General features: G+C 40.4%; 2 protein-coding genes across 12 annotated transcripts; both read left to right on the top strand.

The window, feature by feature from the left end:
* The first annotated feature begins 1433 nt into the window (after positions 1 to 1433).
* On the top strand, positions 1434 to 75030 carry ARSJ (arylsulfatase family member J). 2 transcript variants are annotated; one of them, XR_010614051.1, is made up of 6 exons: positions 1434 to 2225; positions 56562 to 58131; positions 61639 to 65955; positions 66088 to 68329; positions 72210 to 72339; positions 72890 to 75030. XR_010614051.1 is itself a non-coding variant. In XM_065686235.1 (2 exons), the coding sequence occupies exons 1-2, from the start codon at positions 1849 to 1851 to the stop codon at positions 57961 to 57963; spliced, it is 1779 nt and encodes a 592-aa protein (XP_065542307.1). In that variant the 5' UTR covers positions 1434 to 1848; the 3' UTR covers positions 57964 to 59194. The 2 variants fall into 2 exon arrangements, 1 of the variants encoding a protein (XP_065542307.1); XM_065686235.1 differs by lacking the exons at positions 61639 to 65955; positions 66088 to 68329; positions 72210 to 72339; positions 72890 to 75030 and having other exon boundaries at positions 56562 to 59194.
* Positions 75031 to 108001: 32971 nt separating this feature from the next.
* Positions 108002 to 268542, top strand: CAMK2D (calcium/calmodulin dependent protein kinase II delta). 10 transcript variants are annotated; one of them, XM_065686246.1, is made up of 22 exons: positions 108002 to 108402; positions 108664 to 108939; positions 109670 to 109764; positions 169855 to 169920; positions 175840 to 175899; positions 202097 to 202151; positions 209814 to 209879; positions 212472 to 212544; positions 218782 to 218884; positions 225292 to 225375; positions 226375 to 226469; positions 226736 to 226858; positions 227786 to 227869; positions 228590 to 228632; positions 233608 to 233645; positions 239519 to 239578; positions 241179 to 241220; positions 243757 to 243805; positions 257454 to 257529; positions 259369 to 259463; positions 260643 to 260871; positions 266692 to 268542. In XM_065686246.1, the coding sequence occupies exons 2-22, from the start codon at positions 108872 to 108874 to the stop codon at positions 266693 to 266695; spliced, it is 1608 nt and encodes a 535-aa protein (XP_065542318.1). In that variant the 5' UTR covers positions 108002 to 108402; positions 108664 to 108871; the 3' UTR covers positions 266696 to 268542. The 10 variants fall into 10 exon arrangements, with proteins under 10 accessions (XP_065542318.1, XP_065542328.1, XP_065542336.1 ...); XM_065686256.1 differs by lacking the exon at positions 239519 to 239578 and having other exon boundaries at positions 108006 to 108402; XM_065686264.1 differs by lacking the exon at positions 169855 to 169920 and having other exon boundaries at positions 108008 to 108402.
* The last annotated feature ends 15308 nt before the right edge of the window (positions 268543 to 283850 follow it).

Below are 283850 nucleotides of genomic sequence, written 5' to 3'. Positions count from 1 at the left end.
TTCCTCCGATGTCAGAAGAAGATATTCTACTTCAGGAGTTAAACTCTGTAGGTTTCACAATGCAGATGTAATTTAATTATGTTTGGACAAGCCCTTAGGCAGAACATTAAATTCACTAAACCCCCCCTCTACTTCCATGTTCTCCCTGCTGCAGCATTGTAACTGTAGCACAAGGGGCCTTGGAGCAACCTGGTCTAGTGGAAGGTGTCCCTGCATATGGCAGAGGGTTGAAATTGTATAAGGTCCCTTCCAACCAAAACCAGTCTGTGATACTGTGAAAGTGTATCTGGCAGAAAAATAGTAAGTCTGGGAACCATTATGTTGGCTGTCATGCCGCATCTTCTGTTCTGATACTTTAATGCTAATATGAGGAACTCTGCATTAGAGAAGCTACTCCAGACAATATGGTTTCCACGCAGTATACAAGTTAATACTATGCACAAGTTAACGTGCCATGCAAGAGGAAAGTAATGCTCCATGAGAAAAAACGCCTCACTCCCAGCCCAAAAAATTAGCTGCTTCAGGCAGTATTACTCAGAGCTGTGGGGAGCAGAGCAAACGTTTAAGATTATGCCGAACTTTTCAGTGCTAGAATCCATCAGCTCTTAAGAGAGATAGAAGCTTTCCTGTGGGAGGGTTGCTGGCCAGGCTGGCTACCAGCAGGGACCAACCCGAGCCCCTGAGGGCTGCTGAGGTGCAGTTATGACAGGGATTTCTCCAAGTGGTTCTGGAAGAATTAATGTTTCATAAAATCTGAAGTTGTTCCTGTCATGATGACTCATATTAGACACTTCAAAAATGCACATTTACTTCTGTTTAGCCTAATCGTGCATGAACATGGGTTTTTGCTCATTCAGGGTTGGGGTGAAGTTGCATTTTGCAACTCCAGCACATTCATACTTGAACCCATATTTCTTACAATGATACTACTTCGAAAGGGGGCGTTCCTCGCATGTACCACAGCGTTACCAGAATGGAGGGTTTAGGATTTGGGACTGTTTTGTGGCTGAAAACAAATCCGGGTACATTCATAACTTCTAGATGTTCGTGTCGATTTCGGAAACACTTAAACCAATAGATATTTCGGGGGGATTGACGACGACCACCTAGCTTTGGGGAGGAAGGAAAGAGACGTCGGACTCACCGGCGGAAAGGGTTGCCTTGTGCTCTGGGGGGGCGGGAGGGGTGGTGTTCGCCGCCGAGCTGCGGGGAGGAACCGGAGGAAGCGTGGGGAAAGGCCGGGAAGAAGGAAAGGGAAAAGAAGGCGTTGGCAGGGGCTATTTCCAGGGGCGTCGGACACGGGGACGCCATGCCCCCAGGCCGTGTGCCGGGAGCAGCAGGGTGAAGTTTGGGAGGGGAGAGGAGGGAGGGAGGAGACGGGAGGGAGGGAGCAGCCGAGCAGCGCCGAAGGGGGCGGGCGGAGGGAGGTGGCACGTCCCGTCCGTCCGGGACGAACCCGTCCCGTCCCGTCCCGTCCCGCTCCGCCGCCGCTGTGCGCCGGGGCGCCCTGGCTCGCCGCGGCATGGTCACCGGCCGCGGGACGGGCAGGCAGCGGCGCCCCGGCGCGGGACCGGGACAGGCCGAGGATGCTGTGACCCCCGGCGCGGCCCTGCCCACCCGGCCGGCTCCAGCACCGGCTCCAGCACCGGCACCGGGCGGCAGCGGCTGAAGTTGCTGAAGATGGTGGTGGCCAAGATGAGCGGCGGAGCTCCTCCCCTTGGCCCTGGCCGGCGGGACCCCTGAGGATCCCTGCCCCGCCTCGGCATCTGGCTCCGTTTGTGGGAGGTTTTGATTTTATTATTATTATTGTTTTTCTGTGGTGTGTGGCTCTCGCTGCAGCCAAGGTGGATGGCCCGTGGTGGGTGCAGCTGGCCTTACTGCCTCTGCAAGGGCAAGATGGTGGGGGTGGGGGTGCTGGCCGGGCTCTCTGTGCTCAGCATCCTCACCTACGGCTACCTGGCCTGGGACAGCCTCGGACTCGGCCCCGGAGGGACGGGGCCAGAGGGGGCTGGGATGGGCGAGGAGCCGGGGGTCAGCTCCCCCAGCTCGCAGCCACACATCGTCTTCATCCTGGCTGATGATCAGGGCTTCAGAGACGTGGGGTACCACGGATCCGAGATCAGGACACCCACTCTGGACAAGCTAGCTGCTGAAGGGGTTAAACTGGAGAACTATTATGTTCAGCCGATGTGCACACCGTCCAGAAGTCAATTTATCACTGGAAAGTAAGTTTACTGCTACCTCATCATTTACCTCACCAGCTTAAACACTGTCCCTGTTGAAAAGAGCACAGGTTGAACCTGTCGAGGTCCACCTCTGTTTTATCCTATTGGCAGAGCCGTGCCTTTTTGATGTGCTTTAAAACTTTGCGCAAAATGGACTTTCTGATGTGTTTGAAGTAGTGAAAGAAAAGCTCATGCTCTGGTGAGGATTCAGCACTGTGTGCTACCCTTGCAGTGTACTGTCTTACAGTTACTGCCTCCCTAACATACGTGCTAGTTGTCAAGTAGTGTTGCAAGTACTGGGAAGTGATCAGCTTGGATTTTCTGTGCCATTTCACAGTGACTTGCAGGAGGAATCCGTGTTAGGGAACTTAAAAAGTTATGTATTCTCCCATGTGTTCACTGCAGCCAGCATGTTGGTGCACAGGTCCCATGAGCATTGAGCGAGTTTTCTCTGAGGGCTGTACTGAATGTATGAGATGGTTCCTCAGTGCGTCACAGGTGGATGAGTGCCAGGAATCCAGACTCTGACGGGATTCCCCATGCTGCAGCATTGCTCTTGTCATGGTGTGGTTGCTGCTTTGCAAACAATTGGAAACTCTTTTCTGAAGCCACTAAACAAGGTGCCCCGCCAAAATGCTAACAGCAGTGGGCTGGTACTGTGTGTGCTTTGCCCTCTCTGGTAGACTGTGGCTTATTGTGGTCTGCAAAGTAAATAACTAATTACCCAGCCTAAGGGTCTTCTTACATGTGAAGGTTAATAAGGATTAAGGGGGGAGCATGTTTTTGAGCTGTAGGAATGGTTCCCAAATAACTCCAAGTGTGGACACATTTACTCTGGAACAAACCCACCTTGTTTCTGTTTAGTTTAACTCACTTTGACAGGAACAGGGGACTCTTAAAAGAGCAGAAGAAAATGAGAGGGGAAGTTACTTTGTTTATTTTCTCCTTTCCTTAAGTATAAACAGGAACACAGCAATGTTAATACTGCTAGTAGAAGAAATGCATGCTTGAATAAAACAAGCAACTGGCCTTGTGTCTTCCATCTCCATATGGTAGAGTTGGAGATAATTCCTGGTCTCAGTCTAGTTCCCAGATTGCTGGATCACAGGGAGTTGCATGGAGAACTGACATGTTATCTAGAGCAAGGCTTCCCCTCATAGTTTTTCAGATTTTTTTTTTTCTGCCTTCTTTTATTTTTCCTTTATGGGGACCATTTCTTATTTTGAGACACCTACTCACTCCTTCACCAAAACATAGTGGCCCTGTGCAACTGAAGTAGCAGCTTACACGGGCAGTGTGTATCAGGATAGTGCTTAATGCATCTTGGTTGTCTTTAAAGCTGTGCAGCAGTTGGAAGGAAGGACCTTTGCTAGCAGCATGTAGCCAGCCAGCTTTCTGAGGATGGTGGTTTGGGAAGCAGGGCTTCACAAAGGGAATGTCATGTTACCCAATAATGACTCATGCAGCAACTGGAGGAACAGGATTACTTAGTTCCAGGGGAACCAGTGTGCTGCTTCTGCTCTTGGGAGACTGCAGGGGTTGTCTGAGCACGAAAACTAAAGTAAGGAATAACAGTAACTCGGTTTAACTGTTTTAATCGTTTGGTAATTAATGAGCAGGTTGTGTGTAAACATATAGTAAAAGATAGGCGTGTTCAGAGGAACCCTGCTTGTCGTTGGCTTATCAGGCGGAAATCTGCCTGCTTTGGTTTTGGACGCTTTTATAGGAAAAAAAGAAATTTGCTTATTCTTCGTTTTTATTTTCTTAGTTTGCTGGTCTAACTAAAACCCTTAGAACATTTTTTTCATGTTCTACTTTTGGGAGAAAGGGAGCTGCAGAGGAAAGGAGCTGCAGAGGGAAAGAGCTGCCTCACGTGACTAAGAAATAAGGGAGGGAATGGTGAGGGGTTAATAGGCTTGGGTAGAGTATTAACAAGACAAGTTCAGAGGATACTGTTACACAATCTGACTGAAGATAAATGCTAGTAACAAGTGCTTTTAATGCTTTCTGAGTAGAGGCACCTTGATTAAAATGGCAGGACTCAGAATCTGCTAAGCCAGGAGAAGTGCTGTTATGTCTCAGATTCCAAGATGTGTCAGTTCAAAGCTAGAAGCCTGCTCATCCACAGAAGCATCACCTGGATGCTTCATGCCTCCCAATACACATACCGTGCTTAACATGTTCCAAACATTACCTGATTGATCTATGAAAGACAGAGGGGCTTATGTAAACCAGACTCATTAGGGAGCACTGACTCACCTTGCCAAGTGGAAGTTAAACTTGAGGCTTCAAATTCTTCACAGGTCTCCAGACAGGCCCTCCAAGGCTTGAGTTAGTAAAGAGACCCTTTTGGGAGCTGTCCTCTGCTAGTGAATGAGCACAAGGAAGGAAGCTGGAGGTGAACGTGCTAGAAGGAAGAGGCAGAATTAGCTCTTTTTCCGCATTCATGCTGTATGTACCACAGGGTAACAGTTGGTGAGCCTGTCTTTCTGATCACTTATACTTCTGTTTGATTTCACATGAGCTGTACTTGAGGCTTTGGCCAAACACACTTTCATTTCTTGCTTTTTCCCCATATTACCTCCTTCCCCATTCATTCCATCAGAAACAGCTGCTTTCAGGCTAATAGTAAAGTTTGGCTTCCTCAGCTTTTTATTTTGGGCTTTATTTACGGGTGTGGAAAGGGGGGTTGAAGCTAAGCTGAATCTTGGGAACAAAGAAAAGTGTGAGCCAGTGGGCCGAGTGCCACATGTGATGTGCTCTGTTCTGCTCTCCTGGCTGCTGCGCTGGGGCCAGTGTGGGGAGGTGAGGGAGGCGGCTCAAGTGCGGCAGCTCAGCCCCTGCTTCAAAGCTGTATGACTGCAATGATAGAAGGGACAGGGTCTCCAGCTTGTGGTGCTCCTGGGACTGCTGCAGTTCCTGCCTCAGCTTCCACAGCTGGAGTCAAAATTTTGATCATCAGTGGGTTTGGAGGCTCATCCCTATGTGTTGCTTAAGGCTGGTTTGAGCAGAGCAGTGCCCTGCATGTAATCATGGGGTGATTGACCTGCTGATAAATTGTAGAAGTATGTTGGTATATTTGGCGTTTATTTTTCCCCTCTCCCAAAGAATCAGTCAACATAAGTAGTCCTCCAGATGACTTGTATTGCGTGACGTTATTTTTTTGCTGTTGCTTTCTCCTTGGAAGTATTAAGCATTCCTCAATAAACTAAATAATTACACATACTGAATTAGGTGAGAAGAAATCTGCCTGTGTGTACATCAGCCTTACAGGAGTATCCTTAAGATACAGACAGACATGACAGAACACATCTAAACTAAACAGACATGACAGAACACATCTAAACTAAAAGGCCACTTTTTAACTCATCCATGAAAGAAATTGAAAATAAATACATTTCTGTTTTTTATGTTATTATAATTTATATAGAAGAAAATAAAATAGTGGCTCAGACTTAAGGTCTTCAAATTCTCCCAACTAGGAAAGGGTTAAGAACATACAAGGATGCTCAGCTTGCACCTGTCAGCTCACTGGCCAAGCATTTAGTGAGTTAGCTGTTTTATCTGTGTGCTTAATTACTTGATGATTTTTCACTGCTTGTATTATCTCATAGACTAGTTTGGTAGCATGGGTTTATATCTTGATTTATGGAACAATACAGGCCATGTAACGTATGAAGAAAATCTCAGATTATTTGTATGTAAGGGTTTCTTCATGTGCATGTCTGAGAGTGGATTGAGATGAGGTAGAGAGTAGAAGATTGACTTATGTTCGCATGTGGTAGTGATTATTTAGATAGTTTGCTAACTTGTATTATCATGAAGAGTCATCATTTTTTTTTTTTTTTTAATGAAGAATTACTGAAGAACAGTCAGTGTGGGGACAGTTTCCTAGAGTTTTTAAAGAAAGATTATGGCCAAGGAGAATTATTATGAGCTGGTGAGACAAAAAGACTATAAGCTTAGGTGAATATCTGTTGAGGTAGCTGACTGTCCTGGGTTCAGCAGTAGCAGTCATTTTTCTCCTTCTTAGTAGCTGGTGCAGCACTGTGTTTTGACTTTTGTCCTGGGAACAGAGCTGATAACACAAATGTTTGGTCTGACCAAGGACTTTCTGAGCCTCATGCTCTGCCAGGGAGGAGGGGAAGCCGGGAGGAAGCAGAGACAGGACACCTGACCCAAACTGACCAAAGAAGTATTCCATACCACAGCACGTCATGCCCAGGATGTAACGGGGAGTTACCCAGAAGGCCTAGGGACTGCAGGGTTGGATGAGGTATCGGTCTGTGCTCGGTCGGGTAGGGTGGGGGAGTTATTGGTCTGCTGGTGGTGAGGTGTTGTATTCTCTTCCCTTGTTATTTCCTTTATCATTATTATCATTGGTGGTAGCAGTAGTGATTTGTGTTATACCTTAGTTACTAAACTGTTCTTATCTCAACCCGTGGGAGTTGCATTCTTTTCGATTCTCCTCTCCATCCCTCCAGGAGTAAGGGGAGGGCAAGAAGGGGGGGAGTGAGAAAGCAACTTTGTGATTTATGGCTGACTTTTCTTTAAACCATGACCACCAATTCTGTGGAGGGTATTATGCAATGGAGTTATATTTGTTGGAGTAATACTTAATTTAAGAAAGGAATTTGAGAAATAAGATTTACTGATAAAAGGGAATGTAGACATAATATGGCATAAATGTTTTTGGCGTGGAAGCAGGCTTCCAGTTTTCTGCTGACCATCAGACTTGTAACCTTAGGACCTTGATGTGCCCTGGAACCCCTTTGGGCCACAGGAAGGTTCCTGACCTGTGCAAAAGTAGGGATCTATCTCTCTGTTTGTAGAAACCAATGCATAGATAGGGTGACAGATCACTAAGGAACCTCAACTCTCTTTTACAGTGAACAGTTATGAATCATGGAATGCCACACTAATCCTAAAATTGAGCTTTGCATGATGAATGTAATGTGGAGATGGAGGATGGGGAGAAATGTTGAAGGCTTGGGGAAGTAAATACTGTTTTCACCGGGATAAAATGAAATATGAGAATTTGCTCCTCCAAAGCAGACAAAAGTAGATTGTATAATCAAAGTGTTATTTTAATATAAGTAATTATATCTGTTGCCTAGTTATATAAATATTACACATTTATAAATGAATATAGCTGGTTAGTATGTATTCTCCTGTAGGCATCCCTGTATACCAATACATAGTTCACCCTAAAAAATTATGATGTCTCAGCACACTAAGAGTTATTTTGGCGCACAGAAATAGAATAGAGTTTAAAGTACTCTGAATTGAAAGCAGTGTAGCTAACTTGCAGTCAAACAAAAGCACTGTACTTGGGGGTTTCAGACTTGTAAGCCTTCGCTTTCCCTGCCTCCTGGGTGCCTAATGGTCCCAACTGCAGTCTCAGCAGTTTGATTGCTCTGAGAAGGAACCAGTACAATAGTGTGTGACTCGGAAGCTCATTTCTGTGCTCAAAGTTGGAATGAAGGGTCTCAGAGGCTTGATGGGAATACTGGGGAATGTATGCAGCACTCCATTATTTACATTCCCTATTCTGTAGCTCACCAAATATGAAGGACTGGAGAATATCAGCCTTAAATGTCGAGAGATGGTCTGATATTTTATCTGCTCTGAAGTAAAGAGACTTGGCAGTCATCAGTCTAGAGTTTAATTTTGATCAGTGTTTCCAGTAAGAACCTGAATGATTAAATAAGATATTCTAATTAAATATGCCACTAAGATAGGAGGAACTGCCAGCATTAAGGGATTGTAGTGATAATGAAAATCTTCTTGACAAAAGAAATAACCTGAAAAAAAAGGCAGAATTAAAGTCAGCAGTGTTAGAGAGCAGATCTATGTTGAAGCAGAAATAACTTTACAAGCCAGAGGATGGTGAACAACTGCTTAGACAGCATTTCTGTAGAAAAGTGGCTGTAATTGTAGTGAATCATGCATGGAATATAAAGTCAACAATGTCATGCAGTTGCAAAGAAGGCAAACATCAAACCAGTTTGTATAAATACAGCAGCCTAGTAGATATGTGAAGCAGCTCTTCTGCTCTATGGCTGGCGCACTTGTGCCCAAACTTGGGCATCACTCTCTGAGAGGACGATAGTGTCCAGATAAGTGTGATCAGATATCTTAGAAGGATAACTGTGGAGAAACAATCAGAAGAAACTGAGTTGTTTAGTCTCAAGAAGAGAAAAATGAGGAGGAACCTGATGAGTCCTCAGTATTTTAAGAGCTGTGCAAAGAGAAAGGTCATAATGTGTTTCCAGTGTCATTATTGATGGTGCAAGAATGAGTGGCTTTCTTGAGCAAGGAAAAAACTTCAGGTTAGAGAACAGTGAAAACTTTCAAATGCTAAAGGTTGTGAAACGCTGGAATAGCTGCCTTTGGGAAGTTGCTGTGTTTCTTCATTGGCAGTCATTAAGAACAGATAAGACAAATATGTCAGGAATGACATAATGTAGTTGAATCTGTCTTGGGGAAGAGGTTTGAACTGGATGGCTATTCTTCCAGCTCAGATTCATCTGCGGCTCATTTTAGGTACGTATTAACTACAGAAGGCATTCTGAAGCATTATGTTTGTAAAACATGTTTCAATGCTAGAAATTATTTCAATGTTCATTCTGAAAGAAAACAGTCTGTGGAAGCTTGACTTCAGTTTTCTCCTAGAAATTCCTGTTTTTCATATCCTCATTTTCTCTGAAAAATCCCAAGATTTTGTTTTGTAGGCCTTCATAACTCTTGCAATATGTAATTACTTCTTTATGCTGACTTCTTTCAGGACAATCTGTGGGACTGCTGCAAAAGATGTTGAGGTATCTTTTTCCATGTTCTTGTTACGTCTTTCACTTAGGATGACATTGTCCATAAATACATATATATATGTATGCAGCCTACACAGAGAATGAATCAATAATTAAATGCAAGGACTTAATTTTCTTGTTTTCTTCTGCCTCTCTGGTCTCCTCTCTTTGTTCTACAGATAATTAGATCCCAGGTACTGAACTGCTGTATGGGCTTAAGATACAAGAAGTGTGTTCATACCACCGTAATTGCTAATGCACTGTACAAAGGAGCATTTGGAGGAAAAAGTTGGAAACAGAACTTCATGCAAACAATAAAGATTAAATAAAAATAACATGGAGGAAGTAGGAAAGTGTAATACAGTTTCTGATAACTTTTTCTTACATCACTTCTTGGTGACTTTTAAGAGTACTGTTTGATATTTAGGTCTGCTGCCTATAAGACAAACATAGTGTTATCTGACATACATAACTAACGGGATAGTGGAAGTACATTAACTCTCTTTTTCATTCTCAAATTTATACAAAGTGCAATAAATTAAAGAAACACAGTTGGAAATAAATTTACAGTATCTGTGCTTGTATCAGTACTCTGAGGAGTTTAAGTTATAAGTTTTAAGCCTTTGGTTTGCCTTTTTTTCAAACTGGAAAAGGGAAATTATATTTCATGGGAAAGTTAGGCTTTAAATAATTAAGGGATTTTGCTCATTCAGCATTGTTCCTGATATGTTTGCTTTTTAATTGATGATGCGTATTGCTGCCTGCAACAATAACTTGAATGAATGGAAGTAGTGGACTCTATTATAACAAATCTCTCTTTCCCTTCCTCTTCCTCCATGAGACCCTTTAAGTCAATTGAGATGAGTATGTCAGATGGGTGGCTGGAAACAAAACTGTATAGTAAAGAGATGGGGTTTACTTTCATGTTAAAGGATTTAGACCAAGATGATCAAGTTAGATGGGACTTAAAATCTGGGCAAACTAAATTCATGTTTTTGTTTAAATACATTTTGTAGAAAGATTTGCCAGGTTTCTGAACTATTTTATTTCACTTTGTGGGGAGTTAGTTTTTTTTTCCTTATGTTGTGATTGGTGTGAATTGATTTTTATGGAAAGTTTATGCTTTGTTAATTTCCATTAAAACCCTAAAATGTTAATGTTTATTAATGGATACCAAGTCAGTGGATGTCAAGTTTGACACACTTGAGCAATTGCCTTTTCAGCGCACTTCAGCAATTGCCTCTTCAGCGCATGATGCTTCATGCTGCTTTTTTCACGTTCTACTCCAGACTAGTAGTTTCTTGCAGCTTGAGGAGCTAGCACTTGTTTGTTGATTCTTAGCTGTCAATCTTTGAGGTTTCCTTTTCCCCTGTATTTTTTTTTTTTTGCCTTGTTTTGTACTGATTTGTAGTCAGATTTTCTATCCTGAAGAGAGTTTTCTTAGATTTAGAATGTATGCTTAAGAATAAATGGGGTAATTTCACCAGCCTTAATTCATTAGATTAATATAAATAGTACAAGGTAAATGAAGATTGTGCATATGAGAGTGATCCTGCATGGGATGTGTTTGCTTTCTATGCATCAATCAGTAGACTTTTTATAATAGCTGCCCAATTTACTAATTTTCTTACTTGAAAGCTGGTAGATGTGGCTGGTGACCTCAGCTTTTCTCTGTAATGTAAACTGGTAGGCTGAAATGCAGTGAAAATTAGTCTTGGGGTAGGGAGAAGCAATGCAGTATCTTTAGACTGAATACACTCCAATATACTGTTAACTCACAGATTGTGGCTCTCTGAATTTAATAAACTTTGTCAAAGCAATACTTATAATCACATTTTATGTACTTAGTTTGTCATGTATTATAGTTCAAAGAATCATAGAAAACTGGGTTTAAGGGGACCTCTGGAGGTTGTCTAATTGGGTGTCCTGCCAACTTACATTACACAGTAGGGACGCACTGACTTTATAAACTCTCTTTTATTGTTTGTTTCCTCCTGGAAATAAGAAAATACTGCAAAGTATTAAAGAAATTGGAATCTAGACTGTTGTTTGTTAGGCAATTCCCTAGCTTTACCAGATTGTCCAATTTAGTGAATTTAAGAAAACTGTTTTGTGAACTTTTTCCTGTTTCCATTAATTTCTTAAAAATAGTGGGGGGTTGTGTTTGTTCGGGGTTTTTTGTTTGTTTGGTTTGGTTTTGTTTGCTTTTTTTTCTTCTGTGCCAACTGATGAAATTACTTCAGTGAATTTGTTAATGTCCATAGGTAACTGTTAACTGTTCCATGTCCTATTTTCAAGAGACTTTAGAGAAAGTTATTCTAGTATGTTTGCTGATTTCTCTTGAAATAGAGTTTTTAACTTCTGTACTTATTTTACTACTATCCTTTCAAATCCACTCTCATTTGCAATGTGCTTCTAGGACTTACTGACGTGCAGGTTGCTTTTCTTTAGTTTTCTCACTGCCTGATGCACAAGGTAAGGCTTTGAGAGCTGGGTTTCCTACTGTGCAGAAAGCAAGTCTGAGAGGAATCTCATCCCTGTTTTCAACTACCTCAGTGGGGGAAAAGAGAAGGCAGAAGGAGGTTCTTTCAGAGGTGCACAGAGAAAGGAAGAAAGGCCAGGCACTGCTTGCATCAAGGCTAGGTCAGGCTTCTCAGAGACATTGACAGGTCACTTCCAGCTTAAACTATTTTATGGTTCTAATTTGTCACAATAAAATTTCTGGTGGATGGGAGAAAGGAGCAACTTACTTCTGTGTTGTTTCTCCCCCTGTAGAAACTCTCTAGGCAAAAAATAAAGTATTTGAAGTGTTTGCCTGCTTGGCGTATGGCCCTTTTAACCTGACCACTCGCTCTCCTGAGTTGTCATTATTGCATCCCTATTGAAGTCTTGTTTCTTTAAGAACACAACACACTGGTAAGAATATAACAACACTGAACTTAGCATTGTGCCTCAAATTCTGAACTTCACCACATCTGTGCAGGAAGTACCTATGTTAGTAAAGATAGACTTACATGCATCAGGTATGTTCTTCACTGAAGTGTTTATACAATTTGTAAGATATATTTCTGTCTTGTTTCTTCTTCATTTCATTGTTGCTGTTGTTACAATATTGAATTCATTTTAATGGGAAGGTGAGAATTTGATCCTGTATACAGTATGGAAGAATAACAATGCCTTAGTTCTTAATTTTGTAACTATACAATTTGATCCTTTTACATTGCAAAACCTTTAAGACTTCATTTAAGCTTATAAAGAATGAGCCTCTGATAAACTGAGGAGTATTTGGCCATCTTGGCATGTATACTGTAAGTGATGCAGTCTTAGGTGGTGATTAAGAGCTCTTTGGCATTGTTACAGCCCTGTTAGGGCCTTATTCTGGCACAGATTTCATTTTATAACCTTTGGTAGTCATGTGGAGGTGAGAGTAATTCTTGAGCTGGAGCCACACACCTCTCCCGGGAGCCAGGGCCACTGCATGGTACAGCTGGACCGCAGCACTGGGGTAGAGGATCCATCCATCCCTCCCCGTGGAACATCCATCCATCCCCTTGGAACAGAGGTCTAGAGGAGGAGGTCAGGATCAGAAGTAGACAGAGGAGAAAAAAAATGTAAGCAGTCAGTCAAATGACAAAGATATCTGCCTGGGTACATGTGTTTGGAAACCCTCCTTGTAGGGTGAAGGCATGTAGCATCTCTCAGTGTTTTAAGGTTCTCTGTTGATTTGAATGCTTTGTATGTTTTGCCACCTGACCCAATCCATGGTTTACGGATTGGGTTTCCATTGTTACCAGGTTCTGGTTTCATGTTCCTTGTATCAATTTGAAATTTTGGGGCTGCTTTACCTGGTTGTGATGAGGCTTTGCAGAATGGATCTGGCCAAGTTTGAGTTTATTGCAGATCAGAGCGGAGCAGCAGGTTTTTAGCTTCCATTTGGAGAAGTCTAATATTTTCACAGACATTTTCAGTTGAAATGCTTCTCCTTGCCTTAGCTCAGTGCTTTCTATGTAGTACATTATATTTCTGCTATGTAAAATGTTGGCTGTTTTTCACTGAGGAAATGTAGCTCAAGTAGCATGTTAAAGTCTTCTATACTAACCTCCAGGCTCTTCTGTGTGTTGCTACTAGAAGCCAAGTGTCTTTCACAGAATCACAGAATCACAGAATCCCAAGGGTTGGAAGGGACCTAAAAAGATCATCTAGTCCAACCCCCCTGCAAGAGCAGGGTAACCTACAGTACATCACACAGGAACTTGTCCAGGCGGGCCTTGAATATCTCCAGTGTAGGAGACTCCACAACCCCCCTGGGCAACCTGTTCCAGTGCTCTGTCACTCTTACAGTAAAGAAGTTCTTCCTGATGTTAACGTGGAACTTCCTATGCTCCAGTTTACACCCATTGCCCCTTGTCCTATCACTGGATATCACTGAAAAAAGCCTAGCTCCATCATCCTGACACCTACCCTTCACATATTTGTAAACATTGATGAGGTCACCCCTCAGTCTCCTCTTTTGCAAGCTAAAGAGACCCAGCTCCCTCAACCTCTCCCCATAAGGGAGATGTTCCACTCCCTTAATCATCTTTGTGGCTCTGCGCTGGACTCCTTCAAGCAATTCCCTGTCCTTCTTGAACAGAGGGGCCCAGAACTGGACGCAATATTCCAGATGCGGCCTCACCAAGGCTGAGTAGAGGGGGAGGAGAACCTCTCTTGACCTACTAACCACTCCCTTTCTAATGCACCCTAAGATGCCATTTGCCTTCTTGGCCACAAGAGCACATTGCTGGCTCATGGTCATCCTCCTATCCACCAGGACCCCCAGGTCCCTTTCTCGTTCACTACTTTCCAGCAGGTCAACCCCCAACCTGTACTGGTACATGGGGTTGTTCTTCCCCAGATGCAAGACTCTACACTTGCCCTTGTTAAATTTCATCAAGTTTCTCCCCGCCCAACTCTCCAGCCTGTCCAGGTCTCGCTGAATGGCAGCACAGTCCTCTGGTGTGTCAGCCACTCCTCCCAGTTTTGTGTCATCAGCAAACTTGCTGAGGGTGCACTCAGTTCCCTCATCCAGGTCATTGATGAAAATATTAAACAGCACCGGTCCCAGCACCGACCCCTGAGGAACTCCACTAGTCACAGACCTCCAGCTAGATTCTGCGCCATTGACCACAACTCTCTGCCTTCTTCCTTTCAACCAGTTCTCGATCCACCTCACTACTTGATCGTCAAGCCCACACTTCCTTAGCTTATCTATGAGGATGCTGTGGGAGACAGTATCAAATGCCTTACTGAAATCAAGAAAAACTACATCTACCGCTCTACCATCATCCCTCCACCTAGTCACTTCCTCATAGAAGGCTATAAGGTTGGTCATACATGACTTCCCCCTCATAAAACCATGTTGGCTGTTCTTAATGACCCCCTCATCCTTGATATGCCTAGTGATGGAGTCAAGAATAAGTTGTTCCATCACCTTTCCAGGGATGGAGGTAAGGCTGACCGGTCTATAATTACCCGGGTCCTCCTTCTTGCCCTTCTTATAGACAGGTGTGACCTTTGCCATCCGCCAATCCTCAGGCACCTCGCCTGTTTCCCACGACTTACCAAAGATGATGGAAAGTGGCCTAGCAATGACCTCCGCCAGCTCCCTCAGCACCCGTGGGTGCATTCCATCCGGACCCATCGATTTACAGATGTCCAGTTTGCATAGCTGATCCCTAACCCAATCCTCATCTACCAAAGCAAACTCCTCCTTTGTCCTGACTCCTTCTGGGGCTATAGAAATCCGGGGCCCTCGGGGAGAGTCTGCAGGAGTAAAGACAGAGGCAAAGAAGGCATTCAGCACCTCTGCCTTCTTTATATCCTGTCTCCAGGGTACCTTCTTCAGTGTCCTTTTGATACTCTGCCTGCTACTACTGAGTGTCACCTTCAAGGGCACTTCAAGGAGTTCAGTAGTCTAAACTCTAGCTGTTACCTCCTACACTGCATTTATTAACTGGGCAGGATCTTTACCAGTAATTTGATTTAAGGGTTTGGTTTGTATAGACATAGCTTTTTTTTGTGCAAGTCTTTATAGCGCTTTTGAAAATGAAAACCTGTCATGTCAAGATGACACTTTATTATTCAACATGCTTCCTCTTTGTCACTGAGTCGTACCTGTTCATTCAGTAACAAAAACGTATGTTTTTCTACAGTTAATGGTGGTGAGTCAGCTTAAGTATGGTAAATTTTTTTTTTCTTTTTTCAGAAAACAGTTTGTGGGCTCTTTTGCTTTGTTGTTTGTTTTTCTAAATAAGTCACAGCCTGAGACATGTTAAAATAAAACCTAGAGTAACATGTTTTGTGTGAAATGATTTCATGTCATAGTTGGGATTTGAGGGAGGAGGTTAGGTGGCATTTCTGCTCCTTAGAAAATTACTGTTCTTCATAATAAATGTATTTAGGGTCAGAAGTAGATACAGGAGAAAAAAAGAAAGTGTAAGCAGTCAGTCAAATGACAAAGATCATTTGCCCAAGTACCTGTGTTTGGAAACCCTGCCTGTAGGGTGAAGGCACTCATCACACAAGAGGAAAAACGGTAAACAATCCCTCTTCCTTCCTGGTTAACTAGGAGAAAGCTGATTCCTGGTTTGTGTTTCTCTTAGGTTTTAGAAAATAAGATGAGAGTAGCCGTCGTGGTTTAAACGCAGCTGATACCTAAGCACCATGCAGCCATTTACTCAACCCTGGGGGGGATGGGGAGGACAATCAAAAGAATGTAAATCCTGCAGGTTGAGATAAGAACAGTCAAGTAACTAAGGTATAACACAAAGCTACTAATAATGATAAAGGAAATAACAAGGGGAGAGAATATGAAACTAAAAGGGGAAAGGAAAAAAAAACCAACCGAACCAATAAAACACAAGTGATGTACAATTATTCACCACTCATTGACCAGTAGCCAGCCTGACCTGAGCAGCGATCTGGGCCTTCCAGGTAACTGCCCCCAGTTCATATACTGGGCATGAGGTGCTGTGGTGTGGAATACCCCTTTGGCTAGTTTGGGTCGGTGTCCTGTCTCTGCTTCCTCCTGCTTCCTGTGTGCCAGGCACATGGCAGAGCATGAGAGACTGAAAAGTGCTTGATCGGAGTAGGCATTACTTAGCAACAACTAAAAACATCGGTGTTATCAGTATTGTTCGCAGACTAAAGTCGAAAACACAGCACTGCACTAGCTACTAAGAAGGAAAAAAATTACTGTTAGAGCTGAACCCAGGACAGTAGCATAGGCATGATAAGTAGGGATGCTTGTATGAGAAGTATTTTTTCTAGTTAACAGTGAATGCAGTTAGGCTGATAGTAACTGTAAGAAAGATAAGTTCCATTGTTAGTATCATTGATTTAATGATTACATAGAACATACGAATGAAGGAAAACCCCTAACATTTTGAATGTCTTTAATTCATCTGTTTATGCCAAACATTAATTTTGGCATTCATAATGCAAAGTTTTGTGTAACAAAAACAGTTGTTGAAAATAATATGGCTGGTAGCATGAAAAGCAGCTTTCATGTACAAGTTTACCCCTTAGGGTGTAATCAAGCCACTACACATACCCTACTCCTGGCATCTAACTTAAATGCAAATGAAAGCACCAAAGCTGGGTCCCTGTATAGCCATATACATATATAGTCAGTGGAGATCAATGGACATCTCTGAGGAGGTGACTCAAAACACCTTAGTTACATGCTTAAATTATATGACTGCTTCCCCTATCTGTAAAATGTGCTGCATAAAATTCTGTGAGCCGTACTATGCATGATTCCTGACAGCTAGAGAAATAAACAACAAATGAAGAGCCATATCCAGCAGAGTACTGCTGGATAAAGTTCTTTCAAGAAGGATGATAGCAAGTTTATTTACTGGGGCTGGGGTGAAGTGGGATAGTAGCTAGAGCATACTACAAGGATTATCACGTCTGTCCTACTTTAAATCTCCTCTTGGATTGCCTTTATGGCCTCAGGTAGGCAGTGTAAATTCTCCGAGCTTCAGTTTGCACATCTGTGTAAGTGAACCTTCTTATGACATTGCTGTTAGAGATTCAGAGCAGGAAAAGTTTCTGAAATTTAATAATTTGTTAACACGACCCAGTTGTCAGTTCCTTCTGCAATCTCCTGTCCTTTTAGAAGAAAAGCACAGGAAATTATTATGTCCATAGTTAACAGTGGTTCTCTGTGAGGGAATGTGAAGGATTCCCTCACATCCTTCAGGATGCCCCTTTGACGATTTTCATACTATCCCCCCGAAACATTCAAGCCTTTCAGGTTGTTCCAGAATCAGTTTTCAAGCTTTGCAGCCTTCCAGACATCTTTCAGGCTTTCCTGGATACCTGCCCACCAGGTTGTCCTTTTGGCGTCTTCTGTCTGCTTCCAAGGCCAATCAGTTCAGCTGCCCAGACTTAATCCATTTTCTCCATTTTCCCTCTTGTCCTGCCTCTGGCACTAAGCCAAGGGGAAGCCAAACCAAGTCTTCTCCACAGAAAAGAATCATGTCTCCCTGTTTTTTAGATCTCTCTCTAATTCTTCGGGTATTTTTGGCTAAAGTGCAAAATTGATATATCTTTTAGATACAGTCTAAATTTATGTTCATGTTAATCAGTTACTGGCATGCATGCAGTTAACTTTTGTATCTGTGAGGAAAGAATATTTATACTTGCCTTGTCAGGATTAAGGCTAGATTGATTGCAGTTGATCGCAGTAGTAAATACGCATTAAGGAGTATCATAGATACTATAATACTCCTTGCACAGTCTGAAAGTATTTTAAAACAGTTTAAAAGCCTGCTGTCAAAGACAATTTTCTAAAAAATATTTGATTTTTACTCTGTAAAAATCTATTAGCATACCATTTTAAAACTGGAAGAGATCATACTAACAGGGAGAACAAGGAACTTTGCAAAGGTTGTGCTACTCCTAAGAATGTTTGAAAAAGAAAACAAACCTAAGGCACTTGGAAGCAGTTCAGGGGTTTCTAATTAGATATGACATGTTGTGATGTGATATGATAAATAGGCAAGATTATTCACCTTTTGAGTTTGCTCTTCTTTATTCAAACTAATCTATACTAGCAGTCCTAGAACTTAGTTCTCTGCTTGTTTTAGCAGCGTAATCTGTTACACTTTGGTTTGCAATCTGATAGGAGAACAAGGTGTTTTCCTTAAAGGAGATGTTCCTTTTACAGCTGCAGCATCCCAGGTTCAGCCCCTGTTCACCATGGCTGGACCCAGGTCCTGCAAGCACTGCCAGCATTCCAGTAGCGGGGAGAAACTTGCTGTCTTAATGCTGAAGGAACAAATTAAACACTGCTCCTCAGGATGGTTTCTCTCAGCTGTTCTCCATGGAGCTAGTTGCTTTTGCTGCTCAGTGAAGTGGGATGCGTTTAAGAGAATCTTAGCTGGACTGGCTGGCTTAGGCATGGCTAGTGCTGTCTTGGTGGTTTCTTTACAGCTCTTGAACTGAACCTGGCTTGCTTCTTGCTAGCTAGGAATGGAGAGATCAAACTAGCAGTTGCTGCTTTGTATCTGTACAGGTACCTCTAGAAAACAGGGATTTAATATATCTTAATAAATTGTGTAGTCCATCCTCCTTCAGGAAATTCCATTATTAAAATATGTGGGAATAACTTATTCCTAAAAGCCTTCAAAAAAAACAATTTTCTACACCTTCCCCAGGCAATCTTAGCTATAATTTCAGTTATATAGCTTTTAAATTGTCTAACTTCCATCTTTCTTTATGCAGTTTCAGCCTATGATCTGATCGCTTGGCAATTCCCAAGTGAAGACCTTACTTTGCTACAATAAGGGGGTAAATCTCCCATACATCTGAAATCTATTATAATGTTTCTGCTCTTCTCTTCCATAACCTGAGTAAAATCAGTTCTTTCCATCTTTCCACATAGATGTTGGTTTATATACCTCTGATGACTCTTAGTCGAAATAAATAAGAAGTCCAGAGGACTTGTATTTTTGGGCATATTTCTTATTAAAAGTGACACTCAGGACTAGACACAATATTCCAGCTGCCTTGGTATTTTGTTCTAAATCCCAAAGTTCCTAAGATATTTTCACTGTTGAGTAATTGGAGGAAGTTCATCAGCTTCTTTGCTGGCATGAATTTACCTCAGCAGAAAATCTGGTCAAAGCATCTGTGTATCAGAGAGCATGTGACTCTCTTTCTACAGCTGATGGGTAAGGAATGTCACAAGAACAACAGATCTTTTACTATTTTTACCCATTAAGTTGTGATCTGCAAATTAAACAAGATGATGATCCTTACAGGTTTGTTCCTGTTACGACACCCACGTTCTGGGGCAGTGCAGGTCAAAGTGTGCGTCAGGTCATCCTAAGCCATAGTAAGATAGCAGCCAAGTTTGAGGTGTATTCCCTCTCTGGTCTGAAAGTTTGGATACAAGGCGAATGCATTTCCTTTTCCTCTAACAGACCTGGAAAACCTTTGTCAGCTGTTTTATTGCCTTAATTTAAACAGGATGTCTTATGTTTTACTTAACCAATCACTTTTATACATCCCAATAAGATGATGGCTTTTTTTTTTCCGAACATCAAATCACTACTGCCTCATCTTCAGGTTTCATTATCAGTAAGCTGCAAATCTTTTCTGCAAGAAAAAAAGTTTGTGCCGTTGATAACTCCTGCCTAAAGGCAGTATTTTGCAGCTGTTGTAAGTGAATTGTCTTCTGTTTAGTTCAGGCTATTCCTCTAATTCAAATTCCTTTTGAATTTCAATTCTCCTCTCCAAAAGGCAATGCAGCAGTTCTACTAGTGCAAAAATAGTCTGCACAGGTGATCAAATACACTGTTTATAAATTTCTCCTTAAAAATGTATTCATAACCCATATGAAAATAATAACTATAAATATAATTAATACAGTTGATGTTTTTATTCCTCACAGATGTATTTTAAGAATGAAAAACCCTGTAGCTTGACTATATTTATTGCAAATTCTTTATCTGAGAACTTGAAACTGAATTTGCCAAGTACATTTTCAGGATTAGTTAAGGAAATCATGGGGGCATTTCATGATGTCTTTTTCAGCCTTGGGCTTTTAGAGTCCCAGGTGTTTTGTTTTGGTTTTGAGGTATTTCTACTCTCCCTTCTCTGTGTTTCTGCTTCATCAAAGAAACTAATTATCTTGGGTTTTGGCATTACAGTGTTGAATGAACCGTGCCACTGTCAATGGATCCTGTTTTGCTAGGGCATTACTGGATGTCATCTGCAGGTGTTAAATGAAGATATGAATTGGTTGATTGTTCAATCTTAATTTGTTTTGTTCTTCTCTGAAGAAATGAGGTGAACAAGTACCCAAATGAGTGGACAGAACCTTCTCTGTAGCCCAGTTGTTGTGCTGAAGCTGACAGAAAAAAGTTGGTACAAGCCAGGGAACCAGCCTGTCCTGATTTGCATCTCAGTTGTATACTTCTGATAGTGAGCAAGCAGCAATGAGCCTTTCACAGGCCGTAACTTCTCCATAGGTGGGGCTGAGCCCTGTGGCCTGTGGACCTTCAAGATAAAGTTGCTTGAGTAGATTTCTTCACAAAAAAATTGTCTGTGTTGCAAATCAAGGTGATCATGTTATGTGCACGGCCAGAAAGCTGATATGCAGGTACAGCTCATGTATTCAACAGTACAAGTACACTTGTACTCTTCCATATTCTCATTACTTTGTTTCTCTGCTGACAAAAGACCAATTTCATGAATTGGTCTTTGGTCATTGACACATAAAGGCATTTTCTTAGAAGACTTCGAAGCTTTCAGGTCTTTTGAAGCAGACATATGGCATTTAACAGCAGGGACATTTTCTACAAAATTAACTGTTGGGGCCTCATTAGTTTTCAAAGATTAGAAATGACCATCAGGCATGCTCCAGATGTTTCCTTTCCTGTAGGTAATACCTTGTTTTATTAGAAATATGACCTTTATTTTCTTTTGAATCATGTCCAGCAAAATGGAATTTAGCACTTATTGCCAGATTTTGGCTTCAGGAATAAACCTCTTAATTGTGCATAAGAATTTCTACTCTTCATCTCCAAACAGCATGGATTGTGATGAAGAATGTAGGAAATCTAATCCCTTACTAGACTGAAACCGTCAGGATTATATCACAGAAGATTGGAATTGTCAGTTTCTTGATTTAAGCTAGCATTACAGCAGAGGGCAAGATCTGCTGCTCAGCAGGGATTCCTGTTCTCTATATATCAGCAGGTTTTGCTGTCTTTTTTCCTTTAGCATTCGTAAAACAACCTTGTGAACTGGCCAGATTGTCTGCACAGTACTGTAATTTAGTCAAATTCAGTGTTACTCATAATTTTCGGAAGAATGCTGAAAATTTTAAACCTTCACTATTCAAAATGATAAGTGCTGAAGAAGTACCTAGCCTTTTAGAAAGGCTTCCTAGAAGAAAAACTTCTATGATCAAAAATACATTACTCCTAAAAAACCCCTCAAAACACTATTATTTCCCTGCAGTGCTGGTAGAACAGCCTGTAGAAGAAATGTATTTCAATACTACTGTATTAGAAGTCATCATCCAAATGAAACTGATGACAGAAGAGGTTTAGTTTTAAAATTATTTATGCCAAATGATCATGTATATAATTGGAAGTAGTTTCTAAAATAACTGCCTTGTGTCAAATTTAAAAGGGAAAATAATGGAATACAGAATACCAAGAAAAGTTTTGGTATCTAGAAAAAGGTTAGCAAAGGAGATGTAAAAAGGTTTTCATTTTCTCTACCGCCATTCTTCTATGGAAAATAAATTTACTGTCTTAATTAAACTTTCAGTCTGCTGGCAATAGAGGTACATGGCCATAGTAGTTGGCTTTAAAGAAAAAGTTATGTACAAAACCCCACTTTTGTCTAGCCTAATCTCTTGGCTTGCATGTGGGAAACTTTGAATTTAGCAAATGGAACAAGTGTGGTCTGAATCTGCTCTGTTTGGTAGCAATTGATAAGTTGTGTCAAAACAGTCCTGCTTACTTGGAATTAAATTCTGCACATTTTGGAAGGAAACACTTGCAAATATTGTCACGCTGCAGAAGTGTCTGAAACAGTTGGTGCTGGTACAGCACTGGCAAGGCAGCAATGGAATAAAAATATTTCCCTTCCACTGTCTGCTCTAGGCTTATCAGCTGCTGTAAGGCTTATCTGCTGTACAGAAACTCTGTCTATAGTACACTGATCCACACTACATATATTTTCCTGCATAAACAGTTTTATTTTCAAATAAATCTTTCAGCAGTTCGGGGTTGAACCACCATGCTTTAACTGCAGTAAATTTGTCTGGCCCAAAAACCTCCAATGCATAAAAATCTGCTGCCCTTCCCAATTAATAACATCAATTGCATCAACATGAATGGAAATACTCCAGGTTTGCAGAGGTCCAGTGCTGACTATTTAGGAACTTCATATTGGAAAACACTCAAGTCCTGGGTCTAAAGGAGCGAGGCACGGAGCATAAATTTAACTTGACATCCTTTAAATGTATACTAAGATACTTTATGCAAATGGCCCAAGCACCACAGCCTTCATATCATAAATTTCAGTCATTTAATTTTGGAAACCTTAGCAAAGGAAAGAGATTACTTGGAAATGAACTCTAGAAAAGTTTACTGTAAATATAAATCAGTATCTTCAAAGACTTCCTGTAGTGGTTCTTGTGGTTCAAAAATGTAAATTTATTCTATGCCTTTTGTTTTGTTCTTTCTGGCAAAGACAAGCAGTGAGAATGTGTCATCTCCTCCCCTATGCTGGGTATATGGGTCACACTGAGTCAATGTATGTAACCTGTGGAAAAGTGTGCTTCTTTTCCTCTGCATTCCCATTCTGTTGAGCAAGTGATGCTCAGTCAACGGCTAGGAACACAATGTGCTCAGCCCGTGCTGCCTCCTGTCATGGCAGTGTCTATGCCTGCAGAAAGAAGGAGGAAACAACCATATGGGTTGTTTACATTTACATTTTCTAGGCTCATCGTGACTTTTCAGGTGTTCAGGACAGCCTGAGAGCTGCTCAAGAGACAGAGATGCAGTGTGCTCTGCTGATAATGTCAAGTCCATCTCTTGCCTGGTATGTGCAGAAAACAAAGAAGGCAAATGACCTTAGCCAGAGATACAATTTCATCTGTCTCCAGAGATGAAGTCCCAGGTAGATGATTTACAAATTTTCTGAATTGTTCATAACTGCACTCTTGATGTACATTTCAGAAGCATAATTTTTCCATTAGTATATTTTTACATGAATACATCTTTGTTTTGTTAGCTAGATGAACCTAAATTTAAGAGCCAGCAGCTATTCACAAGATTTTATTTAATGCACACACAGAGGTTTGCCATGGTTAATGAAAAAGATATGACTTATTAAAATATAATTATTTTGTTAAACATAAAAAGAATTTGATGTACTGTTTAGAAATAACAATGTGGATTTTCTTAAATTAGTTAAATCTAACTAAACAGCCCATTTAAGTAAGTGGTAGGCGCTTGAAGACAGATAATACACAAAACCCAGAGAAAAGCACACACACAAACCTGAATGCACAAAATACACAAAAACCTGAATGCAGCATAATCGTATGTCCTCTCCTGTTTTCTCTCTCCTCTCATGGGGGGGTGGTAAAACTGAATGTTTTTGAGTTTGTGTGGTACAACTGGAACTCAGCGTGAAGAAAACATGATAGAACAGGTTGCTTCTCTTCCTTGAAACAGATGATGTAACCTATTTACAGCACACAGTCTTTAAGAAACAAACGTTCACGGGCTGTGTGTGTTTGTTGATATCATTTGCTTCTAAATTTGCACCTCATAAATTCATTCTTTAAGGAGGTGAGGAGAGAAAGAAACCACGTCTTAATTTGTGTAGGTGTATGATAATGCAGGTAAAGAAATAGGATAGATGAGCCTGACTTCCCCCTCTTTTTATCTTTCCTCGTTGTAACCTACCTTCCCACCCTGGACTTATACTACAACGTTTGAAAGCTATTTTCAGAGGGACAAAAGACGAGAAATCCAGCCCCTGTAATTGTCATCACTGAAGTCTGAGAAAGTCACTGAACCGTGGAAAACACAGCTATTTCAGTCTTACAGCTTTGTACCTCCCTAGCTGCTCCTCTCAAACAATTTCAAACAGCTTTAGAGACATTAACAAGGCTGGCTTCACAACGCTGGCAGAGGAGGAGAAATGAATTATTATTCTGGTTTGATAAAATGAAAAGCTGTGATGGGCAAATTCATTTCAGCTTAGTGATGTGGTATAACATACCTTTGCCTTGCTCAGACATGTCACCTTTCCAAAGTCAGAGGTTACTGCCCAGGTGCTGGGGGGCAGCAAAAGGTGATGTAATTTTGGCTTTGCCAACATGGACCGCAGCATGGGGTCTTCAACTATCACAGAAACCAGGCTTCTGCTGGGACCTGGGCAACCTCTGAGAGAGGGTAGGCAGAATGACATCTCAAGAGTATGCCACTATTTATTAAAGAGTCAAGAGTCCTATGTACTTTGTCCTACATCTCAAGGGAAGCTTGAGATAGACCAGTAGGGAGAATCCACCTTTCCTGTCACTGTATTTTGCTTCTTTAGATGACAGTTTCCTTTAGCATGGAAACAGCAATGTGTAGGTGTAGTGTTTAATTCTCTTGGATTCTTTGCTAGAAAATAAATGATCTGCAGGTAATAAAAGGCCGTTAAAAGCTTTTTAAGCAAGAGCTGAAAACATGGCCATAATTGGGAGGAATTTTGAAGTAGGAGTTGAGGAGAAGTGGAATTTTGTAAGCACATTCTGAAGGAGCGAGTGGGAGAAACCATTCTGTCTGGTAAAAGCATGAAGTAATATATGTGCATTTTAGGGTTTTATTAAAAGGCATAGTATGCTTTGCATAATTCCTCTTGCTCAGCAAGCCACTGTAAATCTATCTTTTCCATTTATAGGCTAATTAAGAGCTCCATAATAGTCATGTATTTGAAATTTGTAACATTGAGATTGTTTTGTTTCATGTTTTCTATTTCAGTAAAACACCTTGGAAACTGCAGATTTGAGGAAAGAGAATGTTCTTTGAAATTTTTCTCATCCCAAGAGGAGATAGCAAAAAAGAAAAAATGGGGTTTTTTTGGGTTCTGTTTTTTTTTTTTCAGCTAGAAAAGCAGAAGAAAACCAGGCAAATGAGCAAAATACAGTGCTTCTTACTTGGTCAGATGCAGGATTTTGTTTCTTATCACCAGAATATCTGCAGATATACTAGAGGATGTGTAAATGTCTGAGTTGTGACTTCCTCAATCAAGCTACTGTTTTGCATTTTCTGTCTGTCATAGTAGAGCTAGAGAAATTTTTCTCGTTGTTTTTGAGAAACTCTTGCGATTTGAAAAGTGTTCCACCTTGAAGTGATGCACAAGACAAAGAGTAAAACGAGAGTTTCAGGTGGTGGTGGGCTTTTTTGGTTTGTGTTTATTTTGGTTTGGTTTTTTTTTTTTTTTCAGAAGACATAATGAACTCTTAACTTCCAACACTAAAAAAACTGGTTTTGATACTGTGATCAGAATCAGGAACCTGAATACAGGAACTTGACCCTGTCTGTCTGATATCCCTTGTAAGTGTGCTGTCATTAAAAACAGTCCATTGCACCATTAAAACTGCTGGACTGTTCTTGGACCTCAGAGGCTGTCTGTAGGGCATTAGTCAGTGTTCTCACCTGCTGTGTAGCTTGAGACTATTCAGGGAACATAGTAAAAAGAGCAACTAATAGAAGTGTGAGCTTCTTCAGATCTCAAGCCACAGTGCTAATGATAAAGGCTTACATGTCTGTCACTTGTAAGACATTTCCAGTTTAAACTTTTGGTAGTATGGTTTTCACTTGAAGGAAGTTGGGCTTTGACTGGATTTTTCTAATACCCTTTTTTTTTTTTAATGGAAATATTATTTCACCAGAAAGATGGCCAGATTTAATTACTCCTGACTTTCCAAAAGTGATTTTAGTGTGCTGGACAAGTCTAACATGCAGTGGAAAAATATAGCAACCTGACTATCCAGCCTGACCGTGTACTGATACACTGAGATATGGGAAACCTGTAGAGGATGCACTGAATTCCAGAAAGCTTGCAGAGAGCTAAGTAGGTGAACTTGGGCAAAGCAGTGACGTTCATGCAGGGGAAAACCCTGTACACCAGAACAGAAGGCAAAATCAGAACTTCCTGAAAGTGAATCTGTGAGGCTTATATTAGTTTCATCCCAGTGACACAGTAAGGCTTTTATTCCAGCACATAAATTCCTTAAATGTAGCTGATGCAAAGGATATGTATAGGCTCAGAAGACATAGTGATGAGAGATTTTTCTGGAACAAATAAAATAAAAAGGTTAGTTCATAAGCAAGTGCTTTAAATCATGCTTAATTTTGAGTTTGACTGAGAAACAGTTGGAACAGCAATTTCAGATCTTGTACAGGGAATGCAGGTAACCTCAGAAGAAAATCAGTTATTTCTTGTCAAACCAATCATACTAGCTTAGATTCCAGAATTGCAATTGACTGTAATTTCAAGCATGAGGTTTTCCCCCTATTCCCCAGGAATGAGAATGAAGGCAGATGGGAAAAAATGGAGGGGAAAAGAAAAATAAACCCACTTTTTATAAACTGGAAAAATTTGGAAGAATCTAGAAAATTTAATTAATGCAGACCTGTTTAGCTGTGTTGAACTGGGATGCTCCAATGTGCTGTATAAAATTACTTGCATTAGATATTCATTTTTCCATAATACTGCAAAACCTTGTGCACTGTATGAAGCCCTGAATGTTATCCTGGAATAGCATTAGAATATCCTGTGTTTCACTATCACCTGTAATACCAGATACACAATAAGATATGTAGACACATTTTCATTTTTCTGGTTTTATTTTTCTGGTAGAAATGAGGATTTACATTAATCCACACTGAAAGAGAATATATTCTTCCCTCATTACTCTTTTATTTGTATCTTCGGGAGTTGCTAATTTAAGGTATTAAAGAATTAATTAAAAGCTGTTTGAGCTTTACTGCTTCTAATATCTGAATACAATTTTCTCCATGCCATCTTGATATTAAGTGGAAAATTATTATGCTTTGAGTTGACTTGTAGCATAGGCAACAAACATGATTACTGTTGTGGGGGTTTTTTTGTGTTAGTTTTTTTTTGACAGACAAGGGTAATGAATTTCTCGTAGCATATGAGATACAATTTCAGAGACAAATGAGAATCAGTCAGTGGATAAGAGAAACCCAGTTCATAAAATATTTATGTACTGTTATGAAAATAAAGGGGAAAGGGAGCTTGTGTAACATACCAGAGAACTGCAGAACCAGGAGAAAACTTGCTTTCATATCCTGCAACTGAACCTAACTTACATATTTCAAGGGAAAGTGTGTCCAGCCATGGCTTTCTGCAGCTGTCCTGGCGTTTATGCCATTTCCAAGTATAATAATTCTCTTCTCTGCTATTCTGCTGTTCTTAGACTGATGCATCATTTCCAAGCTATGCTCCTTGTGACCAAATGCACAAAACTAGTTTGCCACAAGATATTTTTTTTTCCTGCTTTAGTCTTCAAATGGAAAAGAGGCAGGAGGGAAGTAACATCAGAAAATTTATTGGATGGTTTAAACTTAACTGACATTAAAAAAAAAAAGAAAAAAAAATAAAAAAAAGCAAACCCAGAACATTCCTCAGCCCCACAAAGATGGAAAAAAAATCTTAATTTTCTGGCAGTGAAAGCCTGAGAAGTAATTCTGTTTTCTTTTAGCTAGCTCATAGTGTCCTTTACACTTTTATTATATACCATCATGTCTAGATTAAATGCGGTTCAAATTTCTTTGGATTTTAGATAAGTAGCTATCTGTTTTTAAAATACTGCACTTAAAACACTACCTACAACTAGCTTTATGTCTAAAATATTATGTACTTAAAGTAGTGAAAGAAACTGCACAAAAAGTAATGTAAGGCTTCATTTAAAGTTTTGGGTAATGTTAATATCTGGATCAAGCCCTAATGAAACAACTATTTTTTACTTTAATTCTAATGTGGTTTCTGTGGATAGATCTTCCCTTTCCCTATCTCTTCATTTCTCCTTTCTTCCTAATATGGAGCAGCCATTGACCATTCTTATCAGGAGATTGCTGCAGTTTCCCCAAATGACCAGCACTATGCTCACCTCTCGGTTAAATAAATTATATCAGAAAGATAGAAGAAGCTTTGTTTTCCCAAATCAGAGCCAAAATTGTTGTTTAACCTAGGTTTTTATTGCATTCCTTGGCCATCCCTGTGCATTTTGACTTTGAACGCACATGTGTAAGCCTGGTTTTGAAAAGCAGATGCTTGATTTTAAAACAAATAAAAGCAAAGAAGTTGGTCCTGCAATTTACAGGGCACTGCTCATGAGAAGCTTGGCATCGGATAACTGCTGAGGAATTTTACAGTCATGGAGCCAGATTACCAGAATTCAAAATACATGATGTGCTGAATATTGAACAAGTCAACTGGGTCAGTTGGTGAAGAACTGGTGCATTTAGGCAGCATGGTTAACTTGCAGGGGCGCATTTGCAGAACAACTTGAAAATGTGTTATATAGTGTGCATCCACTCTTGTGAGAAACCTGGTTAATAGATCCTTGGTAAGCCCATTGCTCTCAGACAGTATTTGCAGTTGGCAATGACTTACTAAGCTCCAGTTGTATATAAGGAAATGCACTACAGGGAGTTTCAGGTTTGGTGAATGTAGATAAATTCTCTACATGAAATGAATCATAGAATAGTTAGGGTTGGAAAGGACCTCAAGATCATCCAGTTCCAATCCCCCTGCCATGGGCAGGGACACCTCACACTAAACCGTCCCACACAAGGCTCTGTCCAACCTGGCCTTGAATACTGCCAGGGATGGAGCACTCACAACCTCCCTGGGCAACCGATTCCAGTGCCTCACCACCCTAACAGGAAAGAATTTCCTCCTTATATCCAATCTAAACTTCCCCTGTTTAAGTTTTAAACCATTACGCCTTGTCCTGTCACTACAGTCCCTGACAAAGAGTCCCTCCCCAGCATCCTTACAGGCCCCCTTCAGGTACTGGAAGGCTGCTATGAGGTCTCCACGCAGCCTTCTCTTCTCCAGGCTGAACAGCCCCAACTTCCTCAGCCTGTCTTCATACGGGAGGTGCTCCAGTCCCCTGATCATCCTCATGGCCCTCCTCTGGACTTGTTCCAGCAGTTCCATGTCCTTTTTATGTTGAGGACCCCAGAACTGCATACAATACTCCAGGTGAGGTCTCACAAGAGCAGAGTAGAGGGGCAGGATCACCTCTTTCGACCTGCTGGTCACGCTCCTTTTGATGCAGCCCAGGATACGGTTGGCTTTCTGGGCTGCAAGCGCACACTGCCGGCTCATGTTCATTTTCTCATCGACCAGCACCCCCAAGTCCTTCTCTGCAGGGCCGCTCTGAATCTCTTCTCTGCCCAACCTGTAGCTGTGCCTGGGATTGCTCCGACCCAGGTGTAGGACCTTGCACTTGTCATGGTTGAACTTCGTAAGGCTGGCATTAGCCCACCTTACAAGCGTGTTAAGGTCCCTCTGGATGGCATCCCTTCCCTCCAGCATATCAACCGGACCACACAGCTTGGTGTCATCGGCAAACTTACTGAGGGAGCACTCAATCCCACTGTCCATGTCAGCGATGAAGATGTTAAACAAGACCGGTCCCAACACCGATCCCTGAGGGACGCCACTCGTTACCGGTCTCCAGCCGGACATTGAGCCATTGACCACAACCCTTTGTGTGCAGCCGTCCAGCCAGTTCTTTATCCATCGAGTGGTTCATCCATCAAATTGATATCTCTCCAATTTAGAGAGAAAGATGTCGTGTGGGACAGTGTCAAATGCTTTGCACAAATCCAGGTAGATGACATCAACTGCTTTACCCTTATCCATCAGTTCTGTAGCCCCATCAGAGAAGGCCACCAAATTGGTCAGGCAGGATTTCCCCTTAGTGAAGCCATGCTGGCTGTCACCAAGGACCTTGTAATTTTAATGAAAATGGTCAAGACGCAAACTTGATCTAGTTTGTAACTGAAAATCAGTTAGCGTCATGCATCCAACTATGTTCTTGCTTTTCTAACCTTCCCTTGAGTGAGGCTGCCTGTTTAGGAGCTCTCTTGTTTTCCATCTCTGGGGCACTGAACCTAATTGTGGACTTTTGTTATGACATTGTGGAGCCCCAGGCTGAGCTTGGGAAGACCAGGGCTCTTTCTACAGTTATGTTTTTAGTGCTGGGTTATTTCTGTGAGATGTTTCATTTTTCCCTATCTTGGACTGTCTGTTTTTCAAATAGGGATGTTGGTCAACATAAAAAGGACATGGTACTGTTGGAACAAGTCCAGAGGAGGGCCACAAGGATGATCAGGGGACTGGAGCACCTCCCGTATGAAGATAGGCTGAGGAAGTTGGGGCTGTTCAGCCTTTAGAAGAGAAGGCTGCGTGGAGACCTCATAGCAGCCTTCCAGTACCTGAAGGGGGCCTGTAAGGATGCTGGGGAGGGACTCTTCGTCAGGGACTGTAGTGACAGGACAAGGGGTAACAGGTTAAAACTTAAACAGGGGAAGTTTAGATTGGATATAAGGAGGAAATTCTTTCCTGTTAGGGTGGTGAGGCACTGGAATCGGTTGCCCAGGGAGGTTGTGAGTGCTCCATCCCTGGCAGCGTTCAAGGCCAGGTTGGATGAAGCCTTGTGTGGGATGGTTTAGTGTGAGGTGTCCCTGCCCATGGCAGGGGGGTTGGAACTAGATGATCTTGAGGTCCTTTCCAACCCTAACTATTCTATGATTTCTATGATTTATCTGTTTTGTGGGATGCTTTGAGACTGCAAAGCTGTGTGCATTATGTATTGTTAGAACTAATAGGAAAACATAGATAAGATTTTTTTACTGGCTCCCTGAAGGGTTTATAGCTTCTTTTGGGCTCCTTCCCTCCTATGTGACCCATTAGAGCTACACAGGGAAGACAGATCTGCTTAGTGAATGGGAAATCCTCTACAAACTTAACTGAACAGATGCGATGTTCTGATATTTAGCAGTTTTATTAACATCTTCACGTTCTCCCAACTGAAGATAGCTCTGTGGTATTGGCATAACTCATCAGCTCTGTGTGGTATTGTACAGTTGTAATACAGGCAATACTATACAATGTCAGCAAATTACTGTGTGTGCCTTCAGTTGTGCTGATCTTCTCCTCCTTTAACTCTTTTGGCTCCTGAGGAGGAAAGAAATACTTTGTCTTCTCATTCATGACACATACGAAGTGTGCGTGATCCTTCTTTCTTCTCCTCCCCTCTTTTCCCTTTACAATCCCCATAATTCCCATATTCCTCTCCCCCCATAGAGATGAATGTTCAGAATAACAATAACAGACTCTCAGTGATGATACTTCTCTTCTTTGGCATTAAAGCATTTTTGTTAATTTTGACATTATTGCCAGGATTATTAACCACTGAAATCCATAATTTCACAACTTGGAAAGAACACGAGTAATTTGGGAGCCACACACCATTTGCTGTGGGTTGAGTACTGTTCCATGTAGTTAATAGCACTTGAAATGGAGAGATGGCTTACAGTTTTCCTGACAACTTTTTCACCAAGTGCTTGGCTCCACAAAGGTCAAAGAGAAATGTTTAGGAGTTTCTTTGCTGTGGCGATGGTAATTTTGATTTGCAACCCCTGAGAAAACAGAGTAGTATGCACTTTTAATTACACAAGATACAGTTCTACTGGGGTAATAGGATTACAAGTCAAAATGGAGAACAATTTACTGATCTCCTTTATCAAAATAAGCATTTTAGACAGTGAACATATTTTCTCCTATTAAAAAAGCTGCCATGCTACTCTAAGAGTCCTAGATGTCATTTTAGACGTCCCCATGAACATACCAGTATGCAGAAGTTTCCACCCGCCTTAACAACTTCAGTTGCCTTGGCTGGAGTGAAAAGGTTACAGAAAGGTCTTGAAGGACCAGATGTTTTTAAAAGAAGCTTAATAATGCAGATTTGGAATCAGTGTTTTTTTGGGGGGGTTAATTGCTGTAACTTGTATTGATTTCATGGAGATCTAGGGAGGTCTTTAAGAATCCCATTAGGCACCTATTTGTCTCTTTAGCTATAAAAACATTTATAGACCAGTTTGTAAAATTCTTGTGATGCTGCAAAGACTGGAAGTACACTGAAGCATCAGTTCAAGAGCAGGCAGTTGTTTAAATCTACACCATTCATGAAAGCTCTTTTACCTCCAGTGAGTTGAAGCAGGAGTGGAAGGTCTTTTGTTACAAAGGGATCTTCCTGAGTCAGAGCTCTATGGCTATTTAATCAAACAAAAACACTTTGAGAAATGCTAAATGTGTTTCTCCTTAGCAACTAATGTTTATTTCTCATGGCTCCAAAATAAACCTTTGAAAAAGTAAATGCCTCACAATATAAAAGATTACAATTTAAATTATTTCAGTTTTTCTTCATTGTTTTTAATTTCTAATGTTATGTTGATTTTGTCTTTCAGCTCTTAGTTGTGGTAATTCATGGGCTATAACAATCTATGCAACCAATTAGTAACACAACACCATAATTTATGCTTATTCTTTCTGTATAATGTGCAGGGATGGGATGTAGTGAACTCCAGAAAAAGAAGAGCATACAGCCGAACAAGATAAATATGAATATATGAGCAGCTGTTGGATTGACTGTAGATCAGAATGGGTTACTATCAAGTGTCAGTCTGATAGTGACCCATCTGGGTGCCTTACAGAGTATGGAAAAAGGGCAGATAGGTCCAAAGTACCAAAGTAAGAGGTCTGAACAAGGGCCCTGTGAACTCAGTGAAAACTTCTCCCTTAGTTTTGATGTCTGAATCAGGCTGATAACCCCATCCACCACTTCCAAGTTACTCTTTGCCTTGAAGTTCTTTCATAGCATAGTCGAGATTATAATACATATACAATAGTATACCTCCTGCCTCGGTGTGTGATCTACATTTGCCAGAGGGCATCTGCCTTTGAATTCTCTTACTACAGGGTATATGATGCTAATACCGCTCTGTTAAACACCCTTTCAGATAAGGGGAGGGGGGGAAGCCCCACAGAAGGCAGCTGTACAGCGTTGATGGCATCACTGCATAGGTTACATGGATGTACTTAGGATTTAATTGTTTAAAATATTGAATGCCAAAACTTTGTGTCAAATTTATACCTCCCTTATGCTTATGCAACTCACTCCATTACATGAGTCATTCTTGGGGTATTTTGTCTGGGATCAAAATAACCTACTAACATCTTAAATAAGGCACAGTTTCATTAATGTATTAACATTTTATAGCTAGTATTTTCTATATGCTTTGTCTGGTTTTAGACATAATTGCTATATATGTAAGAGAGATCATTTCCAGATTTTAGTTGGACTAACAATGATTAGGGAGCTGTTTCCATTCGCCCCCTATCTCATACTCCATTTTATTTCCAGGACTATTATACTGTGGCCCTAGTTTCTGTTTTGAACACTTCTGCAATGCAAACAGCAAAGCAAGATGTGACAGAGGAGCTGTATAAATGAGAAATTACCTTGAGGATTAGAGGGTTCAGCAGTGACATCCAAGATAGCATTACTTGTTTTGCTAAGCCAGATTTAGGAGGGAAATAGCATTTATCCAAATCACTTCATTATTCAGTCGCATGAAGGCCTGGAAACAGACATGCGAATAACCTCCATCCCTTATTAACTCTAGTTTGTTCTTTTCCATCGCAAAGGGGGTGAAGGAAAGGGGAAAGTGTGGCAAAATGGTGGGAGGGGGCTTCGTAGTGCTTCCTACCCTGGTATCTGGCAACTATCAAATGTGTGGGCTGCTTTTAGTCACCAAAAAAAGAGAGCTTTCGATTCACTGCACTCCTGCTCCACATAGCAGCCTTACACTTTTCTTAGCCTTTGCCTAATTTGAACTGGGTGCAGAGAATCCATTGAGTTCTCCAGAAGGAGAAAAGAGCCCTGTGAAGTACCAAGCTTCTGGCTCACCATGATTGGAGGCAGCTGTGGGGGGTTTTGCTATTTGTTCCTCTTAAAAGGGACAGGTTGCAGTAACCTGGGCACAGTACCTGCTGAACTTTTGTTACTTTTGAGTTCCAACATACAGAGCTTTTAAGAGAAAAAGAAACTAATGGCCACTACATTTAAGGATATGTCGGGGTCACAGGTTGATAAAATACTTCGTTATCTTAATCTATAACTTCTTTGGGAACTTCACACCATGCCTTCAACACCAGCCATTGTTTCAATCAAAAATGGATTTGCATGTTGTGGTCAGTTCTGAAAAATGGATTTTAATATAGTATATTTCAAGTGAATTGGGAAGTAGAAAAGAAAATTCAGTAGTGCTATCAACAGTCAGAATTTAGTGAGGAAAGAGGATCTAGTTCAGTAGCCAGCAATACATGACAGAATTCATATATAACTGCTGGTAATCACTGTAAATAAGCAGATAATTTCAAATAAGTAGATGCCTCTACATGCTGTATTTTAATAAATCTGGTTACAAAGTGGTTTTAGCATTATGGTGGGGCTTCTTTGCATCATGCCAATGTTTTTTATTAGCAGACTTTAAAAGCCCATTTTGAGCATTAGTTGTACAATGGACATAGTACCATCCCTGGTTAAAGGAGAGAGAAACACAAACGGCTAAGAAACTAGTATGAGAGTGTCAGAAGGACAAAAGAATTAGAGGTCAGCTGAAGTGCTCAGGCTAAAAATTATGCAGAACCCAGAAGAAACTGTGTCTCTTGGCTCCCAGCCCTCCCTTTCAAGTAAAGGTTATTCTTTTTGCTAATGATTCAGTGCCACTGCTATTGCCAGTAAATGTCAACCCAGAAAACTATCTGTGGTGTTGAAAAGTCAAAATATATTTTATTCTTCAATCTAGATAAAGCTGTTCTTGGTATCATCAGGTCTTTCCTGGGAAAATTTCTTCAGTTCTGGCAGAATCTCTGGAGTGGCCCAAAAACAGGTTCTGGCTTGTGTCTGTACCAGGATACCTGCAGAGCCAACAGTGAAGGGCATGGTTATCTCACTGGAAGGAAAAAAAAAATGGTAGTGTTAAAAATCTTGAACAGGAGGTGTCTGGGTGGGCATTGCAGTCTGTGTAGATCTTGCAGTTATGTTGCTAAAGTGGAGGAGGTGGGTTGCGTGCCTCTCAGTTTCAGTTTTGAATCACATTTTTTTACTATGCAACTGATGTGTTAAGCAGTACCAGTTACAAGTGTCTAGAAATGTGCAATTAAGCTTTAAACATGAATGCTCAGCTATATCATATTGCTCTAGGTGGATATCGTGATATGTTGAATTGATGTGTGATAAATGGGAGATGAAGAGATAATAATTTCATTTTAATGTAAATGTACAAGTTTTACAATAACAATATATGATAGGTTGCATTAAGTAGAACAATTAGAATAGCAAAGCTGAGATGAAGCAGAAATAATTATGCAATAATATTTCTTAATTAATTGTCATTCACAATGGATCTCTACAGTGGAAAAGGGGTTTCCTGCATTAATCCAGGGACTTATTTTGATATTTTTATAACACAGAGCAAAAATTTATCCAAGAGTATTCAGTTGAAACTGATGGAATTGATCCTTCTAATTAAGTAGCTACATACTGATTAACCGTGCTAGAATCTCTTCTCTCTTTGCTGTAATAGGTGCTTTGAGACAGTTGAGCTTGAAACGTATCATAGAGCAGGATAATGGGAATATTAAAAAATACTAAAGGGAAATTGTGGCCAATACCACTTGTTTAGCATACTCTCAGTGATTTATCTCTAATTTTAAGTTACAGTCTTAAAAACTAATCTAAGGTTTCAAAAGAAAATGGCTTATTATACACTTCAGTGCAATAAAGTGATGAAACTATGACATTCCTCAATGTCATGCTCAGAAATGGAATAATTGGATTTTGCATGAAAGTATCTAAAGCACTTGAGATGTCTCTGAAGCACCAAATAACACTGAATTTTCGTCAGTGTCATAATGTTCTTTAATTATAAATCAGCTCTCTCTCTCAAATGATATCATATAAAACCATGACATGGTGGTTGTTAACCTGGATTTTACATCTTGTCATTTTGTCCTCAGTCATGCTTGCTGACAACTCAGGGTCACTATACAGCATTTTGCCTGATAAAGGCTCTAAGTACTAGACAAATGAATAATTCAAAAATAGTAATAAGTGGTCAAAATGGGTACTTTAATTAAAGTGTAAGGTAAGAAAATAACTGGCTGCTGCCTTAAAGACTGCTATCAAGTTTGTCTTTTATTATGAAAGATGTCTTCTTATGAAAGGTAAACACATAATGAATATATTTCAAGTCTCTTAGATGTGTGTATGTGAATGTATTTAGAATAGAATCATAGAATAGTTAGGGTTAGAAAGGACCTCAAGATCATCTAGTTCCAACCCCCCTGCCATAGGCAGGGACACCTCACACTAAGCCATCCCACCCAAGGCTTCATCCAACCTGGCCTTGAACGCTGCCAGGGATGGAGTACTCACAACCTCCCTGGGCAACCGATTCCAGTGCCTCACCACCCTAACAGGAAAGAATTTCCTCCTTATATCCAATCTAAACTTCCCCTGTTTAAGTTTTAACCTGTTACCCCTTGTCCTGTCACTACAGTCCCTGACGAAGAGTCCCTCCCCAGCATCCCTATAGGCCCCCTTCAGGTACTGGAAGGCTGCTATGAGGTCTCCACGCAGCCTTCTCTTCTCCAGGCTGAACAGCCCCAACTTCCTCAGCCTATCTTCATACGGGAGGTGCTCCAGTCCCCTGATCATCCTCGTGGCCCTCCTCTGGACTTGTTCCAGCAGTTCCATGTCCTTTTTATGTTGAGGACCCCAGAACTGCATACAATACTCCAGGTGAGGTCTCACAAGAGCAGAGTAGAGGGGCAGGATCACCTCTTTTGCCCTGCTGGTCACACTCCTTTTGAGGCAGCCCAGGATACGGTTGGCTTTCTGGGCTGCGAGCGCACACTGCCGGCTCATGTTCATTTTCTCATCGACCAGCACCCCCAAGTCCTTCTCTGCAGGGCCGCTCTGAATCTCTTCTCTGCCCAACCTGTAGCTGTGCCTGGGATTGCTCCGACCCAGGTGTAGGACCTTGCACTTGTCATGGTTGAACTTCGTAAGGTTGGCATTAGCCCACCTTACAAGCGTGTTAAGGTCCCTCTGGATGGCATCCCTTCCCTCCAGCATATCAACCGGACCACACAGCTTGGTGTCATCGGCAAACTTACTGAGGGAGCACTCAATCCCACTGTCCATGTCAGCGATGAAGATGTTAAACAAGACCGGTCCCAACACCGATCCCTGAGGGACGCCACTCGTTACCGGTCTCCAGCCGGACATTGAGCCATTGACCACAACTCTTTGTGGGCAGCCGTCCAGCCAGTTCTTTATCCACCGAGTGGTCCATCCATCAAATTGATATCTCTCCAATTTAGAGAGAAGGATGTCGTGTGGGATAGTGTCAAATGCTTTGCACAAGTCCAGGTAGATGACATCAACTGCTTTACCCTTATCCATCAGTTCTGTAGCCCCATCATAGAAGGCCACCAAATTGGTCAGGCAGGATTTCCCCTTAGTGAAGCCATGCTGGCTGTCACCAAGCACCTTGTTGTTTTTCATGTGCCTTAGCATGTTGTCCAGGAGAATGAGCTCCAAAATTTTACCAGGCACAGAGATGAGACTGACTGGTCTGTAATTCCCCAGGTCTTCCATTTTCCCCTTCTTGAAAATGGAGGTTATATTTCCCTTTTTCCAGTTGTCGGGAACTTCACCTGACTGCCATGATTTTTCAAATACGATGGCCAGTGGCTTAGCAACTTCATTCGCCAGCTCCTTCAGGACCCGCGGATGGATTCTATCAGGTCCCATGGACTTGTGTGCGTTCAGATTTTGAAGATGGTCTCGAACCAGATCCTCTCCTACAGTGGGCCCAAGGCCTTCATTCTCACAGGCCCTGCGTCTACCTTCTAAGACCTGGGTGGTGCAGTCAGAGCCTTTGCCAGTGAAGACCGAGGCAAAGAAGTCATTCAGAACCTCAGCCTTCTCCAAATCCTGTGTAGCCAGTTCTCCCAAAAGCTTCCTCAGGGAGCCTGTGTTGTCCCTACTCTGTTTTTTGTTTGCTACGTACCTGTGGAATCCCTTCCTGTTATCCTTAACATCCCTGGCTAGGTTTAATTCTAACTGGGCCTTAGCCTTCCTAACCTGGTCCCTAGCTTCCCAGACAACATCCCTGTACTCTACCCAGGCCGCCTGTCCTTGCTTCCATTTTTTATAAGCCTCTTTTTTCCTTTGAATTTTCCTCAGCAGCTCCTTATCCATCCAAGGAGGTCTCCTGGCCCTTCTGCCTTACTTCCTTCCAGCTGGGATGCAGCACTCCTGAGCTTGTAGCAGGTGATCCTTGAATATCAACCAAGAGTCTTGGACCCCCTGTCCTCCAGGGCTATATCCCATGGAACCTTACTAAGCAGGCTCCTGAAGAGGCCAAAGTCTGCTCTTTTGAAGTCCAGGGCAGTGAGCTTGCTACACCCTCTTCTCACTGTCCTGGGGATCTCAAATTCGACCATCTCGTGATCGCTGCATCCAAGGCTGCCCTGGAGTACCACATTCTCAACAAGCCCTTCCCTGTTGGTGAGCACAAGGTCAAGCATGGCACCTCTCCTTGTTGGCTCCTCTATTACTTGCAGAAGGAAGTTGTCTTCCACACAATCGAGGAACCTCCTGGACTGCTTGTGCCGTGCAGTGCCATCTTTCCAACAGATGTCAGGGTGGTTGAAATCCCCCATGAGAACAAGGGCCTGCGAGTGTGAGGCTTTTCCTATCTGTCTGTAGAGTGCTTCATCCACAGGTTCTCCTTGATCAGGCGGTCTGTAACAGATCCCCACAGTAATGTCCCCCATAGCTGTTTCCCTTTAACCCTGACCCACAAACTCTCTGTAAACTGCTCACCTGTCCCCAGACAGAGTTCCATGCTCTCCAGCCTTTCCCTAACATAAAGGGCAACTCCCCCTCCCCGCCTGCCAGGCCTGTCTTTTCTAAAGAGCCTGTAACCTTCCATTCCAGCACTCCAGTCATAGGAGCCATCCCACCATGTTTCTGTGATGCCTATTATATCATACCCCCGTAGACATGCACACATCTCTAATTCCTCTTGTTTGTTCCCAATGCTACAGGCGTTTGTATAGAGGCATGTGAGCCGAGCTCCAATTGAAGCCGGCTCGTTGGCTGGAGCAGCTAGAATATATCTACATTGTTCTGAGCATTTATTATAGGTGTTGGCAACTGACTGGGTGTGTTGGGATGGAATGATGCCCCCCTCCCCCAGTACATCTAGTTTAAAGCCCCCTTGACCAGTCTGGCAAGCCTCCTACCAAAACTGTTCTTCCCCTTCTTTACCACAGCAGCTCCACCAGCTCCCAGTAGACCTGGCCTACTAACTTCAGTCCCATGTTTAAGACACCCGATGACACCAAGCTGTGTGGTCCGGTTGATATGCTGGAGGGAAGGGATGCCATCCAGAGGGACCTTAACACGCTTGTAAGGTGGGCTAATGCCAACCTTACGAAGTTCAACCATGACAAGTGCAAGGTCCTACACCTGGGTCGGAGCAATCCCAGGCACAGCTACAGGTTGGGCAGAGAAGAGATTTAGAGCGACCCTGTGGAGAAGGACTTAGGGGTGCTGGTCGATGAGAAAATGAACATGAGCCGGCAGTGTGCGCTCGCAGCCCAGAAAGCCAACCGTATCCTGGGCTGCATCAAAAGGAGCGTGACCAGCAGGTCAAAAGAGGTGATCCTGCCCCTCTACTCTGCTCTTGTGAGACCTCACCTGGAGTATTGTGTGCAGTTCTGGGGTCCTCAACATTAAAAGGACATGGAACTGCTGGAACAAGTCCAGAGGAGGGCCACGAGGATGATCAGGGGACTGGAGCACCTCCCATATGAAGACAGGCTGAGGAAGTTGGGGCTGTTCAGCCTGGAAAGAGAAGGCTGCGTGGAGACCTCATAGCAGCCTTCCAGTACCTGAAGGGGGCCTGTAAGGATGCTGGGGAGGGACTCTTCATCAGGGACTGTAGTGACAGGACAAGGGTAACGGGTTCAAACTTAAACAGGGGAAGTTTAGATTGGATATAAGGAGGAAATTCTTTCCTGTTAGGGTGGTGAGGCACTGGAATCGGTTGCCCAGGGAGGTTGTGAGTGCTCCATCCCTGGCAGCGTTCAAGGCCAGGTTGGATGAAGCCTTGGGTGGTATGGTTTAGTGTGAGGTGTCCCTGCCTATGGCAGGGGGGTTGGAACTAGATGATCTTGAGGTCCTTTCCAACCCTAACTATTCTATGATTCTATTCTGTATATATTCACATACACACACAGACAAGGAAAAAGAAATAATTTCTTAGTGCATGGACCAATCCCTATAATGCTGTTGAGTCCATTCGGTCCATGATGTCAGGTTCCATCCTCGTAACAGTCTTTCAGGGCAGTAAAGGCTGTGTGCAGCGTTGGATCGTTGCCTGCTGATGCTGATTGTTCCTTCACTGCAGAGCTCTCTGGTTCTATCAGAATTCATTCTCTGTTGGGATGATGGTTGGAGGGAAGTCAGGGCCAGTCGGTGGTGACCTGAAGACATCTAGTTGATGGGCTATAAAAGTATTACACAGCAGGCAACAGCATACAATTAAGTTCATTGGTTGTTTTCCCCTAAAATCAAATCCCCTTGAGGTATACGTCGGACTTCCCCATCTTCCTGCATTGCCCACCAAGTATATCCTGGTCCCTGAGCAAAAGCAATCCCACGAGTGGGTTTGCCTTTACCTGAAGCAGGAATAACCCAGACTGTCTTCCCCAGCAAATTCTTCATGTGCACCACAGGAACTTTCTCCCCTTCTACAGTATGTAAAAGTTCTGACTGGGCTGGACCAGCCCTTTTGGCAGATCCTGTGGTGTTGACCAACCAGGTGGCCTTTGATAAGTGTGTATCCCAATGCTTGAAGGTTCCCCCACCCATTGCTCTCAGTGTGGTTTTTAACAGCCCACTGTACCGTTTGATTTTCCCAGAGGCTGGTGCATGGTAGGGGATGTGATATACCCACTCAATGCCATGCTCTTTGGCCCAAGTGTCTATAAGGTTATTCTGGAAATGAGTCCCATTGTCTGACTCAGTTCTCTCTGGGGTGCTGTGTCGCCACAAAATCTGTTTCTCAAGGCCCAGGATAGTGTTCCGGGCAGTGGCGTGGGGCACAGCATATGTTTCAAGCCATCCGGTGGTTGCTTCCACCATGGTAAGCACATGGCGCTTGCCTTGGCGGGTTGGTGGGAGTGTGATATAGTCATTCTGCCAGGCCTCCCCATATTTGTACTTCAGCCATCGTCCTCCATGCCAAAGAGGCTTTAACCGTTTGGTTTGTTGTCGTGGTTTAAACCCAACCACAAAAGCTCGTTCACTCACCACCACCTCCCCCAACCCTCCCCGCTCCCGGAGGTATGGGGAGGAGAATCGAGAGAATGTAACTCCCACGGGTTGAGATAAGAACAGCCCAGTAACTAAGGTATAACACAAATCACTACTGCTACCACCAATGATTATATTGATAAGAGAAAATAACAAGAGAATATGATACCACCGCTGAACGAGTTCGACCCCCTCAAAGAGAGAGCGTGCCCTTCCGGGTAACTCTCAGTTACCACCCTGGGCATGATGTGCTGTGGTATGGAATACCTCTTTGGCTAGCTTAGGTCAGGTGTCCTGTCTCTGCTTCCTCCTGGCCTCCCCTCTTCCCCGGCAGAGCATGAGACTCACAGAGTCCTTGGCCAGAATAAACATTACTTAACAACAGTTAAAACCAGTCGGTGTTATCAGATCTCTGGCCAGGCTGGAAGTCAAAACACAGAGCTTGCACCAGTTACTAAGAAGGAGCAAAACGGTTACTGGTAAACCCAGGACACTTGTTTAATTGCAGCACGTTTCACACTCATGAATAACCTGGGCAATAGTGTCCATTGTTAAGTCCACCCCTCGGTCATGGGCCCATCTGTATGTTGCATCTCTGTCCTGATGGCCAGAAGTGTCATGGGCCCACCGGGCCAAAAATAATTCACCTTTATGTTGCCAATCTAAGTCCATCTGAGCCACTTCAATCTTAGCAGCTTTATCCACTTGTTGGTTGTTCTGGTGTTCGTCAGTGGCCTGACTCTTAGGTACATGTGCATGTACACGGCATGTACGGCATACCTTCACCACCAGGTTCTGCACCCGGGCAGTGATATCTTGCCACAGTGCAGCAGCCCAGATGGGTTTACCTCTGTGTTGCCAGTTGCTCTGCTTCCATTACTGCAACCACCCCCACAGGGCATTTGCCGCCATCCATGAGTCAGAACTGAGATAAAGTACTGGCCACTTTCCTCGTTCAGCAATGTCCAAGGCCAGCTGGATGGCTTTCACCTCAGCAAACTGACTTGATTCGCCCTCTCCTTCAGCAGTTTCTGCAACTTGTCACCGAGGACTCCATACGGCTGCCTTCCATCTCTGATGCTTTCCCACAATACGGCAGGACCCATCAGTAAACAAGGCATGCTGTTTTTCACTTTCTGACAGTTTGTTATATGGTGGGGCCTCTTCAGCACGCATCACCTCCTCCTCTGGTGACATTCCAAAATCTTTGCCCTCTGACCAGTCCACGATGACTTCTAGAATGCCTGGACGACTGGGATTTCCTATTTGAGCTCATTGTGTAATTAGTGCAGCCCATTTACTCCGTGTAGCATCAGTTGCATGATGTGTAGAGGAGACCCTGCCTTTGAACATCCAGCCCAGTACAGGCTACCGGGGTGCCAGGAGGAGCTATGCTTCAGTGCCAATCACTTCCGAAGCAGCTCGAATCCCTTCATAGGCTGCCAGTATCTCTTTTTCAGTTGGGGTGTAGCTGGCCTCAGATCCTCTGTATCCCTGACTCCAAAAGCCGAGGGGTAGACCTCGAGTCTCCCCTGGAGCTTTCTGCCAGAGGCTCCAGGTAGGACCATTTTCCCCAGCTGCGGTGCACAGTACATTTTTTACATCTGGCCTGGTCCGGACTGGTCCAAGGGCCACTGCATGAACTATCTCGCGTTTAATTTGCTCAAAGGCTTGTTGTTGCTCAGGGCCCCATTTAAAATCATTCTTCTTCCAGGTCACATGATAGAGAGGGCTTACAATGAACTGTAATTTGGGATGTGCATTCTCCAGAACCCCACAGCACCCAAGAAAGCTTGTGTTTTTTTCTTATTAGTTGGTGGAGACATTGCTGTTACCTTGTTGATCACATCTGTGGGGATCTGGCAACGTCCATCTTGCCACTTTATTCCCAAAAATTGAATCTCCTGTGCAGGTCCCTTGACCTTACTCCGTTTTATTGCAAAACCGGCTTTCAGCAGGATTTGAATTATTTTCCTCCCTTTCTCAAAGACTTCTTCCGCTGTATCGCCCCACATGACAATGTCATCAATGTATTGCAGGTGTTCTGGAGCTTGCCCCTGTTCCAGTTCAGTCTGGATCAGTCCATGGCAGATGGTAGGGCTGTGTTTCCATCCCTGGGGCAGTCAGTTCCAAGTGTACTGGACACCCCTCCAAGTAAAAGCGAGCTGTGGCCTGCACTCTGCTGCCAAAGGAATTGAGAAAAACGCATTGGCAATATCAATTGTGGCATACCACTTGGCTGCCTTTGACTCCAGCTCATACTGAAGTTCTAGCATGTCCGGTACGGCAGCACTCAATGGCGGTGTGACTTCATTCAGGCCACGATAGTCTGTTAGTCTCCACTCTCTGTTAGACTTTCGCACTGGCCATATGAGGCTATTAAAGGGTTAGTGGGTCCTGCTGATCACTCCCTGACTCTCCAGTCTACGAATCAGCTGATGGGTAGGAATCAGGGAGTCTTGGTTGGTGCGATATTGCTGCCGGTGCACTGTTGTGGTCACAATTGGCACTTGTTGTTCAGCTTTCAGCAGCCCCACAACAGAAGGATCCTCTGAGAGACCAGGCAAAGGTGGACAGCTGCTCAATTTCCTCAGTCTCCAAAGCAGCAATACCAAAAGCCCATCGGTACCCTTTTGGGTCTTTGAAGTACCTTCTCCTGAGGTAGTCTATGCCAAGGATGCATGGAGCCTCTGGACCAGTCACAATGGGCTGCTTTTGGCATTTCCTCCCATTTAGGCTGATTTCAGCCTCCAGTACAGTCAACTCTTGGGATCCTCCTGTCACTCCAGAAATATAGATGGGTTCCACCCCGTGACAGCTTGACGGCATCAGGGTACACTGTGCACCGGTATCTACTAGAGCCTTATACTTCTGTAGGACTGATGTGGCAGGCCATCTGATCCACACAGTCCAGTAAATCCGATTATCCCCTACCTCCACATGGCTGGAGGCAGGGCCCCTCTAATAGTAATCACAACGTTGGACACTTAAGTCATATTGAAAGGGATTATTCTTCGTTATCACAGGAGCTGGAGTAAAGTCAGCTCTTCCACTCCATCTGGGTACCTGCTCACCAGAGACTGAAGCCACAGATCTCATGGGATGATCAGTCTTGGCCCTTGCTCCCCTCTTCAATTTGCTCACCCGTTCCTCCAAAGCTGAAGTAGGTTTTCCATCCCACTTCGTCATGTCTTCTCCGTGATCCCGCAGGTAAAACCATAGTCATATGGCCTGTGGCATATACCTTCTGTATCTTCTCTCTCGAATAATAGGACACCTTTTGTTAATAGCTGAGATGTGTGTTGGTACACGTGAGGAGCTGGATAAATCAGATAGATGGTCCCTTAATTGTTTGAGATCCTGGGACAGTTTTTTCCACAGCTGAGATGATGGAAGGGGTGAGGTTGAATTCTCGGAGTTTATGAATCATTTAATCCACCGTTAGTGGGACTATGTCATTCCAGGTTACTGTTGCCAGTGAATGGGCATGATGATGGGCATGATGATGACGGTGCATTCCATGTTAGTTTTCGCCACATGGGTCGTGTACATTCAACTTCATCTGGGTCTATGGGTATATCCCTGTTATTCGGCTTGATGTGATAGATCATCTCTACGATGGCTGATTCCCTCAGAGACTGGATGCCTTTGCCTAAAGTAGTCCACTTGGCCGAACGACTCATAACATCATCCTTGTATGGAAACTTTTCTTTCGCAGCTGCCAAGAGCTGCCTCCAAAGGCTGAGGGACTTTTTCTCTCTTGCAATTGCTTTGTCAGTTCCCCCTTCTCTAGCAAGTGATCCCAGCTGCTTGGCTTCACTGCCTTCTAGTTCGTGACTATCGGCCCCATTGACCCAGCATCGGAGCAACCAGGTAATGATGTGCTCACCTGGTTGACAGGTAAAATCTTTTCGCATATTCTTTAGCTCGGTTGAGGTCTAAGGTCGAGAAGTCACCTCTTCTTCGTCATGTGATGATGACTCCTGCTCAAATGCTGGACCAGGTGGTGAATACATTGTTTCTTCATCTTGATTCATGCTTCTTGCCTCTTTTTTGCTTTTTCTCTTGCTTACAGGGGCAACTGATATTGGTACGAATTGGTCCTCTGGTTTAGCTGCAGTGATTTTCACTGTGGTTTGAGTAGCAACTGTACTTGTCGCTGGGGGTGGTGTAGCTGCTGTGCTTGGAGCTGTGGTAGCCATGCTGTCTGTTGCGCCCAAAATTCGGGTAGCAACCGTACTTGTCGCTGGGGGTGGTGTAGCTGCTGTGGTTGGAGCTGGAGTAGCTGCGCTGACTGTTGCTTTGCCCTCAGATGCAGGGGCATTTTTTTCCTTTTGAAGGTGCTGGATAGTGTTGGACAAGGCCTTGTAAGCATAGGCCAAGCCCCAGCACGTTGCCATGATTTGTCTGTCTCTGGTATGGCCAGACTGACCACATACCTCATTTAAGTGTTTTACTGATTCTTCCAGATTTTGCACTTGTTTGGTGGTGAAATTCCAAAGTACTGGAGGAGCCCACTGACCTAGATACTTGCCCATACTATCCCACACACCCTGCCACTCATGGCTGTCCAGCCTTGGGGAAAATCTCTTGGTCCTCCTATATCATTGTTTAACGCCAGACAAGGCCAAAACCTGACTCTGCTTAACTCTTGAAATCAGACGAAATGGTCATGGGCAAAACACACTCTGTATGTGTGCCAACAGGGTGATCCCCATGACAATCAGCAAACAGGTCTCAACAGTATTAAAAGGCCATTCAAGAACTTCAGAACTCTCAAATGATGCTGTAAATGGGCTGGGAGGGGGGCTGGGAGGGTAAAAGAATGTCTCCTTCACAGGTTGACCACCCGAGAAGGCGAAAAAAGATGTGTAATTGCTAAGCACCTTTATTATATACCTCCCAAAGTATAAAGGTGGTGACCACACTGGGAACATAAGACCGATCAGTTTCATGATCAATAATTCTATTGTATTACAAGTCATTATCATAAAGTACAATGAGACAAAAACCTTAGCCCAAGCCCCACACTTGAAAAACACCAGCACAGCAAATACCAGCTCTACATAATGTACAGCATTCTGAAACCGTGAGATCAAGAGGAACAGCTTTGAGAGCCAATAAATCAGCATTGTGACAAGTGACTATTAATCCGGTCAGATCTGTCATTATCTCAACCCTTCGTGCCCCACATTGGGTGCCAAAAAAAACTGTCGTGGTTTAAACCCAACCACAAAGCTCGTTCACTCACTCCCCCCCCCCCTTTTCTTTTTCTCCCTCTTTCTTCCCCTCCCCTCCCTGACCCTCCCCGCTCCTGGAGGGATGGGGAGGAGAATCGAGAGAATGTAACTCCCACGGGTTGAGATAAGAACAGCCCAGTAACTAAGGTATAACACAAATCACTACTGCTACCACCAACGATAATATTGATAAGAGAAAACAACAAGAGAAGAGAATACGATAACCACCGCTGAACGAGTTCGACCCCCTCAAAGAGAGAGCGTGCCCTTCCGGGTAACTCCCAGTTACCACCCTGGGCATGATGTGCTGTGGTATGGAATACCTCTTTGGCTAGTTTGGGTCAGGTGTCCTGTCTCTGCTTCCTCCTGGCCTCCCCTCGTCCCCGGCAGAGCATGAGACTCACAAAGTCCTTGGCCAGAATAAGCATTACTTAACAACAATTAAAAACAATCGGTGTTATCAGATCTCTGGCCAGGCTGGAAGTCAAAACACAGCGCTTGCACCAGTTACTAAGAAGGAGAAGAACGGCTACTGGTAAACCCAGGACATGATCTCACTCCAGTCTCATGCAGTGCTGCAGCAGCAGCTGCAGACCACTTTTTGAAGTACCCGAGGGGGAAGTTTTTCTGCATGCCAGTTTATGGCTTTTAGGCTCCATTTATCTCATTTTCTTCTGTTTTTCTTCCTATAAAATTGACTGCAGCCGGACTAAAAAAATAACCTCTTTTAAAGACGTGTTTTTTCTTTGCCGTTTGCTTGCCTTGATCGCAGAGAAATATGCAGTGCTATTGTATTTATGGGAGCTTCTCTTCTTGGAGTGTATCTCCGGTATATTCAAGAACTCACAGCATTGCATTTCTTTTCCTTGTAACATGTTGACTGGGTGTAATATCAGATGGGACTTATTTTTTGCTGATAGCCCAGAATTTGGTGGCGTCATCTGGATTTGTGGTTGGCATGCAAAGTATTTAGTCAAACTGTTTTTTTCTCATGTCACTTCCATGTAAGCATGAAACCCAGAGTGCTGATTATGCAATCACACATTTTACTTCCCCATTTTTCTAAATGAGTAACATTCTGTGATAAAGTTGGAAATGTTCTCTGTTTCCGCAGCTGCAGTAAACAGGGAGCAAAGGAAACAATAGTTGCATATACACGTGTGCATTCCAGCTGCTGCTGACTCCCACTTCATTGTCCTTTTCGCCCTCCCATTTGAGCAGACAAATTGTCTTAATGACAGGAAAAGTTAGGAGCAGATATGCTGACAGTTTAATAATATTTTTTTAAAAATCAGAATTAGGGTTTGAAAAAACTAATTGCAGCTGAATTTGTGGGGTGATTTAAAGTTGAAGCTTCTGCTTGAGTTGCATTATATGATTTTTATTTTTCCCTGCACTAACTACCCCCTGCAACCAGGGAGATTAACCCCAAGGAAATGCAGATAAAGATTTTGTGTTTCTTTTGTCTCCCAGCTTGGTTCCACACAACCTTTTTTGCCTTTAAAACTGGCAGATCTAGAGAGAACAGTTTCCTTCCTGCTGTTCACCAAGCTGTTCCTCACTCCTGGGGTGTATCAGCAGGAGTTGGGAAGATAAAAGAGAGAAGAGCTGGTCCATGTCCTTGTGATGCAAAATTGGTCAGAACATAGAGCCACAAACAACATTTTCTGCCTTGGTTCTCCAGCTTTTGAGCAGCAGGACCCAACACAGCTTCTGAACCATCAAGCAGTTCCCTGAAAGTTCCTCTGCTTCTTGTTATGGTTAAATGCTTATTTTGTTAATGTAACCCTGGGTGGCATTTCTAAGTGCTGGGTGATAAAAATGTATTTGTACGGGCATTATTTAAATGGCCACATGTCGGGGCTTCCATGAGATCAGAATTTCCAAATGATTTTGAGGTTGAGTTAATGCATCAAAGTCCAAACAGCATTTTATTAAACAAGGATACCTCAGCTCCTGGAGGTCCTCGGAAAAAGGTAAATGGAGCAATAAAGGTAACATTAATAATCCATGAATAAACCACTACTTAGGTTTTTTTCTTTTCCTGTATTTGATGGCAGAGTCTTAGCTGACTTAAAATCCAAAAAAAAAAAAAAAAAGAAAAAACACACACAAAAAAAAGGAAAAAACCACAAACAACCCACAAAACCAAAAACCTACCATCCCCCCAAAAAACCTTGAATGTAAATTCAGAAAGTAATTTCAGTTAGTCATTTTTTGTAAACACTTGGTTCAGAAATTGTTATTTTTCTGCTCTGATTTATAAGCATATAAAAATTCAAGGAATACAGCTGAACATGAAATGAATGGGTATGTCTGCATGTGAAAACTTCAATTTTCTTTCATCTGGGCCAGCACAGTGAAGTCTGCAAAGGTTTGAAATTCACATCTAGTCTTTATCGTTGCACTTGCTTCTCTGATCCATCTACGTTCACAACCTGCCTTTCCCCCTGCCAAATATGAAATTTATAAGCTAGGAAACAAAAATGATTAAATGATAGATTCACAGAGGGGTTTTTTTCTGTCATATGTTGAAGTTTGTCAGAAGACTTGAGCAGAGAAAACGCTCTCAGGGGCCCGTTCAGATTGACTTGGGATTCCCTGCCCATACATCTCTATTTCTTTTCCAAGAGAAGCTGTAAACCTAAGGCAATGACACACACCCTGGTCTCATCCCAGTGTGTGTTCAGCATTCAGTCAATTGAATAGTTGGGAACCAGGACTATTGGGACCAGAGGGATCATGCCAGTCTCTGGAAGTGGACAGTTTTTGCCTCCCTCAAATGTCTAAACAAAATTAAGCAGTGTTTGTCAGGCTGTGGCACAGACATTTGCTTCAGCAGAGCTCGTCTGAACGCTCCATCCTGTGAAGAACTGCCTGCATGCTCTGATAATAAATCTTTATTCCTCTTTTTTCTGCTAGGAGTTTTTCTCCTGGAAGTCATGTACCCACCATTTCAAAGAAGTGACTTCCTACCTATAGGAAGTCATATAAGTCATATAAGTCATATAAGTATAAGTCATATAAGTAAAAGTATTTCATATCTAATTCAAACACTACCGGGACAATATTGTAGATATGCAGAATATCTTACCCACAATCTTAAGCAGGTAATAAAATAGGCAGCATAAGCCAATACATGCTTTCTACCCTTAAATTATATTGGAAAAGGGTATGCTTTGTGACAGACCATGTTCTGATGCAGAAGGCTTTCTCTTCCCTCTTCAGTGTTGTTTGGATTAAGATCTGAATAAAAAATGGTTAAAATACCGGGACAAAATGCTGCACATATGACTTGAGAGTTCTTTCCATACCTGCAGCATCACTCATGTTCATGGCACAGACTTTTGATTGCTTACTTTGGTCCTGTTTCAGCCAACTACCTGGCTGAACTCACATTCTTATTTAAACTGCAAGTTAACCTGAAGCCTTAGCTATAACTTTATTTTGGAACCGAGTGTCTGGAACTTAAGGCAGAAAAAAGGCACTTCCTCCCATGCTGCTGCATAGTTGCTATTTTTGAAAGACAAACTTTAACTTCTATGGTATAGGCTCAGGGCTCCTTAGGATTTTTTTCTAAGACTATATTGCATGAAAACCAAAACTTTCATGTTAACATTTAGAAAACACATCATGTGGAATACTACACAGTTGCCATAGAATCATAAGATAGGTTGGGCTAGAAAGGACCTTAAGATCATCTAGTTCCAACCCCCCTGCCATGGGCAGGGACACCTCACACTAAACCATACCACCCAAGGCTTCATCCAACCTGGACTTGAACACCGCCAGGGATGGAGCACTCACAACCTCCCTGGGCAACCGATTCCAGTGTCTCACCACCCTAACAGGAAAGAATTTCCTCCTTATATCCAATCTAAACTTCCCCTGTTTAAGTTTTAAACCATTACCCCTTGTCCTGTCACTACAGTCCCTGACGAAGAGTCCCTCTCCAGCATCCCTATAGGCCCCCTTCAGGTACTGGAAGGCTGCTATGAGGTCTCCACGCAGCCTTCTCTTCTCCAGGCTGAACAGCCCCAACTTCCTCAGCCTATCTTCATATGGGAGGTGCTCCAGTCCCCTGATCATCCTCGTGGCCCTCCTCTGGACTTGTTCCAGCAGTTCCATGTCCTTTTTATGTTGAGGACCCCAGAACCGCACACAATACTCCAAGTGAGGTCTCACGAGAGCAGAGTACAGGGGCAGGATCTCCTCCTTCAGCCATAGACCATCAGTACTGAAGAAATGTGTTTAGAGTTTAGCTAACTTGGTCTTATTTAGAACAGAATCAAATTTGCTGCCATAACAAATACTGAGATACCTGCTGCCTGCTTTTGCTGTCGTGGAAGCATGGTAAGTGGAAATTAGCAAAGGCAAGACTTGTCATCTGAATCTAAGTCAGGAAAAGACTGGAAATAAAAAAGACGTGAAAATTTAGAAAACATTTTGCTTATCAGTAAATTTACTCAGTGCAGAATGAGGGAGAAGCACTGTAGCTACAGGCTGTGGCTGTCGTCATCAGTCTGAAGGGATGATGACTGCTTTGTAGCACTTCATGTTGGGCTGTGGTAAGCTTATCTGCATCTCATTTAAATCACCTTAGCTCTATCCTATTCCCTAGTGGCTCGTGTATCAACCTGTCCCTTTTCCAGCTTCACTCCTTCACTTTAGTTTTTAAAACCTTAGCAGATTCCACATAAAACATTTAGATTTATGGCCAGTATTTCTGATCCAAATAATTTTTGTGTGAGTCTTTCGTGTTGGCGTCTATGTCTTATCAGGAGCTCTGCATCTCTCTGCCATGAGCTTCACCAACCTTTTTGGAGGGCTAAAAGAAGAAGAACCTCCAGTCAGCTTCTGCTTGCCTGACAGGCATCTTACAGAGCCCAAACCAACTTTGAGGTAAATGAGAATAAACGTATCTCTTCAGAGTAACAGCTTTTCCAAACGTTGAGGGTTTGTGGGCACCATGCTAAAGCCTCAGTACCCTATAAAGTCTTTACTTTCTCTATTTTCTCTTATGGATCATTGAGTTCAGCTTCTAATGATTTGCTGGTGGCACGTGGGATGTTTGGGATTGTTGGATTTTTCACCCCACTAACTGGGACCTCTGAGGACTCGAACCTCCAACCGAAAAGTGTCACTGATTCCTATATTCTTTACTCAACTGAAATAGCTATATTTCAAGCTGTTGTGTTTTACACAGTTTCAGGTATGGTATCGAAGACTGTTCTTTAGCAGTCCCTTTAGCCTACTTTATTAACTGGTATCTACTTGTTGTACTTTAATATTTTTAACAAGGAGATGGATAATCATCAGTAATGATCCCTTTAATTCATGTAACATGCATAACCTCAGTACTGTTGGTCTGTTTGCAACTCCTGGCAACAACTGGCAAATTATTATTTTTTAAATTTAAAATAGTCTTTTCTAAATCCTAGGCTAGAGTTTAGTATTTTAAAAATCATTTATTTTTTTACATATCCTGAACTCTGTAAGCATAATAAAAATACATTTTCCACATGTTCTACTAGAACTATGCTAGTAAAAGTTCCTGAAATTAGAAACCTCAAACTGTGCGTCTTTGTTAATCTTCAGTAAGCCTTGAAAGAATCTCAGTTTGAAGACAATTAATGCAGTATTTTAAAATTATGAAAGCTTAAAATCAGTAGTTTTGTACAGGCACATTATAAAATTAGAAACATCCCAGCCTCTTGCTCAGTGCAGAATCCACCCTGAAGTTAAGGGGCAAAATAACAGAAAACTCCTTAGGGGATTTTTTTTTTTAAGGAGAACTGTTTTGGCCTACATGTGTTTAAGACTGCATAAGTACCACGGGGATGTGGGGAATGCCAGGAGAATCTCTTCTACTACACAGACCTTCAATCTTGTTCTCTGCTTCAGGGGAATAGTAGTGAAAATGTGCAAAGATTACTGTCATCAATCTGCTTCTGTACTTTGGTTTTCTCCCCAGATAAGAACTGGGTAACTCTTTAGCTTTACGAAGGACATCAGAAGGCGGAAATTAAGCCTCCAAATGTTAATGCATTCCTCAGCTCAGGTCAAATTGACTTTTGTGTACCCATGGGGATTTACATCCACAAAGATTCTGGCATTTGAATGTGCATTTGACTTTTAACAACTTCATGGTCTCTGCACCTTGAGACTGAAAGTGGAATAATGTAACAGCCACTGTCTTAGCTTTGTGTCTTTCTAGATCAAAACAGGAATGGCAATCATACTGGAAAGCAGTATTGTGAACTCAAACTCAGGATAGAGGATTTGTTTGTTTATTTTAAGAATTCTCTAAAATCTTTTTCTCAGCACACAAGAAGCAAAGGCCCTATTAAGTCATCAAGATACTCCCACTGGGAGCCTGTTGCTTTCAAGTTTCCACCACAAACAAGTGAACAAAGTGGTGTAACAGTCAACTAGTATTGAACACCTGGAACAGTTATCAGTGATTTTACTATAAAATCTGAACAGCATCCACACTAGTAAAATAGAAATAAAATGTAAGAAATGTGCAAAGAAGAGCCATCCCCATGTAGTGAGCATAAATTAATTTTCAATATGCGAATGATTAGCTGAATTTTTCACATAAATTTTACTTAGTTCCTTGTTCTATTAAGTCCTGTATTTCTGGTAGATATTTCTAATAGAAACAGCCACAATCTAGAAACTTGGAGAGGTAAGGAGTAAGAGAGCGTAGTACATGTGTATAAAATATTCACAGGTCTTGAACCCCTATACTTTGTACAGAATATTATCGGTCTGTTACCTTTCTGTAAACACCGTCCATAAGGGTCAAAGTCCAAACTATGACATTAGGCTCTGTGGCCTGTCAGCATTTGCTTATATTTAATTGGTTACTAGTGTTGTAATTATGATGAATTCCAGACTATTCATGCTCATAACTTGCTTTCTGCATTTGGAATTAAATTCAACCAATTCATTCTAAAGAATTTGCTAATGTTGTGGTGGAAAGCAGTGAATGTCTTTCACAGACACTTCATGCAGTTAGTGAGCTCATGAGTTTATCTTCGAGAGAACTGCCCACAAATCAGCATCTGCCTCTTATTTCCTTTGTGTTTTGCTTTTTTTCGGGTTTTTTTTTTTTCCTCTTTCACAGTCTAAATACAGTTTCAAAACAGTAATCTTGAGATGCTTTTCCTATTGTTACTAATGCCATTTACTTCCACATAATCACTGTCTTTCGATGTCATTACTTTGTTTTCCCATGAATGGTCTGCAAGTCCTCTGAAAGCAAAAGACTTTCACTGAAAAAGCAATATTGGCACATAATGGATCAATTAGGAAGGCATGTGGCACAGCAGGGTGAATAGATCTTGACCGTTTTGTAATAGTGAAGAATATTCTGATAATTACAGCTTGATATTTCTTTGGAACATTTCTCCAGCTCGAATATTTTTACTTAAAATTGGCTATTTTGCAGATCCCTTTTTACGCATCTGAATATCTAGAATCTATTTGTGTACATAGATGTATATTAAGAAGCATAGCTATGCCATAAATAGCATACACCAACACACATGGGAAACACACAAAAGTCTTCTGCAAAAAGACAGCAGCAGGGACCTGACACAGGACTGCTCTGTGTTTGTTGTAACCAGCATATTGAGGGCACTGCTGAAATAAAATGCATTGCTGTATGCCAGGTATTTTCCTAAAAATATAATCTATAACTGAGGCTAATTCTTGATATTTTTTGGTACAGTATTTGTCAGAATAACAGTGTAGGAATTCTATGCTTGGCTAAATAATCGAAAAGCCCAAAGTGGGGAATCTGCCTGTTTATGAGCTCTTTATGAGAATTAACTTTGTATTAATATCATACTTTGTGTAGGCATTTTCAAGAGGCAGATTGGTTTTGCAATGTGTTGCAAATTCTGTTGCCTGTTCACCCCAGGCTTAGGTTCTGTGTCAAGGAGAAAGGTGGAAGGATCTCTATTGCAACAGCACTGCTTTAAAGAATGCTGACTTCCAGCAAAATTGGCTTATCTGGAGAGAAACTGTCCATCTGGGATTGGAGCTGATCTCAAGATAGAGGAGTCTGTCAACATTTGGGAAAGCAGAAGCTGTTTACTAAAATAGCGGGAGGGGTGGGGGGTGGAGGTGGGGCAAGGACTTCTTCACTTGGATCAAATAAAGGGAATTTACTGAAGGAGGTGAACAAGGCAGAGGAAAGAGAAGGGGAAGGAAATGAAATGTCTTGTGAACGTAGTTCCCTGAGGACTCTTAAAGATGGAATGAACCGAAGTATGGGGCACTGTGATAGTCAGTGTGGTTTCCTTATTGAAGCTTACCTGTCCTAAAAGACAAGTCTCATACTTGAATCCTGGAAAAGATGTGGGTATTTCTGTGTGCATGACATTTCTTTTTCAAAAGGCAAGCGTAGATCAGAAGCCCTGAATTTTGAGAGTATGCTGTAACTACTGCAGTATCTCTTGTGTCATCAACAGCGTGTGATTCTTGGGACAACTGGATGGCAGGGCTCCAGATCCACAAGCTGGTACACAAACAATGCTCTGAAAAAGTGCCAGAGAGACAAAGTAAAGCAGCAGTGCTGCAGTATATTTGGTACAAGCCAGCTTAAAGCACAGGAGTGTGACAGCCAAGGCTTCTGCAATAAATTAATTAGACTAGATCTTCTGTTTCTGTGGAAATAAGTTCAAGAATAAAATGTGAGTTACACAATTATTACAGATAGGCAGTCATTAAAGACATCTCTGGTGCCTTCTAACATCTTGGCCAGGATGGAAGACTTTAAGTTATTTATGGGCAGCCGGAGTCTACTGCTTTTAATTTTCTAGATAGCTCAGGGGGTCAGTCAGGTTGGCAATACTAGCAGAATGTGTTAGGAAGCCCCAACTCACTGCCACAAATGAATAAAAGAAGAGGTTTGGGGGAAGATTCACAGTGTTGGTGGACCTGGCTGTTCTATTCATGCCTGAGAATTTAATCTCATTCTCAGGGAGAAATCTTCTTTGGTTTACAGTGTGCTGTTACATTTTAATTTTTAATGTCAAACTCATTTCAATGGATTTGTCCTTGGTTCTTAATACGTACTACTGCCCATGCTGATTTCAGTTTCTAATCATATGGAGGCCATATGTATTCATTACACATAGACTGTACTCCACGGCAGAATTTATTATCCTATCCTTTAATATACTGCTGTTACATGCTCAAAATCCAGCATATCTATATGCTGTAGATATGTTTACCACTAGCAAATTATGAGGCAGTGGAAAAATTGTATTTTTCCACAATGCAATTGTTCTGCTTTCTGGAGTTTTTTATTATACAGAAGGGATACCAACAAGGTCTAAGAGTTTGACCACTACCTTTAAAATAGGAGTGCCCAAATGGGTCCAGCAGGGAGAGAATTGTGTGATGCTGCTCTGTCATGTTTCCTGCTCAGTACTGTTGCCCACTGGCCAAAGGAGGTGAGAGAACCGTTCTTAAACATGTGTGAAGAGAAACAGCTATCAGTCTCCTGTTTCAGCAGGTCTAATAGTATGACTTTGTTAGTTTTTGACATACGCACTTCAAAATGTTTCCAGAGAAAACTGCTGCATTCATAGGAATATTTTCTGTTAGTTATGCACATGGGTGTCCATGCACAAGTAGGCTCTGAGCATTTCTCCCCACCACAGCCTAATGCCTGTCTCCTGTCTTTCTCTAGGTACCAGATACACACTGGCCTTCAGCACTCCATTATACGGCCAAGCCAGCCCAATTGCTTACCTCTAGATAACATCACGCTACCTCAGAAGCTGAAGGAGGTTGGTTATTCAACGCACATGGTTGGCAAATGGCACTTGGGATTTTATCGCAGAGAATGCATGCCCACGCAGAGAGGATTTGACACTTTCTTCGGCTCCCTGTTAGGCAGTGGTGACTATTACACCCACTTCAAATGTGACAGCCCTGGGATATGTGGCTATGACCTGTACGAGAATGACAATGCAGCTTGGGATCATGACAACGGCATCTACTCCACACAGATGTACACACAGAAAGTACAACAAATTTTGGCTTCTCATAACCCCAGGAAACCTATATTCCTCTATATTGCTTACCAAGCTGTTCATTCACCTTTGCAGGCACCAGGCAAGTACTTTGAACATTATCGATCAATAAATAACATCAATAGGCGAAGATATGCTGCAATGCTGGCTTGTTTGGATGAAGCCATAAACAATGTAACCCTTGCTTTAAAGCAGTATGGCTACTATGAGAATAGCATTATCATATATTCTTCAGATAATGGTGGGCAGCCAATGGCTGGAGGAAGCAACTGGCCTCTCCGAGGAAGCAAAGGGACCTATTGGGAAGGAGGGATCCGTGCTGTTGGGTTTGTCCATAGTCCCCTTCTGAAAAACAAAGGGTCTGTGTGTAAGGAGCTTGTGCACATCACAGACTGGTTCCCCACTTTGATCACCCTGGCAGAAGGGCAGATAGATGAAGATATCCAGCTGGATGGTTATGATATATGGGAAACCATTAGTGAAGGCAGACGTTCTCCACGGGTAGACATCTTGCACAACATTGACCCAATTTATACCAAAGCCAAAAATGGGTCCTGGGCAGCTGGCTATGGGATCTGGAACACTGCGATTCAGTCTGCCATCAGAGTGAATCATTGGAAACTACTGACAGGAAATCCAGGATACAGCGACTGGGTACCTCCACAGGCTTTCAGTAACGCAGGCCCCAACCGCTGGCACAACGAACGTGTTTCTTGGTCAGCTGGCAAAACAGTGTGGCTCTTCAACATCACTGCTGATCCCTATGAACGAGTGGATCTCTCCACAAGGTATCCAGATGTAGTGAAGCAGCTGCTGCGGAGGCTTTCGCAGTTCAATAAGACAGCGGTTCCTGTTCGATACCCACCGAAGGACCCTCGGAGTAACCCAAAGCTGAATGGAGGAGTCTGGGGTCCGTGGTTTAAAGAGGATGAGAAGAAAAAGAAAGCTGATAAAAGTAAAGGTGTGAATAAGCAAAAGAAGAACAAGAACAAGAAAAAAACAAATCAGAAAAAAGGACAGTCATTACATTGCCGTTCACGTCTTGCTGGTGCATAGACTCTAAGCACGTTCTTTTGCCAAGTCCAAGTCAGCTTAGCCAAAATTCTTGAACTTCAGACAGAATATACTAGAAATGCTAGCTCCGGACTGTGGATGAAGGTTGTCATCTTTAATTTTATTCTCTGATTTCACCAGCACAGGATATCTCAAAGCTTCGCCTTGAGTGTACGTAAGCATCTATATGACAAACTTTCTCCTCTACAGGATGAATGGTGCTTGCCCATCACTGCTAAATTCTAGATGACAACAGCAGTAATATCTCATTTCTGTAAACTAATTTTTGATGGAAAAATGGTGGTTTCTTGCCTAAATTAGTTGGAATATTTGGAGAGTATGGAGAATATTAGTGAGATGTTCTCAGATTTACAAGATGATTCATAGAGAGAAAGGGAAAACAAAACTTGAGAAACTCCATGGGTCAGAAAGTGTTAGTCGCCAAGCTATGACCTTTGACACAACAGCAAAAACCTGAAGCCACCAGAGTAACTTATTGGAGGTGCTGGGCAGGGGGCCATGGTCATGATGGGAGGAAAGCTGCTTCGAATTAGACTTTGTCTGTCTTACATAAATCAGAAATATTTTTTAAATGTCCTAGATGTGCGAAGCTCCCCCCATTTGTAATAAAACCAGTAGGTTGTTATTCAACACACATGAAGAGCTAGCAGACGCCAGATGTAATTTATTATAGGCATAGAGAAAAACACATCACCAAAGTGAATGTAATATTTTAACACTTTAAGATAACTATATAGCAATACATAAAGGACTTAATTTATTTTACAGCACAGTACTTATTTCTCATCCATTAAAACTTTAATTACGGGCTGATGCAAGGTACCCCTTTGGGTGCTAGGATTATTTGGTTTTTTTTCCTTTGATTTTTAATTTTATTTCCACTCTATTATTGAGATTTTATTTAACAGATCCATATCCTCAGAGTACTGTAAAAGAAAATACTGTATACACTGCTAGGATGAGAAAGGAAAATGATTCAGGTGCATCATTTCATTATGTATTTGCCTCCAATTATTTTGAATGTAACAAAGTGATTATTTAATTTAGTAGTCACATGAATATTGTTCAGTTTCTGTACAGAAGCTAGGCCATCTTCATGTCTGGGGGAAAATTCTACTTTAAACCTTTTATTTATGTATCTATTAAAATGGTTTATTTTTATGGCATTCATAAAAGTAACCTGCCTCTTTTTTTTTTTTTTTTTTTTTTTTTTGCATCAAATACAGCAATTCTGTTCTTGTTCATTTTAAATACTCATATTTTAAAAAACTTATTTTTAAAACTCAGCTTTTTATTACTATTATTTTTGGTTCAGGGATGATATTTTAAACCATTTCATTTCTGAAACAGAATTTCATCTTCCAACATGTACATCATTTGAGACACAGTTCAAACTTTGCGCTTTTCCAAGGTGTCTGCATGGATGATTAACGGATGTACTGACTTCATATTCTTGGTGAACTGTGATAATTGATACAATGCATACACACATATAAGTTTCAAGATAAATTATGTTAAGTAGAATTGATGATTCATTTGTTCAGCAGCTATAACATTTTGGTAAAATTTAAAATAAGGCTGCTTTTCAACTACCTCTCACTTGACTCAGAAGTCACATTTATATAAATGGATTAGAGTTGGAAAATTAAACATCCGTAAAATTAGTGCACGCTAAAATATGAATCATGTTGAATGCTCCAACATTGCATGACCTTTCTTAAAAAGAAACTTAACTGCAGACATATACTGCCAAACCCTAGTAATTTGCATATTTTCAGCTCTGAAACAGAATAAAGCTGTTATTAACAAAAACTTACAAACAACACTTGTCATATTTTAGAATTACGTTTTGTAGTGAATATACTGGAGAGAACATAGAAATGGAATCCTGGAAGTTACCTATAAATAGTAACTATAAAAAGATAATGTGTATCTACATAAGTGTTTAATATTCACTGTTATTTTTCATAGTGTATGGGCCTTAGGAGGAGTAATTAATTTTCTTAGAAATCTGTCTACCTTTAAGATTCAGACTATTCAGTGAGTGATGAGGAACTTAAGTGTTCTCTGATTTCTCACTTTTTTTTTTTTTAATGTACCACTGATGTCCTTAAAGGAAATATTAATAACTATACTCCAAAATGTGATATATAAAGTTCATGTCTTTGAGAAAATACATGTCTGCTTTGTCTTGGAGGAAACGTGAGACTTTTTAAGTTAGCTTGGATCAGCTATCAAGACACAGGTATATGTACAAATGGGACAAAGATAGAAATTATGAGTTCGTATGATGCACCTTTCTAGTTTAGGAAAGAATCAACATTTTCTTACTAAACATTAGGAGAGAAATGAAGGAAGTAAGAACTGGTTTTGAAACATTATACTGTCTAGTTTACAACTTAATACATAAATCATTGTGTTTAAAATACATCTGTGTTTCACAACGAGCATTCATTTTCCATTTCAGCATTAGAAAGAAATAGTAAGCTTTCTGACTTTCCAAGGTCACTTTAAAAAAACACCAAAATCAGAAGTGTAAGCTGAACTGGACATGAAGAAGGACTAAGATATTTTAATTTATTTTGGCATAGCAGAAACAAGGTGCTGTGATAAAGAGTTATCCTCATAAGAGTCAATGACCACCCTCTTCCATGAAAGTTTTGTGGTTGCTTTGGCTTTTATTGGACAGAAGTAACCAGACAGCGTTGTTCTCTGACAACATTTAATTCCATAATAATTTGTATCTGTCCCCTCTCTGGAGAGATGGGAGTCCTTGAAAGCTATTGGTTGAGAGCAGAACAGCGGATCAGTTCCAGCATGCCTGTATGTTAAATAAATGTGCCACAAGTGTGTCTGCAGAGTACACAATGGGAGTAAGTTTTGTAAGGCTTAGGCTGATTCCCTTGAAACTGATACTTGATCTGGTACAGGACAAAAGTTGGATTTAGAGGGGGTTAGAAAATAGTTATCATTTGGAAGCCTTTACAAATGTTTTGCTGAAAACAAAATCCTGATGATTTTGATGATCCTGATGTGAAAGAAACATGTTGCAATTTTCCTGTCTACTCTCAGGCAAAACTTTTTTTCACTCCAACAACACAAATGTCTCTAGATTTTGGTAATACCATGTTGTGACGAGTTCCCACACTCTCACAGCAGGATTTCACAGGTTAGTTATGTCTCAGAATATGTTACATGCCTGGTCTCAGGGAAGGTAAGAGAGGTAAACACAGCAAACAGTTCAAAACCGGCTACCAGACATACTGAAACCACAGTCCTATACAATGAAGGAGAACCAGCTGTCCTCCTAATCGCTGGGCAGACATAGTGAGGGAGTTGCCACTTTACTCAGGCAGATGTATGTGTTCAAAGTCATGTTTGAATACCAATTGATATTTGGTGTAAGTCAGTAACTGGTCTCTCTATCCATGTTTTTTAAGACATCTAGAAAAAGAGTGGGTAGGGGGAGAGAGAGCAAGGGGGGATTTACTTACTGTTTTTGAGTTGTCTCAAGCCTTCTATTACTCTGCATGCTATATGGGTACTAGAAAAAGGCAGGTCTGATTGTGACTCTCTGATCTGCTCTTGGTGACATGCATGTCTTTGGGAGGATCAGCCTGAGGAGGTTTATGTTCTTTTTCCATGTATCATTGATAGCTGTGAACCTGGATCATCATTTGTACATCAAGGCAGCCTGAAGAATGAGAAGGATAACTGCAGGAAAAAGAGGAAGAAAGAAATAAAAAGGGAAAACCAGAAGCAAGAATGTCTTGCCTTGTGATCTGTGGTCCCTGAACATAGTATACCATGCTGAATTGCTTTTTAGAATCGTGTAAGTGTGGAAAAATGTTATCACGTTAACTTTTGATTACTGTTATGGTGGTGGTGTTGTAAAAGTATAAAGTTGGAGACAAACCACTATCCTTGCTACAGATAAAGACCAGTGGAAGGATGTGCCAAGGATGGTAAGTAAATATAAAATGACAGTCTGTGTGGGGGTCATGTTGTAAGATGTGAAGTTCTGTCATGAAGCATGAGTTCTCACAACTAATGGAGTCATTAGTGTCTGAAGACATCCAAAAGTTTTCTGCATCTGCTGGGACATGAGGCTTTCTCGAAAGTGAATCACACCATTAAAGCCTGCAAGTTTCTCTTTCTCCCTGGAAGAAATGGGTGCTGATTGGATTTCAAGCTGATGAAAGAGCCCTCGTGTTTCCATCCATGCAGGACTGTACATAGTAGGTTATCTGAGGTATCATCTAAACAGCATTGAAATTTAGGAGTTTGTGATCACACTGCATAAAATAAACTGCTTTTTCTTTCTCTATGTTTCAGGCAGTGCATGTTCAGCAGCCACCACTCATGCTTTAACACAGCTATCCACACTTTAAAAGCTGCCTTTTATAAAGAGCATTAGCTTTCTACCACAGAACCCTTTCTATGGACACAGCACCCAAAGTTAGAACATACAAGGTCAGATACTGGGCTGCAGCGTGTGGGGAGTAAAGTAGGAATTGACTTGCTGTTAAAATTTCTTTCAGTTGGGGGAGCTTCAGATTTAGCTGACGGCAAAGAGTAAGAGCAATTTCCACAATGCAGTTAGACAAAAGAAATGAGGATGTCTGTTCTCCTTAAACTACAAGGGGATACTGAATTCCTCCCAGTGGCATTATTCAGTGCAAATGGGGGTGCTGGATCAGGTTCTACTTAAAAAGTTGTTCAGAAAATCTCTGAAGAAAGAAAAAGAAAGGAAGAAAATAACATATGGTATGTTTTACAGAATTCTCTCTCACTCACACACACACACACACCAGCCCCAAGATCTATGAACAAAGGATTGTACCTTTTCTGGCTGTTGTTTTGCATTGTACACCAGTCTTGGGAAGGAAAAATACTTGGTAGTTTTCAGTATGTAACATTTGCGGACGAACTATGGGTTCCTTTTGTCATCTTGTTTTAAGCCCAGTGAACACTCATTGTCAATCTGCAATCAAAGCAGTTAAAATCTAGTTTATTTCATACTACAGATACTATAAATTATGTTTAGCTCAGAGAAAAATGCTGGAATACACAATATACCTGCTGATTACTGGCTTAATGAATTTTATTCTCAGGAATCTTAATTTTATTTTTTTTTTCCATTTCCAAGAGGAGGCAGAGAACGCACAGAGGGAAAGAGTGTAAGATTTAATTTAGCATTTATATAACATAAGCTTCACTTCAGCATCCCATTCCTCTTCAGCAGAGTACTCAATAACATACTTAAATTCATTTTTGTGGGACCCATATCAAAGTCTTGATGAAGGAGAGGGGTTTTATAAAAGGCAGACCGGTGAGTGTGAAAATACAAAAATATTCTCTTTCCCTGAAAAAGAATTCTTTTCACCCCTGACAAGCAGGTTAGTAATAATAGATAGAAATACAGTTTAACAGCATGAAAGAAATCCAATTAAGTGTCTGGATTTGAGTTAATGTTGCAACAAAGGCATATTCCATGATATGGTTAAAAGTTATTTCATTAATTCCATTCATTTCAATCAAAAATCAGGGCAACGCTGCTACAGTTTACCTTGTGACTGAAGTAATAAAACTGATTAATTAGTGTTATTGTGAATTTCCATAACAAGTGGAGAACAGGCTCCTGAAACGTCAGACCAGTGTAGCCTGAAAAACGTATTTTTAAATTCCTTGTAAACATCAGACTCTCAGTAAAAGTCAAGTATTTAATCATCTCAAATTAGTGCAGGCTGTGATGTTTGTTGTAATTCCTTAGATTTGCTTAAAAAGATCATTTTGGAGAATCACTTTGGCAAGGGCATGTTTATTCTTCCTTTAAATGTGGCTTTGCTTCAAGATTAGCAGCCCAGAACCACATGCAGGAGAAAATCAAGAGGGCTCTACAAGTACTAATGGTTCTTCATTATAAGAATATAGAGCACAGATTGGGAAAGGATATCACTATTATCAGAATCCAGTATATCTGGAGAGATGGCCCTGTGAGAAAATGAAGAGTACCAAGCTGTGACTGGTACTGTACAGGGCATGGAGGAATTGCAAGTTGGTTAAAAGGAACATTTTGGGAGAGTGAACTGACTGTCATTAGAGAAATACCTCAGCTACCATCATCTGGTTTCTTCTTAACAAAAACAAAACTAAACAAAACAAACAAAAAAAAGCCCCCAAAAGCCCAAAATACCAAAACCAAAATAACAAAAAACCCACACCCCCCAAAAAAAAACCAAACCAAACCAAAACCAAAAAACCCCATCAAACAAAAAAAAAAAAAAAAAAACCACAAACAAACAAACAAACAAACAAACAGAAACAAAACCCGAACAACTTCAAAGATTTGAATATTGGCAAAACCTTGAAGCTAAAAGTGTAACTAGTAAAGTCTTACCTTTGGGCAACCCTTTTTCTCTGACAGCATACCTTTCTTACAGTGATTGGTTCCAGTTTTTGGGCTTTCATTAGCAGATTTCATTACATCACTCTGGGTGAAGTGAATATAGTTAGTGCTGATAAAGAGTATATTTGGAGGCTTTTCGTCAGTGGTGTTTATCATTACCAAATTGTTCAGGCTCTCAAGCAATTGCTAAGCAATTTCTTAGCAACACCTATTTCTAATATACTTAAATAATTGATCTGTTATTACTATGTAGCTATGGAGGATTTGGAAATTAATCATTCTGCTTGGGCAACAGAAGAAAGTATCTGCAGTTAACAAACATTCACCTCCACAAAGAAGAATTTGCAGAGGTGCAGAGGGAGCGCACAGGCCTGGCCTTCAGTGCCAGTGAGCAACTCACAGCTTCTGAGATTTTTACTGCCACATGATTTTGTTTCCTTCTCTTTGAAAGGAAGAAGGCTAAATGATTAATTTTGCTTTTGACATCATATGTGAAAGTCTGCTTAGAAGCACCCCTGCATAGAATGGCAACACAAGAAGGACAAGAAGTGCCTGGTGTGCGTCAGGAGGAACACTTCGTGCTGCTTCCATTCCACTGCTCTCCTCAGCCTCCCACAGCCCCAGCTACAAGTCATTAACACGGAAAGTCATTAAACTTGTTAGTATGTGAGTATCCCCAGATAACAAGCAAGTTGAGATGAAAAGGTGCCCTTCCTGGTTCCTGTTGTTTCTTTCCAATCACTTTCTGACTTCCGTGCACTGACTAAACTTGTGGGATCATTATATTAAAATCAGTGGAAGATTTTCTCTATTACAGATTCAGCATGCTGAGATCTCACTGACATCTGTTTTCTTCTCATCCATGCCAGCAAAGACCAGCATGAAGGCTTGTACTAGAAGAAAGTCCTTAAAATCCAGCTAAAATCATGTCTTTCTCATATTAGTCACGGCTGTTCCTCAGAGATACAAAGGAAATAATTTAATATAAAAAGATCTTAAATTCAGCTAAATTCATGAACAAATAATAACTGTTCTCATTGTCCTATTTGTCTCATTGTTTGCTTATAGAGTAGACTTGTTAAATATAGAGTCTCTTGCTAAAGACAAGCTTACCAGGTTGCCATTTCCTATGCGTTAATTCCTATTCCATTACCCAAACCTAGTAAATTCTGTTTAACTAGAAGGTAACTGTTACCTGATTAAACATGAAGAACAGCATCCAGTTATGATTCAAAGCAGAAAAATATGAAGAATCTATTTCCTCCCAGTGTAAATCTCTTTCAGTGGTTAGTATCTGAGTTAAAAGTATGCATGCCTTCTTTCTAGGTTGATTTTTTGTCTGGCTACAGATTCCAGGCTTATACTATCTTTATTCAGAAGACATTCAGAAGTCATTTGGCACCTGATGTTTTTCTTTTATGATTGTACATCTGTATTCCAATTTTTAATTTTTTTCAGAAGCTGAACAGATTGGGTCCTTAGAGTCTTACCATTATATGGCACTTTCTCTATTCCTGAATAGGAGCTGAGTCTTTTTTTCACACCTTCTCCAGTGGACATCAAAAGTAAATACAATATTTTAGTATTAGTTTCACACAAGCTATTTAGAGGAAGAAATAACCCCTCCTGAGAGGAAAGGAGTATTCCTCTGCCTCTAATGAACTGCGTGTCCTTTGTGACTTTCAAATTGATTTAAGGTTCCTCACCACACGAACCATTCCACTGGAACGCCTTCATTCCTGGTTACACGTATTCTGTGCATGTCTGTAGCTGATTTCAGAAAAACATGTTTTATTGAAGAGGCCAAATGTCTACGATTCCATGAATTTTTCAGGTAATTTGTGTCACTTTGCAGTTGCCCTGTCCTCCTTGTACGCCATTCCAGCAGCCTTTGTGTCACCTGAAAATCTTGTCTGCAGTCATTTTGCATGGACTGGACCAAACACTGCTTCCCATTACAGCACCTACTGTTAATGATGACTTCACATTGACAGCCATGTTGAAGGCCTGTCAGGTAGCTGTTGCTAATGCAATTTGGTGTGTATTCTGTCAGAGTTGGTTTAGCCTGTTGATTGTTTGCTTCAAATAGCAAAACAGTTTGGCATCCAGGAGTCCTGAAAGCCTAAATCTCATGTGGTGGATGGTAGCTGTAATGGTCAAACTCTGCCCTTGCAGGCTACACTGAGCCTAGAGCATCCCCTACTGCTTCTGTCTCGGGATGGCACTCCCCATCGAGGAGCCCAGGCAGGGAACTGACTGTAGTTTGTGTTTATTTTTGTTGTTTCATGTGAGGCAATCTTTACTCGTTAAGTGTTATTTATTATTCTACAGGGGAAAAAAATAAAGTTTGAAATAATCTTAAGGTCCTTTCCAAACCTAACTATTCTATGATTCTGTGATTCTATGATCCTGGAAAAGTATTTTCTGTTCTCTCACAGCAATTCAGTTTTTTGTTGCAACTTCTACAGCAATTTTCTAAAAGCTTCCTGTGCAAAATAGATGATGAAATTATATAAAATAAAGAGGATATAGAATAAGCTGTCTAATTATATTTTATAACCCCAAGTATCCTAACAGCAGCCATGCCTATAATGTTTAATTCAGGAAAAATACTAATATACTTCTCTAAGGAGTAAATTTTCAAGTCACTTTTTCACATTTCATTATTCCAAAGGGTAGGCGCTGTTTAACTCACACTTACTTAAATCAGATATATTGTATTTATTCAGATACAGCCTTCAGGGTAGCATGTGTAACTGAACTGTTTTAGCAGTCACATTTTCCCAGCAGAATGTGTTGAAGATCACACAGGTAAGCAATCAGTGCCATGAAACCGCTATTCTATTCCCGCTACTGTGGGAAAATCCTCATTCTGATTTTCCTGGTTCTGGATCTGACATACAGGTTTATCACTGCTGGATGTTGAAATTCATTCCATGTCACTGAAACACTGCTGTGATGCCTTTATCACACTTATTTCTTCCACTGTTTTCCTTCACTGTGCATGCTCTTGGTTTTGGGCAGTTCCTGAACATTTACTAATTCTACCCTCACAGTCTGCAGTGCAGGACATTATTTCTATCTCTGTTTTACCTACAGAAAATAAGATATAGGTTGTCCCAAGGTGACGGAGGAAGTCGATGGCAAGGGCTGGCAAAAGCCAGGATGTCCTGAATGGGCGTCTGATGGCATAAGGCCATCATTCCTCAAATACTTCATCAGGTGGCCTCTCCTGGTGTTCTGAGGCAGCAGTGTTTAAATTAATGTGCAGTAGTACCACAGCAGCCTCTCAGTTGCCTGGTTTAGCTGCTCTGGAAGGGGTTTGGAGTCAAAGAACAGTTTTAGACATCCTCACCATCCTCCCAATAGGACATCTAACATCAGCTACTAGCCATGCCCATGGTTCAGTTGGAAGGAGCAGAGGGTAGGGGAACACTCACCAAACTGTTTTGCTGCATCAGACAAGATGAGTAGTATTTTCCCTACGACAATATCAATTCCATTTCTAGAACTGCCTTCTAATTCCAGAATTTATATAGTCTGTAATTACCTGGTGATATTGTTTCCCCAAAGATCATTAATTTTATTTTTTTCCACAAACTATTTTCTGAAAATACAAACAAAAGTAGAGTTGCACTGCAAGGGCATCAGTAGTGCTAGAAAACAATAACAGCTTCAGTAATGAAAATAGGGCAGATCTGAGAGTTTGTAGTTACAGCCATTTACAGACCTAGGTGAGACTACTGTGGTCTGTTTAGGAATTACTAAGGTATATGTGATAGCAGTAAGCCAAAATTGCTGCTTGTTTATTACAGGGAGAGTAGAAGGAAGAAAAGCAACATAGGCATAATGTTACCACCACTCCTTTTTATTCCCAGAGGAAAAGACATGTCAGTGAATCCCTTCTGGATTGTCTCCTGAGATAAAAGACTTCCCAAGGTATGAAAGCATGTTTCTATTCTTGTCATTGAGATTATCCATCTAATACTGTAACTGTGTCATATTATGGTTTCTTAGTTTGCTTTAAAGAAATGAAGGAAAACTTAGTTTTGATTGTCTATCAAACTTACTGCATTTATCCAACACGGCTTCCACCACAACATCTCGGTGATATTTTAGGTATCTCCCATTCATTATAATCATGTTAGATTTCTCCTGATTTGCTCAGCTCTCAATCTCTCATTCCTTTCAATAATTTTATAAGCCTTGGTTAACTTTCTCTTCACTTGCAATTTTAATTTATTTTCATTAAAAGCAGTAATGCTGTTCATAATTCTGGATCTGCCCTAGTCTTGTCAGCGTGCTAATTTTTAAGCAATGCAGGTATTTCCTGATCTTTAATACTCAATACACAGGCTATCCTGTGCAACTAGATGGAAGATTAAACTGATGCTTTTGTTAGCTAGTTGAAGTGCAGGCTTTTGCTAAATTATCCAGAATGCCTTTGCCTGACCATCTGTTCCAAACGGAAATGAATCTTTGGCATTACTTATAAATCTCTTATGAATATTAGTTTTCTTTTCTGCCCTTTCGGAGATTGTTTGAAATCTTCCTGTATCATATGAAAGGTGGGTGGGATTACCAGAGTAGCCGAGACTGTGATTTCATTTTTTTTATTAGTCTTCCTGTCAATGATTTTAAATCTGTATGTGCACTTGGTGCAAGTTGAAGCAAAAATCTGTGTTACCAAACTATGTTTACAAATTTGCTGCAAGATATCATGTTATGAAGCAGTGTAAGTACAAACATGTTAAACTAATGGAAAATCCAGCCCAATCTTAATAAATTGTTCCAATGTTGAATTACCCAGGTCATTAGAAGTGTGCACCGTCTTTCTGATAATTTTTTTCTAATTTCATGGTCTAGCCTTCAGATCATACCACAATCCTTTACAGATTCCCTTTGAACGTGTGCATAGATTGAGACCAAACACAAAAAAAAATCTTATTTCAGGTGCTGTTCTCCAACAAGAATTACTCATCTCAGTAAGGCTTTCTCATTAAAGTGCTTTGTAGATTAATTTTTTTTTCCCAAAGAAAGGGTGAATTCTTTTTATTTTAAATTAAATGGGATTTAGGAAGAGGAGTTCTGGGCTGTGTATCGGAGGCATCCTTGCTATTGGTAAGATCTTCCCTGGAGGCCTTAGATTTCATCTTGCAAGGAATGGGAAAAGCAGCTCCCCATTCCCTTCCTCTGGCACAGTGGCATCCTTTTTATTCATGTTGTCAGAAAAATGTTCTCCATTTGTTTTCTTCCAGCTGGCTTGACTAACATACCCTGCACATCCAGCACATACTTTTCTCCCTGCCTACCCAGTTGAATCATAGCACTGCCCTAACTTGCATCTTCTGTGGTGCAGGGCAGCAACTCCATTTTATGACTGAGAACAAAAAGGAAAACAAACCAAGTTACACTTTTTTGGCACATTTTCCAGCTCCAGTAGAGAACTTGGCCCCTAGTCAGTAAGAAGACCTTGTGCAAGCAGAGGAATCTTTCCTGCCAAGCTGTGTTCCCAAGTAGAGGCCAACTTGCAGCAGCACAGTGTGGAGATGAGTCAGTGAAAAATGGACTCGGGTAAACATTGTGAACTGGTGTTACAGAAATTTCTGTCTCTCCATAGAGAGATGCATTTATTTCTTCATCCAAGAACCACTGAGGCAGGGAAGTATTTCCTAACTGTAATCCTAGGGTATGTGCTCATCTCCTCCTAACTTTTACCCCTTTCAAATTTCAGTTCTCATCCCTCCTCCTCATCACCTGTTGGTGCATGTTACCAGAATGCAGGCCTACACATAGCACTGTTTATGAACATAAAAAAGAGTTTAGCTCATTCTCTTCAAATGATTTCAAATTTAGAAGGGTGTCAGATTACCCGCTCATCTTCTTGATGGTATTTCCTCTCCAGAATGACCAGAGTAACTTTTATCAAAATGTAGTTAACTGAAATGGTTTAATAAAAATCTAAAGTTAAAAGCAGTATTTTTTAACAAATAAAGATAAAAATAAATAAAAATAAGAGGTATTTCTTGTTTCATATAGCTAGCTTTCACTCTACAGGAGCTGATCCAGGCAAGGCACACATAGGGTTCTTGCATTAAATAAAGGCCTTTCATTTTTAAGAGAGACATTTTCACTCTTCCTTTGTGGTCAGTTAGACTGTACTTGTACCTGTCCATGGCAGGGGGGTTGGAACTAGATGATCTTGAGGTCCTTTCCAACCCTAACTGTTCTATGATTCTATGATTCTAAAAGTACATTTTTTACCAGTATAATGTGATGTGATTTTGCACAAGTGTAATGAAACCAATGCAACATCTCCATGATCTCTTCTACAGTGGTATAACATTGTTTTATAGTAACATTGCAATAGGGTGGGTCTTTTTTTACCCCTTCCACACAAATATACCTATAGATATATATACCTATGTGGGCTGCTTCTGAGGGCACACACATCCTCTTTGCTCTCATAGGGCAAATTATCTTATTTACACTGTGCTTGGTAGAAGGCAGAGAATCCTTTGAAATCCCTTTGAAAGTGCTCGACCATCATAACCCTTCTTTATTCCCTTTGAATTGTGTCAGTCTGCCCACCACCATTAAATCAGCCTGTGCTGGGTTTTTTTTCTGTATGATTTTGCTCCACTAAGTCCTTGTACAGAAAGTATCTAGACTAAATGTTTCATACAGCTTTTAAAGGAGTCCTGAGAAAATTTAGCTATTACTTTATAGAATGACTGAGGCAAATATCTTCACAGTTCTCTCCCCCTCCTATTCTGTACTATATTCAGTGAGTGAAAATGATTCAGTATAATTCATTCTCATTCCCTCCCAAGCTGTGTTCTTCCCTGAAAAGTACAATATTTCTTTTCATATTCTCTATGAATACTGTGGCTGTGACTTCTTTCTCCTGTGTTTCTGACAGAGAAGATTAGCAGCAGCTCCTGTAAAAAATAGACATCTGAGGAGCATGAGGGAAAAGCTGATACTGTATCTGGAACGAACCCTCTGCACCTTTCTGAGAATAATATATTAGCCCTTGGCAAAAGGAAGTATGCTCTAAGAATTTTTCAGCTGGACCTTGAAGTTTCTGGGCTATGAAATGCAGAATAATAGGATTAGAGAAGCAAGAGATGGGGGTTCTCTTCATCTCTCTGCAAGTGAAGGCAGTGGCTTTACACACTCAGCCTCTGAAAAAAAGTACATCGGTGACCACACAGATAGAACTGGCTCGTGTAAAGTTCTTCATCTGTATTTGAATGAAGACCTCCAAAACCATAAGCATTCATCTGGATTTTTACACCAGTAGATGACTGTTTAAAACATGTATTCTCCATCACTGTCTATATGTATATTTAATATGATAAAATATATCATACTAAATAAATGATAAGCAATAAAAGATAAATGAAGAGACTTGCATGCATTATCATATGATGTTAGCAAAGTTACTCTCACAGCAAGACATATACTTATATCAGGCAATCTGACCCTGGGATCTGGGCACCTTTTCTTTTCCATTAATATATTCTACTAAATCAGTGTCTTCTGGGTGTTTATTGCTAGCAGTAGGCCCTCTCTATATGGTCCTTAGGAAGTGAATGTTTGCTTCAGGGTCCAGGTGCTCTGCTTTGGGATGTGAGAAGTGTGGTCAGACTCATTAAATCTGCAGAGCTTGGAAGCTGTTCTCTCAGTTATGCCACAGACAGCAGTGCCTGTGAGACCCAACTGCTGTAATTCCTTCCTTGGCACAAAGCATAGCACATGTAAGAGTTCAGCAGCGGCTCCAGAGCCAACTCTAATACATCCCCTTGTTTTTCAGCTGATGATAAGGTGCTTTTTTTTTTAAAAAAAAAAGAAGTCAGAAGTTAAACAGGTGTCCTCAGAGAAGCTGAAGATGGAAATATTTCTCATGTGAGCGATTGTACACACATGGAATGGAGCATGCTTTGGTGGGTTTCTCAAGAGGCCGGCAACCTTTCCTATAGGTCATGGGGAGCAGAGCTGCCTTCCTGTTTTTTGCCTTGAATTTAATGGGTAAAACATTATATGGTTCTTGATGTTGAACTCTTAAGCACAGAGAGAATAAAGTCCTGCAGGACTAGATTTCCACAGGCTGAGAGGGGGCAACACCTTTTAAAAGCTTGGATAAACCAGATACGCTCCTGTGCTACTTCAATTGCTTCCATCTATAAGCAGAGATCCAGAGGCTATTTGATATCCATGAAGTGTTTGCCTGTGGACTTTTTGTCTGAAAGGTCACTTTGCAGTTGCCAGTAAATAACAGATAAAGCAGAAGCAACTTCTGGGACACTGTTGACAGATTGCAGGGAAATCAGAAGGAAATATTAAGTAGGAAATTATCAGTTGGTGAAGGGAGGGAAAAAGAAGGAATCTTTTCCTTTAAGTGTGTTCATTTCTTGAATTTAACACAGCGAACCTGAAATACTCTATTTCTTTTAAACTCTGCTTTTCTTTTTCTTTTGATTTGCTTTCATCTAGAGTGTGAAATTCCAAGTCGCTGTGGAAAAGCTGCCTTAGGAATATTCTTGGCAGTATTGGAAGCAGGAAGTACAGGAAACCTCTCAAAAGAGTTTGTTCCAGTAACACTGCCATCCACGTTTCACAGCTGCAAAGACATTCAAAGCAAATCCAAACCCCATCTTTTCCTTTTTACAGAACCTTGCTCAGGTGGAAGTACCTGGGACTCGAGTTACTCCACAATCACGACTCACTGAAATAAAGGGGGGGAAAATTAATACATGGGAAAAGTTCCACAAACCAAAAAGGGAGCAAGAGCAGGAAAAGGAAAGGAAGGTAAAGGGGAAAGATTATTAAGGACAAACATTTCTCTACTGTTTATCGTACCTACATGTGGCAAACATTTGGAATTGAAGAGCCAGTGCCGTGATGACTGTTGGAAAGAGGAAGGCAGTGTTGTTTCTGATGTTTCCAGTGCTACCACTATGTTGGTTCCAGTGAGCCAGTGAAGTTTTGTTAGGCTGTGCTTTCAGTAACTGAGCATAGGTTAACTTTCTGAAAGTATATTTAAGTGAAAAAAGAGAGTGTACACAGTTATGGGGGGGCTAACTATACTCTTACAGGTAGTCTAATTTAGCTGCTAAGCTTTACTGCACAGGCATATTGACTTCATCAGTGGCTGAAATGATGGTACATTACAAAATACATTTCTATTACTGGTACAGGATCTTAAATATCATTAAGCTCTGCACTCCACCTAGAATTCTGTGAGATGGAAGAGGTGCTGATCACCCCACTTTGAGCAGGAGATTATTCCTCCAGAGAAGACACAGTGAAGGAGATGTAAGTCTGTGCTGCGAAGACCTGAGACTCTTGGAACAGACCAAGTCAGGTAGACTTTGCCACTAAAATACAGGGCCTTCAGTGCTGAAGTTGCGTCAGAATTTAAAGGGAATTAATGTGATTCAGAACTTTATTAGCTGATTTTACCTCGTGGTTAAGCGCTGTCTTGCTTGAATGACACAGAAACTCAGCATTGGCTTGTATATACTAGGCTACAGTTTCTAAAGCTCCTCTGGGTGCCCCTAAGGGAAAGGTAATACAGCCAAAGATATACTGAGAAGTGTACCAGCATAACTGCTCTTCTGTTTGGTTTTAATCCCAGTTTTGCTTCAGCTTCGCAACATTTTTTAAGTTCATTACTTAGATTGTTTTCCTTTTAGGCAGTCAATTCTCTGCTGGAACTGACAGATCTCTTTTTCGAATCCTGGCAACTGTAGTAACCACATAAACCTGAACTTGCTATTTGACCCACTTGTGTTCATTTAGACATCATCAGAGAGGTCTCCTACAGTTTAAAAAAATATCTGCGTATCTATTAAAAAATACAGTGGTGTGATTGTGTGTATGTGTATACAGTGAGGCATATCAGAAACTAGTTTAATGGTAATTTTATCAGTATTTTTTATGAAGAAGTCTGACTCATTATGTATCTAATACATAATATTGGAATAATACAGATTTCGCTAGGCAAATTAAGTGCTGAGAAAAACTTCTGTGAAGAAGCAAAGATATGGCTCAATGAATTAGAATGCACTATGACTAGCCAGAACAAAGCAGTAAATGGTCAGATGCTAGGCTGTCAAATTTATTGTAAATAAAGTGTAATCTCTAGGAATGACTGCTGATGGGCTCAAGCCTAACTGGGACAGGGTTCAGTAATTAAAAGCTGGCCTCATATTAAGAATATATCATGTACAGAAATGCAATGTTGGTAGAGTTCTGTTCCAGCTTTTGAGGATACAGCACCAACTCCAAAAAGGCATTCGGGAGCCTATCTTTATTTTGTGATGCCTCAGCTCCAGCCCAATTCAGAGAGAAGTTAACTAATAGCATTGAATTACAGCTGTGCCAAAGGCTTGTGTCAAACAATGTAGGTAAGTCAAAATGGAATAAAAGTCAATTAATATGCTTTTGTGACAAATTTCCATTTCCAAATATATTAAACCTAAGAATGTATCTGTATGTATTATTAAGGTAGTATATGAATAGGGGATATACTTTTCTTGCAACAAATGACTTTCAAATAGAAAATAGTAACCTTGTAGAAGGGGAAAGCATTAAAAAATGATTGCACAAAATAAACCTCTTTAAAAATTTTCCTGATTGTGCTGACCTTTTCTTTTTCTCATTTTGCTGATCTGCATTTTTATGAGTTACTATTTGAGTTGGGTGTAAAATGAAAAATAATAAAACCCCAAGTCTTTCAGAATAACTTAAGTGAAGCCAGATGACAGTTGGGAGATAGCTATGCTGAAACAACAGTATTCACTAGTAAAGAAATTCATATATAGAAATAATAGTATATATATAAAGATAAAATAAAAATATATCTAGAAATAATATATAGCAAGCTATATACAGCACTAGGGAAAACACTGGGGAGAGATAGTATATTTTTTTCCCAGCTGTTACATTATCTTCCAAAAGAAGTCATACACACACGTTGTTTGTAGTAAAATTGACACATGGAAATAAAAAGGTTCTGTAAAAATTTCAGCATCCAAGGAAAATTATTTCCAGTGCATGCACACACACACATATCACCAACAGGTAACTTTTAATAGTAGTTTTCCTTGCACTTAAAAAAAAAAACCAACTTACTAATTCTTTGAATCATGCCATATTGGTCAAGCTGTTACAGAAAGAAAGGATTATTCTGTATAGTTGTATTTTATACACCTGAGCTGATACTGCAAAGAAAATAAGTAAATCTATGTGTTAGGTTAAAATAGTATACATGCAATGCCTCTATACCCTTTTCTTACTCATTTAACTTCAGAACCAAATTTTAGTCTTTCTGCTGTTGTATCTGTGCCAGATACTACAAGGCAAGATGCAAGAACCTACCTATAGCTTCCCACGCACACTCTTGACATAGTTTGCAAGTGATGTATTGGCCAAAATCACTGTTCATGGCATTTTGTATGATAAAACCTCAATAATCTTGATGTCTTTATAAATGTCTAGCCCTTCCTTGTGAGTTTTGCTAAGCTGTTGGATTTGGTGACTTCTGGTAGCATTGAGATCCACAGTTCAGTTACTATAGAGAGGTATTTTTGTGTCAGTCCTGGTTTTCACACCTTCAATTTAATTGAATATTATCGTGTTCCTGGGTTGTGAGGTGCAGAGGCAGAAGCTTCTGAGTCACCTTCTTTATTTGATTTACTTGAACATATCTCTTCAGAAAGCAGAACCTTCATCTTTTCTGTCCTTGGTCATACCAGAGGTTTTACAGACCCATAATCACTTTTGTTCTCTTAATCATTCTGCTTCTGCAGCACACTGTGAGGTACTGATTGCTGTACAGAGCAGCTGCAGAGGGCTGTGTTGTTGCTTCAGACAAAGGAATGAGAACTTGGTCTTTTTTTCACTTATTTCTCATGCATCCTACCATCTTGCCAATGCTTTATTCACAGCTGCACATTTTTTAGAGACTTCAGTGCAGTTTCTTGTGAAGTATGAATGAAGTATGTAAAATGGTTAACTGTTTAAAAAGAGATATAATTTATTAAAGATATTAATGATAAAGAGACCTAGTCACCTTTTTTTGCACCCAGAGTGATTATAATATTGCAAAGAGTTAATGCACACTTTCATCTTTTGCTAAGGTTTTACTTTTGTGTGTGTGTCTTTTTCTTTGTTTTTCCTTGTGTTTAAAAGAAATCATCCATGCAGAAAATGAACAATAGGGGTGTAGTTACTGAAAACACGAACTGAACTATAGACAGTGGAAGGAGAGTACTGTCTGGAGGCAGAGGATACCCTCAGGACTTAGTATATGCATCTGGGTTATTTACTTTTGTTTTAAGAAACTGCTTAAGTGCCATTTTTGGTCACTTTACAGTGATGTTACTGGCATGCTTGATTTGCATACATATTCTCATGTTAGTGGTTGTACAAAATTATAGAGAGGTGAAAAACATGCCTGCCCATTTCCTAACTATAGGAAAGGTTTGTTATATACCATCTATGTTGCTGTGACTTTGAAACCAATAGCTAGCTGCACCTCCTGTGAATACTGTTGGTTGGTAATTGTGACTTCCCACTTCAGGTCTAAACCAAAGTCTTAGCAGAGTGGGTGGAAAGAGACAGGTACAAAGTAAAAGCAGCAAAATCTTAATGCAGCAAAAGCTCCAGGCAGTGAGGCAGGATTTGGTATTATTAAATGTGATGGCCAAGGGAATGAGTTATAATAGGCAAAAGTTAATAAGTATTTGCATCCACCACATACAGTAAATGTCGTATAATATTGTTTCCATATGCCACATCTAATAAGGTGTTTTTTCCTGGGAATGTATGGGAGTTGTAAGTTGGGAGTGGTGATGGTTTTCAAAGGTCACTCATTGTTAAGAGAAGTGTTTGGAAAAAGTTGGCCTATTCAGTTGAAATGCAGAGAAATTTCTAGGCAGGTGAGCTGTAGGGACACTCACAAGACTGTAAACTCAGATTCTGCATTAACAAATCTCACAAGACTTCTGTTTAATAGGTACATGGCCAAAAGGCAGTTTTACATCTTTAAAAGATGATATTCTGCTTTCCTACAGCAATACCTTAGCACTACACAGGCGCAGGTTCTTCCTGCCACCTTAGAAAGCTATTTTACCTACTGCAAACATGAAAACCCTTGGAAACAAACAGAGCTACAAATGAGTTTTGCAGATGTTGGATTAGGTCCAAAATGATGTGACTTGACATGGTTACCCATACACTTACACAAGAATTGCTCAGACGTCTCTTCAGAAACTCTTCCCTGCAAAACCTTCCAAAATCTCCATTATTGCTCAGTCCATGCTGATACTTTCTGTAGAAGGAGTGGATTTTTTTTCATAAATTGGCTGGAATCACCATAATGACTCTCAGCACTCAATAATATTTTCCCCTTGGAGTTTGGAGAGTAAGAGTTAAGAGAGCTCAAATCCTGTACTATTCTGGGCAGCTGTAAAGGAAAATATTTTGCGTTTGATCAAGAGAAATTGAGTGTATATTTTAGATTGAAAATATTCACAAAACCAAAGTGATCTAAATTGAAACTATCATAGTTGTTCACAAGATTTTATAGAAGAGACAAACCTATTACTAAAAAGTATGAACACCCCCACCTTCCACCCCTTGTTTACTATCTTTGCACTGCTTATAGGAAACGGATTAGTATACCTTTTATTTCTAGGAAGTGAATCAAGCCCTTGTTTAATTCACTTTAATTCACTGCGACTGCAGTGTTATCTATCAAATTTCAATGGAACAGCTATTGAGTTTATGTAAACTGTCCAGGTAACCCTTAGGTTAGGCATTCTGGTTTTTACAGTATTTTTCATTGGTAGCTGAGTTGCTAAAGCCTAAAGGGAAGCTCTGCATGTTGCAACAGAGACAGCATTCAAAAATACTTCCAGTCAAGAATAATGTAAAAAGAGGATAAGGGAAAGATAATATACACTATCAAGAATGTAAAAAACTTACTATCTTTAGAGAAAGGAAGAGATAATATATATACAAGTGGTGGCTTAAACACTCATTTATTGCTTTGATTTCTACATTAAAATCAAGGACATACCTAAGTACTGCTTTTACTGAAACTTGGGGGTATGGGTATCTTCACTCATGTTAGAGGCTGAGAATGTTGTCTAGAGCTGCAGTATAAACTTGCTGCATTCACATCAATTACAAAACTGTAATGCTTTTCCTTCTAGCATGGAGTGATCCTGGAGATGTACTTTCTCCATTTTTAACACAACTTATATTTTCTTTTGATTCCTGTATTAGAAAACACAGCAATGATGTTTATCTCCTGAACATGACCCAGCAAATGGTAAGAGCAAACATCCATGGCTATTTAAATATTATCCTACCTGAAACACCAGTCATTTAAGTTCTGTGTCTCAGTGTTAAATTTATCCTTATCCCAGGCAGGCAATTGCATTCTTTCCACTAGAGACTGACAAAGTGATTTGCATTTCTGGTGCTTTTACTTCATCTCCTCTACAAACAAGCAGCAAATTTCAGCAACTGGTATGGCTGTTACAGGCCTTCCATTATTTACGTGAAAAGGAAAGGAGAGAAGGGAGAGGAAGATATTTGGGAAAGCGGGGGTGAGAGAAAAAAAATAAAATTGAAGCTGTAGGGCAAGTAATTGCACTTTTCTGAGTAGAGCACTTCAGATGTGTCATAAATGGGGTCAAATAAAACTAAATGTTAAGAACCATACTAAATACGATGTGTTCTGTAATTTTATGGTTTAATCTCTTTGGGTCTTTCTGGGAAGTACCCCATATGTCACAATTATTACTATTGATTATACCATGACTGTTGCCATTGATACCATGATTATTACTGGTGACAGCTGTCATTTGTTGGTAGCTCCTCCCAAAGTGCTGAAGGTGATCAGATAAACAAGCCTGCTCCCCTGCTATTACCACTTCTCACTTGCTCTGTTGCATGGTTCCCTTTCTGCCAGAATACTCTTCTTTGACCACCATACTTCAGTATTAAATTAGGAAATTGATTAAATAAGGAAATGCCACTTCTATGCATGAAATCTTTATAGACAATGAATATGTTTCTACTTTAAAATACATACATTGAAGAATGGTAAACATCTGCTTTCTTAAATATCATAAGTATTTTCCTCCAGAAGCCTTTGTAACTTTTCTGTAGAAAGATCCTTGTGTCAGATGGGGAATGGCTATAGACCAATTATTTTTGAGATAAAATAATAATGCTTAATATTTTTTCAGAATCCATCATCAATCTGTCATTTTGAAAACCAAGAAATTAAATTAATTATTCTCATATTGATTCCCCTTTGCCAGATTCATTAGATTATCCCTGCATAACCCCCCCAAACACCCACCTGGGTAAAACTTGGCAGGAAAATGCACTGCCTCCACCAAGTGACTCATTTATATTTCATTGTTTTAAGAGGCATCCTCTGTAAATGTTTAATAGATGATGTATGTATCTAGATGAATATGGAAACAGAAAACTTACAAGAACCTGGATTGCAAACTTCCATGGTTCCTGAGAAGATGAACATTTTTAATCAGAAGGGAAATAGCAGCTCACCCCAGCACCAGGTGATCAGATTTTTACGAATTGTGAGTAACTCTAAAAGTACTAACAGCTGTCCAAATACCTACTATTAACAAAAAGCATGAGTTAGTAAATACTTGCAAACAAGACTGCAGCAGTGGTTCAACTGTATTCTTGTAAATAAGTCTTATTAGTCACATCCAGCAGCATTAAGCACAAGTTCTATTATGTGAATTGAAATTGTATTTTTATCTCATGATGTAGAACAGAGGAGGGGGTTATGTATTTCTTCCATGCTTCTAGTATTTGACAGCAAAATCTTTAACTGACTATTTGTTGGCTGTTTCTTTACATTTCAGTTGCTTTGGAGAGATCAGCGTGCTTCAAGCTTCTTATTTGCACCCAGGGTGAAGACAGCTACAAAGTAAGTACAGCCATAGTAACTCACAGTGTAGTGACCCAGGAAGAATTTCATGCGGTAATTGATATGAAATCTAAATATTAAACTTTTAAGCATACAGGGGCCATCAAAATTAATTTTACTGGAATGTAAACTGTTGAAATGCTAAATCTCTTCAGGGAACCATGTAAATTTGCATTGCAATAGCCTGCTTCCTGAGGTCTCCTTAGGGGCATAGAGGATTTATAAGAAGGCTGTATTTTTTGTAGTTATACCACCTTTACTAGCTGCACAAAATCCCTTCTTGAATAGCTATGTTCCATAAAAGCAATTACAGAAAATTCTGTGGTTCTTATTTCATTTCCTTTAACAGTTCTATAGACACAACTTCCCTTTAGCAAGTAACCAGCGCATGCAGTGCTAGAGAACATGGTGAATGAGCCTGCATGTTTATCTTTATACTGAGGATGTACGGAAAATGCTGTTATGTTTTCATGCATGCTCTATACTACTCAATTGCAACAATCTGTGTAATTTTACAAGAATTATTAAAAAGTGAATAAGAATATTTATTTGTTCTGCATGTGTTGGGTGGAAAACACAAAGGGAAATACTGGAAGTCTTCAGGGCAAACACTTTTTGAGGAGGGACTGGATACATAAGACCGTGCAGACTAGAGATTTAATTTCTGCTCTTTCCTAGTGCTGCCGTTTGGTAACATGCTACTCTTATCAATACAGAAAACAAGGTGTTTTCTTTCAAAGCAACTACCCAATAAGAGAGAGCAAAACCTGACCTCACTTGTCAGTCACAGCATCGAGACGAACTGCAGTTCTGACCTATTGCTCCACAGTTACAATTATCTACTGTAATGGTACCACTTTACTTTGAGGTTTAGAGAAGTTAATTTCTTTCTGGTTATAGATCTTGTTACTTCAGTGGTAAGCCAGCATGAAGACTGAATAAATTCATGTGAATGAGCAAAGACAAGGTATGTGATCAAGTCATCATAATGAATTTGTAATTTTTATTTGAATGGGTTTATATATATATATAATTTTATATTTTGTTTATATAATTTTCTTTATGTACACATTTATATGTGTGTATGTATGTATGTATTTAAAATTAATTCTATATCCATATGTGTCCACACACACAAAGAATGATCTAAACTGAGGCCATATGGGAAGGGACTTAGAGTTTTTTCATTTCTTTGTCAGACTGCACTTTGCTGAGATATGATCAGCCTTTCTATGCACTATGGGAACGATAAACCCGAAAGACTTTAAGAAATCAAATTCTTACATGGTCAGAACCAAACCTCTTGGGGATAGAAGTTAACATAGCTGCCTGTAAGTAAATTTAATACTTGCTTAAATCAATGGTGGGAAAGTGAATTACATTACATGAGGGTCTGGTAATTATAATTTGATTTTCTTTTATTAACAGTTATCTGAAAATACAAACGAAACTTTTTCCCCCATAGTTTCATATTTGCCTATGTCATCAAAATGAGTAGAAAAATATATTCTTATGCTTTCCTGAATTAAATTTACTTTTTCCTTAGTAAATTTTCAGCCTTCAGAACATACCATCTTCATTTTACCACTCAGGGTACTGTTAGCAGTATTCCCAGCAACACTGCACTGGTAACAAACAAGGAGTCCTGCCAAACCAAGTCACACAGAAATCATGAATTAGGTTCCCACAAAGCACAGGATTAGCTCTAAAACTGAGTTTTCAAGAAAACAAAACAAAACAAAAACCACCACCACCAAAAAAAAACCCACCAAACCAAACAAAAAAAAAAAACCATAAGAAACCAACTCATAAACCTTTCATTTACCCTCTGCTTTCTAGCACATTTTAAGCTATTCCTCCATCTGTAAATGTAAAAATGTAGAAACATTTCACAAAGATGTAAAACATTTCACGAGTCTTATGCAATCATATGCTAACTGCTATAAATGTCACTCTCCAATTTAAAGAGCAGTACATAGACCACCCAGGCCATTCGTTTCACATAGGTTGGACTTACTCTGTTCAATCTTTCTATTTTTCTCTGCCTTTGGTTTAATGGAAAATCATTCCCTTTTTGATCACAGACCTATCTATACAAGGTGATTAAAATAAATGTATTAAAAAAAAAAAAAAAGTGTTTTGGAGCTTGGTTTTACCCTGTTGCCTTTCATCCCTGTCAGTAAGATGCTGCAAGCACCTTCCACAGAATACATTAAAGAGAGAAAGCCTTGCAGTGGTTGCAGAAGGCTGAGTTCAAGCAAGGATAAGAAAGTAAACTATAACTTGATTTCCTCTTAGCAAGAGGCCTCATTTGGGTTTAGATTCCTATGTGAAGTCATTAAGTTTTGCTGCAAGGGGAATGGTGCTCTATGCAGTTCTTGGAAAGACATTTATGGCTCTATCCCTGGAGGGCTGACATGCAAGCTAAGCATCTGCTAGTATCAACTGAATATGCAGAGGAGAATACAAGTATTTGGAGGAGCATTAGTATGAAATTTGGCCAACGCAGCTGAGACAGATAGATGAAAAATTGTTACTGTTACTTAAATTACTTACACAAATTTAAGATCTTTTCCTGTCCTTTTCCATCAAGGTAGCAAGAAAAGATTTGGATTCCACCAATGGAAAGTTTTGGAACAGAAGTGAACAGAAGATATTGTTGTGATTTGCTCAAAAATGAGACAGAACATTTTCACTACTCCTTAGGGACATCTGCTGAGAACATGCAAAAGGTGGATGCATTTGAAGTGATAAGAAACTTTTGCTATAAAAATGAGAACGTACACTAAAATCTCCAACACTAACTATAAGACAAATACTTTCCTTGTTCTTTGAACAGAACAACTCAGAGAATGTATCAGAAAAGGCAGATGAATAATCTATTCACTCTTGGTTCTCATCTCTCCGGGGAATTTCAGGTACTCATTAAATCTTGTGGCTGATAGCATAGCAATATAATTTTGTTCTTTCTATCTACATAAAATTCTTTTGTGATGGCAAGATATGTATCCTAAGATGTCTTCCACTATACAGTCAATTACATAGTTATTATGGTTACTATCATAATAACTCTGCTTCCCAATAAAATACATAGTTACTTGCATGGTCAAGATAATTTATAAATATTCCAGTGTTTAACTATTACTCGATATATATTCAAGTAAAATTCCTAATAATAGACTAAAAATTCTGAAGTTGGTTCTAAAGATTTTGTGATAGATAACAATTTCAGTTACAGGAAGCCCATATTTAACCCTATCATCTAGTGGGACCAAACCCTATCATCTAGTTGGGCCAAACCCTATCATCTAATTGGACCAAATCTTATCAGAGGATAAACCAGACTGTACTGTCAGTCACTCTATAGATGGTGTTGGTTCCTGCTCAGCACAGTGTATATTACTCCTTGCATGTATTCAAAATCAAACACAGATATCAAAACAAAGGTTGTGGTGAAATTTATAGCAACAGGAAACATATTTCTAAGTTTCAGTCCTCCAGAACTATCACCCATGTCAGAATCAAACAGGGCTTAGTCTGAGCTAAATTTCACCCAGCATTTCCTTGTCTGCTACAAACAGTACTTTTAAAGTATGTTATAAAGGATACCTTCTATCACCAGCAATGTAATAATTTAATAGAAACAGAAATATATGTATATCCGTTTGTATAGATGTAATATAACTACTAATTTTCTCTTACATGATGCAATGTTTGGTAGGTAATGTTTTTAGACTACACCTAAAATCCTGGATTATGAAGTGCATCCCATTGATATTTTTAGATGTTTACCTCATCTTCCTAAACCAGAACCCTTTGCTACAAGGAAATTATAGTAGCCGTAATTTCCTACTGAGAAAAAATAAGAACACTTTTTTTACAATGTATCTTAATTTGGGTTTTGTGATTAAAAACTTACAGTAACTTACAAATTGTATTTTGAGATTGCTACATCTTAAAGACAAAAGCAGATGAACTTTATAAAGTAGTTAATAGTTTGTCAGTTTTGAATTGGATTTCAGAGAGTGAAATTTTGACCAAAATAGTGAAAAAAAAAAAAATTGCTATTATCTATAAAACTGGTCAGGTTTTAAATGCTGATTAAAAGCAAATATGTTTAAAATCTGAAGCATGTGTCCAGCTCTCCCCTCTTTTCACCTTTTCCCTGCTAGTTCAAATGGCAGTTTTGGAAAGAGGAAATAAAATTTTTCTTCACCATCTGTCATCTGACATTTGGAAAAAGTCACCGTTTGACCACTAATGAGAGTTAGCAGCATTTGGGCTGTAAATCATTTGTTCATTTTTAAAGGCAAAACAGATAATGCCCTGTGTAGAAATGGCCATATCACCTGAGATACAGAGCCTCATCCAAGCATTTAAATACAAAACAGATGGAGGAAAGCTTTTAAGGGAATATATGCAGAGGAAAAAATTGCTGTGAAATACAAGGGAAGAAAACTCTGCCAAGCTCAACAGGACCAGGCAGTTAATGACCCAAGTATTATCTTTTCCAAAACTAAATGAAAAAGACAACTACAAAGAAAGATGTTCTCCTTTCACAAACATCTAATGCAGAAATAACGTGTACTAACATGGGATTATCCCCAAAAGATTAAACTGAAGGGATTTCCTATCCTACTGTCAACTTTCTAAGGACCAGGTTTAGAAAAAGTATCCCAAAAGTGACTTGACAACTTCACAGAATAAGGAAAAAATAAGTAAATAAAACCAAAACCAGATATTCTGTGTTGTGGGAGACATCATATTAATGAATCTTATGCATTATATAAGCAAAGGACAACAAGAAAAAAAATAAGACCATCTGAAGGTCACAAAATAGATTTCTATTGTGCTGGTCATTGTGAAAGCACAGAGTACAAGACGGCTCCTGCCTCAAAGGGCAGAAACTGGATGGAGAAAGTGGTAGAATGGCAAGGAAGGTACTAGGTGGGTCCTACCTGTTGTGACTGTTGTGTTAATCCAATGATGCTTACAGGGATTTGTGATGCTATATCAGAAGCAGATGGATTGATGGATGGACAGATAAAGATACAGATTATTTTTCTTAGCAGAAAAAGAGAAGGTAGTAAACTGCAGTAAAATATGATTTCAACAAATGTAAGCAGTATTTGGGTAAGAAATCTGTGAATATTTTTTGTTGCTGTTTCTGCCTTCTGTGTCGTTTGCTCATAAGAGATTATTAACATGCCTCAACACTGTCGAAGAGCAGAGGCTCTGAAGGTTACACTTGGAAGCTTTTGAAGGTCCCCTCTAAACCCACACTTTCCACACACCTAAGTCATGTAGGAATGCATGTTCATGTTCTTGCCTGCTCTTACTATAGGGGTGCAAACATACCCTCTTGTATTACTAGATTAGCAGATCACTAATTGTCAGCACCTTATAAAGATACTTCCATGATGAAGGAACATTTGCATTACACAGGAGTTTCTACATGTATAAGTAAGTGTGAAAGGGGCACCCTGAACATAAGTGACTGTCTTTCTGGTATTTAACATGAGATATGGTGTGTACACTACATGAGTGGAAATGGAACATGTTTCTTCTTAGACATCCAAAGTGAATAGAGTGGGAAGGTGGGAATAAACTGATCTCTGCTGTGCTTATGGCTGTGCTAAGAAAGCACCAGGACTCAGTGAATGACAGAGAAAATGGCTCTGCATGGAGGGGTTCTTTCTTCACGACAGTCACTTCATCATACTTGTTTGATAAAAAGCTCTGGAAAGGATTAGTTTTCGCTGATTGGCTCTGGGCAGAGAAAATGTAGTGCGTAAACTGTATAAAGTCAGAGACAAGCTGTGCTTTGCTTAATCACCAGATCTTAAATGTGGTGAGCCCTGAAAGGATTTTTTTTTTTTTTTTTTTTTTTTTTTTTTTTTACACTCTGCCTTCGCTATGGCTCTCCTTTTTCCATCATTCCTACAGTTTTTGTTTGCTTGCTCATGGGGGAAAAGCATTAGGTAAGAAAAGCCTAACTGAGGTAAGATTAATGCAGTTCCACTGAGAACAAGGAAAAGATTTATTCTTTCCCTCCCTTCCACAGATGTCTTGTTAGCCTCGCCTAACATATGTACTTTTATTCATTTACTTTATTCCCGTCCTCTGGGAAAAGCCTATCTCATGTAATTTATTGATTTGGCTGCCTTGTTTGTACGTATGTTAACAGTAAGATGTATTGAGCACTCGCGTATTAGTCATGTTCTCAGATACAAGTGAAGGGGGTTTATCTATGTTGAAAAATATGTACTTTTGGCTTGCCACAATTAGGAGTTGCCATAAAGAAAATGCTGAAATTGGAGCCTCTGAGCTGGCAAGAAATGTAAAGGTTTGAAAGAATGGGATCAAGCAGAGCTGCTGAAATAAAGCATCAAGTTCAGAAGAAATGGGCAGTCTTGGGATCCTGCCTATGGTTTTCTTTCTCTTAGCTGACTATCACCTTCGGCTAAGAACTTCGGCTAATGCTGATGAACATTAGCAAGGGATGAAGGAAGGAAATACTTATTTTAAATAACGGTTTGATGAAAGGCTGTGAGAAGAGATGAGAAGAACATAGGAGTCCAATTTAATTTACATAGAATTGACTCAGGCAAGAGAAAGGAGCTTGGGCCAAACACTGGGTGCATTGCTTTCTTGCTAACCTTGTATTTGAGACTGGTACTACCAGAAAATCCTTTACAGTCCCTTCTGGAAATAACAGCTTTGAAAGTCACCCTATGGCATCACTGTAAAATTTTACACTGTCCAAGGGACAGACCCTTACATCAGAAGGAGTGTCTTTACTTGCTGTCAGACTCAAAAACCTGCCATTGACATTAATAAGCTCAAAACAGGTTCTGGGCCTTTTTACCAGCCAGCTGCATTTACTGAAATTGTCTGTATTTTCCCATATTCAAAACAACGTTTTCATTTTTACTTTTCAGAAGAGGAAGGCTGCTGTTCTTTGCTTTCTAATAGGCAATCTACCCTTGATATTTCATGACTTCACATCTTGACTAACATGTAACTCCTGGAAACACTGTGCTTTTGAGGCCATGTAAGTAATGCTCCTGTTACTGTTCTTCAGTTTAATTCTTTTTCTCACTTTTTTTTTTTTGCATAAAATTGTTTTTTGCTTGTAAAACTATCTCTTAAACACCAACTAATATACCATTACTCGGTGTTGAAAACAGCTTTTTGTTTGGCTATTCTATGATTTTGTGACTCTTCCGTAATTTGTAGAAATCCTAAGGCTGTTTCAGTAGTAGAGGCCTAAGGCTGCCATCAAATTATACACAGGTGCTTAATCCTATTGTTAGTGCTCAAGGTTGTTCTTGTAGCAGAAACTAATGATGAATTCCTCTGTGTGCTTCAGTTTGTAGAGCTTTGTTCAAGACAAAAAGTGTCCAGTTTGTTGTCATATTAGGACATGATTACCTAAATTTTTTATAAGCTAGTGGTATGAATTCCCGTTTACCCACCTGATTCTGGCTCCAACCAGTGATTTAACAGTTTATTTTTAAAGAACAAAACCAAAATTCCAACTTTTTTTTTTTTTTTCTGCTGCAGTAGATTTAAAGGATGTTTTTGATAATTTTGATCACAGAATCACAGAATCCCAAGGGTTGGAAGGGACCTAAAAAGATCATCTAGTCCAACCCCCCCGCAAGAGCAGGGTAACCTACAGTACATCACACAGGAACTTGTCCAGGCGGGCCTTGAATATCTCCAGTGTAGGAGACTCCACAACCCCCCTGGGCAACCTGTTCCAGTGCTCTGTCACTCTTACAGTAAAGAAGTTCTTCCTGATGTTAACGTGGAATCACAGAATCACAGAATCACAGAATCCCAAGGGTTGGAAGGGACCTAAAAAGATCATCTAGTCCAACCCCCCTGCAAGAGCAGGGTAACCTACAGTACATCACACAGGAACTTGTCCAGGCGGGCCTTGAATATCTCCAGTGTAGGAGACTCCACAACCCCCCTGGGCAACCTGTTCCAGTGCTCTGTCACTCTTACAGTAAAGAAGTTCTTCCTGATGTTAACGTGGAACTTCCTATGTTCCAGTTTACACCCATTGCCCCTTGTCCTATCACTGGATATCACTGCTATGTTCCAGTTTACACCCATTGCCCCTTGTCCTATCACTGGATATCACTGAAAAAAGCCTAGCTCCATCATCCTGACACCTACCCTTCAAATATTTGTAAACATTGATGAGGTCACCCCTCAGTCTCCTCTTTTGCAAGCTAAAGAGACCCAGCTCCCTCAACCTCTCCCCATAAGGGAGATGTTCCACTCCCTTAATCATCTTTGTGGCTCTGCGCTGGACTCCTTCAAGCAATTCCCTGTCCTTCTTGAACAGAGGGGCCCAGAACTGGACGCAATATTCCAGATGCGGCCTCACCAAGGCTGAGTAGAGGGGGAGGAGAACCTCTCTTGACCTACTAACCACTCCCTTTCTAATGCACCCTAAGATGCCATTTGCCTTCTTGGCCACAAGAGCACATTGCTGGCTCATGGTCATCCTCCTATCCACCAGGACCCCCAGGTCCCTTTCCCCTTCGCTACTTTCCAGCAGGTCAACCCCCAACCTGTACTGGTACATGGGGTTGTTCTTCCCCAGATGCAAGACTCTACACTTGCCCTTGTTAAATTTCATCAAGTTTCTCCCCGCCCAACTCTCCAGCCTGTCCAGGTCTCGCTGAATGGCAGCACAGTCCTCTGGTGTGTCAGCCACTCCTCCCAGTTTTGTGTCATCAGCAAACTTGCTGAGGGTGCACTCAGTTCCCTCATCCAGGTCATTGATGAAAATATTAAACAGCACCGGTCCCAGCACCGACCCCTGAGGAACTCCACTAGTCACAGACCTCCAGCTAGATTCTGCGCCATTGACCACAACTCTCTGCCTTCTTCCTTTCAACCAGTTCTCGATCCACCTCACTACTTGATCGTCAAGCCCACACTTCCTTAGCTTATCTATGAGGATGCTGTGGGAGACAGTATCAAATGCCTTACTGAAATCAAGAAAAACTACATCTACCGCTCTACCATCATCCCTCCACCTAGTCACTTCCTCATAGAAGGCTATAAGGTTGGTCATACATGACTTCCCCCTCATAAAACCATGTTGGCTGTTCTTAATGACCCCCTCATCCTTGATATGCCTAGTGATAGAGTCAAGAATAAGTTGTTCCATCATCTTTCCAGGGATGGAGGTAAGGCTGACCGGTCTGTAATTACCCGGGTCCTCCTTCTTGCCCTTCTTATAGATTGGTGTGACCTTTGCCATCCGCCAATCCTCAGGCACCTCGCCCATTTCCCACGACTTACCAAAGATGATGGAAAGTGGCCTAGCAATGACCTCCGCCAGCTCCCTCAGCACCCGTGGGTGCATTCCATCCGGACCCATCGATTTACAGATGTCCAGTTTGCATAGCTGATCCCTAACCCAATCCTCATCTACCAAAGCAAACTCCTCCTTTGTCCTGACTCCTTCTGGGGCTATAGAAATCCGGGGCCCTCGGGGAGAGTCTGCAGGAGTAAAGACAGAGGCAAAGAAGGCATTCAGCACCTCTGCCTTCTTTATATCCTCTGTCTCCAGGGTACCCACTTCGTTCAGCAGTGGGCCTATATTGCCTCTTGTTTTAGTTTTATTTGCTATGTATTTGAAGAAGCCCTTTCTATTGTCTTTAACCCGACTAGCAAGATTGAGTTCCAAGGAGGCCTTAGCTGTCCTAATTGCCTCCCTACATCCTCTAACAACTGTCCTATATTCCTCCCAAGCGGCCAGCCCCTCCTTACATAATCCATAGATTCTCCTTTTCCACTTGAGTTTGCCCAGCAGCTCCTTGTTTAACCACGCTGGTCTCCTAGATCCCTTACTTGACTTCCTACTCATTGGGACGCTCCGATCCTGAGCTTGGAAGAAGCGGTCCTTGAATGCTAACCAACTGTCTTGAGCCCCTTTACCGCCTAGTACACTTTCCCATGAGACTTCCCTTAGCAGTTGACTGAAGAGGCCAAAGTTGGCCCTTCGGAAATCCAGAACTGTGGCTTTGCTAGGTATTCTATTCCTCCCACACAGGATCCTAAACTCCACCATCTCATGGTCACTGCAGCCAAGGCTGCCATTGACCGTCACCACTTCGACCAAACCCTCCTTGTTGGCGAGTACTAAATCTAGCAGCGCTGCTCCCCTAGTTGGTACGTCCACCATTTGCATTAAGAAATTATCATCAATGCACTCGAGGAACCTCCTAGACTGTGAATGACTGGCTGTGTGAGTCTTCCAGCAAATATCGGGGTAATTAAAGTCCCCCACGACGACTAAGGCATGTAGTCGCGAGGCTACTTCCAGTTGCCTGTAGAAAGCCTCATCAACTCCTTCGTCCTGATCAGGAGGTCTGTAATAGACCCCCACAACTGTATCACCCGTGCCAGTCAGCCCCTTGATTCGTACCCACAGACATTCCACTTGCTCCTCATCCGACCCCGGACAGAACTCAATACATTCTAGTTGCTCTCTCACGTAAAGAGCAACTCCACCACCTCGCTTCGCTGACCTATGTTTCCTAAAAAGGACATAGCCATCCATGACCACATTCCAGTCATGTGAACTGTCCCACCATGTCTCTGTAATCGCCACTAGATCATAACCTTTAGCCCGCACACAGACTTCTAACTCCTCCTGTTTATTCCCCATGCTGTGTGCATTGGTGTACAGGCATTTCAGGGAGCCAGTCCTAGTACCCTTTTTCCCCTGCGGGACAGGGTCTAAAAAGCTATCCTTTCCCACAAGTGAAACAAGAGATTGATAGTCCTCCTTAGCCCGCCATCCTTCAATCCCTAGTATGTTCCTCTTGGGCTTGTCCCCAACAGGCCCAGTTAAATCCCCTCCCCCCTTCATAACTAGTTTAAAGCTCTGTCAATAAGCCCTGCTAACTCCTGCCCCAAAACCCTTTTCCTTCTCTGGGACTGGTGTATCCCGCCTGTCACCAGCAAACCAGGTGTCCCATACAGCAGCCCGTGACTGAAAAACCCAAACCCCTGCCTTTGGCACCAGTCACGTAGCCATACATTAACCTGCAGAGTCTTCTTATATATCCCTTCACCCTCGCTTGCAACAGGTATGGAGGCAAACACCACTTGCGCTCCAGACCCTTTAACCAGCCGTCCCAGGGCCCTGTAGTCTCTCTTCATTGCCCTTATGTTCCTCGTAATAATTTCGTCACTGCCAACCTGAAAAACCAGCAGCGGATAGTAGTCAGACGGCTGCACCAGTTCAGAGAGCTTCTTTTTAACATCTCTAATCCGAGCCCCAGGCAGGCAGCAGACCTCCCTGTGGGGTGGATCCGGTCGACAAATGGGCCCTTCTGTTCCCCTCAGAAGGGAGTCACCCACCACAATTACTCTTCTTTTCTTCTTGGTTGGGGAAGTTCTGAGGTATGTGGGTGAGTGACTAGCCCTGGGTGACTCACTAGATAGATTTGCCTCACCATCTCCATTCACCTGGCCCTGAATTTCCAAGACCTCGTACCTGTTATTCAAGGGCAACTGGGAGGGAGGAAGGGATTGTGAGGGTTTTCGCTTACCTCTCTGAGGAGGAACCTCCCTCCATCCATCCTTGTCCATTAAGCTCTCTCCTTCTGTCTGATGGTAGGAGGGAAGGGGATCCATAACTTGTTGAGCCACTTCCCTCTGCCCTTGCCTTAGGGTGTGGTTCCACCAATCTATTTCACTTTCACACTCTCTAATGGCTCTCAACCTTTCTACCTCCTCCCTCAGTTCAGCCACCTGCCTGAGCAGGTCATTTATTTGCTCACAGCGAACACAAGCAGTATCACTGGCTCCCTCCAATACAAGTGCCAGGCTCAGGCATTCGCTGCAGCCAGAGACCTGCACAGCTGCATGTCTGCAGGAAGGCTCAGTCTGGGTACCCACATTAGTACTCACTACAGCTTTCGATCGTGTTGTAACCATGATCTATCTGGTCAATCAATCCGTCTACGTCTCTCAGCACTCCTTCGCCCTCCTGTACTCCAGGCGAGTCCTCTCGATGAGGCGGTTGGAACGCTTCCCTGCCCGCTCGCCTGCCCGCGCGAACTGCCGCGCGAACTGCCGCGCGAACTGCCTCGACCCTCTGCCTCGACGCTCTCTGTTTGCCGGCTCTGTTCGCCGCGCTCCCTAGGAAGGTTTTTTAGCCACTCCCAGCTGGTGCCACTCCTCCTGGCTCCGCCCCCTGTGAGTCAGCCCCTCGCGGGAGCTGAGCTTCCGAGTCCTGGGCAAGTCCTGTTGAGGACTTGAGGCTCCCTCCTCAGTGGCTCTTGTCGCTCTGAGGTGAGGCTCCTGGACGCTGATCTCTCCCCTCTCCGCTCCGGTGTTGCAGGCGTCCTCTCTCAAGCTACTCACCTCAGCAACTGATCGAGAGTGGCCCTTGATGGCCGGTTTGAATCTGACACCGATCACTTTTGGGAAGTGATCTCTTAATATTTTTCTTGTCATCTTGACTCCTGCTAGGTAATTTTTGCTCTCTCCTGTTTCTACTTTTCCATTCCGTGTTGGCTAAAGGGTCTCCTTAACAGTGTGCACTTGACTCACCATAACATGAGAACAATGAAAGGCGCCTTAAAACTTTGCTGGTGGTGCACTTATGGATTTTCTCTTTTCCTGTGGGACAGGGAAGGTTTATAATAGGATTCTTTAAATATTCATTTCTTCCAAGTTCTTTCGTGCTATCTGAAATTTTATTGGGTAATTGGGAGACTATAAATGCTGGTGTGCAATAGTATTGATACAGGTTTGCCTGTTAGCTCCAGAAATTAAACACTCCAATACACCCACATGTCCTTTTTGAAGGATGACCTTTCATGCTCCTGCTGGTTTATTTTTTACTCCAGAAACTAAAACGAATTTCAGTTCATCTCATTTACGCTAAACTCTCTTAGGTTGGGATGCTCAGCAGTCTATGGCTGCACATTATAAATCTCTGCACACCAATCCTCCAGGTCAGCCTGGAATATCTCAGTATTCTGAGATACTTTCTGCACAGCCTAAAACCAAGTCAAGAAAGCAAACTTGCCCTGTGCATCCCTTCATTCCCTTCCAAACTCCTATTAGTCAGTCTTTTTGTTACAGACTGATTTTCTATCATTTGATTCCCTATATGAGCACACTGATCACATTTACTACCTTTTCTGGAAAGCAAGTGAGATGGTAATTTGGGAGTTATTTCTGAACAATGGTGTTCATTTTAAACAAGAAAATTCCACTGCTGCAAGGAATTACCAATTGTTTTCAGCTTGTGAATAATCAGTAATATTTAAAAATTATTTCCACTGATCCATCTTCAAATAAAAAAGTGGTATTATTACTCTCAATCTGAGAGCAATGCAGAGAATTCAAGTTAATCTTTCCTAGATCATCCAACCTTCAAAACTAATAGTGTCAATCAGGCAGTGGGCAGGTCACAAATACCAGCCCAGTGGAAGGTTGTCACAACTGTGAGTATGCAATTTTACTGCTCGACAGATCACCAAGAGACATTTTAAGCTGCACAATTATTTTTCTCAAGGTCAATAACATAATGAAAGGAGAAATTGTATTTCTTTAGGTGGGATTGCTCTTGACCTTGATATTTACAGGGTTCCAACCATCAAGAGGCTTGCAGTGAGCGATTATATGGGTCTCCAGAGCAGCCCTGCCAAAAGGTTGGACAAGTTCCACAATAACAATAACCCATGGTTTCACTGTGCATGGATAATTGTTTTTTCTGAAAGAAAATATCACATTTTTGGCAGATACCTTTGCAACAAAGAGATAGCAAGGGCTGTAAATCCCTGAACATCTATTATTGCACAATCAAACCTTGTAACTCATATGTATGTCCCCTGGAAATACAGTAATATGCTGCTAAAGTGAAAAAAAAAACATGGGATTTGGGGCCATGGTATTTCATTATAAGCTGTATGGAGGAAACATGACACTTTTTTAAAGAAATTATTAGGAAATATATTGGAATGATATGTATCTATGTATATATATATGCAATGCACATACATTGACATGGTGTACCAGTTCACTAAATGAAAAAAGCTATGTAGGTGTATTTTTTTAAACAAAAGGGGGACAGAAACATAACTGTTTCTCAGAGCAACAATTGCTTTCTGTCTATCACTATTCACAACTGAAAGGAGAACACTGGTAAGAGTTAAACTACTGATGAATCAAAAATCTGCTCTGCTCTATTCATGCCACAGGCCAAAATCTTTTTTCCAATGGCGGGGAGGGGGTTGTGCTGTGTCTCCTCTTTTGGTCTAAATCCCCACTGAACCTTAGCTGTCTCTAGTTGGATGTCTGAGCATCTAGTTTCCTTCATCACTTGGAAATAACTATTTGGAGATAAGCTTTGCTTTAGCTTACAGGTGATGGTTATATGGTGTCCTAGGTTCAGCAGTAGCAGTTATTTTTTTCCTTCTTAGTAGCTGGTGCAGCACTGTGTTTTGACTTTCGGCCTGGGAACAGAGCTGATAGCACAAATGTTTTAGTCTGACCAAGGACTTTCTGAGCCTCATGCTCTGCCAGGGAGGAGGGAAAGCCGGGAGGAAGCAGAAACAGGACACCTGATCCAAACTAGCCAAAGAGGTATTCCATACCACAGAACGTCATGCCCAGGATGTAACGGAGAGTTACCCAGAAGGGCTAAGGCACTGCAGGGTTGGACAAGGCATCGGTCAGGTGGGGTTGGGTGAGTTATCGGTTGGCTGGTGTTGAGGTGTTGTATTCTCTTCCCTTGTTATTTCCTTTATCATTATTATTATTGGTGGTAGCAGTAGTGGTTTGTGTTACACCTTAGTTCCATTAGTGGTTGCAGCATTACAACTGTCCAACCAGCAATAACTGACATGATGAATAACTGACATGACAGCTGAAATAGAGGACAATGACAGCCAGCTTTGGGGTGGAACTCCAGATGAACCACTGTAAATCATGACCATCACTGGCGAATTAATTTCATTATGTCAGTCAATGTAAATATGAAATATAACACCAAATTAGAGATACTATTCCAAAGAAAAATACTTCAAAAAGTTCCTGGCTTCAGACTACTCATGGTCTGAACTGTTTCTGGTAGCCTGCTGTATGCGGTGCAAACCAGATAAATATGTACATAGAAGGCTTGCAATGACAGCCTACTGGGTCTGAACAGCTCCTCTAAGTCTGGAATTGCAGACGGCCTTTGAGCAGGCAGCAGCCTGGCAACTAACAAACAGCACATTACTCTGCATCTCATAAATCTCCATGAATTTTATTTATTCTCTTTTGAGAATGAATAACTAATGCAAAGCCTCTTCTTGCCAGTTATTACAGCCCTACACAAAACGACTTAGATGTGGAAGCTGCTATTAATAGCAGTGAACAAGCTACTAATTGGATAGTTATGTAATGACAATGTTATGAAACCTAGTTTGGGTTTGACACCTTTTGTTTTCTAGAAACAACATTAAAACCCCCAAACAAATCCATGTTTTGTAGTATGTAGCATGAAATAAAGACTAAACAATTACCAATTTTTCAAAACTCAGATGATTAAAAAGGATAAAGAAAAAAAATCATTTCTCTGAATTCTGGCAGAAATGAGCTGGAAGTGAATCATTCAGCAGATCTGCCATTCAAAGCGATACTTTAACTTTCTTTAACACCTGCCCTGCAAATGCTGACAAAAAGTTCAAAGTGGCCTGTTTCTGCAACTTGTGTAATCTCAGAAAGTTGGGCTTTTTTTCTATTAAAAAAAAAAAAGGATTTTCAATGAGTACGAACAGAACATCGTTTACGGAGAAAGAACAATCAGAAAATCTGTGACACACACTGATACGATTAGGCATGGATCTCTGCTTTTGTAAATGACATCGCAGATATACCTATACTGTCTGACTTTTTAAGTAAGTTAAAAAAAAAAGGGGGGGGGGTGGGAAGACAGAAACAACTGGGGATGACATTTTGTTCCCTGCCATATAGAAGAGAAAACTGCCCTTTATTAGGACAGAATCTTTCATCTGGGGTAGCTGTTGCAGTGCCTCTTCGTTATTCTGAAGGCTGGGCACCACTAATGCAGTGTACAGCACCAGGAACTTATCCTCTTGATGAAACCCAACTACTGTCCTCCTCTAGTTCTGAGGACATTTTCATTTTGGTACCTCAGATGCAACAACATACAGAGCATGTAAGAAAGATCCCTCCAGAGTTTTGTAGTTACATGTGTAGAATACTATCTGAAGAGATTGCACAGCTCTAACACCTCTTGTTTTAATATTTGACCATGAAATTAGCTCTCAACATGCATGGTGCCAGGAACTGTTGTTTGATTGGTGTTACAGGTGACTTACACCCTGACTTACTCAGCACAGTATGTTAGAGAGGGTTTATATCAGTAAAGGAAAACTCCAGTTCTAAATCGTTAAATCACCAGTGGAAGCCACCAAAGGGCTTACAGAGATCTGATGCACAATGTCCCAGCACCACAGTAATTAGACCAAGCATGCCTAAAAAGCTGTGCTAACATAGGATTCAGCAACTTTTTAAATGAACAAGACATTATAGAAACCAAGGAGTCTGGGTGGTCCAGATGTCTTCCACATGTATACAGTTAATAATCAAGAACAAGAATCTGTTATCCATTATATCTGTGTGTACATGTATAACAGTATGCATAAACATATATATTTCTATCTCCAGACTATTAACTTAATCAGAATATTTCAGAATCATGATGTGGCAAGTAATACCAGAATCCTCTAAAATAATCGGCATGCTTTCCTGCTCCTACCCACCAGATGAAATGAGTTTTCTTTTAAATGGATCTCTTCACTAGTAGTATAGTTTGCCTGTATTGTTACTGCTCTTCCACACTCTCACTTGTGTGAGAAGGAAGAGGGACATAGCAGCTCCTCTGAGTAGTAGCGCTACTTCCTATTTCTGTTTTGGCGGTACTGAGGAGTTCCAATAGGATACAAATTTACTTCATCACTCATTTCATTGTAGGACAGAGTTTACCAGACTTAGAAAGTTCACTCATAGTCCTACAATTTCTTAATTCTCAATTATTCTGACTTATACTGCTGTAATTTTATATTTTTACAATGCCTCACTATTGTACTAGATGGTATTTAAAAAAAATATTAATTTTTTAAATGCTGTTTATATTTTAAATACTTAAAAAATATGTGAAAGTTGTCTTTAAGTTACATTTAGTTTTTATATGGGAAATTTTATCATATGTCTGATGTCTCTTTTTTTCCCTCAGTAATAGTGTTTTTTCCACCTTTTTTCCACTGCCTACCTGCAACGATAGTACATTGAGCTACAAGCTGCTCTGTATATTCCTGCTGGTGAGTGCATGTAATTATTGTCTATTGATATCTGTTACCATTTCCTGCCGGGTTTATATAGACTTCATTTCATGTGTTGGTCATATTTTAATAGAGTTCTGGCATGTTATGCCAATGGCCAAAATTCATGGGAGAAATGAATGGACCATTAATTTCCAATGATAATTTTTCAGTCAGACTACTTGTTTGCATGGAAAAGTAGTTTATTTGCAACACTGTTTTGATGGTATTTTGGGAACTCAGCTTACAAAGTGTTAAAAATCCAAACTGTTCCTGGGCCTTCTGGTGTTGTAATTGGAAGGAAGAAACACGTACATATGTCAAGACCACAGCTGTTATAAGGCTGGAACTCAAAAGCCTCCCGAGGTGATTAAGCTGTTTAGGTGCTCTTTTCTCCTCTGTGTACTTAGCCATGGAAGATGGAATCACAGAGGAAAAGCAAGCTGAAGGAAAGACGGTTTTCCAGTGAAAAAACCGAGAACCTCTTTCTTGTCAGGATAACATCCAGGAAGTATCTTTTTGTTTGATTGCTGTCCCCTGGATTTTACTAGATCTTTTAAAACAAACCCAAAACTAAATAAATTGAAAGACCTCTGTGCAATTCTGAATCAGAAATGTTCTCTAGATAGAATTCAGGGCAGGGGAGGAGTTTACCTACAGCTTGCATCAACTGGAGGAGATGATGTTGAATATTCATGTATCTGATAGTGAATATTCATGTTATCTGGGTAAAACCCAGACTGTACATGAGTAATTCCTGTTAATCTTAAACTACCTAGCTTCTGCAGTACAAACTGTGGCTATCATTGCACTTCTGGTACTGTTCTATGGCAATTACCAGCACTATGAGTTGTGGTAAAGTGTAGTCAGGAAAAAAAAAACAAAAACCAAAAACAAAACAAAAAAGACAGTGGATAAATTCTGTTAATTTGTGTTAAATCTGAATTTACAGACAAAATTACTACTAAAGGTATACATAAAGCATAAATTAAAACATTGCATATGTCTAATTATTACTTAGGGTATGATACACACGATATTTCATATTAATTGTTCAAAAAATATTTACTTGAGCCAAAGCTTAGATACAATCAAGGAGATGAATTTTATTCAGCAAGTTTCTATGTCCTGTATTTGCCATCAATTTTGCTTGAAATAAAAATGATACTAGCACATCCATCATACCTCACAGTTCCCAGAGAAAAACTAGTGCTCCAAGTGTGAAAAAATCCTTCTGATTGTTTATACAAGTTATTTAGTGCTAAAACAGCTAAGGGAAAATAGTGCTTTAAACCTAATAAAGACCCAGGTTGAGTTAAAGTTCCTTCCTGTAATACAGTATTTCGATATCTACTGGCAACAGATTTACTTGAATCTGTGAGACAAGGGGTGTCCATCCCACCTGAACCTGGTGAGCCACAGCCTCTGGAGCTTTTGGATGGTGCTCTGCAGGTACCCTGACATAGTAGCTGTCAGATCCAGTCATTCATTATTTTCTCTTTTCAAAAAGGTGTCTAGTAAAGCTGCCTATTAATTCCATTTGCAGTGGAGGCTCGTGTATGGCACTGTCTGTTTTAATCCATTCAGCAAAGGGCTCAGTAAACAGAGAATGGTAAAGATCACAGCAGAAGCCTTTTGCATCGTAAAAGCAGGGAGAACAAGCAATAGGACAAGGAAAATCGCTTCAGGTTGCACCAGGCAAGGTTTAGATTGGATATTGGGAAAAATTCCTTCACTGAAAGGGTTGTCAAGAATTGGGAACAGGCTGCCCAGGCCAGGGGTGGAGTTACCATCCCCTGCGGATTTAAAAGACATGTAGATGTGGTGCTTAGGGACATGGTTCAGTGGTGGACTTGGCAATGCTGGGTTAATGCTCGGACTCAGTGATCTTAGTCTTTTCCGATCCAAACAATTCAATGATTCCATGCTATATGTAACTGAAACATAGCAGTCACATTAACAGCTGTGCCTTTATCAAGATCTTTTGCACTACAACAATAGATGTTCTGTGGAGCTCCAGATAACACAATCAAGGAGATGGTGGGAAATGCTTGCAACTTTCGCAAATGATTAAAATAAAAACAAAAAGCAGGAAAAGGGGTTTCTTGTTTTACCATTTTACATTTTGCAAGGTAAATCCACTTGAAAAGGAAACCAAAACTTCCCTTACTCAAGCATTTCTTTTTCCAGTGAACTGATTTAGACATTTGCACTTAATTCAAGTAATTACTTTTACTTGAAATGTTTTGGCTAGTAAATAATGTATTTTTTGCTCTGAGTATTCTGAAGTGTGCTGAGTGCAGCATGTGAAGATGTAAGAAATAGCATTCTGACGAAGTAAAATTAGTCTACAGCTTAGCTGTTTGAAAGCTGTACATATCTTTATCCTTATTTCCTTTCACTTTTCTCGTACTATTAGCACTCCCTGCTGTCCAGGTCACGAAACCAGTTACTGCATGTCTCCTCCACTTATATTTCAAGCCTCCACAAGCCTTACAACTGTGTCTCTGAAGTTAGCCTTCTTCCCACTCGGTGTCTCAACACTAGCCTATGCACTAGTTCATTCAAGATCTTCCTCTTTCCTGATGAAATCTTTCCTCCCATCTTTGGTTCAATCTGTCCAAACTATTGCCATCAAAATATGGCAATATTTTCTCACCACACCGATAATGTTCCCTTCTAAAATCTCAACACAGACTTCCCCTATAATTCAAGCCTGCCTCTTGTCTTAGCTCCATCACCACTTGGTAAGCCCTTTCTTCTCCAGTGGTGGGAACAGCTCTGTATGGGAAGCAGGGGACATTGTTATTAATTTTGTTCTTTAAATTTCTTCATCAAAAGGATGCTCTGAATCTAAAACCTATGGTAGATGAAATTAATTTGAAATGAGTCACCTTCCTCATTTGTTTCAGGAAATGCCGAAAATTTTTACAAAACCTTCACCGAAAAGCATTCATAATAAAGATTCAGCATGACTGAAATGATTGCATGAGATTTCTACTAAATGAATAGAGATGTCTTGAACTTTTATTATATCCCCTTAAATTTGGTCCCTGGTTGGACCAGCCCAGGGCTTATTCCTCATTGTGATAACTGGCAATAATAGCCATCAGGCTTTCAGGTGACTTAGCAATAACTAAAACACACTGTATTATTCCCATTCCTTTTCACTGCCTCTTCCTGTTCCAGTTCTTATGGGAGCTGTGGTACTGGATTCGGAAGGCCAGCATGTAGTCAGAGTAGGTCTGCAGTTATCTGCATCCTCTGATGCCTTTATAAGGCTTGCTTAATGCAAGGGGAGCACAGCGGATGAGCAAATGCAGTCACCTGTTTTCTACTTCCTTTCTAGACCTGTGAGCTTCTGTGCAATATGCCAGCCAAGATCATAGTTAACTCATAAGCTTGAAGATATTGAGGTTGTCATTGCCAGCTTTGCCAGATGCACACATTTCTCTTCAATTTATATAACAAGGTTACACTAAAATCAGACTTCTTATCATGCCAGAGAAATGAATGTATTTCTAAGTCTTTCACCACTGAACCAAAAGTAACAAACACCTGGGAACTCTGGAAGGAGATATATTTATCCTTTCTGAGTCATCTAATCATACAGGGCTCAAGGCTGGTGCTAAAACTTCCAGAAACATTTGGAAAGCAACCACAGAAATCAACACAAATTCAGGCTCTGACACGTGAAATGGGCATTGTCAGGAACAGATCTATACACTTGTACAAACGATTTCATGAGTGGTTTTCAAAAAATAACTTGGGTATCTGCGGTCTGATCAGGTGAATTTTGTTCTTTCTCTTCCTTCACCTTTTCTTGGAAAGAACTTTGTCAATGTGACGATTCTCCCTAGCATTTAACCTAAGGCTCATTGTTCTACATGGCAGATCTCTTTCTCATTCTTCCTCAATGGAGAGCAGAGAGGAATTTAATGAGGTCTGGACCTATATGAGTTTCAGAGAAATTGTAACAGTTATACCTGTATTTGTCACATCTGTGTTTCAGACCAGAGCAGTTTTTTGTTAATTTTGGCAACTCTGAACAAAGAAAGTCTTGAAGTTATTAAATGTAAATAATGTTAGGCAGCTGCTGGGGAGGGAAATCCACACCACTTTAGTGGCACCTTGGAATCGTTCAATTTAATTGTTGAAATTTACATCAAAGATATTTTTGCTGTATAGAAAACTGTCATAATTTAATTTCTTTTTCTTTCTTTTAATTTCTTTTTCTGTGCTTATCTGTTCCACACTGTACTAGCTACAACCTAACTGTTCCATATGCATGTGCGCACCCCAATATATAGTTATTGACAGCATTTGGAATATCAGCTCCTGGATGTTGTATGTAGTAAATACAGATAAGCAGTTTCTAGCCTTGTGAGGTCTTGCAGAATTCAACTGGGGGCTTCTTGTGGCTCTAGTGCCCAGCGAAACAATATAGTCTGGAAAAATCTTTCCTGTTTTACTCTACTAAATGACCTTTGAGGTTCGGCAGCAACCTTGGCAGACTGTACACTAGCCTGACTGATTAAGAATATTTAAAGCTCACTTGTTCAAGCTGTTACCTCTATTGTGCACACCAGGTGAACTACTGAAAACAAAGTAAAATTGGCTTCAGAAACTACTAAGTCCTTATTCAACTCAGATGGGAAGGGTGATTTGCCTACAGATAAATATAACTGATGCAAAACCCAGTAATAATCCAGCTGATCAAAGTCAATTTTGAGAAGGAGAAATATCCCCTTCCCCTTTTTAAAGATATGTTGTAACTATGAAGTAATGCTCCTAGATGTTACAGTTTGTAATACGTTTACTGAAGCATTCTGAACACTTTCATTCAATCACTAGTCTTTCCTTCAGTTAGATCTGAGGATTCAAAATGTTCTTCCTTAGAGCAGTGTGTTTGCTGACTTTGTCACTGAATTTGGCATCCCACTGACATGGTTTCAGCCATGAAGTGCCATAAGACAGCAACCTTCTGCATGCTTTTCTGTGTTCTGCTATTCTCTCTCATTCCAGTACTTGCTCCATTGACAAATTCATTCATAGCTTGAAGTATATACTTTTTTTTTTTTTAATCGTAGCTATAATTCAAATTCATGCCATGAAAGTCAGTGGCAAAAGATATAATTCTTAGAGTGCTGCTGACTCCGCTCCTTGCAGGTAAGAACAGCTTTGTAAATAATGTAGTATTTCAGTTGCTAGGAATTCATTAAAAAATACTCAGCTCAAAATTAAAGTGAAACCAGGGCAAATGTATTAAATCACTCTCTTCAAAAGCATTAAAGGAACATTCTTCATTAAAAATACTTTCAAATAAAATTGCATTATTTTAAATTCTGAACTTGTAGTTTAGAGCATTTCTATTTTGTTTCCAATGCAAACTAAAACATCTCAGTTTTGCTAAGCCTGTATTTTTGTCCTTGCTACACACACACAAAGCTAAAACAACGTCAAACCTGCATTAATTTTTCGCCTAGTTCTCCCTGTACTGTTTCTAGAGGTAGGAGTTTAATGGAGAGCAATGACTCCTGATCTGTCAGGAGTAATGCTTTTTTAGGCCAGAGAGAAGTTCTGGTCTCCTGCATACCAAGAGTGTCACATAATCACCGAACTATCCAATCAGTTTTTCTGCCAACATCTTTCTGGTTCACTGAAGAGTAAATTAATCTTACGTAAGAGTGCTTCAGCAGGAGAATAAGAGTGAGCGCATACATATTACCATAGTCGGGTAGTAAGGTGCTTGCCAGGGGTATAAATAATGGATAAATAATTAATTTGCTTTTGGGAGCCTTCAAGGATCTGCTTCTCTGGGTGCTTATGCACACATGGTGGAGCAATGGCAGCAAGGGATTGAGCAAGACAGCTTCTCCACAGGAAAAAAAAAGTCCTAGGCAGGCTGCTCAGCAGCTCCACTGCGACTTATTATGACCTCCAGAGACCTGGGTTATCTGGGACTGGTACCAGTTTCTGAAGTCAGCACCAATCAGAAAGTCTTTTGGGGGGAGGTGCTCCAGCAGAAGATGTTAGGACACACTGCGGGCCACCAACACCGCTTAGAAATGAAAGGCTATATGACAAGTGAGTCTCTGGCACACTGACCAGATGGCTCTCTCTTCCCCCTGCCCTCCCCTTTTCCCCCAACTTTTTAGGAAAGTCCAACAGCTCCAGTGAGAAAACAAAAGAGGTACAACATACGGTGAAACAGATAATTCACTACTGACCTGAAATCTCTTGCCTCCAGTTCAAACTATTACAGTGAATTGCAAACCCACATATTGTCGTCTTTGTGATTTCTCACAGTCAATCCTTTCTTTTACCCTGCTTTTACATCTTTCCTTATTTCCACATATTGGTTTGATCTTTTCATTGACTACCTCTCCATTTTTTCTGCTGTCTTTGGATATTTATTTTTCTATCCACTCTCACATAGATTGTTTCTGACCCTAACATTCTACTTTCTTTCAATTTCTCTTTACATACTCCCTTTTTTTAAAACGGGTTTTCTCCCTTTGTTGCCTGTCCTCTTCATTTGTCATGTTTCTGTGATTCTCTGTTCCTATTATAAAACTAATTTACCCTCTCTCCCTCTTCTCTCTCACTACAAGGCATGTAACTCCATCAGGCACAGGTCTGATGCTCTAATTTCCCCTTCTATCTGCTGACACCTCTCCTTCCTCTCACTCTCACATATCACTCTCCCTTTTTTTGTTCCTAGTTCCACATCTCTCCTCTGACTTTTCCATTGTACTCCTGCCTTCTGCCCTCCCTGTTAGCAGAAACATTTACCTTCTGTGCTTTATCCCACAGATCCTGGCTTCCTTCACCTCCTTGATGCTCTTTAGATCAAGCCCACAGCCACCTTCTTAGCCATTTCAGGGATGTTTGTCCTGCATTATCAATGCGAGCCTCTGCAGTAATGTACCTGAAACTGCTCCTGTGTTTTCCATCAGTTGCCCCAGTGGGATATGCACAAACTTGGGAAGCACCAAGGATTCCTGTTCATAAAGCAACTATCTATCTAAGCCCAAGGGTAGTCAGGTTTTCAGGCCATTTTCTGCCTGGACCTCAGCTGTAAATGGCTTTTGCATTTGTTCAGTAACTAAAGATACAATATTCCCAGCAGTCCTCGCAATGAGAGTCTACAGGAATGATCTTTTGAAAGCTCTCCACCTCCTTCCAAGTGTAAGCAAATGGAAAAGCTCTATTTGCAAGATCAGAAATAAAATTAAAACCTCACTTTGGCTGTCTAAAAATAAAGCCATATAAAGCAAAGACCTTGCTGAAGAGCAAACTCTTATTAAATACAATTTCTTTTGCCATAATAAACGTTTCAGATTCTGAATATATAATTAATTCCATTGGTTAAGCTGCAGGAACTTTGGAGGAACAGCTCTTCTTACAGACTTGAACTGCCCACTGCTCTCTCAGAAAAAAAAAAAACAAAACCCACCAAAAAAAAAAAAAAACCAAAACCAAACCAACCTGCTGAAGAAACAGAGTCTGGGATGTTTTTTAAGCCTTTTTTGTTGTTCATTACCAAGATCTGACTTTCTGCCTTCACTAGATCAATGACAGATTGTTTCTGTGGCCTTAATAGAAACCTGAAGCTCCAGCCAGCTTTTAGAAGTTAACCTAGTGGGCCAGACCCTTGGCTGCCATTCTGGCTGCTTCTGGCTACGCGGGAGGAATTTGGAGAATGTATGTAGTACTTAAATGGCAGCTCCAAATTTCGGGTTTGTTTCAGCTAAAGAGTGAACTACATTTAAGAAATAACTGTTGCAACATGGAAAAAAACCCCTGAACTGCAGCGTTTCCAAGCTATTCATCATTTCCCTAGTATCTCTCCGTATGGAAATTCTCGAAGTCCTATGACACTGATCTTGTAAACAATTATTGTCTTTCCTTAGCTCCTATAATAAAATTCATGCTTGATATTTTTTTTTTAATCTCAGTGTGAATCTTGCATCCTTATGTCATTAAAATACCACAAACCCAACATTTTTTTTTCACTGAATAATAATTTTATTACACAGCACAAAAAGATACTTTGGCCAAATGCTTGTTTTCAGAACATACTATTAGGAAAAAATTACATAGGACAAGAGTATGTTTAATTTTTTTAATGTCTACATATATGTAGATAAGGAACCTGGCAGAGATGCCCCTGTAAATATTCAAAATCATCAGACTTGTGTGAGGTTTCAGTACTGCTGATAGTGTTATTTATGCAGATATATACAAAATTATGCACAACTTGCAAGTTACATTTTTGTTAAAGGGAACTAAAAAATCTGCCACCCTTCTGAATACTTTTTAAGGTACCTTTCCTTCACTGATCTGAGAAGAGATTCATTTTTGCTTCAGTGTAAATTTGCTGGTCTAAATTGAAACATCCTCCAGTCTTTTTGTACTGCTGCACATTCCCCAGAGAGGAGCTTATGGAGTAAATGCTTTGTACTTGCTCACAGTTCTCGAATACTTCCTTTGCTGCTGCCTCTGTGCCATGAATTTAGTGTCTTTGTATGAGGTATAGCTGCCTCACCCAGAAGAGAATTACCCTAGTAGATGGACTTACATGTCCGCATTGCACACACACACAGCCATTCACGTTCTTTTAGGGAAGAGTTGGCAGGTTTTAACTCTTCCTACAACACTGCAGCTCTGGATCCTTGTCCTAGAAACTCTGGAGCTTTAGGGAAACGTTTGTGGAGGTATTTCGTATGTGTGTCTTCTCGCGTATCAAAATAGGATTTAGATGCTTTAGACCTCAGCTACACACTGCCTTTTACAGTGAAGCTCTACGTGCAGTACAAACTGACACATTCAATGCTTTAAATGCTTAAAGCACTGTGTAGATGTTAATTTAATTCATTACTTCTCTCACCACCACTTAGCTTAGCAGAAAGGAGTTAACAGCAAAATGATACAGCTTGCCTAAAATAAATAGTCACTGGCAAAGCCTAGACCAGAAGCAAGACTGAAGTTACAAAGGCTTTGGTAATGCATATACATTTGAAAAGGTTTTTAAAGGAAAAATATCAAAGTTTGCAAATGGCAGGTTTTGGTTCTAGTTCCAGTAACTAGCATTTCTTCATCGGCCACTATTACTTCAGCTTTAAATATTTAGAAAAGGCAATACGAGGGATAAACCAAATCTAAACACACGTGTTTTCCAGTTGCCCCCCAAATTCCAATACACAAATGCTGTACTTATTTCAACAGCATTTTTAGTGTTGCTTTCAGAATTAAAACAATTCCAAACACTTGGAAATCAAACACATTTGCAGTATGTCACAGAATTCTCTCCTGACTTCCAGTACAGCTCAGGTGACCTGGTGACCCCTCATTTTGTGTGCATTTGTGGTCTCTGATGATGTGGTTGCATGCTACCTGAGCTGAGAAGCTTGCCCTTATTTGGGACAGGAATTACATCAAGGTAAAACGATCCAGGCAGCTGTTTATTATTACATTTTATCTTCATCACAAAGCTTTCTGCTTTGTGTTCTCAACCCTCCCCGTCTTATCTGTGCAGCAACTACAGTACTATTCTCACTTCCGGGTGCTGCTGGGCTTGGTGGGCATGGTGCTCCCTTCGCAGCACATCTCCTTAGTGTCTCAACATCTCAATGCCTTGGCCAAGATCTACCCACGTTTTGACGTCCCTACAAGCTGCTGCTGCTGCCTCCTCCTGTGACCTCCACTGTCAGTGATTCTCCTCTTGTTGCTTCTGCTCTCTATCTCTCAGAACAGATCCCTGTGGATTCAGGACGATGCAGAGTGATGGCTAGTTTAAGGAAGTCAACCACGGGTGCACGGATAACTCCTTCATTTAGTTCTACCCCAACTTACCGTTTAACACTGTGTTACGCTTAATCTGTACCTAAGGAAGTAGCTGACTGCTATGAAGCCATTTACGCCATGGCAGACGGCTGCTGAAGAGCGGGCAGGTTTCGGTACGCTTTGTGCTAAGCACGGCTGTTGTTCCGTCCCGGCGAGGCCGCCCGCTGCGGAGCGCCTGCGGGAACCGCCGTCTCAGGCCACGGTCCCCTCACGGAGAGCCGCTCCCGCGCTGCACTCTTGCCGCCTAAGCGCGGCGGCGCGGCCCCGCCCCGCCGGCCACAGCTCTCGCCCCAGCCCTGGCGGGGTAAACCGATACAGCGCGAACGCTCGACGGGAACGTAGCAGCCGGCGGCCGAGCCCACGCCAGCCGCAGATCCGCTACCACCGCCTCAGCCTCTACCCTGCGCACGCGCGCTGCCCCCCTTCCCCCGCCCGCGGCCAGGGGGCTGTGACGCGACGGGACGAGGACGGGGGGACAGGGCTGGGGAGTGGCGCGAACAGCTTCCCGCGGCTGCCCTCCACTCCCCGCCTCCACGGCCGCTCGATTCCCGCGAGCCGCGCGAGCGCGCGCACGAGAGAGGGCCGCCCCCTCAGCCTATCCCCCCTTCCCCAGCTTTCTCCGGGCTGTGTGTGACGTCAGCCGGCCGCCGAGCCGCGGGGTGCAGGTGCATCCGTTTCCTCCGCCAGGGGCACTCCCGCCGCCGCCGCTGTCGGCAGGGCGCAGCGCCCAGCCCCGCTCCAGTCACCGCCCGCAGTGCAGGAGCCGCTCATCGCAGCGTCCCCGACGGGTATGGGAAAAAAGCCGCGATGGGGCGGCCGCGGCCTGCGTCGCTAGGGGGAGGCACGGCACCGGGAGACCGGAATGAGGCGCGGCGGCCCCGCGAGCGGGCGGTCGCCGAGGGGGTTGGTGGTGGAAGGAGCGGAAGGCGCAGGCACCCCTCGGCCGGCGACGCCGAGCCCCCCGTCCCGGTTTTACTTTCCGTTTGGGGGCCACCTTCCCCGGCGGGCTTGAGGGAGAGGCTTATTGGTGTGCCTGTGTCTGTCCCCAGAGGGCGCGGGGAGGACGCGCCAGCTGGCGGACAGGAGGGCGCGGAGACAGCCCCGTCACGGGAGGAGGAGGCGGCGACGAAGAGGAGGAGGAGAAGCCGGCGCGGAGCCTCGCCTCTCTTCGCCTCGCCTCTCTTTTCCTCGCCGCCACTTCGCCGTTGCCACCTCGTCGTCGCTGGCCGCCGGAGATACCGGCGGCCGCCCGTCCTCATGATGGCCTCAACCGCCACCTGCACCCGGTTCAGTGACGAATACCAGCTCTTCGAGGAGCTCGGGAAGTAAGGACGGAACCCGCCGGACAAGTCCCGCCGCTGTCGGGACGGCGTGGGGCAGCCGGCTCGGGGCGGGACAGGGGGGGGGAAAGCGCGGCGCCTTTGGCTGTGCGGGTGAGCCACGCTCGGGGGATGTCACGGCCGGGAGACGCCTTACTGGTGCTGAAAGCCGGTCGGGGTGCCCCGCTGCTGGGCCACACCGCGGGGAGCACCTCGGCTCTCAGCCTTGACGCACACCCTCTTCCTCCCCCCCCCAAACAACGCCCAGGCTTTTGTGTGCCCGGGATGGGGGACCCGGGCGGTGAGGGGTGCCCCCTGGCGTCGGGGCGAGAGGGGCCAGGGCTGGCTGCTTTCTGAGACGCGATCGCCATGTTGGCGGCCCAGCGGGAGCGGGCGGGAGGGCGGCGGTGTCACCGGGGATAAGGTGTTGGGGGGAATGGTGCAGGGGCTACTGCTGCTCAGTCCCTTTGGTGTGTATCGGTCTGGAGGTAGCGAAAAGGTGCCTTGCTCCCTGCCCAGCAAGCAGCCTGGGGTGGGTTCGGTCTTGCGGCTCGCACCCGCGTTTCTGACGGGAATAATCTTAACTCTGAAAACATGTATTTTTTTTAATATATTGTGTTTTTTTTCATGTTGCCGACATCACACCTCATGCTGAAAGCCTTTAAAACCCTTGCGCCGGTAATGGCAGTGAACCAGTCCAGTTGGACTGACACTCTGTCCACTTCTTGGTTTCCAGAGGGGCATTCTCCGTCGTGAGGAGGTGTATGAAAATCACCACAGGACAAGAGTACGCTGCCAAAATTATCAACACCAAAAAGCTTTCAGCTAGGGGTGGGTATATTTTAATCTAGTGTTTACAATGTCTTCTCCCCGTTTTTTGCATTCTTGTGGTAGGCATTAAAAAAAGTAATAAAAGTGGCTAAAAGATTTAATAACTTTATTAACGTATTTTTATTTTCTTGGTTTTGGTTGTGGGTTTTTTTTTTCTCGGTTTTTTTTTTTTCCTATGTTAAATGTTTTGTGGATTGACTGGAGGTCTGAGGCGGCAGTAAAGCATTTCAAGAAAAGATGTACAGGTACTAAAAGAATTTCACATTCTTCATTTTTTGTCCCTCTAAATGATATTGAATATCAGCTTGCAAGCATTTTGCAAGCTGATTTTTTTATTATTTTTTTTAAGGTGGTGAAATAATGTTTCTATCATAGCTTTTGTTTAAAATATTATACAGTGACTGAATTATGTGTTGCCATTGCATTTAGACATGAAGAAAGCCTGTCTGCTAAGAGTACATGAGATAAAGTGTACTTTTACTTCATGCTAAACTTCATTATGAGAAGAAAATTTATGTTAAGGAAAGAAATTACAATTTTATCAACCAGCCACTTGTGAAGCAAGTCATTCTGATGAAGTGATGAACTGTTTTGCTGTTACAAGCCAGCAGTAACACCTGCTGTACAGCTTGTTTATATTGTCTATGTGATGTGTGTATTTCCTGGATAATTCAGTCTCAGGGGGATATGATACATTTGAGGTAAACATACACATGACAGCAAGCCTTAATGGTGATCTGTCAATTGCTTGTTAAGGCCAAGTCAGGGAGCATCTGTGAGGATACTGGGGATTATGGATTGTTCTCCGTTAACATTATCTGTATTTTGATGTGAATTTGTGGTGTGGTGAATAATGTGGGAGTGAATAAGCATGTAGTGCCAGAGTGTAAACCTGCTTTGCTTCTGATGCAGAGGAATTGCTGCAGGTAAACGGCAGTTTGAATTAATACGTTCCATTTAAACATAAAATAATACATATGATGTAGTAGCATGTTCTGGTAATATGCTGCTCATAAAGGTGTTATACCATTGTGTCATACTCTTATTTTCAGCTGATAAAAGTTGTGTGAAAATGTAATTTTTACCTTTTGTTGAATTTTAGTCTTTGTACTCTCACTGCAAGATTTGTTTTCCTTTATTTTTCAAAAGTTGCTTAAATTTAAAATACTTCTTTGCAGAGTTAGGGATTTAAAGGCAGAGGGGCTGAGAAAATGGTAGTACACAGGTGAAATATTTCCGCAAGTTTGCTAAAAACAGGTCTTCCTTTTTTATTTTGTTAGCGCAAAAATGTGGTCTGTTGAATCTTTATGTTTAAAATAAACTACCACATTTTGTGTGATTTCATAGGTCTTCATACCTTTTGACATGAGAAGCTGTAGGGAGATCAGCACCAGGTGGCTTCTGTGCTGTGGGTTTTATGTCTGATGGGATAAGTCTTGGAATGTTAGGCTAAAGTAATAATTTAATAAGTATACTATATGTTTCAAGCTTCAGTTTTTGTCCTGTGACTGTGCAGACAGGACCAGGTTGGTCCTTGGTGTAGTCCATCAGTGAGTGGAAGTGTATTTAGGAAAAGTTGGCTTTTAAGATGGCATGAGGCAAAATTCACACAGATTTTTCTACAGGTTTAGCACGTAATCACGTAAAGGAAGGGGTTACACTTTAAAGCTGGACCATGAAATACTTCTTATAAGAACATGTATGATGCCACATCCATGAAGGGAGTGTGTTTCCATCTTTGTTTTCAGAGATCCCAGAAATCTCTGAGGTTTTTTGTTTGTTTGGGGTCTTTTTGTGATGGTTGTTTCATTTTTTTGGTTTTTGAAATCTACTGGACAGCTGTTGAAGAGCAAGGTTCATGGAGAAATCATCAGATTTTTATTAGGCAGTTCTTTAATTGCTAAAATTGCACTTGTGGTGCAAAACTTAAGCATTAAAAAGCTTCGGACTGTGATGCTTTTTCCTGACTGGTAATAGGTATACAGCCTTTAACTATGATACTGGTCTCCATCTAAATTATAAATTTCATTGTACTTGCATCTGATTATGATGAGGTACTGGTTCACTTTTGTGTTTTGTACTTACATGAGATACCAATTATAATGTTAATCTAAAGGAGTGTTTATTTCGCCTCAACTGTGAACAGTTAGGAGGTTCTTGGCTTCAAAATGCGTGTCCCTTGTACAGTGCCTGACTCTCTGGAAGTCTCTTAATCAGTGTTGAATTTGGGCCTTCTTGCTTGCAAGATTGAAGAACAGGAGGTTAAGTGTGTAACATGGAGAAGTCAAGACTGTAAAGACCAAATAAAACTTCCGTAGTGTAGCTTTGAAAGTAAGTTATTTAGGTGGTTTCAGCACAGTCATGACAGTCCTCTCTCCATCCCTCCCTCACCTCACTCCTTGGAGATTTATCTAAGTGCTTACTTTAATAGTCCTTCTGAACTGAGGAACTCATCTGGTCACTGACTTAAGCCAGTGAAGATGTGTTTTTGTCTGTTCCCTTGTATAGTTACAGGGAAATTTCAGATTAATTGTCTGTGTGCAGACACATGGGCTTTGGTTTTAAATTTGAGGGGAAAAGAAGATATGCCCCTGCTCTAGCAGAAGTAACATTTTTGCTTCTAAGTTGATGATAAGTTGTTTATATCTGCTGTGCTCATATTTACAAATTGTAGTCAAGAATGTTATAAATTGTTTGTTATAAATGTTTAAAGTTTTAAATACTTTAGTTGGCAATTCCTACTCCATGTTTTTCTGATTATAATAATAGAAATAATAAACATTTGTTATTTAAATCTCTTCGTGTCAGTATACAACCTTTTTATAGGGGGGGAAGGAAGGAACATATCCCTCTAGAGATGCATGGAACAGTGAACAAGCATGCAGAAAACTAAGCATAAAATGGAGAATGTATGTTTACTAGTTCTTGGTTCTGTATCATTTCATCGGATGAGGTTGTTGGGATTTTCTTACTACTCAGTTTATCAAGTATGCTGTTTTGGGTTCCTCTGTCTTGTTTTTCTTGCAGTTGAAAGCAGTGTAGATAAAAGTGAACTTCTGTGAGGTGATTTTTCCCTTGTCTGTTCTAAATGCCAAATAATTAACAAATCATCTTTTTCTTTTTATCATTATCTGTACATCTTTTCTCTTTTGAGATGCTTCTGGCTTTGATCCAGATGGATTTCATACGAACAGATGTAATTTTCTTGAGAGGTTTGGTCCTTATTTTCTGACTAAAAAAAGAAATAAAATAGATGAGTGTTTGCTTCCCTAATAATTCTTGAAAAGATCAATTACTAATAAGCTTTCACTGGGTTTAATTTTTGCCAGTAACTCATACTGACATTTTCTCTGTAGTGGCCAAAACCACTGTGAGAGGAGGATGATGTTCTAGTCCATTTTCTTTTCAAAGGCTGTTGTAAACACTGCCTACACACACCTCTCCTGGCCCGTAGATTGCTGCAGCAGAAATATGAACCGCTTTGTTCATGGGCATAAGTAGTGTTAAGAGTAATGTAAGAATCAGCTGGAGGTCTCCACTTCTTTGTGAAAAAGCTCTTGTGAGCTTTCAGGGACGAGCCATTCCATTAGCTTCAGTTTGCTTCTGAGCTTTAAGCCTTGAAGGCTTCACTGGTTATTTATCTTCCTTCTCAGAAGGAAATTTCCCTAACCATTTTTCAGCATCTTCCTATTCTTCAAAGAAGAGAGGATTTCCTCTGAGCCTGTGGCTGCTGATGAAGTGCATAGCCAGAGGTGACTACAGTGATTGTGCTTCTCTTAAACAAGCTCTGATGGGTGAGGAGGCTGGAAACCCCACCCTTTCAGAACTGTGTTTTAGTGGCATTATTGAGAAATCCTGCTGTGGGAAGAGTATTTCAGCATCTAAAGTTGCCCAAATGGAGCATTTCATGATCCCTAAAGTGATTTAAAATTCATTAGGGAAATGAATGACATGTGAAGCACATAGGGTAGTATTTTCAAGTGCTGTTTTTCATGACACAGAGATAAGTGTTTCTATTGTGTCACTAGACAAATGTTTAGTCAAGTAGCCTGTGTCAGCCTGTGCCAGATGTGTTACAGGAAGACAAGCTCTAATAAGGCTTTCAGTACTCCCCAGGAGGAGAAGATAGTTCTTCCTAATCTAGCTAAAGATCTTAATCTCTGAAGCACACATATACCTCTGCAAGTACACTTTTAATGCTAATTTCTGTGCTTACATACTGTTAAAGTTATTCCCACAAGTAGAGTACTATCCTTAAGGGCATTTAGATGCCAGCAAAGCAGATTTTGTCTATGGGAAGACAAGAATTAAGCTTGGGTTTTTAGCTGTTTCCAGTATTTAGCTCTGGTCTGTTTCTCAGGTTAATCACCTATCAGAAGCAGTATGTTTACCTTCCTCCATGTGATAAGAATGTTTATAAAAATGTTTTCCTGTGGTAAGGAGACTTACCTTCTAAGGGTGTGGTTGCCCTTTTTTAATGCTTATGCTCCTTCTGTCTTCAGCTTAGTCATGGCATTCTTTTTGGTTAGACATAAATGTTGTGATTTAATGTGGATGATTTATCTGCATATTCATCTGCAAGTATTTGTTTCAGTTGCAAATTACCATAGTTTTTGAGTCTACCAGTACTATGTGTTCAAATTGAGTCCATTCAGAAAGCTCAGAGCAGTAGAGAGCACTCATACAAGTGTTATTAAAAAAACCCAGATATTTGGTTAGGTGTTTTTGTTTTGAAGGTGTTTAGCTTTTGGTTTGATTTGACATTTTCACCAGTGAGAATGAAGACTGAAACTTACTGTGATGAACATTGTTTGGTTAGTAATTTTTTATCAATTTAAATGAGATTTTAAATAAATTTTCCTGGCAGTTCATAATTAAATTACCTATAGCAAATATTATACAATTTTGAGAATCATAGAATCATGAATTGAGTTGGAAAGGACCTTAAGATCATATTATTCAGTCCCCTGGGCAGGGACGCCTCATGCTAGACCATGTTGTCCAAGGCTCTGTCCAAACTGGGTTTGAACAGTGCCAGGGGTGGGGAACTTATCACTTCTTTGGGCAACCTGTTCCACCGCCTCACCACGCTCACAGTAAAGATCTTCTTCCTTGTATCTAACCTGAACTTTCCCTGGTTAAGTCTGAACCCGTTACCCCTTGTGCTATCACTACAGTCCCTGATGAAGAGTCTCTCTCTGGTGTCCTTGTAGGTTCCTTTCAGATACTGGAAGGCTGCTCTGAGGTCTCCACGCAGCCTTATCTTCTCTAGGCTGAACAGCTCCAACCTTCTCAGCCTGTCTTTGTATGGGAGGTGCTTTAGCCCCTGATCATCCTTGTGGCCTCCGGACTTGCTTCAACAGCTCCATGTCTATTTTAGGGTGAGGACAGCAGAACTGCACACAGTTCTCCAAGTGGGGTCTCACGAGAGCGGAATGGAGGGGCAGGTTCACCTCCTTCAAGCTGCTGGACAGTCTTTTTGATGCAGCACAGTTATTAATTGTGCATCAAGTTAGACATTATTTGAATGTATCTGTCCCTCTTAGGAGCTTCCAATTTTCTCTCATTGTGTTTCACCACTACTTGGGCCTGGACCCCTTCTTCACTTTCACAGCTGTTCCACTTAAGTGCTAACAACAAAGGGGTTCTTGGGGATTTAGCTACTGCTTTCCTGCTGCTTTTTGTTAGAAGTTGTGAATTCTGGCACCGATATGTGCTTCTGTTCTGTGTGTTCACTTACTGCAAGCTGAAGGCTTAACTGCACATCTAAACAGCTCCACTTTGAGAATTGCTTCTGTTGGGAGAGAAGAAAGAGCTAAACAGAGGGGAAAATACGAGCTGATTACCTTTATGCACTGTTCACATCTGCATTCTGATACTGAAATATGGATGTTTCTTTTTCCCCCTGGTCTGAGGGAAGGTGTGTTCCCTGGTAATGTTTTAGTAGCTAGGTCCAAATCATATTTTCAGATGAAAGCTTTCGGTCACATACGGAAAGAAGGAAACAAACGCAATGGCAAATACTTAACCTTAGTTGTAGATTGGTTCTGTCTTTTTGCACATGATGCTGTACACGGAAAACACTGGTTTATGTCTATGGCAATCTGAAACTACAGGTCAGCTGAGCTATTTCAGTGACTTCTGCCCTCCTTGTCAGCAAGGTAGAAATACACTTGTTCCTGGAAGAACTGAGACTGAATTTCTGACGGTTTGCTCCGCATCTAATTTCAAAACCTCTCCCAGTCTTAAAACCTAAGTGAAATAAAAATAGTGTTACTATGTAAAAGTCCTGCCATATGTAGGTTTCTAACCTCTTAAAACCAAATACTTATTTATTCAGTTTGTCTGGTTATGATTAGTGGTATGTAAAGTCATCTCTGGGTTTGTTTTTTGTTAATTTTTTAAAAATTATATTTTTATTATTTTATGGTGGCCATTTTGACTGTTGCTTAGAAGACAGGAGAATGCTGTCATGTTTTTTTTTATTTTATTATTTTTTATTTAATTGCAAAGTGCCTGATCTGAGAGATTTAAATAAAAGTTAGCTAAATATATTTTGCTTTACAAATGTAAATGCTGCCAAAATAGTACTTTTCATTCATCTGTCCTTCATTTGACCTCCTGAGAAATGTAGGCTAGGGTATTTCAGTACGTCAGCATCCAGCTTCCACCTTTGTAAACGTTTATTGCACATTTGTCAAATACTGTGTAAGGATATTGTGCGTATTTTTTTTAAGATTATGTGAAAAACCTAACTTCCTCTGTTCATTGAAAAAGGTTAATAGAGAGCAAACCCCTAACTTAAAGATGTTAGTTCCTTTTCTCTAATGCCTCATTAAAAATAATTATGCCTTGAATTTGAAGAAACATCTGCTGTGCTTTGTAGAGACCCAGAAATCCAATGTCTGGCTGTTCTTTGCATGTATTGAGCTCTGTGTATATCTTTGTCTGCATGTTTGTGCAAACAACTCCTTTATTTAATCCTAGTATTACGAGAAAAGTCTTGTGTATGGTATCGGAGTGGAGAATTTGAATGACATGGTTTAGCATTTTCTTCCAGGGCAGACAGCTGCGCTGTAATCCAGTGTCAGTTTCTAGGTAGTAGTTGCCATGTTCTGAAATGCAGTTTTGGTTGGTTGAATTAGGAAACTCTCTTTAAAGCTGTGCAGCCCTGTTAATTCCTGTTGCATCCAATTGGATGTATTCTGCTGAACTGAGAGTTTACTTAATTTCTCTTGAATCTGTTGCTTCTGTAGGTGCCACTGGAAGCATTACCTGTAGCCGAGAGTCAAAAAAGCTGGGGAGGGAAAGTTTATGCAAACTTGCAAATACATCTGATTCCTGATTTAGCTTTTATTCTAGTCCAGGGCATGTTTAGTTGAAATGGAGAAGCATAAATTGTGCTACAGCATATATTTGTTTTTTGTAATTGGATTTTTAAGTCTAGAGAATGATAATTAATATGCTGAGCAAGCTATTGCAAATAAGTCTGTGCAACTTTTGTTAAACGTTGGTTGTGTTTGATGGAAAGAAGCTTTGCCTACCTGGGGATTTGAGGTAACTTCTATTGCATTAATTCCTGGCCTTCTGTAAGTAATAGGTATTCCACAGGAAACTTGGTAGAGTAAAACATGCAGGCCTTATTTAAAAAGCAACCCCCAAAAACTTCTCAAAAGTAAAAAAAGTAGATTTTATTAAATGATGGAAATGTGATACTGTAGATCCTGGTCAGGATGAAACATTTTGTCTTGCAATAGGAGGCTTTTATTACTCTTCTCACTAACCAAGAATTTATACACTGCTGCAACAAGTTAACATCCTGGTGATGCTTTCCAAGAGAACTGTCTGGCATACATAAAGCAAGAATAAATTTACGTTTTGGCAGTCACGTTCACCTTGAATGTAGAGCGTGCTCTGTGAAGAAGCTCAGATTGGTCATGTGGTTTCTTTTGCTCACTTACAGCTAAGTCAGTTAACTGGGTTGTCAGTTGGACGGCCTCTCCCCCGATCCTGAATGTGCTGGGGAGGGAGTTGACTCTTCTAATTGTGCATCAGTTTTTGCTCTGCCAACACAAAGCTGGCAGTGCTGTGGAAAGCAAAAGCATGGCTATGGTCACATTCCACTGTATGTAGAACTTGACCTAAACCAGTCTTTAGTCAAAGGTTATTTGCAGAATTAAAAACTTCAGAATCTGATCTGTAAGTAAAAAAAAAAAAAAAAAAAATATGAACTGCATGTTTGCTGAGTGAGCATGTGCATGAATGTTGACAGATGTATATAAAAGAATAGAATACACCAAACCCCTGATGGTAAAGTTAGTTGACGGTTGTTAGGTGTGTGGTCTACAGGCAAGTACAGAGCGCTTCTGAACAACTCATCCAGCCCTATGGCCTGCAGCTAGCAGCTCTCCTTACCTATGAAACAGGTACCTTGAACCTTACCTGTGAACAGTGTACCTTGCCTGACAAGGGAGATGAGCAAACCTCAGTCTAAGAGGGGAGGATAACACACCTCTGCTGTAAAGTTTCATCATCTTGGCAAGTGAGAAGGAAACAGAAACGTCCAGCACCAAAGCTCATGTTTGTGGCAAGCAATCTACTGCATGTGTTTTCAGAAGTTTGTTCCTGATTTAATTGTAGTCAGAACGTACTTGCTTGTAAATTTTCTGCAATGTGAATGGAAGTGTTGCAGCAACAGTCATGTTGCATATTCATGTTGCTGCAGGAACAGATGGGGTTCCTACATAATATCCATATTTGACAGTCTGATGGGATTTGCCAAGCCTAAGCTTTCATTGATATTTTAACCTCTTGGAGAGATAGGTTTGTGATTTAACCAGTCAAGGCAGGCCTTGAAGTTACTTGTACTATGTAGCAGATTTTGAGCAGTGCTTAGGTATGATTTTGATTTGGGAGGCTTCTTGTAGGAATGGTTTTAATAGGCTATTTATTGCTCATTAGAATAAATGGTCACCTAAGTCAAAGATTTATCTTGAAACCTTACTCATTTGGCTGATTTTATTCATATCCTTCAGTAAGTGAAGATGTGTCGTATATTCATTTGAAACATGTGGACAGAGTTCTGTTGCTGTGGTACTGCCTTGGAGGATTTTGTACTGTACAGCAGATGACCTTTGGTTTCCCTTAGGGCAGCTCCAGGTGCTGCTGAACTTTGCTTACGAAAGCTCCCTTAAGGACATGTTTTCCACCTTTTTTTGTAGAAAGGTATCGCAGATATTAAATGTCTGCAATATGCAGTTACATTTCAGTATAGAATGCAACCTTCAAACCCTAATTTTTTTCTTACTTATGAAACACGAGGTATGAAAATCTAAAGCTCACCTTGGTACTTTTTATACTGTGTATACTGCTTTTAAAATTGCAAAAAATGAAGCTCAGGTATGAGGTAAATTGCTTAGTCTTACCTTTCTTCATACAGCATAGACAGCTATGAAACTGTGGTTGGGGTTGCACTGGTATATGCTCATGGGACTAAATACCCTGCTGATCATGACATAAAAGCCCCCTTTTTGCGAAGCTTTTTAATATCACCCCAAAGGCGGGGGGGGGGGGGGGGGGGGCAAGGGTTTTTCTGTCAGAGTTCTGCATCTTTCCGTAGTGCTTTTGCTGACATTCATCATTTATGCTTACTAAGTTTAGCATATTAAAAACAGTTCTGGTTGCTTAGTCTTTCGGTTAAATCCCTTCAGTAGTCTTTTAATACCGGAGAAGTCTAAGATTTATAAGATGATGTGTACTGCTGCTGGATGAAAGAGCTTCCAAAACCCAGTGACATTGCTTTGTACCTAGAACACTTTATGGTATTTCGTAGCTATTGCATTTGTGGTTTTGGGGGAAAGGAAGGAAGGAAAAAAAGGTCACTGGTATAGCACTCTCTGCGTGTGTGTGTGTTACATGCAGAAAAAGATGCATCAGAGCTTGGCAAAGCTTGTATGTACCCAGCGAGCTTGTTTGCTGTAGCAAAATGTTTCATGCTAAAAGACTTACTAACTAAAGTAATTTTACTTGTAATGAGGGCATGAATTAGTGTCTTTAAATTTTTATTTGTGGTTAATGTGATTTATCTGTTTAAGTAATAAATTGCTTTCAATGACATGTTAATCAAAACATGCAATGCGATTAGTTTTCCCAGAGTAGAACGTGCTAATGTGTGGTCCATCCACCCTCCTAGGAGATGTGTGTTAATATTACACACATTGTGAGGACCAGATCAATGGTCCAGCTCACCTTTCATACTTAAGTTTAGCATGTCTCAGAGATGGTTTTAGAAAACCTGAAGTAAGGGGATTCATGAGTTAGGTGTATTTAAATCTGTAATAGATGATGGGGATTTTTAACTCTCAAAACGGTAAGCTTTAATGTTCTAAGTTTTTTACATTGTTTTGGTCACAGGACATTCTTTACCAATGTAAATTTCACAGGGGCATTACATGTCAACAAAGCTTGTACTCATTACAGCACAAAATGGTTGAAAATACACTGTATTGTCCTTTAAGTAGGATCAGTTTACCTCCATCCCCTTTAAATAGGATTGATGACTTTTTTTTCCCCAGCTGTCTTGCTTAGATAGTTCTGAATGGTAGCAATTGGTCATATACCAATACTTGAAAGTCAGATTTAGTCAACTTTTTCTGTGTTGTTGTTTAGTGGTCTGTTCTTCATTTTCCTGTTTCATGTGACAGATTAAATCTAGTTAAAACTGCTTCCAAATCACATTATCCAGACTTGTACAGAATAAGAACATTTGAGCATCTTATCATCTGGGGTTGGCCTTCAGTGAAAAATGGGAGATAAAATATATCCAAGGTGAAGTTGAGTCCTTCAACAAAGGCAACAATTTTACTTGGTAATCAAGCTCTATTTTAAAATTAACTGGGGAGGTGAGGGTCTTGCTTTCCTGGAGAGAGAATTTGGTACTACACTCTTACTTTGATGATTTTTCTAATCTACATCCTGGATTTATTCATGGGCAGTGTTTGCTGTCTGTTCGTCAGACAGAAATTCCTTCAGAGGATTCTTCATCTTTCATCAGTGTATTTATCAAGGACAGTCTTGTCTCCATTATTTTTTTTTTTAACAGCCATCTTCCTTTAGCCTCCCTCTGTATGATGCTTGCCATTATTACAGCCATTCTTCCTTATGTATGCTCTAAGCTAATTTATGCATTATATATGGATGTTTGAAATGGGGCATTGGAATTGACCAGGAAAAACAAAATAATGTGAGACTTCATGAGTGGCTTTAGTAACCACCTGTATCTGCATGAGAAGATCTTGTCTGGTAAATTCCAGTGTTTATTTACAGGTTGATTCCCCTGATTCTGAGACAGATACTGAAGGAATGTCTTTAGTAATTTCATTTCAGCTTTCCCTTTCATCACTATATTTCCTGTCACCTCTTTTACCAGTTTCCTACTAATTTCAAAGCTAGTTTGGTAATCTCCATTTGTACTAATCCCCAGATGTCTCATTTTCTTTGCTTCTGCACTTTGAACAATGGATCCTTGCAGAAGGCATTGATTCCTGCCTGGAAAAATCTGTCAGAGTAGTGTTCTAGAAGACTTACTGTACCCAGCCTGATATGCATAGATGTAGATAGGTGATGTTTTGTTGGGTTTTTTTGGCACAGTTTCTAAAGATCACATGTATTTGAGACCAGAGACAAAAAAACAGTTCTTTCCGTTACAGAGGTGTTGTTCAGTTCATGATATAATAGCTTTGTACAGCCTGCCATTACTCTCACCTCTGTGCAAGGTCGAGTAGAAACTGCTATGAAAATAGCTCCATAAAATGAAGCTAAATTAGGAATAGTGTTTGTCGAGTGTTGACTTCTGTTTCTGCAACCACAGATCACAGAATCCCAAGGGTTGGAAGGGACCTCAAAAGATCATCTAGTCCAACCCCCCCGCAAGAGCAGGGTAACCTACAGTACATCACACAGGAACTTGTCCAGGCGGGCCTTGAATATCTCCAGTGTAGGAGACTCCACAACCCCCCTGGGCAACCTGTTCCAGTGCTCTGTCACTCTTACAGTAAAGAAGTTCTTCCTGATGTTAACGTGGAACTTCCTATGCTCTAGTTTACACCCATTGCCCCTTGTCCTATCACTGGATATCACTGTAAAAAGCCTAGCTCCATCATCCTGACACCTACCCTTTACATATTTGTAAACATTGATGAGGTCACCCCTCAGTCTCCTCTTTTGCAAGCTAAAGAGACCCAGCTCCCTCAGCCTCTCCTCATAAGGGAGATGTTCCACTCCCTTAATCATCTTTGTGGCTCTGCGCTGGACTCCTTCAAGCAATTCCCTGTCCTTCTTGAACAGAGGGGCCCAGAACTGGACGCAATATTCCAGATGCGGCCTCACCAAGGCTGAGTAGAGGGGGAGGAGGAGAACCTCTCTTGACCTACTAACCACTCCCTTTCTAATGCACCCTAAGATGCCATTTGCCTTCTTGGCCACAAGAGCACATTGCTGGCTCATGGTCATCCTCCTATCCACCAGGACCCCCAGGTCCCTTTCCCCTTCACTACTTCCCAGCAGGTCAACCCCCAACCTGTACTGGTACATGGGGTTGTTCTTCCCCAGATGCAAGACTCTACACTTGCCCTTGTTAAATTTCATCAAGTTTCTCCCCGCCCAACTCTCCAGCCTGTCCAGGTCTCGCTGAATGGCAGCACAGTCCTCTGGTGTGTCAGCCACTCCTCCCAGTTTTGTGTCATCAGCAAACTTGCTGAGGGTGCACTCAGTTCCCTCATCCAGGTCATTGATGAAAATATTAAACAGCACCGGTCCCAGCACCGACCCCTGAGGAACTCCACTAGTCACAGACCTCCAGCTAGATTCTGCGCCATTGACCACAACTCTCTGCCTTCTTCCTTTCAACCAGTTCTCGATCCACCTCACTACTTGATCGTCAAGCCCACACTTCTTTAGCTTATCTATGAGGATGCTGTGGGAGACAGTATCAAATGCCTTACTGAAATCAAGAAAAACTACATCTACCGCTCTACCATCATCCCTCCACCTAGTCACTTCCTCATAGAAGGCTATATGGTTGGTCATACATGACTTCCCCCTCATAAAACCATGTTGGCTGTTCTTAATGACCCCCTCATCCTTGATATGCCTAGTGATGGAGTCAAGAATAAGTTGTTCCATCACCTTTCCAGGGATGGAGGTAAGGCTGACCGGTCTATAATTACCCGGGTCCTCCTTCTTGCCCTTCTTATAGATTGGTGTGACCTTTGCCATCCGCCAATCCTCAGGCACCTCGCCCATTTCCCACGACTTACCAAAGATGATGGAAAGTGGCCTAGCAATGACCTCCGCCAGCTCCCTCAGCACCCGTGGGTGCATTCCATCCGGACCCATCGATTTACAGATGTCCAGTTTGCATAGCTGATCCCTAACCCAATCCTCATCTACCAAAGCAAACTCCTCCTTTGTCCTGACTCCTTCTGGGGCTATAGAAATCCGGGGCCCTCGGGGAGAGTCTGCAGGAGTAAAGACAGAGACAAAGAAGGCATTCAGCACCTCTGCCTTCTTTATATCCTCTGTCTCCAGGGTACCCACTTCGTTCAGCAGTGGGCCTATATTGCCTCTTGTTTTAGTTTTATTTGCTATGTATTTGAAGAAGCCCTTTCTATTGTCTTTAACCCGACTAGCAAGATTGAGTTCCAAGGAGGCCTTAGCTGTCCTAATTGCCTCCCTACATCCTCTAACAACTGTCCTATATTCCTCCCAAGCGGCCAGCCCCTCCTTACATAATCCATAGATTCTCCTTTTCCACTTGAGTTTGCCCAGCAGCTCCTTGTTTAACCACGCTGGTCTCCTAGATCCCTTACTTGACTTCCTACTCATTGGGACGCTCCGATCCTGAGCTTGGAAGAAGCGGTCCTTGAATGCTAACCAACTATCTTGAGCCCCTTTACCGCCTAGTACACTTTCCCATGAGACTTCCCTTAGCAGTTGACTGAAGAGGCCAAAGTTGGCCCTTCGGAAATCCAGAACTGTGGCTTTGCTAGGTATTCTATTCCTCCCACACAGGATCCTAAACTCCACCATCTCATGGTCACTGCAGCCAAGGCTGCCATTGACCGTCACCACTTCGACCAAACCCTCCTTGTTGGCGAGTACTAAATCTAGCAGCGCTGCTCCCCTAGTTGGTACGTCCACCATTTGCATTAAGAAATTATCATCAATGCACTCGAGGAACCTCCTAGACTGTGAATGACTGGCTGTGTGAGTCTTCCAGCAAATATCGGGGTAATTAAAGTCCCCCACGACGACTAAGGCATGTAGTCGCGAGGCTACTTCCAGTTGCCTGTAGAAAGCCTCGTGCTCATCTATTCAACAAAGTGCCTAAAAAACCCCAACCACAGCAGCTTAGTTCTTGTTTGTTTAAAGAGAAGTCGCATTGATTCACACACTAAAAAAATTGAAACACTTTAAAAATGTTGCTAATTGTTGTTGACTGGTTCAGTCAATAAAATGTGTGAAATGGCCTAACTAGCTCAATATGGATTTTGAGTTTTCCTCTGAATGCATTGCCTGGCATTTTAAGTTTCTTCTACCAGTAGAGGCCACTTCTTGTCATGTTTCTCAAACCCTAGTTTATAGGAAATTGATGTTTCATAAAGCTGTGTGAGTTGACAGTAGAAGCTTCCTGAACAGGGAAAATGTATGAGCTTCTGGTTACATGAACTGTGCTGCATGCAGTTCTCTTGACTAGTTTGTATTTTTAGCATTTTGTGAGGAAATCCTGGCATTTACCAGTGATTATGTGGGTCTGAGGGGTTGTGTAAGGGGTCTCAGATGCTGCTTTGCTCAGGTATGCGTGCTGGGGCTCCATAGAGTAGACCGTTAGAGCTTTCCCTGTGAGAGGGCCTACCAAGCGTGGTGACTGAGGCGTCTCACTGCCCTCACCCTTCTGTGGGAGCTGGACGCTTGATGTCAGTTCCAGTTCCATTGTAAAGTGCATCCAGAGCTTCTGAAAATAAGGGGTAAGTAGGTAGGTTTAAGATCTTGAGTTTGGTGAATGTGTATTGGGACAGAAAAGTTAATTATACCGAGTCTCCACAATCTAATCTTGGAAAGGAGGCAGTTTTACATCAGTCAACAGTGGCTTTGTATTTAACAGTACAGGTAAGCGTGACAACTAACATAGTGAATTTTGCTAACGGGTGTAAGCATTCATGAAATCAGTACCTGGGTTTGTATCTGTCTTGTTTACTGTCCTACACAGAATATAGTAATTTTTATTAAAAACTATATGAAACCGGTTTTTAAGCAAAAGTATTTATTAGTAGTGAACCAGGCAGCTTCACGTAAAGCCACATGCTGTTTGGCATAACCTTGTTTTGTTAAAACATTTGAGTGGTATTTTATAAAAATGGGAGGTATGATTTCAAATGAAGGGAGTATTAAGCTTCCTCAGCCTTGTTAATATTCAGGTTGCTTGACTCATTTAACTTTCTAAAGTAGATGTGTGTACCTTGATGTTGGGTTTGTTGCTTAATGAATTTTAATGATCAATCAAAACCTGATGCTAGACAGATTAAAAATCAAAACAACAAACGAAACTTCTATTATTTTTAGTACAGTGTTTTGATAATTTGTTGAGATTCTCCCTGCCCCCTCCCTTTCCTGCTTCACTTAGAAGGAGGAAGGGAAGGAGGTCCCTACAAAGAGAGTAATGCTCCCTTGGAGGATGGTTGAAGAGCTGCAAGATGTAGTTCTACAGAAACGGAAAAAAGAAAAAAGACAACAGCTTGTTTCCAGTACTGAAATACGAGCCACGAGTACTGAATACGTGAGGTATGAAACAAGCTTGTGGTAATTCAGAATTAATGGTGGCTTCTTCAGTAAATAATAGGATTTTGTAATCATACCAGGTTAATACTAATATTATCAGCAGCAAAAGTCAGTTGCATCAGGTGCATAGTCTTTACATCTCTTAAATATTCAGCAGACCATGCAAATTCTGTACGGAAAATAGGATTATGGGACTGCAAACTATGTACCAAATGTAATGATCTATGTACCTACTGCTACAATTCCATTCCTTGCAAAAACCTTAGCAACACATCAAAGCTCAGGTATCTGAAGTTGACCCACCTGCATCTGTAATTCGTAGCACAGTTACTGAACAATCTCAGCTGTAATTAGAAAAAAAAAAAAAAATCTTAGATTATATTATGTGATTGCATTTTCAGTGTGAGAATGACATATACAACAGCTATCTGAATTACTCCAAGTGGCTTCAAAATAAGAGGTAAAAGCCCCAACAGTTGTCTTACTGAGCAGAGGTTGTCAACTCTGGGAGTTTTACTAGACCCAAAAAAAACCAGAAGGTTTTTCTGGCATCACAAGATGCAGCTGTATAAAATTATCCATGTGAATTTGGGGTATTTGCAGACTAAATCTGCTTCTGCGCTTGCATGCTGGGATGAGCAGAATGCAAGCATATGCATTTTGATGTTTTGTGTCTTTGAAGGATTCCCCTGCCCCTCCATGTTCTTAACATACTGTTTATTTCCTTGCCAAGAGAAGAGTGTATGAAGGAACCGTTAAAGAAACTGTGCATATAGACTTTGTCTGAGAACCTCAGTAGATGATGTATAAGCTCACGTACTTTATTTTACAACTGTAGCAGATTTAATTGCATACAGTCAGGAAATTCCACTGGTGGGCAATAATTTTCTTCAACTGCTGTAACCTGATCATGTTTAGTCTAGTACCTGTATCCTTTGTAACTTCTGGTGAGATAATAGAAGGATATGGATAGTTTCAGACTCTGTGCTGTTCATATATCCTTCTCATGCACACTCCACCAGGTTTGTTAGGTATTAAACAGCTCCTGGTTTGAGAACTGTTCTCAAGTCGGATCCTTGAGGCAGTTTATAAAATGGGCCTCTGAGTTTGGCATGTGTAGGTTTGGTGTGCTTTTTGTTTGTTTGCTTTGGTGGGATTTGTGGTGTTTTTTGGATTGAAGTTGTTATATTGTGTCTCTGAGATGGGGCCCTTTTAACCTTATTAAAAGGTGATTAGATTATTTTAAACAGTTTCATACTGTTCCATTTGCTTGAAATGTGCTTGTTTTCTTTTTCTGTATTGTGTAAATAGTCAGTGGAATGAAAGCTCTTGTAGTTAAAATGTTAGAAAAATCCTTTTTTGAAATTTAAGCCTATTTGAATTGAATGTGCTTTGGATATATCTCAATTCTGTCATATGTTTTGACCAAAATAATTTCATGTACAGTATTTAAGCACCCTAAATGGGCAGTTAGTTCCACTGCAAACTCTACACTTAACCAGAACTCTCTGTGAAACTACACGTTTGAGCTTAGATTTGCTATGGTTTTATATTACATGCTTAATCTTTGAACTCAAGTCTGCTCCAATACCACAAAGATATCCTTTGTGTGTGGTAGTGCTTTCTGAAGGCTGCTCCTCTCTCACAGTAACATTCACCCATTCCTACCAGAAAACCATGCTGCTTTAACTCTAGTTCAGCTTTCTGAATTTCAGTTTGAACCTATCTATAAAAATGTTAAAATAATACACGGGGTGCCAGCTGGGATCTCTTGGTGTACCAGGGGCTCTTCCATTTTGTGAGGGTGGACTACCTGCCATATGAGAGGAGAAGAGGTTGTAGAGGAAAGGAAGCATTGGCATGGATAATAGTCACCAAGAGAGAAAACCTCATGGTTATTTTTAAAGGATAAAGAATTTGGACGGGGGAGATCTGGTTATCTTATCTGGAAGGGTATGATGTTCATTTAACCTGTTTATTGGTAGTTTTGCCTTTTCAAGAAATGAAAATACTATGCTGGCATCCCATTATGCTGTCATCCATGTCTGCAGCTAATGAACTATTTTGTAGTCAACTATTAAAGGTTTGTCTTAAATGATTTTATATCCAAATATAAAGCAGAGTAAGACTTTGCAATACAGTTAACATTGTGTGCTCACAGTGATACCTTTACCTCATTAGTGTGGAAAGATTCTTCATATTTTCATGAGACTTTTTATGGCCCACCAGTACTTCAGCCTGATTCTCATTAAATAAGTGAATGCTCTGTGGTGGATTGTTGAGTGACAAGCACTGCAAATGCACTTGAAGTTTTCCTTAATGACTAAGCTTCCTTGCCTAATATAAAAATGAAGGGCTGTGCAGGAGGGAGCAATGTTGTCAAACCTGTCATCGAGTTCTCAGAGTTGGTTTGATTACTTGTAATGTGCTTCCTTTGCAAAGGTTGATTATAAAACGGGAAAATTAATGTTTAAAAATGGTGGAAAAAACCTAGCTTTAGAGTTACCTGTTCAAAGGCCTAAGTAGATAGGTTTTTATTGCTTGCATTTGATTGAAACAGACTTTTGTCAGCTTGGACTTTTATCTTTTTTGGGGATGGGGTAAATAAATTATTGATGATTCTACAGTCCTTTGAGAGTGGATGGTGAACTAAAAGAAGTAATTCAGAAAATCTTCTATTGGTTTGTTTGATGTGAGGCTGTCATCGTTACCTGAATGTCACTGTTTTTTGTTACTGTAAAGAAAAAGAAAAAACCCTACCCCACTAATAAAGGAGTCTAAAATATGAGCTTTTAGTGTTTTAACAAATGACAAACAGCAATCATTGTGGCATTTTGGTAACAACAGTTTGAAAAATAATAAAAAAAAAATAGCAAAACCAAACCAACCAACCAACCAGAAAAAAAAAACCAGAACCCTGGAAAGCACAATTTTCTTGAGGTTCTATGTCTTCCCCTGCTGCAGAGGCGGTAGTTAGAAAGTTAAGTGTGCAACAGCTCAGCAAGAACTTCTTTTAATGTCCTAATAATCGTCCATGGAAAACCCTGGAAAGCTTTGGGCGTACAGTAGGGTGGAGATGTGGGAAGAATCTGTGGGGGACTCTCCTTTGTCTGATCTTTGTGTTACAAGCTTTGGCGTAATCCCCGTCTCTCAGAGCCAAAGGGTAGGGCAGCATTGTTGGACAGCCTTTTGCTGCATTCATCACCAGCGTAGCTACCAACACTTAGAATTACACTTCTGTTGTAATCTTGTGGTGGGCTGTGTTTGATGGGATCAAAATGATACGTAATTCCTCCTTTGAACTCTGCTTTCCAATTTGTTGTCTCAGCAGGATTAATTTTAACTTGTTGGAACTGTTGTATATACAATTGTACAGTGTCATGGACAAATGGGGTGGCAGTGCTGCTAAAATGGCAGATGGCTCTCTTGTGCCCTCTGCCAAAGAAATTTGAATAAACATGTATTTCCTTTAAATTTTGATTTCTGATGTTACTTTTAGGAAATAGCATGTTGTATTTTCACTCTTGTGTACTTCTCCAATGATTCCCCTTGAACATCAAGAGCTAAATCAGGAACCACTGAATTTCCCTGGGAAGACTATAAAAAAATCATAATATAGAGGGCTGATTTCAGAATTGTCTTTTGTCTTTTAAAAATTAGCACGATTGAAATGATGTCGGTAATTCTGTTTGTAACACTGCATACAATGTGAAACCAAGCATGGATTCTGAGGGTGATCCCTTTGCCAGCCTTGGCCGAATCCAAGGAGAGTTGAAATTGGTCAGAGCACGTGGTGAAAACTGTACTGTAATATTGGCAGTTGCCAGTCAGTAAAATTGTGGTTTCCATTCCTTTCTATAAACATGCAGGTAATTTTAACATTTACTTTTACATTTTTAGGACAGAATGGCATTACATAGCAAGTGACCACTAGAAGTAGTCTGTCAGTGCTTTATCCCCATTGAGCTGATAGGAAAATTGCAGAATATGTCGCAAACATTTCATGTGTGTATGATATTACTGCCACTCATCCAGGCAATGTCAAGCCAAATAAAGATAGAATCATAGAATAGTTAGGGTTGGAAAGGATCTCAAGATTATCTAGTTCCAACCCCCCTGCCATGGGCAGGGACACCTCACACTAAACCATACCACCCAAGGCTTCATCCAACCTGGCCTTGAACACCGCTGGGGATGGAGCACTCACAACCTCCCTGGGCAACCGATTCCAGTGCCTCACCACCCTAACAGGAAAGATTTTCCTCCTTATATCCAATCTAAGCTTCCCCTGTTTAAGTTTGAACCCATTACCCCTTGTCCTGTCACTACAGTCCCTGACGAAGAGTCCCTCCCCAGCATCCCTATAGGCCCCCTTCAGGTACTGGAAGGCTGTTATAAGGTCTCCACGCAGCCTTCTCTTCTCCAGGCTGAACAGCCTCAACTTCCTCAACCTATCTTCATACGGGAGGTGCCCCTGATCATCCTCATGGCCCTCTTCTGGACTTGTTCCAGCAGTTCCATGTCCTTTTTATGTTGAGGACCCCAGAACTGCACACAATACTCCAGGTGAGGTCTCACAAGAGCAGAGTAGAGGGGCAGGATCACCTGCTTCGACCTGCTGGTCACGCTTCTTTTGATGCAGCCCAGGATTGGCTTTCTGGGCTGCGAGCGCACTTGAACTTGTCCTATTAGTAGAGCATATTTGCTGATTGTAGTAAATGGGCTATGGAAAGAGTTTTCAGACAGTCTGTTCGAAACTCCTTTCCATTCTCTTTCTTTTCATTCTCCTTTACACCTAGTGCTAAGTAATGTTTGCCTTGCTGCTCTTCCAGTGAATACAAGGAGTTTGTGTATGACTTCTTCGTGTAAAATTCTCGGTCTCTTTCTTGCCTCTTCTTTTTGGGGAAATGCTTTGCAGGTATCACTGGAAACAGGCTGAGAAATTTTAGACACTTGTGTGGGGTGTGACAGAATAACAAGCAAGATAAGCGTGTTTGGCACCTTGCTTTTACTCTGCGAGACTACTGCAGCTTCAGGTGTAATCGTGTTAAGGGGCTTCTTCAGTGATATGATATTTTTCTCTTGCTGCCAATACGGCACAAACATAGGCTTCACGTAGAAACATCACTACAATATAATGCATCAAAGATGTGAAAGGGCTGAGATGTAGCACAGAATGTTTTGAATTAGCATATCTGAGTTTTAACAACATGCAGAAGGGGAATGTAGGCTTCCGTTTTATGATGTTTCAAACCCATGTGATCAAAATGTCTTTACCTTCAGAAATGAACTACTGGTGTCAATGGAATACGGTGTTAACCTGTGTTACTTCTTGGTCTTCATTTTCATATGCCATAGTAAAACATTTTTTAACTGGACTAATTTTATGCCATTAGTTGACTAAAAATAGCCTAAAGCAATATTCAACATGTTAAGACTCAAAGGATGAAATACTTTGATTAATATTAAAAACTCAGTGGAAAAAAATAGGAATAACTGGCATTGAAAACAGTAAGGGTTTGGGTTTTTTTACTGGGGGGAAAGGAACATGATGATAAAAGGTGAAAGGCTGTTTTGCTTTTAGTCCTAATTTTGTTCATACTTGGCACACTAAAATTACTGGTTGATCATGTGACCATAAAATCTACAACATTCTTGAAAGGATGTTATTTCTGGCAGAAATTGTTGCAAGTCAGGGAATAACATGCAGCTTAAGTGCTGCAAAATACTGTTAGAGAAGTGAGCTGTGCTTCTGCCTGGGATGATGTATTCTTGTTTGCAGTGAGATTTGTAAGCGATGCAATTACTGTTAGTGAAGAAGGTGCCGTGCAGAGAAGATTGCCAAGTTGAGCTCCTCTTAGTGGAAGTCTGACATAGAATGCTTGCCATGGTTCTTAGTTTTCAGATCTACTGCTACAGAGACGCTGCACGTTCTCCATGAAATACAGATCTCATAATGCTTGTTCACCTTTCTCAATGTCTTTGTGTGTTCCTGGAAGGGATTATCTCTGTCTGCTAAGCTCCTTAGTCGCTCTGCACAGCCCTGTCCTTCCCAGCTGTTCCCTCAAGACATTTATAGGTACAGCATTAACAACATATGCCTTCTTAGAGGGCTGAGATGGATATTTATATAGGCTTTTACAGGCTCATTTGGCTGCTAAGGAAATTCACCTATAGGGTGAAGATGTTCGTAGAGTTCCATTCGTATGGAATATTTGTTTCTTGTAAGCAATGGCCCTGCTAGGTTTTTTCACCCCTCTTCCTACATTTCTGTGTTCTACATGAGACAGTGGTGGCTTTTGAACATGAAGAAAATGCAGTAGGAGAAAAGAGCAGATAGAGAGTGCTAGGATGGAACCAAGAGCATTTTTGTTTTTTTTATTTGTGATGTTGGGAGGCTGTGAAAGCATATTAGCTGTTTAACTTTCCTTACGATGCTTTGCCATGACACCACAGAATCAACCTTCAAGGGATAGAAAATGTCCTTTTGCAGTACAGAGTTACTTGAACACATTTAGACTATGAAGCAGGCTGTAATTGGAAAGGATATTTCTCTGCTGTAATTACCTAGTTTATGTTTATGTATGCAATCTCTTCACAAGGAACTCTTTGAAAAGATGACTCCAAAGAAAATGATGCTTTTTGAATGGGCAGTAAAAAGTGCATGTAAAAGATCAGAACAACAGTCTCTTAAAAACCTGCTTTACTGAGAAGGAGGAACTATCACATCAGTTTTCACTGAGAAGTCTGTCATGTAGCTTAAGGTCATTTTCACATGAAATATTCAGGCTAGTGTTCCATACTTAAGTGTGCCTGTAAGCTGTCATTAGTTACTGTATAGATGTATAGATCTTCCAAGGAAGTTCTTCAGCTATTATTTCTGTGCATAAACTGTTCGTAAAGAAATGCTAAGCTGTTAATACTAAGTTATTTTAGAGTAGCCTGTCCTAGCTGTTCTTCCCTTTCTGGAAAAATTAAGAATTATATCTTGTCTTTTTGCTGAAAGCAGACATGTCATTGCTGTTTAATTTGTTTTAAAGCATTAATGTAAAAAAGTCTTCAATGATGCTACCTACCCAGTAAATCCTTTTGTGTGCTTTTAGACTTTCTAGTATGCAGTCTCTTCATAAGGCATTTCACTGTTAAAGAAGCAGCCTTGGTCTCACTTATTTCCCTTACAATGACAGAATAACTCTGGGTAATTGAATAATTTCAAAGAACGACTACTGAGCTTGGTTAAAATAATTCTGTATATGTGATACTTGTAAATGCAGCTGGAGATCTCTGGATGAGTCTCTCGTCAACCTCAGAAATTTCAACGTGGATAACACAGAAAAGGTTACTTTGGAATAATTAGGTGAAGTGGAATCTTTTTCCAAGCAAGTTGACTAAAGACTGCAATAAAGTTTTGGTGATTTCAGAAGGGCAGTGAAACATGCTGAGCAAGCTCTTACGATTTGGAAGAGGAAGAGGGGAGTTCCCCTTGCGGGGGGGGGGGCGGGGAACGGGACAACGAGGGGACGGGATGGGACCAAAACCAAAGCTGCAACAAAAAAAAACCCGTAACTGATTCCCTGGAGCAAAACGGATGATTGAGAAACTTCCCTGAGAAGCTTTGTTACCTTTTATCCAAATTGTTAACCAAAATCTGGCTGAACTGCTGATGGAGGCAAGGGAATGGGAAACACTGCAGTTCTCATGTACGGTGAAGGAACTAAATATACTTCTGGAGAATTTTCTTCTTTTCTGTCCTGTCATAATGAGTTCTTGACTTCTTTTAAACTAGAAGTTCCTATGAATTCTTCTGGATATTAAAGAAGAACTGAATAATATTTCTGCCTGGTCTGCCCTTTACTCAAAGCTAAGTGATTACCTACCCACCCACACTCCCCCCCAGTTATGTCTGTAGGTCATGAGGAAGCACCAGCCAAATATAAAACAAACCTAAGGAAGCAGAGCAGAGGAATAACTCATCCTTCAATTCTTATGTTGAAAGGAATGTAAATACTTTTAAATTTTCAGTAGAAGTATTGATCTGTGTGATTCTGAAATCCAGTAATTAAAAGTTGCCAAGATCTTTGCTGTAGCTGAATGACTGGTTTACCTTTGTAGGCTTGTTTTTTTTAACAGGTTATCTACTATGGGCCTTTTTTATTTGGAATAAATCAAATTTACATCTTTACATTTTTTAGGCATGTTTATCCTCCTACAATCTCTCACACATTCAGTACTAGCAACTGTTCAGGTTGAATGGCAAGATGGTATGATTATTAAAAAAATAAAGTGAAAGGCCTTCCAGCTCCCCAAAAACTTGATAAAAGTTTTTACTTGGTAAAACTTGATAAACTTGGCAAAATTATCCAGATATTCATCATATCATAATTTAAAAAATAATTATTATTGATTAGAGGTGGGTTGTTTTGTGTTTGTTTTTTTTTTTCCCTTCTGGGTACGATCATAATGCTGTTTTCAACAAAGTACCTTAAGTCCTCTAGCCTTAATGAAAATGCTTCTCAACATGTTTGCTTTACTGGCTGTTTACTGATGTACTAATATCTAGAGTCATCTGAAGAGCCAAAGTATTTTACCACCAAGCGAACGTGAGTTAGAGAAGCTTTTCTGATCAAAGGATAACTCACTTTTCAAGAGACTTTTTCTGGACAGCTCCTGAAATGGTTTTTGGGCACAAAATTCCTCAATGTTTCAACCTGGTCCGAATCCTTGGGTACCATCCCAGTCCTTTTGGATACTTGAGTTGTCTTCATTGAGTCCAGAGTTGAAATACTTGCTTTTGACAGTGTTTTTCTCCTGGTAATTTTCCTCTGAATCTTCACTAGATTTTCCTTTTTTTTTTTTTTTTCTGTTGGGTCTACCTGCTATGTAGTAATAAGCATGGCCAGTCATTTCAGGTTCTTCTGTTGTGTGATGTTTGTTTTTTTTCTCCAGCTCTTGACTTCGAATTCCTTTTAATGTTTTGCAGTGATGACTTTTCTGTGCATCACTCAGTAGAAGATGACAGTAAGACACCCTTTGTTTCTGTGGTTTAGATTCTACCCCCTGTCTCCCCGATTGAGAGAGGAAGATACTTGTCAACTGTAATTGTCTATAAGAAGGGGTTTTGAAAGCCTGTGGAGTATAATTTCCAAAAATTAGTGTAGGTGATAGAGTGTTTGTACCAGGGAATTGTCAGAAAAGGTGTGGGGCTGCTGAGGCCGAAGTTAGACCAGCTCTGTGCATTGAAAGCCAAATGTAGCCATTTTGTGAACATCCTTTTGAGTGCGCTCAGATGTGCTGAAGTTTTTGTTCACAAATAATCAAGTAGTAAATGGGAAGCTTTTCTTGATTTCAGTAAGGCATTTGATACTGTCTCCCACAGCATCCTCATAGATAAGCTAAGGAAGTGTGGGCTTGACGATCAAGTAGTGAGGTGGATCGAGAACTGGTTGAAAGGAAGAAGGCAGAGAGTTGTGGTCAATGGCACAGAATCTAGCTGGAGGTCTGTGACTAGTGGAGTCCCTCAGGGGTCGGTGCTGGGACCGGTGCTGTTTAATATTTTCATCAATGACCTGGATGAGGGAACTGAGTGCACCCTCAGCAAGTTCGCTGATGACACAAAACTGGGAGGAGTGGCTGACACACCAGAAGGCTGTGCTGCCATTCAGCGAGACCTGGACAGGCTGGAGAGTTGGGCGGGGAGAAACTTGATGAAATTTAACAAGGGCAAGTGTAGAGTCTTGCATCTGGGGAAGAACAACCCCATGTACCAGTACAGGTTGGGGGTTGACCTGCTGGAAAGTAGCGAAGGGGAAAGGGACCTGGGGGTCCTGGTGGATAGGAGGATGACCATGAGCCAGCAATGTGCTCTTGTGGCCAAGAAGGCAAATGGCATCTTAGGGTGCATTAGAAAGGGAGTGGTTAGTAGGTCAAGAGAGGTTCTCCTCCTCCCCCTCTACTCAGCCTTGGTGAGGCCGCATCTGGAATATTGCGTCCAGTTCTGGGCCTCTCTGTTCAAGAAGGACAGGGAATTGCTTGAAGGAGTCCAGCGCAGAGCCACAAAGATGATTAAGGGAGTGGAACATCTCCCTTATGAGGAGAGGCTGAGGGAGCTGGGTCTCTTTAGCTTGCAAAAGAGGAGACTGAGGGGTGACCTCATCAATGTTTACAAATATGTAAAGGGTAGGTGTCAGGATGATGGAGCTAGGCTTTTTTCAGTGATATCCAGTGATAGGACAAGGGGCAATGGGTGTAAACTGGAGCATAGGAAGTTCCATGTTAACATCAGGAAGAACTTCTTTACTGTAAGAGTGACAGAGCACTGGAACAGGTTGCCCGGGGGGGTTGTGGAGTCTCCTACACTGGAGATATTCAAGGCCCGCCTGGACAAGTTCCTGTGTGATGTACTGTAGGTTACCCTGCTCTTGCGGGGGGGTTGGACTAGATGATCTTTTGAGGTCCCTTCCAACCCTTGGGATTCTGTGATTCTGTGATTCTGTGATATGCAGTGTTTAATTGCTATCAGAATGCACATTTTGATCTGTTAAGACTCAAATTTTATTTCATGTTTTTAGAACTATTGGAAAAGGGATAAAGAAGAAAAAAGTTATTGTTAATTATGAATTTGTTCAGTCTGGAATCCCTTCCATTAAACCTTTTGAACTGTCTGATTTGATCTATAAGCTGAAATGCTGACACGTGGTCCCTAACTGTGTATATGTTAAGTTGAGATATGAGTGGACAGTTAGAAATGTATCTTTAAATAGAAGTGCTATTGATACAGTATCCAGCCCATTAAACAAACTATCAGGCTGTGGGCTGGAATTCTTTTTGCTGAGGGAAACTGGAAATTAATGTTTTTCAAGTAGTTAACTAGTGAAGAAAATAAAAAGGATAAGAAACTAAAAGTGAAGATAAGGGGGGTGGAAGATGGGATATGAAAAAGATGGGGCATGTTTAAATTTCATGGGTTTATTGAAGTAATTTAGAAGTGGAAGATTTAGAATCTTTTCTGGGAGATGGTTGATATTTCACATTATTACACTGAACAAATGCATAAGGGTGGGGGAGCACTTCTATTAATTTTACACCAGTTTAACGATGGAACAGTAGCTTTACATGACTCCCTCTGTGCTGCAGCTGATCTGTAGTTTCAGTGTCATTCTGTACATCCTTTCAGGATGTTTCATGATGTGGGTTAACTTAGCTATGTGATAGAGGTGTAGTTGTATCTCAGGTAGTGCTGTAGTGGTTCAGAAGTACACCTAGAAAGTAGGAAGCGGTTGTAAGATATTAGTTGTAGGTTGTATTAGCGGTTAAATTAGTTGTATTAGCGGTTGTAAGATATTAGCACCTGAAGGGCTACGCAGGATCTGGAGAAAGCAGAAGTATTCAGTGTGAGACTGTATTTATTTCCTGTGTAACTGCAAAGTGTTTTTTCTTGTTAGGCACGAAAGCTCCATTTACTTAACTCTGTGGAGCATTTTTTTTTTTCTTTTTTGTAATAGTGGGATACCTAATTTAAAAAAAAAAGAAAAAAAAGTAGAAAAGTAGCCGTAATGTTGTTTTTTTTTTTTGGGGGGGGGGGGGGGTTGTTGTTTGTTTTGTTTTGTTTTGTTTTTTTTTTTTTTAATAAAAATGCAGGTCTAATTCATTGTAATTTTTAATGAAAATTGTGAGAAAATGCGATAGTGGCTCTGTGGTCTGGTGTGTGTTTACTGGTAAGTTGGTACAGTGTGTTCCTTTTAAAACAAACAAACCTTAGTTCCTGCTTTGCTTTCCTGGGCTATACTAATGTGTTATATATAGTGATGGTTCTTCTCCTGTGGAGTTGAACGAAGTAAAAATAAAGCTCATAAAGCCCTCACTTGTTGCTTGCACTTAGGCACAGACCAACAGAGAGCAGTCCCAGCTGTGGTGGTGTTGGGCAAAGTGATTTGTTTCGTATGTACTCTGCTCCAGCTTTTGTACATGACGGAGTGAATTCAGATAGGCTGTTGCTATTTCTGTTTGGATCTGTTGATGTATTCCTACATCAGAAGAGATTAGATTGTCCTGGTGGTCCATGTTTCTTTTGCACTGAAAGAGCTGGAGCGCAAATGCAGAGGGAAATCTCCGTAAAAGTGTGGCTGGATTTTTTTTTTTTAGGTTTTTTTAGTTGGTTGATTTTGTGTTTCACTGTGAGTTACCAGAGCTGTCTTTGGTAGTAGCAAGAAAAGCCTTATGTGAAGATCTTAAAGCTATTTGAGGATTTGACCCATTGATCTCACTTTCTGCTAAGTTAGAATGGACAGTTAATTGGCTGTAGAAACTTGATAAACTTCCAGTTGCTCAACAATGTCAAAGCAAACAATAACTACTATTTGTTTTGTCTAAGTTTGTTTGTATTTGAAATAGCCATAAACATGTCAAGTGGGGACATTAATAAAATGCTGTCCAGATAAACTGCTTACATAATTACATTAAATTGAGTTTTAAATACTCATTTGTTTCATTTGATGGTGTTGCAGTGTGTAAACCCACATTAATTTTTTTTTTGTGCAGCTGTGTCATTTGCTCTGGGACCTAAAGGTCAGCTTGTGTTTCAGGTGTTAAAACACTGGCTGAGTGCCACAAGTGCCCAAACTTCACAGCTTTTGGAAGTCTCCTGGTAGGTTGAGAATGATGAAGAAAATGAATTGTGTAGTAATGTCTGGTTACATACGTACTTGAGAGTAAATTAGTTGTATAATCAAACCACAGATCATTTGGCTTCATGAATTCTGAACTGCTGCGTACAATAGGAATGCTGTTTTTATAATTCAACTGGATAGTCTTCAGGCAGGACCCAGCAATGTGTGCCCAGTTGTGCATAGGAATGAGTTTCAGACATGTTTTGTCATGCAGGCAGCTCTTTAGTATCCACTTGGTGCTTTTGCTTCCAGAAATGTTGGTTGGCTCGGTGGAGAGAAACTGTGAACCTCCAAAATGGTAGCTGAAATGATAACTGAAAAGTTCTGAAGCTTACTACATTGCAAAATAGTTGATGAAAAATAATTTTGTGGCCTTGGAAGGGGTAAGTATTTTAATGCTGCTGTTTAGATGGGGTAAATGAGCCCAGAGAGTCAATCAGTTGTTTACAAAGAATAATTCGTAAAAAATAACTTAAGACCTTATTTATAACAGTATGTGTATACAAGATCCTTTAATAGGAATGTGAGCAAAGGTTGCTTAGTTACATGTTATTTCAGGAAGTTGTATGTGTAAGTGTAAGTGAAAGTTCAGAACTACATAGGAGAGTTCAGGTAGCCTGGTATTTTGTACAGTGGGAGAACTTCAGCTTGTGACCAATTTATTATTGGATTCATTATTCTGGGGGGAGGAATAAAATAAGTAATTACTCTAACAAGTTATGTACTGTTTCTTTCCTTTTGGATCAAGGGTTCCTTAACTGAAAGCAGAGCAGAATATTATTCATTCTGCTAGTAGCCAAAATAGATTTAAAAAAATATTAGAAGTGAACCAAGAAAAGGAGGTTAGATGAGATTCAAAGCCACAGCAGTTCACCTGCAGTTGAGTTGTATCACTTGTTCACAGTTGTGAATTTGTTTGCATTTGATCAGAGGTCCTTGTAGGAGCCTTGCTCCTTTAAATGTATGCAAACTGATGCATTTGTATCCAAACAACAAATAAATATTTTAAAAATTAACTGATACTTCATAAATATTAGAACTGATTATGTCAGTATAATAAAAATTGTTAAAAGGAGGTATGGGGAGAGCCTCTGCTATAAAGGTAAATTCTGATATTTCACTTATCCAAGAAATGGTTGGCTCACTTGACAGCAAAATGCATGTGATTTCTGAACTATGAGAGATGATCAGTGGTGGTAGAACATGATGCTGCATACCTCAGGTGCCGTTCTGACTGCATATTATAGTTGGCTAGGCCTTATGGGGTTTTTAATTATTGTTGGATTATCTTATTTTACCATAAGCAAATTACTAATAAGTATGTTTTATTCCAGATTAATGTTAGTCTTACTACTTTATAAATTAAAATGGACATCACTGTTTGAGTTAGTGTATTATTTTGCAAGGAGAATTTCATAGGTGATAAATTTTGGATTAAAGTACTTACTGCAAGTCAACTGTACGTGATTATTTTTCACTGTAATGGTTTAAAATTAATTTGTAGCAGTTAAGATTTGTTTTCTAGTAATAAAAATATGTTGTATGGCATCAAATAAAACTGTCTCATCTTCTATACTAATGCTTCTAGGAATAAATAGAAGAGTGACATGATTTAGTGGTGGCCTTCTCAGTGCTTGGGGAATGATCGGACTTGATTACCTTAAAGATCTTTTCCAACGTAGTTGATTCTATGATTCTGATTCTGTGACATGAATTAAAAGCTTTGGGAAACGCTGGTTTACATGCTGCATAAATCAGAGGACGGACACACCTTTGCAGCATCCTTGGAGAGGGCTGTATTCTAGGAGTGAATGTGCTTGAGAAGGTAGCTGTTTTCAGTACCATAGCATTACACATTTTGTTTATTGTACCTTCATTGAATGGACTCAGTCATGTAACGTTAAAGTAATTCAGCATCCTGGTGGAGAAATGCTGTCATGCCTTTGGATTAGTCTGTAAATAATTGTTAGTTGGATTTGATTATTTAGGGCTGATCATTAATCTCCAAGAAGCACTGCAATAGAAAAAATGTTTTCAGATCTAATAGGATCTGAAACAGAGTGTGTTTTCATTTTCGGCCTGATTTCTAAAAATCTTCCAAATTTCCTTTCCCCCAGTATCAAAACACATCCCTGAATATCCATATGGATGCTTTTCCCTCATAATTAAGCTCACTTTTTCAAATGCTCAGTAGTGGAAGCAAAGATCCGTAAGGATATCAGCACCTTTGGTTAATACCTGTGGACAGCACTGTTTATGTGATGGAGTCCTGAAATCACGTTTCATAGAATCATAGAATCATAGAGTAGTTAGGGTTGGAAAGAACCTTAAGATCATCCAGTCCCACCCCCCCTGCCTTGGGCAGGGACACCTCACACTAGACCATGTTGCCCAAGGCTCTGTCCAACCTGGCCTTGAACACCGCCAGGGATGGAGCATTCACCATTTCTCTGGACAGCCCATTCCAGTCCCTCACCTTACAGTAAAGAACTTCTTCCTTATATCCAATCTAAACTTCCCCTGTTTAACCCGTTACCCCTTGTCCTATCACTGCAGTCCCTAATGAATAGTCCCTCCCCCAGCATCCTTATAGGCCCCCTTCAGATACTGGAAGGCTGCTACACGCCCCAGGCTGAACAGCCCCAACTTTCTTAACCTATCTTCATACGGGAGGTGCTCCAGTCCCCTGATCATCCTCGTGGCCCTCCTCTGGACTTGTTCCACCAGTTCCATGTCCTTTTTATGCTGAGGACACCAGAACTGCACACAATACTCCAGGTGAGGTCTCACAAGAGCAGAGTAGAGGGGCAGGATCACCTCTTTTGACCTGCTGGTCACACTCCTTTTGATGCATCCCAGGATACGGTTGGCTTTCTGGGCTGCGAGTGCACACTGAAGCCAGCTCATGTTCATTTTCTCATCGACCAACGCCCCAAGTTCTTCTCTGCAGGGCTGCTCTGAATCTCTTCTCTGCCCAGTCTGTAGCTGTGCCTGGGATTGCTCCAACCCAGGTGTAGGACCTTGCACTTGGCATGGTTGAACTTCATAAGGTTGGCATCAGCCCACCTCACAAGCGTGTCAAGGTCCCTCTGGATGGCATCCCTTCCCTCCAGCATATCAACCGGACCACACAGCTTGGTGTCATCGGCAAAGTTGCTGAAGACGCACTCAATCCCACTCTTCATGTCAGCGACAAAAATGTTGAGCAAGACCGGTCCCAACACCGATCCGTGAGGGACACCACTCGTTACTGGTCTCCAGCCAGACATTGAGCCGTTGGCTACAACTCTTTGTGTGTGGCCATCCAGCCAGTTCTTTCTCTGTACTTCTATATAGGTTCAGAAATCTCTAAAATCTGCCTGGTTTTACCAGTGTTACATAGCCATGTGTAATAACAATAAAAGGAGGATGCTCAGGAGAGCAGGGGACCCTTTGTTCTTTTGATCCAGCCATGAAGAGCAGTGGTGCTGCTTTGAAATTGTTGCCCTGCTTCAAAATGACAGCTCTTCCTTCTTGAAGCTGGGGGCAGGAGCTGTCACTCTACAGTTCCTCAGCCAGCCAGCCTTTCTTCTGTAGGTCTTTGTGCAGTTTTTCTCCATTCTCTGCTATTTTTCCTCACAGCTGCCTGTCCATGTTTGTGGGAACACGTGTATTTATTTAAAATATATTCTTAACTGCCGGAAGACTTACCTGAAGCTCAGTGAAGTTAGGCAGACCTGCCATGGGATTTTGAAGCTTTTATGTGAAGAATGGCTGGGTCTAGCACCTGCAAGACGTAGTTTCGTGGTAACATTTGATAAGCACTCATGACCAAGCTTGGTATATTGGGTCAACTAGGCATGCAGTACGTTTGTCCTGGAAGTGCTTTGGGGCACTCTGGTGTCCTGATGTGGCCAGCAGGATGAGAAGCATTTCATTGTTTTAGACAGATATGATTAGTTATTTCTTCAAATGGGGTACACTAAATAGGAATTTGAAAGAGGTTCCATTTAAAATCGTGTCTGTTTGCAGCTTATGTCACCTTTCAGTACTTAAAAGAACTGTTCTTAGTGGTTCACCAATTCTGTTGTTCAAAGGGAGATTTGGGGTTCATAACTTGCTGAGTATGCTTGAAGTTGATGAAAGTAATTTGATTAATATTAGTCAGTTTTGAATAAGGCATGTTAATCAAGAATGCTGTTTGGGGGGCAGTAATACCTCTCTGCTGCTTTTCACTTAGATCCAGAACTTTTTGTCTGATTTACTTACGTGCATCAGCAGTAAAAATGCTGGCCTGATTCCTTATGTTATAAGGAGTCAGTTGCACAAAGAATGTTGTTTGCAGGGAAAAATATAAATAAAAAATGAATTTTATTTATTGAGGTTTGTTGCTGGTGATAATACAACTTGATTTTTGAATTCTGGGATGAGATTGCATTTCAGAAAAATGTTAATTCTGCTACAGAGACTGCATGGATATAGAAGTCAAGAGAGTGCCAGGTTACTTTGTTCCATTATTTTTATAAAGCTGTCCTCAAAATATGATCACAGCAATAAAATAGAATGTCCTGTAATATCTGTGTTGTTATGCTACCAAGTGAAATTGTATGCTGGTTATACTTAACACAGGTAATTACTAGCTTGAACGCCTTATTTCTGGCATTAAATCTTGACTTTATTGATTGACACTTTCTGTTTTGAGCTTCGAGTTAGAACCTGTAATCCAAATATAGGTTTCTAAATCTGCAGCTTCCTTCCTGTGTTAAGATTACACTTTTTATTGCAATAGTCAGGTTTAAAAAATCTGTAAGTTGTGGTTGCAGTATTTGTAAGGGACACACCCAGGAATGTTTAAGTAGGCACTTGACCAATAGGAGCTTTACGTAGAGCTACAGTGCTTTTCTGAGTGCTTGCTATCCTTTTGTAGGTCTCTGCCTTGGGAAGAACTGCCTCTAAATGCCTGTTTTTGTGATGGAAGGTTAATCTTTTGCAAGTTTTGATGTGATCTATTCTATTTGCTCTTAACATCTATAAATGAAACCTGAATTGTGTGTAAGTCCGTATGTACATGAGCACTGAAATATACTGCCAGCTGTTACTGTGAAGGTACAGTGTATCGGTGTGCCTATATGAAGCCATGAATTTCCAGTTTGTGAACATCCACTGACTGTAATGTGTACGTCATATGCTTTTCATAATGTTTTTTTAACTACTTCATGGACTGAACTCTGTGGTGTTTAATGACAGAGAAAATGCTGAGGGAGACAAGGTGCCACTGACTGGTTCTTTTATGGAACCATTAAGTGGGTATGGTAAGGAATATGGGGACCCCCCCCCCCCCCCCCCAGAAACAGTAAGAAAAAGAGAAGCCTCCATTCTTCTTCACTTTTTCATCCTGAATTTTGGATGGGTAGAAATCAAGTAATAAAGCACTTGATTGGAAAACCCCTTTGATCTTATGAATGAAGATTTGGAGGCTTACTTGGTGATTTATTTGGCAAAAGCAGAGTAGAAACCTTAAGAACAGTTTGTGATACAGAAAGATGGAAGAAGCAGGAGAAATAGAGCAAGAGGGGTTGTACAACCAAAGATAATGGAAAACAGTGCTACATAATGATGTTGAAAGTGTGATAAGACTTTTTATCTCATTATTTAGTTGGTAGCATTTCTTTCTTAAATCTCTCTTGTGATTTTGAGAATAGTATGTGGTTTTTGCAAGTGATCTGTGAAGCCAAATTTGCCTAAAATACTGTGATCTAGAGGAAAACCTCAACTCAAGAATGTATGAAGGTTCAGTTATTTTTGCATTGAGACTCAAGTGTCACAGATATTCTGGTACCTACCTTGCCATAAATGATACTGTGCCTGTGCCCTGACAACTCCAAAGCATACGTGTTTTCTTTATCAGGATGCGCAACAAGGTCTGTGACCATTGATTTGCCTCTTTTAGTTTCATTTGCTTGACATCTCAAGCTGTGAATGCTTACAAGGGCTGCTGAAATATTTCAGTGCTTCTGCTTCAGCCTTTTAGTGTATTAAAATATTCCTGTGCATACACAGCTACTGAAAACACAGGCCTCATTAACACATTCTTGTTTTGCTTTTTGGCAAAGCAATTACACATTAAGCGAGGCACTACTTGCAGCCAAGATGCTGATTTTCATAATCTTGTCAAAGATACTAAGTGGACAAAAATAAACATGTCTCTTAATCTTAAAAAATGAGTTGCTAAAAGTGCACATGGTGGGTGGTGGCTTCTTAAAACACATTTTGCTTACACCTGACGCTGTAAAATAGCTCTTCTCAGGAGCTCTGTTTCTTATAAATGAATCACTGGAGTTGTGGAATCTTATATTTTGTTGCAGCATTGACACATTTGTGAATACTGCAATCAGATGCTTTTAACTCCAGTGTTAGGAGTGGTGCTATCTTATTTTAAATATATACCAAAAGTTGCTGACTAGGGAAAAGCATTTATTTTATTGTAAAACAATGGGAAAAGTAGGAAAGCAATATCTCAGCATTACCAAAACTATGTTTACACCAGGGATGGTGCAAATGCCCTAAATAAACGTATTTTTTGAAGGACCACTTAATGCCATAGGCAGTCTTAGAAGTTTGTGGCACTGAAATAATTTAGCTTTGCAGTTGCTCCTTCTGTTTTAAGTTTTTGCTTTAGTTTTTATAGATTCATTTCCCTGAGATCAAGGTCTTGCGTGTTTAAATTCTTACTGGCCAGCCCTTTCTTTATGTAAGATTGGATGTTACTATGTACAGCTGCTATGCCGTGAAAACAGCTGTGTGAGGGGGAAAAAATGTGTGTTTGTGTGTGTGTGTCTCCTCTTTATTGTATGCATGCATATATAATCCCAGTGTTTTCCCTTCAAATTCATTATGGTTTAGATATTCTCTGCACATTTGCCAGTGAACTGAGTGAAAAGCTGGTGCAGGTTTCTTCAAAATTAGAAGAGGTAGAGATGTGAGAGTGGTGAGGTACTCGTACAGGTTGCCCAAAGAAGTGGTAAATGCTCCATCCCTAGCAGTGTTCAAGGCCAGGTTTGGCAGAGCCTTAGGCGACATGGTCTGGTGTGAAGCATCCCTGCCCATGGCAGAGGGTTAGAACTAGATGATCTTAAGGCCCTTTCCAACCCAAACCATTCTATGGTTCTACATTTCAGTGCATACTGCACATCTAAGGAGAGAGTTACAATTGTCTGTGACCTTTCTGCAATTCCTTCTTAATGCTTCTCAAAAGCTGTTTGGCTAAAATGATTTTAAAGAAGCGGTCTGGACTTTGTTGTCCATATATAATTTTGATAAGTGTCTGCAGTATCTGGGGAGGAAGCACATTCTCTGGTTATACTTGCAGGTATATCATGTTAGCACTAAAGCCCTACTCCAGAAGGGTTGGTCAGCACTATCAGCTGGAACAAGAAGACAACTAATTTTGCTAAAGCTGGAAAACTTACTGTGCCAGATGGTTGAAACAGACTTACCTTGTTCTTCAAGTCCAACTTAAGTGGATTTGTGGAATTTGCTGTCAGTAAACTCTTCAGTTGTGGGTTGGCTTTAGTAACAAGTTGTCAGGCTGGTGAGTATCTCTCTCTTTTCACAGCAGGCAGTTTAGAGTGTTTAAACTTACAGAATAAAAAGTTATTTCCACAGTGGATGCCGAATCTGTAATGCCTGAAGATACTCTCTTTTTAAGGCTATTTTAGCTTGAGGTGCCTAGGTGAAGCGGAAGCCATTCAGTTGTTAGTACTTTAGCACTGCGGTCAAGCACTTTTTAGATTTGTTTTTATTCCTTCTACTCTTAACAAGTCTGTAGTTTGCTTTTGCCTTTTTTGCCTGCCCCTGGCATTCATATTAGCACTTCACCCTTGCTCAGTCATTTTGTCTTTGCAAATTCCATGTCTTCAGCTACTTTATATGTGTATCACTGTGGTGGTTTGAAACACATTTGAACAGGAGAATATTCTCAAGGTTGACTTTTCTTTCTTTCTTTCTACTGTAGTCAATAGTTGCACAGTATAAATTGCTAGATGTCTGTATCCATTACTTTGAGCACATGGCATTCCGTACTAAATATAATTGAGAATATAGACTGAAAGGTTTTTTCCCTGGGAAATTCCACTCTGGTGAGAAAGGATGTTAGAGGCAAATAGCTTATTCTGCCTCAGCTGAGAGTGATTACCTCAATGTACAAAAGTTTTTTTTTCTTGTTTTTTTTTTTTTTTTTTTTCTTGCTCCTGAGTTGCAAATGGCTTCTGCTGTTTGTTTCTGGGTTTTTGTTTTGTATCTAGTACTGAAGCTCTGAAATCGCTACAGCATTTACTTTATGTTCTGGATTACACTAAACTCTGGAGAGTTGAGGAGAGGAAAAGTTCGCTTTAGCGCTTAATTTTAACTGTAATGAGCAAGGCAGCTCACTCAGCTTGCCTTTGTTGATCTGAATGTTACATTTGCAGTTTGTGAACTGAAGAGAAGTTGTTACAGAAATAGTGACACAGAAATAGGTTTAAATCTCAGTGCAATATTATAGTTCTGGCTTCAAGTAAAAGTTGGTTAAGTGTTCCACGGCACTGCTACTAGGTTGTTGAAAGGTAGTTCTCTGTGTCACTGTCTTCTGCCTCATGGAAGACTCTAGAAAAAATATTCAATCTGTCTTGTGTTTCCCCAGCATTGAAATGCAAATTATTGCTGTTATCTGTCGAAATAATAAAGGAAATAGCTTGTCAGTATTTGTAAAGGAGGAATAAAGAACTAGTATATTTTGCAAAATTGAGCACACTTTATAAAGAAATTTTCTGAAAAGTAGGTATAAGATCTTAACTGGTTAAATTTCATATTTGTGATTTTCCTTCCTTTCACCGGTATTTTCAGTGACTATGTAGAAACTAGATTAAAAAAAAACCAACCAAACCAACAAGCATCTCAAAAATTACTTTACTAAAATATGCTTCTTTAGTACTGTAATCTAGAACAGCTCTTTACTATTAGCAGGAAGTCTTGAGGTAGCTTTTCTAATGAACCTGAAAGCCTTAAAGGGTTTTCTAATGAACCAGGTCTTTCTTCAGACAGACCCAAATTTGTTCTGTCTTTGTAGCCACAGCTGATTATATTGTACTTTTCATGAAGTGGTATTTCATTATTTTTAAAACTCACATGTAGAATTATTTCTGAATGTAGAAGAGATTTCTAAATGCACAGAAGTGGATGAAGGCCTAAAGCCTGTAGCTGGGAAAGGGAAGTGCTAGAAATAGGATACACAATAGAACTGTGCTTTGCTTTTTATAAATCTGTTCCAGTTTGAGAATGAAGAGGAAAATGCAAATCTTGCATCCAAAAGCTGTCACTTCACCTGAGAGCTTTGCTATCTGTCCAGCTCACTGATTGCTGATGATAATATTTTCACATTTTATCTTAAGAAGCTGGGATCCATATAAGAAATACCTTTCTCCTTTTGAGAGAGAAGTTTTCCTAAACTTTATTGTACAGAAAATTTATAAATTAAGCTGATTGTGACTCCTTCCTGGTATAGGACATGAGGTTATTCACAGAGGTACAGAAAACAGGTCTAGAAATGCTTTGTGGTAGATAAAGGGGGAAGCTGACTGGTTTTGCACTGAAACCCAGCAGACTGAAGTTTAACTTTTGTGTACTTACACCTGATCTGCTGTGAAACTTCACAGTAAATTTTAGTAATCTGTTCACTAGACTTTGTGCTCTTATTCTGTATGGACTGTGATATTCTTGGCCTGTAATGATTAATGGACAGTGATGGAAAATGGAACACTGTCTCTGAAAGCCTGGCGAAAGTACTTGTGCAGTTCTTACATGGCCCTTGCAAAGGTGAAGTCTTAATGTTCCCAGTAGTAAAGTACAATACCTAAATATTTTGCTTGCTGACGTAGTTTCTCTTAAGGCTCTGTGTAAGTGGTCACAGTGTGACCATTTCAAGGCTATCATCTTGACTGGGAATAGTCAGGGATCCTGAGTGAGGGCATCTGTGCCCAAAACTGTGAATGAAATATAGCAGTGGCTAACGCAGTTAAATTAGTAGCCTAATTTGGACATCACAGACGATGAGAAATGATTATGCTACAGAAGGAGATACTTGCTAGTAAAAGAAGAGTCAATTTGCCTCTGTGTTTTTCGAGGTCTGAAGAACAGCATTTATAGTCTAGCAGAAAAGTCACTTTTCCTCTCCAGGTTGTATCTTCTTGCTAGCTGTCAGTGCTGGCATTATGTACACCAGTATCAGCCAGTATCTCAGACATGAGAGTCACTAACAGTGTTCATATGTCTGCAATTCACAGAACTTACAAGATACGTCAGTATTAGAAGCAGCTTCCTGCCATCCTTAAATGATTCAGTTAGCTCTCTTAAGCCTTACATTTCAGTAGAGAAGCCATAGCAGGTAGTTTTCCTCTCCCCTCAGCCAGGTGTGTTTCTAAGCTACTCTAAACAAAGCATGACAAGTGTCAGTGGCTTCAGCCAGCTTGAAAAACCTTCAGCTACTGTTTGTACATGGAAGGACTAGAAGCATAATTGTGGGCCCGTAACAGAAGGTGTAACTACCAGCTTTTGTTCTCTAGGTTGCTTTCTGTGTTTAGGTATGCACAAGGTCCCCATGGCTTTGGTTTTGGTGGGGAGGGGTTTATGTTTTGTTTTGTAGTTTTTATTTTGTTCTGTTCTTAACATTAAGCAGGAATTGTTCATGGATTGGGATTTTAGTTACTTCAGTAGTTAAGTTCTCTGATAGTACAGAGCATTGAATTAGCAAAATGCTAACCTGTCTTTAAACGCATGGCTGACTCAGCACATAGGCTTGTTAAAGGAAACCTGTTTATTTGGGACTTAAATGTACTTTTTTGTTCTTTTAAGTCTTTTGTATTTTGATTATAGATAAAAAAATGGGTTAGGTTTTTATTCTGAAAAGGAATGTTGTTTTTACTTTTTCTGTATTGCTGATGATGATGACTGCATTTTGTTTTTCGCCAAAGACAATAATACTAAGTATTTAATCTCTTTATGTACTTAGACTGTGCTGAAGAAACTTTTAAGTCTAACTTCATTTTAGCAGCCATCTGACAATCTTATGTGACAGTGACACTGGCTTTGCTTGTGGCTTGATCTACAAGGTTGCATAAAGAGACAAACCCAGGGTATCTTTTTTTGCAAGAGAAAAATCTTCCTGTATTATGTTGTCTCATTCCTGTGTGCTGCATAGTTGCACAGGTCACCAAATCTTCACTGGTATTTTTGGACTACATTTGAAAAAGAGAAGTAGCAATTGAGGAATTTCTCAACAGAGTTTGAGCAGAAATAAAACCAATTAAAATAAATAAACTTAACATTAGAATAGAATCATAGAATAGTTAGGGTTGGAAAGGACCTCAAGATCATCTAGTTCCAGCCCCCCTGCCATGGACAGGGACACCTCTCACTAAACCATCCCACACAAGGCTTCATCCAACCTGGCCTTGAACACCGCCAGGGATGGAGCACTCACAACCTCCCTGGGCAACCGATTCCAGTGTCTCACCACCCTAACAGGAAAGAATTTCCTCCTTATATCCAATTTAAACTAACCCTGTGTCGTGGTTTAAACCCAACCACAAACCTCTTTTACTCACTCCCTCCCTTCTTGCCCTCCCCCTGCTTCTGGAGGGACGGAAAGGAGAATCAAAAAGAATGCAACTCCCACGGGTTGAGATAAGAACAGTTTAGTAACTAAGGTATAACACAAATCACTACTGCTACCACCAATAATAATAGTGCTAAAGGAAATAACAAGAGGAAAGAATACAACACCTCAACACCAGCCGACCGATAACTCGCCCCACTCCCCCCAGCCAAGCACCGACCGATACCTCCTCCAACCCTGCAGTCCCAACCCTTCCGGGTCACTCCAAGTTACATCCTGGGCATGACGTGCTGTGGTATGGAATACCTCTTTGGCTAGTTTGGGTCAGGTGTCCTGTCTCTGCTTCCTCCCAGCCTCCCCTCCTCCCTGGCAGAGCATGAGGCTCAGAAAGTCCTTGGCCAGACCAAACATTCGAGCAGCAACTGAAAACATCGGCGTTATCACCACTGCTCCAAGGCCAAAAGATCAAAACACAGCACTGTACTAGCTCCTAAGAAGGAGAAAAATGACTGCTGCTGTTCAAAACCAGGACACCCTGTTTAAGTTTTAACCCGTTACCCCTAGTCCTGTCACTACAGTCCCTGACGAAGCGTCCCTCCCCAGCATCCCTATAGGCCCCTTCAGGTACTGGAAGGCTGCTATTAGGTCTCCACGCAGCCTTCTCTTCTCCAGGCTGAACAGCCCCAATTTCCTCAGCCTGTCTTCATACGGGAGGTGCTCCAGTCCCCTGATCACCCTCGTGGCCCTCCTCTGGACTTGTTCCAGCAGTTCCATGTCCTTTTTATGTTGAGGACACCAGAACTGCATACAATACTCCAGGTGAGGTCTCACAAGAGCAGAGTAGAGGGGCAGGATCACCTCCTTCGACCTGCTGGTCACGCTCCTTTTGATGCAGCTCAGGATACGGTTGGCTTTCTGGACTGTGAGCGCACACAGCCGGCTCATGTTCATTTTCTCATCGACCAGCACCCCCAAGTCCTTCTCTGCAGGGCTGCTCTGAATCTCTTCTCTGCCCAGTCTGTAGCTGTGCCTGGGATTGCTCCGACCCAGGTGTAGGACCTTTCACTTCTCGTGGTTGAACTTCATAAGGTTGGCATCAGCCCACCTTACAAGCGTGTCAAGGTCCCTCTGGATGGCATCCCTTCCCTCCAGTGTATCAACCGGACCACACAGCTTGGTGTCATCGGCAAACTTGCTGAGGGCACACTCAATCCCACTGTCCATGTCAGCGATGAAGATGTTAAACAAGACCGGTCCCAACACCGATCCCTGAGGGACACCATTCATTACCGGTCTCCAGCTGGACATTGAGCCATTGACCACAACTCTTTGTGTGCGGCCATCCAGCCAGTTCTTTATCCACTGAGTGGTCCATCCATCAAATTGGTATCTCTCCAATTTAGAGAGAAGGATTTGGTGTGGGACAGTGTCAAACGCTTTGCACAAGTCCAGGTAGATGACATCAACTGCTTTACCCTTGTCCATCAATTCTGTAGCCCCATCATAGAAGGCCACCAAATTGGTCAGGCAGGATTTCCCCTTAGTGAAGCCATGCTGGCTGTCACCAAGCACCTTGTTGTTTTTCATGTGCCTTAGCATGTTGTCCAGGAGAATGTGCTCCAAGATTTTACCAGGCACAGAGGTGATCCTGACTGGTCTGTAATTCCTTGGGTCATCCATTTTCCCCTTCTTGAAAATGGGGGTTATATTTCCCTTTTTCCAGTTGTCGGGAACTTCACCTGACTGCCATGATTTTTCAAATACGATGGCCAGTGGCTTAGCAACTTCATTCGCCAGCTCCTTCAGGACCCGCAGATGGATTCCATCAGGTCCCACGGACTTGTGTGCATTCAGATTTTGAAGATGGTCTCGAACCAGATCCTCTCCTACAGTGGGCCCAAGGTCTTCATTCTCACAGCCCCTGCATCTGCTTTCTAAGAACTGGGTGGTGCAGTCAGAGCCTTTGCCAGTGAAGACCGAGGCAAATAAGTCATTCAGAACCTCAGCCTTCTCCAAATCCTGTGTAGCCAGTTCTCCCAAAAGCTTCCTCAGGGGGCCTGTGTTGTCCCTACTCTGTTTTTTGTTTGCTACGTACCTGTAGAATCCCTTCCTGTTATCCTTAACATCCCTGGCTAGGTTTAATTCTAACTGGGCCTTAGCCTTCCTAACCTGGTCCCTAGCTCCCCGGACAACATCCCTGTACTCCACCCAGGCTACCTGTCCTTGCTTCCATTTTTTATAAGCCTCTTTTTTCCTTTGAATTTTCCTCAGCAGCTCCTTATCCATCCAAGGAGGTCTCCTGGCCCTTCTGCCACACTTCCTTCTAGTTGGGATGCAGCACTCCTGAGCTTGTAGCAGGGGATCCTTGAATATCAACAAAGAGCCTTGGCCCCCCCTGCCCTCCAGGGCTATATCCCATGGAACCTTACTAAGCAGGCTCCTGAAGAGGCCAAAGTCTGCTCTTTTGAAGTCCAGGGCAGTGAGCTTGCTACACGCTCTTCTCACTGTCCTGGGGATCTCAAATTCGACCATCTCGTGATTGCTGCATCCAAGGCTGCCCTGGAGTACCAGATTCTCAACAAGCCCTTCCCTGTTGGTGAGCACAAGGTCAAGCATGGCACCTCTCCTTGTTGGCTCCTCTATTACTTGCAGAAGGAAGTTGTCTTCCAGACAATCGAGGAACCTCCTGGACTGCTTGTGCCGTGCAGTGCCATCTTTCCAACAGATGTCAGGGTGGTTGAAATCCCCCATGAGAACAAGGGCCTGCGAGTGTGAGGCTTTTCCTATCTGTCTGTAGAGTGCTTCATCCACAGGTTCTCCTTGATCAGGCGGCCTGTAACAGATCCCCACAGTAATGTCTCCCATAGCTGTTCTCCCTTTAACCCTGACCCACAAACTCTCTGTAAACTGCTCACCTGTTCCCAGACAGAGTTCCATACTCTCCAGCCTATCCCTAACATAAAGGGCAACTCCCCCTCCCCGCCTGCCAGGCCTGTCCTTTCTAAAGAGCCTGTCCTTTCTAAAACAGGCTTCAAAACAGCCAATAAAAAATAAAAGGCAATGGAAGGGATTTTCTCCTGCTGTGGGAGGAAAAAGTGAAGGCAGACTATGTTCAAAAATCTTTTAGACTAGCCTAAAATGCGTGGACACAGTTTACTTTTTGCATATGTTTCTTTTACACTGTAGTACTGCTGCTTCCATCGATTCTCAAAAAAAAAAAAAAAAAAGTAGGAGCTTCATTTCTGGCTGCCTGTAACTGGGTCCTATGAGGAGAGAGGCAACAAAATAGACCATTTTGCATTCTCTTTCTGTATCATGTATGTGGTACCTCGAGAGTCAGTTTGTGGTGCTGAACAGCCTTTTGGCAGCAGACACAGATACCGATATTGTTATGGTAAAAGCCAGATTGTGGGGTGTTTGAGTGAGTTTTAATTAGATGGGAAATAACTACAGGAGCCAAGTTTTTGTAGCATGACTCATAAGTTGCACACTGTGGACCATTTCCATCAGTGAGAGCTCTCCCAGAGTAATGACTATAGTGACTGGCCCTCTGCCAATGAAGGGTGCGAGTGCCTGGTTTTGTGTGCTTACCAAGGGGCCTAATAGTGCTCTTCTGAGTAAGAGCACCTCTAAAACCTTAATTTTAAAAAGTCTGTCTTTTGAAGGCTTTTTGTCCTTGCTCAGGACTAAATTCAGGAATATGCAGATATCAGTGGGCATTGCTGTGGAGGAGATAGTTGTGCTACTATTATTTCCAGTGGTAATCAAGATTCTGGTGCCCTATCATACCTCCACGCCACAGTTGGATTCTTGGTGTTTACTTTGTATTGCACAGATTTTACTTCAGTACTGTACATGTAGGAGCTGGGTGGATGAAGACTCAAGACAACTGTGTTCATACCTGATGCATGATAACCTTGCACACAGTTCAGCAGCAGTACAGTTTCTGAATCAGACTTGAAGAATGTGGAAGTTAAACAATTCAGAATAATGTTTTCCATGGCACTATCACTCAGTTCTTCTGCATAGTTGTGTGGAAGTGAGAGGGTGGTGCAAGGGAGCTGTGTAGGACTTGCTAATTGTGAAAGCTGCTTTAGCCCTTGTGTGCATGTGTCTGAGATAGGCTTATGCTGCACAGCATACTAATGCTTCCTCTCTGTAATATTCTCTCATCATTGATACATCCATTCAAGGGAAAATTTGGAGCAAAGGTGGAAACATATCTCTCTTTTGAAAAGGAAGTTTTCTGCTTCTTTGCAGACACTCTCCCTTCTATGTTGCCTGAGGAGCAAAGCAGGCAGATTCCAAAGAAAAAGCTAGTCAGCTGTATTTGTGGTAGATGTTGTTGCATGTTGTATTCAGTAGGTACAACAGTAAGTGCCAGAAATCAACATTGGTCCATGCCTAGTCTGGGGAATTAAAGTCTTTTTCGGCTATCAGCCTAATCCTGCTCTCTGTGATAGTGAGATTCTGGTCATGATGGACATCCCATTTAGCTAACAGATATTCTTTCACCTGTAGTTACCTAAGCAATCTCATACTATCCCTTGCTACTTGGGAGAAGAGACCAATGCCCATCTCACTACTAGCTCCTTTCAGGTAGTTGTAAAGTGTAATAAGGTTTCCCTGCAGCCTTCTTTTCTCCAGACTATACAACCGCAGTTCCCTCAGGTTCTCATAGGGCTTGTTCTCCAGACCGTTAACCAGCTCCACTGCCCTTCTCTGAACCTGCTCCAGCAACTCGGTATCTCTCTTGTATTCAGGGGCCCAAAACTGACTACAGGATTTGAGGTGCAGCCTCAGCAGTGTGAATACAGGGGGATGATCACTGCCCTGGTCATGCTGGCTACACTGGTGCTGATATAAGCCAGGATGCCGTTGGCCTTCTTGGCTGCATGGGCACAAGCTGGCTCATGTTCAGCCGCCAGCTGACCAACACCCCCAGGTCCCTTTCCCCCAAGCATCTTTTCAGCCACTCTTCCCCAAGCCTGTAGCATTGCATAGGGTTGTTGTGGCCCAAGTGTAGGACCTTGCCCTTTGCCTTGTTGAGCCTCATAATATTGGCCTTCACCCATTGATCCAGCCTGTCCAGATCCCTCTGTAGAACCGTCCTGCTCTTAAGCAGATCAACACTCCTGCCCAATTTGGTGTCATCTGCAAACTGATGGAGAGTGCGCTCGATCCCTTCATCCAAATGATTGATAAAGATATTAAACAGTTCTGAGCCCTAGAGAACACCACTTGTGACCGGCCGCCAGCTGGATTTAACTGTGTTTGGCACCACGCCTTGGGATCCAGCCAGCCAGCCAGTTTTACCGATGAAGAGTACACCTGTCCGAGCCATTAGCACCCAGTTTCTCCAAGAGAATGCTGCGAGAAATGGTGTCAAGAGCTGTAGGCAGACAACAATCACAGCCTTTCCATCATTCACTAAGTGGCTCACCTTGTCATAGAAGGAGATCAGGTTAGACAAACGGGACCCACCTTTTACAAACCCATGCTAACTGGGCCTGATCGCTTAGTTGTCCTGTACATGCCATGTGATGGCATTTGGGACGATCTACTCCATAACCTTCCCTGGCACTGTGGTCACACTGACAGGCATGTAGTCTGCTGTGTCCTCTTTCTGGCCCTTCAGATGGGCATCATTTTCCTTGCAGAAGAGATGACTCAGTCCCTTCATTATCTTTGTGACCCTTCACTGGGCTATTATTGTTAGTAGCTTCTGAGCTGTCCTGTACTGAGGAGGCCACAGCTGGACATAGCACTCAGGGGGTACCGTCACCAGTGCAGTGTAGAGAAGAAGCCATCTGTTAATGAATTATTCTGAAGAGTTTATTTTATTAGCTACCTTCCTGTCACAGTCTTGTTCTTTCAAAAGCTATAGGCAGCAGAGAAACTACTGCCACAGGTATGTAAGAGGTGGTGGAAGGAATTAAAGTGCAGATTTGATTTTGAAACTGATGAGCTGTATTGGGAAGAAGCAGAAATTGCTGAGATTTGCTTTTGTACATCGTCAGTGCTTTCTATGTCAGTTCTCATGGATATTTTGGAAGAAGTGCACTTTTTTGTCTCTTGAGCTACAAAGCCTTGCCATCTCCTGCAGCTGTTCCGTGCGTACAATGGCTGTGCGCTCTTGGAATTAGCCGAAAGGGCTTTGGGCAAATACAGTCAATGAGTAATGAATTTTTTTTCATAAATTCGGTGTAACAGTGGTACTATTTCCTTAGTGCTTTGCCAGCAATTTAATTAGAAGTGGCAATTTTAATTAAGTAACACAGCTGGAAGCTGGGTTATTTCCCTCCTCCAGTTTCAGAAGAGAGAGGGTTTTCTTTCTATGGTTAGATTCAGTTGGCGGAAAAGTGTATATGGCAAGTAGAATGTTCAGCTGTACCATAGAAAACACGTGAAATCTGGTCATTAGTAGTGGTACTTAACAGTCATACTTTAAAGTATTTCCGCTAAATAACTTTGTCAGATATGCTGCAGAACCTAGAAGAAACAAAGCCAGTCACAGAGGCTGATACTGGAGGGAAGGGGAATTGAACAGAACACCAGTTTTTCTTGTTGGAAATGACCTCTATCTAGTCAAGAGTTTTTCTGCCGAGTAAAGTGCGATTTCTGACCTAAAGTGGCAACATGGATATTTTGACCGAATCATGTTGCTGTAAATATATTATTATATACTTAGTCTCACTAAATCATCAGACTAATCAAATTCCCAGTTACACTGATGGCTTTCGTGTTGTCCTTTGCAATATCAGTAAAATACTGTGCAATGATTACCATTTAAAATATTCCAGTTTGACCGTTTCAGACAGCTATTAATAGTCACTGTATCAGCATTTGAACTATCTGAAATAATAGAATATCTTCCCTGGAGGCTTTTTTTTTTTTTTTTTTTTTCTTTTTTTCCAAAACCAAGGTATGAACATTCATTAACTGGGATGGCCTATTGACTGGGTTTGGTTTATCTGTGAAAGCTGCATGTGGTTTTAAAAGATTGATCGTATCATTAATGCTGAAGTTGTAGCAGGGATGAACCTGACACCGTGAGAAACTGCAATGCATCAAGCATATTTTTACATAGAAGGATGATGAGGTTTTCTTCTCCTTTTGACAGGTTTTCCTCGCAGTTCTGTTCTGCTCTCATGCTCCACGTACTCTAGGATCTTTTTATTTTCTAAAGCACAGAACAGTTTACTTACCCTATTCATTTTGCCAACAGAGAGATAACCCAGTTCTGCAGTGTTTTCAAAGAAGTTCAGTAGCTAGAGAAGAGGCTAGCAGCTTGGGAATTAACACTACACATGCAAATGCCCAAGCGTCTGTTGCCTTAATAGTGGGGAAAAAGCTTAAATCCCTTTAGGCAGGTTTTGTGCAACCACTGACCATTAAAGAGGAGAGCTTGCCTTATGGGACTTCCTGATGCAGCACTAGATGGCTTAATCTGGTAGAGGATTTCTGTAGACTACAGTTCCTTTGCTTGTCCTCTGGATATAATGTATGGCACAGAGTGCAGAAGCACACTTAAGGCAGACAGCTTGTTTCCACAGTAAATGCCAGAAATTTGCCAAAAGCAGAAGTTTAAATACCTCATAGTGCTTGCTTTTACTTTGTTTTGTGGCTGGTTTTAATAATAGTGTTTGTTCTATCCTCACCTTAACTGGGGGAAGAAAAAAGGAGCCTCAAACTTACTTGCCTGGGAGCACCTTGATTCACTGTCTGTAGAAAGAGTGAAATGGCAGCAAGTGCTGAATCAGGCAAGGCATTTTGGTATGAATGTCTTTCTGAAATAAGACAAATTAGGAGGCAAAACACTTGGAGGATTTGGGCATTTATCCTTTTCTTCAGGATTGGATGCTTTTGTCTTTTCATGGTTCAGTCAGTTACGTTGGGGTTAGGAAATCAAGCTGAAAGAATAAGAGATCTATTCAAACTCTGTGACACAACTCTAGATTAATGTGAGTTAGACCAGTAACCTTCAATAAAGGATTCACCAGTTAACACTAACTGAAATTACTATGGTGGTACTTCCAACAGTAGCACCTCTGAGACTTACCTTCTTTGAGAAGAGACTCTTGTTTAGGTACTATATCTCTTAGTAGTATGTCTCTGCAAGACTAATAGTTTTTAAAAACATACTGAGTTTTACAAACTCAGTGAATTGAGTTACAAGTCGGTGATTCTAAAAACAATGTCAAGAGGTTCCACTTTGAAAATCAGACCATACTCATTTAGCTTGGAGGTGATGGCATCAGAATCCTGCTTTTAAAGATGGCTGTAACATAAAGCTTCAAATGGTTAAACCTATTTGTACACATGGTATTTGAGGAGGAGATTTGTTATTCTTATGAGCAAAGACTTGGCAGCTTGGCAGATCAGAAAAAAAATAATACGGTGGGTTAGTCATAAACCACTTCTTTCTTTTCAAATCAGTTATTGGAAGGAAGATGATCAAATTACTATTTAATGTTGAACTCCTTGGTGAGTTTAGTGTTACTACTGTGTTAGCTTTTTATAGGCCATGTAGAAATAAATGGCTGCTTTATTTATTACCTCCTATTTGGTAAATACTGAGGTTTAGTCATTAGGATATTTTTATTAATTCAGTAGTATCTTTAGTCATATAGCACTAGTACAGCCTCCTGTTGGTTTTGAAGAAATACTCTTGTAGATGTGTGCTTATGTATTCTTAGCATTTCTTTTTGTTATGAAAAGCTTTGGCTTTGATGTGCTCAATGAATTTCCTCTGAGTCATAATGATAGTTGCCAAACCATTGTTTTTGTTCTTCCTGTAGTTGATACTGCTTCTAGGGTTGTTTCCTCCTAGGGGGTTAAGGTCCCTGAGCTTTTATTAAGATAAATGTCAGTGATTTCATGTTGATTTGCATAAAAGAAGCCCTTAGTCTCTGATAGAACGAGTAATGTGTAATGTTTAGTTTTAAAGTAGCACTGACTACAGGAAATATTAGAAATAAAAATTCTTGACCTTTTCTGCACAACAGAATTTCTGCCTGGGACTACTCTCCCTTTCTCTTCAATATGGAATGCTCTAGCACCCATAAGCTGTCAGAACCAAACATCTCATTGATCATCTTCTGTTCAAGAAACTAAAAAAGGTTCTCTCTCCAAACAATTAATGCAGTATCTTCTCCTAGAAATTACATTAAGGCGTGATGGTGAACCTTGATATGATTTCTAAAAATAAACATTGGCAAAGTGAAGAACTTAAAGTCAGAGTTCAGTTGTTGTTCTTTGCAGCAGCTTCAAAATCAGGAACTTTGTCATGTCTGTCCAAGTGCATATGCTAGGCAGTCATCGTGACTTAGTGTCCTTATATGTAGGAATTACTCATTTTTATTGGCTGGTGTCTGCCATAATTTATTTCAAGTTAAATATCATTTGCTACTGTAGTTGACATACTGCTGTAGCTGAGTGTTTTGGCTGTTTATAGTAAGCTGCATTTTTTCTCCTTTTACTGTTAGAAAATGTTGGCTTATAACATTTGGAGAGAAAATGAGTATGTGTCATGTATGTTTCACAGCATGATTTTAGAAACATAGATACTTGAAAGTGCCTTCAAAATTTTAGTTATGAAACTAAAGTCTGTTCAGATTTTATAATGCTTATAGTGTATTTAATGGATTGAACTACTCCTTGTTAGGATGGGCTCTAAAGGACTGCAGCTCGACAAGGCATTCAAGTATGTGCTGAAGCTCATCCATCTCTAGTGAAGTATTTGAGGGCAAGTGGATACTTCAGTGCTTGTTCAGCTCCTGAATCAATGACTGAAATTCCAGACATCCCTCATATAGATATAATCATAGAATCCTAGAGTGGTTTGGGTTGGAAAGGACCTAAAGATCATCCAATTCCAACCTCCTGCCATGGGCAGGGGCACCTCAACCTAGACCAAGTCACCCAAGGCTCTGTCCAGCCTGGTCTGGAACGCTGCCAGGGATGGAGCATTTACCACTTCGCGCAACGTGTGCCAGTGCCTCACCACCCTCACAGTAAAGTACTTTTGCCTTATATCTAACCTGAACTTCCTCTGTTTAAGTTTAAACCTGTCACCCCGTGTCCTATCACTGCAGTCCCTGATGAAGAGTCCCTCTCTGAACTTTTCAATTCCTAAGAATTACTTTTCCAAATACTGTTGTTTTCTGCAAACTCACTGCAACCTTCTGCAGGAAATGAGTTAAGAAATGGAAAACAAAATATTTCACTAATTATGGTTTAGAATTATTCCTTCAGGAGCAGTTGTATAACATTTCCAGTGTTATAAACAGGGGGTTGTGAAAAATATGTGGGAGCAAGTACTTGAGGATATAGTGTTTTGCAGACCGACTTCTTTGTGTTGGCTCATTGGAATACAGTACTGGAAAATAAAACCTCTATACGTAACAGAGGATAGCCATCAGATGGCTGTTACACAAATCTAATAGATTTGTCGGGTTTCATTTAGAAGCAACAAGTCATGAAGTTGCTCACCAAGTTCGAAGTGTCCCCCATGTAAGATGAACCTGTGGCTTCCATTAGCTGTACATGCTGACTCAGTTGTGGTGCGAATGTCCTTGTACTTGAGGGATTTCTGAATGAATCAGAGAGCCAAATCTGGGATTTTTGGGAATACATCGTGTAGCTTTCACACTTACTGCACAAGGGGATATGTAGAAAGGGTTTCAGGCAGATGCTTTATGGAACTAAAGCAGCCTCAGTGCTTTGGTTGGCTTACACATGTGCTCTGCTTCAGCTCCTACGACAGAGAGGAAGTGGCTACAAGGACAAAATTAGAAGAGCTTTCAAAACCTAGTGTATAAACATTGTGCAAAAGGGGACAAGTGAATTGAGGAACACCAGGAGGGTCACCTGGTAAAAGTGGTGGGGAGCAACTGGTTTGAGGTGCCAGATGAAGTGAGGTAAGAATTTTGGAAGGCTGTACTGTCTGAAGTCACAGTGTTCAAGCCAGAAATGGGAAACTGAGACTAAGGCAATAGGAAACTTAAGTGGTCAGTCTGAAAAGAAGCCGTATGATTCTACTTTTAAATGTGCTCAGGCTTTGCATATAAAGTTGTTACCAAAACCAAATTTTGGTCCAAAAATATTAAGGGTTGAAGATCTGTCTGACTGTCGGTTGTAAGAATTTGCAAGTCACAAAGGAAAATAATACTGCTGTAGAGACAGAAGGAGGTAGTAAGAAGATTCAGGATGAAATGTACATTCAGGTTTTCAGGCAAATGTAAGTCTTGCATGAAGATGATTAAGGAGATAGTACATGATGCAGCACTGTACAGATAAATGTCACATGAAGATTGGTTGTCACAGGTGACAAAGCTTGCATTTACTGGCTCTAAGGGCCTTTCTGTTGGCATTAGCACAGAGGAGTTTTACAGCCTCTTAATTTCAGTAGGTGTACTGTTTATGTAATACCTAAGTTATATGATACATAAAATTACTATGTATGATTGTGCATATATGTCTATATAGTATATAAACCAACAATGTTTAATATCTGTGTAAATTATCTGGAAGATAGGGTCATAGAATCATAGAATAGTTAGGGTTGGAAAAGACCTTAAGATCATGTAGTTCCAACCCCCCTGCCATGGGCAGGGACACCTTACACTAAACCATGCCACCCAAGGCTCTGTCCAACCTGGCCTTGAACACCGCCGGGGATGGAGCGTTCACAACTTCCCTGGGCAACCCATTCCAGTGCCTCACCACCCTAACAGTAAAGAATTTCCTCCTTATATCCAATCTAAACTTCCCCTGTTTAACTTTTAACCCCTTACCCCTTGTTCTATCACTACAGTTCCTAATGAATAGTCCCTCCCCAGCATCTTTATAGGCCCTCTTCAGATACTGGAAGGCTGCTACACGCCCCAGGCTGAACAGCCCCAACTTTCTCAACCTATCTTCATACGGGAGGTGCTTCAGTCCCCTGATCATCCTCGTGGCCCTCCTCTCGACTTGTTCCACCAGTTCCATGTCCTTTTTATGTTGAGGACACCAGAACTGCACACAATACTCCAAGTGAGGTCTCACAAGAGCAGAGTAGAGGGGCAGGATCACCTCCTTCAACCTGCTGGTCATGCACCTTTTGATGCAGCGCAGGATATAGTTGGCTTTCTGGGCTGCAAGCACACGCTGAAGCTGGCTCATGTTCATTTTCTCATCAACCAACACCCTCAGGTCATTCTCTGCAGGGCCACTCTGAATCTCTTCTCTGCCCAGCCTGTAGCTGTGCCTGGGATTGCTCCAACCCAGATGTAGGACCTTGCACTTGTCGTGGATCAAGTGTACTCTGACCAAGTTTGCCGCTGACACCAAACTGGGTGGGGAAGTAAATGCATTGGAAGGGAGAGCCACGCCACAGGAAGACCTGGATAGGCTGGAAGAGTGGACGAACAAGAACCTCATGGAGTTCAGTAAGGACGAGTGTAAGGTCTTGCACCTGAGTAGGCACAATCTAAGAGTGCAGTGCAGGCTGGGATCTTATTGGCTGGGGAATAGCTCTATGGAAAAGGACCTGGGGATCGTGGTGGACACAAGCTCTGTAAGAGTAAACAGTGTGCAGCTGTTGCAAAGAAAGCCAACAAGGACATCACCAGCAGAGATAATAAAGTCTTCATCCCTCTGCTTCTAGAGAGGCACTCTACTCTGTGCTTCTGAGACAACACGTGGAATATTTGTTTGGCTTTGGTCCCTGCAATACAAAAAAGGTGTGGACAGGCTGGAGAGGGTCCAGAGAAGTGTCATGAGGATGATTAGAAGACTGGGAAGCCACATGAGGAAAGGCTGAGAGGGCTGGGTTTGTTTAGCCTTGAGAAAAGAAGACTCAGGGGAGACCTTATCACCATGTTCCAGTGTTTAAAGGGTAGCTATAAAGATTATTTCCCTTTTTATAAGGATTCACACGGGGAAGGTAATGGGTCATGGGCAGAAGGTACTCCTGGGGAGATTCCGACTGGACACAAGAGGAAAAATTTTCCCAATGAGTACAATCAGCCATCAGAATAATCATAGAATCATAGACTCATAGAATAGTTAGGGTTGGAAAGGACCTCAAGATCATCTAGTTCCAACCCCCCTGCCATGGGCAGGGACACCTCTCACTAAACCATCCCACACAAGGCCTCATCCAACCTGGCCTTGAACCCTGCCAGGGATGGAGCACTCACAACCTCCCTGGGCAACCGATTCCAGTGACTCACCACCCTAACAGGAAAGAATTTCCTCCTTATATCCAATCTAAACTAACCCTGTTTAAGTTTTAACCCATTACCCCTTGTCCTGTCACTACAGTCCCTGACGAAGAGTCCCTCCCCAGCATCCCTATAGGCCCCCTTCAGGTACTGGAAGGCTGCTCTTAGGTCCCCACGCAGCCTTCTCTTCTCCAGGCTGAACAGCCCCAACTTCCTCAGCCTGTCTTCATATGGGAAGTGGTGGATTCCCAGCATTGGACACTGTTAAGATTTGCCTGGACAGGGTGTTGGGCTATCTTGTCTAGACTGTGGTTTTGCCAGGAAAGGTTGAACCAGATGATCCTTGAGGTTTCTTCTAACCTGGAATTCTATGATAAAACATAAATAAGTGGAGATTTATCTCCTCTAACCTGGTGAGGCTATTTAACGCAGAAATATGGCAAAATGCATATAAACAATAAGTAGTTTTTGTTCTCTAGGGACTGTTGATTAAAGTTATTTTTACTTGTGCCAGTGTGGCTTGCTGGGACAATGCAGCATTTTCAGACCCTTCCTGATGTTCCTCTTGCTTCTCTGAGTCGCTTCTCTCAGAAGAGTCACTTGCCAGCTGGCTGTTTAAATCCCAACAAATCAGAGTTTAAGGGAAGAAAAAGATAGGATTTATTAATTTGAACTTAGCCTTGTGTGAATGTGTGCTGTGAAGAACTGTTTAAAAGTTCTCAGTGTTTGAGAAAATCCATTCTGCATTCTTAGAATGATCCTGTTCATCTCTTCTGTTCATTTTGGGTATCATTAAACACAAATCATGTCAAAAAAGTAGAATATTCTTAGCTCAGTGCTTTGCTATTAATGTCAAATGTTCTTTGTACTCCTTTTGTCACCTGGCTTTAAAGTATGTCGCTAGCTCCCCCATTTCAGCATTGGTGCTAGAAAAAGAAGAAACACAGGAATATCCTGCACCTTTTTTTTGGTTGTAGTTGTCATGGAAATCAGGGCTAACATGTCTTGATAAAGTGGCAAGAAGACACTTTACCATCTCTGACTCTGTAGTCTATGCTCTTTAGGTAGGAGTGAAGTCTCTGTTTATCAAATTTGCACACACCATGAAGGCTAAAATATTAACACAGAAAGTGGGTGGGAAGTGGAAGAAAGCCCTGCAGGAGCATTAGTCAACTGCAAACTGCTATTGTTGGTAGCCTTTGCAGCTGAGCACAAATGTGTCTTTTTGCTTTCTTAGTGCCCTGGGTCAGAATTTGAAAATCAACAGGTGTGCCTTTTATTGATTATTTCACAAAGCATCTTGGCTTAGTATCTTTTGCTTTTTCTTGATATTCAGAAACCCGGTTGAATAGAAGTGTGTATGCAAACAGAGCCACAGAAATAATGGGAGGCGGATTTCTATGCCCTGGTTTCTGGACTGTTGATGTTTTGACCAATGGCCTAATAAAAGAGTTGGCTCTGCTGTTGGTTGGTGCATGTTCTTGCCCATTATGGATGCAGGTATCCATGGAAAAGATGGCTTTATAGCAATGGACACCTGGTGTGAACTTCTGTTCAGGAAGCATGGGGGGGGTGGTGGGGTCAGAGGAGTACTCACAGTGTCTATAACTGGTTATTATAAGAATGTCCCACTTTCTTGGCTATAAATAGTAGGAAGAAAGGAATTAGTAAAGCCTGACTTGGCAGATACTTCCACAGGAGCAGGGTGTAAATGATAGGGCATTAATTTTGAAAAAGTGGTTTTGGGAACTGAAGGACTGTATTCCTTAGCATTTACCTTCTTTAAGCATAGTGGAGAGGGTAAGGAAGGTTTATCTGCAAGCATTTCTGTAGCATGAACACATTAATGGACAATACAGAGGGCTGTGTGATGAAATGTTACATGAATAAATGTAGTTCTTGTGTCTTAGAGGCTGAAAATGACTGCAAATTGTTAAAGTTCTTTAAATTTATCTTTCATCAGAATCAGCTCAGTCAGCAGCTTAGCAATATTGTTGGTCCCAACTGTTACGATTTAACCCAGCAGGTAGCTAAGCACCCACACGGTAGCTTGCTAACTCCTGCCTGCAGTGGGATGGGGGAGAAGAAGAAAGGAAAAAAAGTAAAATTCATGGGTTTAACAGGACAGAAAAGGAAGGGAAAATAATAATAATAATGATAATAAAAGAATTAGAATGTACAAAACCAGTGATGCACAGTGCAGTTGCTCACCACCCATGGAGTGATGCCCAGCCAGTTCCCGTGCAGCAGCCCTGGCCAGCTTTCCCTGCATTTATATACTGAGCATGATGCAGGATGGAACGAGATAGTCCTTGGGTCAGTTGGGGTCAGTTGTTCTGGCTGTGTTTTCCCCATCTTCTTGTGCTCCCCACCTACTTGCTATGAGGTGAGAAGCTGAAAAGTCCTTGGCTCTGTGTAAACCTTGCTTAGCAACAGCTAGAATTTTGGTGTGTGATAAACATTATTCTCAAATCCAAAACACAGCACTGTACCAGCTACTAGGAAAAAAATTAATTCTATCCTGGCCGAAACCAGGACACCCACTAATGACTTTAACTTATGGAAATGATCAGTTCTAACAAATAGAACTGGACTGTTTCCAGGGCCTTGTTACTAGACCAGACAGAGTTTAAAAAAGGTATCTGATGATGCAGATAGGAAGCATACTTTGCCTGCTGTTGCCAGGTATGGCCAGGCTCTGCCACGGCTGTGGGAAGTGGGCAGGATTACTGCAAGTCTGATTTTTCCTGTGTGTCAGCATGGCCTTGGCACTTCATGGTGTCAGTGCAACTTGTGAACTGGCCCCAGAACTTCCGCTTCAGGAAGATACATTCTTCCGAATGAATTAATAAAGCATAAGAATACAGGGAGCCAGTGCAAAGTAGGATAGGTCCTGGCCTGGAAGTCTGTAGCAGCACTAGATGTGCTGGTGGTCTGGGGTGGAAGAGCTTCTTAGCTGTGTCCTGTTGCATAGCTTGGAATATCTGTGCATAGGAGAGGATCAGCTTGGTTATGTGCCTCCCTTCCTCACTTAGTTTGGAAAAAAACCCTGGTGCTCCTATGATACAGGAGCACAGAGAAAAGTGTTTTTCCCCCAGTGAAAACTTCGCAGACTCACTGAGCTGTTTTCAGTTCATAGAATCAACTGGGTCTGAGAAGACCTTTAAGTTCTAAACCCTTCATCTTACAAATGGGCTGGATATGGTGAATAAGGGTCAGACCTGACACAGGGTGTTAGCTGACCTCTGGTGCCTTGCACCTATGTTGTGCCCATGAAAACTGCCTAAATACTAGCAGCAGTCAGGTATGTCTTTGCAGAGCCCAGAAACTGCTGAAAGGTTGGGTGATTGGGTTCTACCTGGCAACTGGATTGCATAGAGATTATGTGGAGCAGGGCTTAAGGTTTCTAGCCAAGGGCTTCATCTCCTAAGCAGGATCAAAGCTCTCTGATGCTTGAAACGCTTTTGGTTCAAAAGCTTCAAACACCTTTTGTCTCAGGGAATAGTCTCTTCATATCTCTTGTTAGGATAGAAGAGCTTATTCTGGTGAGATTTGAGGTGCCCAGAGGTTACGTTCTCCAACCATAAAGTTTTAAATTCTAATAGAAACAAAAACAACATGGAGAAAGATTTTAATATATCACAAGGTGTCATTTTAATAGGAGCTTTGTTTTTCTGTGAAGGAGAGGGAGCAAAATAAATCTTTTGGTGGGTTTTTTTTGTTTGTTTTGTTTTGTTTTGTAAAAATAATACACTAGAAATAAAGTACAGCTGTGTTCTAGTGCATTCCCTTGCCAGAATTTCTGCAGTTTTCTTCTCATCTCCGTGGGAGGATGGAAGAAGGCCAAAGTGGTCTAGGGTAGGTGTTAAGGCATGCCACAATGCCATTTAGAGAGCCTCTTGGGGCTTAGAGCTCCTTGTTTTCTCTTCATTTAGCTGTCTAAAGAAAAACATGGGAAAACTTGAAGAGTGTTGAACTATATTTCACGGAGTAGGAAGCAGCTTGTAGAGACCATCCTCAGAAAGATTAAGCAAGCCATGTGAGAAAACATACATCATCTCACGCTGATTAGTAATTGAGAAATAGTAATGTATGAGAGGAAGAAAGACATTGGGGGTACAGACAGTGTAAGTGGCTTAAAGATGTGAAAGTTAACACAGGGGAGATGAGCCTACATTGTTCACTGTGCAAGCTCTAATAGCAGGAAACACAAAAGTTATTACAGATTATTCTAAGAAAGAGGCTTTGCTTTGAGGAAGCTTGGATTTTCAATACCTTTGTTGGTAGATGGTAAGTGGTAGACATTTCTGCCACAGTGATAAGCTCAATTTGGGTGATCATGCAGGATCAGCATTTTGGATTAAAATCGGTACACCATAGTAGAAGACATTTATGCTGAAGACATTAATTACATCCCTCTTTGATTATAAAATATATTATGACTTAATCCAAGAAATAGGCATAGTAAGTTTTTGTAAGAAAGTACATTTTGGTGCTTCTTAAACAGTTTGTTATTTTATTTGCCTACACAATATAAACTCCATCCAGACAGTCTAGTTTTGCAATGCAGACATCATAAATTGTAGTACGAGATTTTTGTCTATTAGAATATTGTCATATGAATTAGGATCAAGGCATTACATTCATATAGTCTGTCAGTACCTCAGATTTTATACATCCATATTCTGTTTCAGGTTTCACAGAAACCTTCCTTTTTCTTGACTGTGTATCACATAAAAGCTGTTTGTAGCTGGCTACAAGGTTTTTTCCGTTAATAAACCAGTATTATCCTCACTACTACCTTCTTTCTGATTCTATCAGTGTTTCACAGGCAGTGAACTTTTTCCAGTCTTAATAATGAGTTGGTGCTATGATAGTTGCCACAGTTCACAAATGGAGACCTGCTTTCAAAAATTAATGTAGAATTTATAAATTCTGCTTCTGTATTTGCTGCTTTTTGAACTTCTTATTTGTATTGTTCATTTAATTTTCTTGCAGTTTACTATGTAGACAGTGTAGGAGACCTTTTTGTAATTAAGTATAGCTAATTAGATGAGAGCAAAGGAAGCAAGTGTATAATTGTACTTAAACATTCCCTTTTTATTATATGTTTAGCTTTAAAGCTTTGCTTCTTACTGAAAAAATTTTTTTCTCTTTCATACTGGCAGGTGAACACAGTTTCAGCTGATGAATTATATACTCTCAAAAATGAGAGGAAATAGCTTTTTAGTAAGTGACCTGCTATTGAATTTCTGTTTTCTAGAGCTTTTCATCTGCTGCCGTTGTAGCATAAATATTTTAAGCTAGAGGCTATCACGAACTTTCTCAGGGTTCATGGGATTTTGCTGACTGCTAGGTAATTTCTCTGGCTGGTCATGGCAGGACACTTTCCTCCTCAACTCCTGGTGCAGTGGCAACACCTTCTTATGATTCAGATGTTTGGGAGCCAGTGCTGGAAGTTTCAGTTTGACCTGCCCTTTGACATTCACCTTCAGATCACCAGTAATTGAAACCTGGCTTAAAACAGGGTAACAGAAATAGATGTTTATGTGCAGCAATTGTAAATAAGCTGAGTGGAGGAAGGAAGGAACGCGGTATTTCCTGAAACTTCTAGAAGAAACATGCAGGCTTTAAAGACGAGTAGTCTTGGATACCCCGTGAGGTTAAATGTGCATTTGGTCCCCCCACCACACCCCGAAACTCACCTACTGCAGACTGACTCAGAAGGTTTCTGACACTCCTCCAACAATGTTAAGAATTACCTTATTTTTTTTGGTAGCGCAGTTGTCATCTTCTGGACCTTAATGTCCACTTTACACCCCTGACCCAGGGAATATTTAATGTTTTTTCTGCTTTTTCATGGTACAACGTACATGGAGTGAGGTACCTCTGTTCTCTTAGCATTTCTTACATATAATAACAACTACTGTGACACAAGCAACTGAAGAAAGTAAATGCAGAGAGCTCATTATTATAATTTATGTGACACCAGATACCAGCTAATTGGCACCAGTCAATATACTGTTTCAGTCTGGGGTGAAAATCTGGGAATATTACAATGCAATCAGTAATAACCATAATGATGATTCAGTGGTGTAGCCTTCTTATATTACAGTGCATCCAGCAACATATCCTGAGTAACATGGTTTTGTTATGATTTACAAAAATGAGGTGTGCTTTTTAAATCAATAGTGTTATTCTTAAATCATGCAATAACAGTTTAGCCTAACTTCATACCTGAAAATGTTCGGCTTTAGTATTTGTTATTTGAGCACACTATCATGGCTCTAAATGAGAGCTGAATATTAACCCAATCCCATCATGGTGTGTTGCTTACCCTTTTACTAGAATGTGATCATTTTGTGAATTATCCTCTTGTTTTATGGCACAGTCTGAAACAGTATCCATAGGTGCAGCTACCTCTGAGTACTGTGGGCATACGGTACAATGTGCATGTTCTTCCCTTGACACGTAAGCTGGAAGTGTGAGTATCAGTCATTTCACTGGGTGCTCTTAATTGGCAGGCCTTGCAGTCTCTAAAAAATGGTAGTGATTTATTAACTTGAGGGAAATGTATTTCCCTCAGATAAATGTACTAGCTGAAGCATCAGTTAGCAATATGCAGTTCAGTACGCAAGAAGAATTTATGTGGTTGAATAAATTAAGTACATTGTTCAGTTAACAGTGGGGTTTGTTTCAAAGTACTTTTGCACATGAATTGTGCAGATAACCTTTATTTTTTATGCAGTTGATGCTAAAATCTGTGACATCAGTGGGAACCAAAGGCTGACAGAATCTTGCAGGTTTGGACTCGGTAAGTTGTTTTCAGTTAAATGTGAGCACTACATCTTGTCATCTAGTTTATGCTCTGTCACTAAAGAGTTTATTTCACCTAGTAAATTGTGAAGTCGTGTTTACTTATCTGTTTTTTTCAACTTATTTACTGTCTGTCTGCTGGCTCAGGAGGAACGTTTATATCTGTGTGTTGCATGGGTTAGTACTCTAGATTGCCTTACTCAAGTGGTACCTGCCAGCACTGGAGTTTCAGAGTGCCCTTAGGTGTCCTATGGTAACAGTTAAATGAGAATGTCTAGTGTGTAAGAAATCAATTGTATGTAGTGTCACTTCAGTAGCTGTGGCATAGCAATTAATAGCAAAGCAATTTCAATGTCTGTATTCAAAATCTGAGATGAAGTGCTTTGTGGTATCTGTGTTATTCCTGAAGAGTCCATGTAGGATATATTTGGGACTTCACAGAAGACTCTGTGACGCCTTCCAGGTTTCCAGCTATGCTGGGTAGTCCTGTAACTATAGTTTGAGGTAGTACAGAAGACCCTTTTAAAGTAGTGCTGGTGGTAGAGCAAAGGCAGACAAGACAAATGACCAGTAGTCCCTTGCTATTTCCTCCCTCCCCGAGACACTGACTGTATTTCCATCTTTCTTCTAAACCAAGCTTAGTTTAGTTTGTGTTTCAGTCTTCCTGTGTGCTGTGGGTAATACGGTAATTGGTCAAGCCATGATTAAGTTTCAGCCAAGCTGATGGGCATTAAGCTGCTGTAACTGTAGATGTCTGTGCTTGTGTTTCAGACTTGCTGCGACTGAAGTTAAAAATATTGATTTAAAACCTCTGTAAGAGTTTGAGTTTATAGAAGAATTCAGCTCCTCTTGTGGATTTGGAAAACATTTTTTTTTCATGTTCTGAACTAATGAAACTTAGAGTTACTTAAAAAAATGATCAGCACAATAGATGCAGAGAAGGGTTAAGCTGACAAATTTTCTCATGCAAGCGGTATAGGCTTGAGGCCTCAAAGAGAATTCTCATGGGAATATTGGGAAGTACAAATTATAGAAAAAGTAATGAATTTTACTTTATTGACTTTTTCCCCTCCATATTTAAAAAGTGTTTTGCAAACTTGAAGTGCTAGCTATTTTAAGGATGGAGTTTGCTTTTTACATTTTAAAACTGTTGTTATAGTTGTTTTAAACATATATATCTGACTGTCTGCTTTGCAGTAAGGATTGAGTTTAATTTCCTTATCAACTGATGCTTAATAGCTTGCTAAATTTCTTAACATCTGAAGTTCAGGTTGGATATAAGGCAGAACTTCTTTACTGTAAGGCTGGTGAGGCACTGACACAGGTCGCCCAGAGAAGTGGTAAATGCTCCATCCCTTGCAGTGTTCAACAGCAGGTCGGATAGGATCTTGGGCAATGGTCTGGTGTGAAGCGTCCCTGCCCATAGCAGGGGGTTGGAACGAGATGATCTTAAGGTCCTTTCCAACCCAAACCATTCTAGAATTCTGCGATGCTATATTGTTGATTCTGAGAGGTGTAATCCAAAACAACTTTTTCTAAACTTGTTCATTCCTTAGTGTTTTCAGTACTAACCTTACTGTGTAGATATTGTGACACATGATAATTTTATGTAAGGGTTAAAGCACTATATTTCAATTGCAGCATGTTTTTTACAACCCAAACAGCTGTATTTTCCAAAGTTGATTTTGGGCAATGCGTGATGTTTATTGAGATCTCATTATAGTATATCTTTTTTGTTCACCTACTTTATTTAAAAGAGTCTAGTTATTGTACAGAAAACAAAGTGAGTTGTGCTGTATATTTGTGTGGGCTTCAAAAAGTCTTAGAAACTTTTAGCAAATAATACTGTATTAAAAAATTCAGTCATTGGCATGATTTGAATGAAAACTGCTAGCTTTTTATGAGTTCTATTTATATGAAAAATAGGTGAGAATAACATCCCTAACAGAGGGGAAAATGTACTGAAGAGCTCCCTTCTAATGAACTGATATTTAAGTATGCTTCAGCTGCATGTTACTTGCCTTCAGAAGTTGTTACTTTGGCTTAGTTGTTTTCAAACAGTTTGCAGGATAGTGCTTATTTTTCTAGTAAATTGGTATATTTTTCTTGTCAACGTATTACATTAGATTTGCAATGTAGAAACCAAGTACCTGTATTTTTCTGAGGAAGTACATTTGTTATATGTTTCTGTATTTATTTTTCTTATAATTCTTCCTGTAGAGGATGACATTTTGCATTGTGACTGGTCTTCCCCTTTATTATAGAGGGAATTGCGAAAGCAGCAGAACTCCATGTTTGCCTTAATCCCTGCTACTTATTCGGTCGGTGCCTGCTTTATCATTATTCAACTTTGGAAATCTCTTTTAATTTCAGAGAATGTAAAAGTAAATGAGGTGCCTTTATATGTAGTTCTACCTCATATATTTCTCTATCAATGTCCTCATATTTCCTTTTTTTGTTATTATAGCATTTAAGTGTTGCTGACAGCTGTGTCCCGGTTATTTTGATATTTCCTTAACATTCAGATCGAATACAGTTTTTGCTGCCTTTTTATTCTTGCAGTCAGCGGATCTTTGATTTAGATCCCCTCTTGATTCATGAGCAGGCCCTACACAAATGCTGCTTATATTTTCAGCAAAACAATATGGCTGTAAGCAATCCAGTTATGGTTTCTGCTTGTTTTCATGCTTTTTTTGGTGTTTTCTTTACACTTCAGGTCTGTGTTGGTGAGTCATCAGCCAGTTTATGTGTGAAACCTGGTACTCTGCTCTTCTTAGAACGGGGCTTTGGCACCCCTCTTCTAGTATCCTGTCTGCTGGAGCTGCAGGGTAGCGTTTATGTCACAAATACAGATTTGCTTGGTTTTAACACACAAAATTTAGTGGATAAAGACAACGTGTCCCTCCCCTATTTCTTGACTTTGTCCTGATTTAAAATGCATTGCAGTAGTTGGACAGCTATCATTTCTACAGCACTTCTTGCATTCAGATTCATTGCTGTCTGTTGGTGACTTCTGTTGACATTAATTGTGCTTAAGTCTGTATTTACTGTGCCCAAAACAGTTGGATGTGTGAACTACCAATAAAATAGTGCTCATTAATTGAGGACAGTTACAGTCAAGATCTTTCAGGGGAGCTGGAGACTTAATATATCTCTTCTGTCACTATTTGCTGTGATTTAAGAGTTTGCTTTCCAAATATATGTAAAATAGGTTAGTCTCTCTCTCTTCGCCCTGACTGGTATGAGGTTGGCTTTAAGGAGGTGGGTCTGAATGTGTCAGACCCAGAGCTGTCTGCAAAGTGTCTCTCTGATGTAAGGCTGCATGCTACACCGGAGACATCTGTAGGAGAAGGCTAAGATTTTCCTACCCTGCTTGTCCTTTTATTCCCATGCACTTTTAAACACAGGAGTCAAGTGTCATCTTACTGTGTGTGTTAATCTTTGATATATTCCTCTAGCCATCATTGCTTTTATAAGCACTCAGGTATCCCAGAAGGTTGGAATTGTTGCCATTTGTCATTTTACTTCTGCCATTCTCACACTTCGGAGGTTGTGCCTGCAGTCAGATTGTTCAGTGCACTGTGTAGACAGGCAGTGAAAGCTGGCTGGCTGTTTATGGACACAGCCAGTGGCAGGAGAGCAGCACTCAAGATCCCGGTTCAGTCCTTGGTAATCAATGTTAGTAATCAATCCCATGTTAATCAATAGTAAGCACTACTAGAACAACTGGGATATGGAAGTAATTTTGCTGGGAAGATGCCTTGGTTGTGGTCATGGATCCCAGCACAGCTTGTGTTTTATGCAGGGTGCTGTCGGTACTACCTTTATCATGCTGTGCTGCTCTGTCTCCCTTGTGCTGACAGAGCCATCTGTCTAGAATTTTATTTTCCCACTTTTGGGGTGACTGTGCTGATCTATGTTTAGATTAAGTTCTCTAAAAGGAGTAGCACCCAATGCTGGATTGGGAAGAGCAGAGCTGGAAGTGCACTTTCCACAGAGCCTGGTAACTGCCTGTGCTTAAATGTGTCTGCAAATCTGCCTGTCCCCTCTTGGCTGTTTTGGGAAGGAGAAGTTTCTGGGTTATGGTTGGCTTGACAGGGAACGTGAGGGCTCCCTGCAGAAGAGGAGGGTGAAAGGAGGAGTGCTGAGGCAATTTGTGGAGTCAAGTACTAGCTAAAAGGAGGATGCCAGGACCACATTACTGTATTCAGGCACTTAGGAGTGGGTATCTACAGTATGTTTTTTCTTGAGGCCCATTCTGACTTTTGTCCAAGAGACTGATATTAAATTGGTTTTCAGAGGTTTTATCTATGATTTACTGGCTTGGAAAGATAACCTAATTACACTGATGGTATTATGAGAGAGAACAGTTACCATAATAGATCTGTATGAGTTACATTACAAAACGAGGTAATTTCTTCATTCTTGCTGTCATATTTTGATGTCTAATATTCTTTTGTAGATTAAAATTCTTGTATTCCTTAAATACTGGTTATTCCACTCAAAGCTTACTGTGCAGACTACTGTTTTTATCTGGTGGAAGGGCAGTTAAGAATTTCCCCTTTTAGTTGTTAGGTTAATTAAGAGTGCAGAGATTGATACCACAACCCAAATTACCTGTGTGATGTTTTAAGTATGAGTCCTTATGAAGCACTGGTTATTACAATATCTTTGAATATTAAATTAGAGTCAGTTAAAAGCAAAAGAGCCTCATCTCCAAGAACATTTTACAGTTTATTTATCTTCTAATTTTGAGAAGTTATTTTAGCTAATATTATAAGATTGAATCTGTGGTGCTTTTCTGCCTCCTGACAAAAGCTTTATTCTTAGGAGCCATTGAAATTAGGCTGCAGAAAGTGAGGATATATGCAGTGGAAGTCTGTTGAAGTTACAGGATTACACGAGGCAGTAGCTGGCTATTTTTATCATCTCCAAATGGCATATTTTGTTGCCAACTCACCTCTGTGTGTTTCATACCGCCTAACACTAGACATTTTAACATACCTGAAGACTTTCAGGTATTTCCAGGATACATAATTTATGAATCCCTTGAAAACTCTCATGTGTATTATGTAAAACAAGTACTATATTACTTAATGTTAACCAAAATGCAGTAGTGCTATAAATGGTAGTGTTTGGAGCAAATACACAAGTGTGTAACATGGGAAAAAAAAAATCACAAATAGCTTAAGTAAACTGGAGCTTGATGCAGGTGGTATTCCATCTCCAGAAGTCTCATTAGGGCTGTGTGGTGTACAGGTTCAGACCTAAAGCCTGCTCTCTACCCAAAGGTTAAAAAAACCTCACATGGCCAGAAGAGGCACCAACAGATGGTACATCAGGACCTACATGTGCAGGGTATCTTCATGTTAATGAATAATCATTCTGAGACAATGATGAGCCCTGCTGGGAAAATAATAACTACTGGTCATTAGTTACGCAGTTGCTGTAGCATTCTGTGGCAGTGGGAGGAGGGCTGGCACTTGTCAGGTCAGCTGCCTCATGTTGAACTGTATACCTGGTGCACAAGGTATCATTAAAGCAGTTAGCAGGTAGGATTCAGGCAATGCAAGAGGTGCTGGTTGTCCTTATTTTGATTCATGTTGTAATGTGATTTATTGCCTTATAATTACAGGTTGTGGTGTGCCTATTTCCTGTCCTCTCCAGTAAATTGGCAGCTTTCTAATGGAAATGCCTGTGGTAGTCCATCAAAGCGGTTGGATGCCACAGCCTAATTCAATATTACAAGTGGTTTGAATGTTAAATCTTAATGGATCTAAATAAAGGATGTATTTGTTAAAGTTCACACGAAACAATGTTGTTTGGTTGAGGTTTTTTTGTGCTTCTGAGAAGCAAATAAATTGAACTATGTAAATCTTCATACTAAAAGCAGCTCTTTTGCTTTCCTTTGTTGCAGATCATCAGAAACTGGAAAGAGAAGCTAGAATCTGTCGCCTCTTGAAGCATCCCAATATTGGTAGGAACATTTAATTGCTTTATACAATAGATACCAGTTTAGAAAACTGAGGGAAAATGCAAAATAACAAATACAAATAAACAGCTCAGAGAAGTCAAGTGGAAATATCTCTAGGCAAGACTAGATACTATTCCTTTATATGGTGGTGCTCCTGTCTAATTCTGCTATGGGATGTAATATCCCAGAAGATCATCTAAAGCAGCATGTACTGTTCTCGTCTTCTTTGAGCTATTGCTCTGCCATCAATGAGCTGTCTATGCCAGGTGTTTGGGACATTTTTGAGCAGTGTGTAGGAGGAGCTATTTGCGGAACTGCTCATGACTTTTTGAGACCTGCAGAAGAATTTCCTCTAACAACATATGTTGCAAATTGAGACAGACCAGTGTCGACACAGTTAGTGTTGTTTTTACTGAGATGCTTATTTTATCCTGGTTTATTTTGTGTTTGAGATTCTGTTCTTCTATAGAAAAGAGAGGTAGATGCAAAAAAAGTCTCCTCTTTTTATTTCCAGAACTATATGTTTTCTACTCAAGCTTTCATGGAAAGTTTTCCTTGTTTTAGAGACAGTAGAAACAGGGAAGTACCTGGATCTTTAAGGAGTTGTATCTGGGTTTTTCTGACACTGAATTATAGTGCCAAGGGTATCTTTCATAAGAATATTTCCTGTACCTGAGACTTTTTGGAAGGGTAGGATTTTTCTGCTCATCTTCTTCCTCTGTCCCCATGCATGTTCTTAAAAGTTGTTAGAAAAAGTAGAAATCTCACCGAGTGTTTTAAATAAACAAAAAGCACTTGGTAACTTTCTTGCTTTTCCTTCTGGTTACTTTTACTCCTTTTCATTTTCAACTAACAAATATTGGTCTTTGTGACATTTTTAGATTAATATAATTGTGTCATGCCTGGGAAAGAAGCAGCTCCTTCCACTTCATAATAACCATAAATTGAAAAAAAATGTACCACAATTCAAAATGAAATGTCCACTCTCTGAAAAAGCTCTCTGATGCAATCTCAAAAGCATAGAGGTTTCACATACGAATTTGGCTAAAGAGGTACTTGTATCTGTGTTATTTTATCCCAACCAAAATGTTTGCATTGTAAAGTAATGCAAGACAAGGGAATGTACAGCTTGTTGAGGGGAGGAGGTGCAGATCTTCTGCAGGTATGGAAAGCAGTGTTTACACATACGGTGATAACCTGACTCTAGAATCATTTACCTGTACCTTGCTGTAACTAGAGTATATTTATGAGTTTGAGCAAGCCAGGGAAGACACATTAAAAAATCATAATAAATTGTTGAAGTGGAAGAGCTGAAGTGACAAAAGAACTCAGTTGAAGCAAATACCTAAATTAATTTCATGAGATCACGTTTGTTGAGTTGCTTGAACCAATATGAGTATGTAGTCCAGCTCCTCTGTGATAGGCCAGCTATTCTATGTAGAGTGTTTGTGTTTGTGAATGTATGGCTTGAAATGCAAGCAGACAGTGACAGTTTTGGTAACAGCCAGGTAGGGATCTGTAAATCAGCACAAATTCCATGCATCGCTACCTGCACCAAGGTACACAGTTCAGTCAAAGGACTACATACAAATTGCTCTTATCTTGTTTCAGAAAAGATGCTCTGTTCTAGATCTGTCTGAGTGATTTTCATGACTTGGAATAAATATGACAAGAGTTTGGCAGCAGGCATTATATTCTTTCGTCGTTCTGTTTCTCCTGTCAGCTGTTCTGCCAGCCCTGTCCTGTGTGTCTGACCGAAAACAACCTCATCCAATTAGAGTGGTTACAGTAGTTCCTTGTCTGCATAATTGGTTGAGTGATGGCCACTTTGTATCGGCTTTCTCTCTTGGAGAGAGGTCATAACTGTGCTCTGAAGAAGAGGGACATGTAACTGCTGTATACAGTAATTATTTCAGGCCTCTGAAGTCCTCTGTCACATAGCTGCTGGGCTGAAGAGGTTCATGTTTCCATGCTGAGCTGGGTGTTCAGCCTCCAACGCAGTGGGCGCCTACCCTCTCCCTTGCCCTAGGCTGCAGCCCAACCCTGGCAGTGGTTTGCTTTCACCCCTTCTCGTGGAGCCATGCCCTCAGCTAGCTGAATGTTGACCCTAAAATAATTCTAAATGCACACTGTCTGTACCCCACTGATTTCTTGTTCTTGGGTCTATATCACATCTCTTTTTAAAATAGTCATCTCTAGTGAGTAATAATAGTGTATCACAGCACAAAGCACTAAGAGTGAAAAAGGAAGTGTACCTGGGTTTACCAGTAGCCATTTTGCTCCTTCTTAGTAACTGGTGCAAGCTCTGTGTTTTGATTTCCAGCCTGGGAAGAGAGCTGATAACACCGATTGTTTTTAATTGTTGTTAAGTAATGTTTATTCTGGCGAAGGACTTTGTGAGTCTCATGCTCTGCCAGAGAGGAGGGGAGACCGGGAGGAAGCAGAGACAGGACACCTGACCTAAGCTAGCCAAAGAGGCTATACCATACCACAGTACATCATGCCCAGGGAGATAACAGAGAGTTACCCGGAAGGGCTAGGACTGCAAGGTTGGATGAGGTATCAGACAGTGCTTGGCTGGGGGGAGTGGGGCGAGTTATTGGTCGGCTGGTGTTGAGGTGTTGTGTTCTCTTCCCTTGTTATTTCCCTTATTGGTGGTAGCAGTAGTGATTTGTGTTATACCTTAGTTACTAAACTGTTCTTATCTCAACCCGTGGGAGTTGCATTCTTTTTGATTCTCCTCTCCGTCCCTCTGGGAGCGGGGGGGGGGGGGGGGGAGTGAGTGAATGAGCTTTGTGGTCGGGTTTAAACCACGACAGTTTTTTTTGGCACCCAATGTGGGGCACGAAGGGTTGAGATAACAACAGATCTGACCGGATTAATAGCCACTTGTCACAATGCTGATTTATTGGCTCTCAAAGCTGTTCCTCTTGATGTCACAGTTTCAGAACTCTGTACATTACATACAGCCGGTATTTGCTGTGTTGGTGTTTTTCAAGTGTGGGGCTTGGGCTAAGGTTTTTGTCTCATTGTACTTTATGATAATGACTTGTAATACAATAGAATCATTGATCATGAAACTGATCAGTCTTATGTTCCCAGTGTTGTCACCACCTTTATACTTTGGGAGGTATATAATAAAGGTGCTTAGCAATTACACATCTTTTTTCGCCTTCTCGTGTGGTCAACCTGTGAAGGAGACATTCTTTTACCCTCCCAGCCCCCCTCCCAGCCCATTTACAGCATCATTTGAGAGTTTTGTAGTTCTTGAATGGCCTTTTAATACTGTTGAGACCTGTTTGCAGTAGTGATTTGTGTTATACCTTAGTTACTAAAGGGTTCTTATCTCAACCCATGGGAGTTGCATTCTTTTCGATTCTCCTCTCCGTCCCTCCGGGAGCAGGGAGAGGGCAAGAAAATGGGGGAGTGAGTGAATGAGCTTTGTGGTTGGGTTTAAACCACGACACATCCTTATGGCAGGGCGGGAGATTTCTGAAGTTAGAATTCAGTAATCCTTTCCCTTTCAAGCTTATTCCTCCTAGGTGGCTGGAGTAAATCTCCCTTCTAAAAGTCCAGAGGAGTCAGTTTCAGGGTAACTTTATTTCTAATGTAATACAGAAATAATAGTACTCTCTTTCAGAGTGTTGTGCAGTCTCTTTGGTTAATTATTTCTCAGGTCTTAAGACTACCTTATACTTCAGGGTGGAAAAACCCCTCTTTAGTTACCTTCGTTATACTTTCCCTCCAGTCAGAGTAATACAGCAAATCTGAGGTGAATCACTTTTTTACATTTCAGCCTGTGAGGAAACACACTATAGTTTTCATATGAGCAAGTTGTTTTTTTCTTTAAAGAAGTGGAGCTTTAAAGAAAATAATATAAACCACTGCTAGAACCAAAGCTTACTTTCCAATTATCTTTCCAGAGAAAAACTTCTATAGATCATGGCTTTTGTATTTCTAAGGTAGGTGCCCAATTAATACCTAACTAGGAAAATACTTAGTATTTAGTTACTTCATCAGGATGAGACAGAATACAGGACATACCTATTTTAGCATCCCAACAATACAGTTTCTATATCCATTTCATATCTGACTTGATGGTGGTTTTATTTAATGAGTGCCATTATGCAGTTAGGAAATCTGAGGATGACATTTACAAAAGGCTTTAGATTTTAGTCTGTTTTCATATGCACTAAACTTCAGAAGTTATTCTATGTTGCCAGTCTTAAAATTGGATATGAGTGTTTTAATGGTTTTTTTCTTCATGTAGAATTTGAACAAAAGATCTGGAAAAGCACAGCAGATTGGGGGGAAACAGAAGACTAAATCAGAATGCTTTCTTTCTGAAGGAAAAGATGCCAAGATGCTGAAACGCAGAGGGGAAATGCCATTCTCAGATGCATGGAAGTAATGGTCAGAAAGAGGAAAATAGTATTTGTTTTTCATCTGCCAACAGCTGTCACTTGTAGAGTGCTGTGCTGAGCTTTCACATCCACATGGCAATAATCATGATCTAGGTAAAGGGGGTGATTTGAGAAGGTCTACCAAGGTGACCAGTAAACGTTATTCATCATGAAAAAGGCAAAAAGCAACATGAGTATAGTGATGAAGTTAAACACAGGATTTAAAGTTTTGGCAATGAAAGAATGAGAATAATTTACAGATATGATGCTTTCTGACTTGAAGTGTGGAATTGTATTTATTTTTTCTTTTTAAGCTTTATACTAAGAACTGACTCATGCTGAAGGTATATAATACTCCTGGTATTCAGAATTAAGTACAGGCCATTATTTTTTAAAGCATGAGTATTGTTGAAGAAAGACTGAAAGGCTGTGATTCTGTTTCTGTGGTACTTAGGAAGCTGGACAGTCCTTACTGGTTATGTTTAAATCTAAAATACAAGCATCATGGAAATCTTCCTGGAAGAAGATGTTTTCAATTTATGTACAAGTAGAGCTCCAGGATATTTCTGAAGGCTGAATATCTCTGTCCAGACACTGCTTTGCATATAACTAACTCAGTTTTTAGCATTTCTTTATTTTATTCATTTTTTAATTGAAGAAATCCATTATTTCTTCTTCTCTATCCAGTTATGTAGTCAAAATGCCTAATGAATGCTGTAGGAAAAATGCTTAAAAGGAAAGTGTGTTAGAAATAGTATTTCCTGTTCTCCTTTTTCAGATCTCCATTTCTCACTGAAATAATGTGTATCAGAAAGTTTGCTTAAAAAATACAGGACTCCCTCATCCTTTTCACCCGCAATTATTCCTTAACAATACTCACTGCTTATGTTGTGATTTCTGCCTCTCCTCACCTTAGTTCATCTTACCAAAGTAATAGTAGTAGAAAGTGAGTTCTGCAGAATTTTGTGTGAGAATTATGCAGAATCCATTAGCGGAGCTTTCAGTCCTTTGGCAATACTGGTGTTTTCTCTTTTTCCAGCATTTCTTGAGTAATCTGGACAACTTCTTCTGTTATAATGTGGTAGGAAATTTCTAGGCAAGCATAGCTCCAGTTCCTGCACTAGCAGAGCTCCAACAGCTTGTGCTGGGCTGCAGTACTTTGTACATCAGTATAAAGGCAAATTTGTAGGGAAAATAATCATCTCTTCACCAAGAAATCCACTGTCATTGTCCCATTTTCTGGACTTTATCTTCTGTTGGTAAACTTGGATTTCTCAGTCCTCTTTTAACATTAGGTAAGTTGTCTTTTAGCATTCTGATTTCTAGTCTAACAATCTATATATATTTCTGATGGTGTAATGTTGTTGTACCATCTTACTACTTTTGATGGTGATTTAGAGTCTGCTTTGGTAATTTTGGTTTATGTGGTCCCAGTAGGTGATAAAAACTGCATTAGCCTGATGGTGCAGTTGTGACCCAGTCTGAAAAACTGCTGATTCAAACCTGGTAAAAATGTGGTGGTTTGCCAGGTTGAGCTTGTTCTTGCAGGGGTTTTGCTAAGTTTGAGTAGTGTTTTTCTAAATCAGAATTACACTGTCTCTCTGTAGCTGCTGGAATGGCTTCTGCTGTTTTTACATTGACACTTGTCAAAAACTATACACAGCAAAATGGTATGTGCAGCGTAGTAAAATCAGGTAAACCAGAATGGTCTGGTTTTCACGTGGCAGTGCTAACATATCTGGCTTCATTACAGCACATAGTTCCCTGCCTGCTGCTACCTCCTTCCTTTGTTTTAAAATGGTTTATAAGATATGGCAAGCAGACAGGATCCATTAACTACATCAGGTTCAAGTCTGACTGTGATCAATCTTCATCCCTTCCCAAAAGGCCTCAGATTTTACTGACATGTGGCAGCCCTTCAGGTGATAAATGAAGTCCTTTTGGCAACAGGACAGGTTGTCCCTGAACGGCTTTTTAAGTCAGGATATTTCGAGGTAAAGTAGGACTCTCAAGCAGAAATGGTGTCATGTCAGCTATAATAGGCTTGAGCCAGTTGCGTGTGGATCAGCTTGTGTGGCTTCAGTGAGGTGGAGCTGTGGCATTGCCAACTAGCATGAGCTGCCATGCTTTGGAAGGCAGCGAAGTCTTTCTTCCAAGAAGAACTATAGCGGACCAGCATATGGGAGTATGGAGCAGCATCTTACCAAGGAAGAGTGGCTTTGCAGCAGGTCAGGAGGCAGGCTAGATGCAGGATGGTCTGGGACACCAGAAAACAAGACAGATCACTAAACTGATTTCATAAATGTATTGGTTTCTCTTTGCAGTCTGCTCTGGTTTCTGTACTTTGAGCTGGGAATTTCTCCTAAATTGCTGAGGAAATTGATGTCACCCAGACTTGGCGCTGCTCGTCATCAAACTCTTCATGCCTGTGTTCAGCTTGCTTATTCAGGAGCATAGTCCTTTGTGTGAAGGAGAGGAGGACAAGGCTGCATTTTGGGGTTTTCTCATCTCTCCCCACAAAGCATGAGCATAGAAGTTGTTAAATCCTTCGTGTGGGGGAAAAATAATAAATTCCATACTGTCTTGTCCTTTTTGGACAGAGGGTAATTAAAGATATGTGGGTTTTCTTTGTCCTTCATATTTTATATTCACCAAGTTTGTGCATAGGATGTCACATAAATTTACAAAAATCTAAAGAGAAATGCTATTAATATACAGTAAATGTGGATTTACTAAATTCTGAATTGCATTTTACTTACTGTGGCGAAGTTGGGAGTAGCTTGGCTGACATTAGTTAAGTTGGTGTATAAACCAGACATGGAATAAAAATCGGGCCTGTTCATGTTTAGTCGATCTAGTTCTTTAACACAATATTTTTTTCTGAGCTTAATGTCAGGTTTCACACTTTACATCAAAAACGTATTAATACAGACTTAAAAGTTAATAGTGCCGATCTTTCCTGATGCAGTGGAAATCAAACAAATCCTTCACTGTATAAGTTTATGATCAATAAACATGGTCCTCAGAAATATATTATCTATGCATATAAATATATAGAGAGAGCTTATGTATATATATATTTAAAATATTCATGCACTTTACCCCAGAGGAACAGGAAGTCTGTGGGACTGATCCATGTAGAAGATCTCACTTCCTTTAATTAGTTTTATTGCTTAGATGATCTGATGATTTCAACAATTTTGAATCTCATCCATTCTGTTGAATTAATCAGATTTGTAATTTGCATGATGAATAAGGTGAACCATAGTCCTCGAGAGAATTAAAACTTCAAGAAACCAAATAAATCAGTGATATAACATGATTTTGTACTTAATGTAAAAGCCAGTTTAGTTAGTATTATGAAATAATAGATTCAGTGTTTAAACTCAGCTGTGGGTACAGCATGTAGCTGAACAGTGAAGTGCAACAACAGAATACAGAAGCTATTTTTGTAGTAGCTATTTGTGAAATTAAATGTACTGTAACAAGACTGAACCAGGCAAGAATACACACGAAGGCCATCATGGGTTTTGCTGCAACTGGCTTTTCTGAAGTCTTTCTCATTCTCAGCAGTTGTTGTTACTATATGCATTTGATTTCTTTTAACTGGTGAAGTTGTGAGCAGCTGGTTGATGTTTAGATGAAAAGACTGAAATTTTTCACTTCCAATGTTTCAAAGATTTGGTGGGGTAGAGCTTTATGTAGAGCTGTTGGTGGCCCTAACAGTGAGCTATCAATAAAACCACAGCTGTTGAAAGACTGCAAGTTGTTCAGTGAGAACCAGTGTGTCAGTAATTTTCAATGTGTGACATAGGAAACGTCAGATAATGCGGTCTGTTGGAATGTGAAAACACAGAAGTATGAAGGCAGCTTTATTAGGTGTTAAGGCTTTTTTGTTTCAGTTACAGCATAATCCCTTTATTCTGGTAAGAGTGGCATGGAATCTTTAGGCTTTCCTCTTCTGGGTTACTGTGTTTTCAATCTTTAGGCTTTCCTCTTCTGGGTTACTGTGTTACTGCCTTTTAGTAGAGATGATACCACTCTTTGCCACACTTGGTTAATTCTCTTTCCTTTCAACGGAGGACAGGATTATTCTAGCTCAAGTGAAACACTGCTGGTTGTAATATCCCCAATAACTGTAGCAACATCCATAATATACCAAGGAAATGAGGTTTCACTCAGGTTTGACACAAATTTTATAATTTTTTGCCTCAGAAGCTATATGCGTAATTTGCACCGAAATAGGAAACGAAAAAGCACGACTCAAGTATGAACCAGACTTTGAAGGTTTTTCCTTGAGTGCTTATGGCTAGGTTTATATACGTTTTACTTTTCTTAAACGCTTGAATATTCTTTTCATAGTGTATCCAAATTCTTCTAAACATTTTATCTTTCCATAAAGTCACTGGTGCTTGTGTAGCCAGTCATTTTAAATATAAAACAGAGTAATCCACAGAAATGGAGCAAGTTTACCAAGCAGCCTAAATTTGCCCATTTGGAGTATTTGGCATCCTGCCTGCTAAGCAAGGAGGGAGGCTGGGGGCAGGAATCAGCACACACCTGCTTCTGTAAGAGGTCTCTCCAAGGAGAGCTGACTCCCATCCTTACCCATCCTCTCTGCTGTCTTGAATTCAGCTCCCTCTGATGTGCAGAAAAGGGTAAACTTGGTGATGAGGACAGAGAGAAGGAAAGGAGAATAGGTGGCACAACTGGTGGGCAGGAAGAAACGCCTGAGTGAGGGTTTGGGGGAAAGGTAGGGATCTGAGCAGGCAGCAGTAAGAGGCGAAATGAAGGTCTCCTGACTTTGGACCATGGATCATGTTTTGACGTAAGTGATCATAAATCAGGAGCGGCACTTTGGGAGCATGCTGTGGAGCTTAGAAATGTCTACAAACCCAGAATGCTCATTAGGAGAGATGATATTCAAGGATACTCCCATCTGTACAAATACGTTCACTTACATACCCTGCCTCCTGAAAAAGAGGCATTATAAATCATGGAATCATGTGGGTTGGAAGGGGCCTGTGAAGGTTATCCAGTCCCAACCCCCTGCTCAAGCCATATCCAGTAAAATTAGGTTACTCAGGGCCTGTTGTGCTAAGTTTGGACAATCTCCAGGGAAGGAGGTTGCACAGCCACCTGGAGCCCTGCTGCATTGTGTCCACCTTCGTGTCAACATAAATGAATTAATAAATAAATAGATGTGTCTTTTTGCCTAGCTGGGATTTTCCATACTCCAGCAAGTGTCTGTTGCCTCTTACTTTGCCATCTGCACCCTGCAGGGGACTGTCCCTGTCATGTCAACAGCCTCCCTGCTGGCAGCTGATGGCAGGAGGGAAACATGTTCCCTTATTACAGCCACCTGTAGCCTCTTGGGCATTGTGGTGGCTGTCTACTGGAGAGAACCTGAGAGAAAGGATAGCTAGCAACAAATTAAGCTGTCCTAGTAAGTACTTAGACTGGGCTATAATAAATATTTAATATCACTGGTTACTTCAGGTGCACAAAATAGGATGTAATTCAGGGTATGGTCTGGTTTTCTGCTCATAATTTTAGATCTGAGCATTGCACTAGTCAGCTCTTAGGATGCTTCCCTGGGCAGTATGCTGCAGAAGAAAATACTTAAGGGCAAAGAGCCAGGTGTTTGCAATGTTTTGTTCTCTAAAATTTTTTCTGCTGATCAGCAAACTGGATACTGGAAGGAAAAGTGGGTGTTCATGAATACAACCACATCCCTGTTAGAGTGGTTTTGTTCATTTCTTCAAAATACATCCACTTGCATGTTTAAATATTGTGACATAAATTCTTAGTGAAAGTGTAATTTAACTGAAAGCTGTAAGCAGGGCCTGGTGCTTGGAATGCAGTGTTTAATTGGTTGCAAGCTGTGCATTTGGAAGTATATTTTATAGACTGAACTTGTCTGTTATCATCTCACGTGCAGAAATCCCTTTCCTCTTGCTTTTTGCATTTCATATGCATCTTCTGCATTTCTACCAATGTAATCCCATTCAGTAAGAGATTTTATAAAATCTCTGATGTTATATATTGAGAACATGGAAAATCTGATTTATTACTAAAAATGTAAAATTTCACATGATAGATAATGAACAAAACACAGTGAAACTGTACCACTGTGACACCAGGAAGCTGGCTGAACATCAGTCCATGGCTCATCTCTCTTTAGCAACACAGACCCAGGGTGTGTTTTATGTCTACGCGAATGCACCTTATGAGAAGTGGCAGTATCCAGATCATGTTCTGGAGATGTTGGGAAAGAGGAAAATATGTAATAAAGCTTCTTTCCTTGCTCACATTCTGGTAACTGTGGTGATCAAATGATGACTGCAGCTGCCTGCTAGAGACTGCTGGACAGTGCACATCACAGACATCACCACACGCTGAAGAACTTCTTTTCTACCTTTGTGTTTCCCTAAGAGGAGTTCTAAACTACTTAGCACAACAAAATGATTTTTCAGTAGCTGCAGTCTCTCCTCATCAGGAGTCAGGGTTGCAGGCTTAGCCTGGCGTGTCCATAGCACTGCTGGGGTGTTGCCCTTCACTTCATGGCTTGTGCCAGCCTGACCAGTCTTCCCCTCATGCTCAAAGGTGGGGGGACAGAATCACAGGTTGACAGTCACCCCTCTTAACTGTTCAGTCTTGTAGCATTTCAGGTGTCCTTTAGGGTTTTCCTTGCTCCTTCAAATGTTTGCCTTTAAAAAGTCATATTTCTTTTATCACAATGTGAAGCTGTTTTGTTGCTCCACTCCTGAAAGCATGTGTTAAAGCTATGGCAATACCAAAGGGTGCTAGCTGGGCTGGTCTCATGGCTTTTCATGTGCTGCAGTCTAGCACAGAGGGAATGTTGTTACCCTGCAAATACCACTAACCTCCTTCACTGGTAATGGATTATACCTTGTAATTGATCAGTTCAGTATGGTTTTTACAGATTTCTGCACTGAAGACTCTTTCACTCCTCCAGAAGTGCAGATGCAGGATTCTTTCCGGTTGATAGCGGTTTAATGATACCTCTCTCCTCCCAGTCGCCTTCCAAATTTGGAAGTTCTTTTTTTAGTGGCTTCAACAGAGTGTTAGTATTCTCATGGACTGCTCATGGAAATGTGCTTCTAATTTTAGTTTGTCCTCTAGATGTCTGTCTCGTTTAAATACATCCAACCCCTCATTATGGCCACTCTAGGCCAAGCATGGCACTCTGCTTCTGGTATTTGTTTATTGAAGATGTTCTGGTATTGTAATAAAATCCACAGCTTCTGTTCTTATTCTGCATAGCAGCAGCTAGCACTCATGTATCAGCAATTGTATCATCCAAATAATGCTTTTTAATTAATATATTTGTGCATTTATGTACCAGGTGTCCTTGAGAGTTACTTAATTGTATTCCATCCATGTAAACTTAATCTAATATTGATGGTGTTAATGCTAGCATGATGTTAAATTTGGCTATGCAGTCTTGCTGCATTGATGATCTAAAGGCATAATTGCAGCTGAATGGTTTGGAGCTCTCTTCTGTAGGATACGTATTTTGGGAGTTGGGGGATGTGCTAAATAAGAGGAATATTCCAAGAGGTGTTTCAACTGCAACTAATAGTCTGGTTTTGTGACTAGAGACTGGCTTCCAGCTCTGTTGCAGTTTCTCTTACATCCAAGTTTATGTGAGTATTCACTGAGCTAATTACAATCTTACAAATGGTCCCGTGGGACAGGACAAGCTCTCTAATTTGCATTTATTGTGAGACTGTGATTAAAAGACAATGGCAGTTTCTCATCATAAACCTCAAGTTTGTTATCTATTAAGTTAATATGCATTCTCTGCTTTCTGTAAAACAAACCCTTTCAGTTTTGTGGTATCACCATTCACTTGTAAACTTGCCTCTAATGAAAATTATAGTATCATAGTATCATAGTAATTTATAGTTGTCTTCAGTTAAAGGTAACATGACTTACTATGTTAGTTGGTTGGTAGACAGGGAAGCCACATTCACTCAGAAAATAATACAGGTGGTTTTGAGCCCAGCCCAGTGGATAGAGATGGAGTGGATTACTGTGGAAACACCCTGTCTTGGTATAGTACTTGGAATCTCTCAGTTTTGTACTCTTTTAAGTCACTGATATACTACTTATGTTGTCTTGATTAATTATAGAAGCATATGGTTATCTAGGTTACAGCAAATTTTAGTTCCCTCCGTTTGATGGTGTATGCATGGCTGCAGCATCATACACACAGGTAGAAATGAGACCAATTACATAAACTTAGTTTTTTTCTTTTTTTTCAGACTTGTGTTGGCTATTAGAAACAGGCTTTGTATCTTCACTGTAACCTGTGGCTTAGTGCAAAGATGCCTAGGCTTGCTTTTTGGTTTGCTCTTGTCAAAAAGCAGCTTAAATGTTGATTCAATTAAACTAATAGAGATGTACACACCATCTTGCTGAAAGTCAGTTTGGATATCTCTACACCATGTACCCATCTGCACTAAAGGCATGCCCTAGGAAGCATGCTCTAAGTACAAATGGAAGTATTTATCTGCAATTGCTGTGCGCTAACTCATGTCCTTCTAGGAGAAGGGGAAGTAGCAGCAGAAATCCTTCTGCAAAGTCAATAATATTTGGCAACATCTCGAACTCTTCAGTGTAAGGCTAGAAAGCCTCCCTTTCTGAGCTGCTGGCTCTGTGGGAAGCTCTACCTTGGCTCCTTGGTCAGAGGAGGCAAGCATTTCCACCTACAGTAGCCTGTTGCTGTTCTGTGCACTAGCACAGCACAGTGCTCAGTTAAAATGAGATAAATGAATGGTATAGTTTTAGTTTGATATTTAGCAAGGATGCATGAGCCTGTTTGCTCCCTGACTACATATGCTCACGGAGTTTTCACTGCATAGTGACCAGTATATTGTCATGCTAAACTAATCAGGTCGTAATAAGCCCCATGGAATCGCTCTTTTCACAATAGTTATGGCTTCCTCAGGAAACAAATAGAAAAACTTACAAGGAAGTAATAGATTCATTTCCCAAAATATCAAATGTGAAACAATAATAGGGCAAAAGATGTTTCCTTTTACCTTGATTCACTTGTAATGTATTAATTCACATTTTGTGAATGAAAAGGTCATCATATAGAAATGTTCAGACAGGCTTCAGCATCTATAAAGAAAAAGGCTGAGGGGGTCATTAAGAACAGCCAACATGGTTTTACCAAGGGGAAGTCATGTTTGACAAGCCTTATAGCCTTCTATGAGGAAGTAACTAGGTGGATGGATGATGGTAGAACAGTAGGTGTAGTTTTTCTTGATTTCAGTAGGGCATTTGATACTGTCTCCCACAGCATCCTCATAGATAAGCTAAGGAAGTTTGGGCTTGATGATCAGGTAGTGAGGTGGATCAAGAGCTGGTTGAAGGGAAGAAGGCAGAGAGTTGTGGTCAATGGGGCAGAATCTAGCTGGAGGTCTGTGACTAGTGGAGTCCCTCAGGGGTCGGTGCTGGGACCAGTGCTGTTTAATATTTTCATCAACGACCTGGATGAGGGAACTGAGTGCACCATCAGCAAGTTCGCTGATGACACAAAACTGGGAGGAGTGGCTGACACACCAGAAGGCTGTTTTGCCATTCAGCGAGACCTGGACAGGCTGGAGAGTTGGGCAGGGAGAAACTTGATGAAATTCAACAAGGGCAAGTGTAGAGTCTTGCATCTGGGGAAGAACAACCCCATGTACCAGTACAGGTTGGGGGGTGACCTGCTGGAAAGTAGTGAAGGGGAAAGGGACCAAAGGAGGATGACCATGAGCCAGCAATGTGCCCTTGTGGCCAAAAAGGCCAATGGCATCCTAGGGTGTATTAGAAAGGGTGTGGTTAGTAGGTCAAGAGAGGTTCTCCTCCCCCTCTATTCTGCCTTGGTGAGGCCAAAAGGACCTTAAGATCATTTGGTTCCAGCCCCCCTGCCAGGGGAAGGGATGCCTCACGCTAGACCATGTTGCCAAGCCTCTGTCCAACCTGGCCTTGAACAACTTCGCAAGATGGAAAATTGCAGCACATGTAATATATTTGTCAGACTGTAGCTCTGGTTCTTCAACCCTCCTGCATTTCCACAGTGTTACAAAGTAGAGGTAATATAATGATATAATAATAAAGTAGAGGTAATATAATGATAATGAAAGATAATCGTGGAGAGAATAACTTCATGCTCTAGTTATCTCCAGCTGACAGAATGACCTGTTTGAAAATATTGAAAGACAAAAAAAAAATGGCTGTGTATGTAAATACTACATTTACATTTACACCTGCTCTAGGTGGCAGGGGGGTTGGACTAGGTGATTTACAAAGGTCCCTTTCAACCATGTCGATTCTGTGATTTTCAGTATTGCCCTTGGTTAAATCATTAGTTCAGGTTAATTACAAATATTCGTTGTTAGGATAGTTATATAGGAGTGGTCACTCAGTTCAGATTGCATACAAGAATTGGATTATTGCTCAGTTACTAAAAAAAGAAATCACCATCTGACATTAATATCAGTAAAGATCATCTTTTATCTCTTCTTACTCCTATGAGCTATCACAGTTTTAATCAACTTTCAAATGCAGATTGTTTATTAAATTACCTTGAATACACAGTCATCTGCTTTGGTTTTACTTGATGGTCTTTACTTTGATAAACTAATAAATAAGCTTGTAAACATGAAAAAATTAAAAAAAAAGCTAAAAGTTTTATGAAATTTAGCTGTAGTAATTGCTGCTACCTAGTGAAAGAATTTGTCCTGAGTTTTCTGAAGGCGATTGTTACTGGAAGTCCCTTAGGTACAGCGCTAATTGCTTTGAAAATATTACCAACCATGCTTGATACGTGCCTTGCTCCTTTAGGAGTGGTTCTGGTAGAATACGTGACATTTCGTTTATTTTCTGTGGTGCTTCTTGAGTCATGCCATAGGATTATGTCCCTGCCCATGGCAGGGGGTTGGAACTAGATGATCTTAAGGTCCTTTCCAACCCTAACTATTTATGATTCTATTCTGTGATTACAGTTTTCTGCTTTCTTTTTTGTTGAAAATAGTTAAAGTAGAGTGTTCTTGTAAGCTGATGCCTTTAAATACCTTGGGGCCTCCTCCTGATGAAAAGGGAGCATTTAAAAATAAACATACTGGTCTAAGTGGGCATTATAGAAATTATTTAGTTTTCTGTGTTTAATGTGTTTTGAGAGAGGAAAGATGAGAAGGGAGGTGGTGTCCTGCCCAATGATTACAACCCCCAAACATCCAATTAAAAGGGACATAGCCTAATTTTGACAATTGGGTGATTCTTTCTGAGGTTTTCTTTTCTTGTGATGCATCCAGAGTCTAAATGAAAGCTTTCTTCCACCACATTTACAGTTCGTAAAAGTATCTGTCAAAACCATACAGAAGTGTATCTTTCCAGGAGGGACTGAGAGACTCTTTTGCTTCTCTAAGTAGGATGTTAGACTATGTGCACTGAGGAGATTTCATTCAATTTTCATTTGATCTGTTTTATTACTTCAGTTTCTTGCATTGCTAAAATTCTGTATGTCACTTCATAATGAATCGTGGCAGGCAGTGAGTTGCCCAACCATTGTGGCAATCACTGGTCTATAAAAAAGACTGTGAGGGTGATGTGGCGCTGGTACAGGTTGTCCAGAGAAGCTGTGGCTGCTCCATCCCTTGCAGTATTTAAGGTCAAGTTAGACAGAGCCTTGAGTGACCGTCTCTGCCCATAGGTGGGGGTTGGAACTGGATGATCTTAAGGTCCTTTCCAACCCAAACCATTCTTGGATTCTAAGACTTGTTTTAATAGGAGAACTAGGCCCTTCTTTTAGAAAAATTAAGTAACTTACTTTTCCTTTGTGCATGTATGCTGCATGGTTTTCTGAACCTGATAAGTTTAATTAATGTAGTATCTCTTGTTATAGTTTGTCCTTTTATTAGTTAACACTCCATGAAATTCTTGTGTAGACTGTCATTATTCCTCTCCTTACATGTTCTGATGAATGCTAAAATGGTTAAAAACCATGAGTGCTTAAAGCATCAACACTGGCAGCTGAGATGTTGGTTTGCTTTTAGCAAAAATTTGTGTCAGACTTTCTTTTAATCCATGCAGCTATCCTCATAAGGCTTAATCTGATGCTATTGGTAAGGCTTGTTGTTGTGTTCCAAAAAAACCTTGTTAAATTTACAAATTCAAGGCTTTACCTGCAAAGAGGAATTAGCTTAACCTCAAATGCAGGATTTCTAGTAAATGACACAACCGTATATTCGATAAAAACATGAAGATACAGCTGTACATTTCAGTACTCTGGTTTTCAAACAACTATATAAAATCTTGCTGTATTCATACATGAATAATTAAAGGTGTGTAACTCTAGCTGTTGGTTTTAACTGCAAGGGTATAGTTTATGATTGCACAGTACTCCTCTGTGCCTTTTTGCACACCTAAATGCACACATGCCTGTGTTGTGGCACAATGAAAAGCAACAAAATTTGTTTGCCAATGATAGGAAGCTGGGGGCAGTGACTGATAGACCTAAACTGTGCTGCCATTCAGCAAGACCTCAGTAGGCTGGAGAATTGGGCAGTGAGAAACCTAATGAGGTTCAACAAGGACAACTGTAGAGTACTGTACCTGGGAAGGAAGAACCCCAAGTACCAGCACAGGTTGGGGCTGACCCTACTAGAGAGCAGCTCAGCTGAGAAGGACCTGGGAAGATTTGTAGATGATAAGTTGACTAGGAGCCGGCCCTTGCCTAGGCTCCCCAGGAGGGACAAGTGTATCCTGGGAGGAGTGTGGCAGCAGGTTGAGGGAGGTGATCCTCCCCTTCTACTGGCCCTAGTGATGCCACATCTGGATCCAGTTATGCGCTTCTCACACAAGACAGACAAGGAGCTGCTGGAGAGGGTCCAGTGGAGGCCACAGGGGACCATCAGGGGTTTGGAACATCTTTCTTATGAGGAGAGATTGAGGGAACTGGGCCTGCTTAGTCTAGAGAAGACTGAGGGGGATCTCATAATGAGTATAAATACCTCAAGAGATCTCTTTTGAGATATTTGTGTGTGTTAATGGTGCCAGACAATTTTCAGTGGTGCTCCGCAACAGAACAAGGAGCAATGGTCATAAACTAAACCTCAAGAAATTTCACCTCAGTATGAGGGAGAACTTCTTTACATTGAGGGTGGCAGCGCTCTGGAACAGGATGCCCAGGGGGGTTGTGGAGTCCCCCTCTCTGGAGACATTCCAAAACCTCCTGGACAGGTTCCTGTGTAACCTGCTCTGGGTGGCCCTGCCTTGGCAGGGAGTTAGATTGGATTATCTCCAGAGGTCCCTTCAAGCCCTAATGATTCTGAGGTAAAAACCTGTTGGTTAAAGAAAAAACGTTATTACAGCTACTCTCCCTGGAGTCTAGTTATAGAGAATTATAAGATTTGGAATACCTGTTTACATTTTTCTTGGTTTTCAATTAGTTAATTTTATTTGGGATGCTCTGTTTTTAGCAGCTAGATTTCTGATGTTAGGCTAAATTGGTTTCCATCTTTTAAGTTTCATTTGTTTTCATGTAGTGCCTGAAGCCTGCACAGAACCTAGATCTGGAGATCTGTCTGTGCTTGCACATCACTGTAAAGCTGCTTTAGGTTTATTTTGGGTGCTTAGTAGCTCAGTGAGTCTCCTCTTATCACAGAATGTACTTTTGCTAAAGCATTCTTCCTTTTTCCTCTCTCCCTGTCATTTCTCACAAGTATTGGTGACCTGTTTAAACTGTCCATCCTGATCCAGCTGGAATGTAGCTCAAGTCTCATCATGACAAAAGAGTTGGTAATCTGAGGCCATCTGCTTTGACATCAGTATCTGAATTTACTTAGTCTCACTTCAAAAGCTGGTCTTTCATCTACTTTGGGAAATACTTTTTTATTTATTTATTTATATTCCATGTAGCAAGAACATTTAACCAAAGGTAACAGTTTGACAGTCCAACTTCTGAGCACGCGTTAGGCTTGAGTGGGTTTAGTGAAGGCAGTGAATGTGACCGTTACTAGCATTTAATCAGAATACAGAAGTTTTTTGAGTGAGAGCCCTGATGGGGACAGTTTTGGTCACTAAAGAGTATTTTTAGAATATATGGCATTTTCTTCATACTAGTTAAGATTTACTGTTACAGTGCCTTGGGGACTCATGCAGTCTTTCCAGATAGTAAGCTGCCTAATTATTTTTCCTGTCATTTTTCATTATGCCAATACAGATGCAGATTAATAGGATTTTTTTCTCAAGCTGTTGACCCTAAGTAACCATGAATTTGCACTGTAATAAAAAGTTGTTTCTTTTGAATGCATTTGGAAGCTATACAGGTTTGATTCACTGTTGGTGAACATAGACCTTTTAATAGCATACACAGCACTGCTGCCTTGCATGAAGTCATTGAATAATAGTATTGCAGTATACCCCTTGTGTTTTTAACAGTGTGTGTAGGGGATTCTTTTGTTAGATAGGCAAAATCATAGAATCATAGAATGGTTTGGGTTGGAAAGGACCTTAAAGATCATCTAGAACCAACCCCCTAGACCAGGTTGGTCACAGCCCTGGCCAGCCTGGCCTTGAGCACTGCCAGGAATGGGGAATCCACAACTTCTGTGGGCAACCTGTGCCAGTGTCTCACCACCCTCATAGTAAAGAGGAGCATAGGGCACACCAGACAGATCCCACAATGGCATCTGCTGCCCTTAACTCACTCCGCCAAAATGTTACAATGTTTAATGTATTTCAGAAATCAGCTGCCTGGGAGTATTGCTACTGTACTCATCTTACCAGATTAGTGTCTAAATATTTCAAATTGTTAGGTAATGGCTTTTATTAACATTTCCAAAGTTCCTTCTACTGTAACTGAGAAGCTTTATTACAGAGGGCCCCAGGCTGTCATGGTCTCAGTGTAATAGTATTGTATATGAGGAAGAGTAAACATGAGGAGCAATCTCATCTTTAACTGCACTGCCTAATGAGCTCCTGACGTGAGCAGGGGGGAAAGAACACATCATCCATGTCAAGAGCCAAGTGCTGCTTTTGTGACTTGAGCATCCCTCATCTGTGGCTCAGAGGACTTCTGCTCCACACAGCTGCCTGCTCTGCTTCACAACATACAGGGGTTATGTCTGCATGGTCTCTTCCGGGGGGATACATCAGCTTTCAGCTATCTTAGACACTGGACACGGGTCTGTTACTAGTGGCAGAGATTCACTGCCAAGTGCCTGTATTGAGCCAGCTTTCTTACTAGGTATGGCTGATATTTATATTGGGTTGTTTTTAAAGAATTATCTAAACTGCACAAAAGAGTAGGAGCAGTAGCCCCAGTAGTAACTACAGCAGAGACTTTAAGCAGGGTTGTTTCGTATTGAGTTTGATGTCTGGAAGCTATAGTTGTGACCATGTTATGCATCACTGGCTTAAGGAGTGGTTGCTCAGCAGAGATTGTTTATACCATGCATCAAAAGAGAGGAAGTAGTGACAGTCATAGAAAAATATGGAGCACTGCGGTATAGAGAATGAAGTTACAGTGAAAGTGGTTTTGGTTTTTTTTGAGGGAAGATGCCTCAGTGCAAAGAGCAGCACTCCTAAGCAATGGTTCATAAGCTTTTGCATCCACAGTTCTGCTCCCATATGCAGTTTTGTGTTTATCATGTTTAGCTTAGGGTCCCAAGCATATTTAGCTGGGGAGCTAGACTAAAAGCTATAGGATGGATTTTGACTTTGTTTTCCGTTCTTGGCACTGCTGTAGTGACTTCTGCCCTGGCATCCATATGAGCTTCTGAGGAAGTTCTCACAATAGCTTTGTTTCCTTCGCCTCATCACCTTGCTTTATTTAGCAGAACAGGGAAGATGACAAAGTGTGACTTTGCAGGAAGATCTGAGTCCTAGCAGTGCTAAGCCACTGCAGGTCTTCCACTTCGCAGCGAAGCAGTTTTGCTGAGCATGAGGCATTCTTTGTCAGAGACCAGAGAGCAGAAAATGCTGAGAGGCAAATGTCTAAAATGTAAATTAGGTAGCTGAAGGATTACCAAAACCCCTATCTGACTGTATCTTCTCAGTGACTGAGGTTGTTTCAGTTTTATTTTACCTCCTTATTTGCAAATACACAGCTTATCCTATGCATAGTGGCAGGCAGATAACAATTCATAGAAACCTCTGGATTAAATTAAGTCATCCCATTAAGTTCCTTCCATTAGTAATTAAGCTAATTTTTCAAAGTTGCTTTTATTTTTCTTACAGAGTGATCAAATAAGTTCTGCATAAATACTTTAATGCACTTTGGGAAGAAGCCAGCATGGAGGGAAAGCACATCTGTCCCTTTCTCACTCTTCTTGCAGGAAGGCAGGAACTTGAAGAAGTAGTTTGCATATTTCAGCAAATACAACATACACTTTTGAGACTTTCTAACCCCTTTCAAACCTTTACTACTGACAAATGACCCCTGTAACTTCTAACAGTGCAGGAATTCAAGACATTGAGCTTCATAGTTATAGGATTCATGCTTCTAGCAGTCCATAGATCTTAATCTTTAGCACTTCAGAGGAAAAATTAGTGTCTTTAACTACATTACCATTAACTACAGTTATCCCTTTCCATGCTCTATTAATAAGCATAATGAATGGGATTGCATGGAAAGAATCTTCCCTAAAGAGCAGTGCTGTGGCAGTTTTGACACCTCCATGCACATTTGTGCAGCTGCCATACTGGCAGCTATACCAACTGGCTATACCTGCTGTCTGAAGATCAGCCTTCTCAAATGTGTTGTGTTTGTAACCTGAACTAATTCAGATACCAAATGAGCAAAATTATCACTTCATCAATTTCACAAAACCAAATATTTTAGGCAATAATTTTAGATATGGGTAGGTATCTTTATCTGAAGGATTTTTTAGCTGACTTTATCAGCTGTATGACTTGTCTTCGTACCTGAACCAATTTGTTTTTCGTTGGAGTTGATTATTTTTAAATTTCTCTTTAAGGCAGAAATTGAGAAAGAAGATAATAAGGTTGCTTGATCATTATATCAATGTTTTTTTCTGTAGATCAAACACAAAATACTGTAGCTCAGCACAAAAAGCCAAATAAAGGAGACGATTGGAGCTTGCCCACACTAATACCTAAATAAAAGCCCAATAAAGCTAATAGGAGTTCTCCCTTAAATTATTATGACTGTCACAGTGTGGTGACTGGAAAGTATTTCAGATTAAAATCAGTGCAGAAGCCAAAGGGATATTCCTGATCTTTTCTGGCCTTACAGTATTATTCCGAAAGCAAGAGCTGTGTGCTCCCTAGATTCTGGTCAGGTATTTCAAGTGGTTTGTTGAAGGTCAACAACTTTGTTGTCAAAGGTTGTTAAATACCTTCTCTGTAAGCCACTGGAGGAGAACAACCATACTGCTACAGCAGGCAGGAGGGAAGAAATTATTACTCTTGGGTCCTTTCCACTATATAATGTGTTTGTTCATGACCGCACTCATAACTCTAGTTAATAACGATTAGGTCTAACTGTAATCTTTTCAAAATAGATAAATGGCACTGTTTCTCCTGGTGAATGCTTTTTGTGTCTGGAAGAATAGGAATTGCAGCATGGGTTTCTTGGGAAAGAATGGGAATTGCAGATGGGAGTTCTTATACTGGATGAATAATCTTTGTAATTGCTGCCTTTGGGTTTGTCGTGCCTGAATCCTGCCTGATGCATGTGTGTGAAAATCTAGATAGGATTGCAGTGAATACATGAATTTTTTTTTTCTTTTTTAAGTGAATCACCTCTTAAACTTTGTGAATAGCTTCTCAAATTGTCATCAAGACATCCATTCCCTTTCCTAGTGAAAAGCTGAGCTGCAGGCAGAATACAGTACCAAAGATTGGTCCATGCTGGACTTGCCGCTGTGCTATTGTGCACCCTGTATTCTGGATTGTCCATCTGTCTTATCTTCATCACAGATTCTTCTTTCCCCATGCTTATTAGGGATTTTCACCCAGCAGGCTTATTGGCATGACACTGTATCTAAACTGACCGAAGAAGCCAACATAAGCACTTGCCAAAAGGCAGTTTTGATCTTCCCTGGCTGCCTCAGTCTGTTTTCCCTTTCAGATGCAATCAGGGGCATGTGATCCTGATTCAGAGGATTCATCCCATCTCATGTCTATGATTCAGACATTTGGGAGGAAAGAAAAAAATGAATGCTATCCTTGAAGAAGGTAACTCCATGTCAGACTAGAGTTTGGCTAGTAAGGAATTTGCCTCACCAGGCTGAGAAAAAAACATAATAATTAATAAAACAAAGGTTGTGTGCAGAAGCAAAGGAGAACAAAAGACTTTATTCTCTACTTCCCATCAGCAGGCAATGGGTGGCCACTTCCTGGGAAGCAGGGCTCTGGAAGATAAACATCATGAATAACAAATGCCCCCCCTTCCTTCTCCTTTCTCTTAGCTTTTGTTGCTGAGCAGACCTCATATGGTCTGGAATATCCCTTTGGTCATTTTGGGGCATCTGTCCTGGCTGTGTCCCCATCACAGATCTTGCTCACCCTCAGCCTCCTGGTGAGGGGGAATGTTGGAAAGACAGCTTTGATGCTGTTGAGCGCTCCTCAGCAGCAGCCAAAGCACTGGTGTGTTACCCACACCTTTCCAGCTACCAGTACACAGCACAGCATTGTGAGGGCTGCTCTGCGGAAAACTAGCTCCATCTCAGCCAGACCCAATACACAGGCATTTGTCATATGCCTCCAACCAAGACAAAACTTGTACTCTTGGCTCTAGTTTTGATATGCTGTGTGTGTGGTGCTGGACAGTAGACATGATTATTTTTTTGGTTTTAGAAAAAGAAAGCGGGTTTGTACTGCCTTGAACCAAAGGTAATGCAGTGCAGCTTGTTCTTCTCCCATGACTTTGTTGCTTCAGGGACACAGTTCTACAACTGCCTTAATGACTGTAGGTTCGCGTTGACTTCATTCTTACCTAGGAGAATACTTTCTCATGAATGCATGTTAGAAGGTCATTCTGTGTTTACAAACATAGTGGTAATTAACACAGTCCTTTGCTTCAGCTGGCTGACAGCAAATCCATGCGGGAGCAGGAGGAAGAGTGAACCAGGAAAACTGAATATGTGTATGCATATAGGCTGCTGACTGTTTTGCAGCCAAGCTCAAGCCAAGACTGTCTGCTTTTAATACTACAGTAATACTTTAAAGATGGATTTATTTGCTAAATTGTAGGGTTTGATACTTTGTTTCAAGTCACTAAAGATTTAAAAAATCAGGGTGGTTTTACATGCTTCAGAGCTCCTTGAAAGCAGTTGGCAGCAAATAATCTGCCTCACCAGAAGTTATTTGGTAGTTCTCAATATCTGTACATGATACAGGAAATTGAATATGAAGGCTTCTGTCTGAATAGGATGCTGTTAGCAAACAGTGAGGAGAGAGGAATGCAGCTTTGAATAAAAAACATGTTCACAGAAAAAACATCCTTTGAGTTCTTATAAATCTATTTCAGGAACAGGCAGTTTCTATCAAAAGGTATAATTTGCTATGTATGAAAATCTTTAAAAGTTTTAAACTTTGTTGGAGAGAGATATGCAAAGCGGGCTAGCTGCACTCCAGAGTTTACTGGTTTATGTTATGTTGCATCTCTGTGACACACCCAAGGCTTTGTACTAAATCCCATTCCTGAGAAGAATCTTTGATGCTACTGTGCCAAGTGTTGTGCTCAAAAGCCCAGAGTTTTACAGGCTTGTTCTGAGCTAGAATTTTCAGGATACTGTTCTAGACTAGTACTTGGTGTCTCATCTGATATTTTGTTTAAGGAGCAGACATTTGGGGTATTGAAATCTCAACTCAACGCAAGCAGAAAGAAAGTTGATTCTGGGTTTTGGAGTTATTTTTTATTGGCAGCAGTGTATTACCTTGGTCTTTTATGCTCAAGGCTTCCACTTCATAAAAACTTAAGACAAATATAGGCTATAGAGCCAGCCAAAACCACAAATGCTCAGTGAGACCTACTTGGCTTTGCTGAATCATCACAAGCTCTGGGCAGTGAGTCAGCCAAGAGCTGCTTTTCTCTTCAGTATTGTGTAAACACAAGATGTTTCCCTGGGCTAAATATTATTAAGTAAAAAAGTCATGTTTATTTGATCTTTTTTTTCTTTTTCTGTCTTGTGTTGTAGAAAAAATTATTAATACATAAAGCTACCGTCTGGGGCCTCTGAAAATCTGAAAATCCTTTTCTTTTACGTTTTTATCAGCTCAGTCCTGAACATGAAGCAGCTCAGGATATCCTGATTATTTTATTTGGTTCTATAAGTGATAATGTTTTGGATCAAACTGCTGACAAGTCTTCATTTATTGTAGGGAAATTAGTTTTGGAAATTGCTGTTTCATTTAAAGTAAGAAGAAAAAAACATAGGACTTAATTCACAGTTCTACCACAATGTGATTTGAACCCTTAAAATTCAAAGTGAAGGTTCTGCAGCTGACTTCTGCGTTTTCAGGGAAAACTTGGGTATGGATACATTGGTGTATGTAAGCATCGCGTGAGGTTTTAATCATTAGGATACTTTATGTTTGTTGGCTGTGACAAGCACTGGAAAAGTTAATGACTGTTTTCTAGGCATCGCATCCTTTTGCTTCTGGCAAGTCCTTTCATGCATCTTACATCTTTCCAGAAATGGCTCTTCATGGGGATTATAACGGGAGGTAGTTACCTCGCTGAGCTGTCAGACCCACAAGCACTTGCTCAGTTGCTCTTTCTGCCCACCCCTGCTGCCTGCAGGTCTGGGTAAGCACCTGCAGCTGGGCAGGGAGTAGTCCAAGTCCTTTTGCTTTAGGTTTTCAGCTCTAGTGGTGGCTGCCACTGTGGAAATTCAGCATGGATTGGTGGGCATCAGTCTGCCCATGGATTTATCCGTTCAGCAGGTCCTCACCATTCATGTGGTTGAAGTGGATGGCAGGTAAATAAGAGAAATACATAAAAGCAATAGAAATGTGAGCTGAAATATAACTTACTCCCTTTTTGACCCCATTTACTTTAGTATGATCAAATGCTTTTAGTTTGCAACGATGCTTTCTCTTTTAAAATCTGCATCTATTGTCTGATTATGTAATTTGTTTATGGAGTTTGTTATTCTGCTGAAATTTGTGATTAATTGTGGCTTCTTTTTTTTCCCCCTCTTATATTGTTTGCAACTTTTAAGATGTAATTCTGCTGAAAAACAGTTGTCTGACATTAAGAATACTGTTTCAGGATAATAAAACTCCAGTGACTGGTACTGCTGCATATGGTACTTACAAGACTGATTAATGGTTCTTCCTAGGAAAAAGGTTGTTGAATTATATTAATACAATATGGTAAGATCAAGTCTGACTGTGTTTTTAGTACTTGTTTAGTCATGATTCAGCATGAAGGGCAAAGGCAGGGTGCAGTGTGTACGTATGTGCCTGTACATGCAGAGGTGGTAGGAAATGGCTGCAGCATTCTTCTGTGGCACAGCAAAAGCAGAGCTCCTTTAAAACGAACTGTACAAGTGAGCTGCACATGCAGTCTTTTGGCTTCTTTGTTTATCTCACCTTACAAAGTAGGTGATCCTGAGGATAGAGAATTAAAAAAAAAAAAAACCAAACACAACAAAAAACAATAAAACCCTGATGAGAACATGCACAGATGCAGTACCAGCTCCACAGTAGAATTATAATCCTCCCTTCTGTCTCAAAATCAAAGACAAATGTTAAAGACATGAAAAAGGTGACTGGTGTTTATCTTTTTTTCCCCCTTTTGATAGTGCGGCTTCATGACAGCATATCAGAAGAAGGATTCCATTACTTAGTCTTTGACTTGTAAGTATGAATTTTGCATATATTTAGCATATTGGGGATGTGGTACTCAGACTTTTAGATGTAAATACAAGTTCACAAGGTAAATGTGTGGTTCTGGTGCACTGAGTTGGACAAACAGATGTAAACAGAGCTGGAAGGACAGTAACATATGTGGTCATTTGCATGTGCAAGAACTGATTTGCGTCACACATTAAATTCCATATTAAATGAATATTAATTCCATATTAAAAACTTTGAATAAGCAGGGCCACTGTTGAAGTGGATTTTAGTATCAAACATAGGTATGTAAGTACATTTTCATGATGTCTGCCAAAGCTAAGCAAACACAGGACTCAGAAAAAATAATTTGCTGCAAGCCAGTTATCTGTAAAGGAACAAAAACAAAACATGTGGAACAATAGTTTCTCTACAGAAAATCTCCACTGTAGGATTGAAAGGTAAGCCTGAGTTTCCTAGAAGGAAGGATTCTTTCAGTATATTATTCCCAATTCATGTCTTACCAATAGAATGTTTCATTATTATTCCCAATTCATATCTTACCAATAGAATGTTTCATTTTTACATCATTCAGAATATAAAATGCCCAGCATATAGAAAGGAAGTTTCCTATTTACTTTTCATTTTGCTTCAGGACTTTTGAGTCCTGTGAGTTGTTCACGTAATGACTGTGCATATGTGGAGCTTGTTTCTCCCAGATCAGGCTGTTCAGTGGAAGAATGAATTATGACAATATGAACTGTGTGTCTCATACTCTCAACTTAAAAAAAGACACTGACATTCTTCATTCTGCCTGGGACAAGCTAACTTTTCTAGTCACCAGAAAAGTTACAGCTAAAAGCCATTCTGGGTATGGGCAAACATGAATGATTAGAGATTATTTTACAAAACTTTAGTTATTTGAGTAGAATTACCTCTTTCAATTGCAAATTTTTCCAGGCAGTTTATGATTTTGACAAACATGACACCACTCCCCCCAAGAGCTTTGTTAGATCCAGCATGCTGGTTGAAATGAAAATGTTCTTTCCCCTAGATAGGTGAAACAGCTAATTTCTAAGCATACAAACTGAAATACTTTTATTCAGTGTAGGTAGGTTTGAACCTGGGTCTTCCACAATCAATTTTGTGCTCTCATGTTCAGGTTATGTTCTGCTTTATCTTCTCACTTGGTTTCTTTAAAGAAATTTGTGAAGAATTCTTCCAGGTAGATTTCAGACTGTTAGTACAAAAATATTAAATAGTCTGCAGTGAAGGTGTTTAGGATTCAGTGCTCAAATCCTAATTGGGCTCAGCAGGAACTTGCATCTGACTTTTGTGTATCCCAGGTAAGTGCTCTGGCTTAGAAATGGCTATAGGGCACAACATGCATACTTGTTCTCTGACATGCACTGGGGTTTTCTTCTGCTTTTGGGGGGGGTTCGGTTTTAGTTTTGTTTTTGGTTTAAGAGGAAATCTTTCTATGTGGAATTGGAAAAGCCTTCTTAATCTTGAACCTTTCCAAGAAGTGCATTCAGAATTCTTGGTTCTAAGGACAATATCACTAGTGTGGCATTTTTATTTTTTTGTTGTGCTATTGTACTTTTAGAAACTATAGCCTACTGTAATTGCAATGAGTCCACTTCTGCATTAAATTTCATATATCATGCCAGACATATCTCAGGAGATTATGATTGCAGTGTGAACGAGAAGGCATTTGAACAGCTACAGAGTTGCAGTTACCAGTATCTATATCTCAGTAGTAACAGAACAAATACAAGCCTGTATTCTGCAATAAAAATCAACACCTAACCAGAAGATAGAACCTTGGCAGAAAACTAGATTCTGCAAGAAGCATTCTGCACTGCCTGGAACTTTCCCTGTCAGTCCTGTTCAGGACAAACATAGGAACAGACTTAAACATGTGCTGTTGATCAAGAACAGCAGGAGTTCATGTTTCATCCTCTTCAAAGAAAGAGGGCTTCAGCACACACACACACACACACACACACACACACACATACACACAGACATATATGCAGCTTATTATGTTTAGATCATTTGGTTTGTTTTTTTTTTTTTTTGTCAAAATGAATTACTTTGCAAAAAAAGAAACCATCTAAATAGCAGAGGCAATGACTGTACCTACTGATCATTGTCTTTGGAAAAACAACTTCTTAAAGAACATTTGCCTCATTAGTAGGGATGGTTGCTCAGTTATTTTTTCATTCAGACTAAGAAATTACAGCTTTAATGCTTACTAATTCCATTTTTTTTAGTGAAACTTCATCTTCACTGCAGTTACAAATATGTGGGTGAGTGGTTTGTTTAAATGTACATAAATGAGCTGCCACAAAAAAAGGTACCATATGTACTTCTTTAATTTGAAGGCCAAGTACATACTTTCATTTATTTATTTATTTATTTTCTATTCAACAGGAGCCTGACTGTGTTGTAACACTGTCACTCCACCCACACATACCATCATGTCGTTTTCTTAATGAATTCTTTCAGATTGTGTGGGATTCAGTGCAACTCTTTCTTTAGGAATTTCTTTCAGACTGCATCCCACATAAGATAGTGAAGAGGAAGACTGTTTTTTTTGTTAACAGAAAAAAAAAAAAAAAAGCCTAGTCATTGCCACTTTCTACTTTGAATTTTTAATAATCTGTGTTGAATTAATGTCATGGGGATGCCTCAAATCTGAAGGAGAAGCCTGTTGCTTCACTTGTATAGCTGTGCTTTTACCTGGAGGGAATAAAAGAGATTAATGTACTCCGTTGCAGGCGTGCATTTGAGTGAAGAGCTCTTCTGCCAAAATGTGAAGGTGCAAGTCTTCTGAAATCCATGTGGAAACTGGACATTGAACAATGAAAGATGTGCTTCCTGATAAAATGTGGTGTTGGGGTATTCATATAAGAAGCCCTGCATAGGAAAGAAATAGATGCACTAAAGTATTCACACATACACGCACACACATATATATATTTGCTGGTAACTCCCCATCTCTGAAATACATACATGGTGGTGCCATTCTGGAGTATGGTAGTTTTGCACTTGAGTAGACAAAAGTTTTTTCAAGGTCCTGTTGACATCACTTTCAAGGAGTGGAAGTGTCTTACTGGTCTACCCACATGGCCCCTACACTTTCACAAGATATCTGAGATAGCCTTATGTGATCCTTCTCCCAAGCAAAGAACTTCCTTCTGTTATATTTCTCTCACTAGATATAGTGATTAGCAGAATAGTGAAACGTGCAAAGTAAGACTAATAATGGACTTCATGAAGTTTGTTACTCCCCCTCCCTTACTGCTTGATGTGTGATTAGGATTTGCATCTCTTAGCCCATTTCAGTTGCTAAGCACAAATGAGATTGTCTTCAGCATTAATGATGTTAAATGAGTTCAAATCCAATCAATTCTGTCGTTATTAATTGCTGTGTCTGAATGGAAACAGCTGTAGCACTTGAAGACTCTCCTGTGCACGTCAATAAGATTCAGTGTTGCCCATTTTAATGCACTCGAGATGCAACAGTTGGTACATTAAGACTCCTGGTGTTGCTGTTGAATCCAAGTGGAGGGATTGTATGTGTACAAGAAACCAAAATACAGAAAAAAAAAAAAAAAAAAAAAAAGAATCCTAATTGCAAAACAATGTTTGCTTTAGTTTACATGTTCTGGACTGGTGTTTGCACAGGGTACATGCCTGAACCGCTCTTTTTGGGAAGTAGAAAGATCACAGATAAATGTACCAAGTATATGGCTATTGTAATTTTGTAAGACTGCTTCCTTGCACCTTCATTATGAAAACAATTTAAGAAATAAGAAGTTAAGTCTAGGAGGAAACAATGCCAGTGTGATCAGCAGCAGCAGAGGCTTTTCTAGCTAGCTTTGCTAATTTGGCAGTTCCTTTTAAATGTCTTCTTAAAAATATAAATTTTCCTCATCAGTCATACGGTATATGAAGTTGAGTATTTTTGTATGTGTTGTTACAAATGTTTCCAACAAAAGAAAGTGGCACTTAACACTGTAAATGCAGTAATTTGTTTTACTGAGTTTTAAAAGTCAGTTGAATGAAGTAGTTAAAAATTGCATTGTGATGTACCTCTTCTGTGAGGTGAGCAGAAATAGCATCCTTTGGACATGGAATCCTTCTGACTCCCTCTTTGCAGGTTTCCTAGAAGCATACCTGGTGCAGAGTGCCTTGGTGTTTCTACATGCTGCTTGTACTTCTGTTTGAACAAACCCACTTGCTTTATTTGTTGCCATTTTAGTGTACTCTTCAGAAAATTGTGGAAGAGTAATAACTTGTGAGAGTATCCTGAGAGTTACCAGAGCTCATATCATGCATGTCCTGTTGTGAAACAGTATCTCACTGAAGTTGACAATTTATCTGTATCAGAAAAGCACTGAGATAGATTTACTTCCCATTCTAATCTTGAGAACAGAACAGCTCGGGAGCTGTTCATGTAGCTTTATACTGAAGGACCAAAGTTGGTTTGCGTTTTTTTTTTTTTTTTTTAAACTTTTTGCCCTCTGCTTTATGTTCTTCACTTATATGATACAAGGGAAAAAAATCCTAACAAAATGACATCTGATAAGGAGTAGCTTTATCACAGCTTTGGCATTAAACTGTATGGACTACAGTTTTATAGCAGGTTATTGTAACTGCTCTGTTCTTTATTTATAAAATCAGTGAGTAACATAGGTTGGTAAAGATCCCTGGAAGTTTTCTGGTCTAACCCCCTTTTACAACATGGTCCAGTTGAATCAGTTTGCTCAGGGGGTTTTCAAGGTTGGAACATCTTCAAGGATGGAAATTCCACAACCTCTTTGAGCAACAAGTGTATAGTAAATAATTATAATAACAATAAAGGAAAAAAAATCCTTATATCTATTTGATATGTCCAGTGTTTCCGCTTGTCTGTTGCCTTTCATGCTGTCTCTGCATATCTACCCATTAGACAGTTGTAAACAGCAACGAGATCTCCCCTGAGCCTTTCCATCTTAATGGTGAAAAGACCTAACTATCTCAGCCTCTACATGGTCATCCAACTCTGATGGATTTGGTTGCCCTTCATTAAACACCGTTGTGTCAATGTTGTTGATGTTCTGGGGAGCCCAAAAGGGGACACGATCCAGGTGTGTTCTCACGTGTGCCAAATTCCAGGGAAGAATTGCTTCCTTCAACCTCCTGGCTCTCCTGTCATGATGCAGCAGACTTTTGCTGCTGCAAGGGCTCATTGCTCATGCACTCTTAGTGTGCAAAGGCCACTAACATGGCTATAATGATATTCTGAGTCAGAGGCTCAGGAGATGTGGGAAAGTTCTGGCCTCTCTTAATCCCCTGTGCTGCCTTCCTTCATTATGGCCATGTAGCTACCTTCTGAGAATGATTCCTGATGTATCCTTCAGAGTGACAGGGCATGGGAGTTGCTGACTTATTGTTTGTCAGTGAAATTCACCTTCTCTGTTCCTGCTTTCATTTTTTTCATCATGTAACAATGGGCATGAATGCCAAACAAATGTTTAGTGTCAGCAAATAAGAATGCATATTCCCCCTTTTCTCCATGCTCAAGAAGAACAAGCATCAGCTTGGTGTTCTCTCCCACTGAAACGCACTTTGATGACAAAAACTTTTTCTTTCTTGGCTTGGATCAAAATAAATGTTTTAGGGAAGAGTAAGATCAAATGATGCTTTGGTTTTTTCATTCATCACAAAGTGAGAATTATTCCTCTTTACCAGAACTGTGGTAGACAAATATACATGCAAAATGGAGGTATCAAAGACTGTCAAAATATGCATCAATCAAACTTTTTGTGTTACAGGAACCAAAACCAGTTTCTGGAAGGTAAAAGACAAAGAGAATACAAATAAGGCAACCAGCTATTTTACCTCCTCCTGCTTTTATTGCAGACTTTTGTGCAGAATAGCATTGTTACCTGAAAGTGATTACTTTCCAAGTCAGCAAGGCGTAAACTCAGAAAAAGGATAATGTATCCCAAATGTAAATGGAAACATGAAAATAGAGTTCTTTAACTGGCCTTCTTGAGGAAAGGAACTGTGCTGCTGATTGAACAGGTCATTTCTGTCATCATCTAATGTGACGAAATAAACTGAGATCCACAACGAACAGTCAGTACAGCAATTTGTAAACAAATGTTACGGCTCTGGAGGTTACAAGTATCCCCACTTTTAATTTTTTTATCTTTTTAACCTTAACTGTGTTCATCGTAATACAGATTTTCAAGCATCTTAATCTTTAAGCATCTTGTAACCCACTGTAGTTTTCATGTTAGGGAATTCATTGAGATTATAATGTGCTATATGAAAAGTCACTCTATTCATAAACAGCAAAGAAATACTAGCACTGGTCTTCCATCTAGGAATTATTTATGTTGGCACATCAGTAGGATGAAGGTTTTTGAAAGCAGGAATCAGACTAATTCGTGCATCCTGTCTGCTGAAGCCGTGTTAAGGTGCTCTGGTTAGCTTGTGCTCCAGATTTTAACCTTACATTTATTCATAGGTATTGTATGCTTATTCATTAGTCTACCATTATCGTCCCTTACAGCTCTCCTCTGTGGAGAGCATGGTTCCTGTTCTTTGTCTTCAGTAGTTGTTTTCATCCCTCTTAAACTTTGTTTTGCCAACCTAAACTGTCTTGGCTTCTATGGGAAGATACGAGTAAGTGAATGGACAGCCTAGTAGTAATTTTCTGGTCATACTGCTGATTCAGTTCCCTTTTCTGAATGACCAGAACTGTGTATCATATGAGGAGGGATTTTACTGTGGTGTGTCAAAACATTGCTTTTACCATTTTTCACATGCATTCCAAGCATCCTGCTGATGACTCATTCTGGACTGTCATCTTTCTGTTATAACAACATAGTTTTATTTCTTTTTAACCACTTCCTACTATTAAACCATTGGCTGTACAATGAAACTGTGAGTATGCAGCCATGCAGCTGCTCCTGTTACTGGTTCTCTGGATCATACAGTTCTTCCTTCATACCATTAATGCCTCTTAAATTATGTGAAGTGACACTTTTTCTAAACTATTTCTACTTTCTTAACAAAGACAACTGAAAATTTTGTAGAAAAAAAAATCTTAGCATTTAACTGATTAAGGTACTCTTCTTCTAATGATACTCTCCTTCCAACTCAGTAATCCTCTTTCTAGCAAAAGCACAAGAAGTACCCTCAAGCACATGGGTATCCCTTTGTTGTGTTTTGGCCTATGCTTAAAGGCCCTCTTCCCTTTTCAGCTTTTCTAGCATTATTTTATTCTCTTTCCTTACATCTGTCTTTACATTGCAGTTTTCTATCCTTAAGTGTTCTGAACTTAATTCACAATTTCCCATGCTGGTCTGTTCCCTTTACTCTGTAGTTTTACTGCTTATTCTTGATATCCTTAATTGGTGTATGGTATCTTGCCCAATAAACTGCTGCTGTTTGCTTTTATTTTCTATCAATCAGTGATTGCTCTCCCACCACATTCTTTTTATTCATGTAATAATTTGGATGGACAAACTTTTCGCTTGAGTCCCTTCACCTCGCTGGGCTTCACCTCTTGCATTTCTGTACAAATGTTTCAGTTACTCCTCTCTGACTTCTCCCTGTCAAGTTAATTTATGATTCATGTTTTCACTTCTGAAATCTCCATTCCCACCTTGCTTTATCTAACAGAGTCACTGGAGGTGAATTATTTGAAGATATAGTTGCAAGAGAATATTATAGTGAAGCAGATGCCAGGTAAGTAATTTGTTTTTCTAACATTGATTTTAATAACTATAGGATAGTTACATCTCTCATGGTGTTTGGCATCAGTTTCACTAGCACAGCCTGTGAAACTCTAGGATTTGTCCTAGAGTCTCTTAGACTTGGAAGGGCACAGTTTGCTGTTTTGAGCTTATGACTGTGTGGTGGAGAACTTCTATGAAGTCTTGACATCTGCTGATCTGAAAAGGATGAAATCATTTCTCACTTTGTTAAAATCTTTGTGAATTTGTGAAGTAGTTAGAATCCTACCCAGTTTTCTCCTCTGCAAACTGGACATTTCAGCTGTCTCATCTAGGGATTCTCAAATGTGCTGATCAAAGTTTGAAATACATGCTGGTCTTGAAAAACTTTTACATTAAATACCATTCTTGTTCTCAGACCACAAGTACTAATTTCCTGTTCATATTTAAACATTTTTGTTGTGTGTCATCAATAAGCAATTACACTGTGCATCTCATAGTCTGAGCTCAAATACGAAATCTCTAGCAATTTTCTGCAAGTGCTTGTTGAAAAACTTGAGTAAGTAGACAATTATCATAATTTGCATGCTGACATAAAGCATCAGGGCCATTTTTTCATCTCAGAATCTGTTTGCCCTCATATAATAATAAATCTTGAATACTCTTATGTAATTATGAATCTTAAACTTTGTGGTCAATTACTGTAAAGAATATATGCTCTGCCATTAAACTTTTCACAGAAAATTTCTCTCAAAGAATCCTCATGGTTTTGTTTGTTCATAGTCACACACCACCACTGATATATATTTAAATTTCAGTTATTCCTTGGAAATAATTGGCAGATGACTGGGAAGCATTAAGTGTCATTAACAACAGTGGTAGGATAATAACAAACAAGAAGTTTCTCTTGAATATTACGAAGCTTCTACTGTTTATTGCTCCCACTAATTTTTGTAGGAGTACTAGAAACATCATTCCTTGAAGCATTTAAATGCAGAACAATACATAGCAAAACACACTGTAGAAGAGAAGACAAAATTGTTAATTTAGGTGAGATGGAAGGAGTTATGTTTAAAAAATTTTGCATTACTTTCTGCCTGCTGTGATTCAAGCAAAATTTTAAATATTGATGCCAAAGGCCAGCATATGGTGTCATTGTGTGTTTTTAACATACCCGTGATTTAAAAGGAAAGATTGCAATGATTTTTTTTTCTGTTTTGGAATTGTGACATAGTGGAAGAGGCTGTGCATATATATATATATGATATATATATATGTGCATTTTATATATCCAGTAAAACTTGACCAAATAAGTGAAATATTTAGTTATAATGCATCTCTGTATTTTTATATATTTATATATATACATTCATGTGTGTGTGTGTTTGTATATATATCTATATAGTGTGTGTGTGTATCTATCCCTGTAGAAATAGTTAATGAAATGTATAGCTGCATATCCTAGGACTGTGATACTGGTCTGCTCCTGCAAGTCCTTACTCGTGCAAGTAGCCTTTACTCATACAAGCAGTCCAGTTCAGTGAGTTGTGAACTACTTGCAGAGGAAAGGGTTTTCAGGCTTGGGCTCCAGTTACTGATTTATGACCATTCCTTCTGAGTTCCATGGTCAGAATATTAAAAAATGTAAATGGTTACGAATTTAGACCAGTATCAAATCTGTGGCCCTTAACTACTACTTTCTATCACTTCTGCCACAAGATATTTAAAACCAAAAAAGTAAGCTGTTGTGGTACCAAAAAACATCTGAAAAGTTCCAGTGATCTAGAGGATGAACACTTCAGTTGTGCTTTTTGGCATCATAGGCTGGCCAAAACTTGCAAACTTGGGCATGGAAAAACTAGGTGCTAATTAAATTATTTAAAGCACCCAAATAAAACAGTTTTCCACATTTTTAACGTGGGTTTCCATTTCATGAGTGACTAGTGCTTGATGATATTTTACATGAAAGTGCATGCCACCTTTTTGAATGACTTGGCTTTATTCTACTAATAGATTTTAAGAAACCTTTAGATTCAAAATGAGAAACGTTTTGCTTTTCCTAAGTTTTTTACCATTTTTTTTTTTTGTTTCGTTTTCTGTGTATCATTGCATTTCCTTGTGTCAGCACCTGTTGTAAAGTTAATTTCACCCTAAAAATTCTAAACCCCCAAAACATACCAGTGATTGTTTTATTGGCTGCACATTATTTTTCCTATAGCAGTTTTTCGGAAACTGGACAAAGCTTCTATACTGCTGAATGAAAAAACAAAATAATGATTCTGTCTCATAGGTGTCATCTGTTCCATGTTCAGTGTCTTTTTTTGTTTGGTTGGTTTTGGTTTTGTGGGGGTTCTGTTTGGCTTTGATTTATTTTATTTTATTTTTTTTTTTTCATTTTTTTATTTTTGCTTTGGATGCGTTACAGCTGGAGATCTCTCTATATCCAACATTGCTTTGGTCAATGTGCAATTGAGACGTGTCAGGAGGTGTAAAATTGTTTTTGTTCTTTATCTTTTTTTCTTTAAGTTTTATTTTATTTTGTATTTGATGTGATTATGTGCCTTTAAAATGTTCTCCCTTCCATTCTGCCCTTGTATCTTTGCAGTCATTGTATACAGCAGATTCTAGAAAGTGTTAATCATTGTCATCTAAATGGCATAGTTCACAGAGACCTGAAGGTCAGTATCTGGTGCCCATCAATTGGCTATAAGAGTTTGGGGATTTATTTTCTGCTGGGTAGGGGCAGAGGGTGGGTTGTCTGCGATGTTTCCTTGCCTATCCTACTCACCCTCAAAACAACTAGTCAAATGAATAATGCATGATACCTCTTTCCAGTTTGCAAGTCTACAGGCCTAATATACATCATGGCAAAAGGGGGAATGGTTGCCAAAAACCTGTCTCCTTCCAAGGCGCTGGAGTTACACTGTGCTGTCAAATGTGTTCTGGTATCTAGCTATCTGTTGAGGCTGTCCATGTATTGCTGTGTCTGCACATGGAGGTGAACTTTGGCAGTGATGTATGTCGGCTTGCAGATTTAAGCACCACTTGTGTTCCGAGGCCCAGGGTTGCAGTAGCAGAACCGCCAGTCGCACATGGCAGCGTTAGAGTATGACAAACCCTCAGGCAAGTGATGCTTATTGCTGGCAAAATGGGACCTCGAGAAGTCAATCACTGACCTCACCCATCTCGCTTGGGGGGGGGGGGGGGGGGGTGGTTATTACCTCAATGGCCGCTACAATTTGTGAGCGAATGTGTGAGGAAAGGCCGAAAAAGTGCAGAGGATGTTAAATGTTTAATACTACTTTGCCAATGAATTATTGGCACAATTGGTGCGCGTTCCCGACAATTTGCCTTTTACAAATTGCCATTAAATAATAATAATAAATTAAACTAAGACCAAAGCAAAGCAGCCGACCCGCAGCACGTCTCCGAGGCTGTCCCTTACGGATCCCACAGCGGCGGTGCCTGAGGCCGTCGTGCTCTGAGTGGCGCGGAGCAGAGCGGGGCGGAACGGGGAGCACGTTCCCCGCACGGCCCCTTCCCCGCTCCCGCCGCTGTCCCGGCCCCGCCTGGCTGCGGGCGTGCGGGCGGCAAGTTCACGCTTGGGACTAACACGCGCCCCTGGTGTTTGCATGCAGTCATTGCATTCAGCAGATCCTGGAGGCCGTGCTACACTGCCATCAGATGGGCGTAGTCCATCGCGACCTCAAGGTGAGTGCTGCCGCCCGACGAGCCCTCCCCACGCCGTGCGACAGCGGGGAGCAGGAAACCCTACAGAAAGCAAGACCTTGAGGAGTTTTATTTTTTGTTTTAGAATTTTCCTTTTTGTTTTCCCCTTCTCCTCACCTATGCACAAGAACGAACCATAGAATGGTTTGGATTAGAAAGGACCTTAAGATCATCCAGTTCCAGCCCCCCTGCCATGGGCAGGGACACCTCACACTAAACCGTGTCACCCAAGGCTCTGTCCACCCTGGCCTTGAACACCGCCAGGGATGGGGCATTTACCAGTTCCTTGGGCAGCCTGTGCCAGTGCCTCACCACCCTCACAGTAAAGAACTTCTTCCTTAGATATAACTTGAACTTCCCCTGGTTAAGTTTGAACCCGTTACCCTTGTCCTATTGCTAAAGTCTCTGATGAAGAAACCCTCTCCAGCATCCTTGTAGGCCCCCTTCAGATACTGGAAGGCTACTATGAGGTCTCCACGCAGCCTTATCTTCCCCAGGCTGAACAGCCCCAACTTTCTCAGCCTATCTTCATACGGGAGGTGCTCCAGTCCCCTGATCATCCTTGTGGCCCTCCTCTGGACTTGTTCCAACAGTTCCATGTCCTTTTTATGTTGAGGACACCAGAACTGCACACAATATTCCAGGTGAGGTCTCACAAGAGCAGAGTAGAGGGGCAGGATCACCTCCTTCGACCTGCTGGTCACACTCCTTTCGATGCAGCGCAGGGCACAGGGGATTTCTGGGCTGTAAGCGCACACTGAAGCCAGCTAATGTTCATTTTCTCATTGACCGATGCCCCTTCTCCTGCTCTGGATCACTTCTCTGCCAAACTGCTGGAGAAAATCTTCTCAAGACTTCCCAATACCTCACTAATCAGATCCACAGTCCGTTGGCACCTGGTATCAGGAGTTGCTTTTCAAGCATTTGGTGTATTCATCAAATACATGATCTTCCTCTCTGTCATGCAGAGCTTTTGGGGCAGGGTGTGTGGGGAACTTCCTATCTCTCATCAATATGACTTGGAGTTCTTCTGGGAAGCACACTTGCGCTCTCATGTCATGCATTTGAGTGATGAAAAGCCAGCTGTTCTGAGGCCCCTGGCACAATGACCTCTCTCTCCTCCAGATGACAGCTGGGCTTCAGAACACCTTTAAAAAGTGTGAATTTCTACAGTGTTCTCTCCATGATCACCTAAGGAATCAAGCTCCTTCTGGATGAACAGTACTGTTGGGATAGTAGGCCGCGGAAAGAAAACTCTTGTGTTGAGGAGAGCATTACCTCTCCCTTACTCATCCAAATAGCTGGAGACATCTACTGCAAAAATGCTGTCTGCATTTCAAGCATGTTGGCACAGAAATAAACAAATAAAGATCATTTTCTTCTACTGGGAAACTCAGAGAGGCAAGTCTGCCTCAAAGCTGATAGTAAACTAGCTGGTAGTGTGGATAAGGAGAGGACTTAATTTGGACTCTTAGGCTTCAAGATCCTCAAGTAAAAGAAGCTTGGTTATTTTGAAATGAAGTGGAGGGGCACTGTCTGAAATACCAGCCCCTTTACAAAGGCAGCAAGAAATGGCCTGTGGGCTAAGGCAGTGAGACATGCCAGTTTCTTCTAGCACAGCTTCTTCACCTCTGAGTTTCCTTTCTGAATGAGTTGTGGGGAACAGGAATTTCCTTCCAGGATAAGAATTTTCCAGTGGTTGCCATTAGTAATAACACTGGAATCAGGATGCCATCATCTTTTTTTTTTCTTTTGCCTTCACTTCCAAGTAAACAAGTATTCCTGTCTGATTTATAAAGTCCCAATTCTTTTCCTCTAGGAACAGAAAGGGTTACATTCTGAAAGTTCAGAGAGCATGATGGAACTCAAGGACACGTGCACTAAATTCTCTACCCATTTTGCGCTTCTGGATTTTCCTGTGTCATGGTTGCATAACAGGAGGCTGACAAGTCTCTATCAAATCCATAAATCTTGCATGTCAGCCTGCTCACGTGGAGTATGTTTAAATTCGTTTCAGGCATGTCACATTTCTCTTAGCTGCTCCAGATATTCCTGTCCTCAATGTACATGCACAAGAAGGAATTGAAATAAAAGATCGTAGCCGTGCAAGCTGGCAAAATGAGGAATGCTTGCTAGAATTTTTCACACAGTCAGGCAAAATAACTTTTTCTTTGAAAATGCATTAAATCCAGGTGTTCCCTGCTCCAAACCAAAATGTGGAATTCTTTGGCAAATCCAGGATGAACTGGAAAAACTGTGAGAAAAAATCTTTTGCCAAGCTGTAGTGTACCCAGTTTCGTTTCTGACAGTCAAAACTTCAGGAAGCAGAAAACCATGCTTCAGTTACTACTTTGTGGCAAAAGAAAAAAGCCAGAGTGATACAAAATATTCTGGTGAAGTCCCAGCAGAAGATGCCAAGGCCTAAGACCAGAATGGCAAGATATGCAGAAGATGGTTATGGCCTGGCATGAATCCTTACTCTGCAAAACTTGATGGATTTCTGTCAATAACTCAGGCCACAATTTGATGGCATGTTGGTGTTGGGGAGGGCAATGTGAGGGAGAGATTTTGAGCAATCTTATTTTTTCACTTTTCTTTTAGCATAATTTAGTAGGAGAGAGGAGCTTCTGCAGGCTTTTACAACCTGCAGAAGTGCTTGTTGCTCCTCTGTTTGTAGTCCATGGTGTAAGTCAAAATGGTGGTGGAACTAGAACCAGAAAAAATTAACCTGTTAGTGGCAGCCTTTCTTTAACAGATGGTGAAAGTGTACTTCTGGGTAGAAATTCAGCTCTTGGCAGTCAGCAGCATTGCTGCTTTTGTGAAGTTCTATGATTATGACCCTCTTGCATTCCCCCCAAAAAGCAGATGCCCTGTTTGTATTCAAGCAAAAATACACAGAGGCATAAGTACTTGATCTCCAAGATTTCAAGACCTTTGGAAAAGTAAGGCATAAATCATGTTCATTTACTTGTAAGTAACAGTAGTAGTTAGCACTGCCATTCTACATGCTTGACTGCAGCCAGTCCTGTGCTGGTGGCACAAGGTGACATTATTGACTCCAAAGTATGAGTTCAGAGTGGTCCAAGCTGGGCTGCTAATGTTGTCCAAGTAATTGCATTCATTCTAAGTTAATGCATGGTAAATATCTAATATGCCTCCTGTCATCCTGGAATGACAGCTGCGTGTTGCTTAAGCACATAGTCCCGCACAATGTTGTCTTTGGCAGAGGAGCAAATCAGGAAATCTGCTTCAGTTTCTGTTGAAACATACCTATGACAGTGGTAATTCTCCAGAGTGCTGTGATTGTCAGAGGATAGACATTGAATGGAATTTAAAAAAAAATATCCTAAGGGGAAAAAAAAGAAGCAACCAAAAAACCCAGCAGCAAAACCCACAAAACTCTTTTGTATGAAATCCCATGATGCGAGGTGTTATGTGTTTGTTGAATTAGTGGTTGTGTTCAAACAAGAGGGCAAGGCGTTTGCCTACTTTTGGCTTGCTGAATGTCAGAACCAAGTGTCATCATCTGTTGCTTTGACGGGTTTTGAGAAGAAAGTGCATTCCAAGAAGTAATGACTAAACATCTCTCACTTTCATAGGAAACCTTCAAGAACTGTGTGACTGCATGTGTGAATTAGTGTAGTTAAATGACAAACAGTGTGACATTGCTTAAATCAGTGCTGATGAACCTCGGGAAGAGTCTTCAGCTATTCAGTGTTTGAGATCATCATGTAGTTGAAGTGGTTACTCATAATTCAAGTTGCTTCAAAATTAAGATTTTATTTTATTCTGAGTGATACTAATTTTTAAAAGTGTGGAAAAAGAAGATTCATGAAGTTCATGAATTGGCGAAAGGGTTTTAATACTCTCTTTTCCATAACATAGCAACAAAGGGATGATTGTAAATAACTGAAAAAATGTTCCTTTACAGTTTTGTTAGTGGGGGAAAAAACACCTTTAGACTAAGGAGTTTGTTAGGGCCAGTTGTGTTGGTAATTAGTAGCACAGTAGTTGAGGTCTTAATTAGGCTTAAGCATATTTTGCTGGATACTTGATAGATGTATTAAGGATAGCCTTTGCTGAAACAAGCTTATGACGGCAATTGTTTCCAGACTTAGTACCTGCATGGGATTAACTGCAATCACATAAATAGTCCCTTGGAAACCTATAGGGTTGCTGCTGGATTTGAAAGGAAATCAGAGTTAAGAGTTTGCAGAATTGGGTCCCCAGTGCCAGGCTGGATATAGTGAATTCCCTTGTGACCTATTGCTACAAAAATTGCTTCTGCAATACCCTTGAAAATGAAGTTTTGTTACTATGTAAATGAAGAACAAAACCATTTTAGAAAATAACGGAGATAGAAAAGAAAGAAATGGCAAGACAGTACCATAGAGCTCACATTTCTCTGAAATTATCTGTTGAATTCTTGGACAATTTGCATTTGATATATTTGCTAAATGAAGTTAAAAGGATGCATTATGAACAGCAGAATGAACACCACTGTTCTGGTCAGATCTTTTAATTCTCTGAGTGTACTGTAGCATTTGATTTCAGATGTGACCAACATTCCCTAAAAGAAAAAAAGCAGAGAGGGAACTTTTGCAGACTTGCGTTATTATTTGCAATAGGTTCTTTGCAAGCACACACGTGGGCATGCTGGTTTGGCTGAAGGATTTGCAATGTAAATGCACCTACCCTCTAAATACAAATGTAATAATAAGTCTGTTATTGTTAAGCTGTCATGCAAAACAAGTTTATATATGACAGTACAGATGCCTAATCCTGGAAACCACAATCAAAGAAAAGGCATCTCTTGTGAGATTTTTCAGTATTTTTCTAGTAGTGGGCTCTGAGGAGTGTTTGGATTGTCCTGTCATGCAGACGGGTGTTCCAATTCCATATGAGCATTCTGGCTGACCTCCTTCACTAGCAGATCTGCACGCTGTCCATAGTCATGCTGTCGTGGGGTCCTAAAGGCTCTTTACAGGCCTGGTGATTCTTTCCAAGTAGGAATAGGAAGTGCAATTTTTGCAATTTCATGGAGAAAACACATGGGTTTCTTCTCTTTTTCACTCCTCTAAGTATTTCTTCTTTCCCAGACTACTGTAGCTAAGAAAAAGTGAAAACTTGTATAAAATGTGTTTTCTTATGTTTACATCTCAATTTTTTTCTCTCTCTGAATAAAGCCTGAGAACTTACTTCTAGCTAGCAAATCCAAGGGAGCAGCGGTAAAACTGGCGGACTTTGGATTAGCTATAGAAGTCCAAGGAGAACAACAGGCTTGGTTTGGTAAGTAAATAATATTCTTTTTCCCTTGCAGGAAGAATGTTATCTGTAATTCTTACTAAATTAAACAGAGCTTGGCAGCAGAGCTTATGTGTTTAAAAATAAATTAAAAAAAAAGAACAAGAAACAAATAATAAATCCCCCAACACTTCAGAAGTTACCTGTGGCTACATTTCCAAATCTCAGAGCTAACTTGACAAGAAGTGGGTCTTCTTTTTCTCATAGCTTCCTCTTCACTAGCAAGGGTAAATCACCTACCAACAACATAGAAGAAATTGGCTAAGTCTCTTGTGTTGGCACAGCTGTGTTCATACTGGGGATTTTGCCAGCACAGCAGTACTGGTACAGGGCAGGATGGAGGGAGAGGGCTTTATAATTCATGCTTCTAGTAAATACAGCATTACAAATGTTCTTTTTGAGTGTAGTCTTTGTGCCATTGACATTTCTTGACCTGGAATCTTAGGTTTGCTGATCCCTGCTTGTCCCAGCTTTTGTCAGCCCGTAGGTTTGACTTAGGTGCATACCATCCCCTTCTCCCCCACTTTATCTGTGTATCTAGATGGAGGAAATACGGGTGTAGAGCCTGGGATGGAGATGGGCAGCTTCCCGTCAGGTGCTTGTGTGACTGAAGAGTAAGGCTGTGGGTTAATAGTGCTGAGTGTACCCACCCACTCATCAAAAACATTCTGTCTGAAAAATTTTCTGTCAACTGGAAATACCCAAAAACTTGCATTTAGGAATGGGACTTGAATGAAAATAAAAGGGGGTTGGGTACCTGAGGCTGTACACAATCATCCACATCAAGATCTTGCTGTGACAGTGAAGTTGTCTGTCACAACTCTTTATATTGCTGCCCTAGAGGTGACTGCCTCTTCACATCTGCAAATGACGCTGTTTGTAAAACTGGTCTTTGACCCACTGAGGTCAAAATAAGCTGGCTTATTAAAAATGTACATTCATTACTATATAAGCAGCTCATGTAGTACATCATAGAGAGCATAAACCCAGGAAGGTAAGGTGTGGCTAAAAGGAACCTTGCACAGTAGTCAGGAAAGGATTGTCTGTCCACAGATTACAACATCTTCAGAAGTTGATACTGGAGTTTCTGTTTGAAAACATTACCTTCATCTGGGAGTGATCAAGAGTATACTTTCTTGATGGTGAAGGTGACAAAGATGTATGCAAATGTGGAAGCAGACCCAGTCTCTGCATGTGACCATTTGAAGAGAGAACATCCTGGGCTTCAGATCTGCTCACGAAATGTTGTAAGGGAAGGGTGTCTGCCCTCCTGAAGGTGGCAGTTAGCGGTGTAAACCAATTCTCCAGAACTGACACATCAGATGTAGCTTAGGTGTCCTGCACAATGCTTCTCCTCAGGTTCTAAGAGGATGGAAGGTAGTAAAATATAATGCACTTCTCTCCAATTTCACTAAACTTTTCTCTTTTTTTTTTTGTTGTTAATTAAAAAAAATGAAATGCTAATTATAGATTGTTACAGTTACCAAGTGCCCAGAGGAAAACAGTGGAAGAGACTGAATACTGGTCATTGTAAGTAATAGGACATGTACAAAAGCAATGCATCTGTCTCATACACCACCCTCTGAACAGATGTGAAGCACAGGACAAAATTTAATTGTAAATCCCAGGAGGGAAAAATACAGAATAAAATATAGCAGCTATGTCTTCTCACTCAGAGAAACTAGAAAGTGTCATTTGAACTTGAACTAGGTAGTTGTGAGGTTGCTGTCAAAGCTTAGAACCAAAGCACAAAGGATTTTGTGAGAGACTGTTGGAAATCTAGGATATAACTACACACGGATTCACAGACAGTACTGCTGGACATATGTTGGTAGATCTATAAACTAGCTTGTTGTTTTAAATCCCAGCCTTTACATAAATGGATTTCAGTAATCCACAAAACAGAGGAGATTGCTCTTGCACATAAACAAATAGTGCAGTACAACAGGAGTGGGATAGAGATAGGGCAAAACACAAGTGATTTATTATAAGGACAGAAGCATCAGGTAAATAGGAAGTATCTCAAGAAAAAATCAGCAGAATGAACTTGGCTTCAGGGTAATTTTCTGTAGAGAATACATCTGTGTGGATGCAGATGACTCACAGAAGTTTGCAATTCCCTGTGAAATAATGCACTTTATCTTTTGGTCATTTGGTTCCTGTGAAGTGCTTGGTTTAGACTTGTAGCTACTGCCATGCTGAACTTGGGAGAAAGGAGATGGAACAGAATGTCTTCAAAATATACATGTAAGGAAGAGGTAAGCTGGCAGCAAGGTAATAGAAAGTGGAGTAAGTAGTCAAATGTGGCTCTTTTTTATTATTGTTGGTATTTGATAAGACTAGTGGGTTCTGTACCTTTTCTGGAACTTCCTCTGCAAAACCTTTCTGTAATGATCTGAGTGCCTTCTTTCAATTTTATGTCTGCTTTAACAAGGCAAAAATCTTGGATGTGCTTAGCATTTTGAACTTTTTATTGCTACCTTCTGTAAGATTTTTCAGCTTTCCACTGGATTCTTCAGCACTTGGTGACTCACAGCACTCTCTGATTCCAATTATAGCTGTGCAATAATATGTTTTTCTTTTTTTCCTTCTTTTTCCATCTCCCCTCCTCCTGCCCCCCCTCCCCCCCCCCTTTTTTTTTCTTTTCTTTTGGTTGTAGTCCTCTGATGTGATGGTGGCTGTTGTGCTTAAGCCGTAACTGTGTCTCAGCAGGAAACTGGCTAGAGCCCTGTGTGTTCCGATACAAGGGAACACTTTCATGCTTTGCCTGTTGACAAAGCAAACCTGTTCCTTGGCTGTTTGTAGAAAGTGTCACAGGGTTTAGCTGAAACACCCCGCCCCATCAGCAGGTGTACTAGGAAAGAGGAGGGCTCCACTGACTCACTATCCCTCCATGAAGTTAGTGGAAAAACTGCAGTTAACTCAGTGGTAGCTAGATTTAGTCCTAGCTGCATCCCAAATTAAGTCCAGCCCTGCATCTGGAACTAAAATATGCACCACTTAAATAATTTGAGTAGCTCCACTGAATTAATTTGTTGGTTGCATTAAATTTAGGTTTTCTACAGTTAGTCTTTTGGATCCAGCTGTGCAGGAGGAGAAGGCTACTACTGTATACTTACTCTCAGCTGCTTGCTCTTGCTCCTTGTTGCCACCTTCTCTGTATGTTCTCACCAGGTGTCTCATTTGAATTTTTATTTCTGAGTCAAAGGGAGGTATGTTAACAAAGAAGTACAACTTAGACTGTTTAAACTAACATGGTTTATTATGCCGTTTTAGTTTGGAATCCTTGCATTAGAAGTGTTGAGAAGGCTGTAAGTCTAGCAAGGGGATGATGAAAGCATACGGCAGATCTTAGAACAGTAATCTCTTCTGCTGTGTGTTTAAGATGCATGAATTGATGTTGTGGAATTATAGTTAACCTTCAGCCCAGGTTTGACTCCAGAGACATGCTCACCATTTATGATGTTAAGTATATATGTAGTCTTTCCGTAAGAGGGGTTTGAGACTGTAAGCTGAGTACCATGCCCTATGTACCAGTGTGCCACTGAACTCAGCAAAGCACAGCATATGTCTTGGACCTTTGGATAGTTACTTAAGTCATATGATGATGGGAGTACAAGGTGATGCAGTCTTTTCTGGTCACTGTACAGTCACAGTCTCCAGGTTTGTGAGCTGTTTCAGCTGAAGTAATTGCTACTGTTACCAGTGGTTTTTTGGAAGATACACAGTTGTATTGGGATCCCTCTGACCACTTACAAAATTACATGATAAAGAACAGTTAACAATTTCAGTATGTTTTTCTTTTTCCCTGAAATCATTTCTGTGTAGTCTTCTGTGTTTGCTGCTTTAAACAAGTTCAGAATATATACTAAAACCATAACAATTACTTCTGTTTAAACCCATCCTGTATCTTCATTAGAAGATCATGTTAGCCAAGTACTATATTTATTTTCCAGTGATGCATACTAATGTTTATGGAGATACAACAAGCCTGAAAATTGAGACAACTTTACATCCTCTTTAAAATAAGAAAAATTATTAATAAAAAAAATAAATAAGTATTAATGTAGAGCACTACAGCCAAGAAGAGATGCAAAATATTATCTTTAAAGCTATTTAGAACATAAGTTTTCAGTTTCTCGAAAGAGCTTAAGTATGTTTCCTGTATGATGGTACTCTAACAATTCATAACTCTCAGAACAGTGCGAAAAAACAAGCTTATTTTTCATGAAAATATTTTACCTATGTTCTCAGTAGAATAGACAGAATGTGTTCCTTCATTGCCCCCTCCCACTCTAAACTGATTGCCAACTGCAGGGCAGTGTAGCTGTACAATTTATACATTATCGTCATGTGTCGTAAGTTTTGTGGAATCCGGTGTAGTATTTCAGAAATTACATGTGTTCCTTCATAAAAGGCACCAAATACTTACCTTTCAAGAATTCTCAAGCATTTATTTTAGGCAAAGATACTTGAAAGAACAGACATACTAACTGAGATGGCATAGAATGTTTTTGGTCATTTAGTTTTTATTATTTACAGAGGAGTCTATACCTAGTTTTTCTATTTCTCCTACGAGAATGCAGCAGAGCTGGTAATGAATAAAGAATGAAGAACATGCAGATTTTAAAGGCTACATGTCCTGGGTTCAGCAGTAGCAGTCATTTTTCTCCTTCTTGGTAACTGGTGCAGCACTGTTTTTTGACTTTCAACATGGGAACAGAGCTGATAACACAGATGTTTTAGTCTGGCCAAGGACTTTCTGAGCCTCATGCTCTGCCAGGGAGGAGAGAGAGGTGGGAGGAAGCAGAGACAGGACACCTGACCCAAACTGACCAAAGAGGTATTCCATACCACAGCATGTCATGCCCAGGATGTAATGGGGACTTACCCAGAAGGGCTAGGGCACTGCGGGGTTGGACTAGGTATCGGTCGGTGCTCGGTCAGGTGGGGTTGGGTGAGTTATTGGTCAGCTGGTGTTGAGCTGTTGTATTCTCTTCCCTTGTTATTTCCCTTATTATTATTATTATTATAGGTGGTAGCAGTAGTGGTTTGTGTTATACCTTAGTTACTAAACTGTTCTCATCTCAACCCGTGGGAGTTGCATTCTTTTCGATTCTCCTCTCCATCCCGCTGGGAGCAGGGGGAGGGCAAGAAGGGGGGGGGGGGGGGGGGGGAGTGAGAGAGCGATTGCGTGATTTATGGCTGACTTTGTTTAAACCACGACACTACGTTGCTCCAGAGATGGTTTTTGTCAGCTTTTGTAAGGAGGTTTCCACAAGTGGAATGACTTCACGGGAGTGAGTCTTGCAGTGAAAAAATTAGAAGTAGCTGTGCAAAATATGAACAGCAAAGGCTGTAAGAAGGCTGAGCCCAAGCTGATGGTCTTCATCCTAGGTAATAGCCAGCTGTGCTTTTGTGAAAGCTAATCTTCAGCATATCTGACCATGTATTCTGCCACCATCTCGAACTGGAATTGAGTTTCCACTTGTGTGTGAAGACATTTGAACAGTGCGTTTACTTTCCTTTTTTTTTTTTTTTTTTTATTCTAAGCAAGAGGTCTCTCAATATGTAAGCATTTCTCAAATCTAGCCCTTCATGTTTTCTACTCAGAAATCTGTCCTCCTCTAACACTGAGTAGGGCTCTTTAAATGCTTCTTACAGTCATAATACTGTAGCTTAGCTGCCCCTCCATTTTATTAATTAGTCAGTGGAAGTACGCCGTGTGTTTTAACAGTTCACAGCTGACAGCTGATGGACTCCCAGAAATCCCATGAAAGTCTTGTTTACAATCCTTATCTTTATAGTTTGGGGCTAGTTAAAAATAGCCTAAGTTAAAGTAGTGATCGAAAAAACCCAGACCTGTAGCAGTCTTTGGCATGCATGGTGTAAATTTTTTCTCTTTCAGTTAGTATCTCCAAGGGGATCACTCAGATGCATCACTCCTCCGACTTTGCTGATTTTTTACTTCGACCTTAAGCCAGATGTATTTGCATTTCACTACTTGGTGCCTCACTACAGCTTACAGTAATGCAGAAGTCATGAAAGAAATTTCTTCAGCTACCTTGTAGTCTTTCTGGAAACTTTCCTCTGTTGCACCATCACCAGATCCTTAACACCGCTGTAGAACCTGGAGTGCTGGTGTAGATGGGTAACCAGCCAGCTTTTAATCTTCCCTCAATTCTGCTAGACATGGTGGCAGAAAAGTGTGGGCCAAGTCTGCATTTGCATTCCCACTGTTGTTATTTATAAGTGATTCACCATAAAAAGTTCACAGTGAAGCGGTTAGTGGTCGATGTCTTGGGAAATGATGTCCTATGTATGTGGGTGAGCTGAGAGACTTTTACAGAGCACTTACAGCTTCTGAGTGTAGTTGCCTTGCCTTTTGACAGGCTTTGCTGGTACTCCAGGATACCTTTCTCCAGAGGTTTTACGGAAAGATCCTTATGGAAAACCTGTGGATATGTGGGCATGTGGTAAGAAATTATTCTGATAGACAATGTTTTATCCACTTTAGGGTATCTTAAGGGTGAGAAATGATGTCCAGAATACATGATACTCTGCATCAGAAAATATGTAATCAGTAAAATTCAGTTTTAATTTTTAGAACAGGTCACCATATTTTTGTTATTCTACCAAATTAATTTTTTTTAATTACTTGTGGAGGTGTGTTGTTATGGCATTTTTGGCTGTGGCTACACAACACACTTTCAGAAAGTAATAAAAAAATAGCTGCAGGTGCCTGATGCCTAAGTAGTTCAAAATCATAACAATTCATGCTTAGTTTTGGTTAACAAGCATCCTGAAATCTGATCTGACCAGTATCCTACTACTGCAGTTTTAAACTGGGAAACTAAACATTTTGTTAAGTACAGGGCCATTACTTTATCATCCAGTTCTTGAAACAGCGTATTTTAAGGTTCTGGCAAGTGGCAGCTACCTAGCCAAGAACAATTTGTGGTTTCCTTGTTTTACTTCTACCCACGCTTACTTGGATGTGTTTATGAAGGCACTTTAGTCACAGTGAATCATCTTTGCAAGGCTAGCAAATGGACTTTTTCATTTCCTGTTGACCATATATTGGTACAGATAAATCGAGATGCCCAAATTTTCTTTGCATGAGATTAGTTAAAGCACAATATTGCAGACACCAGTACAAGCCATAGTAAAACCAGAGGTAAAAATGCATTTTCTTAGAATGTCTGTGGCCACTGAAAATTATTTCTCCAGCTCTCTGCATGTGTTCAGTGTTCGTGATCTTATGTAGTGTCAGATATTTGTTATTCCCCTCACTCTGCAAGGAGGTTATCTTGTGAACCCTACATTTACTATTTTCTCCAGTATGAATAGGCACTATTTTTCAGTAGCTGGGTTAATACTGTTAAGCTATTTGGTTTACATGGTTGTCAGGTGCAAAATGAATTTCTAGGGTTTATTTCTTGAAATCCCTTAATACTGCTGTGAATTCTCTTCAGGTGTCATTCTGTATATCCTGCTGGTGGGATATCCTCCATTCTGGGATGAAGACCAGCACAGGCTTTACCAGCAAATCAAGGCTGGTGCTTACGATGTATGTACCATATGCTGTCTATTGAGTTATTTATAATTGTACCCCTAAATAACTTTTCTAGACTGAAAGTGAAATTATAATTATTTCCAAAATTATTTTTGTATTGGTTATCTTTATGAGTATACACAGTATTTATGCAATGTAGGAATTATTGCTTTAGTAACACAAACCTTACTGTGTTGGCATAGTATCAGTGAAAATCCTGAGGTAAAAATGTGTAAAGATTGTGCAAGATGACATACTCATACATACTTTTTTCTCTTCAGTTTCCCTCACCAGAATGGGATACAGTGACTCCTGAGGCAAAAGACCTTATCAATAAAATGCTTACTATCAACCCAGCAAAACGTATCACAGCATCAGAAGCACTGAAGCATCCATGGATCTGTGTAAGGAGTTTCCACAGATTTAACAGAATAATTTGGCATACACATACTTAAGCATATAGTGAGATGTTTAGAGGATGATATTTTTTCTTACTCGTGCAGCTAGGTAACTAGGGGAGTGCAAAATTGTAATTATACAGATACAGTCAGTAGTATCATTTATTGAAGTCTCAGCCTAGAATAAGATTTTGCAGAAATTCACTTCATTGACTTTGTTGTGCAGTTCACTGCCAAAATTAGAGCATTCTTTCTTTTAAATTCACAGACAAAAAAAGTGTATAAGAAAGTAATATTGAGTTAGATAATGCTTTGCATCTTCATTGCCCTGTAAATGTTATGATAAGCATGAAATGTAAAGGCAGAAAATTAAGGGACTTCTAAAAGGTCAATTTTCATGTAGCAAAGGCTGCCTATCTATTACTGAATCCAGGACTGCTTTCCAGTTCTCAGTACATTCTACAGTTTGACTCTGCAGTTAAACTGGGCTGGTACTTTGAAATTCACAGGAAGGTAAATAGCTGGTTCCCAGCTCTTTCTCATTCCAGCAGGCTGCATTACCTTGCTGTTAAAATTGTGATGCAGAGGACGTTGAGGTACAGGGAAAACTCAGATAATTCAGATGCTGAATTTTCTCTGAAGTATTTTATTTTCTGTACCTTACCTAATATCACTAATGCTGAAGAAAAGTTCCCTTCTTGGTTTAATTTTGTGGGGTTTTCAGTTTCTTTCAAGGGGACTGTACACATGGTTGAGTAAAATGAGACCTTGTTTTTGTAGATGTGGAAATTTCCCAAATGTGTAGAAACCTGAACAAAGGGGTAGTCAAACAGAGTAGGACTTAAAGGACCATATGGGTTGTAATATGTATCTTGTAGAGTAAATAAAATGCTAGAAATGTGGCTGGGTGCATTAAAATTATTTTCTTCTCAGCAACGCTCTACTGTTGCCTCTATGATGCACAGACAAGAGACTGTAGACTGCTTGAAGAAATTCAATGCAAGAAGAAAACTAAAGGTAAGAATGAAATCTGCAAGGATTAATAGCTGATTTTGGAGAAATAAAAGGATGTTGGCTTGTGTCCTATGTGTAAAGCAAATGGTCCCTAAGCAATTTTTTTCTTGAGTGTTATGTATTAAATGAACTGTTTGATACAGGATCAGCCTTTGGCTCTTAATGAAAGTGAACAGAACATAGCATAATCCTGTTAAATTCAAAAGAATGACAATCAGTTATCTTCGTTTATACACCTTAAAAATATTTTGTTGAAGGAAAATCTTTAAGGTTGTTCTTTTAGGTTGTCCCTTGTTTTCTCCTGACCAGACCAGACAGGGGAACTTTGCAGACGCCAACTTTTCTAATTAGTACATTACAAATAAACTCCTCTTCCTACTCAGAAAAGTATACAAGCACATTAGTGAAATTTTATTTCATATTCAGATAAGTCTTTTGCTGACAACGACTGTGCATGTGAGTACTTATGGTCTGTGCATTACATACTCACAACAGGTAAATATTTGAGATTGTGAGAATTGCTGATGGTTGTGTAATTAAGATTACAGTTTATGCACTCATGGTATCATGCACAATAGGTAATGCACAGACAAGCTATTCTTCCAGGGTTAATGTAATAATTGATGTAATTTACTCATGTGTTTTCCTTTTTGTTGTGTCATGTTCACATTCAGAACTGTACACAAGTGTGATGCTAATTTGAGCAAATGTATGTGTACACAGGGGGCCATTTTGACAACTATGCTGGCTACCAGAAATTTCTCAGGTATGTTCATTGAGCTCTAGATTAATATGGTCTTTATGTCTTGATGTCTGTGGTGATCAAGTTCAAATTAGGATTTATTAGCACAGAAAGATATTTGTTATTCAGGAGCATCTAAATAGGGTGTGTCTTAAGTTGTTTCCTTTGCAGAAGCAAACAAGAGAATTTAAACTATTTGGTCCTAATAGAATTTCTTGTAGATGACAGTCTTAATTTTTCAGAAAAATGTGAGTTTCTTCTCTTAGCTTTTTTAGTGTCATCTGTCAAAAGACAGTGTTTTCCTCTTTGTTTTGGTGCAGAAAAATGGAAAATTATGCATACAGCTCCACATGCATAAGTATCACCAAACAACAGTTAAAAATGTACTTATTTTCATATACTTGAAATGTCATTCCAGGATTCTGTTGTATTGTGCATTAAAAAAATTAAATACACATCTATTCTGTATTGCTTTGCTAAGTAACAAGTGTAAAAAATGTAGTAAAATGGGTCCTTTGCCTTCTAATGCGTAGCTGGAAGTAACAAGAGGTGTTTCCTCTTTATGGACTAGTTTTGTAGTGATATCCCTGGAGAGTTAGATCTTTATGCTAAACAAATTTTAATAGCAAAGCTAAGATGAGTTTGGTGTTATTGTAGCTACAATTGTCCTCAACAGCAGTATTGCCAAAATTTCAGTGCTATTTTGAATTTTTCATTTTGCCATCTGAGTTTTCAAGTGAATAGTGAAAAAAAGGCCAAATTCAAAACCCAGTAATTTTACATATCCCCCTACTCTGTGGTCACTATTGGAGCATAATATAAGCTAATTTATGGACAAAAGCAGGATAGTGCTTTCGGAATATTTGGATAATAATAAGCACTGAGTCATCAAAATTAATTTACATAATCATGAATGCAAGAACAACTTGTTCAATTTGCATAGTACTTAAAATAAAATTTGTTAGTTAAGTTCCTATGTTTAACACACACTTGTAACACAGAAGACTACATTTATGTAAATCATGTTGTATTAATGCCTAATGGATTGCCAGTATCTGCCAATTCATTTGAAAGGTGGGAATACTGTAGGCTGCATATCTTGTAAACATGAATTATTATTGAATTTCAAACAAATGCATCACTTCTCATCACTTTTCATAACTTTCACTGTCTGTATATGTAAGGGTTAGTTTCAACTTTCATGAACCAAAAAAAGCTGAAGTAACTTTAAAGTAGTATTTCAGCATGAAGAACAGACAGGGGTTTTGGCTTTAGTTTGGATATTTTTCACCTGCCATCTTTGTTTTACACCATAATGATCCATAGTTTTCCTTGAAGACATTTTATTTTTTCAAGTTGTTTGTTGTATTTCGTTGCAAATCATGCCTTTGAAGGTCATTTGTCCATAACAATGTGGCTACAAAAGTGTTTTATTTTCCTTTTTCTTTCTTCCTTTTGTATGGAATGTAAATTTCTTGTGAGGTAAGACCCTCAGCACGTGAAAGGAACATCTTTTCTCTTTTCTAAATCAAAATTGCTGTTTGTCCTGAGCCACTTTACTTTCTACATGTTGCCACAAAAACATTTCTTTTTAGTCTGCTTTCTGACCTATTAGCGCTGCCTTAGGTTTTCTTTATAGCTATTGCTTGTGGTTGCAAGAAATCTTTCATTGTGGGCTTAATTTAGAATATGCTAATTGCTTTGCTACTGCAAATTCTTTAAATATTTTATTTGTATGCAGTATCTATGCTTAAAGAAAGATGCAGAAAGATGTTATTATAACTGCGTTCCAAGCCAAAATGAATGGAATTTGTCCCATGACATAAAATACTGCATAATCATAGAATCATAGAATAGTTTGGGTTGGAAAGGACCTTAAGATCATCCAGTTCCAACCTCCCTGCCATGGGCAGGGACATCTCCCACTAGACCATGTTAGCCAAGACTCTGTCTAACCTGGCCTTGAACACTGCCAGGGATGGAGCACTCACAACTTCCTTGGGCAACCCATTCCAGTGCCTCACCACCCTCACAGTAAAGAACTTCTTCCTTATATCCAATCTAAACTTCCCCTGTTTACGTTTTAACCCATTACCCTTTGTCCTATCACTACAGTCTCTAGTGAAGAGTCCCTTTCCATCATCCTTGTAGGCCCTCTTCAGATACTGGAAGGCTGCTATTAAGGTCCCCACACAGCCTTCTCTTCTCCAGGCTGAACAGCCCCAACTTTCTCAGCCTGTCTTCATACGGGAGGTGCTCCAGTCCCCTGATCATCCTTGTGGCTGTCCTCTGGACTTGTTCCAACAGCTCCATGTCTTTTTATGTTGAGGACACCAGAACTGCACACAGTACTCCAAGTGAGGTCTCACAAGAGCAGAGTAGAGGGGCAGGATCACCTCATTTGCCCTGCTGGTCACGCTCCTTTTGATGCAGCCCAGGATACGGTTGGCTTTCTGGGCTGCGAGCACACACTGAAGCCGGCTCATGTTCATTTTCTCATGAACCAGCATCCCCAAGTTATTCTCCGCAGGGCTGCTCTGAATCTCTTCTCTGCCCAATCTGTAGCTGTGCCTGGGATTGATCCGACCAAGGTGTTGGCATGGTTAAACTTCATGAGGTTGGCATCAGCCCACCTCACAAGCGTGTCAGGGTCCCTCTGGATGGCATCCCTTCCCTCCAGTGTATCAACTGAACCACACAGCTTGGTGTCATTGGCAAAATTGCTGAGGGCGCACTCAATCCCACTGTCCATGTCAGCAACAAAGGTGTTGAACAAAAAATAATAAAAAAAATAAAAAAAAAAAAATCCATATGAGGCACATTTTGGGAGGTATGCCATAAGCACAATACTTGCAGTTCTTGCTTTTGGTGCCCTCATTTTACTGGCTTTCATTTGATTGTTTACATATAACACATAATGTTTGTTAAGTATTAAAAGAATTCAAAACTTTTATGTACGGATTTAGCAAAAGTACCTGATTTGTTACAAACAGCAGCCTGTAAGAATTAATTTATGTTTTCTCATCTTTTTCTAAGGGCTAACAGCATAAAACAGCTTTTGAAAGCAATGAAATTCTGGGTGTTTTGGCTTTAGGTTTTAGAAATAGCTCCTTCCTTTCGCTTTCCTGAAATGAGTTTCTGAAGTTCATGGAATGTTCCCAATATTTGTGGTAGTGTAAAATGTAAGGCCATGTTGCATCAGGTCCTGTAAGCACACTTTGCAACAGGATGTGTCCATCTCAAAAATTCATGTAAATCAATTTATTTTCAATACTGATTTACATGTTTCTGTAAATAAAAATATCCAGTGGTCCTGTTGCATAATACAGGCATGTTTATTTTTATTAGTTGTAAATCATGGGGCATGTGGAAATTGTAATGGCTGATGTGCATAATAATAATAAACTTAATTTGGAGGGCTGATATAATAATGAAATTAGAAACATTAATCTGGCTTCATTTTCCAATTATTTTAAATGTAAACAACGTAATAATGGATGTTAGTTATTTCTGTACAGTTTCTGAGGTGGTCTTACATTTTCTGTACTCTGGACAGAGCTAAATGAGCACTTAATGCAGACATAGAGAATAAGCCAGAAATACAAAAATCAAGTTTAAACGACATAATAACTCCAATATCCTCAGCTAGTTTGAGTGACCTTGGGCTTGCAAGGTCCAGTTCTTTTGGTTTGTTTTGTTTTTTTTTGTTTTGGTGGGGTTTTTTTGTTGCTTTAAAGAGCAGGTGCTGATGGGAGCTTCATGTGAGGGCTGTCTCCCTTTGATTATGCCAGACTGTTAGTTGCATTTCCCTTTCAAAAACAGTTTCTACTTCTGAACGAAACAGCCTATATAGAACAGAACTTACACCCTAAGCCATTATACACTTTCTTATAAGAAGATGGGGTTGTAAACAACACTAAAACCAAAAGGTGCCAGGCTTGTTTTGTAATTTATTCTTCTTCAAGACTTGGCAGTGAGTCATGAAGACTCTACACTTTGGTGAGTGGTTTATTTGAATTTGGTAGGTCACCCAGCTGTATTTGTGCTGTAAACTTTTCAGGTTCAGAGCTGTGATGTGCTTGTCTACACATTAGCCCTCCAAATTTAGTTATCTGGAGTGATTCAGCCCCATTCTTGTTGCCAGCTTTAAGTGGTGGAATTTAAAGCCTAACAGATGGGTAACTTTAAGGCAGGTGAAATTTTGCCCAAGTCTGCCTGCTTTGGAGTAATTTGATAAGTGTCCAACATAATTTGTGAAATAATAGGTTTTCTTCAGTAGAAGTTGAAGCAAAGCCTGCCATTTGTTCTTAGTAACTCCTAGGAAGTGCTCCTTCAGAACAGCACTTTGCTAGGAAATTGTTCTTCCTTTCTTACCTGCAACTTTCCTAGCCTTTCATGCATGGTGACTGTGCTGTCAAGGTGGGAAATCCCCAATGACCTATTGCTCAGAGATGCTTATTTAAAACGTAGCTTATTTTTCATTAGGTGGAATAGACAGTATTGTACCTCACTGTGCTCTTCAGGTTGATCTGATATTGGTTACTTTTATGTCACTGTCATATGAATAATACCATTAAGACACCAGTGGGCTCTACAAAGACTAGGCCTAAGTCCCTGCCATCAGAACAGTAATTTTCACAGTCATTTCAAACAGTCTCCATCAACGACTGTGAACACATTGCAGCTGAAAAAAATGAACGTATCCAGAGCCGCTTCTTTTTCACCCATGCTGCTTCCATTTCCTCTGTGCCATCCAAGAAGGTCTCTGCTTCAATAATTACAGTTAACCTACAGCTTTCATCAGTGGAAAAAGAGTTGTAAGATAATCTGAAGTATTCGTAGTTTCTAGAATATATTCCTTCCTACACTCAGAGCAACAAAAGGAGGAAATAAAAGCTGAGAATATATCTGCAGCTGGGAAGCAGTGGGGGGTTGCTGCACAGCTGGTTGACCTCAGTGGTAACCACCTCACACTAAACTTACTTATCTTGTTTTACAGCAGCCAAAAGTTTACTGAAAAAGCCAGATGGAGTTAAGGTAGGTTAAACATGTGATATAAAATCTATTTTGTTAGTCACCACCTATCTGTAATTTCTGACAGTTTTTAGAATTGATCATTGTTATTTCTTTTCTTTTATCAAATCTGTTAATAAGTGCTTCTTACCGTATATTTAAAGTGATTAAAATTAGAAAGTAAAGCTAAAAATAAAATGAAGTAACTGAAAACCAAGCATTTTAGTAAGTGGAAAATAAAAAACTGCTGGCGAAAATGCTCTTCTTGCTATTTTAATGAAGGGTGATTTTGCACATAATGACTTGTGGTTTAAACCCAGCCGGCAACCCAGAACCTCACAGCCGCTTGTGCACTCCCCCGCCTCGCTTCCTCCCCCGGCTTCCAGAGGGATGGGGAGGAGAACCCAGGACATGACTCAGTGTTACTAATTAGCTTATAACTAGAAATATGGGTTTGGTGGTGGGCATGTAAGCTTTTTAGGTATTAGTGTTTATCTGCAGACCTATTGCCTCCTTGTTTCTGTTTTGACTTTTCATTAGATTTCATGGAAGACCAAAAATTTACTGGTAGGCTTGGCTCCACATAAGGTGCTTCCTGCCAGATATACTTGCTGTATTTGGCAGAACTTGAGGGGGTTTACTATATCAGCAAATCAGCTCATCCTGACTAACGGGCCTTGCTAAGACGGGAACGTTTTGTCAGCTTTCATACATGATTTAGAGCTTCTATTCTCATATCACCAGATCCTGCAGGAGGAGAGATGCTTCACAAATGAACGTTCTGGATAATTATGTTGAACAACAGCCATTAAAAAAACTATCAGCAATGAAAAGTATTTCTTTTCTCAGAGGATCCTGAAGATTAAAATAAGTGCCTCAAGTTTTCATTAGATCATACCTTCTATGCATTGTCTGCTTACTCGGAAGTGTGTCTTTGGCCTGAGTTTTAATTTCCTATTTAATCTTAGCTTTTTATTTTAACAAAATATTGTATAACTAAATACCAGATTCATAGTATATTTTTTCCTGTTCTCCTACATATGCACACTTCTCCTAGTAAAAAAAATAATCATGAGACTGATTTAAAATGAAGTTAGTACACTACAGTTTTAATGCTTCTCACTGCCAAGTAGTGGATAACCTAGTTATATGGAGAAGCATATGTTCAGTACTGTTCTCTCATTCATATGGAAAACCCTTAACCTGTTTTGTTATGGAATATATAAGTTTTATGTACTCCATCTGACCAGCTTTTCCTTTTCAAATATCATTCCTCCTACAGGTCTACAATGGTGTTTGTTATAGCCTATATATATGTGGAAACAACTGTTGCCAAAATTTTGCCTAAATTACACTTGTTGGGATTTGATACTTTGGTTTTCAGCATATGTTATATGTCTGCTGTTTGTCTGCATGGTCAGGTGGAACAAAGAGAGTAAATTTACATCTGGGGAAGTCTTATTTTTGTCATTTCTGTTACTGAGATACTATATACTCCATAGCATTTTTCCACCCCTGCAGCCTAAGCTGTCTTTTTCATAGAAGAAAAAAAAGCCAAAACAGAAATATACTGTATTCCATGCATTGAAACTTCAAATCCAACCAGCCACATTTTCTTCTTTTCCTTTCTCTCTGACTGGTCAATTCAGAAAAGGAAGTCCAGTTCGAGTGTTCAGATGATGGTGAGGATCTTTATCGACAGATTTTTTAACTCCTGTGAAACGTTCACACCTAGAAATCAAACAGTTGCACTTAGTTTTGTTAACATTCTTTGAGAAGCTGCAAGACTTGAAAGTACAACCTTGTGAATTTTAAGCCTGCAGTTGCTATATGCCATCCACAGTGAATTGTTCTGCAGTTCTTTCAAGAAAGTTTTCAGGGTTTTTTTTAACCTGGGGATATATGAAAACAAAAAAGTAGATGTAACATTGGCCAATGCAGCTGTCCTTAGTCAGTTAAAATAGTAACAAAATAGTATCCTTGTAACAGCCTTCTACTGATTTTTAAAACCTCCTTATTTTTAAAGTTAATTGTATTAATATCATAAAATATAACACAAACCACATTGCACAGTGAAATAGTACCACTTCAATTGAGCCATTCTAGAGCAAGATGCTAAATGCTCAGGAGTAAAAAGAAAAACAATTTCCCAGTCTTTCCATACTACAGTTTCCCAGCTATCTTCCTTCACAGCTCATCCTCTGTCACTGACAGTCTCAGTAACTTGTCTTCCTCCTCAGCCTGCTCTGAAGTCTTGTGTTTCATTTGTCCTGTGTGATACCACCCAGCAGCTTCCTCTATTTCTGTTTATTGTGGGTTTGAATCTGACTTGTGAGATGTTTGTGATGATCAACACTGATGTCCCAGCCAGCTTCTGTTCCTGCTGCCCGTAGGGAGAACGCAAATATCCCTCATCCACACCTGTCCCAGGGGGATTACAAGTTGCCTTGAAAAGCAAAAATTGCTGGTCAGGTCTACACAGACATGCAGTTAGAGAGATCTGCTCTTCAAGTGAACACAGACTTTCAGTGGCAGAGAACCACTGGCAGCAGTGTCAAGTGAGGGTCACCAGAAAGGTACAGTGAGGATATTTCTGATATTCCAGCTGTGAAGTGTGCTTTAACTTTTTGCTGCAGAAGCACCATGCAAAAGATTAAGTCCCAAGATACGGGTTTTGTTTCTTAAAATATTTTTATATTATATGATATTGGTAAAGACCAGTAATGATTACCGTTACCAATATTATTATATGATATTTGTAAAGACAGTCATGCCCAGCTGTTTGGAGGGTTTGTGTGTGGCTGTCCTGTCCTACTGTCAGACCTAAGAGAGTGGCTTTTGACAAGCCATTCATTAATATAAATGTTCTCCTTCCTAGCAACAAGTAGAATTAAGCACAATTCAGCCTTAAAATAACTGTTTCATGTGAAAATGTTACTTATTCTGGAATCATTTCCCCTTGCTGTTAAAAGCATATACAAAATGCAACCCCATGTGTTCGTATAGTTATAGAAGCTCATATATATTCTGTGAGGGAGAGAAAGCGTAGACTTTCTCATAAGTTTTGAGGGGTTTTACAAAGTTCCATTTACTCAGAAGAAATGTATTTTGAATCACATTATCTCTTTCTGCTTTTACAAATGAATACTGTATTCTCAATATCTAACTAAGAAGGCTTGAATTTATTTCCCGCAATTTTCAGCAGTAGCTGTAATAGGTACTGTTTGTTTTTATAGGACTTTCACCAAGGGAGTATGGATCTAAGCCTGCTCTCCTTACTCAGGCAAAATTGGAATTGAAATTTGATTAACCTACTTCCATTATGTATTCAACAACAGGCATTTGTCTGGCATATCACTCCCTTTTTTTTGTATTAAGCTACTACTAAAGAGGACTGTATGAAATCTGGTGAAATCTTCATTTCCTGCCTCATGTTTTTGCTTTGTGTCTTTGCGTTTTGTTCGGGCCTTTTAAGTCATAGTCTCTTGATGACTACACTCTCACAAGTAGGAACTTGTAGTTATACAGCTTGATATGTGATTTTTCTCTTTGTTTTGGAAGATTTAGTATTCTGTTGAGCAGCATTATATGTGTTCTCAACTATTCCACAATTCTCCTGTAGAACTTGTTCATTGAGGTGGTTGGAGCTTTTGTTGAAGTTTTTTCATGGGTAAGGAGGTCAGGTTTTGCCATCTCACAGTCCCATAAATATCAAAGCAAGTTAGTTGTTATATAAAATAGTTACTGACACCTGTCTGTCCACAAATGACTTTGTGCACAAAGGTATTTATTCTGTCCCTGTCTTGGTTCAGACACTGCTGCAACTTACGGCTGTAATTCTGAATAGATAAATCTATTTGACAATAACTAGGCCAAGGTGGGGTTTAAACTAAACACTTGGAACTCAGTGATGACTCATATTTTCTCTTAATGACAGTTTCTATAGAAAGACCATTGTTAAAAGAATAACTGTTTCTCATCCTCCTGTTATAAAGCACCGTGAACTTTGATTTTAAATCAAAAAAAAAAATTTTCATCCTGCATGGGAAAGTGGTTCCTATCACAAATACTACTACATAACGTTTAGTTTCAAAATAGTGTTCCCTGATACTGAGTAGCAAGACTGCTTTATATTCTTCAAAGCCAGTTAAATGCTGGTTAAGATAAGGATATTGGCAGTCTGTGATTAATTAATGCAAATCCTGACATATCCTGATCTCAACATGTCCTAAGTAAGATTCTGTTCAGTTGCAGACTTCATTCCTGTAATCGACAAGTCAGCTGCCACCCCTGTACCAAAGTAGAATAATCCCTGAAATCTGCTGAGGACATAAAGTTAAGTGAGTTTGCCCCATGGTGCTAACTTCTGAAGGCTCCAATTTAGCAAAGCCCTTGGTGCAGAACAAACTTAGATGATGAGAAGCTGTTTACTTCATCTGAAACTACACAGTCACTGGAAGGATTAAATCAAAAGTCAGATGTTTCATGCACAGCTGAGTTTGGTCCCTGTTTTAGGACTTCCTCTTTATGCTTTCTCATCTAGGCAGCTTGACTTATTGCCATTTTTAAATTAGTTTAGAAAGGCTTTTATTTTAGAAGAAAAAATACCCAATTTTTGACCCTAGAATTTCTGGGGTTTGTTTCTTTAAATGAAGAGATTAATTAAATTTTTTACAAAAAATCCATTAACGGAACAATTTTGGGTATTTTTCCTTTGACACATTTGTCACTGAGTTCTGTGACTAGAACGTTCGGTAGAACCTTTTTTTTTTTTTTTAATCAAAGTCTTTCCAGACAATATATGCCTATACACCCATTTCTGCATGTCACTTTGGACTGCTATAGTTAGAATTCGACATGACCAAAATGTACCTAACAGCTTTTTTCCAATTATTGTTAAAGGAAAAAAATGCATACTTCAGACTAGTTTTACTGTACTTTAACTTTGCTTTGTAGTGCATGTAAAATTGGCTTGGTACGTTATTTTTAGTATTTCTGTTCTTTTCATGCTATGCTGTTTATGAAAGTTGACTCTTAAAAGTGGATTTAAAGAATCAGATACATTTAAACCTATTGCTGAATAGTTGAATTTGGATTAAAATTTTGTTTAAGTAAAGCTGTAATACTGTGCTAAGCTTAAGAATTAACATGATGACCTACATATAAACTTTAGCAGATATGTACTGATTTGTGGAGTAAGAATGCAGATACTATAGTGTGACTATAGGTTATAGTACCAAAATTGAACAGCTGATACACCATTAATGCAAGACTATTGAGACTGCAAATAATCACAGCTGCCCATTACTTTTCTCTAAAATAGCACCAAAAAAGCAAAAGGGGCACCAGTCTGTTTCTAGCTTTAGTTGTATTGTGCATATCTGGAATCAGCTGTATTTATTCAGATCTGTTCCCAGAAGCCCATAGGAGAAATCTATAGATATCTGAAGAGCTGTGGGTAATGAAATAGGTGATAGGTAATCAGAAATAAAGAACTACTGGGTGCAATTTATTTAATACTGTTGCGTGTCAAGAAATCACAATGGCTATTGAGGACTTTCTTCAAACCCCTATTAATTCTTTATTCTTCTTACATATGCTTAGCTGCTACTTGAAGGCTCTTTTAAGTGTCACAGCTGAAGTGACTTCTATAGACCTTTGTGTAGTGCACCTGAAAACCCATAGCTAGCATGTCTGGAGGAGCTGCAGCCAGCTATAGGATCTATTCTAAGCATTCTTTCAAGTCCGTAAATTCATCTTTCTGTGATTCTTTATTTCCATATCTATATCTGTATATAGGTGTCTATATCTGTATATAGATGTTCTATACAGTGAGATATAGATACAGTGCCTACTGTGAGTTCTAAGGTCTGTTTCTATTTTCTGCATACCTACAGATAAACAACAAAACGAACGTGGTAACCAGCCCCAAGGAAAATATTCCTACCCCGGCGCTGGTATACCTGGAATCTTCCTTCTCATGCTATCTTGAAGTTTTTGACTGTCTTCTGTTTGTTCTTCTTTCTTTTTTGCTTTTTCATGCATTTACTCTTGTTTGCTTTCTAAAAACAGGTTTTGGGAAAACTTTTTTTTTTAATTATGCTTTCTTTTGTTTTGTGAGGAAGTCCATTCGAGTGTGTTTATTGATAGAGAATGTTACATACAAGTTGGATTTGTTACAATTGTAGCATTTGTAACTGTACTTGAATTTTTTGCATGCTGTTCCAGAAAGCGAGTAGAATGCGCTTTGTGTTGCTCTTAGTTCTTTGCCTGATGACTGTTTCCATCTTTTTAATGCTAATCTTTTGCACCAAAAAAACCCAATAAACCCCCAAAAAAAACTCTATTATTTTACTCTGCTTTGTATTAGTGTGAGTATCAAGGAAAGCTAACAGGATTATTGTTAGGCTGCCATAAAATAGACCTTATTCAGATTTTCATTCTACATTTCCTAAAACACAGCAGGACTTTGCAAGTCTTCACTGGGATCAAGAGGCATCTAGTGCTAAACATTTTTTGCTTGTTTCTCTTACATTTAAATCTGCAGGAGATATAAGTCATTAATAAGCTCCATTAAGAATATATCACTAATGGAGTGCTGTTCGTGAATGTTTCCGTTGCAGTCTTGCTTTTATTAGTAGCTCCCATTTCTTAGGCATACGCGCTTCACAGGACTCACAAATATGAATGCCAGTAACACCTGTGAGGTGGTGTTTCCTGTGTGCCTCTGTATATAGCTTTGAAAAGGTGGGTAATTCACACACTTCGGGAGAGATTTTTCCTCCTGATTTTTTTTTTTTTTTTTTTTTTTTGCACAACTGGCATTGCTAAGCAAGTTCTAAGAACCAGTTAACAGGTTTCATGCCTGAGTATAAGGCAGTCTGTTCCCAGACATAGCCACACACAATAATCCATGCTGAAAGTATGCTGCTTAACTGCCATTTCAAAGATTATTTCATCTTTTTTTTTCTTTTTTTTTTTTTTTCTTTTGTGTAAGATAAGAAGATTTGGGAACACTTTATAATGATGCAAAGATCTCTCTTATGTATTTTCATGCTGCTCTGCTGGGGCAGCAACTCGTATTAATCTCCGTCTTCCAAAACATGGAGGTAGTCAACTCATCCTTAATCCGTATTGATTCAGCTGTCTTTTTATTTGATCGCTTAATACTAATGCAAGCAAACATGCTTCAAGAAAAGGGGTGATTTCTGGCCTTGTCTTGCCTGGCTCGAAGGGGAGAATGTGTAAAGCATTTAGTATGCCCTTGTGCAAAGAGAGCCTCTGCAGATCTCCAGAGCTTCAAAGCCCTGTGTACATTGGTCATGAATAAGGTCTCTGCATGCTGCTGCATTAGGCAAGATGGTCTTTTTTTGCTGGCTTGCTGTTGAGGAAATCTATTTGAGACATCCACTTTCACCATCTGGTGACAGTTAACATTTGCTTTTGCTCTTGTCAGTGTTCAACATTTGTGAGCTGGCTCTTCTTGCACTCCCTCACGCTAACAAGAATGTATTTACCAATGGGTACTCTTTTTCTCTTTATTTTGTTCTTGCTTAGGAGCCCCAAACTACAGTAATCCACAACCCTGATGGAAATAAGGTATTCAGAAAGAATCAACTCCATTTTGCTTTTCCACACCTCACATTTCACCCACTATTCCACAGGAAAATAGGGCTGTTCAGGAGTTTATCAAGGAAAATCTCATTTGTGCATTTGTTACATATTGTCTCTTGGGCCTGTTATGATCTGTGTTCATCTGCTTCATGCATCCTGCTGATTGCTGAGCTTCTGCAGCTCTTGGGGAGTCAGTAGCAGTCATCAACGTGCAGTACCCTGTGCAGCTGGGCTCAGGGAGCACCTCATCTCTCCCATTTCAGCCAGAAATGCTGCAGCCTAAGTAAAACCAAAGAACGCTCTTCTCAGAGTGTGGTGAGATCATACTGATGAGTTCTATATGTGCAGTTGTCACCTTAGATAAAGATGTCATTTCAGTTTATCCCATCTGCCGTTTCTGAGCATGCTTGTACACCCATGTTGTGATATGTCTTTCAAACAGGACTTTGGTTTTCTTCGATAACATCACTGAGTAGTTCCAAAAAAGTTTTAACATTTCAAGTGACAAAGAAGTCTTTTGATTTTTATGCATTTTCTTCATACTCTTTTATTTTTCTTGTGTATTGTGACATTTACGTTTGGCAGCTGATTCCTAAAACATGTTTTGTTTTGTTTTTTGCATGCATGGACTTGAAAAGGGCCAGGAAACACCATCATTTACATATAACACATGTTCCTAGGTTTCCTGGAAAGAATTTGCTCTACAACAAAAATTTCACTGTTTACAGTGTTACTTAAGGAATTGACATTTCATTAACTAGTCTTAACTACTTGTGATTATTTCATATGAGAAGGATTGAATCTGAGTGAAACAATAACGCATGCAGACATTTCTCAAGCATGAAAGTGCTGATGGTGTGTGTTGTGCTTGTGTATCCCCTTCCTCTATGTACCTCACATCTCTGTCGAACACACAAGCTTTTATTTTCATGTTACTACTTCTTCAGCTCCCCATGTTTAAACTCATGGGCCTGAGACAGCCTGTGTTTGAACACTAGTCTGACCTTTATCACTGAAGTCCACTGAAGACCAGAAAACCCAGTTAAAATATTGCCATGACTACATCTACCTGACATAATTGTACAATTCATAGCAATTAAGATACCCAGAGCCCCAAAAGGTCACAGAAAACAAGCAAACCACTTAATACACAGAGAGTTAGTCCTAAATTTGAAAGATTTATCATTGTAGTATGGCAACTGGAGTGAATGCTTCAGTATTAGAGGCTACATCTGCCATGTGAGCTTGTGCATGGTGTTTACAACTTGTATCTGTGTGGGGTTTTTGTATAAGTACTTACCTAAATTTTAAGTGATAGAGCATGATACACCTGTGCATAGTGAAGTGTCTAACACCAGCCAGTTCAGGAAAAGCATGGCAACTTGTTCAGTTTTGTTTGTGTGTGCATTAATTCATGTAGTTTTATTTGTGGATGCACATATGTTTTGTTTTTTAAAGATCTGAGTAATGCATTAGTCATTTTGAACATTCCTTCAGCTCAGCCTTGTGAGGACACAGTAAATAAAGGGCACTGTCAGATTTAGCTTTTATTACTTAATTGTAAAATCCTTTCAAAAATTAAATACTAGTCCTGTCTTCTATCTCTCAGATAAAAATGGACCAGGTAATGCTTTTTACTGTTGAGCTGTGAACTGAAAAAATAAGAAAAAGAAATTTATTCTGCTTTTCAAGAAAATGCAGACATAAAAGCCCACAGTTCATAAGCTTTCCAAATTTCTGAACCCATTTACCTGTTAGATTTGACAGTGCCCTGCTGGATTTGCCTGTAGTATTTCATGTTTCTGGTAATCTGTGAAAGATTGAGATACAGTATCCTTGCCTTTTTAACAGTCTGGTGGCTTAAGTACAAGCTGTCCGATAATGAGTCATTCCTCTGCATGGCTGGTTGTCTCAAGAATACTGCTGCAAAGATACCTTAGTTTGTCAAAGTTGTTATCATGTAGTTATCTCCATCTCCTTCAAAAATTTCTAATCACAGAACCAGTATGAAAATGACAGAATGTGGTCTGATATCCTTAAAATCACTGGGAGACTTTGTTTTAATATGTGTTGCTAAGTCATATGAGCAGAAAAACAGTTGTAAATCGTAGCATGCAGAAGTCTGCATGTTTAAAAGTTGGAATAGAATTACTTCCTTTGCACAGTTGGTTTAATCACTAAGCTTAAATGGCAAACACTCCTTCTTGGCTGAGGTAATTCATGTAACATTTCATACAGACTTTGTGCAGTTGGGTGTTACAGAAAAGTTTCCATTACATTCCTGTGAAGTAAATGCATTAAACAGCAAGAAATGTATTTATGTTCCCTACTGTAGACACTGGCAGTGTTTGACATCGGTTTCAGCTGGAAATGTCTTTAATCATTGTGTGACCATTTGTGAGTTACATCCTGCCCTGCTTCAAGGCTTTGCATGATACCTGTAACTAACTGTAATTTTCAAGGGCACACAAGTGAGGCTTGGCTTGTTTTATACATTCCACTGATATTTACTTCTCAACAGGAGTCAACAGAGAGTTCCAATACAACCATTGAAGATGAGGATGTGAAAGGTATGATTTTAAGTTTTGAAACATTTGGAGAAGCCATAACATGAGTTCTGTGAATGTATTTTTTTAGGTCATTAAACACAGAAACTCCTAATGAATTGTAGGAGAAAGTACTGTTTTTCCTTGTTTAAAAGAAATTACTGTTATGCTCCTCTGTGTTACTTCTGACATGTTTCAGACTTAACTTTTGACTTTTCATTTTCCAAAACACCATTTGCCATGATGTTTTGGAATGAAGAATATAAAGTTACTGCTTATTAACTAAGATGCGAGTTCCAGTAATAACAGTAGTAGAATAAAAATGTGTAAGTCTGTGCTTTGTAACTCTTACTTAATGTGCCTTTTTTCTTGTCATCGTTTGCATTTTTATTCTGTTCAGATGCCAGTGTTTTTTCACTTTTCTCTTTTGTTCTCTCATACACTTATTTTAATCTTCTTAAAAAAAACCATAATTTTTTAAATAAAATTGTGTAACTTCACAGATACTGCTTTTGTTTTCATTTCCCCCCTCTGTATATTATACTGTGACATTACACATGCTTCAGTAACATTGTGGTTTAAAATAAAGAGCTTTAAAAAAAAAGCATTAGGATTATGTATCTCTGGTTCACAGAAAAGACTCAATTTCAGCATCAAAAGAAGTAACATTATAGATATACACAAGCCAGAGGTGACAGTAAATATAAAATATGGAGAATGGAAAAGAGAATTCTTGGGAAACCATTGAAATAATAGAGCTTGCAATATGTTGGAAGTATAATGCCTAAGTCACCATTAACAGTGTGTATGCGAAAAGTTGCGCCCAAAAATACAGGCATGAATCGGTTCATGCTTCTGAAGAGCACAGGGGCATTGTCGACTTTAAAGAGGTTCAGACATAAAGTAGTTAGAATTGTATCAAAAGTACCTAGTGCTTAGGTTTTGACTACAGGTGCTCTGCATGTTTGATAAAAATACCAGTATTGCCAGGGTGATGAACATGAAACATGCAAACATGAAAGCACTGTGTGATGATAGCGGCTGTCCAAGCAGTGCAGGGTTGAAAACGCAGCTTTTATGTTATGCTGTATATGAGATTCTTCAGGCATTCGTCAAGGCAGCTTAGCTCAGGCTTGCACAGGGCAGGGCCTGCAAAAGGGCGCAGCCAATGGTTTGTGCTGCTGCTCTTGGAAAGCCCAAGTTGCTCGGCTGGGCTAATACCCATGGTCTGCTGCACTGCAGTAATTCCCTCGGCTTTGGCATACTTGGTGTTCTCTCTATGGAGAGAAGGTATTTCTATCCACTGCTAGTAGCAATGTAGCTGTAAATTGTGAGCTGCAGTTAGCTCAAGTTTGGTCTCCAATGTTTCAGTGATTCATTTCACCTCCACTTGAACAAAGTCTTCTTGTGTTAACAGCCAGTTCCCACTCACTAGTGATAGTGGTTTGAGGGAATGCAAAGTGATGCCTTGGAGGACAGTTGCAGGTATCTGGGGCTGATGCAGAGGAAAATACAGTGTTATTTACCCTTATTCGTAGCACCTTATATTTTCTTCCTTCAAAACGTTATGTGTGGTTTAGAGACTAATCTCATTAAATTAATGTTTTAATTATAGAGCATCTGTGTGACAATATAACATGATGTTATAACTGTAGGATTTTTATAAAATACTATCTGAATCTTAGCACACAGTTATATCTCAGGAACATAATTATAAGAAAAACTACAATGAAGCTGTTTTGCCTGATTCTTTAATATGATTCTGTAGCCATCACAGTTAAGAGCAGGTTGGATGGCTACAATATACTTTTTTTCCAAAAGAGGATCTTGCAGTAATCACAGGTCTGACAAGATCCTAATCGTGTTCTTCTCTTTGCTGTAAAATGTTCAGCAGGTGAAGTTTTCTGTTATCTGTAGGTTCCTGACCCATTGCCACATAATAGTGATACAGAAGGCATAAGGTGGGTTAAGGCAGTGAGAAGAGCTGAGGCTGTACTCCAGAGAGTACTGCATTGTGTGTTTTCTGGAGACTGCAGAAGGAGGAGCTGAAGGATGTTACCTGTGCTTGGAAGACAGGAGGCAGAGTAGTGTTGTATTGCTCTTCACCTGCTTTGATGGGAAGGTAGAGTCACCAAGAATGACAGTTTGAACTGCTGATGTCTGGGATGATCACGACAACTTCATACACTGATTCAGCTGTATCAGCAGCAGGTCCATGGCCTAGCACACAGCAGTGCCACTACCCTGTTCACCAGGCACGAGGTGCACATTTTATTTCAGTGCATAGGGATTTCCTTTTCTGTTTATTTAAAAAAAAATCCAACAAATATAATCTCCCAGTTAATTGCTTGCAAGCTTACTTGTTTTTTACTTTTTAGTACTGCTCTCACACTTCCAGTCTTTCCACCAGAGGCTGCTTGCAGATTGTTTTATTATACTTAAAGCCGACAGTAACCCCTAGGGTCTAATTTCTAGAATGATTCAGAGAATAGGCAGTCCTGCAACCCTGAAAGTTATTACGAGATAAAGCTTCATGCTTTAGCAAGGCACATACGAATTATATTTTTCCCCTATACCAAACTTTACTTCTGGATGTAGATTTTCCAGGACAACAGTGAGAAAGCTGTTGTCTTATTAGGAACAGCACTGACTGCAGCTGGAGATAAGATGCTGATAGGAATGAGTGGATTTCAGAGGTACCACAGAGAATTCTCTCATTGATAACAGTCTGGATCCCTGTGTGTATGCTCAAGATGATGCTTGTAATCAAATTTGAGACCTGGAAGGCATTTTTTATATTGTAGGTGATAAATGACCATACAAACCTGTTTGTTTCCTTCGCAGCATGCAGTACAAGGTGGGAAGAGGCTCTCCTGCAAAGGAGCAAGGAAAGGGGAATGCCACTTTGTACCTGAAAAATGGTATTAGGATATAGTTTATAGTGTTGTTGTATGCCCCACACCTCACTGAGAACAACTCTTCTTTGCAAAGGCATGCAATCTGTGCACTTTCGTGGTATTCCTCCTCCTCGTATTATAACACCATGCATAGATTGCACAGATAGGTACAGGTTCCTTTGTACAGACTACCACCCCACACATATTTAAAACACTCAGTTCTGCATCAAGTGTTTTTCTTATTTTGCTATTGATTTGATGTGCCAAAGTCGTGTGGATAATGTGAGCCTGTGTGGGATCTAGTATCTCCAGCCTAGTTGTGTTTCTGTGTGCCCCGTGGGAGTGACTGTGTGTATTCATGTCTGTACAAAGTATTACAAATGTTATGATTCATTGATAAAGGTAGCAGGTAAAAAAAGAAGTCTTAAATCAGCTGTCACAAATGTGTCTGTAGGAACAGATGCTTGATATCTATCAGGGAATGCATACAGTGTTATCCACTCATGTCAGGATCTTACCCTATTTTAGGTATTTTAGCTTGAAAACCCCACAATCAGGCTTAGTTTTCACTTGTTATTTGTGGAAAATTTTAACATCTGTAACTTTGTCTTGCTTCTGTGTGCATTTACGTCTTTTAGGACTGGAACATATTTCTTTTACTAGAAACAGAGCTTAGCAAACAATAGTGAGCTTTAATTAGTCAAGGAACAAACTAATTCTAGACTGTGGGTCTGAAACTTCTTGAAGCTGTAAGTTCAGGTTCCTTGCTAGCAGAAATCTCTGATGTTAACCATTGGTCATGGGGCAATCTGCATTAGAGTGATCCCTCCCAAATTTAAGGACAGGAGTGGACAGAAGAACGTACTGAAAACTGGACTGTAAGCAATACTGCCTTCTGGGATTGCTTGCGGGATTTCTTTTTCCTGTAGTAATAAACTGGAACTCTTTGACAGCATCTCTTTGATAGGAGATTGATAAGGTTTTTTTCAGCTGGAGAGTAACCACCATTATTTTTGCCAGCAGTGCACACAGACGTTTATAAAGCTGAGTTGTTAAATTTAACATGATTAGGAAATCCAGATTTCTCATGGTATTTTTTTTCTCTGGAAATAAATTAATGAAAGCACTAGTGAGAATTATGATTCCCAATGGGAAAAATTGCTGAGTTATAGGACACATACAGATCAGGTGTATTTTGGCTAATCTTTGCTACTTAATACATCACTTCAAAGCATTAACCATTCAGGAGCCATTTTTTTTCATATATTTTGCTAATTTATTTCATTTTATACCTGTTGTTTTCATTTTATTTAACAGTAGGAAGAAACCAGTTTAATCCATTTGGAACATGCTTTAGTAAAGAAAAACCTTCAAACTTCTAAGAACATTTTTTAACTGCTCTTTCAAAACTCTGAGTTCTGGATAGAGGGGTAGATCTGCACTGGCATCTGAACAGTCATTTATGGCTACAACCTTTTTACAACTGTTCTTTGGCACCCAAAAGTACATTGTTAGCATTGTTTGTGTTCTCAAAGGTTTTGTAAGTTCTTGTTGCTTGTAATTAAATTATCATTATTTTTCTTTCGGCCTTCTCTTTTTCTTCCTTCACGTCTACTTGACCCTCACACAGCTCTCACAGAGGGTGACTTGGAGAGGTTATGTTCCACCCACCACTCCTCCTCTTCCATTGCTTCTTCATCTCACTGGTCACCACCCTTGCCATGCCCCAGCGGCCGCTCCTGCTGCCAGTGCCTCCTGAGGATTCTGATCACATTCTACCTGTTCGTCTTTGTTTGTTCATATGTTGTGTTTCTTTCCATCAATTCAGCGGGCAAGTCTGTGAAAAATGCAAACTCAGAGAGTCTTTCACTTGAGTCTGAACTCTTCCACTCCACTCTTTCCTCTGTACTGTGTAAGTTGGGAGACTCATCTGTCCAGATGATCTCTTTTGTCTCCTCCTTTTCCCTCCTCATCGTCTGACAGTAGCACAAAAAAGGTCAATCCTGTGACATAAATGCCCAGTGAACCTCATCTGCAGCATAAAGTAAAATCTGCATTAGCAACACTGTGCTCATTGGACGGCTGCTCTTCCTAAAACCAAAAGTAGTTATTGTCTACTAAGGATAGGATTAATTCAAGTACAAGTAAAAACAACTTAAGTGCTGAGAGAAGACATTAGGAACATGATAGGCTATTAGGGTAAAAACTGCTGATGTGGTTAACAGAAGGCGTGTTTATGCTAACACCAATTTGAAGTAGAGTTTTCTCCGGATGGCTCTAATGATGTTTCAGAATACTGGTATAGACTATGGAGGTGTCTGCAATATTACTGTAAAGAGGCTGTTGAAGTTGTCTACATTTGGCACACTTGCATTCACCAGAAAAAAGATAAGTGCTACAAACAGTAATGAATAATTTTCCCAAGCAGTGAGCAATAATAAGGAAAATCAGTGAAAGTTAATATTGCTAAGACTTTTTTGTGACACTACATGGGAGTTACTGGGCTTGCTGCTAACATAATACAGGCTCAGGTGATACGATTTTTAAATTGCATAACAGGATAATTCATGTCAGTGTTTTTGAAGAACAAATTTAGAAGAAAAAAATTAACAGTGAAGTCGGACTATGAATTTGAGGATAAGAACTGGTGGTCAGAGGTATATGTAGTTTCTTTATGTCAAAAGTGTCTGGGAAATGAGAAAGGTTCTGGAGATCAGCTGGATGAATACCCATGCTGACAGAACGGTGGTAAGAAGCTGGGAACCAAAAGATTGTTAGCTCTGTGTAGGATGAAACTAAATTTGCTCTCTTATTTGTTGTTAAGTAGCAATTATTATAATTATCAGTATACATTATAATTCTAAGAAAGAAAAATACTGATTTCTTAGCTGGTAAACTTGGTAGGTCTTAATCTGCTGTCACAGACATGGGAAGAAGATGATGTAAATGTGGTGTGTTGAGAAAAGACAAGGTACAGAAGGTTTATCATATAGTTAAGTGAGTCCTGGAGAATGAAACATACCCATTCCAGTCCAGGTGCTAGAGGTACTGAGGAATATGTTTTTGAATGTCACACAGTTTTTCTATGAGTAAAATAGGCAAATGCCATATTTCTTAGATCTGTTGTTTTGGCATGATATTGATTATTATTGTGTCAACATAGCTCACTGCTTTTAAAGCTTGTTCAAAAGTAAAGAGGTATAGAATTGAGGGTTATTACTGATTTTCCATTGTAAAGCACTATTCAACAACAACAGTATTTCTCTGAATTGGTAGAGTGATTAAATAGGAACATAGTTTAAATAGAAATGTGCACAGTGGCAAAGCTTGTTAATGTTTCAGTTATCAAGGCTTTAGACATCATTTCTTGAGACAGCAGCCTGATTCCATGATTAATGTAACATGTTGAGAAACTATAGTGCGGTATCTTGTAAATGCAGTGACCATGGTGCAGCTTTGTTCTGAGACTGTAGGGGATTTGCCATTAAAAAATAAATATTTGCCATGTGGTATAAATGTTAATCTAATTGTACAGTAGCTCCAAGAAGAGAACATCTTTAGGAATAATTGATTTCATATAAATCACAAGAAACTATGTAGTGCATTTGATGTTACATTATGATAAATGTTTAAATAGGAGATGCATTCATTTTATTTTATTTTTTCTTGTCAGTATAGGGTGGAAAAGTGCTGAGCTCATTTTTTATCTGTTCGCCTACGTATTTCATGACTAATTCTTTTCATTATACGGGTTTTCAGAAAGATGAAAGACTGTCAGTAGTCTAAAAATCAGTTCTGCAGACTGTCCACCCGTATCATAATTTGATGAATCGGGGTGAGTCTTTAGAATCAGCAGGCACTAGGAAAGAGATGTTCCATGCAGGATGACAACTCACATGCCATACTTCATATCAAAGTTTAAGTTTAAGCAATGGGGTTAGAGATAAGCTCTACTCTTACATGTACTACACTGTGATGAAATTCCTGAGTGAGAAGTCCCCTGGAGCATGCCTTGTCATCTGGGGGTCTAAATATTTTTTTATGTAGATCTGAGATTCAAGCAGTCATTTATCCATGCAGCACCTTTTATTTTCTTGACAGAAATTAATTTCTTGGCATATTTGTGGAATAAATTGTAAGAGAAATGTTCAGCAGAGAATTTTCAAATATTGATATGAAGAGAATGGTTTTGAAAAACATTTTGTGACATGCTTTATTCGTCTTCTTCTGGGGTAGCAGTGTCTTCTGTAAAGTTGAATGATGTCTGGTGCATCCACATAGTCAGAGTTCATTATGCAACAGAGGATAAAATTTCTAGCCTCTTCCTCTTTCTTTTCAAAGTTTGGTTATTTTCAGAGTGTAGGAATAACATTAATGGCTGTGTGCTTTCCATCTGATTCCTATTTGTTAGGACAATGTTCAGATTAGAAGTGAAGCTAGGTTCCCCCATACCGTGCCATTAAATTTTAGCAGACCAGTGTCACCTTGATACGGACTGTGCAGTTTTAAAATGATAGCACCATGGGTAGGATTTGTCTCCCCATATTTAGACATCCTCCCCAGTGTAGATGCCTGTATTTGAGCTAGTTGTCTAGACTCCCTTCAGTCAATGCAAATAGGTCAGATGAGTCATACTTGTCTTACATATCTATTTTAGGATATGATGAATTGTGCCCTGAAAGTCCTTATTTCCTCTCCATTGACTATAAGGGAAGGAAATTGAGAGAACAAACTCGCTTGTCTATATTTAAACATGTCCAAAATGTGGTGAGATTAATCTAGTGTGAAGTGTACCAAGATGTGTAGTTAAGGAGTATTGAATTGAAATGTTTGAAGGTTTTTTCCTTGAGAAACAACCTGTGAGCAAGTTAGAAGTAGAATCATTTTAATCACCTTCGAGTTCATGTGCTAATCTGTAAAGATGATACCTTATTGTTCTGGAAAGGTGCTTTACTGCTTAGCAGGGATTTCATCACTGTTCCAAAGCAAACAGTAGGAAAGGATATGCAGTTCCCCAGTTTGGGTATTATTTGAAAGATTAAAGTGATTTGTCTGTGCTATGGATTCCATAGGCTCTGTTGCAAGTGTTGTCTGTACTGTACTTGCTTGATAAGCTATTTTCTGAAAGACTAAAGATACAGGTTTTATACCTTGCAGTATGATGATTGTTCCTAAGGTTATTTTGTGTTAAATAAGTCAAAGCACAATACAAAAGAGTATTCCTACTTTTGTAAGATCAGTAGGGGTAACTAATAACCACTTCAGTATAGTAGTTGCATAGTCAATCTTCTAGACTGTTGATAACAGTAGAAAGGTACTCCAATATCTGAATGAAGCAAGGTGTTTTAAATTATTTTCAGAACAAACAGACTGGGGTCAGTTTTGAAAAAAATCATGGGCATTTTGTTGGTCAGTTATCAGGAATTCTTTTTTGTGTTCCACAGAACATGAAGTTTATGGTACGTGTATTTCTGAAAACTTTGTTTTTACACATCTGCAAGTCATTTTTATTTTACACCTTCTGTCTGCGATTAAAATACCAACATATCCATTTTTCTGTATGAATCTTGTAGATTGAGTTGATGAATGTTGCTTGAGGCTATAGGAAGAGAAGAAAGCCCCATACTTCCCTCCTAGAAAAAGAGGTTTTACTGTTGTTTTGTACGATTTTTTCCTCTGTGATACTTGATTTCGGTAGCTGTGAGCCTGCACCTTGTAGATATACGGCATTTATAGTATTAGATGCATTTTAAGTAAATGGTGCTGTTATTTATTTTGTGTTATTTAAATATTAGTGTTAATGGTATTCTTTAATTATGAAGGATTATTCCCACTCTATAGCTGAGTGGGGAAAACAGGTAGTGAAATATAACTAGAGGTAATAACTCATTTAAAGATGACATATATACCACAGCAGTGCTGCAGAAATCATTTTAGCCAGTGTTAGAAAATGTTCTGGTTTGGTCATTTTATAGCTCATCTTCTATCATCTTTTTGCCTCTGTATTGGTCATACATCTGCTCACTTGCCAAAGCAGGGGTCTTTTTTTTTTTAAGTGCTGATGCCTCATTATCTTAGCTCACTGACCCTACAGGGGTAAAGGTTATGTTTAGAGAGTAGGTTCATGGTCTTGTCTTTAATTTATTTACTTCGCCTGTATTCTGAGCAAAGAATGTGAAAGCTACTGTGTTTTCTGCACAAGTTTGCAATTTTGTGCTTTCTGCTATATTAGCTGCAGTCGTTTTCACCATTAGTTTCTCAAGAAGATGGCTCAGCACCTTTGACTTTTCTCAGCACCTTCAACTTCTTTCAAGAGTGTTATTCCCTCATGCTTCAGTTGTTTTGAAAATACCCAATGTATTTTTGCTAATAAATCCTTTGTTTACCTTACAGTTTTCCTCCTGTATCACAGAATCACAGACTGGTTTGGGTTGTAAGGGACCTTAAAGCTCATCCAGTTCCAGCCCACTGCCGTGGGCATGAACACCTTTCACTAGACCAGGTTGCTCAAAGCCCTATATCTTAGAGTGTTTTTGTCATTTCTCAGAGAAACTATTACATGCCATAAGACTAGATACAGTCCTTGGACTCAGAGCACATAATGGTATTTTAAAGGGAGAGAATAGGACAGATGTAACATAATGCCAAAGAACTTGCACAGTGAGAGGGCTGGTTGGCTTTAACCAAAGCTGAAGTTATTTAGGAAGTCCTTACAGTACATCGAGGTATAATAGCATAAAATTAACATTGTACATCAAACAGCATAATTCCCCTAGGATTCAGTTCAAGCAAAGTTTACTATTGGATTAAATTAAAAAAAAAATCAAATTAAAATGGTGATTGTAAGTGACACTTACCTGGCAGAGGGAAACTTGCCAGATGCCTCTTCCCTAATGTCTTGTGGTTCACTTGTTGACTTTTTGTACTTTGTAATGTGTATTTAGATGGAAAAAAGAAGTTGGAGGTTTGGAAGAGTGAAGTCCATCAAACTAATAATTAAAATTTGGTAATTTTCTTACCATTTTAATAAGTGTCCATTATTTCTGTCAGATGTCTGCAACAGCAGGACCTTGTTCCTACCAATATCCACTTCTCCCTAGTTCTTCCATGCCCTCCCTATTTCTTCCTTTGCATTAAGGAAAAACTAAAGTAATTGACTTGGTGCTTGCGGCCACCAAGTCATGGCTGCATTTGTCTTCTTGTGGCTTTCCAGTCTCCTTCCAATTTTCTGCTTGTTGTATTCCAGTTCTTTCATGTCTCCTTTCTCTTCCTTCTTCCCAGGCTAAACTTCTGTATTGATAGGCTGAAATACTTTTGGTCTATATTTGTACTCTGTCACCCTGCACCCACACACGTACCTATACAGAAAGTATAAAATGCTAAGATAAAAAAGAACCCCAAAAATAATGTTTGTGTAAAATTACAGTGACTACTGAGATCTGCAATTGTTCTTTGATACCTGATCTTACTGAATATTTTGTGCTGCCTTGGTCTTAACCATCTTCTCATAATGTTTGTTCTTGCTCTCAAATGAGTGAGGGCTGAGAAGGAGGCAGGAGGTTGCACATAGGATAAAAAATTCCCAGAATTCCAGTGTCTGTCTTTGGCTCTTAGTCACTTTCTGCCAGTGAGATTGCATATCCGATAAATAAATCATAAGAAATATAATTAATCTCATTATGTGTCTAATTATTTGTGTGTTGGTGAAAGGAAGAGTAGCGTAGCTGCTTTCATACGCAGTTCAACATGGTGCTTGGTATATTGTAGAAAAATTGAGAAATCAGTTGGAAGGCAGATTATTTGGCAGCATTTTCTTGTTGACATCACAGCCTGTATTGTGACCTGCAAAGTCTTTCCCAAAGTACTCGGAGAACTGATGCTAGTGCTAGAGTTGGTTTGAGCCAGTGATACCTCCTTCAGTTACTTTGGTGGCCTGCAGGGCTTCCTGGTGCATGTGTGTTCTATTCTGTGGACAGCTCAGCAGACACAGCTCTGCTAGCTGGTAGTAATGCCCAGAGGAACTTTGCTAGACCAGTATTCTGTAATATTAGGTGGCGCCTATCAGGAAGCCTGTGTTCCACTGCAGTTACATTTTGGAAGAAAAAACAGGAAAAAGAGCAATTTGGCAATATGGTTCCATTTCTCCTTTCTGGGCTTGATGTTGAGTTCTATCTTGTAATGTGGTACATCAAAGACGTGATTGAAGTGCAACATTTTGATTGACCCAGAACAAATTTCAATTCTCATTCAAGCTAGAAATCAAGCCTAAGAATCTCAGAGATTCACAGAGAAAAACTTGTGTCATTCACATTCCTTTAAACTCATGCTATTGAAGGCTCAAACTTATGCCAGTGAGTGAGGTTGATTGAGCTCTTGCACACCACTAATTTAAAACAAAACACCTTAATAAGCCTCTGGGCCTGGATCATGAAATGTTGTGTAATAATATTTGTTGTTTCCTGTTCCCTGTCTCAGTGTATATAACATCCAAGTGAACTGTGGGCTTCTCCTGGTAAAACTCGGAAAATGAAAGACTGATATTAATGAAAAAGGGAATATTGCCCATTGTCTTTAGCCAAGTAGAAGTAATATTACATGTCTATGTGGTTTTATGTCTCTTGGGTGTGGAAACTACAGTACTTTCATAGACATTTGCATTGCTTACATTGTTACCCAATAAGATGATCTCATGATTAAGTAATAGCTCATCAGAGATTTTTACCTAATTTTTCACTGTCTGATTTAATAGTAATTTCCTAGTCTCTGGAATGTGTTACCAGGTTATTTAGTTTTGTTATGAGACATCTATGTATGTGAGATGTTGCATGCAAAACTTGTGATTCCCTCACTGCATGAACTCTGCATATTCTAGATTTCTTTTTGCCAGCCTTTTCTAACACCACACCATTATTTCTTGTTTAGCCATCCTGCCACTTGGCTTGTGCTGACAGTGCCATACAGTGTCCAGTTTGATCTGTATTGTTAAAATATGTACCAATGGAGCCATTGCTGACCTGCAGTCAAAACATCTCTTCATTGCAATACTTTTTCCTTTCCACAGTCAAGGAAGGGCAATTCATACTTCAAAAATTCTTGCCCTTTCTGCTGTCTAGTAGTTAAGAGCTACTTACAGAAAGCCTTACTAGGCCTTTATATCCACTTTTTTCTCCACTGCTTCTTTCTTTGCTGTTTTCTTTTAGTACCTTTTGTCTGAATATATTAGGTGTGCACTTACTAAAGATGGTGGGGCATAAAAGAAATTGAAAGCTTCTTCAGCACCACAGTACAAGTTCTTGTAGTATAGCATTGGAGACTTAAATTCTGCCTGTGCTCTCCAACATTCTATTTTTGACGAAGAATATGAGCTGTCTCAGTACTTTGGTTTTAACATTCTAAGCATATTTGCATGTGTGTTAATAGTCTAGTTCATGTGTAGGAGCGTGCAGGAGAATCGCAGCTGTTGCTTGCACAAGAGAAGCTGCTATAGCCTGATTGCTTGCATTTCTTTAGATTTCAAGTTTGGTCTTCCAAACTGATTTTCTGAGGTTTAATAAGGAGTCAAATGTAAATTAAATCCTTGCAAATGTACCAATAAAATCTCTTATCCATTTAGTATTAAACTCATAAAAATTTGTATTTGAGAGCAGTGTCCCTCTGGTTGAACATTTGTCAGTATAAGGTTGAACTTCACCAGATGATAAATATACAGTGCAAAAATACAAAACTTCTGCTTCTCAAAAAACTAGTCTTTAGAAGTAGAAGTCAGTTTTGCAAGTGAAGTCAGTGAGATTTTTCATCGTGATAAAGTATCTTAAACTTTGTCTTGCTAGAGTAACTGGTGTTAGTCATAATCGTACCACTGTACAGGGATTTGTTTACTCTGCAGTGTTTTAGTGTAACTTCTATCAGCATCAACAAATGTGAACTGAGAGCTCATTTCTTGATTGATGGATAAAGGAGAAACTATTTCACAAAATTTTGCCTTTGAAGCATATGCAAACTCTGCTTGAGTTTGAATATTGTTAGTAGAACTACATATTGTTCTGTTACTCTTTGCATTTGTTAGTAGTAGATGAGATAAAATATTGCCAAATGATCTCAGTGAGTTTTATTCTAATATAGGTACATTAAGCATTTTACAAGCAAAAGATAAGCATAGTCGCAGAAGTCAGAGCTGAAAGACATGGTCTTGTAATTAGATCTGTGTTGATGTGTATGCATTATATGTAATCCTTGAACTTTGCACCAGAGGATCTTGATTTAGGCTTAAGGCCTAAATTCCTCTATATGTAAACTTACACATTTGACCAAAGTGAACACTAAATGTTAGAAAGATTCCTGAAAATCAGCATTAGATAGGTAAAGGCCTAGTGAAACATTAGAACATTTCTAATGAGACATTAAAGCATTGCTTGTAAAACAGTAATCATTTTCCTTTAATTTGAATTTAAGAGTTGGGGTTTGAGTTTGGTGGTGTTCTGTTTTGCTTTTTAAACAGCAGGTGGAAGAAAGATGAAAAGAGTCATAGTAGGAAAGTGGATTGATCTTGACACGTGTTTATTTCCTTCATGAATACAGGAGTACACTGAAGCCAAACAAGTGTAAAGCATCAATATAACATCATGTCCCTTGGTCGTAGAAAAGGAAGAGAAATGGCTGTTGCGCCAGAGGGGGAGTGACAGAACCCCTTTGTTACGGCTCTTCTTCTGACAGCCTTTCAGCTGTCACCTGCCACTTTGCCTTCCATTTTGAGTTGTATTTGTATCTCTCCCCAGCTCGTAAGCAGGAGATTATCAAGGTTACCGAGCAGTTGATTGAAGCTATCAACAATGGGGACTTTGAAGCTTACACGTAAGTTTTATCATTTAGGAGGGAGTGAGGAGAGTTGATGTATTTGGTAGTGTAGATGTAAATACGCATATTTATATATGAGCGTGTTTGTATTTACATGCTGTTGGAGTTAATTCTTGGGTGCCCCCAAGAAATCCAAGATGGGTTCATTGCTGCTTTGCCCCAACTTTACACAAGCCTGGTTGCCAGTTTCAGAGGAACTGCTAGTGTAAATCCAGTGCACTGCTCTGCTGAGACAGGATCATAATCCTGACACAAAATACACAGTGATCTGTCATGACGTACTAATCTGAAGCCTTGTTTGTGATTTAGAATCCAGAAGACACAGCAGAAACCTCTTTTTGCAGAAAATTTTTATTGTATGTAGAGATTTATAGTAGCTAGAATCCGAGAGCATGAAAGAACACCCTTCTCAGCATTTCCTTTTGACTCCTGTGTTCTCTGGGTGGATTCTGTCCTGATGCAGCGTAAGCCCCACAGTTCAACAGTGACAGTGCTCATCTGCTGTGATTTAAGCCTAGCTGCTAACTCAGAACCATGCAGCTGCTCACTCACTCCCCTCTTTCTTCCCCCTCTGCTCCTGGAGGTATGGGGAGGAGAATCAATAGAATGTAAATCCCATGGGTTGAGATAAGAACAGTCCAATAGCTAAAGTATAATACAAAACCACTACTACTACCACCAATAATGATAAGGGAAATAACAAGGGGAGAGAATATAAAACTAACAGGGGAAAAGGAAAAGAAAAAATAAACACAAGTGATGCACAATACAATTGCTCACCATCTGCCAACGGACACCCAGCCCTACCCAAGCAGTGATCAGGGCCTTCTGAGTAACTTTCCCCCGTTTATATACTGGACATGATGTGCTGTGGCATGGAATACCCCTTTGGGTAGTTTGGATCAGGTATCCTGTCTCTGCTTCCTCCCTGCCCCTTCTCATTGGCAGAGAGAGCATGAGAGACTGAAAAGTCCTTGCCTGGGGTAAGCATTACCCAGCAACAATTAAAAGATAGATGTGTTACCGGCATTGTTAGACTAAAGTCGAAAACGCAGCACAGCACCAGCTACTAAGAAGGAGAAAAAAAACTGTTACAGCTGAACCTAGGACATACTCTATTTTAAAGACTTGCCAGTACTAAACGTTAGTTTGGTGTGATCATGCTGAATCCTCCGTTGTACAGATGTGAGGAGAAAACTTAGAATCACAGAATGGTTTGGATTAGAAAGGACCTTAAGATCATCTAATTCCAGCCCCCCTGCCACGGGCAGAGATGCCTCACACTAGACCATGTCTCCCAAGGCTCTGTCCAGCCTGGCCTTGACCACTGCCAGGGATGGAGCGTTTACCACTTATTTGGGGAACCTGTTCCAGAACCTCACCACCCTTACAGTAAAAATGTAATCCAATTTCTTATCTAAATTTTGTCAGTTAAAAAATAAATAAATAAATCTTGCTTAAATTTTGATGTGAGACATAATATCCTTTGGATTGGGCAGAAACAGTTTTCAGAGTTACAAGTGAAAATTCATACTCATACTTGTAATACCATAGACTTGTGGGGCCTTCTTTGATAGGTTTGTTTTTTTTTTTTTTTTGTCAAAAGATGATTTCTGTGACACCTAGTCCATCTAAAGTAAGCTGCCAAATATACTACTTTAGGTGAAACAGAACTCCATTACTTCTCCCCATGTAAGTTCTGTTCTTTTCCAGTATGATGGCACAGGTACGTAACATGTCCAGTGGGAATAAAGGAAACATTTAAAAAGGAATCTCTCCCAAAGTTGTGTTTACAGAACTGCATGTGTTGATAACAGAATTTCCTCTTTTCCACAGAAAAATCTGTGATCCAGGCCTTACATCTTTTGAACCTGAAGCGTTGGGTAATCTAGTAGAAGGGATGGACTTCCACCGGTTTTATTTTGAAAATGGTAAACATTGCTTTTTCATCTCTATGAATCTTCATCTGTTCCATGGGATTGTGTTTTGTTGGGTGCTAATTGATTTGGGCAGGGAAGAGAGAATTTTATTTTTTTCAGAGTTCTGCTCTGTGTGTTTTCCTGTCCCTGTGTTGCTCATTCTTGCAAAGCACTTTGGATAGCAAAGGAAAGTTTGAGATATTTGGAAAGAGAAAGCCAAGGTGTATAAAAGAAAATGCAAACAAACGATCAATAAGCAATTCTCATACATTGTTTTTTTCCACTGGGGAAAAGATAAAATCATTCTGTGAATATACTTACAAGAAATGTCCCTAGTAGTGTGATTACAATGATTCCAACTGACAGTCAGCACTTCCAGTGAGTGTGATTTGTTGGGAAGACATGACAACATACACTGCTGATCTCTTTCTGGTAGTGGTTGTGAGTCTGTGTGTATATATATATATGAAAAAACCAATATATATAATACATAATTTACAGTCATGTCAGCTGTTAGAAAGAAAAATTGTCCGTAGGGTGGGTTTAATAAAGTTTTGGAAGACCATGTAATGTAGATAACCATTTTAGAGCAGACTTGACTCAAAAGGAGATAAATGAAGTTTATCCAGTAATTTCTGAGAATTGTCTGAGCGTAAGATGGTATTACTTTATTCCTAAATTCTTTTCCACCTCCAAAACAGTATTTTCCATATTTTTTCCTTATATTGTTTCCTTTCATTGCCTCTGCTTTTTATTTTTCATAGATGTCAGCAGTTAGTAAGATACATCACAAGACTGAGTTAAAAGCTAAATTATTTTAACTGAAAATATTAAGTACAAATGCCAGACATTAGCCACAGCAGCAAAGTGAAGTATTGGGAAAACTCAATCAGGAAACTCAAGATGGTGGCCCCCACTTTATTTATTCCATGTTTGTACATGGATTAAATAATATGTGCTAGTAAACTTTTGCTTTATTCCCTTATAGGAAAGGGGGAAATATGCTGCAACTGCGCTGAATTGTACAATGTACTTAGGCTAGTTGTCAGTCATGGTTATCAGTAAACAAAAATTGCTACTTTGTAGCAGCTAATCTCGAGATTCTTGTTGTGTAAAGTGGGATGAGATGAGTTATTTTAGCATACATAGAGAAAATGTAATTTATGCTCTGTGTGTGTGTTTGCTTCCTAGCTTTATCAAAAAGTACCAAACCAATCCACACCATTATCCTCAATCCTCATGTGCACCTGGTGGGTGATGATGCTGCTTGCATTGCATATATCCGGCTCACACAGTACATGGATGGAAGCGGGATGCCAAAGACTATGCAGTCAGAGGAAACGCGTGTCTGGCACCGCCGTGATGGGAAGTGGCAGAATGTTCATTTTCACCGTTCAGGGTCACCAACAGTACCTATCAAGTAAGCAACAATTCAGACCAAAAGCTTAAAACTATGTAGGTCAGACCAGATAGTCACATAGCTGCTTTTGGCCTTAAAAACTTTGAAACTGTCCTCTTGATAGTGTAATTCCTTGTGATCACTTGTGCAGTGTGTATTATATTCTGTAACGTGCATATAGTACTGGTGCAAATATTTTTAAAATAATACTTTTCTTACTGTTGCTTTCAACTGTGATGCCCACTGATCCAACTCAGTCCCTGAACTGACAGCTGGAAGAGCAGAAAAATGTTAGAATATAGATAAGGCATGAGACAAGTCACACAGAATTTGAAAACCTGAGAAGATAAAAAGCAAGAGGATACCTGGAGCTATTAGAGCAAACCAGAAAGTTTCAAGGAAAGAAGTATCACTGTTCTGAAAAAGTTAACACTGGTTTGGGTAATATTTGTTGCGTTTTCCAGCCACTTCTACTTACTCAGGCCTAGTTATGTTCACTGCGAGTAGATTTTGAGCCAGTGTATGTATTTACTTTGTTAATTAAATCATACAGGTACCTGTCATATTTTAACCTCTTTTCCCATGCTCTCTTTGCTTAACTGCTGAAGTTAAGCTGTCAGTAACTGTCTGACAGTTATGACATCTGTGTGGGTACACCTTAGATCTTGCTTATCATCACTTTTCTCTGTTATTCATTTGGGCATCTCTGCGTGCCCTCTCATACTCTCGAAGTCATGCCATGACTCAGTGCATGCAAACCTGAATTCATTGAGCTAGATTTAGAGCAGTCAAAATTACAACTCATAGTTCCAATAACAAGATAAAGAGGCTTCTTCAAGAGGTTTGGTTCACATCCTTTGCTATTCTTCTGTGTGCAGTCTTTGCTAATGCTGCTATATCCTCAGAGCCCAACCCCCCTGACTTCTGGCTTAGGTTAGGCTGTTTCCAGATTAGACAGCATCGGCATAGGCCTTGGTTTGCTCAGGTGCAAGCTCCCCTGATAGGATATAATCACGTTCGTGCAAGGTATCTTAATGTGGATAGTGGCTGAATTTCCTGGCGTGGATGTTAAGAGCTTAGATTTCATCCTTCCAGCTTCATCATGCCCCATATTTTACTTCTTGCAACAGTATTCTTCTCCCAGATGAAATAATACTTGATAAAGAAGGAACATGATAGAATAGAATGAAGTGTTACAAATTCAGCGGGGATGATTTTGGTGTTTGTGGGGTTTGGGGTTGTTTTTAATTTTGGGTTGTTTTTTTTTTTTTTTGTTTCTGTTTGAGTTTCGGGTTTTGGATGGGTTTGGGGTTTTTTTAAAGTTATTTGATTACTGACTGATAACTACCGTGTTTTATTTCATAATGTGAAACCAATGGGAGCCAAAACCCTGTCATCTGTTGTTTTTCACATGCCAGCTGCAATGCCAGTGTTCACACGGATAATACTGAAACAGTAGTTACCTTCTCTTGAAACGCAGTGTCATGTAGATTTTTGATGTTTCCATAAAAGAGCATTTTGTTAGGGGACCTGACCTGGGTATGCGTGCAGCCAGAAAGCAGAAGTGAAACAGGTTCATCTGCCCCAGTGCGCCCTGGACAGTAAGTGTCTCTAGTAGAATGATATGAATTGGACTAGAGAATTATTCAATCTCTTCCTATGTTGTTTTCCATCACCTCTGTTTTTTGAGAAGGGGGGCTGGTGGTGTCACTTTAGTATTTTTTTTAAATCATATTTATAGGAAAAAAATCCAAAAGAGAAAAGGTAGTTTTCGACACTCATTCTTACATACCAAAACCAGAAGGCAAGAAAACAGCCATCTTTTTCCTATTTTCATGGAAGATTATGGAATTTAGCCAATAATTCCTCTAAGAATTATTTGAGGAATACTTTATAGATATATACTGAACAGCTTCTGCAGCTTCTTGGTTTTGAGGGACAGTGTTGTAACAGGAGCCTTGACGCTTAGTTCTTGTAACGTGTATGTGTGATGAGCTGCTGTGTGGCATGACACGTACTGGTCCTGCAAAAGCTCACCAGAGGTAGTTTCTGGAATACAAAGTCCAAGTTCTAACTGCCACAGAGTAAGCAACTCTTGGCCCTTAGACTTCACATCTCCAGGGAATGCAGTTGTACGTACAGATCTGAGATTTGCCTCTCAGAAGCAGTGCCAGTATTTAAGACTTGTGTAATGTCAGTTCTTTATGGCTGCTCATGCTCTCTAATAAAGATAAGGATTTCTGCTAAAGATGGAAGGAGAAGCTGAGAAATAATTTTGTTAAGACTGTAGGGTTATGTCTACGTCTCAGAGAGACATATGTCTAAGCTCTCGGGAGAACTGGCTACACAAGATTTGTAGAAGGCTGAGGTTCTGAATGACTTCTTTGCCTCAGTCTTCACTGGCAAAGGTTCTGACCGCACCACCCAAGTCTTAGAAGGCAGACGCAGGGACTGTGAGAATTAAGACCTTGGGCCCACTGTAGGAGAGGATCTGGTTCAAGACCATCTTAAAAACCTGAACGTGCACAAGTCCATGGGACCTGATGAAATCCATCTGTGGGTCCTGAAGGAGCTGGCAAATGAAGTTGCTAAGCCACTGACCATCATATGTGAAAAATCATAGCAGTTAGGTGAAGTTCCCTACGACTGGAAAAAGGGAAATATAACCCCCATTTTCAAGAAGGGGAAAATGGAAGACCTGGGGAATTACAGACCAGTCAGTCTCACCTCTGTGCCTGGTAAAATCTTGGAGCACATTCTCCTGGAAGGAATGCTAGGGCACATGAAAAACAACAAGGTGCTTGGTGACAGCCAGCATGGCTTCACTAAGGGGAAATCCTGCCTGACCAATTTGGTGGCCTTCTGTGATGGGGCTACAGAATTGATGGACAAGGGTAAAGGAGTTGATGTCATCTACCTGGACTTGTGCAAAACGTTTGACACTGTCCCACACGACATCCTTCTCTCTAAATTGGATGGATGGACCACTCAGTGGATAAAGAACTGGCTGTATGGCCGCACACAAAGAGTTGTGGTCAATGGCTCAATGTCTGGCTGGAGACCAGTAACGAATGGTGTCCCTCACGGATCGGTGTTGGGACTGGTCTTGTTTAACATCTTCATCGCTGACATGGACAGTGGGATTGAGTGCGCCCTCAACAAGTTTGCCGATGACACCAAGCTGTGTGGTCCGGTTGATACACTGGAGGGAAGGGATGCCATCCAGAGGGACCTTGACACACTTGTGAGGTGGGCTGATGCCAACCTTATGAAGTTCAACCATGACAAGTGCAAGGTCCTACACCTGGGTCGGAGCAATCCCAGGCACAGCTACAGATTGGGCAAAGAAGAGATTCAGAGCGGCCCTGTGGAGAAGGACTTGGGGTGCTGGTCGATGAGAAAATGAACATGAGCCGGCTTCAGTGTGCGCTCGCAGCCCAGAAAGCCAACCGTATCCTGGGCTGCATCAAAAGGAGTGTGACCAGCAGGTCGAAGGAGGTGATCCTGCCCCTCTACTCTGCTCTTGTGAGACCTCACCTGGAGTATTGTATGCAGCTCTTGTGTCCTCAACATAAAAAGGACATGGAACTGTTGGAACAAGTCCAGAGGAGGGCCACGAGGATGATCAGGGGACTGGAGCACCTCCCATATGAAGATAGGCTGAGAAAGTTGGGACTGTTCAGCCTGGAGAAGAGAAGGCTGCGTGGGGACCTCATAGCAGCCTTCCAGTATCTGAAGAGGGCCTGTAAGGATGCTGGGGAGGGACTCTTCATCAGGGACTGTAGTGACAGGACAAGGGTAACGGGTTAAAACTTAAACAGGGGAAGTTTAGATTGGATATAAGGAGGAAGTTCTTTCCTGTTAGGGTGGTGAGGCACTGGAATCGGTTGCCCAGGGAGGCTGTGAGTGCTCCATCCCTGGCAGTGTTCAAGGCCAGGTTGGGCGAAGCCTTGTGTGGGATGGTTTAGTGTGAGGTGTCCCTGCCCATGGCAGGGGGGTTGGAACTAGATGATCTTAAGGTCCTTTCCAACCCTAACTATTCTATGATTCTATGTCAGTGGATATTTTGAGCCTGTGGGGTCAGACAGGGGAGATCTGAGGATTGCCCAAGGGTATCCAAGCTGAAAAAGCCACAGAGGAGGAGGAGCAGCTCAAAGCCTTAGAGTTTGTCTAAGGCTTACAGAAAGATGCTCTGAGATTGTAACATAACCCTAAATATGTAGCCTCTACATAGCATTGGCATTAATATCACTTAAATCCCTTACCTAACTCTCCTTTCAAATTCAGAGGGGTTTTCTGGACTTTCTCATATCACTGTTCTAAAATGTCATTTGTGTGATGGTTAGAAACTTTTAACTTTCCAGTCTAAATTTGAGTCATATTCAATGTATCCTCTATTATTCTTATTTCATCGTTCTTTTATACTGGGGATAGGTATGCAACATGAACTGTTTTATATGAAGGCTGATGAGATCACTTCCCACCTATTTCTGTAGAGTAAATAACCAGTACTGTCTTGGGTAGCTTTTTTCTTGTTAGGATCTCCATTATCCTGGCTACCTTAATAGCTCATTGACTTCTTTGGGTTTGAGGTTTAGCTTTTCATTAGGCTGGTTTCTTCTGAAATGCCATGTACAGTTGTGGTCAGGGCTTTATTTAACTTCACAAGGTCTTTCTTTTCCCTTTTGAGAATGATGCCACAACTGTTATGTTCTGGCACTGTTTTTAAACTCTTGTCATCTACATCATATTAGTGGATCATCTGACAGCAATGTATTTATCCTAACTGTCATTTCTAACCAGGGAGTCTATAGAAACTTCTGCTGAATGTGCAGTTTTGTACTTTTTATGTGTAACATTTCTGGATTACCCAGCCTTCAAGGTTATTTGGTTCTTGTACACAATACTCTCATTTTCCTTTGTGTTTATAGTGTCTTCCACCTAAGTGTAAGTATACTACCTGAGATTAGTCCTACTGCTTGTGCTTAGGTCACTGGCAAAGACTAGTAAGTCTTCTCTAGGCTGGTAGCCCCCTTTCAGCCCAAGCATTGTCATTTTTCTTTTAGTTATTTTACATATTCTTTCTTTAATCCCCATCTTCTCAAGTTGGTACAGGCTATTGGATCTAAAACTGACTCCCAAACCTAAATTCAGGCCTGAGGCTCCCAGGCTTATATTCCCTCACTTGTACCTTCTTGCACTTTCATAAGTTAAATACCGAGTAGCAGGAAGACTTAAATAAAGTTTGTTCTGTGTTTGTACAGTGCCTAGCAGAGCGGGATCTCAATCATAACTTCGTCCCCTAGATGCTACAGTAATACAAATGTTACTATAAGCAGAGTTAGTTAACTACTTGCTTACATGTTCCTTTCATTTTCTCTTTGCATATGGCTCCTGCATGTTTGGCATGTAAATTTCATCTGATTCATCCTCATTACTCGATACAATTTTTGTATCAGAATCTGGGTCCGTGTCAGTGTCTGTAATGTACATGCTGAGGAAGTGAATTCAACTCGGAGATTCATATCTGAGCACTGCCCTCTCTCTAAGATTAATCGGTTAAGGCACTTTGGCTTCCTGGCTCAGTTTCCTTTTTTATCTTAACAGACTCTGGCATGTTGTAAAGATGAAAAATGCCTGTGAAGTTGTTTGAAAAATAATGGTTTGTTGAGTGTTTTAAGGGTTTTGTCCGCCTTGGTTTCCTTCACAATATTGTGTTAGATGATCTTGACAAGAATTTTTTCCATAGTATTGGCTAGCACTTGGGCATGTGCTTTTAACTGGTGGCGATGTTACTTCAGTAATGGCAATCTGTTTTGTTTTTTTTCTCCTTCTTCCTAGCTAAAAATGTCAGCGATACCGCTCTTGCATTTTCTGTACCCAGCGCACCTGGTTGATTACCATCTTGGCCATCCTGTTCTCTTCATGCATGTTTCTGAGTGCATGAAGTTGTGAAGGTTCTTCATATAACACATTTGTGATGCACCATGTTGCTGTATGTACCATCTGTACACTGTTAACATTTCAGTGAAGGTGTTGTTCCATGCAAATAGAGAGTTACAAGGCTTAAAAGACAAAAAAATGTTTGATAGACAGCAGTAGATCAGAATACGTGTCACTTTCTCCATTTATGCCAAGTTTTCACAGAGAACTTTAAAAATAATCCTGTTTATTAAAAAAGAAAATGAGAAAAAAAAGAAAAAAGTACATTTTACCCTCTTTTTTTTAAGAACTGGTTTTTAACTCCTTCTCCCCCAAGTTCCAAAATTTTGCTTTGGTTCTGTTAGGATTGGTTAGGATTTCCACTGGCAGCTCCGTTACTGTAAAGCAGATTTTAATTACAGCATGTAGACGGACAAAATTACTGATAAATGTGGAAATGATAATGCCTTGGCTTTGTACCAGCTGAAGCCTTCTTAGTTTATTAGTCTGTGTAAACTGGAAAAATTTCATCGCTTGCTGGCTTGATCACAACAGAATTAACTGCTGATGTTCTGGTGAGCCAGCAATTTTTTTTTTCTTTTGAGTCTCTACCTTTTCTTCCTTACTATGCTAATTGAAGATTTCTATTGGATGACTAAGCCAAATTAAAAATTGTAAGGAACAAAGTGATGATTGAGGGGCATTTTCTGAGGTTTAAAATGGAAAAATTGAGAGAGATTTTAATCACTTCTAGGGTGTACTATAAATTTTTTAAGAAGGCTTTAAAACATATAACATTTTGGTTAAGCTGTAGACCAGTTGTGTGGTTAATACACTCCAGAAATATTAGGCCTTAAAAGCTTAGTATGAAGACTTCACGTAATTTATGCTGCTGCACTCCTCTGGAAGTGTGTTACAGATACACCAGTTTTCTAATAAGACTCTCACACTGTACCACAGATCGATTTCTCCCCCCTCAATCTGCTCATGGTTTCTTGATGTCCTCACACAGTGTACAGCACCAAGGACAACAATTTTCACAGCATCACTACCCAGGCTTGGTTGCTGGACACTCATATGCTGCACGGGGAGTGCTCGCGGTTCCAGATGCAAACTTTGTAACACCAGACTACTTTTGCTTCCCTTACATTGCTGTGAAAACACACCCTGCAAGCAGTTAGGTTTATTCCCTTTCAGTTTTAAAAATGGAAGTTTCCTAATTTATACCATTTCACCTTTTTGTGTTGATTACTAATCAAAAGCAGTTCTTAAACATTTTGATGTTGTTACTAGTGGATGTATGATAGATGGATTTAAGCTTCTCTGATAATTACTTCATGATTTTAAACAATATATATTTAAAATAAGCATCTACAATAAATGTGTTGAGCCATATTAACCTGCCAATGGGATCTGTGATAAAAGTAATGGCCTCATTTTTTTCTGATTAATTTCTTTCTTTTTTTTTTTTTTTTTTGTGAAGCAGCTATAAGTGGCATAACTGTATTTAAGATTAACAAATTAGGTGTAGGTTGTTTTTTTTATACTTCTAACATAGCATGTGGTGTTGACGTAATACTATAGACCAAGTTTGTCTTCCACACAAAGACGTGAGGAAATTGTGATTTGTTCTCTCCACCACACCCAAGTTACACACTTCTGTCGTTTTGAAACACTGCAGTTTACCATGGGACACAATGTACATATTTCTTGCCATAATGGTAAATGATTGATATATTTAAGGATTAATAAATTTGTGATTTCTGCTGACATTGTGCTTGTGTTTTAATTTCCCCGTGACCTCTGATTTTTGCATTGCAAAGTGTGTTGGGTCTTTTGGACTTTAGAATTCAGAGACAGATGCTGTTTCTTAGGAACTGAGCTTGCAGTTTGAAAATAGGAGTCTCTGCTTTTGCAATTGTGGTTTGTCTTTGGGTTAGTTCTTAGCTGCCTGTTGTGAGGTCCCGATTGTACACCGCTCATGCTGTACTTTGTTGATAGATTTTGCACATGCCTTGTATCTATAGCTCCATATTTAGAAATATTTTAGGTAGGTTGCACATTGCTGCGGCTGCCTTAATGTGTTTGATGTGCTCAGCCTGTAGCACAAGATGCTGTTAAGAGCAGTTAGTCTGTGTTTAGCCTTGCTGACCATAGGTACATTATATTCCACAAATAATATGCATTTTAAATAATATACATGAGTTTAAATGCTGTCATATCTGTCTGTAGTGATTTTAAGTGCTCTTATTCTGTGCTGAGCCACATCTGGGAATAGTCATTTATACCAGCAGAAAAGGACTGCGGGAGTGGAGGAGAGGAGACAACTTCCAGCTTTCATGGGTCATTGTCGTGGTTTAAACCAATCCACACAGGTTGTCCACTCACCCCCCCCCCCCCCCAACCCTCCCCACTCCCGGAGGTATGGGGAGGAGAATCAGGAGAATGTAACTCCCACGGGTTGAGATAAGAACAACCCAGTAACTAAGGTATAACACAAATCACTGCTGCTACCGCCAATGACAATATTGATAAGAGAAAATAACAAGAGAATACGATACCACTGCTGAAGGAGTTCTACCCCCCCGAAGAGAGAGAGTGTGCCCTTCCAGGTAACTCCCAGTTACCTCCCTGGGCATGACGTGCTGTGGTATGGAATGCCTCTTTGGCTAGCTTGGGTCAGGTGTCCTGTCTCTGCTTCCTCCCGGTCCGGCAGAGCATGAGACTCACAGAGTCCTTGGCCAGAATAAACATTACTTAACAACAATTAAAAACAATCGGTGTTATCAGCTCTCTGCCCAGGCTGGAAGTCAAAACACAGAGCTCGCACCAGTTACTAAGAAGGAGCAAAACGGCTCCTGGTAAACCCAGGACAGTCATGAAAAATCAGTTCTCTGGTTCTGTGCCCAGGGCAGCATAGTTACAAGCCAGACCTGTAGCAGCAGTGGTACACAGCATGGCAGTGATCCAGGAGTTCTGCCTGTTGAAGGAGCCAGGGCGTATTCCTGGGTTGGTGAAAATTCCAGTGCTTCCTTTTGGGTGGCATTTTGCTATATATTTATAAAAAAAAAAGAAAACCAGCAGAGGGCTCAGAGGTTTGGAATGTTTTGGTAAGCCCCAGACGGAGCAAAAGCAGTTTAGTCTGTCAGGAGGTTTCATATTTTGTCATATCACTTCTACCTTCTTTGTTTACACATTTTTTCTACTAAATGCTATTCCAGAAATTAGTTTGATTTCCATTTTAACTGTGTGCCTGCAGTAAGCTGTTAGCAGTAGAATTGCTACCAATTTCAGATATGTAGAGAAGAGAGAAGAGCGTACAAGGAGAGGGCTCAGGAGAACACATTTGCTAAATACCAGGTTGAAGATTTGGGAGAGTGGTGGGGTTTGGGGTTTTTTCGTTGGTTTTATCCTTGTGGGTATCATTTTATAGCACAAACGTTTTAATATGCTGCCTCCTTGTGGCTTTTTGTAATTATTTTTTCTATTTAGGACTGCATGAGAAAAGTTCCTATTTGTTATGATCAGAAAGGAACTCAGTGCTTTCATGCATTCACTTTTTTTATGTGAGTAAGGAACACAGATTATTTCAGAGGCTGAACCATTGCTAAGTCTTGAATATATGCTGTGCACATATCTAGAGAAGTCAGGCTGATTCAATTTTCTTAAAATGGCCTCTCAAGACACAGTTAAGAAAATAAACATATATCTCCTGGAGTTGTATATTAAATCCACAGTTCATTGTGTTGAAGATTAATATTACTGTTTCTTCAGTGTGCTATTAATCTCTTGTAATGTGTCATCTCCTCAGACTGTGTGCTTGCAGAAAACATAATTACTTTGTTCTTGTCAGGGCTTGTTTTCTTCTTAAATTTGTATAGTCATACTTCAAACATAACTCACCTTAGAAAAGACCATTAGTCAAAAAAATTAACTATTTTATTATTCGAATAGACCCTGAGGTCTGCCTATGCCTCATGTCAAAGGAATCCTGCATATAACAGATGAGAAGCCTTTCCTCTCTTCTCCTCCCTCTTTTGCACAGATAGTCCATGGCTGAGCAGAACAAGCTGTAGGATCTGCTTCCAGGACAGCATGTGTTGTAAAATGAGGAGAGCACAGCAGTTCTTCATGCTAGAATGCTGCAGAACAGCAGCACAAGGCTGTATGTTTCCAGCGTGTTCTTGTCCAGAGTGAGCGCAGGCAAAAAAGGCACTGAATAGAGTAAGTCTGGGGAAGAGGAGAACATGTAATCACAGAGTGTGAGGGAAAGAAAATCAATGCAAGAAAGACAAGCTGATAGAAAACAGGGTTTTTTACAAGGTGAGGAGATAGGAGCACCATATTTCTGTATTTAAAGAAATGTCAACATTCTTTCCTGAAAGGTGTTGCCAGAACCCAGCTGTGGGGCTGGACCATCTTGTGAACTAACTGGAAGTTTATCTCATATAACCTTGCAGCATTATGACCTTTAATTAGTTAACAAAGTTAGGTAGTTAAATGTGGCACATGGCTGGGACAAGTTTGCTTCTCTTAGGTTAGCAAGGGCTGCATGTGCATAGCCACAGTATGTCCTCTGAAAAGTTGGGTTCAGTTGCAGTGTAGAATTTATCTGTTTATCTATTTATGTGGCACACCTCATGACAGCCAAGGGCCTACCTAGGTCTTTAATTACTTGCTTCTGCTGTCCCCAGAACAGCTGTTCCTTTTCTGTAGTGGAAAGAGGCTGTCTTGTGTCAGAGCAGAAGAAAAGTGCAGTATGTATCACCAAGTTCTGTGCTCCCTGTCAGGTATTTCCCAGTGTCCTGGCAAGCTGGTAGAGAAGGAGGGGGGAGTGAAGGTTATTAATAGCCCACTGAGAGATTGCTTGTGGCAAACAACACAACCCCAAGTGAGGGAAAAAGAGACCCCTCCATTCTTTCACCACACCTTTTCCCACCCTTCTCAGGCATTCAATATTGGCTTTGTGAGAGGACAGCTGCTCAGGACCAAGGCAGTGTCAGTCCCAAATTGTTAAATAACACATGTAGTCAAGGGACCATATTAGCAAGCAACCAGCCTGATAGTGGAGGTAAGGGCCCATGTTTGTGTGCCTGACAGCTCATTTTATAAGCAGTTATTGCTGAACATTGGTACCTAGACAGAAGTCAAACCCTTAGTAGGGAAGGAGAAGACAGTACTCCCAAGCACACACCTCTGTCATGTTACATGAAGACATCAACTTAAACACCATATAAAACTCTTGACATGTCCTGTGCCCTGAAGAAAAGGTAAGTACCAGAGCAAGAAGCAAGATTTCAGCTCCAGGACTGATGGCAGGATTGCGGGTTCCTACTGTCAGTCAAGAACAAGTAAGTAAATTAAAACATTCATGACTGCTGATCATTCTCTTGCGTAAGTTATTTGGGGGGATTCTCCTGGAACCAAGCAACTGCAAAGATGGAGTGTCAAGAAGTAGACATGGTGATTGATGTTGCTGCAAGTTCTGGCAGCAGTGCCTACTGCCCCATTTTTAGCCTGTGTCCTCTTCTGGTTGTTGTATACATGTGCTTCCCATGGTGACTCTGAATCTCACAGCTGCTACTTCAAACACACTGTAGTACAGGATTCCCAGCAGCATGCTCTGCTGGATGGATGTATCTGTTGAGAGAGTTTTATGGAATATAAGCAAAAATGATAGGCGCTCCACAAACTGCTGCAAGAAGCAGGTAATGATCTGTGCTACTGTTACTTGCAAAATGACAAAGAATGTTATGGGCAAAGGGCATCACTCTTACAGTGTCACAGAAACTGAATTGTGCCTGGAATGAAACTATTTGAACCGACTTCCACAAACACCCAGTATAAGGCTTAGTAGACACAGGGTCAGATTTGGCACTAGAGTTCTCCCTGGTGCTCCATGTGTCCCTGGAAATTGCCTTCACCTTGGCTGTCACCAGCGTCCTCCTCCTCTGCTGGCCTGTGCTTCCAACCCCAAGTATTCTCCAACCCATCTGTCCCTGAACTGTCACAGTTTCCTGTTCTAACAGAATTTCCTTCTAGTGTTTCTGCTTGTGAAATCCCTGTGCTGTGCTGTTTGAGCTTTGTTTCTTTCCCTTGTCAGAAAATCTTTGTCTTGAACTCAGCTTTCACCCTGTCTCTGTATGTTTCCTTGTGCCCCAATGTTTGTTTTCTGAGACTTGTATGTGATGCCTCTGTTTCTCAGTGCCCTCAAGCAGGATTCATGAACCTCAGGAGCTTGGCATGTTCTCAGAATGCTTACTTGGTTACATTCCTCAGGCAAAATGGGCATCTGAATATCTGCCCCCTAGTCTGAGGTAGAAATCTAGCATGAGCTGAGAGTATGGCTACTCTGCTGTTCACCTGTGAGTGCTCCAGGGCAGACACAGAGAATTAAATTCTAAGTGCCTCAGACACTTAAAAATTCATGAAATGCAGGCACTGGTATAGAAGGGGTATGAGCTATGCAGTAGTTTTACGATCACAAGTTTGGGTTTAACTCCTGTTCCTGCTACAGGTTCCTTTGGCATTGCTGAGGGATACAGCTTTTATATTTTTGTTTCCCCTTGTGTAGGGAATTCTGTTAGAAGGGCTGGCTGACAGCTCATCTGGAGCAGAGCAGGTTTCCCTGCAATGCAGCTGTGGGCTGCCATTTCACTTTGCTGGAAGTGTATAAATGCTGAATTCCCATTTTGTTTGTTTTCCAGAGTCTCTGGCGTATTCAAGTATTGATGCTCACATTGCAGTCTTATGTTTTTATTCCTTTTTCTCTGTAACAAAGCTAGTTCAAAAGGTGCCTGCTCCCCCCACTCCAGATACTCATTCCCCCTTTTGATCACACTTAAATACTGGGGGGGGGGGGGGATGGGGATGGGGGGGATGGGTTAAGAGAGATTTTTGACTGAGATTTTTTCACTGGTCTGGTTTTGCAAGGTTATGTGACAAGAGGGTGCGTCAGCACAACAAAGTTACAGGGAACAAGCTTTGGGTGGGAATGGAAAAGCTTCTTAAACCAATTTTACCACCAGTGAAGATGTATGTGCAATTATTTCTTAAGTAATTGAATCCAGTGTATCTACCAATATACTGGTTTGTGGTCAAGGGTCCCAAGAAGGTAAGCAACTTCAAAAGTTGACTCTGTACTGCTACATGCCTTCATGGAAAGTTGATGAAAAGAGTAACTCCTCCCACAGTTACTCACGGCCATGAAATTCCAATTACTGTTTCCTACCAGGAGGTTAATTCTAGTTGCAGATGAACAATTTGGAATAGAAGGCTTTATGTTACTTCCCACACTTGTTTTCAGTAGTTGTCCCCACAGCACACATTAACTGTACTTCCCCTTGTTATCGGTCATTCTGTCAATATGTCTAATACTCTAATACCATGCCCTTTCTCGGGTGCTTGACTTCTGGCTGGCAACAGAAAAGAATCAACAGCTCTCAAATAGGTTTCTTTAAACTCAAACAGTATAAAGCCATGACAATTTGGAAGATTACAAAGTGCCCTTAATAATTAAAAAAACCTCCAAGCAACACAGCCTTTTCTTTTGGGAGCATTTACTCAAGGGTGATGGCAACAAGAAAAAATGCCTGAACATACGAACTTACAGCCCCACTACCACCACCAGACGGCACTGTCTAATCTTACTGAAAATTTACTCTAGACAGGAGGTTGAATACAGCGGAGCACCTTTATGCGTAATAAAATAGGGACCGGTAGCATGCAGGACCATGGCTTCTGTTTACAGGCTTTATTTTTGGTCCTCTGGTTGCCCTTGAGGCTGCCTGTGGACTATATGTAGACATTTGTATCTCTGATGTGGCAATTTCCATTTCCATGCTTTCATTGCTATTCTTTGTGTGGGTAGTTTTCAGACTGTCTTTCTAGACCCTGGAGAACCTGTGGATTGAAGAATTCTGGAAAAGTTGGCCAAAATTACCTTGTAGTTAAAGTCTCAAATATACTCTGTGTTTATTTTTAAGAACCTGAGAGCAGTAACTAGTTTCCAGCATCTGAGAGGGACCCAGCTAAGATCTGCCTTGGATGATCACCTGCAGGATCTTTCTTCATCTCACAGGTCCCAACATGATTTAAGACATTTCTGAATGCTCAGATTTGAGATATCTGAAATCATCAGCGATACCTAGAAAACTGCATGTCTGTGGCTGATTAGAATGGTAGAATTCTGTGTGCTGGTAGTCAAAACATAAAAAAATAATGTTTTCAAAATGTGTACAGCAATAATCATGAAAATAAATCCCTTCTAAAGAGCTGTAATAGATTTTATTATTTTTAATTTTTTAAATTCTTCCCTAACTACTTAAGGCAGTGACTAAAATGGGTGAAGAAAGGAGGGATTTTTATTGTGCAATGCATTCATCCTTCACTAGAAGTGTTAACTGTGGAGTGTCATGATGCTCTAAGAAGTGCAAGCATGGCAGGCTGGCCTGTGCTGGCCCTTCATGAGAGCTGAAGTGAAGTGCCTCACAAAGCCATCCCTGCAGTTTGAAGCCGATCTGTGAATTCAGTGGCACAGTTCAGTTGGTATAAAAAGTGTGTTTCATAAAATGTGATTTTTGTGCTCATGTGATTGGGCACATATAGGTGGTGCACATCATTCTATGATCTGGTCTGGGAGGCACTGTTTCAGTCTCTTGTTGGGACTAAACCACTTGGTTTAGTTAAATCCTCTTGATGGAGACAGACATGCACAAACTAGTTTCAGAGCCTGGACGTAAGAGCACTTTGTCAGGGATCTGAAAGACACAAGTAGGAGGTTTTGCTCTCTTTTAATTCAGGCCAGGAATCTGAGTGTGTCTCTTGTGCAATGTCAGTGTCAGTGTCATAATCACTGAATGGATGGTTGAGACAGCCTTTCTCTGTTTTTTTCACTGAAAAATAAGCAGGGAAGCATCTAGTTTGTGTTTCCATGCAGCTTTAGGAAAAAAAAAAAAAAAATTGTCTAAATGTCCCTAACAACAGCAGAAAAGGACCTCTTTCTCTGGGCACCTGAAGATGCCACAGAGGCTCAAAAGTGCAACGGGGATTAATTAACACAAACCTGAGTACAGGAAATGTAACACATCTTTCTACTTAAATAGCTGGATGTGTTTGGTAATTTTAGTATGTGAACAGGTACAAATAACAAAGCCCTAAAAGTCCTCAGTTGATGCTTTGCTGATCTCTCCTTTGTAATGGGTTTCTCAAGGTTAGTACCCTGAGGTGCACTAAGAGGCAGCATGGGAGAATACTCACTCTCCCCTCTGTAGTTAAACAGGGAATCTTGGTGCTGAGTCTTGCAACATTCACACCTTCCTGTAAATGCTGTTTCCCAGTTAAGACCAGCTTTTCACACATAACAAGGCAGAGCTACTTTGCATCCCACAAATCTTTTGCTGTCTGCCGAAAGGATGTGAGGGGGATATTTGAGAGGGTGGAAGACCTGGGGGTTGTGTATGTGAGGAGTATGCTGTTTTCATTTAAAGGCCTTAGCAGGTCACACCACTCACCTCTGAGGAGAAGTGACTGGCACAAAGATCTAAATGTTCTGATGATGAGAGGAGAAAGCAGTCTAGGGCTTCTGTTGATTGGATCTTTTAACACCTCTGTAAGAATGTGCCTCTGTACTCCCTGCCCTTCTGCTTGGATGCTCACCTCTTTGCTTGTACCCTGCCTTGCTCCTCTTCCCAAACCCTTTCATCCTCTCCCCCACCGGAAATCCTGAGGTTATTACTACATGGCATTTATCATGTTGAAAGCACAGTGACAACACGTGCTAGTCCTCAAAACAAATAATTTACTTCTGTGTCTGATCCCTCCATCATCCTTATTTTTTAATTTAACATTTTGTGTCTTTCTTTTCTATGAGACCTGTTCCTGGGACACGCTCAGCAGCTAAACAACAGGCAGTATTACAGCGTGTAGTGTTGCTGTGCTTCATTGTTTGATTGGTAGGCTTTTGAAAACACTAGCTAATTAATCCTTACTTTGTCATTGATGATAGGCGAGCATTGCCTACCTAGTTTTATGGGTGAAAAACTGCCAGTCTAGGCCACAAAGTCAAGGGGTGGCAGGGGGGTTTAAATGCAAGGGTGAGTTTCAGTCCCTGAATGACAGTGATTACAGTCTGCGTATGAAGGGTTTATGGCCAGAATTATGAAGAGAGCTTAGAGAGCCTTATGCTCGCTGCATGGCATGTAGCATATCACAGTTTGTGGCATTCGCTCACATTCAAAGCTTCTGTCACAGGAACCTGTCAGCTTTCTAAGCTGGTGGTGTCCTGAGTTAAATTCCTGCTGAAAAGCAAGGTTCCCATCTCTCCTAGAACTAAAACTAGGCAGCAGTTCCCAAATCTGAGAAAAGCCACATCACATGATTCTCAGGGCAGTACTGGAATGGAGGGCAGTAATAAAGCATGTGCTAATGCCCTGTGAGTTTTGAAGGTCATACTAGTTAATTATAGTAGCTAAAACCAACTTCCTGCATCTGTCAGCAGTTCAAAGCTAATAGATCTGTAAAACATTAGCAGTATGTTTTCTTTGTATATCCTTTTAAAAAGCAAAAAAAAAAAAAAAAAAAAAATAGAAAAACCCACCCAAAGTCCCTCCCAGAAAACCCACATGCCAAAGTTACTGAGGTTTTTTTTGCCACCAGTACTACCCTACAAAAGCAAAAAGAACTTCATGTTAGGCTCTGATATTTAGATGCCAGATTAATCTTTCTGAGCTGGTGGACAAATGGAGGACATTTGACATGGTGGTGATTGATGGAGAAGATGTCATTGCAAGGCCCCAGTTTTACAGTGACTTGGTTAAAGCATAGTGCCCCAGTGCACATGCACGCATGTGGAGTCTGAAGCAGAAGAAAAGGTTAGCTGTTCCATATTTGGCAGAAATTACTTTTTTAAAGGTCTTTGATAATTTGAGTTTTTCAAGCTTCCTATTCCAAAGAGCTTGCTTGGTTCCACTGAAATGAATACCTTGATAATTTTCAGTTCAAACAAATAAACTTTAATTTGAAGATATTCTGTGAGCTCCTGCAGCGAACGATCGGATCATCCTTGCCATCGGTTTCCCTGGCATGAAAAAAAAATTTCTTTGTGAAGAGGCAAGACAAAGGAAACCAGATAATTGCAGCATTCTGTTTGTAGATAAAGGCTGACAAAAGTATAAGAGAAGTTGAATTGACCAGCCCAAGATAGCTGAGCGCAAGTACTGCCTGTACTAGGAAATGCTACCAAATTTTATGGTTCCTACTCCAGGTCCCCGAGCACAAAAAATCTATATTGCTACAAGGTCATTGCTGTGAGATTCTGTCATTTGGCCATTGTTACAGGAAGCCAGGTTCTGTCTACTGGCCCAAAATGCTTGTTGTAGTCCAGAGGATAATACAGTGGAAGTGACCGGCCAAGTAACTGGTGTCTTCAGCGTGTGAGTAAGTAGGATTGAAAAGGGGAGTTAGGGGCAGCAAAAACTTTTGTCCTTGATCCTTCTGTTAGCATCTGCTTGCAGAGCACAATGCTGATGTTTTGTTACCTTTCAGAAAAGTGGGCTGCTTAACATAGTCTAGATACATTCTTATAATTAGGAGCCAGATCTTTCTATTTGCTATGTTTTCATCTTTCTTCCCACAACATTTCTGCACACACAACATAAAATAAATCTCTTTGCTTTATGACTACCATCTGGTCTGGGGGAGCATGTGTCTTTGGGGGAGTTATGAAAAAAAACAAGGGTTACTTCATCACTGCTGCATCTCAAAGAAAATTAAAAGATAATAATAGAAAGGAAACTAAACCAAGTCTGGATTTAAAAGCCAGAGCTTATTGGGGTGTAAGTCACTTTGAGATATTTCACAGCTTCAGTTGTCAAAGCAGAAGGGGCTCAGCACGCATCTTGTATGGCTGTGGTCAAGTCACGCGAGCTATGGACTTGACCAGAACTGCTGATTTTCCTGTGTTATGCTGTGTGGCAGGATCAGCTGTCCCACCACATGAAAATAAACTTGGAGAAGGCATTAGTCAATTCTCTGACCACTTATCAGAGTACCTGCTCTTTCTTGTCAGCAGTGACAACTGTGATGATGATGATGATGATGACAATGACAAATGTGAGTACAACCTACATAAATGCATACTTATATCTATGGGAAGCATTCATTTTGCTTCACTGCAGCCGGCCAGTGTGTCTACACTTGGGAGGCAGCTTAGGACAGTTGAACAAGACATGAGATGCTTTTGAGTCCTAACTCAGGATAACATTGAAGTTTCTAGATAGATAGGAATTTTTTTTACAGCTGAGCTGCAGCTTCTCATAAATGGGTTTGGTTTCAGGGAATGAAATAATGGTTATGAAGACATACATGAAATGGAAGTGTGAGGGAGAAAAATACTGCATTCACATCTTCCATTTCCTCTTCAGGCTGTAATTGTCCTCTCCTTTCTCCTTTGTGGTCAAATAATAAAGTGTGAATTTAATGACAGGTGACAATAGAGAGATAATACAGCCACAATGTGGGTTTTCTCATCCTCTTCTACAGTGCATACCTTTGAAGTGTGCTTAACCCTTTGAGGTATGATAAATACTAATAAGCAGAGGAGAACTCAAGAGTAACACAACCAATTTGGACACATAGTAAATAATAAAAAAAAAAAGCAGCAACAAAACCAACAACAAACAAACCTCAGACAAAAAAAAAAAAAAATCCAAACAGCTTTCATTTAGAAAAAGAAGACAAATTGCAGAAACATAAAATGAACCTAGAAGCCTTTCCAGTGAAAGCACAGGAATCATTCTCTAAGTTGGTCTGAATGTCTGACCATTTTTCTTGGTCACATACCCTAAAATTACCATCTGACTGGTAAAAAATTTCTTTTCGTCATGTTTGTTTCTATTCCAAATTCAAGAATCTGTGAAAGACTAAGGGATCATATGTCTCTAGACAGCCACATTTCATTTCAGTGACTTTCCTTTCAGGCAGCTCAACAAAAAACTAAGTGATAACTGAAGCCAGAAACTGCTTACCTCTGAAAAAAAGAGGGAGCAGGTTCATTTTGGAGCCCATCCAGAACTGCCAAAGGTAATTTTGATCATTAACATCTGAGTATACCACATTGATGACTTCAGTTCTTTCTGCAAATAAGGATTTATTTTATGTTGCTAGGCTAATGCCTCAAGGTGTGCGTGTGAATACATCACATCATACCAGCAAATGGCAGCCTGCAGGTGAAAAAGCCTCTTAAGATTAGATGTAAAAGCTGAGGCAGTATCAGAAACCATATCAAATAGACAAAACACATGCTGGAACTCATGGAAAAGTGTGGTTAGAGAATCACTGAGAATGAGTGTTGTAAAGGCTCAGTACAGTAAGAGATGGACTTGGGTGCAGTCCTCTGGCTCTGTTCAGTGATTTGTAAGGAACAAAGATTTCTGCTGAATATTAATTGAAGTCTGGTAGCAAAATGATGCTGAAGATGCTTGCAGACTTGGGCTAAGAACTCAAGATTTGTAGAGGTCCTGCCACTATCAAGTTGGATCTGAATTCCCATATGCAGTTCTGCCTATCTCCTCCTACCTAAGTATTTCTGCACCCCACGGGATCAGTCATTTTCCTGTCTCTGTAACATTGATTTCTAGGTGTTGTCCCCAGACAGGGCCTTATCTTCAACTCTGAAATACTGTCTATCCAGGAGACTAGCCAGAGTACCTGGACACTATTCAGTATTCAAGTGACTTAATGTCCAGAACCTGCAACAGCTTTTCTGGTGTCTGAATTGCCAGGCAAGTCCCTAACTGCCACCCCTCCAAAATGTGCATTTCAGACTCTGTGCTGCAAAGACCTTAGAGAAATGGCTCTGAGATTCTTCAGTCAGTGTTTTCTCAGAATGTTTGGAGTAAATGCATAAAACCTACAGCTGTATGCCATTCAGTTGCGACACCTGGATATTAAAATAAGTGGGACAGAGAAATTAAGAGCAGAAGTAAAGCCCTCCACACAACAAAGTAATATAAAACAGAAGAAAGATAACTCAGTTGGAAATAGACAGTTGGCACTAATCTCTCATTTATTTAGACTCACATTCTAGACTGTCTGGCTTTTGGTGAGATGGGAGCAAGGAAAATTACACCTGCCTGCCAATGGCTGTCATTAAAAGTACTATTAAATTGAGACACTCATAACATTCCTGGTAGTCCAAAATGGGCTTAGGAAACCGTCAAGTACCTGGGAAGACAAAGCGGAGCTGCAGGAAGCTGCAGAAAGCTGCAGAAAAGTCTTCTCAGGTACTTGAGAGTTTTCTAAAAGCATTTCTAATTATCCACATGGGTTTGACATGCACTGGTACTGGCATAAATAAGGATGCAACATCACTGTGCATAGTGCAGCACCCTGATTTGCACAGAGGAGAGGTAGCATCTATAGACACACTAAACTAACAGCACCTTTTCCTAAGCAGAACGTGAGACCCTGCTGTGCCTGAAAACACAATTTGGAATTTAACCCCCGGACAGTTGTTACTGCAGTGCGGTTGGTTTTAATTACTTGAAACAAACAAAACCAAAGAAACAGAATAAAACCCACAAACAAAAAAAAAACACCAAGAACTGGTTTTCCACAGTTTGTAACATATGCAGCCACTTTCAATGCCAGTGTTCTTGTGGAAAATAAAGTGAATACTGCTGAATTTGACAAACCTACATGCAGAGCAGTGAGGCCCGTCAGTAGGAGTGATGGGAATCAGTGGAACTGTCTGTTTGGCTGGGAATGGGCAGTAGCACATGACAGTGCAATCCATCTGCCTGGGTGTTCCCATTTGGGGCAGCAAAAGCCTCCTGCCTGCCTTCTCCCCACAGCCAACCTCCCCCACCCCCCGGGCCTCTTGGCACAGAAACAGGTTCAACTCTTTCAGTAGGATCAGGAGCATGGGTTTTATTTCTTTATCCTGCTGTGACCAGGTGCAGGCTCCATTCATATGACTGTATCATTCGTTTTCCCATTTCTTGACCCTCCTTTCTGCCATTCTTGTACCTCGCTTTCTCTGCCTCAAGTCCCCTTGAATAAACAACCTGCCCCCAATTACTTTTTCTGGGATGGTGTCCTGGGTTCAGCCGTAGCAGTCATTTTTCTCCTTCTTAGTAGCTGGCGCAACACTGTGTTTTGATCTTTTGGCCTGGGAACAGTGCTGATAACATCGATGTTTTCAGTTGCTGCTCGAATGTTTGGTCTGACCAAGGACTTTCTGAGCCTCATGCTCTGCCAGGGAGGAGGGGAGGCTGGGAGGAAGCAGAGACAGGACACCTGACCCAAACTGACCAAAGAGGTATTCCATACCACAGCACTTCATGCCCAGGATGTAACAGGGAGTTACCCCAGAAGGGTTGGGACTGCAGGGTTGGAGGAGGTATCGGTCGGTGCTTGGCTGAGGGGAGTGGGGCGAGTTATTGGTCGGCTGGTGTTGAGGTGATGTATTCTTTCCTCTTGTTATTTCTTTTATCATTATTATTATTGGTGGTAGCAGTAGTGATTTGTGTTATACCTTAGTTACTAAACTGTTCTTATCTCAACCCGTGGGAGTTGCATTCTTTTCGATTCTCCTCTCCATCCCTCCAGGAGCAGGGGGAGGGCAAGAAGTGGGGGTGAGTGAGTGAACGAGGTTTGTGGTTGGCTTTAAACCATGACAGATGGTCCCACTTTTACTAGATCCATACTCATACTTGGTATTTGTGATATCAAGAAGGAATAATAATTGTAACACTAACAATAGCAACAATAATAATGTTAATATGGCATAATAATTGGTATTGTTGTTATCATTATTATTCCCTTAGAGCATTATGGATATGGTTACCTCAGAAGCATCTCCCCAGTCCTCCCCTGTGGTTGCATGCAATGTCCAAATTCCCTCTTAAGCCCCTGTGAAACACGGGCATCCCTCTCAGCACTGTCTGTGGCTTTTGTCAGCTCCTCACTCCCTTATCTGCCTCATCCAGCAATTTCTCATGCCCAGTAGACCACATGCCAGTCTGTTGGCATGACCTTGTGGCAGGACCAAGTCAATGGCTTAGTGATTTGCCCAAAAATGGAATAGAGAGAGCCTGTGTGAGATGGTGGGGTGTCCAGTTAAGGATTACTGGACTGGCAAATAACTGTGGCACAGTGCTCAGTTGTGTGTATGGAGCTGGCTTCATTACCAGCAATATTTTCATATTTATCTTCATTGGGTGGGGTCTTTTAATTATTTACCATTACAAAGAGCAAGTGTAACTGCACCTCTTGCTAAGTTATCAACAAAACATGGAATGATTTGGGTTTAAAAAGGTCCTTTTAAAGGTGATGTAGTCCAACCCCCTGCAATGAGCCTGGGTTTGGTGATTGGTCAGGCTGGCTAAAGGGCCAGCTGCTCCTCGTTCCTCATCAGGATAACATCTAATACCTGTGCCATGGCATTAGACAGCCACTTCAGCAGAGCAAGAGCTGCACCTTCTAGCCATTGCCCAGCACCAAACATACTGTTTTCAGAGAAAACCTGTGTCTTAAGAAATTGAAACTGACGCACTGTTTATTCAGCAGCGGCAGCCTTCCAGTACCTAAAGGGGGCTGACAAGAAAAATGGAGAGGGGCTTTTGACATGGCCTGTAGGGACAGGACAAGGGCCAATGGCTTTAACCTGAAAAAAGGGAGGTTTCATTTAGGCAACAGGAAGAAGTTCTTCCCTGTGAGGGTGGTGAGGCCTTAGCACAGGTTGCCCAGCAAAGCTGTGACTGTCCCATCCCTGGCAGTGTTCAAGGCCAGGTTGGACAGGGCTTGGAGCAACCTGGTCCAGTGGAAGACATTCCTGCCCATGGAATGAGGATGAGATTTAAGGTTCCAGCCCAAAACCATTCTATGATTTTTATGAAATTTAACTCTTCAAAAGTATTCTGATTCGGTTATTGAAACTTTTTCTGCCTTTTACTGTTGCAGTCTCAGGGGACAAGACTGTGTGTATGTATGGAAATAGAATACACATGTACATAACTGTAATGTGGAATAAGGGTTGGGGAGTTTCTTGATTATACTGGAGCATATGATCTCAAAAA

This window comes from Lathamus discolor, chromosome 1 (genome assembly GCF_037157495.1).
Source record: "Lathamus discolor isolate bLatDis1 chromosome 1, bLatDis1.hap1, whole genome shotgun sequence".
In the NCBI taxonomy this organism is placed as follows: Eukaryota; Metazoa; Chordata; class Aves; order Psittaciformes; family Psittacidae; genus Lathamus; species Lathamus discolor.
This window is presented reverse-complemented; position numbering and strand designations above follow the sequence as displayed.

What these genes read in the sequence shown, in the direction of transcription:
- ARSJ (XM_065686235.1), top strand. Translation starts at nt 1,849, where the DNA reads ATGGCCCGTGGTGGGTGCAGCTGGCCTTACTGCCTCTGCAAGGGCAAG. An exon ending in AGTCAATTTATCACTGGAAA is followed by an intron (nt 2,226 to 56,561) that starts GTAAGTTTACTG and finishes GTCTTTCTCTAG; the next exon opens with GTACCAGATACACACTGGCC.
- CAMK2D (XM_065686246.1), top strand. Translation starts at nt 108,872, where the DNA reads ATGATGGCCTCAACCGCCACCTGCACCCGGTTCAGTGACGAATACCAG. An exon ending in TAGTTCACAGAGACCTGAAG is followed by an intron (nt 212,545 to 218,781) that starts GTCAGTATCTGG and finishes CTCTGAATAAAG; the next exon opens with CCTGAGAACTTACTTCTAGC. An exon ending in GGGGACTTTGAAGCTTACAC is followed by an intron (nt 257,530 to 259,368) that starts GTAAGTTTTATC and finishes TCTTTTCCACAG; the next exon opens with AAAAATCTGTGATCCAGGCC.